Source organism: Varanus komodoensis, unplaced genomic scaffold (assembly GCF_004798865.1).
Source record: "Varanus komodoensis strain SLA01 unplaced genomic scaffold, ASM479886v1 scaffold6_2, whole genome shotgun sequence".
Taxonomy (NCBI): Eukaryota; Metazoa; Chordata; class Lepidosauria; order Squamata; family Varanidae; genus Varanus; species Varanus komodoensis.
Window position 1 is genome coordinate 18,746,229 of NW_025336346.1, and position 258,578 is coordinate 19,004,806.

The 258,578-nt window shown below is 43.0% G+C and overlaps 3 protein-coding genes across 8 annotated transcripts; 1 reads left to right on the forward strand and 2 right to left on the reverse strand.

Moving 5' to 3' along the window:
* Positions 1 to 10,530: 10,530 nt before the first annotated feature.
* Positions 10,531 to 24,223, reverse strand: SEC61A1 (SEC61 translocon subunit alpha 1). Its single transcript, XM_044451256.1, has 12 exons — positions 24,104 to 24,223; positions 22,169 to 22,236; positions 21,291 to 21,356; positions 21,112 to 21,190; positions 18,760 to 18,891; positions 18,487 to 18,596; positions 16,686 to 16,839; positions 14,975 to 15,135; positions 13,681 to 13,878; positions 13,043 to 13,234; positions 11,852 to 11,928; positions 10,531 to 10,947 (listed from the first exon to the last, which is right to left on the reverse strand). The coding sequence occupies exons 1-12, from the start codon at positions 24,108 to 24,110 to the stop codon at positions 10,761 to 10,763; spliced, it is 1,431 nt and encodes a 476-aa protein (XP_044307191.1). The 5' UTR covers positions 24,111 to 24,223; the 3' UTR covers positions 10,531 to 10,760.
* A 28,864-nt stretch (positions 24,224 to 53,087) lies between these two features.
* On the reverse strand, positions 53,088 to 144,497 carry KBTBD12 (kelch repeat and BTB domain containing 12). 5 transcript variants are annotated; one of them, XM_044451147.1, is made up of 7 exons: positions 118,763 to 118,943; positions 116,732 to 116,871; positions 115,923 to 116,022; positions 102,319 to 103,499; positions 99,593 to 99,863; positions 93,930 to 94,080; positions 72,257 to 72,652 (listed from the first exon to the last, which is right to left on the reverse strand). In XM_044451147.1, the coding sequence occupies exons 4-7, from the start codon at positions 103,386 to 103,388 to the stop codon at positions 72,264 to 72,266; spliced, it is 1,881 nt and encodes a 626-aa protein (XP_044307082.1). In that variant the 5' UTR covers positions 103,389 to 103,499; positions 115,923 to 116,022; positions 116,732 to 116,871; positions 118,763 to 118,943; the 3' UTR covers positions 72,257 to 72,263. The 5 variants fall into 5 exon arrangements, with proteins under 5 accessions (XP_044307084.1, XP_044307082.1, XP_044307081.1 ...); XM_044451149.1 differs by lacking the exons at positions 115,923 to 116,022; positions 116,732 to 116,871; positions 118,763 to 118,943 and adding exons at positions 53,088 to 54,784; positions 113,816 to 113,961 and having other exon boundaries at positions 72,455 to 72,652; XM_044451146.1 differs by lacking the exon at positions 118,763 to 118,943 and having other exon boundaries at positions 116,732 to 117,117.
* On the forward strand, positions 143,809 to 235,593 carry MGLL (monoglyceride lipase). 2 transcript variants are annotated; one of them, XM_044451151.1, is made up of 8 exons: positions 143,809 to 143,902; positions 145,578 to 145,716; positions 164,653 to 164,759; positions 217,449 to 217,585; positions 221,045 to 221,155; positions 224,373 to 224,462; positions 231,582 to 231,797; positions 234,148 to 235,593. In XM_044451151.1, exons 2-8 carry the CDS (start codon positions 145,592 to 145,594, stop codon positions 234,265 to 234,267), a joined length of 906 nt encoding a protein of 301 aa, XP_044307086.1. In that variant the 5' UTR covers positions 143,809 to 143,902; positions 145,578 to 145,591; the 3' UTR covers positions 234,268 to 235,593. The 2 variants fall into 2 exon arrangements, with proteins under 2 accessions (XP_044307086.1, XP_044307085.1); XM_044451150.1 differs by lacking the exon at positions 143,809 to 143,902 and adding an exon at positions 144,743 to 144,976.
* Positions 235,594 to 258,578: the final 22,985 nt, after the last annotated feature.

The following is a 258,578-nucleotide window of genomic DNA, read 5'->3' on the forward strand; positions in this document are numbered from 1 at the left end:
TAGGCTGCCTTTGAGAAGAAATGGCATGCAAGCCTGACAGCTGCTCCATCCATGCCAACAGAGTGTTCAGTTCTGACTAAGGGCCAACCAACTTATTTGCAACCACTGTTAGTCATAAGACTAACAAAAGTTTTATATTTAGGTTTCCTAAAAGTTTTTTTATTTAAAGTCAGAGCAGCAAGAAATAAGGTTGCTTCCATTTTTACTATCCATGCTTCTTATACTTCTAACATCTTAACATCTACCCAGCTTACAAAATTTAGCATGAAAATCTGTTTTACATGGCATGAAAATCCAAGATGGAAAATTCTTCATCTGATCCCTTAGTGAGTCAAGCTTCTGTTAAAGGCAGAACAAGAAGACCCATGAACAAAGACCATATTCTCTCCTGGCTGTAGATTAGAGACCCTGCTCTTCTAGCAAGGAGTAAGTTAGTAGTAGGATTCCTGTACATTCCTAACAAGCTATGTGACAAGCAGGTATTTGGCAGGAGCATACTTTCCTATTATGACAGATGTATGCCAGAGAGTAGAAGGTATGTAGAAAAGAAATTAGAAGGCAAGAATAGGAAGAAGCAAGATACCACCTCCCCACTGAAGGTAGTTGAAAGCAAAGGAAACCAGGCTCTCAGAGGGGGATTGAAGTGGCAGGAAGTGGCACTGACTATAAGAGATAGCATAAAAGGTATTTCGACTTCTTCCTTTCGGGTGGTGTTGGCTCACAACACTTACTAAAGCAGGATCATGGGGCCTTCCAGATGTTTTAATGGCAGCTCCTCTTTTCTGAGGGCCATTAAAAGTCTCACCCCCAATTGTAGAGATTACACAGATCTGGAATTTGAAATAGCACTGGATCCTGGCTTTCGCACTATACAAAAGAACAAGAAACATTCACAAACAAGCAAGCCACATCCTGGCAGAGGCTTCTAGGTCATGGACTTCCAAGCAACTGGGGGTTCCAACTCCTGCCTAATCCTGAACTAAGGTACGCTTGTGTGTTTTGCTTCCAGCTAATGGCACCCACCCTCCTGCACTATTTTTAAAAACACAGATACATGTAACCTTGCTCATTTCTTCTGTTTGCCTATATCTATTTCCTTTAGTGAACTGGGTTATTTTAGGGGTGCAATGATATTTATCAACAGGATGAAGAAAAGAGCTATCCTACATATTTTGCATTTTTCTGCTTAATGATTGTTAGGACCTGGCAGTATAAATCATTTCCAGTGGTGCCAGAATCAGCAATATACAGTTGGCATCAAGCAAGAGCAGCACTTACAGAGGCAGAAAATAAAAGTTGCAACTATTAATGCAGTTTTAAAAGACTAAATACTTTAGAAGAAAAGAAACAAGATATCTGGCCAAAGTGGCTTAAAATGTAACGAATTAATGGGGATAGCAAAGAAACAGGGAAAACGAAGGATGGAAAGGAAATAACTAATTGCATGGATGGGGAGGGGAACTTTGTACCCAAAATGCCAATATAAAATCAACACACATAAATGTATCTGGGATAAATAAGTGCAGCGTACTATCCTAGTTACTAGTCTTTGAATGCTCCTCACTTCAGAGGGAGACATGTAGACAGATGCTGTCAATGAGCTACAGATAAGACTCACATTAACTGTATAGATCTTTCTACCTACGCACTTTCAGATTCATTCAGAAAACGGGCACCCGGCAGGCTATTTCTCGAACTTGGTGTTGCCATTATTCACTTGGCCTCAGTCACATGGTCCTGTGCACTACATGCTTTTCAGCCTCAACATTTATCCTTCTTCGTAGCCCAGGTGGCCATCAAGACACTAGTTGCACCTCTGATGGGGTATGAAATTCCAGTGGCAGGGACAGAGTAGGAAGGATTCGATCATGCATCCTGGAACAGTTTGCACTGAGTCACAGAAAAACCCAATATAATGGTTCCCATTGTCAGAAAACTCCTTAATCTTTCCAGTTCAAACATCTGTGTGGACAGAGCTTTGCAAAGCCTGCAGGTTGTGGTTTAACTTGCTCAGGTGTGAAGCATAAATGAGAAATAACAGGAAAAGAGGACACAGACTGAAAGGAAGCAGTGAGTGTCAAAAAAGGCAGCTATTGGTAATCCACTAGATCGACTAAGAATAGAAATGTATGTCTATGGAAACATCCTGCTATATAAGAAGGAAAATGGAACTACTTCTAAAGAGCACAGGGCCAGAGACTTCATAGAGTCAAGACAGAGTGAAGGCAACAAACACAAATATATTGTTGCCAGTGTAAAATTCTGCCTTTTTTGTGAGCTTCCATGGTCTCTGGTGAAGCCAGTTCTGCAGCTTTTTATAATACCTCAAATAGCTACTCATCACACTCATTGGTTGCATTCAGACAACACAACAAACCATGGTGGTGATTTACCACTGTTGATCTGTAGTGTTGTCTGAACCCAGCCATGGTATTGCACCATGGTAAGTACGGGCTTTAGAAGCCACAGAAAGAAACAATGGTCTGCTCTGTGGTTTCTCTACATAGCCATGGCTTGTCATGTTGTCAGAACCAGGATTGTGGTTTCTATGGTCCTGCTGTGCAAGTACCACAGAGTGTTCTGTAAAGAGTGGAAATGGTAGGAGCCACTCCAGCCATTTAATTTCTATGTGTGAACCAACGTGGAAGATGCAGGAGGAATAGGGAGGAAGCAATGTACCTTAGGATTGGATTTCAGGCAGAGCGGCTGATGGGATATGTGCCAAAAGTGGGAAGACCAAGTGGGCAGTCTGGGATCCATGCTAAATTAGTATCCAATTAATCCTCTGTCAGGTAGATCATGTTTTAAAAAAAACCAAAACATCAAACCATGGTAACTACTCAGGGTCAGGGTAAACATTCAGTGCAGAATTATATGACATATGTCTGCCAGCAAATATGAATGTAGAGGAGCATTTTCATAAGAGCTGGATGGCATGACAGAAGCACTCAACCACTGACTGATTCAGACAATAAAATAACCCATTCTCTAGGGTTGAGTATAAAAGGTAAAGGTTTCCCCTTGATGTTACGTCCAGTCATGCTTGACTCTACGGGGACAGTGCTCATCTCCATTTCCTAGTGGAGGGAGCCAGCGTTTGTCCTCAGACAGTCTCCGTGGTCATGTGGCCGGCATGACTAAACACCGAGGTACACGGAACGCTGTTACCTTCCCACCAAAGTGGTACCTTTTTATCTACTTGCATTTGCATGCTTTCGAACTGCAAGGTTGGCAGGAGCTGGGACAGAGCAACAGGAACTCACCCCATTGTGCAGACTTAAACCGGCAACCTTTCGATCAACCAGCCCAGTGGCACAGTGGCTTAAACCACTGCGCCACCTGCATCCCTCATAGGGTTGAGTATACGCTGTCCTTAAACCATGGGTTGTTGTTGAAAGATGGGTTATTGCATTGTCTGAGCCAAACCAAACGAAAACCATGGTGAACAACCCACTGGTCACACACTCAACAACAAACCATGGGATATTTTTATGGGTTGTTTCTGATTAACACTCCATCGTTTGTTGCCACAGAGGGGTACAGAGACCATGACAACCCAAATTGCAACAACCCATATGCATCCCATACTTTCAATGTGGATTATCATGTTATCAGAATCCAGTTACTAACTTCCTCCTGCATGTCCATCTCGAGGGCAAGATTCTGCTTATCTTTCATCCTGGCTGGCTGTGGAGGAACTTGGTGACCAACAGGACCAAAAATAGTTCCCTGTCAACTAATAACCCTATAGTGTGCAAAAAGCATAAGCATAAACCATTTGTAAGTCACCTGTGGGAAATTTCCTTCAATACACACACTCCTCACATTATCCTGAGGTAACATCCTCTGAGGATAATGAGAACACTTAGATACCTTATGACATAGCATTGGCTGGTAACAGTTGATTTGGCTTCAATTAAAGTCCACTTTTATGAGGATTTAACAAAGCCTACAATTTTGCATAAGGATTTCTCAGATTTTGAAAGCAAGTCATTTATGGAAGAAAACACCTATTTCAGCCTATGCTATAATGGTGTTTTGGCAGGCGAAGTGAGTTTAGTCACATTTATAAGTTTTCCAAGCTTCCTAAGAGGGTCTTATGGATGCAGGTGATGCCATGGTTTAAATGGTTGAGCTGCTGGGCTGGTGGATCGAAAGGTCGCCGGTTCGAATCTACACAACGGGGTGAATTCCCGTTGCTCCGTCCCAGCTCCTGCCAACCTTGCAGTTCGAAAGCATGTAAATGCAAGTAGATAAAAAGGTACCACTTTGGTGGGAAGGTGACAGCATCCCGTGCACTTTGGTGTTCAGTCATGCCGGCCACATGACCATGGAAATTGTCTGCAGACAAAAGCTGGCTCCCTCAGCTAGGAAACAGAGATGAGCACCGCCCCCTAGTCAGACATGACTGGACTTTAATGTCAAGGGGAAACCTTTACCTTTATCTTTACCTTTAAGAGGGTCTTAATATATTTGCAAAGTATCTTTAACATTTAGAACAATCCTCCAATCTTTCTCAGCTTGTTAGCAATATGGAGTGGTAGAATGTCATGTTTTATATAGGTGGTGAATCCAATGGTGGCAGTGACACACGTTCCAGACCAAGTGCTAAAGACAAAGATGAGGGAAAAGATAACTTCCTTGTTCTATTTGGCTTGTGTTAAGCACCATTAAGTCATCTCCAACTTATGTTGACCCTGTGAAATGAAAGCCTCCCAGATCCCCTGTCCATGACACCTCCATTCAGCTCTTCCAAGTTCAAGGCTGTGGCTTCCTTTGTGGATTCAATCCATCTCATATCTGGTCTTCCCTTTCATCTTCTGCCTTTAACGTTCCCTACCATGATTGTCTTCTCCAGTGAGTCTTGCCTTCTCATGACGTGTGCTACATATGACACCCCAGGTTTGTCATTCTTGCTTTTAGGAAAAGCTCTGGCTTGATTTTGAGCTAGGACTCATGTGCCTGTCTTTCTGTCAGTCCAGGGTATCTACAAAGCTCTCCTGCAGCACCATGGTTTGCTTAGCTTCAGGTATTAGCTTTATTACTCTCTGACCCATGTAATGCATGCGCACCATCTAATGGCCTACAGCCAAATGTACAGACAAGCAACTGAAATGCCATTGTATTTCTTTCCAGGCCATCCTGGTTCAGGACAGCAACCCTAACCATGGGGTAGGGCAAGGGAGAACCACTAGTACCCAAAGCTGTCCAGGCCTCTGTCCAGTGCCTGTCCTTGATGGAAATACATTGAACTGACCATCTATTGCCCTACCATGTTACACTCCATCCCCAAACTGTCCCCCAGGACAGCTGTCTCACTCTCCCCAGAGTTTGGGGCAACACACAAGCAAGCAATGAAGATATATGTACACATACAACAGAATTCTCACACCCATAAAACATTTTGTCCACTTTAAGAAAATACAGAATTTGTTACACCTGTTATAAAGAGCATAAGAATTGTGAAAGGCTCCACTACAGTTCTGAAACATGGCTTGAAGCCTAGTCAAGATATGTAATGTAAAAACGAAAATTAATTCTTAATTAATAAAGCTTTAATTCTAAAATAAGAATCCCCCTTGATACAAAGCTTTGTTTTTTGTTTAAAGACAACAACGCAAAAGAAAGTGTTTCCCACTGGCAGTCAGTAGGAAAGTTGAATGATTCTAGGGTTTTCATTTCAGAATTTGTCATATACTCATTAAAATAACCTGTACTTTAATAAGGACTTATTAATAAGGTCCGTTCCAGGCAAAGCAACACCCTCAACAACACACAAAAGTAAAAAGAGCACTTTTCAGACCTTTACAAATGCAAAGATGCTTTACATACATGCATGAACAGAAGCACAATTAGATCCCAAGTATAATCACTGCATCAGATCTTACAACCAGAGAGCATTAGTTATTGGGCAGCTGATAAATGTAATAAACAAACAAAACACAATTGTGTGGTACACCAGGAGCTCTCTTAACATGTGCCTTTAACTTCTCAGTTCTTACTGCTCTCCCAACCAAGGTTGTCTTGCAATGAAACCTTACTTTCTGCAAGTCCCTTCCAAATTGGCTGCTGAGAAATGCACATGTGTCAAACTGCGGAAGATCATGAGGCACATTTTAGCATCAAGGAACTTAAACTTGAAACAAAACAGCATCCTCTAGTGGATATTCACATGCTGCAATTTGAATGTTTTGTGTTTTTTATGAATTGCTGTGAAAGAGCTTTGACTAGGTGGAGGGCGAGGTATAGCAATGAAAATGTTATTCCTCTTCTGGTACTATTACCAATGTTTCAAGGATGGTCTTAAGTAGGATGCACTCCAGTACTTGTAGGAATCCCCCTTAACAAAGCAATTCTTCCTTCCCACTTACAGCCCCTTTACAAGATGGCCTGCAGCACAGTTCTTTAAAGTGTATCCAGCAAACCTCAACTTTCATGCAATAAGCAGATAAAATCTGGAGATTCCTATCTTATCTGATAACAGTATCAGAACAAGTTCAGAATCAGAGTGGTTAACAAGGTCTTAACCATAAAACATCCAAAACTCTCATCCTCCTAACCATTAACAGCTTTTCAGCGAAGGACAGCTGTTTCCTTGCCAAAGCCCATCCTGAAGTCAATCATGTTGCCTCTGGTGGAATTTACAGCCATGTAAATGGGCACCAGATTGCAGCCTTGATGCTTCTCTTTAGGGTCTTCTTCGCAACTTTTTTCTCACTCACTCTCTCAAATTTAGAACTTTAGGGTGAAATCCTATGCAAATTTAGATGGCCATGTGGGCTGGGGCATGCTGGGAGTTATAGACCTTTTTCTGCCTAAATTCACATAGAATGTAATTATTTATATTCCAAACCTGTAAATTCCCTGCATGTTGCTTATATTTGAGGTTAAGTTCTAGAATACCTTAGGATCTGCAGTTTTTAATCCTAGCAACTTCCATTCCATGTAAATTCTCTTCTACACAGAAAAGGCTTGTCATTTCTCATTCGGCATTCTGCTCGGCTATGCCACAGTAGAATCAAAGAAGTTATAAAACCCAGGAAGCATAACTGATTGTGATAAAAAGTTTTCCTGTATGACATTTTATGCTTTTAAATGCTTTGTGTGAAATATATTGGGTAACATGAGCGGTTTTTGAATTATGCAGAGTGAGGGATAATTTCCCGTTTTTCTTCTGATGTTCTCATCATCAGCATGGCAATCACCATGACAGAAGAATCTGGGCCTGCAGCCATTTTACTTCAAGGTCTAAGTCAAGGGTTGGCCACTGAGTCCAGTGTTTAAGAAAAGGCAAAATCTTGTGATCATGAACAGAATCAAGGCAAGGGGATGTCTTCTGCCAAAAGCCTTGTTGAGAACACCCTCAAGCCACACTCCCCACTGGCTTCTACAGCAGAAAAGATTTGGAATTACCTGGCATTACTAGGTCCTTTAGCATGCTTTGCTCTAACTCCTCTGCTTAGATGTTCATGATTTAGAATCAATGGGGAAGTGGGATCACAACAGCCTACCCTTTCTTGATAGTGTTTGCACCATGCTTGAGGCAGATATCCATAATTTGGTCACGAATTTGCAATGGGGAGCCCAGAGAACTCAAACCATACCATTCAGAATTGGAAGGTGGACAGAATAATTATGTGATAAGGCTAACATCCATTGCCCTTTTCCAACATGCAGTTCAGCATATCTATCAGGTGAGCCTGTGAACAGGGCAAATGAACCAAAACTCCCTCAAACCCTCTTCACGCATCATGCAGATACTGGAAAGAGGGAAATCAGATGGGGAAAGCCCTGCAGAGGTACTTCCTTTTGGCAGTTTTTATTTGTGCTGTACTTCATTCAATTCCCACATCTTGCTTACCTCCCCAAGTACTCTTACTGTTCTCAGGGGCAAAAAAAAGGTCTCCAGTAGATTTACCAACATGATAATTTTGGCTGAAGACCGCAGGATACTCACCTCTGTAGAACACCTTGCTGTAGCTCTTTCAAGAACACATGAACATGGAAAGCACAGGAATCCCTTGCCTCTAAAGTTATACTTTATTTAATAAGTCTTAACTGCGTAAGTGGTCAGTTTCAGGTGTTAGAGCTCCTATTTTATAATTGGCTTAACAAAATGTCTTGAGTTTATGGGGCCTTTTCACATCTTGTTTGCAATTAGTAACTCCACTGAACACTGGAATGCAACCCAGCTCAAAGACCAGTGGCACCCATTCTTGTTCAAAGTGGGAAGGAAAATGCAAAGTAAGATAAAATGCCCTATATCCCTTAAAGACTGAGATTTTGGAATGGAAGTTAAAGCACACACAATGATTTCTTTTGGACCCCTGCACATAATTTGGGAGGTGACAGAAGACTAAGTGGCTGTCACCCTTTATTACAACCTTATGTCCAATTACTTGGACGCAAGTCCCACTAAGTTCATGGACTTCCTTAGACAGGAGACGAGAAGATGCCCATTCCAATTTTATCTCTACCATCAATTAGCTTAGTGAAGTTACCAAACAATCGGAAATTTTATTGTCTGAAATGCGAGGACAGAGCACTGATCTTAACTTGTTGATCTATTGTAAAAAACTGCAATAAGATAGTGTATGTCAAGCATGACATGAATATCAAGTATTATCTCGCTGTGTTATCATTATATTATAATGCAACATTTGATATGGTGAGATCACAGTAAAACATGTATCTATGTGCATGAGATGCTTTCCAAAGATCCACCTTTGCGCCTATTTTCTGGGGAGCGGGGAGAAATGCACTGCATATCTGCCTTGGCAATACTGGAACAAGAAATAGAGTGCAAATGTTGAGGACAATGCAATCTGCACCTGTTTTGAAAAGCAAGCAAGGTGCTCCAATTCTACTATTGCCAATGGCACCCTTAAGTCAAGTCCTTCATTCAGGTTGAGCCTATTAGCGTAAAAAAACTGCCAGGTTCCAGCATAGAAAGTTGCACCAAAGTGTCTTCACGATTTGATTGTTAAGGAACGATGGTCCAGTGCATATCCAGAACACACAAACTGTTGACTGTGATCAAATCATCTTGCAGTTCTAAAACATGGCCTAAAAGGCCAGGTTTTCTCTCTTTACAGCCAGATTTTTTTTCCACCACAGCATCTACAAATTCAACTTAAGTCTGCTCCTCAAGTTTCTCACATGTGGCTTTTGACAATCTTCCCACAAACTATTTGGACTAGTCTCTTCCATGCCATTAGTTTTTGTATTTTCCACATGTAAGGCTACTTCTGTCTCATATGTAGTTCTGGATGAACTGCATGGCTGGGTGCCCAGAGCTTCTGGTGCCTATTTCTCTGGGGTAGCTCTACCATCATTTCAGTCTTAGTGTGGCCTTTGTCAAGGTAGGAATTGTTGCATTTTACAAGCCTGTAAGAAAGCAAAGCTGGCAGACACGACTTTATCGTAGAAAAAAATCCAGCACTATCCTGTCAAGAGTGGAGATCTGGGGCAATGCCACCTTGACAAAGGGGGCATCTACTTGCAGGCTTCCTTTTATAGCAATGTTTTTATTTGGACCTATATAATACAAACAGATACCTTACAATGGCTGATATATCCTAACAGAAGTTGAGTCTCTAAGCAACTTTAAAGGAAGGAGGGCAAAAAATCCTTAGAGACTTTATGGCTACTTCTCCTGGTTCGTAGAAGTTGTCCTGAAGCAAGAGATCTTTGGCCCTGGAGAAGCGCCAGCAGTGCATCCCAGTCAGGTTGTGAAGCGCAAGAAGCATTCCTGGAAAGGAGGTGGGGAAGGTACAGACAACCCTGTGCAGAACTGTAGTCCCTGTTCCTGGCCAGGTAGAAAAAATAAAGTCTGGAGAGATATGCAAGTTTGGCCAGAGCAGCTTCTGTATACTCCTCAACAAGCCGGTAACTGGAAGAATACGGCACCCCTACCCACTAGGCTAGGATTTATTCAACATGACAGCAGGTAAGAACTTGTTGAGAGTATGCTAACCTCCAAGGGGAATACTGAATTGCACAGTTCTTCTCAGGATATAGAAAGAATACAGACAACTAGGACATCTCAGGTTCCCTGTATGGCATTGCTTGGTAACAGGACTGGTTGTTCTATGTAGAATTCCAAGGCAGGATTATGTCTTCCTATGAAGTAGCCTGACCTGAGATTTCTATGGACAGGCAGAACGTATCATTAGCCCCTGCAGAAGTAAGGCAACAATCAGATGCCAACAGTCCACCCTTAAACACGTGACCCAGAGTACTAGACATTGGGCAGTTGCTCAGTGGCAGTACCTGGAGGAAGAGTGAAGAGAGGTGCTTACACCAAAGACGGACAAGTAGCAAAATGGGGGTAGGAAGGAGCTCTCTCACTACCAAAGAGACAGACAATATACTGCAACAAATAAACTTCCATCCAACATATATACTGAAGACAGAAAAGTTTCAGCCATCTAGGAAGAGGATTTCTGGAGAACTAGGAGGGTGGCAAGAGACACCTACCTAAACTAGATTTAGGAGGGTTGCTGTGAACAATAATTAAGAACCAAAAACTTATTTTCTAAAAAGGATTTTTTTGCACATCTTCCAGCAATTTATAAAACAACAACCGAATACTAACAGAGTCTGAACCAAAGGAATGTGCTTTGGAAAACATTAAAATATGTGTTCCTATTAATGCAATGCACCATGTTACTGTGTTGCTGTTAATCTTTTTCACCTGATTTTTTAAAAAAATCCTAGAACACTCTTCAACCTCCCCTAGGGTCCATAGGACAATGCATTTAGAAGAGAAGTGCTCCCATGCTGCCAACTTCGCTCTGCTCCTTTACAAAGATTTCGAAGTACTGGTAAATAATAGTGACAGCCAGTAAGATCCCAGTGCCTGATCCAATTGCACCAAGGAAGTCTGCCAGCACAGAGAGGGCACCGATGCAGAGGCCACCAAACGCGGCTGCTGTAGGAATGTATCTGACAAGAGAGGGAAACAAATTCAAGTTAAACCCGAGTGGTTAAGGTTGGACCATCAGCATCATCCACAGGCACAGTTCCCAAAGAAAACGTGTCTTGCAGCCCCAGCTGGATGAAAAACGGTTTGTCTTTGTCTGGATAGTTGGGACATAATGGTAGGATCCAGAGAAAGTTACCTGTGCATTTGAGTCCCACCTAATGATCATCTTAACTGCCTCCTGGGTGTAGGATGACGTACAAGACTCATGCACCCTATACAGGTATAGTCACATGTAAATATGGAGCAAGCTTTTGCTCAATCACCACGTATGTGTATTTGAAGGAAGCAGCTCAACGTAAACAAGAGCTTGGGCATTCTGTACTAGAGCGTCACAGCACAAAGAAGCTAGGAAACCATGCAAGCCAGTAAACTTCCTCTAGCTTCAACACCTTTACCAAGTGCTGCAATTGCCCTTTTCTTCCCAATTCGGCAAACCATGAGGGCTAGAAGTTTTCTTTCTACACATTCAGCAGTTAGTCATAAAGATAATGAGTCCTCTTACAAAATTGGAATTCATCTGCTTGGAAACATCTTGAATACTGCAAGAGCTCCCAACAAGAGGTTTTCTTCCAGTTCTACTCCTTTGGGATAAACAGAGTGCTTGATCTAGATGTACAAGCAGATTCGCCTACCTTCTTCTCCCATACCACCTCTCCAGGCCCCTAAAATGCTAAACAGAAGGTCCTTGGACCCTGCAGAGGGTAGACTGTGATGTGGGGAGAAGGTGAGGGGAATCTAAAAATTGAGTACAGGCACTTCCTGTGATTACAGTCCTTTCATCCATGAAGGGGAGATCCAGAATCCAAACTGTAAGTTTGAGTGGCAGTATAGACTACAGTGAACCTGTGCATGTTTGAAACTCACCTGTTGAGTTCATGAACCATGGAGGTTTCTCTATGACCCCTCATAACCATCTGTTGCTCTTTCAGTTGTTTAGCAACCTGAATTGGCCAAAGTAAATAAGATTTAGTCTTCCTTGAGGTCAACTGATAAAACCCATTTCCTGTTAATATGCAAACAATCTCAGTGCTCATTTAAGAACTATAAAAAAGGCATGTCAAGGCTTTTGAAGTAGCAGTATTACAAATATTTCTGAAAAGTAAAATAAAAAGAGGTAAGTTGATGTGAGACATGCTTCAACATGCTGCCCATGGAAAGCATAACAACTTTTCAAGCACTATCTTACAGGATTTTTAGGGAAAACTGAATAATAACCATTCAAAGGTCAAACATGGAGGTGCCCTGTGGCATCCTAAAGACTAATATACTATATCATAAACTTTTGTGGGCCAAAGCCCATTTACTGTGAAGTTTATGACTCTTACCTCTTTGTCAATAACATGAACCTGACCCATACTTTTCTTAGCTCAAGATGATCAATAAGACAGAACTATACTGAGTAGTTTTAAATAGCGCTAAGCATTATAAAGCAATGCTCTGAAATTAACAGCACCTTGCTGGAATCAGACCACACACAAAAGGTCCCAGGTTCAATCGCTGGTATTTCCAAGAGCAGTGGACAAAGCACTGGTGCACATAATTAAACAGTCCACCATGGTTTATTTAAACTATGGTAGACCGTGATGTGTGCCAACTGCCATATTGAATGTTTGCTTGGCCACAGACTGTCATATCAAGTGAACCTGGCTGGAGAGGGCTATGTAGCACCAGATCACAGGTTATGTGAGCGTTATTTAACGATCACACACTCTCTGACACCCAGGTTAACACAACATATCATGGCCAGGCAGTGGATATTCAAATCCCTCCCAGTTCATGCTCCAGCTCACTCTGATCATGTGAACCAGATCAAAAATTCCTGAGTACTACCATTGGTTAGTGTAAACATTACTAAGCTAATGGAACAGTGGTTTCACTTGGAATAAGGGTCTTTTTTGCTTTCTTAGCGAAATGTTACCTTTGTATGGGGGGGGGGGGCAATGCCTGCTAGGAGAGTGCTAGACACAAGACTGCACCTTCTGTGAAGGAACAAACAGTTTCTCACAGAAATGAGCAAAAGCGTCCTGAGCTGTAGGATCCATGTTAGCTACTTACATCTTTGGCAGAGGAACCAGAGACCTCAATCCAGGTTTTAGAGAAGAATGCACAGGAGCCCAACATAAACACAATGTATACGACTGCATGGACAGGGTCTTCTAACACCGAGCTGAAAGATTCAGGAGGCGACAGATAATAACAAAGCCCGCCCACAGGATAGGAACGAGCAGGGCCTCCAGTGGATGTATCCTGCGATGGAAGTGGAGAGTTTTCAGAACATGCATTGACCCTTCTCAGCTGCACAAGTATGATGCAGCTGCTAAGGCCACAATTACATTATTTACAATATTCCCTGTATTATTTATGTATGCAAGCCATAATCTTTTGTTACACTTCAATCCTTTCTTCATGCATGTGGTCGGTGTGAAGAATATTCATTATGGCACCTGTGAGAACATACAGGAGCTCACAAGGGGACAAATACCAGCCCATGCTTAATATATGAAATGCTGCATGGCTCCTCAGGCAATGTGGGTCACTCCACACTATCCTGTATTATGTCTAGTCAGAAGCCAGTCCCACTGAATCCCATGAGATTTACTCAGGCTGTTCATACGCATATTATCTAAAACAACCAAAGAGATTTATCTTCAGAATGAGACTGGAGGAGGAGCATATCACAAGCAGATACTTACGGACCAAGTGCCCAGGAGGCTAACCAACAAGTTGCCACTGAAACGAGCAGAGAGCATCTGTGAGATCACATATAAGTTGGACACAAGTGCAGACTGAAGAATGATGGGAATATTGGAGGTGTAGAATAGTTTGATTGGGTAGGTATTGTACTGGCCACGGTAGCGAGCAGATTTGATAGGGAGGTCAACTCTGAAACCCTATAGATCACAAAAATGAGACCTGAATAGCAATAGAGACAATCCTTACTAACAGCCCACTTAAGCAAACCCCCAAAAGACTTCAACAAAATTATCTCAAAGTGCATTTTAGAAATAATTTACTCTTTAGCACACTAAAAGACAAAGGCAAATCAAGTACACTCTACGTTGAACACCATGCATTTCCATTGACCATGACATTTATTTATGCCATGCTAACCAATCTAGGTGGGGTTCTCCAGCAATATGTCACTCCCAAAGAACTTGGAATCTAAAAACAAATAGTAGAGAAATGGGGAGGGAACAAATGCCATCACAAAGCATACAGCTTAGGATTTCTTACAAGGAGAAGTCAAATGTCATACCGAAAAAGTGTGCTGCGGAGACTGGAAAACGGGGAAACAGTTGGCACCAATCCATATTTAGGATGGCAGTAGGTAAAATGGAAATTTATGACACTGCACTAACAGGCTGGAATGTATATTTAGGGGAAAACATGGAGGGGAACAAGGGAGATGGGTGAGCAGAGCTGGGATCCATTCTGCCAGCAGCAGATATTTTACCGGTGGGCAGACACAGCTGGGCGTAATCCAAGGAGAATGGAAGTGGGTGAAAAATCAGTGAAGCAATCACAGGAGCAGAATCACACAGTCAGAGTTTTGGTTAAGGTTTTTCTAGCGACAAAATTCTTCATCTCACAAGCTAATTGTTCAAAATCACCCAGAGAGCTTTGGCTATTAGGTGGCGAGGCAAGGAGGATGGATGGATAGATATGCAGCTCTGTGAGATTATCTTTGCAGAAAGGTTTAAACACAGACAGGTTTTAGACGACACTCAGACTCATTCACGAATATAGTTACCCATGAATGGTTCTGAGGTATCAACACAAATTCACAGAAGAAGAATCTGGTTTGATTTTAACAGGCACTTTTCCCATGTGCCTTGTAGAAGTGCCTACACTTTATAGAGGGAAAATGCTAACAAGCATTTACCATAAGGACAGAAACAAGCCCAGTGAACAGGCTACCACCTCCCAGGGCAGACAGACTATTCTTACCCTGCCGAATCCTGAACACTATTCCATAACTCTGTTTACCTGGAAGTAAATGACAACAGCAAAGACAAATATGGTGGCAATGAGGTTCATGAGATTGGGGAGGTTCTGGCGGTAGAAGGCTTCCCTGAGAGCTCTGACTTTATCTGTGCGGGTGGCCAGCAGATGGAAGAGGGCAATGATGGCACCTTCGAACTCCATGCCTGAAATGGACAAGCGCAAAAAAGACAATCAGCTGCCGGTAACTTGATGCTTTGCTTTATTCTGTTCATTTGCTTTTTCAAACGGATCAGGTACAAAATCTCCTGTCAGATGAGTCTCTCATTCTCCCACTGCTCCAAGCAGTAAGAGGTTACTCAAAAAGGAGACCGCAGGCCAGCTGAAGTGGGAAGCATCCCCTCCACATCCAGCTGTGACCCCTTCTCAGTCATGCAACATGCCACGACTGCATGAAGGTGCAGTAGCATAAGCCCGGCTGCACACAAATACAGCCGGCAGCAACTTCCGTGATCACCGAAGGCGTTTCCACAGCCCCCACTGTGCATCAGAACTGCTGGGCTGCGTACTGCTCACTATCCCCCACTAACCAAACATTAACCGCATCTGCATTAGGCAAGCACTAACCACATCTGTACTCTGCCTTCGTGAACCACTCATACTGAGCTTCAGAGGAGATACTACATGGGCATTCACGAAGTAGCCAGAAAAGAACAGTAGATTAGTACTGCCATGTATGGACATTCCGTAGACCTGAATGAGGCTTTCTTGGAGATGTGCGGAGATTGTATAAAACCCAAGCCTGCACTATGCAGAGCCCATTCTGAGCTAGTTTGTTTGATAAAATTGGCTCACGAGAAACCATTAGTCTCTTAAATATCACAACAATATGTGATATCAAATTATCTGGCATTTCCATAGAACAAATGCACCCCAAACTAGAATTTACTCTGAAGTGCTGCCTTTGCTGATACTTAATCTTGTATAAGGAGAGCCAGTGTGGTGTAGTGGTTAAGAGCCTGGGACTGGGACTCAGACAACCTGGGTTCGAGTCCCCCTCAGCCATGGAGCCAACTGGGTGACTTTGGGCCAGTCACAGACTCTCAGCCCAACCTACCTCACAGGGTTGTTGTGGGGATAAGATGGAGGAGAATGATTTAAGCTGCCTTGAGCCCTTTGTAGGAAAAAGGCAGGCTATAAATCCATAAATAAATAAATACATAAATAAGGGAGCTTTAGTTTTTTTGGGTGGTATAGAAATAAAAACAACAACAACATCAACGGCAAACTGTTGATTAAAGCAATGCAAACCAAACATACAGGCAAGAAAAAACTTAGACAACCTCCCCGTTCCTCCTTGCCAACACTTGTGCAATATGCCGGCTCTTGTGCAACATGCAAAACAAATGGGACACACATCCTGAGCACAACCTCACAGCAAGCAGCCCTGTCCACCTCCAGAACAGTGCAAACCAGGGGAGGTAGCCAAGGCTAACAAGGCACATCAGCCCTGACCACTGGCCATGATGAAAGGGGCGTGCAGGTGCTATAACCCATATGCTGGAAGGCAGCACTGTTGGACTTTTGTTGAAGAAGTGTCTGGGTCTATTTTTGCATGTCTGCCGAGCATGCTGATCTCTCTCCTGTTTCGTGGCAGCCTTGTCTGAAGCCCAGCCCCTCTGCACAGAAGCAATGAACTTGCTGTTAAGAAGGATGCTCCACTTCCCCTGCAAAGGATACCCATTCATGACATTACCTCGGCCAGTGTTTACTGTGGTTGGGCTGAAAGCCTTCCATACTATAGTCTCGCAGATGTTAGTGGCAATGAAGAGGGAAATTCCAGAACCAAGACCGTATCCCTTTTGCAGAAGCTCATCCAAAAGAAGAACTATCAACCCGGCAACAAAGAGCTGCAAGAACAAGTGAGAATTATTTATCAGAGGCATTATCACTGTTGGCGATAATATCAAATTATGCAGTAAAGCACTGCAAAATGAAGGTCGGTGATCACAGTAAATGCCTGCTTTGGGAGTGCACTTGGCAGCTCGTGCCAAGGCAGCCCTTGTGGGGAGATGCTTCTGTTCTTTCAGGCATGCGTCTGCTTGAATTTTCAGAATACCTCTTTTGCTTTAAATAGATACCACTGAATGCCTAAGTGCACACTTCTGGGGGGATGTGTATGCTGCCGTTCCTTCTATGTGAGCTAGAATGAAGGCTATCACATAAACCAAACTTTCCTAGACTCTGAAGACGTTCTAGCCCTGGGAAATCCACTTGCCGATTAAAGAACTTTTTTTACCTTAAGACACTCTTGGCACTATCTGGCTATTGCTTAATATTATTTCATTTTTATACTACCGAGAGTCAAGGTTTTCTAGGTGGTTAACAAGTAACGGAATACAATAAAAGAAAATACAAACAACCCAATGCTTGAACACTGTGTATTATATAGTACTACATGTTATTTTTGTTGATAAATTGTAATGACTTTGTTTATTACTTGCCTGAGAACTGTTGAAAGCACAGAACAGAAATTAAAATCAAATAGGTATTTGCACTGCAGTGTTTTTCATGTACTACGTCATGGCCAATCCCACTTTACAAAAGGGAAAAATGCTTGTGACCAGCTTCCCAATGTTAACCAATAAGCCAAAAGCCAAGCAGGTATTTGAATCCCTCTCTTCCTAGTCCAGGTCCACCACTGCTAACTGAGCTACCCAAGCTCCACTCATATAGTTCCACTTTGGTGGCCCAGGCACCAAAGTGGTGTAGACCAGACTGGGGAAAACAAACTGCAGCTCCAGGCAGAGAACCTGCTGCACAGTGCCAGGCTCAGCCCCAGCATTTTCAGACAGGGCTGGAAAAACTTCTGTCTCAAACCCTGGAAAGCTGCTACCAATCAGTATTGCCAATACTGGGTTACAAGAACCAGTGGTCTGACTTGCTACCAGGCAGCTTTCCCGTGACACAGAAAGCAGAACAATTTAGAGGAATCCAATGCTTCAAACCCCTTTGGGAGCAGATGTGATGGGCATATTGAAGTACGTACTGCAACTACCTATGCCCTCCTACAGAATACTCCTGCAGTGTGTCAGACTAATGCACATCCAGTCCAGATGTTTCCCTTCAGTAACACAGCCCACCCACAGTGCCGGAGACCCACTCTGAAACAGGGGCGGCTGGCATCAGCCATCATGCATTTGTACCTATCATCTCCTAACCAAAAAAGTACACTGCTCAGAGAGTTTCCTTCCCTAACTATGACGGCCAAGAGCTACTACAAGCAGATCTTCAAGAAAGCGTCCCTACTACTGATGAGGTAGGCACTGCAGGCTCACAATATATTCAGAGATGAAAGCATGCTCTAATAATAATGACTAACAAGAGCATTACAGATCTGATTAAATTCTCCTGAGATAGGTAGAGGGGCAAACAGCTTTGCAAAAGGGGTCTAGCTTTACATCTTGTAAAATGCAAGTGTTTCTACAGGCTTTTCTGCAGTTGGGGTTATCAGAAACCCCCTAGAAGCACTCGGTAAGTGGAATATAAGAAGTTACCTGAATCGTGATTAGCAAGCAGATTCCTGCTCCCATTTCGGATGGGTCTCCATACATCCCAGTCATTACATAAACGATAGACTGCCCAATAGTGATAATCATGCCAAACACTGGGAAATAAAATAAAATCACAAGGGGAAGAAAGACTGAATTAACCTAGACTCTAACTCCAAATTTTCCAAGAGGATGCAATTCATACTGTCCATTGACAGTATCCACAAAAGTTATTAGCAGAGCTCGAATGAAAGTTCTTCAGTGTCTGCCACTACTCACATTTCTGTGCCCCATTGAAGAGAGCTCTGTCTTTTGGCGTGTCCCCAACTTCAATGATTTTGGCACCGGCCAGCAGCTGCATGATGAGACCAGAGGTGACAATGGGAGAAATGCCCAGTTCCATCAGTGTGCCTGTTGGAAGGGAAAAGCAGAATGACACCACACAAACAGAGGATGGGAGAGGCAGCGTGACAGCGGCTCCCAGCCCCTCCTTTTTGACAATGTACACCTTTGCTCTCTCAATCTGATGGTGGGAAAAGCAGTCAGATTTGCAGCTAAAATTCCATCTCTCGCAGGTTTCCAAATGATCCATCACTCTTTTGTGTCTTTAGATCATGGCCACATTATTAGAGGCTAAGCACTGTATGAGAAGCTAAGCCTTATTCTTCAGAAACAGTTTTTTGCAGCATATTTAGTAACACATTAAACTGATGCAACATTTTCAACATGAGGTAACAGTGCCAATTCCAACTAGCCTGCAAAGAGGCAGATTCTACTTCAAGTCAAGCACTACTGAGTATGCCCCTAAACTACCTTGAATATTTGAAATAAGCATTTTGCCTATTCCAATTTATTTTTTTACAGATCACTTTTATAAACTGTTCAATTAGCAATCAGCTCTCAGAACAGTGTACAAGAACTAAAACAGTCTAAAAACAAACTAAAAACAAATATACATACATTATTAACATGGTAACAACATTCATGGGGCCATAAAATCCACCAACAGTGCCAATAATAATAAAGTAAGGTTGCTTACCTGTAACCAATGTTCTTCGAATGGTCATCTGAGCAATCACACATATGGAAAACAGGCCCTGTGCTCGTGCAGAGCCCATATGTGTAATGCACAGGAACCACAAAGAACAATACCTAATACAAGAATAAAACCATTCACACAATGCCAACAATCATATAGATAAAACCAGTATAAAATCCAAAACATTGTTCAACAATTAAAATGCTGGGAAAATAAAAAGGTTTTGACCTGGCACCAAAATATATACAGAGTCACTGCCAAGCACACCTCCCAGATTTTAAAATACTAGATCTGAACGAAAATAAAGCAAAATTGGAAAACTGGGACTGGGGGCTTAAAGGAATGCTCAGGGTGCAATCCTGTGGCCTGATGTGGTACAAAGAACCACATCAGCTCATAGACCTCAGAGGGGGAAGGTGCTAGAAGGTAGGGAGAGGATGCAGCCAGGAGCACAGGGCTGCATTGCTTGCAATTGGTGTCCCAGCCGCCTTCCCTTCTTGTGAACCCTAAATCTAGATAGCTGGAAATGGTGATCTAGAAAAAAGGTGCGGTGCAAAGCAGCCAAGATCATGCAGCCACACCCTGCATTGGATGCTAGCCTCTAGTTCACCACTAATTTTAGCAACAGGATTGTGCCCTAGGACAAGCAAGGGCAAAATCATTCAGAGTAGGAGAAGCTTGCTTTATGAGTAAGTGACATTTGGCAATAGTTCATTGTAGCTCTGCATGTAAATCCATCATCTTATGAACTTTCTACTTATGCATATTTGAAACAAGAGTGCTCTGCAGAAATGCCAGCTCCATAAGGCTCCTTCTTCCATTGGCTGTCGCCTGGCAGCAGGCAGCAGGCTGAAAAAAGCGAGGGAAGGAAGAAAGCCCAACGCCATCAGCTCTGCTGAGCCCAGCACTCCTTCCTTGAGCTGCAGCACTCTAGCTAGTCACAAGAACTAGGACCCACATTTACTTCTTCTCTCCTCCTCCCTCCCAATCCCTTTTCCTTCTGTGTTGTACCCTCTATACTTTAAGGTCAAGGACAAAGACTGTCTTACACTATTACTAATCTTTGTATGTCACTCTGTGTCCATTATTTTGGCTGAAGAGTAATGCCAAAGGAGTAAAAGGCAGGAGGTGCGTATGTGTTATATAGTGGCAAACAACGTGTCAGGATGGCTGCAGGTGCGGCTTTGCCTCAGCCATGACCTTTGCTGGCCTGAAGCCGGTCAGTATCTCAGACCAAATTAGCAATATGGCAATAATAGTGCCCTACATTGCAGAATTGTTGTTATGATTAATGCGTTAATACATCTCCAAGAGTATTATTACTGTCATTTTTACATTACAGCACCAGCATAGTCATCAAAAACCTTCAAAACCTATTTTTCAATTTCAATATTTGGCCATAATTCAGACAAAGTTATACATATTTAATCCCAATATTTTCAGTAGGAAAGCTGGGCAGTTGCATAACTTTCCCACTGAAATCTGATGAACTTTCTTAGGTTAGGGATAGAACCCAATCCATTTTGCTACACAACATGCAAAAGTGAAGTCTCTCGGCAGACATAGCCTTTTGCTTAGGAAGACATTCTTACCTCTGTTTGAAGCCAGAATTACTCTCATCCAGTAGAAGGGATCTGCCGAATCTGATGACATAATGCCGAACAGGGGAATCTGAAGTTCCAAGAGATAACATAAGATTAACCCTGCTTTAGCTCCGCAGCATTGGAATAAAAAAAAGGGGGGGAGGGTTGAAGTACAATTAAGAACATACCTGGCAGCAAACCAGAAAGATGAAGAGGGTGATGGCTGTCCATAGTACCTTTTCTTTAAATTGGATCTACAGCAGGGGGTGAGATTATAGAAATAATGGCCATTAGCATGCTGTCAGGGCTAAAAGTAAGGACTAATTGATCATGCTCAACTGCCAGTGTCATGCTGGTAGAGAGAGCCCCAGAAAGATAACTTCCCTGTCCACTCCTCCAACAGGCCCCATGCTACACTGAAGATGGGCTACAGCAGAGGTGGTCTGAGAGGGAATGGAATCATGGGGAGGCAGCTGTAGCCAACATTATGCTTCCTCATTCTCTACCTTCAGCCAGGGGACCATGGACCACTAGGAGGCCTGTAGCATCCCTCCTTGGAAGGAGGCAGTGGGAAGACCAGGCTGGCTCCGCCCATCAGCCAGAGCAATTGCAGGCAGATTGCTTCCCACCATCCTCTGCCAGCAAAGGCACTTAACACCAACTGCCAGTTATCCTCCAACTGCAGAAGGAAGGGTAAACACATGATTGCCTCTGCCACTGGAACAAAGACCACTGATTCACTTGGAGCACCTGTATCTATTCAAGACCACAAGCAAAGAAAGCCAACCTGGTCACAACTGGATGTAAATGCATGCTAATAACCCAATATTTAATTCTGGCAGAGTCAAGTGGATCTCCCTCTTTGGCTTCTGTCCTCCACTACCCTTCCCTTTTGTGTGGTGTCTCATTTTTAAAAACATGTTAAAGTCTGAAGGCAGTAGCTATGTCCTATTTTTAAAATGATGTGAGTTGCTTTGGGAAGCAATATTTTTCTGAAAAACAGGATAAAAAGAAAAGATTCCTCCCATAAACATGAACTCCTGTAAATATCGAACTGAGTGCATACCTTCCTTTCTGGCTTTTGGATCTCAGGCAAGATAACACAGAAGGGCTTGATTATTTCAAGGAATTTAACTGTGGAGAAAGATTTTTTGGTTAAGAATAGAAATAAGTTGATTAACAAGCTCACGGAGTATAAGAAAATCCACCAACAGTGGCAGTGTTAGGTTTGAACACAAAGACTTGTCCAAATCTTGCCCTTCAAGTGACTTATGCAGTAACATTAAGGAAATTAGTCATATGTCTCACTCCACGTATCTTCAGGAACCAAAAGATAATGCAAAACAGGTTACCATTAGTCCAACTTTACTTAAACAAAAATCATATGAAGTGAGATATGGTCTCAACTCTTACTTTCAAACCAAATCATTATTTTGAGTAGAACCAATGTACCACTAATTTGGGAAGTCAATGGCAAGATGCTGTCTTAGCTCTCAGAGAAAAACTTAATCACAACATTAACCTGCACTTTCCAACAAGCACAAATAATGACTTTGTAATGGCACTGTGATACAAGCATTGCTGATGTCAGCATCACTGTGATGCTCCACAGGTATTAAAATTAGAGCTTCTTCAGTTCATGCAGTGTTCATCATACATTCCACTTTGCACTAGGAAATATCACTATGTTTGATGTACTCTTGCCTAGAAGCAGAAAGAAGACCCGGGAAGAGCATCTGAAAGGATGTTATCAACTAACAAGCTCATTTTAAGCAGGAGCATAGATTTTAAAAAATCCTACAGGTGTAAGAAAAGCCTTAAGCACTACTTTTAAGAAAGCAGAGAGTAACAAGTTGTATTTTTGTGCTTAGGAGAATTAAAGATGTTAACATTCCACATCACAGTGAAAGCAATTCTAAGTTTCAAATGAAAACTAATCGCCACCCCCACATTGCCGGATGAAATACCATTATACTACAATCCAAACAAAGAAATGTGTTTCAGATAGGAATTGTGTTATCTGACAAAGGCAAGGGACTGGCCATCACCACAAAGCATGCATAGCTACATTAAAGAAACTTTTAACAAATGGCCTGGGAGAAACCCAATGGGGCTTTCCTTGTGGACCATCATTGCCTCTTTACCCCTACCTAGAAGGCAATGCATGTGATGAAATATGTCTGCACTGAGAACCAGAAGGCAGCAGAGAAACTGTAAGGAGAGTGTTATTTTCACATAAGACTACACTCAGGTGAAAGTGCAAAACTATGGTTCCTATACAGTGCAAGCTTTATTTGAAAAATAAAGGTTTTCCCTCCCTGATGGTGCTTTTTAAATGCTTGTTCCTTTATAAAGTATCTCCAAGTCCAACCTGGGCCACGAGAGTGCCCAAGTTGACATGGTTCTTAGCATATAATAGAGTCGAGTGTCCGAGAGTGCAAAACCAGAGACAGTGATTTGGGTCTCACCTCAACTTATTTTCTCAATAAACGTATCCCCCATCTGCAGGTGGGGATGACAACAACACCAAATCAGTTCACCAGATTGCTGGGAAGATCCCAGGGCATGAATCATTTTGGACCCTAAAGATGTGCCACGTAATAACTCCTTGGCAGGGAATTTATCTTCCCAATACCCAAATGTTCTCCCCTCCCTACACACACTTCGGGACTCAGGTGTCCCTCTCCCTTGCACGACCTCAGCAAGAATCATCCTAACTGCTGATCCGAAAAATCAAGGGGACTCCACGCTCGCGACCGGCTCTCCGGGCGATGATCTTCGCCCTCCGATTCCTTTCAGACTGCAGTGCATACAGATCTTCCTCCCACGCCGCCATTTCGCCCTCGCCTGCCCCTCTCCATCAACGGAGCCTCCCTGGCGGCGCTGCCTCGTCCCAGTGGAAGAAGCGCCCCCCGCTCTCCCTCGTGCCTGCCCGAAGGGAAGGGTAGGCCCCCTTCGCCGGCCCTCCTAAACGCCAACCCCGCAGTTGCCCGATACTCACGCCCCATCTCGGCCGCTCTCAACGCGGAAAAGGGAAGGATCAAACAGGAGCACCGATTCCAGCCCTCTCCTCGGAGAGACACGTCAGTTGATTGAACCTTCTCAGCCCCCTTCCGCTTCCTGCCACGCACTGGAGGCCCGCTAACCAGGAGCAACCCGCGCAGGCGCAATAGAACTTTTCGTACTTCACTCGGACATCTCTGCTCTGTGCCTCTCCCGCAGGACTACAAGTTCCAGCAGCCTCTTCGAGAAGCCAAGCCTCCTCTGGTTTTAACGCTCGCAGCGCGCATCAGAACAATACGTCTCTACGGATTCCAGTCACTCCTCCGTTGCCCGGCCACGCTTTGCATAATAGTCAACCGAGGCGCGCTCCTTTCCTAGTTCATGGTATGGGAGTCCCTGGGGTTGAATTTTGCCTGCACCGTAGCCCCACCAAGGGACTACGTAGCACTGCCTGCCGAACGTTTGCTGTTGCCCTTGGCTTTCTGGGAATCGTGGTCTTGTGCAGCCGCCATTTTAGAACCAAGGGAGTCAAGGGCTGGAGGTCAGGCTTTATACACGAGGGCAATAGCAGTGTTTGCATGTCCTTGTTTTAACAGTGTAGGCCACGTCCCGTGGCAGTGCCAAATCAAAATAGTCAGGATAAGGAGCGTTTCAGAGCAAGAGCTTGTAAATAGGGAATAGACGAGCGGACCTGTAACAACCTAGCATGCCAGTTGCCAACCAGGTGCCAACCAGACAGCCATTCCAACCCACTTGCTTGTTGCTGTTATTCCAAGGAAGGCTTGCAAGGGTCTGCAGTAACTGAGCAAGTATACTGTTCCTTTTGGGAGCGGGGATGAGGCTGTTTTTGCTTTTAAAATACTCTTTCAAAGAGCAAATAAGTATTTAAAAACTCATACAACTTAGAACAATTGACTAACCTATCTTTTTTGTAGTGAAAGTTACTGAGAGCAAGGATTTGATAAATTTATGTGCCACATACGATTTTAAAAAACCAACAACAGTACATTTAGTACTTCCAAATCTTCCTATGTGAAGCGGAAGGTATATTTTTCAGCTCAGTTTGTAAAATAAATACATTTGTGCAAAAATAAGACACTTTAAAAGTATCTGGTTTGGTTTGCCCTTTAAACAAATGCAGCTGATGAATTAGTTCTTTTCTAGGATAATAAACAATCTGATAACCTGATTGTTGTTGTTGTTTTTACATTTGTATGATGCCCTGTAGCCCATAGGCTCTTTGGATGGCTTACAATAGTACAAATTCAGTTGCAAAATACAATACTATAACCAAAACAAAAATACAATATTAATTACAAAAGCAATTCAGAAATAAAACAGGAATACTTAATATAATAGCATACATATCACAAAGCAACAATAAAATGCAACTATAACTAACCCTGCCAAAAAATCCCAATGCCCAAGCCAGCACAGCTGGCTGAAAAGGTGGTGGCTAGTGCAGCCGGACCTCAACATCACCTCGACTCTGCAGCTGCAACTGGGAGAAGCAACTGCTCCCCTTCCTTCCTCTCCCTGGCGGCAATTTCACTCCCAGTGTCAAGGGGGGGCACTATGACAAGCAATGGGTGCCGCAGAAACTGCAGTGCTCTGCAGAGGATGCAGATGTAGGCCCAAATAGGCCCCAAATGATTATGTTCAGCTCCTATGGGCTGATGAGGGGATTACTCCCCTTAACTTTGCCTACTTTATTGTTGCTGTTGCAATTTTGCAAATGTCGAGATTACTTTAATGTACTGATGCCACCTCCTGTTTTTAGTGGCTCAAATTTGACTCCATTTCTCTCCACTTTCACCAGCTGAACTGAAAGAAGCAAAGTGATTCTTGCTATTACAAGATGCTAGTTAAATCTAGTTTGATTAGTTAACCAAAGTCTCAAATCAAGGATATGTAGGTGATGTGACACACACAACACAGTACATAAGTAAAATGATCTTGATAGTGCATCCAGTTTCTACATGTTATATAAATGTACATATTTTAAAGGATCAAAATTGAAAATTCTTTAATAATATTATAGAACAGTGGTAGCCAGACTTGTTTAGTAGAAGAACCACACATGATAAATGTCAGGTGTTTGTGAGTGGCAAGCGGGTGGCCATGGGCAGCAAGTGGCAAGTTAGCACTCATGGGTGCCTTCAATGGCGAGTGGCAAGCCACAAAATACACTCAAAGAGCTGCATGTTCCTCCCAAGCCTCAGTTTGTCCATCCCCATTATAGAATCACAGAGTTTTTTATGTGCAGAGATTCACTACAAAACTCTAGCTTCAGTTAACTAATTTTTCTTCAATTAGCTTAAAATGCGGCCTGCGGCCTGTGAGGCTTATAAGGCAGTGTCTCTTAGCTGTGACCTGGGCTGCCCGAGGACTCCCTTCTCTGGGGGCAGGTATATTATATTATATTAATGTATTTTTGTCCTTGTGTGAGTGTGGGTTTTTGTCTGGGAGAACTGGGCGACTGAAGAGTAGCGCAGGACAGACAAGGCAGGGGAACAAGGTAGAGTCTCTGAGGGGTTCCCAGTGTCAGGCCAGGAGATGGCCTTGGCGGGAATCACAGGTGTGGCTGTCTGCTGCAACAGCTGCGACATGTTCGACCTTCTCCTTCAGGAGAGGCAGGGATACACTTGTCCTCTGTGCAAGCTTGTGACCCTCCTAGAGGAGGAGATGAGGTGTCTGAGGGCCGAGAGGGCTCTCCAGGCTCCCCAGGAGCAGTCCACGTCCAGACAGAGGGTTGAGGAACGGGACACGGGAGGAGCAGCTGGGGAAACATGGAGGCATGTCACCCACAGGAGGAGGAGGCCAGCACGGCCTCCTCCTTCTCCTGGCACCGATCTGGAGCTAGTGTTGCCAATTGCAGCACCCCAAAACACCCCAAAAGTAGTTGGCCAGAGGAAGGCCACATAGTAAAAACACCACAGTTATACTGTCCCAGAAGGAAGGGCAGATAAGAACAAAATGAACTTTGTGTAACCCACAGCTAACACACTAGCCTACCCTCAAATACAGTAATCAAAGGGACAGTGGAAACTGGTTCTAGCCGTCATGAAAGTTGCAAATGTGCAGGGAGTAAGAACATGGCAAGCCTGTGTGAATCTCGAGCAGATAAGAAATAGACATGGGAAATGTCCTTGACAGAAGAAAGGACTGTTTCTCCAGCATGGGAGGGGGTACATACATTGATGTATCGATGCATTAGAAGTGTATGAGGTGACCTAGTTGGTTACCTAGGGTATAAAATGCATGTACTGGGGTGCAACTTTCAAGACACTGCTTTGGGCTGAATGTCCTCTTTTGTCTCCCTTTATTCTATAGTGCACTAAAATAAAGCTGATTTTGGCTCTAAGTCTCGTCTCAGGCTCCTTTTGGCTCTGGTCTGGGGTCCACCCGGGTTTGCCCTAGCTGTTGAGTGGCTGAGTTTGGTAACACTAGGAAACAGGTTCTCTCTGCTTGGGAAGGCTGGGGCTGATGAGGACTTGGGGAACCAGCAGGACCCCCAGCCTGGGACCACAGGCGGCCAGGAGGCTATTGCAGGAGAGGTGAGGGCCAGGGCACAGCCACCTACCACCACCGGGAAGAAATGGCAGCGGGTGATTGTCATTGGGGACTCCCTGCTGAGGGGCACTGAAGTGGTGGTGTGCCACCCTGACCCTGAAGCAAGGGAGGTGTTTTGCCTGCCAGCCGCACACATCTGGCATGTGAAGGATAGAGTGGAGCATCTTGTTCGCTCTGGGGGTCACCAGCCCCTTCTGGTGATCCATGTGGGGATAAATGACATAGCCAGCAGGGTGTGGGTGGAATCACCAGGGACTTCGAGGCCTTGGGGAAGAAACTCAGTGACTTAAAGGTCCAAGTGGCCTTTTCATCTATCTTACCGGTCCAGGGTTTTGTGGGGCAGGGAAAGGAGGGTCACTGAGGCTGGGGGAAAGAGGGGCATTAGCTTAGCTTAGGCTGGGGATTCCAAAGAAAGGAAGTGGTGGGAAGGAGTTGAGATGCATGTACACCAATGCTAGGAGCATGGGTAATAAGCAGGAAGAGCTTGAAGCTCTCCTGGGAATAAGAGGGTATGACCTGGTGGAGATCACAGAAACTTGGTGGGTTGAAAGGCAAGACTGGAATGTAAACATAGAGGGGTATCACCTGTTTAGGAAGGTCAGGAAGGGAAAGGGGCAGAGATGAAGCCTGACATGTCAGAGAAGAGATAGGATGCAGTGAGATTGAATGCAGTGCAGGAGATCTGGTTGAGGCAGTCTGGGTGAAACTAAGGGGTTTTGACAGGGAGAGGGACCTGACAGTGGGGGTATGTTATTGCCTTCCAGGTCAACTTGAGACCCTGGATGATGTCCTGACAGATGAGATTCTAAGGATATCTCGAGGGAGGAACACAGTAATTATGGGAGATTTCAGTCTCCCAGATATTAGTTTGGAGACTCACTCAGAGTGACAGCCAGGTCATGTTGCTTCCTAGATGCTATAGAGGGAGGTTTTTTCACGCAGAGGGTCTGAGAGGTGACGATGGAGGGGAACATCCTTGACTTGGTTTTGACCAACAGGGAGGAAGTGATAGATGAGGTACAGATTAGAGGAGCTCTGGATCTGAGTGATCATCCATTGCTTTGAAATCAGGGGAATGGGGATGGGCAGCAGGTCGAGCACTAGATGCTGGGACTTCAAGAGGGCCAACTTTGGTCAACTGAAGGCCAGACTGGGGAAAGTCTCCTGGGATAGATGACTTGAAGGCAAGGGAGTTGAGGAGGGGTGGATGGTACTCAAAAGGGAGGTTTTAGAGGTGCAAGCCTTGATGATACCTCTAGTTAGTAAGGTGGGGAGATGAAGGAGAGTGCTGCCATGGATGCGAAAGGAGGTGGTTAGAGGGATTAGACGCAAGAGGAACCTCCATAGGAAATGTGTCCTGGGGCAAATAGACAAAAGGATATCCTGGGAGGAGGAGGCCCATTGCAGAAGGATTCTTCACAAGGCTAAGGCTGGTTACAAGGTGAGACTTGCAAAGAATATCAAGAGCAACAAAAGGGACTTCTGTCAGCATGTAAATAGGAAGAGGAAGGGGAGACAGGTAGTGGGACCGTAAAATAAAGAGGAAGGGGATCCAGTGACTGAAGCGAGGGAACAGGCAGAGATGCTAAATGACTATTTTGCCTCTGTATTCTCCCCAAAGCAGGACGGGGGATATCCTCATAGGAGATTAGATGAGGCCGGGGACTTAGGGGCACAGATTAGAGTCATCCCCCTAGAAGTTGAGGGGCTCCTCAGGGCATTGGACATTACAAAGGTGTCAGGCCCTGATGGGTTACACCCGAGAGTACTTAGAGAGTTGGCAGGAGTTCTCTCACGCCCGCTGGCCTCCATTTTTGAGGCCTCATGGAGAACGGGTGACGTTCCAGAGGACTGGAGGGTGGCATCAGTGGTCCCAAATTTCAAAAAGAGTAGTAGAAGGGACATGGGGAATTACAGACCAGTTAGCCTTATGTCCATTGCAGGAAAAACAATGGAAAGGCTCATAATAGCGAGAGATCTAGTGATGCTAGATAGGGAAGGGAGGCTGGGGGCCACACAACATGGCTTCCACAATAACAGGTCCTGCCAGACAAAGCTTGTGGAATTCTATGAAAAGGTTTCAAAGTGGCTAGCTGGAGGGAATGCAGTGGATGTGGTTTACCTGGATTTCAGCAAGGCCTTTGACAAAGTGCCCCATGCTATCCTGGTTGGGAATTGAGGAGTTTTGAGATAAACCAATGCACTGTCCGATGGATTAGGGCAGCGATGGCAAACCTATGGCACGTGTGCTGCAGCAGGCATGCAGAGCCCTCTCTGTCGGCACACGAGCCAAGTTGCCCCAGCATCGCCCCAGTAGCTGAGCATCAGGTAACAGTGCACATAGGGGCCATGCGCATGCTCGGGAGGAGTAGCGGTGCCGGCGATGACATCACAAGCCGTGACTCGTCCAAGCTTTTGCATGGCCAGTCGGTGCGCTGCCAGGGATTTGCTTGGACTGGCTGTGATTTTAGCAGAAACCTCCAAAAGGTAGGAAATGCACTCAGATGCCTTTTTCAGAGCAGGCCAAAAGCAAACTTTTACCTTTCAATAAAAAGCCGTTTGTATCATTGAAAGGTCTGTTATCATGTTTTTCTTTTAAGACAAAAGATGTTAATATATGAGTTGTTTTTTCTAAACTAAAATTGCAGTTTTCAGGTTTTATTACAGTGTTGGCACTGTAAGTGGGTTTGGGTTGCAGTTTGGGCACTTGGTCTCTAAAAGGTTCGCCATCACTGGATTAGGGCATGGTTGACTGACCAAAAGCAGACGGTAACCATAAGTAGGGAATCATCAGAATGGCAGCCAGTGACAAGTGGGGTCCCCCAGGGTTCTGTCTTGGGGCTGATCCTGTTTAATCTTTTCATCAACGACATGGAAGAAGGGGTGAACAGTCTGCTGATCAAATTCGCAGACAATACTAAAACTGGGGCAGTGGCCACAACTGAGGATCAGGTACTCCAGATCCAAAAGGATCTGGACAGACTGTGGAAGTGGGCAGGAGACAACAGAATGGCATTCAATGTGGATAAGTGCAAGGTCTTACACTTGGGGCACAGCAATGGGTCTCATAAGTACAGGTTAGGGAACAAGTGGCTGGAGAACAGTACTTGTGAAAGGGATCTCGGAGTGCTGGTTGACTGCAGGCTAAACATGAGTAAGCAGTGTGATTCAAGAGGGTGAACACCACCCTTGGTTGCATAGCCAGAAGCATGGCTTCTAGATTGAGAGAAGTATCACTACCACTCTATACGACTCTGGTGCACCTACAACTGGAGTATTGTGTTAGTTTTGGGCCCCTCATTACAGAAAGGATATAGCCAGCTTAGAGTCAGTGCAGCATAGGGCCGCAAGGTTGGTGGCCAGTTTACAGGGAAAGCCATATGAGTGAGACTGAGGGAACTGGGGCTTTTCAGCCTGCAGAAGGGGAGACTCTGAGGGGAACTGTTGGCGACGTACAGGTATGTGAGCGGGTGTCGCACGGAGGTGGGTAGAGACCTGTTCTCCCCTGCAGAGGAGGGCAGGATGTGCTCCAACGGAGCGAAGTTCAGGGAACCAAGGTTCAATTTGGATGCCAGGAAGGACTTCCTGACAGTTAGGACCCCGAGGGTATGGAAAGGGCTTCCACGAGAGGTCGTAGAAGGCCCCTTCTGACTAGTTGTTTCTCTTGCTTACCTATATTATTTGCTGTGTCCTGACATCCAATTGTTTAAGTGGAGTGGGAGTGTTGTTGGGGTGAGGGTTAGGGGTTTCTTTTTCTTTTTTCTTTTTTGTCTAAATCTCAAAGTAAGATAGCTGAATAGATTCTAGGCAACAAAATGTTAGTGATAAAAACGTGCTCAAATTTCTACACTTTTTCTATGGGCTATGTTTTGTGCAAAGTGCTGTTTTTGTGCAGCCTGCACATCACAACCACAGTCCCTTCTCTTCAGCCTTGAAATCTGCTGATCCAAATACCCTGGTAGGTATAGTTGGAAGAGACTAACTCTGCCCCACTCACCCACCCAGGTTTTAGTTTTATGTGCCAACCCTGTGGCCCTACGATACTGCCTTATCCGCTATTAGGGAGATCTGTTTCCAAACCAGTCTGTTGTTTAAACACGCAATCAGGAGACCCAAAGGCAGGCTGATAGGACAACCACCAAGTAGGAGGAGGGCTGGAATATGGCACAGCCATTAACTGCCTAGGCCAATGTGTATATTGCAGCAGGTACCATTTTAAGAGAGGGTTTTCCTCTGTATGAAAACAAAGGGGTGATAGTATTTTCTATCTACAGATTTTATAAGTATTTCTATAAAAATAGTGAACTTTGAAATGTGTTTTCCCAATGAGTAGAGCTGCTTCTTAGTTGGTTAAACTGGTTTTTAATTGATTGATCTACTTGTTCATTTATTTATTTATTTAAACAACTTATATGCCGCCCCATCGCATGAACCTCAGGGCAGCTTACAATCATTAAAATCCCAAATAAAATACAAAAAATTCATCAAATAAATAAAATACAAAAAATAAAATAAAATAAAATAAAATAGTGGATCCAGCCTGGTCAATTTAAACCAACAAATAAACCATTAACAGTTAAAATAGCATTTAAATAAAAAGGTCTTGGCCTGGCACCGAAAAACAAATAAGGACGGCACCAGGCGGACCTCTCTGGGGAGGTCTAAATTACTAAAAGTTTGCAACCTAATCAAGACAAAGATAACATATAACAAGGTAACTGCTGACATGCTGTCACAGTTTATCATCCTGACTGGGGGGATGTATGACCCAGCAACCCACTGTGGGTTGTCATGTTGTGTGGGCACAGACCATTTCCCAGAGTTGCTTTTTCTTACCCAACAAGACACCGTATCATAAAAATACGAGGCAAGCCATGCTGGATCAGACCAAACGTACATCTAGTACTCCGTACGCACAGTGGCAAACCAGCTGCGCACAGTGGCACTCTGCAGCACCTGTGCACGGGCTGGGTATGCCAACCAAGGGGGTGAGGAGCAGGATACCTGTGGATGGGTCAAGGGGGAAGAAAGGGTCAAAGCCGTCAGGGATACCATGGCTGCTTCACACAACAACCAACCCGTTGTGACTTAGTAATAGGTGAGGCTAACATGACATGTGAGCCTGCCCTCTGTCTTTAACAGTAGCCAGCCTGATTCCTCCAGGAAGCTCAAAAGCAAGGCATGACAGCGATAGGAATGTGTCTCCAGCACTTTGTGAAGAAATGTTGCATGTGAGCAAGGAAATTGCCTTAAAACTAACATGGCATGTTGCTATTTACCAGTGTATTCTTCCTTGATGTCGAGAAATGTTCTTGGAGAAGGGAATTACTAATTTTCAGGATAGGAATGTTTTCAAAACAAGACACTAAGGAAGAACTTATTTGGTGTGAGGTCAAAGGATTTGAGCCAATAATGGATAGGAGGATGGAATGGGCAGTGAATGTAACAAATAAAACTATCAGTCAATTCAATTTCCTAGTAGAAAAATAATACTCTCTATCTTCCAGTGGCAAAGAAATAAGCAGTTGAGATGTTAAAACCTGATCTAGCCATGGCATATTGAAGGATGGCAGAACAATAACACTTGGCCTATTACTGTGTTGTTGTTCTTGTTCCTTGAGTACATATAGACATTTTGATTTACCAGTGAGCAATCTTTTGTTTATGTCAGCAATGGATAATTGGGGCAAGCAGATGGAATCCCTCTTCTGTATCAGTCCAGTAAAAGGAAAGCCATGCTCTTGTGCAGGTTGCCCATAGCTAGGCAGTGAAAGATGACTGCATTTCCCCTCAGCTTGTCTTTTCCATACTGCTCTATCTACTTTTCTTCAAGTTTTGCTGTCCAACAAATAGTTTATGCTAGTACCTCTTATCTGGAAGATAAGAATAGCTAAGAGAAGCAGATTGCACTATTCATGACCATGAGCACCTGTCAGATTTTGAAGACTGTTGTTGGCTCAGTGGGAGACATGTGTGTGTGTGTGTGTGTGTGTGTGTGTGTGTCTGTTTGAGGTACTTCTAAACAAGTCAGAATTTTTACTTCTCATGGTGTGGTCCTTCTAAGAAATCAACTGGACAGTCAAGAATTCAACTCTCTGAGCTCTTTGAGGGGCAATGCTGGCCAAAACAAATCACTTCTCCTCATACTGACTAGCCAGCTGACAACATTCACAATTTAGAAATCATGTGTGGTAAAATTGTGAGCCAGTACATATACCTGCATGTATCCATACACATGTAGCCCTCCATCTGGAAGTGCCCCTGCACTGTCTTTATACTTTTGTTTTGAGAAGGCAAGAATCAGGCACTCCTTATGTTGTGTGCACAAAATGATCTAGATAAGTGAACTGAAGGCAGCTTGACTGCCTAGGTTTACCAGGGGCGGCCTTGAATGCCACCTGAATGAAAAAACTGGGAACTGTACATAGGCTATTCTGAATGCTTCAGAGGAAGAGTGGTATGGAGGTATTCAAACAAGTAAAATAAGGAGCAGCAATGTACTCAAGCGCCTACCTTGCCGTTCCTGCTGTGCACAAGACAACAGGGAAACAACCCAGCAGCTGTTACAGTTGCGTCGAAGCCACTGCCCACCCACCACATCTGCTTTTAATCCATAGTCCATGAGTGGCAGCTCTGTAGATTGTGAAGTGTATCGTCCAAACCCGGATTGCCAGGCTGTTTAGGGGCTAAACAACCCAAGTGGTTGAATGATTAAAAGCGAAAGTGTTGGGCATGCTACAGGCAATGCACCAGCTCTCTCCTGCCTGCCCCTGACAGCTCTTGATTGTTCAAGCCATGGGCTGTCACGCTGTGCAAATCAAGCTTGTGTTTCCAGCTTATAGTTGTGTGAGCTACCCACTCTTCAGAATGTGCACTTTGCCTTTACTGAGCTTTGAATTCCTTCCAACTGAAAGAATTCAAGAGATGGGCACAGTGCAGGGCTGTCAAGGAAAGTAATGGAGGAGGAGCCAGAGTACAGCCATTCTGGAGCAGTACTACTCATGTGGAAAAAACCTTAAATGAGCAATGAAATTTTGATCAAGAGGTGCTATCAAACAAGTTTCTGGGACAGTACTGGCGCTATTGAGATAGAAGGTCTGGCAGTGGGAATTAACATCAGGTAACACTAAAAATATGAGTCAGAACTGCAATGCAATAATAATAATAACAACAACAACAACAACAACAGCTGTCATTTGCAGGTGACATTAACAAAAGCATGGGAGATGGCAGCGCTGTTCTATTGCAAACAGACTGAAGTTTACCTAAAGTGTATTGTGTCCACTTTTTAGTCATCATCAGATTTTAAGAAAGCACAGAACTAAACTTGTGTTTCTTTAGAGAGAAGAGTAGAAGGTATGACATTAATTTTCTTTTTTTTTTCAAAAATGTACTTTATTTTATAGGATATAAGGAATTAACGCCTCTCAGGTATGTGTTGGTTTTTTCTATCATGATGGTTAATAAGAGACATGAAACGTCTAAACATCTCATTAATTTTTTTACTTGGGCTATAATCCATTCTACTATTACTTAAGCCTCATTAGTTTTACTGGTGTGTGCATGTGACTGGAAATAGTATTACAACCACAAAGCACAGTCTAGTGGGAAAGTATTCCATTGTGAGGTCTGTTACGGATATTATGAACAAGAGTGATAATCATGATCTGTACCCACTGCTTGCTATATAATAGATCAGTTTGGGATGTTATGTCTTTACATATTTGAAGAAGTTTCCTTGGATAATAAATAGCACAAAGACAGGCCAATTTGTGCCCAGGTAATCACTCTATAATATTGCCTTGAATATGTGTCAAAACTTAGGCAAATACAGTAGTCCCCCAAAATTCTCAGGGGTTGCGTTCCTAGAGCACCCATGAATTGCGAAAAACCACAAATTTTGAATGTAGTAAAAATGCCTATTTTTATAGTTTAAACCCTAAATATATCGCTGCCTCGTTCTTCTTTATGTAGCGTACGATGCTTTCATTGATGCCATAATGGCGCACTGCTGTGGCATAACTTTTTAGTTCCCAGAGCAAATCCAGTAGTTCAACTTTCTCCTGGAGTGTTTCAAACTTCTTCTGGCACTTAGGTTCATTGCCAGAAGCCTTAGAAGGTGCAGGGCGTTTGGGCGGCATCTTAAGGCTTCAAGAAGAACAAAACAAAGAACACTCAGCAAACACCGGAGATGCGTCACAGGGCAGCAGCCAATCAGCAGTTTCCGCGAAATTGCAGGGGTTTCCGCGAACAATATTCAATAGGTTCCAAGGAAAATTCTGTGAAAGACTGAGGCCGCGAACTCTGGACCGCGACTTCACGGGGGTATACTGTATCACATTTTCACTGTTGGTATTAAATAGAAAGGAGCTTAATTGCAGTGACATTATTTAGGTTAGAAGACACATCCAATTACATGTGCAGATATTTTGGCACATAACCAAATAGTTTCTTACAAGATTGTCACATTGGACAACCCCTGTTCCAGTTTTCCCTGTTGTCACTTTATTACTTAATACTGAGAGGGTTCCATGCTGAGCCTCTACACAAGATTATTACTGGTCAGCGTTCTTCCTCCTTGCTTCTCTTGGAACTCACTTTTGTCCAATGTGGGCATAGGCAAATACATAGATTGGCCAATGGCTATGGAGGAGGATCTCAACTGATTCCTCTTCTGTGTCTTGTGTCTTGGTGTGGAACAAGGGAGGGAGCCAATCTCATAATATGGTTTGTTGGAGGAATGGCACAGCAGGCCTAAGCCTTTGGCTGGTCAGTACTTAACAAATAATGCCTAGATATCACTTTCCGAATGCTGGTAAATTCCCCCCTAGCTCGCCCAGAGTCTGTGCAAACAAGGGGAAATGGCCACATATTTCTGAGAAGAATTATTATTTTATATTCGGCTAGATTAGCTACTGAGAGGTAATATTCCCCATCTATAAGATCCTGTTTTTGTCCACAGTGTGAACAGGAAGTTTTTATTATTGCATGTGAATAGGTATGGATTGCAGTAATCAGAAACGTCAGCCTATACAATGACAAGAGATAATTTCTCCCTTGATTTATCGCTCCTGTGTTCTGTCATCATTGCAGGGCAGTGTAGTTACTTGAACAGGTGACATAGTGCACAGCTTTGTGCAGTCTAAGCATTTAATATGAATATGCATATACTTGCTATAATTATTTCCACAAGGGCCTTGGCAGTAATATTCAATTTAGCCACAAGGTGGAAGAACTGTTTAACTTATAAAGCCAACTTGTTCAAACTTTGTATGAAATATACACACATGCTTGGCCTATTAAAATTTTTGTCCTAATTATTTTATCCTAAATACATACCAACAGAGTTTCTTACACATGAGTCCCAGTGGGCAAGGGTGGGCTTGATTATTCCACCGAATAGCCACAGCTGAGTTGTACAAAGAGATGTACTGGCCCAGGCAAGCATCCTGAGAGGCCATTCAGTTGCATCACTGGTGCAGGGGTGACAGGAAACACCAGGACATTCTGCTTTCTATCTCTGTGCTTCTTGGTTTGTTCAAAAGAGAACTTTTGCATTTCCTCCTGAGTTAGGCTCTTGTATACTTCATGCTTTGCTTCTTTATCCAGCCCAAACAACTGGATACTCAAAGGTACCACAAAGCACATTATAAAGGGTTCATACTCCGACAAGGCTAAACTGGAATTAATTTGTATCCTATTGATTTACTGGGGCTTATTTTCTGAATATGCATGTTTAGTCTTGAGTCTACAATTTGCAGTGAATTTAGGAGAACACCCAGAAAAAAACAGTAGCTACTGCCTTTGCTAGATACTACTTCAGGGGGTAGGCAAACATCAATCCTTTTACTGTTTTTTGTAGAACCCTATGATCCACTTACAGATATCAAATGGAGATGGGGGAGTGCAGTAAAAATTCAGGAACGGGTCACATCTAAACATATGCTCAGCCCAATAATTTGTTTTCAGCAGCAGGACTGAGCTAAGAGACTTCTTGCACAAAAGGTCATTTGTAGTTTCCTCCCAAGCATTTCTTTCATCAGCAGGCTAATTTGGGGAGGTGGGGGAGATCTTGTCTTTGCTATTATCATTCAACAGTTAGGACCTTTGTAGATCTACTAGAAACCACCAGAGATCTACCAGAGGCTCCCATCTCATTTATCCCCACCTTTCTACTAATACCCATTAATGATATTAATTGTATTGTTATCTTGGAGTCTCCAAGATAATTGTTATGGTCTGTAGGACATGTCTATACAGCCTGTGATTCAAGTTTCCATTTGCAAAATGCACTCATGCCTTATCCTGAAATAGTGCTTTGGGAAAATGAAAAGATTCTATACAAACATTTCTAATATTTGTGTATAAAATGTGTTCACTTTTATTTATGTATTTATTTGGAGGCCCACCTTTCTACCAAAAAATAGCATTCAAGGCGGCTTGGGTTTTGCTTGTTTAAATATTTATAGACCATCTTTCAGTCTTAAGGCCCTCAAGCTGGTGCACCAAACAATAACAAGGATGAAAAACAGAACAATTAAGTCTCTTGAAAGGTAACATTAACTGTCAACTATCGAACACCAAACATTGTTATAATCATCATCAGTCTCAAAGCTTATAACCTTAAAAGTTGCTAGTTTCTTTTTAAATGTTTGGTTCATCCAGGTCCAGTGTAGATGCTCTCAAACCCTTGATTGTGTTGAAGAGATTAGGAGCAATTAGATGGCCAAAATCAGCTGTCTAGAAGAGTGGGACCTTCATCTCTGTGTTCCCCCCACTTCATAAGATATAATTGTCCCAACTTAAAGGGGTTACAGAAACTCTCACTGAACCCCAATCACTTAATTATTGTTAAGAGACTAGGAAACATGCCTTGGATAAGTGCATGTGATGATCTCTGTTTAGACAGGTGCTTTTCAGGTGTGTCACACACCCACCTGTGAGTAAGCTGCATTGAACATAGTAGGAATGAATACATAGAATTCTGCTGTCATTTTGCATCAGGAAAAGCAGCAAAAATTCACCAAGTAAATTTCTTGCACGGTTTAAGAAGTAGATCTCTGATCAGACCTGTTATATTTCATGTGCAATGAAAGAGCTTTACTTGGCAGTTATCATATTCCACTTGGGCCACTTCTACTGTGTAAAATACCTTCCTGGGATTTTATAAAGAAAAGCTATATTGTATTTCTTCTAATCTGTCTCTGATTCTTAAAAGACATTTGATATCCTAGGAAATCTTATCTTCATAATATGCCAGCGTGGGCTAGAATATATGTGAGAGAAGGCCTGCAATAATAGAGCTAGATGTCCCACTGGGCTTTCTTAACAGAGGTTTATTTCCACCCACTAACAGGCCCAACCACTGTATCAATAGCAAAGGATCCTACATATTGTTTGGGACTTTTAAGAATGTTTAGTAAAGATGCAAAGGCTGGTGCTGAAAGTCAAATTATTGGCTGGTAACAGAGACCTGATTTTGACAACTGAGTACATGTTTTTCTAGTTTCTAGCCATGGCAGTCAAGTTCCCAGTACATTTCCAGATGACACTGATTCACAAAGTCTGGTCATATTGCACATTGTCACTGCTGTGTGGCCTGGGCAGGTGTAGTGTAATTATTTTTTAATAATTAATGTTTTTAGACTAGTTTTATATTTATTGTATTTTTATATATCTTGTAAGCCGTCCTGAGTGCTTGAAGAGATAGGACAGGGTATAAATGGAATAAATCAAAATAAACAAATAAATAAATGGTGAGTGTGAGTGTATCTTGGTGGGGGATGAGTGGAAAGCACCTGCTTTTATCTGAGGACGAGGATCACAAGAAGCTGTTGTCCGAATCTGTCTGATTTTCACACCGGGACTTGATGCATTACTTTAGTTGTGAAGCATGTAGCTAACATTGCTCTTTGCCCTCCCTCCACCGCTGCCACTCCAAGCTTTGCACTTGATCCTACATTCCTGTTACATTAGAACAAGAGCAACATTGTCTGCCAACCCTGATAAAAATAAAAACTTTGAGCACATGGATTTTTGCATTGCACATTCACAACACATCATATCTGCAGGAAAAATAGATCTTGCTTTTGCTGCCCTCATGCCCTTAGCACCTGCCACTCTTTGGGTGGTAATCCCCCCCCCCCCCACACACACACAGAGCTACAGTGCCCTGGATTTTAGCCCCATTTTTTCCAACTAAGGGAAATCTGGTGCATCTGTGAATAGTGGCATGAAACCCTCGTGTGTTTGGACAGTTCTAGTATACCGCAGCACTGCCTTGTGGTTGTGTGATGGAACATACAGAATGATAGAGAGGGAAAACCTTGGGGGAAATCATGTAAAGAAGCTGACCAAAATCTTGTAAAGAATCTGGAAGAAACAGCCTTGGTAACGTAGTGGGTTTAAAACCTCATGTAGAAAATGATGAGAAGGAACGACTGGAGAAGACCCTGATGCTGGGAACAATTGATGGCAAAAGGAGATGGGGAAGGCAGAGGATGAGGTGGATTGATGGAGTCACTGGGGCAGTCAGTTTGAACTTAGGTGGACTCCAAGGGTTGGTGGAGGACAGGAGAGCCTGGAGGAAAGAGGTCCATGGAGTCGTGATGGTCAGGTACAACTTTGTGACTAACAACAACAAAAATAGAAAATGACCCCCTGAACATTATGCTATTGCAGATTCTCCAGGCGGCAAATACTGTTAAAGAAAGCACATGATATGCCTGATCTTGGTACTTGTACTGGCAACAGCCAACCGAGGGCAACCATGCCCGATGGGTCTTTCTCTCAGTACCACCCTCTCCACCCCTCCACCCCATTGAAGCTACTCCTCCTTCCCACAGAACAAAAGCCACAGTACTGGAAAGTAACCACATACTAAAATCTCAACAGAAACCTTTGCAATATAAAGAAGTTATGATAAAACACAGTATGATGAAACCACAGACATAATGGCGAAAATAACATGAGAAGGGCAGTTTGGGGAATGAGTTGTAAGATGTGTCAGTGAGCTATGCATTGCAATTCAGTTTTGAAACAAAATCTCTTTTCTAGATTGTATTTGCTGAATGTGCAAAAAGATAGGTATAAATTTAAACATTGAAGAATGTAATTAATGCTGGGGTTTAATACACAGAATGGTGTGGTCTAACTGATAGATAAGCTTTCAGATTGCTCTTGGTATTTCTAGCTTTCCTTGGCCACGTCTGGATGAGGCTGCTGTTTTAACAGACTGTTTATAAATAGCTTAAGTAGCTTAATCCCTCCCCTTCCACCCTGCAAAACTGCCATCTTTTAAACTAGATAGCATTTTGATTCTAGTAGACAAGAAAGCTTAATCTGATAGGACAGATTTATAATATCGATCTCATGGATTGATAATATAAATCTCACAGTCAGTCCTTTCTGCCCCCCAACTGGCCCCACTTTTAGTTACTTCCTAATAAATATTTGATTCAGATGGATGCCTAAAATGACCTAATGACCCATAGGCTGTGCTTCAAATATCCCATGAATAGGCATGCAAGTTTCAGAATATTGTTTATTTATATAAGCTAATGGATTGTGAGCCATGACATGACCAGTCAGTGTTCCCCCTTCTGCAGCTGAGGGAAAGTGACTTGATTTTGCATGTGTGAGCGACCTTGGGTTGTGCTGAACCTGGTAACCTCCTGGGGAAACTTTCCATCTAGTTTTGTTTATTTGTTTTTGTTTTAATTAGGAGACACCCATCCCCAGAATCACACCCAGAGTGACAAAAAATTAGTCACATCTCATGTCCTGTATAAAGCTACCACTATGGGTACCAATTCAGCTCCTGCATAATTAATCTTGGCATGGAAAAGTGGGATGCAAAAAGTTACATCCATTTTTCTCACTAGCAGATCTGTAGGTTCACCTGTACAGTGGGACCTCGGCTCACAAACGTCTCAGTTCACGACCAAATTGGGTCACAAACAGAAATTTCATAAAAATGTTGCCGCAGGTCGCCAACTCTGCTTTGGGTGACGATCGCAAGCGCGCCCGCCTTCTCTGCACGGGTGTGATCGCGGTCGTGCTGGGGGGGGGGGTGGCCGCGTTTGTGCTGCAGGGGAGATGGCTGTGATTGCACCCATGTTCCTGACCGAGCGCGCCCACACCCACCTCCCCCTGCACGCCCAAGCCTGCCTCCCCCCAGCCCCCCCACATGATCACTGGGGTGGGGGAGATGGCTGTGATCTTTGTTGTTCTTTGTCACTTTGCTTCAATTTTTTGTGAGTAAAAAAAATAGTTGCAGAACGGATTAACCTTATTTACATTGACCCTTATGGGGAAATTTGACTTGGCTCATGACCAATTTGGGTAACGACCAGAGTCCTGGAATGGATTAAGTTCGTGAGCCAAGGTACCACTGCATATATATTTGAAGTAGTTCAGAATGTAAACCCCCATACAGATTTAAAAATCTACAGCAGATGGACATCCCTGTTCATACACCACTTCATCCTATCTGTACAAAATCATCTTCTCCATACAATTTTTGCCTCTAGGTAAATTTAACCATGTCTCATTTACACGGAGAATCTGAAATCTTTAGTTTCCTAGGTTTAGTTGTATCCCATCCAGCAACATGCATCCGGTTTTCACTTTTAATTTCCTTAACTTAGCCCAAAAGATAAATACAAAAGATACTGATAATTCTATTTTCTGGATTTAGACGTTATGTCCAGACTTCCTTATTCCCCTTCCTAATGTTGGCAGTGGGATTTCTTTGCTCCTTCCACTGCAAGCTAGCACAGTCCAATCTTGCTTGCTTGCTTACTGAAATCTTGATTCATATCCTCTGATGAGCAAAAATATGCACACTTTTATCTTCCTCATTTGTTTTGAACAATTAGATGGAGAATTTCTCAGGAAAGGAAGGAACAAACTTAATTCAAGAGCAAACTAGATATGACATGGAAGAGCTCTGATCAGATCTCCCAATTGCTCCTCCCAATTGCTCCTCCTCTGAACGTAAGCCCTTGATAATTAGAGACATATGTGAGGAACCTGATATATTATTGTAGGAACTTATTGTTTTATTAATGTACTGTTTGTCTTATTGTATTTGATTGTAAACTGGGCTACAAACTGGGAAGGTAAATAAATGTAATAAAGAAATAAAGAAATCTTAGAAGCACAGCAATTTCTTTCTGTTGATGTTCTCCTGCTTTCACAGCAGCTAACCACAATGTTCTATTTAATTTCAACCTGAATTTTCTCCATTCTTCAGAGGAGGATATGTTTTCCATCCAAGTTCTGGAATTACATCATTCTTACAACTAAACAAAAAGAATACAAAACAGTTGGTCCCCAGAAGGCTTGAGTAATAATTTCTTTGGTTGTATGAATCTGAAGATTTATTGTCCTGGTCATGAAAGAGACCAGCTGACACGTTGAGTAGATAATCTGTACAAATTATTTTGAAAGAAATGCTTTAAATCCCTCATCTACTTTAGATAATGGAATTGACCGACCAGAAACACGTCTGGTGAGCTGTAGAACAGGGAAAAACAAAACAAAATAGACACACAAACACACACACACCTAGAGGCAGTTGCCAAACTACTTATAACAGTTTTCTTTGGTGGAACTCTCCTGGAACTGTTTTATTTCACAAAATTTAAAGGACTGAACAATGAAAGGAATAGTGAGATGAGAGATGTCTGACCCTGTCTCCCAATGCGTTTATTTTTTAAAATTAAAAGATTAACTCGTGGCTACAATGAGTTTGATTGGAGCAGCAGCACTAGGGGAAATCACTTTCTCACAAGATGCTATTATTAACCAAACTTGGGTGGGAGGATGAATATAGATCAAGTTGTGGATTTCTCATTCCATGTCTGTTTATAAAATAAGTACAGATCCTTATGCAGCATTTCTTTAAATGGAGGAAAGTTTGGCGTGCACCACTGTCTTTTTCACTTCATTGATGTTGGATAGATGGAGCGATTGCCTTTTGACATTGCTACAGGGCAGGAAAAGGTTCCAGTGTGAAAAGACCCAGCTAACTGCTCTGTCTTCTGAAAGAACCTGGACGGAAAGTTATTAACAGAACCCTGCTTTTCAAGCTCGGATATATACTTTAGCTAGGGATGGGTGAGAATTTTGTGCTAGTTTTGATACCAAAGTTCACAACGTTCTTCATATTAAAGAGAGAAAGAACTTGATAGTTTAAACATATGAATGCAGGCTGATCTGCCCATCCTTGACTGCAGCTCTATTGCCTCATACCCAAAGGACCAGCCTATTACCGGCCTACTAAATTTTCCCCACTTCTAGTCCTGTTCTGCAGCTGGTGGCACAAGACAAAAGGTGGGCAGTATCAAGGAATGGATACAATGCAGACATTCGCAGCATCTCAGTTTGATTCGCAGTCTCTGGAAACTGTTATGATCTAGCATGTGATATATTTCTCACTGGCAAGTTAAAGATTTGTAGCCAGTTTGGCTGATTCACTTAGGGTGTGGACCTGCTAGGAGTGATAGGAACAGAGTAAACTTTCTGATCTCTCTTAATAAATACTGAGTCAGCAGCAAAGAGAGGGGTAACACAAATGTGTTCTCTTCTGGAAGCCCAGAACCTTTATGATAGCATTCCTCTTTCTCATGTCCTCCAGATACGTTTTATTTATTTATTTATTTTTATTTAATTTATTTAAAGTTTTTATATGCTGTCTTATACTAAAGTTTCTGGGCGGCTTACAAAAAACAGAAAAACAAAACAACCACATACAAACAACACACAGCACACTGCATCGGACCATTAATGATAAAATCAAAGATAAAACCAATTGACTGTTAAAATATTGGGAGAATAAAAAGGTCTTTGCCTGACACCGAAAAGGATAAAGCGATGGTGCCAGGCAAACCTCCCCTGGGAGCGTGTTCCACAGTCGGGGTACCACCGCTGAAATGGGCCTTCTCCAAGTAGCTACCCTCCCAATTTCCTTCAAAGAGGGCTCCTGGAAAAAGACCTCTGCCTCCGATCTCAAGTGGGCTGGCACATAGGGCAGAAGGCACTCCTTCAGGTATCCAGGACTCAAGCTGTTTAAGGCCTTATAGGTTATTTCCAGCACCTTAAATTGGGCCTGGACTTCAATTGGCAGCCAGTGTAGATAGTATAGGACTGGCATGATATGGGAATATCTGCTGGTCCCTGTTAGTAACCTGGCAGCCCTATTCTGGACCAATGTTGAACCACATGTCTTGTCATCACCAGCAAGCACAGCCACCATGCTGGCTGGGGATGATGAGAGTTGTGATCATGTACTCCTGGGGGGCACCAGCTTGGCAAAGGCTGCCTTAGAGCATCACAGGCCCTAGTCTTAAAGAAACTCCATTCTGCCTGCCCAATATGTGGCTGCACAGGAACTACAAGGAACCAAGTCAAGGGAATCCCCTAAACAAACAGCACTCATACATAGGCACAGTTTTTTATAGTACTTAGGATGCTGCAAATCTGACAGTGGATTTGTGAAAACTATTTTTATTGTGAGCTTCACCAAAACAAATAAAATCTAAAGAAAGCCATATAGCTGCATAAATTTAAAAGCATCAGTTCCACATAGGCTTTAACGAAGACAGACCAAAGTGTGTGTGTGTCCATTTGAGAATGGCCTCAGTGGGGCATAGCACAGGACGGATAAGGTTTCCAGTGTGATTACAAAGGGTGTCTCAGGGGTTAAAGTTGATGTAACATTTCCTTTAAGGTTACATCATTTTAGTTAGACTCCCTCTGGAATTCACTGGCTTGTGAATTCAATTGTTTTGTCCTTTTACTGCAAGAATAAGCAAGGGAGGGACTTCTGGCCTAAGTGTCCACACCTATTAGGCCTTTGTTTATACAATAACTGCTCTTTTAATTTTTCTGGCATTTTGCCTGATTCACACCAATGTGGTGAGAACAAATTGGTCATTATTTCTCGAGGCCAATTCTTGCAGAAGAACCTGATCTTTTATCCCATGATTATAAATTGTTCACCTCGATCCTATTTTGTTTTCCTCATAAAGAAGTGGGTCATGGTTATTTCATTCCTAAACTTTCTTTATTTGATTTGATTTGGGAGTTGAATGAATGAACAATTTGAAAGTGTGTGGGTCGTGTGTGCTGAGATTTCAGAAGCCAAAGAGATGTCAGGAAAAGATTTTCAGTGATTGAGAACAGGAAACCAGTGTGCTTTTTTTCCATGGAGTATACACACAACCCTGCTTTTAGGAAGAAAGTTTTCTGAGGCACACTTTGCTGTAGCCCAGCTTTGATGAGGGAAGGATTAACATTCAGAGCCTATTTCAGCCCTAGAGACAGGATGGGCTACTGTGATCCCTCCTGATGTTTTAGCCTGTAACTTCCATCTTCCCTCACCGTTGGCTATGCTGACTGGTTCTGGTGGGAGTCATAGGCTGTAGGCCACAGGAGACAAGGAGTTGTGGAAATAATTCTCTAAGGAGAAGGGATGGCTGTGGAAGAAATCCTGTATAGTGTGAGAAACTGTATAGTCCTGGAATGGGGAGCATAAAGCCCGGAGGGCTTTTCAGGTTGAAAAGTCAGAACCCGAAAAATGAGCGGCTGCTGGAGAAGAGGAATATAATTGAGGAATTGTGTTTCAGGGAGGTGGGACAAAGGAAGCAAAGGTGCTTTAACAGGATTCAAGGCTCAGAAAACCAAGCAGGCCAAGAGTTGCCAGGACCAGGTTCTGCAAGGATTCCCATACTGTTAAAAATTACAAATAGGAAACTTAGGTCTGCTTTGCTATTTTCCAACACAGCCTTGTGGAGCCAGGATATGTGCAAAGGGTCAATCAGAGCCTTCATCAAAAAGCAGTGAGGTAGAGGCTAAACTTCACATTGATTTGAAATGAATTAACCAGTCAGTTCTTTGGCTGAAGGTGTCTGTTTTCTCCTTCCTATCTCCCGCCCCCTGCCCTACTCAAAGTTGTTTCTGCTGCTTAAGTTTAATGCTCACACATGGTTCTGATTTTCAGAAGACATCAAGAAAGGAAACAAAAGAAGGGGGACAATTTCCTAATTAAGATCAAACCTGTCTTACAGAGTAATCTTGGTGTTCATTTTATTTTTGTAAGCTACAGGAAAATAGACCATCCTAATCACCTTACTTTTCATTAAAAATTACTGACTGCCCCATTTTTCTGTGTGCAGAAGGTTGATGATTCTAAGCCCCTGCAGTGGCTCCATTTTGCAGCCCATGCCATGGCAGAGCTAACATTTAACAGCCTAAACCTATACTTAACACAGGGGCAAGGAGAGGGCAGCAACGCTATTAGCTTCTGTGAATAGGTCCTGGTATATAAGTCTTGGGACCTCACACGGCTTAATAAGTGTTCTTCCCATAATGTCTGAGCCGTGCTAGTGGCAAGATTAGGAAGGCTACAAACCCATATTCCTCATGGGAAACCCAGGCAACATTCACCAGCTGCTTTCCTAATCAAAGCTGATGTGGTATGTAGTCTAAATTCAGCTCAGGTATCAGTTAACCGGCCATGTCTGCTGCATTTCTATAAGCCACCTTCTGTTTGCAGCCTGTTGAATCCATTACTCCCTGTGCTGCTTATTCATTCTGAATCATACAGTTGAAGGGGTTTCAGGCAATCTCACCAACCCCTGCTCAATTCAGGAAATCTGGAGTTGGAACATCCCCCAAAAATGGATTTTCACCCTCTGTCTGAAGTTCTTCCGCAAAGTTCTGTTCTCACATTACTTTTGCAGTCAAGAAGACTCTCCTAATGATCAGCCAAAAGCTACCCTCCTGTAACAAGCTGTATGGATGTAATTCTGCAACAGTGACCAAGTCTTTGCAGTTTTCTATATGAAAACTTTCAAGTATTTGGAGAATGCCATCACCCCCCCCCCCCACGCCCCGGTCTTATTTTTCAGGCAGCACATACCCAATTCTTTCAACCTTTCTTCACAGGATTAGTTTTCCATATGATGACCATTTTCATTTCCCTCTGCTGCATCCATTCCAATGTCTTTACGTCCTTCTTGAAGTTCAGCACTCAAAAACTGGGCACAGTTCTTTCTAATGACATCATCTCACAGACACAGAGAAAGAGAGCTGGTGTGCCTATTTTGGAGCTATAAGCTCACAATTCAAAATGTACATCTGATTAAAAGCACTACCAGGGTGCGAATAAGACTCCTTGTGGGGCTGGAGCAAAGCTGATGCACAGTGTAATTACAACACCCTAAGGAGATGAAAGGGGATGGCAAGTAGATCACCTCCTTCATGGTGACATCCTGCAGGCTTCCTCTTAAAGCAGTGTATTTGACACGGATATAGATCCAGATTTTTTATATAAACATTATAGACCTTTTTATTTAAATGTTATTTTAATTAATTGTTAATATATTTATCGTTTTAACTTATTGCCTGGATGTTTCTAGTTTTTATATATTTGTATTGTTATTTATTTGTTGGAAGCTGCCCTGAGGCTTATGCGAATGGGGCGGCATATTAGAATCCCAAATAAATAAATAATAAATATATTTTTTTCCTTGCTTTACAAGGGTGTATACATATGCATATATGTCCAAAACCCAAACAAGCCAAAACTCACCCTAATTAGCCCTGTTAGAACCCCCATTTCAAAAGGAAGCTGGAGCTTTAATAGCTGTCAGAGCTCTGATGCACCTGTGATGAAGTTAGCTTACTAAGCCTCGAAAGCTCATTTCAGAGCCTCTCCTGTTTAGCCCCCCTCCCGCCACCTTTAAACTGCAATTTCTGCTGATTATTTTTGCACAGAAATGTACATTTCATCATCCTTAGCTGGGAGGAAAGGTATGAGCCCCTACCTCTTTCTCTCCTTTTCCTATTTCGAGTATCCTGGAGTAGTCCAGTATCAAAAGCAGCTACCAATTAGCTCCCATAGAAACACATCACCTGACTATCCTGGGCCATTAACATTCCATTGTTGAGTCCAAGCCTCTGGGCAGACATTGTGTTCAGGTGGGGGGGGGGTTGTGGGGACCCTGCCCCCACTGCTTGTGGCAGTGGCAAAAATGCAGTGATTTTGCAAGGAAGCAAGACACACGGGGAGCAAATGGAAAGGCAAATAAAACTGCAAACAGAACCGTGCTCCTGCAAGTTTCCTGGGAGTGTGGGTCTCCTTACACACACCTCTCATAAAATCTTGGCAAGGGTTGTCATTGGCACCAAACATTCGGGGTAAATTTGGTGGCAGCAGCAACAGATTTAACGGAGAGGTATGTGTGACTGTGTTGTGTTCTGAGAGACCAACAGAGCCCCGGGCCCCGGGCCCCAGAGACTGACAACCCTTGCCTTGAGGTGACCCACGGTGATCTGGGCTGGAGCAAAATCTGTATTCTAAGTGGCAGACTTTCAAAATTCAGTTCACAAACACTTGGGGCTCAGTTCTCTGTGATGCTAGCAGCAGGGATGCTCAGAGCGGGGCAGTGCTGTGCATGAAGAGCAATCTGTTACAGCAGGTCTCCTAGTGGTAGGGAAGCAGCAGGGAAGATGCAAGGGAAGAAGGAAGAGGAGAGGTGACCCTGCACTGGCAACATCAACGGTCCAGGCTGCCAGTGTTAGAATCCATGTTCTGCAGGCTGTGATTATGACCAGATGAGCAATCAGCGTTGTTTGTACAAAGGGAGATTCAGATGTCGAATGGCATAGCCATGCCTGCTGTTTGTGTGTGTGTTAAAAATCATACTGACTAATGACACAAGTGGTACACGCATGGCATCTTCAGTTTTAGTTGTCCTTGGGCTAGCCCAAATGTGTGTAGCACCAAAAAGCACACTGTAGTATCTGTTTGCTTTTCAAGTTGGCCCTGTTCCTTTGCATCATGTTTTCTTTCATTTTTGTTTTCCTTTTTGGGTGACGGAAGTGAAAGCCAGTGCTTTAGATTAAATGTGCACGTCTGTCTGTCTCTTACAGGTTGGATCCAGTCTATGTTACTTTGTTCCTGCTAAAATCGATGAGCTTATGTCAAAACTAATATTTCATATTTATTTCAGTGGGACTTGAGTACAACTAAATGGTCAGAGGTGGATAGAACATAGATTTGCAGGTGTTTTGGACTTCAGCTCCTAGCATTCCTGAGCCCTGGGCATGCTGGTCAGGGCTTCTGGGAGCTAACATTCCAAAAACCAACTTCTGCCCATTCCCATGGTCTAGATGCAGCCCACTGATTTTCTTTCATAAAATGTTGTTTAGGGCTATTAGTATAAATTAATCACAATGCACCCAAGATAAGAAAAATAGTTTCTTAAAGAAGGTGTGCATGTAGAAAGCAATTAAGAGAGCAGTTCTACAGCCCCTTGACAAACTGTGGGGGTCCTAGGATACTTTGGATTGCTGGATCCAAGGTCTGCAACAGAGCTCCAGCCACGGAGCTTGTGCTCTACAATCTGATTTCCCTTCTTCTCCTCAGAGCCACAGGCAAAGAATCATGCTGGCTGTCTTCTCAAGGTCAGAGAAGAGGGGGTGAAGGGGGCAGTCCTAAGGGAAGGTAGGAGACTGGGCTACCAGGAGGCTGATGGTGTTCGAGCTTCCTTCCCTCACCCTCTGAAATGCTGCACCTAGATGGGCAGAACCAGCCATTTCATCAACTGCAGAGTGGGAGGAACAAGGTGGTGAAGATCCTCTCCACCATTTCTGCTCTGCTTTGGATGCTCTGCACAAGCCTCCATGTTTGGGGATTTTTGCTGGAATCCTATGGCTGATGTGAAAGCCAGGGATATAAAAAGCTACATGTCAGAACTCTGCACATTATGTACGTTAAAACATGGCCAATGTTGCAGTGGCTTGGAGCTCACAAGGGATGAGGCAAGCTCTGTCACATAGATCCTAATGAAGTAAATCTAGTTGAGTGAAGTAGATCAGGTCACTGTAACTCGGACCCAGCAGCCACATCTGATTAAGGTCAGTTGGGCTGCAGTAAGGAATACCTGTCAGGCTAAAGGCAGTCAGGCCAAGTCATACCAGTTCACCGCCAGCTTAGCTGTAGAGGGTTCAGAAAAGGAGCACTATGGATAGCGCTCAGTTAGCCGAGCTGAAAAAAGGATGCTTCTCTTACCAACGGACTAGAGTCAACAGAAGCCTTAAAAGTCTGGCCGAGGTTGAACATCCATGCCTGCTGGACATGGACTGTATTTCTGAAAGGGTCTGTGGCCATACCTGCAGTATTATGCTCCTGCATGGCTTAGAGAGAGCTGAAGTGGTAGGGGAGTCCTTCCTAAGACTTGGAGGCTGGGCTTCATCTCAGGCCAGGAGGGGGTACCAAAAGATCCTCCTGAAGCAGGATGATCTGTGAGCCTTTTGGATCTGAAGCCATCCTCAAAAGTGGGGGACAAGACTAGGGGGATTTGGGCAAATTCCAAAATGCCAAATGTGCATGCAATATTCTGCTCTTCATCTTCCACCCCATCCCAACCCCAGAATGGTATTGCTACTTTGTGTTACATGGAACAGTGTGAAGTAGAGAATGGGTGAGATAAGCAGGACCTGGAGACCTGTCATGGATGCTCTTCTCCTTGACAAGAAGCTTAGTCTTCTTGCTAGACTGTTTCTCTTTCTCTGTCATAGAGTTGAAGGGGCTTTCTAAACCATCTAGTCTCTTCCCCTGCTCAGTGTAGGAAATGCAGAGTATCCTCAACATAAAAATCTTCAGCCACAACAAGCTAAAAGTCTTCCCTTGCAGGCATGAAGGCTGAAGATTGTTCTAGGAAATGAAATTCACAGGATCTTATGGATAGCTTTACTCCAGAAAACCCAGGTTCCACAACTTTCTAGCAGTGGTCACATCCATGAAGCTTTAAATTTTTTTTGAGAACATTTCTGCTATTAAGAAGAAAAATCCTGCCAAAAGCAAGACTATGAGGTTGTATCAACTGTGAGCTCATGAAGGTGTCGGCAGGTTGCAGAGGGTCAGAAGAAAGTATCTGGATCAGCACTATCCATAGCTATAAGCTGTGCCTCATTTCCTTCTCTTCCAATATTGCTGTTTTATTTCTGGTTCTGAATGAGAAAAAGCATGCAGTGCCCTTGTACTGAGGCATCTTCTGTTTGCAAAAACGTGTAGTCTTGTGTTCCTCTTACCGCTTTCATCTGAGAAATGTTCCTAGCAACCTAGTCTGGGGAAAAGGGTATTTTGGACTGGAACAAATCCCCAGCATTTCAAGGACAATCTACTATTAAGAATACAATATCAGTGTGCAGCCGTATTTAATTGCACCATTAGACCAGGCTGGGTCACATTAAGCCCAATACCCATCCTCAGTAGAAGGCTGAAAGCAACAGTTCTGAGAACCGCTTTCTAGTGTTTTTCTCCCCATGATATCTTACCACACACAGGCTTTCTAGCATCACATTGGCTACAACCTTTCCAATATTGACCATATTTACCTCTATTCCTGACAAGCTGCATCTGCAAATTTTGTATAAGATACAAGGATAAAAAAATCTTTAAAAGATAAAACACTTTTGTGTAGCCAAATGTATCCACACACAATTCTTTAATTGCTCCACTTGCTCGCTAGTTTGCAGCAAGTAGAGTTTCTTCTTACAAGCAGAAAAAGATTTCATTTATGATAAGCTCCCCACTTCCCCAAGCATTCCAGAGCCACTTTAAAGGGGAACCTTCTAGAGGACAGGACATAACAAACATAGATCATTTCTGAAATATCTGTTTACTTATAATTATGCAGGTTGGGCAGGTAGGAAACAAATTTCTGAAGCCTCAAATTAGAACTGCTTTCTTTGACCCTTTCCAAAATCATTTGACCCACGGACTGTGCAGATCAGTCTCACAGCTCCTTCTCTCCCCTGAGTTGACCATATAAATGGCAGAGGTGATCTGCTGCCTTGATCACTCATTAGAGCCCATAGTTAAATTTGGAAAGGAGAGTGCTGTTAACATGTTACTATGGAAACAAAACTCTCTCCTAATGAGTTTTTTTCCCCCTTTGTTTTTGGGGAGTGCAGGAAACCGAGGAAATGGGCACACAGACGGAGGCACAGTACTGGGGGCAGGCAGCAGAGAACAGGAGAAGGGGCTCAGGTGGATGGAGCAAGGTATGCGTGTCATGCCTAAACCACTGAGGTTTTATTTGCAACTCTGTATGGAAGGCACAGGGGACCTTTCCCATATTCTCCAGCGATTTGAAAGTTATGTATACAGTCTTTATTTAGAACTGACAACCGCAGTGATAGTCAAGCAGCTGTGTTTGTTTTAATAACGTTTTGCAGAGTGCAGAAATAATTATCTGCCTTTCCTTTCCTTTCCTTTCCTTTCCTTTCCTTTCCTTTCCTTTCCTTTCCCTGCTAAAGCTGAACTCTGTTAACACTTTGACTTCCACATGAAAAGAGCGCTTCAAAAGCATTGAGACTATGGAAAGAAAAGGTACAAAGGATAGGAGGCTTTATTGGAAAAATTGATTAGTAGTCACTAGTATCAAGCCAGAGGTTTCTCTGGGAATATTCTGGTGCTGAAAGTTGCTAGGTACTGTTTGTTCACGCAGATTCTTCAACTGGCCAAACATTGTCATACATTCTGATAGCCCTCACCCACGACTGACTCCAGGTTCAACGTCATCTGTGAGAACATCATCCACATTAACCCAGACTGTATGCTTCAGTGTTTCTTGTAGTGTTGACAAAAGAGATAATACATACAAATGTGACTGTTTGGGCTGTCAGATGCACCCTATCTACAAAGCAAACAAGAATGAGAGTTGTGTAGTTCACAGGATCATTTCTTTCCTAGATTTATTCTTTTCATTTATAAAGAAAACATGCACACAGATCCGGATCTTTCAAGGTAAAAGCTGATGAGGCATAAACAGAATAAGAGGGAAATGTCTCAGTCTAGTCTAATATTTCCTGTTCAAACTCGTGCAGGAACAGTTGTGGATATGGGCATTTTCAGAAGATGTTGATGAAAGAGTTTAGACTGTTCTTTCTGAATTCTTGCATCTATATTCCTCTCCCTTCTTCAGCCTGTCTTCTGCCATGCCTGCACTATCCTTCTTTCTCATTTCTGTGACCTGCATGGTCATGGCCATATCAACCATCACAACTCTCCATTTCTTCTTCCTTCTGACCAGTAGGAACTACAGCAGTAGCAGCAGCAGCAGCCCCTGTGAATGTTCTGGTGTCAAAGACTGGAGAGAGGATGGATCAAGATATAGGAAAAGAATCAGCAAGATTGACTGAAAGTCTCAAAGGATTTGTGAAGCAAGCTTAAAGCAAGAAAAAAAGTGTTAAAAGTGATGCACTAAACCTGAGCATTAAGGAACCATAGTTGGACATTAGATGTTGGCCTCTCTTTTGCAAAGTCACGGTAATTAACATTATGTCTGATCTAGCTGCGATTCCACATCTAGTTTTGGTTGCACACAGGACAGCAAGAAAGATGAATCCTTATCTACACACTCCACCACCAATACAATCAGATGAACAAGCCAATTCCACCTGTGAGAGTAAGGCCATATTTTTGCCTTCCTGCTGGCTAAGAACCCCAAATAGATTCTCAGCATCTTATCAGTACAGAATGAAGAATTCTTATGGTGGAGATGTTGCTTTAATGTTTTTATTAAGCACCTGTTACTGCTTCCATTTGCTCCTGATGCTTTTATCAATGATTGCTCTGGCATTCCATGTTGCTACATAATCTAAAGAGAAGGGATTACTTGTAGTAACCTCTCATCTACAATAAATTAATACAAAGATGCACCAGAAAGAGAGGATTCCTGAACCAACTAATACAACTTGAGTTTCCAATATGTAAAGATGCATAATAGTGGTAGGAATAGTGTATGTTAAGGCCACGTTGTAGGCTCATCTCTTAAGAGTCCAGAGGCCGTTGCAGAGCAGTTCTATGGCATTCTCTGTTTTATGCTTCTATTATGCATCTAGAGAAACCTGCATAACTATTGCTCCACTAAATCAGGAGGAGGAGGCATGAGATCTCGTGGGTTCAGCTGAGCAACAAGACAGACATCATAGCTGTCATGCATGAGAACATTGACGGCCACAACATTCCAGTGGTTTTCCCAAGTGTCCAGCTCGAGGATCTCTTTGGTGATAACTTCATACCGAGCTGCAACAACAAAAGACAAGGTTGAGAAAATCAATAGTCAACAAAGGAGCCCCGGAACCTAGTTCTCTCTTTGATGTAAATTATAACCCAAATGGTGCTTTCTGCTATATTCAGATTAGATGGAGATATGATTGTGATTGAAACATAGTTAGGAAACCCAAACACATCGTTTTAGTGGTGCAATTTGCCAGCTTGTGCTGATCCAGCTTAAGACTTTAAAAGGCTAAGTCCTTCTGTGTTATATCAGGATAATGAAAGGAAATCAGTAAGAACATTTGATTTATTTTCAGTTATTATATTTCTAATCAGAATAAATAATTCATTCTGCATTCATTATGAACCCAAGCTGCTTCTTTACTTTCACTAAGTATGGAAAATGTTTCTGGTTCCTGGAAACCTTTTGTACTGTTGCATCTTGTTCCCTGCTGTGAAACTAGTTCTGGTAGATCAAGCACTGCCAGAACTGTCCCTTGGTTTATGTTCTCCCATTGACAGAATCCCACTATAGAGACCAAGGTTGCGTCTATACTGGGCCTCCTTAGGGCTGCTGAAGCATTGCTTTTCCGCTGTCAGCTGGAAGTGCAATTAAAAGAGAAGCATCACATAGTACTTAATATAGTGCTATATCATTCAGACACACTCTTCCCTATGGTCAGTATGTTATCTAATGTTTACTTACAAGTGCATCCTGTTCAGCAAAGTCATCCTGCAACATTAATTAAAAGCTTCCTCCTAGCAAATTCTGCCTGTTTATGGCTCCCTGTTCATTAAAGATTAATGATAGGTTGTACTGTAATCAGTCATTGTCTGTTCTTTCTGGGAACTGGGCCTTTAGCTTTCTTCTCTCTCTCTCCCCACAATAACTTAGGTTTTCTTGGCTTATTTCTAACAGGAAATACTAAAAGGAGTGTAACATGACCCACGCATAACATATTAATTGCATGTCAAATAATCTAGCGTTATTCACATGTGATAAAAGGAATCTGATGTAAAATTTATTACATTGCAAAAACTAAAATAAACTATTTTACTATCCCATTTTTAAAAAAATCTAGTGGGTTACATTTCCCAAAGGCAAAAATGGAGTTTTATGGAAGAGGTCAGGACAGAAGCTCCTAATGAGAACTGATACCTGACTGTGGGCCCATTGCTTTGCTATGACTATGAAGTTCAGTTGTGTTTAACTGCATGACTCTGAAGAAAACAAAGTTCAAGGCATATGAGACAATTTCTTAGTATTCAGTGTGGTCATGAAAAAAGGAGGAAACTAAGATTAATCACCTCTGCATGGAGCTGCAAACAACATCAAACTCCACTATTTAGAATGAATGTCATTTTAGGAGCAGAGTTAGCAGAAGTTAGATCTGCATTAGAAAGTTATAATAACATAAGGATACGAGTTATCTTATATAATTTTGTGGTTACAGGTCAAATTAAAAGCATTTTCACATGTGAACATTCAAATAATTAAAAAAAAACACTTCAGAGTGGAATGATAGAAGTGGAATTGGTTGCAATGTGCATTTGATTTTTCTTCCAAATTCTCTTCAGAATTAGCAGCCTTCATATGTGACACAAAAAACTGAGAGAGACTCGAACAAGCTTTTGGTTTCCTGTAGATAAATGCCATCTGAGCTTCTGAAATGTGGGCTGCTTGTTTTCTGCAGGTACCACTGTTAAATAACCATGCCTTACACAGGGTGGAAACATTGTTAGTAAAACTTTCAGTGCCTCTCTTGTACTTTGTGTTTGGAACAACTGACAGATTTGACAGGAGCAGTTAGACTCAACCAACCCTGTTAAATAAAAGCCAGTGTTACAATGAGCAGCTTTTAGCTGTGGCTGAAAAATTGTACAGTAACAAAAGTGAATTTTACTTCAGTGTTCTTTTTTTTTAAGTGACAGGACAGAAGAGAGTTTTTTTTAGCATGGGAGCTGGGTTTTTTGACACTTGGTACAAAAAGCATTCTTCACTATAAAAGGAAAGCTCCTTACATTTCTCACTCCTTGTTCCTTTAGATTTCAAATCTCCCCACCTACCATCAAGATGCTTTAAGCCCAGCTTCTGCAAAACATGTGGATACGTTTTTCTTTCTACACACTTTGTTCTGAAGAATTGCTTCCTAGCATGATTAAAAGCTGAGACTGCAAAGGAGCCTTTTACTTGTGACAGAGAAAAAGCTCAAGCTATTTCGCACATCACACAACAACAAATTTGGGCTTGCTGTTGTATAACCTCAGCAGGGCCCCTCCTCCAATCCCCACTCAATTACTGGGGTTCCCAGACAAGGCACTTGTTTCTATATATCTGCTTCTTAAAGTTTCCTGTGTTCCCAGACTTCTGTGTGCTTTTTAGAACAAGAAAAGTCTCATGCTAAATTTGAAAATGCAACAAACCAAAGCCAAAGCCTCAAGAGAAGTCGCAAATTGGTTCTATTGCAGCTCTGCCATACCACCACCTTGAGCTTGGTATTTAGACGATACAGAAAGACAAACTCAAGGGGGTGGGGAAGTCGAAGGACCCACTTTCCCTCCATATAAGTAAGAAGACTCGGTTAAACAGCAGGTAAACTCCTCGCATAGAAAAGCCTTTTAAAGAGGAGACACTTCTCACGAGCTCATAAACGATGTAAACCACTTTGAGATCATTGTAAGGGATATAAATCTAATAAATCAATAAATAAACTTCCCTTTGTAACTAAAAATGCATTTTGCTATGCAGACAAAACCCGGAGGAGGTTTGTTCAGTTGGAAGCTGTATGACTTTTCAGTCTGCTTGACTTGCTACTGTCCATTGCATTTGATGGCTGTCAGATTGCTTTAGGCTAGAGTATAAATATTTAATCCACTTCTCCTTTCTTTGAAATCACATTCTGTATCTGGTTTACAGTTATTCCTGTGGTTCTAAACACAGATCACATCTTCTTTTAATTTTCTTTTTTCTTCTTTTTTTTGTAATGGAAAGATGTAATTATCAATAACAGCAATTTTAAAGAGAGGATTCCAACTTTCTACCAGTGCAATAGAAGTCATATAGATTTGTACATTCTTCTGTGTAAAGCCCTGCAGAACAGGATGTTGTTAAACTAGTAGGTGAAGAACCTGACTGCTTTCTCAAGCCTTGTTTTCGGTGTTAGGAGTTTGCCTGAGTCCCCTAACTGTGAAAAGTAACTAAAGAAATCTGCATAGTTGGGGTTGTCAAAAGTAGCTGTATATGATGATATACAAACTACACTATTGTGTGCCATGACCTATAGAAACAGCTGTGCCTTAACTGTCCAGACTGTATGGATCTAGCTCTGAAATTTGACAGAAGAGAAATAGAGAACAACTGGCGTGAGAAGCGTTAAACAGAAAGTTTATCGCACAGCTGGGAATGGTAAGATCTAGTAAGATAGATAAAATATGAGAGTAGTTAATGACAAAATGGTTAATAGTTGGCCATGGTAAGATCTAGCTAATGGTAAGATATTCGGCATCAGTGTTTCAGAATCCATGAACAGTGTTCTGCACTGGTGTTATTTTCCCATGATTGCCCTGCTAACCCCATCCCATTGTCCTGCATCATCTTTCCCTCTGTAAAATTCCAGCACTGCTCTTCTGCCTGCCTGCCTGCCTGCCACAGCCCCAACCTCTCCCCCGACTCTTCTGCAAGAAGCAGTGGCTGCCATGTGGGCGCTCTGGTCCAGCAAAGCGGGTATCACTCCCACAGGTAGGCCACCATCAGGGCAGTCTCTCCTAGGTCATGAGCGGCCGCTGCTGCATGCCATTTCACCTGTCCGGCTCAAGCAAAGGCATGGCTGCTGGTCCATTACGCTGGTGGAGAAGAGGGATCTTCAGCGAAAGAAGCCCTTCTCAACATAGAGCCACAATGGCAAGGAAAACACTGCTTGTGTGCAGCAGTTTGGAGTACAAAAGCCCGACCCGCTCCTGAATCTCGCATCCTTACCCTTAACTTTATTTGGTGTCACTAAGGTACCGGACAGCACATAGGTTGCCTCTCCTTCTCAGCGGTGCCCTGCCATTGAAACAACGGTTTGCCTCTGAATGAATTTGGGCAGATCAATTGATTCTTGTAATCCAAGCTCATTCGCTCAGTCTAGCCTTCCCTCCCTCTCTGCATGACTGCTACCAGGTTGCTATTGGAAATCAGAGTAGGAATTAACAGCATTCTCTCCCTGCAGTGCATCCCCTACATTTTCTTTGTATGCTAATGAAGCTGCTGACACTGGCTCAGGGCCAGTCTCACAACAGTGTGAAGGAGGATGTTTCTTTCCCATTACCCTTCAGGGATGAGTGTCTGAACGCTGCCACAGAACAAGACATATACACAGATGAGGCTTGCTTCCTTTTGCTGCCGTTCTGCTGCAACATGGGACTCACTCAACTCCCGGCAGGGAGCTTGATATTAGCACCAGAAGTCCTCAGCCTTCCTTTTGCATGCTGAGACCTTCAGTGGCAAGTGCTATTAAGGCTAATGTTATTGACTTGGAGAAGATACTTTGCTAGCATTTTTTCCCCATGCGCATGCTTTAAAGAGCTCTCTGTTATAGCTTCCTGTGCCTTAGAAGAATTTTTAGCCACGATGCCTAATTGACAGGCTGAAAAAACAAAGAGCTTAAAAAGGCCTAGTGGCAAAAGAAAATGAGTGAAATAAGGAAATTCTGTGGCATTGAACCAACGTACAGATAGTCCCCAGGTAACAAACATCCAGGTTATGAACAACCTATACCTGTGAACGCACAGACCGCCATAAACCCTATATGAATATCTTTCACCTGAAGCTGTGAATATCTCTAGGGAACTAAGTGACATGTTTGGCGATGCATTATCAGTGGCCGCAGTGGTTTCCTAGAGATGTCCACAGAAACCTATTTCCTTAGACCAAATGTTTTCACCTTCTCCAACAAGCTCTTCAACACCTCAGACAACATGTTAAGCCTTGTGCTCCTCAGGAAGTGGAAGTTCAAGAAATACTCAGCCAGTCCTGCCCCTGTCCCTGGACCCATTGAGACTAATTCACCATGTGTTTTGAATGTAATAAGCATGGACTGGACTATATTGCCCTAGCAGCCTATTATCGGAGAACTTTGGAAGATAATAAGGGGCAGGTAAGTCACTTTTAAAGACCCGAGCTATTTTCTTTTGGGCTTACATTAAAATTAAAGACAGACAATGAAGCTCAAGCCTACATTAAGCCAAGCATAAGAGGCAAGTTATGTCATTTTTTCCAATATTGTGTTCCTGCACACATGCATATAGATTCTCTCTCTCTCTGTCTCTCTTCAGCATCTGTAGTTACTTTATAATTGCTTTATTATTGTTGTTATTACAAAGCAATATTGTGTTTAAGATGTTGTAATGAATATGGAAGTGTTTCTTAAGTGTTTACATGTATAGAAAGGTAAAATATATACATATACCGAGACAAGCATTTGGCTTACTCATGTGATCCGACTTAGATACAAATTTGGCTTGAGGGCATTCTCAGGTACAGAATTCACCCATGACCCAGGGACTACCTGTATGCAGTGACTGAAAAAACTGTCTAGTTCAGCCAACACGCAAAGACAGGACCAGGCTGTATGGATCTCACGGTGCCAGGAGCGGACAGCACGTTCACCACCAAAAGGCACCAGGCTCTGGAGTGATGTACATTTGGCAGCACATCTTTGTATGAAGCTCACTGAGGGGAATGTGTCACTGCAAACCTGCTGATAAGGGTTCTGGTAACCTGTCCTGAGAGTGCATCTCCCCCCAGGCTTTTTTGCAAGTAAGGAGCCATCGGAGAGCCTTTTCTTTGAGTGTTAGGGTCGCTCTGATTCTATCATGTCTGCCTAGGTCAAAGTCACAATCCCTATTCAATTCAGACATATACACATTTGTTTACAACCATTTTCTTCCATCAAAGTTGTTTTGTCACAAATTCCATCTTCTGTATAAGCTGCATTGTTGTTATTGTTCCTATTCTGCCTTTTGTTTTGATATTTTCCTCATTATTATTGTTTTTATAATGCTGGCATTTATGATGTTTTTGTTTCACTGTTATTGTAAATAACTTTAATTGTTATTAAATGAATGATTGCATTGTTACTGATTAAATAGCTGCAAACAAGTGATAAAACCGATTGATTAATGTCCACTGATTCAGTAGTACTGAGTTGCTTTTCAGAAATTTGGGTGGTACCACACACACTGCATGTACCAGTGGGATTCAGTCAGTGAAAGTCAAGCCACACAACAGAAAGGGCAAGGTATAGGCATTGTCCCAGCTGTGTCCTTTCACTTCTGCCCTTGAGAGAAGATGGCAGCCATTCAGCTATGTGATAGCATAACAAGTGTGCTTAGGAGCATGACTGGGCTAGGACTGACCATGTGACACTAGTGAAGGTGCATTGCTTAAGGCCCAGGGGCCAAAGCCAGACTGCTGGGGTTCTCCAGTTGCCCATACCCCCATCACTTGCTCATACCCCTCGACCCCAAGCCACTGATCCTTTGATGGTTTCCTAGCTTTTTACCTGTTTTTTTCCCCCTCCATTCTAAAAAAACTGAAGTGAAGGTTTAGTTATTGGCAGAAAGAATTGTAAGCTAAAACAGGCTGCTACTTTTGGCACTGCCTGCTTGCCACTGGAATGATGCTCAGGCTCTCTGAAAGAAAATCTGGGCCTCAGGCTAGCCGAGGTTCAGCATTCCTGGACTAGTTTTCAGGAGCCTGACCCCAACCCTGGCCCAACAGCCTTGCTGATTACAACTCGTTTACTCCTTTGTGACAGTTCTAATGGGAGTTACTAAACACTGACAGCACTTCAGCAGGCAGAGTCCAGAATCAACACAACATAGCTGTAGAGGGCTATATGTACAAAGGTAAGACATACATGAATGACCAAACAGATACTTCCAGCCATGCAGTGTGTGGTCATGCCAGCATGTACAAAAACATGAATCCTTAAAAGCACCTTGCATAAACAAGATGCTAGGCAATGACTGAAACATTAAATCAACCGAACAACAGTAATAAGATATCCATTTTCCCCTAGTAGCATGAATCAGGAAGCAAACTATTTCACTTCTACATCCATGTGCAAGGGTTTGTGTGTATACCAGGAATATATGCCTCTAATGCCTCCTTGTAAGGTACGGTATACACTTCTATAAATGTCATGCATATATTTACTTATTTACATATATCTATAGGCCGCCTATAACTGCTGAGGCCTTCCTAGGTGGCTTACAATATATGCATGAAATACTGCTGCCATCAATTCCTAAAATGAGAGTCATTTGTTTTTAGAATTGGTCAAAGATAAAGAAGGGTTATCTATGGAAGGTTTCACGAACAGGTATACCACTCCGTGTTCCTTAAAGCGAGTGCTTGCCTCTTTCTTGAGTGGAGCATGCGAAGTGTGTCGATTTGTGCCAGGCAGGTCCAGACCGCAGCTGTAATAGCTGCCAGCTTCGGCAGGCCCTGGAGTTCAGCTTGATAGGAAAAGTCATTAAGAAGAGCTTTATGTTGCCAACCTGCAGCACCTGCCGTACCATCGGGAGGCAGGCGTGAAAGCTGAGCAATATACCCAGTTGGAAAACTAGGTAGCTCTTGCCCACTGCACAGTTCTGAATGCTCATTTAAGGAGAATTGTCTTTCGGGGCAGGCAAAACTGTGCACTGTAATTGACACAAAGTTGTTAATGTAAAACAGCATTGCTGAATCTCCCGCTGGTGGATTTAATGTAGCTGACAACTGGAGGACAACGCTGATTGTGGCACCAGGCTATAATTGGGAAGGTGGAGGGGGAAGCAGAGAGACTGCCAGAACAAACAAAACAAAACAAAAGATTGATTCTTCCCGGTTGTCATTATGTGCCATCAAGTTGTTTCTGGCTTATGGTGACCCTATTAATGAATGCCCTTCAAAATGCCCTGTCCTTGACAGCCATGCTCACCTCTTGTAAACAATTCTTCCTTGCAGTAATGCTATCATCAGCTCCATATTAGCAGAATAATCACCTTTAATAAGCAAATTACCATGTTACTGCTTTAATGGGGGAGAGTGTAGATTCCTAGATCATGTCAGAGCACACCAGAAAAGGGATTTCAAGCAGGGTTTTCAAATTACTTGTAATGAGCTCTCTCAGGGCTTTTCTGCAGGAGGTTTCTAACCCATCACTTTACTGAGGCTTCTGCTTCCATGTTCTTGGCAGAATCGAGAAGGCTTCCTTCACCTGTTTTCTGCCCTCCCCACCCGGGTTTCTTCCTTTGGCTTGTTGTACGTTCTGCTGCAAACAACTAGGTGGAGCTGTGCTCCAGCAGAATTGTGTGAATACATGAGGTCTTCATGCCCCCAGTCAGTGATGTACCAGAGCTTGCTCCTTGGGAAAAATTATGCTAAGATGGTTGCAAAGCCCTGGAGAATGATGGCATCTTGTAAAGCAATTGCAAACCACTGTGAGCAAGGAGTCAGCAAGAAGTGCCTCCTGCAGAAAGGCTGCTACTGCTTCGGTCAAATAGCATGATGGGGAGGCAGCAATTACTAATAGCAAGGATGAGCAGAAAATCAAGCACAAAAATATGTATCGCTCTATATGTGGATTTCTTCTGTGAGTGCTTGAATGTATGTGGTTTTCGTAATGTTGTTTTAAGCTCTGCAAACTACCCAGGAAGCTCTGACTATTGGTCATTGTAGAAATGTAATAAATGCAGGGAGGGGAAGAAGAATAAAAAATGCATCGCTGCACTCTCTTGGCTTCTCTGGACAGACTCGGTGTTTTAGTGCTAATTGTAGCCCATTCCCAGCTCAATCCAGCCCACCATTTATGAGGACAAGTAACTAAGTGCTGACCTGCAGCTGACATTCACTGCACTGTGATTCAAAGTCATACCTTTGCCAAAGTTCAAGTACTACCTGGGCTTCTCAAATATTTGTAAAATAATACTAATGAGGATATTTTCAACAACTGTACAGGCTGAGAAGCAGTAGCCAGTGGTCTCAGTTTGTTGACTCCGCAGGGCAAACACATACGGGGCTGGTTCACATGATCACAATGAGGGATGCAAAGCTCATTTCACACCCTGTGCACGGCACCCAATTCCCCTAATTCCACTTGCTGGTAAAATACTGCCCAAATCGGGGCAGCATGGCTTGTGGAGGAGGGGGAGCAACCCAACAGCAGCCCACTAGGCCTCCTTAACGCGCACCACAAGCAGGCAAACCATGCCAATGAATCAGCAAGTTCTGTGTGGTCATGCTAACCATGTGGCCTTCAGTGTTGCCCAGCACTCATATGGGAACTAGCTAGTGCATACTACCACTGCCCACATGTAGCCTCCCCTATGAATGACTTAATCCTAGTGATTGACATTTTTTTCTCCCTAATAGGTCTGAATGCAGGAAAAGTATTCCAGGCATAAATAAGTGCAGGAGATAATTGAAGAAAGAGAGAGAACAGGAGATGTACATATTCTGCTTTAGCTGCCCAGGCTAAATCACTTCTAACGTTCACAAACTTTCTGATGGTACTGGAGCACTCTGGTAAGATTGTCTTATAATGCAGTGTTGTGAATTAAGAAGAAGGCTTCTAGTTATCATTTAAGGCTGGACTTTTGCAAATTCCCCAAGCAAGGAGCAGGAGGCTAAAGAACCCTAAGCAAATCATCTGCAAGCCATTGGTTTTACCCCAGGCTCATGCGAGTCCCACTGAGGTTTATGGAACAATTCTAAGAACTCTCCAAAACAAGTAACTTGTAATTTGCATCACACAAAGCCCTCCTGAAGTGATAAAACACTGGTTCCTTCCTATGGCAAACTATCCTTTGCAAAATGCCAGGCTCTGCCATTTTCTTCTTGTGTCAGATCTCACTTTCCTTTGATCAAGACAGTTAAATGGTGCCTGAAAAAACCAGTTTGTCCAGTTCAAATGCTGAGAGGAGAAACTCACACATTTTCTTCCTTGATCTACATTCTGAGAAGGTATGTAGAGCAGACAGGACTGTTCTGCATTTTTTTTTTTAATTTATAAAATTTGTATGCCATCCATTACTTGTGTCTCTGGATGGCTTACAACATAGATCAAAATAAAATAGGTAAATTGAAACTTCCACTCTGGCTGCAATTAATAAAATGTATACAATAAAATCCAATCCCCATTAAAACATATAAAAATATTGATTAAATAAAAAGGTCTTAACCTGGCACTGAAAAACATATAATGACGGTGCCAGGTGGACCTCGAGGAAAACATCAAGATGAAGGGATGTTGTGCAAAGGTACTTGGCTTTGTTTTGTCTTTCCCATCCAGCAGCAAAAGGTGAGATACATGGATGGACACATGTAGGCATTACGAGGATAGGGAGATCCATCATGCTCTCTCTCTCTCTCTCTCTCTCTCTCTCTCTCTCTATATATATATATATATATATATATATATAAAATTTTAAGTCTTGTCATGGGAAATGATGGTTCAGTGTTTCATCTGAGATTCTGGTAAGGATTTAAAGACAGACAGAGACAGAGGACACCATACCAGAGTAGGGAACAATTATTACAGAAGGGTAAGTTTATAACACTGAATGAAAAAAAAAAGGACCAATGAGCACTAAGATTATCCCAGAAAAGAAATTTGCTTGGAAAGGGTGCTTTGTGTAGGTATGTGCACGTGAGGTTGTGAATATGTGGTTTGTGTTAGAGAAATAAGGTTCTGAAAGAGCAGAATTTGGAGTTGCCTAGACAGAACAAATTGGTGAGGGATAGGTAAAGATGAATGGGTTGGAATAATTACAGAAATGATTCTCAAAGACTCCATCTGCTGTTTTGTCCCATTATAATGTGTTTCATGTCAGAGGCAGGCCCATAATTTTGGACAAGTTGAGCCCCCAGCCCCAGATGTCACTCCATGGTATCAAATAGGTGTTGCCATTGTTACAATCTGTTTTTCTTGCCAGTTCTGACATATAGAAGCCCTTAGTCAGAAATTATCTGATCAGTTAATCACGCTAAATCTACTTCCTTCATTTACTGGAGAATATAATCAGTATTCAGTATATCTTTACCTTCTTGATTAGGTTTTTTGGTTTTTTAGGCAGCTAATTCTTCATCTGCAGGCTTCTGATCATATTTTATTATCATTCAACAGAATCAGCTGGTTAGCTTAAATGAATATGTGAAAACTCATCCTGCCGCCCAGTCTTTTGTTCCTCATTCTGCATGCCCCCTCTAGGCCTGGCAACTATCCCTCCTCGACTTCTTAGCTTGCAGTGCCCGACCACCCAACCTCCCCTTGCCTTCCTACTTCCTGTTAATAGCGCGTGGCACCCCAGTGTTTCTGCAGTTCTCTCTGGATCTCCCTTTCTTCATCATCATCACCAATTGTTTTCTCAAGTACACGTTTTTCAGGTCACCAGTTCTTTTGTCCTACTTCCCTTGTCAGGAGCACTGTGAAGTTGCACCAGAAACTTTGCTCCAATTAGCTCCTCCTTACCCGAGCGCCCTTTGCCCTTTTCCTCAAACCTTCCTCTTCATTTACCTTTCTTTCAAATTCCAGTTTCTCAACCCTGCAACCATCTTTCCACCTCTTTACCTCTGGCATTGCTGAGCTTTCCTGTGTGAAAGGATTTTTTCCCAGTCCACAGCCTGCCCTCTATGAGACTTTAATCCCAACCTAGCAATCCCTGGGTGATGTTTAAAATCCCAGCTAAATTCATAGGACTTCTCTAAACAAGGCATTTATTGTGCTCTTACAGATCGACTATAGACCACTCAGTCTAACATCAATCCCTGGAAAAAATTGGAGCAAATTATTAAAAAACCAGTCTTGAAGAAAATGCAGTGATGAATAGAAGCCAAGATGGATTTCTTAAAAAGAAGTCATGCCAAACTAGCCTAATCCCATTTATTGACTGGGTAACCACCCAAAATGGACAGTGAAATCCCATGGACATAATTTATCTGACTTTAGCAAAGCATTCAGCAAAGTGCCCCACAATTTTCTGATAAACATACTGGCAAAAAGTGGGCTTGACAGAACTACTATTACTTGGATCCACAACTGGCTACAAAATTGGTCGCAGAGATTACTCATCAGTGGCACCTTCTCGGGCTGGAGTGAAGCATTGAGTGGGGTGCCTCGGAGCTCAGTCCTGGGACCAGTGCTCTTCTACATCTTTGTTAATGATCTAGATGAGGAAGTCCAGGGAATGCTAATGACATTTGCAGATGACACAAAACTGGGTGGAATAGCAAACACCCTGGAAGACAAAAAGAAGATCCAGGGTGACCTAGACAAGCTAGAACACTGGGCAGAAAGCAACAGATTGAAATTCCACAGGACAAATACCAAATTCTCCACCTAGGGGAAAAACCCCAACTGCATTGCTACAAGATGGGGAATATTTGGCTCAATGGCACTGAAAGAGAAAAAGAAAAAGACCTTGGAATTGTTGTAGACAGCAAGCTAAATATGAGCCAACAATGCGATGCAGCTACAAAAAGGGCAAATCCTATTTTGGGATCCATAAATAGAAGCATCACTTCCAGAACAAGAGAGGTACTAATTTTCTCTGCACTAGTCAAACCTCACCTGGTCTGGGCACCCAGGTTTTAAAAGGATGCAGAAAAACTGGAAAAGGGCCAGGGGAGGGCAACAAAGATGGTCCAGGATCTGGCCCTACAATGAGAGGCTGAAAGAGCTGGCCAAGCAGATATGATAGCGCTCTACAAGCAGCTCAAAGGCTGCCACAAAGAGGAAGGAAAAGTTCTCTTCTCACTCATCCCTGAGTGTAGGACACAGAACAGCAAACGTAAACTGCGGCAGACTAGATTCAGGCTAGACACCAGGAAAAACGTCCTGTCAGGGCAATGAGACAGTGGAACCAGTTGCCAAGAGTTATGGGCGCTCACACCAGAGACATTCTACGTAAGACTGGACAGTCATCTGATGGTGTGATTTGGTGTCCTGCACCAGCAGGGTTTGGACCCGATAACCTGTCTTCTTGGCCTCCTCCAACACTACTGTTCTATGCATCTGTGAATCCTCCTTCACAGAAGTTTGTGGGACCTTTTCAAGATCTCCTCCTTCCCCTCTTCTCCCCACCCTCCTCCTCCTGGATGGAGGAGGAGGAGGATTAAAATGGCTGGGAAAACACGCCGTTCCTGTGTTTTCCCAGCCATTTTAATGGAGTGTGTGTATAGAGTGAAAGTCAGCTGTAGACATTCCGACTGCAACAAACCAGAGCAAGAGCCTCTGGAAGAGCCCCAGCTCTGCTCTGCTACAGCACTGCTGCAATGCCCCCTTGAGCCTCGGTTAGAGGATCTATAGGAAGACGGAGCAATACAAACAGGGGGCACTGGGGGGACATGTAAAGGGTGCCAGGCCCTTCCTCAGTGGAAACAGGAGCAGTGGCCTCCGTGAAGCAGCGGGTTAAACCCTCCTGCCAAAAAGCTCATAGAAACCGGGCTCTGAACTGTTCAGCCGGCCGTGGCTGGAGGCGTCACTGTCTCAAGGGCCACGCGACATTCTTTGCCACGGTGCAGTGAGTGATCTATTCTTGCCATCAGTTTTCTGAGCATTGCTGCAAGTACCAGGCCTTGTAATCTCATTATTTTAAATGGAATGGTGGGGGTGGAAAAGGTTAAGTTTCGCTTAGAATCCCATGCACCGAGCTTTGTAACGAGGTGATAGACAGGTGAAGCCCAACGCAACTGGAGCTACCGCTATGTTAGAGATGGGTACATGATTTATGGTGTTCCTAAGCGAAGAATCTAGGAAATAATTAACCTGAGTTGACATTCATTAGTGCTGGTTAATGCATCTGTCTGGCTGTTTTCTCCCTGTGAAAGGAACTGTAGCAACAGCTGCAGTGTCAGCTGGGGATACATATTTATGTGCATCAGGGGCCCGTGCATACAAGAGCCTCTGCCAAACGGTATGCCTGAAACCACTTAAAAATATTCCCAGCCAACCACATCCAAGAGTACTGATGAAAGGCAGGACTGCAGTATTTCAATTGCTGCTGCTTTGACAATGAAGAAAGGATGGCATGGCCTGATGAAGCAGTGTTGGGGCTTACGGTGGGGGAGGAATTTCCCTGTGGGCTTGAGGTTGAATTCGTAGTTATTCAGGGACAAAGAATGTTCAGCAGGGGCCTCACCTGCAATGATAAAGCAATCGCGGCAAAGCATTCATTCATACTGTCGAAGATGGATAACCGTGCACAGTGCACGATGGGGAGAAACCTGGTCAAGGGCATTGCTTCTTTGAGTTGAATTGCAGCAGCTTAAGGCAAGTGTGTGTTGGAAGTTCCTCCACCGTCTGATCTAATTGTGAGCAAAGGCTGGTACACATCTAGGGACTATTACATAGGACTAGGATTCACCCAAAGCATTTTGCTTCCTATGGAAGAACCTCTCCCCACAAAGTCATGGTGCTTGTATACACAAGGCTAAGTTCTTTTGCGTCTGAGCCTTCATCCTCTCCCTGCCAACAAAAATACAGTGGCTTTTGTTTTTCAGACAAGTTACCCTGAGAACCTATAGGTTGTTACAGGATTTGTTTTACTTCCAGTGGGTTGTCATGCTGCCAAAATCTGGAGAGCCAATCCTACGATTGGCTCCCCAATCCAGCAGTGAGCAGGGCATGAGTCAAGAGCAGCAAGAAGGCCCTTGCTGCTCTTGGCAACCTTGCCCATGCTGCCACCTATGGCCGCTCTTCAAAGCACAGAAGTAGCACACTGGAGGGGCTGTCACAGGTCGATCCCCTCCCCTTTTGCACACACAGGTATGTAATTTTTTTTCAAGTATTTATCAAATAAGTTTTATTGTTGGATTTGCACAAGCATGGATCCGTAAACTTTCACCTATCCAAAAAAAGGTAAGCCTCATCTGTGCATTGTGCTAGAAGGTAACTATTGGGAGGTTGACCCAAACAAGCTCCAAATGGTTCCCTCGGCTTGAATTCCCCTGACACCTGTCAAAACAACATTGGGCATTACTTGCAACAAAGAGAGTGGTAGGATTTGCCTCCCCTTGTGGCAAGACCCTCAGCATTTTCTTTCCTGTTCCGATAGTCCATGGGGCGATGTACATTTTGCACTTTTTCCTGAGACTCAAGAAGCTCAGAAAGATGCAAAAGTACATCTTACCTGCTGTCAGAACTCTGGATCCCCTTTAATAGGTTCTTTTTTATTTTGGGGGACAGAGTAATGGGATGATGAGTGCTTTTTGTAGAGTTCATATACAACCATAGGTCTGGAGGAGAGAAAGAAACCTATTTGGAGCCTCTGTTCATCAGTGCCTAAGCCAATGATGGCAAACCTTTCAGAGACCAAGTGCCCAAACTGCAACCCAAAACCCACTTATTTATCGCAAAGTTGCCAACACTAAAATAAAACGTAAAAACTGAGGTTTTAGTTTAGAAAAAACAACTCACAGCCAGTCCAAGCAAATATATATATATATGTGGGAAAGCTCAGATGAGTAGCGGCTAATGAGTCATGGCTCATGAGGTCATCGCCTCGTGTCTCTACTGCTTTCTGAGCATGTGCATGGCCCCCATGTGCGCTATAATCTGATGCTCAGCTGCTGGGGTGATGCTGGAGCAACTTGGCTCGTGTGCCGACAGAGAGGGCTCAACACCACTGGCCAAACCCTACCTAGCAGCACTCCCCTAACCCTAATATAAGGGTAAGTTCCATTGAAAATAATGCGATTTTGAAAAAGCCTCCTTTGGGTAGCAGAGCTCAACATTTCTGTCCATTCTAAACACATGCCAACCATCAAAATGATGCCAGGACACCTCTTTTTTTCTCACCCTAACCCTACCCTGGTGCATGTCTCTAACCCTAATATAGGGCAAAAGTTCCATTGAAAATAATGCAATATTGAAAAAGCCTTCCTTGAGTAGCTTTTCCTGCACATCCCAACATTTCTGCCCATTCTAAACACATTCCAACCATCAAAATCATGCCAGGACACCTCGTTTTTTAACCCTAACCCTACCCTGGTGCACACCCCTAACCCTGACATAGGGCAAATGTTTCATTGAAAATAATGTGATACTGAAAAAGCCTTTCTTGAGTAGCTTTTTCTGCACATCCCAACATTTCTGCCCATTCTAAACACATTTCAACCATCAAAATCATACCAGGACACCTCGTTTTTCTAACCCTAACCCTACCCTGTTGCACACCCCTAACCCGAATAGAGGGGTAAAGTTCTATTGAAAATAATGCGATTTTGAAATAGCTTTCCTTGAGTAGCTTTTTCTGCACAGCTCAAAATTTCTGCCCATTCTAAACACATTCCAACCATCAAAATCATACCAGGACACCTCATTGTGGTAACCCTAACCCTACCCTGGTGTACATGCCTAACCTTAATATAGGGGGAAAATACAATTGAAAGGGGTGATTTTGAAAAAGCCTTCCTTGAGCAGCTTTTTCTGCACATCTGAACATTTCTGCCCATTCTAAACACATTCCAACCAGCTAAATCATGCCAGAACATCTCGTTTTTCTAACCCTAACCTAGTGATGGTTAGTCTTATAGAGAATGAGTGCCCAAACTGCAATGCAAAACCCACTTATTCATTGCAAATTGCCAAGACTGCAATAAAACCTGAAAACTGAGGTTTTAGTTTAGAAAAAGCAACTCACAACCAGTCCAAGCAAATATATATATGTCCTTTGCAGTGCACTGACCTTCCATGTGAAAGGTCGGACGAGTTGCGGCTACTGAGTCACGGCTTGTGATGTCAGCGCCTGGCACCGCTACTCCCCCCGAGCATGTGCATGGCCCCTACGTTCACTGTTATCCGATGCTCGGCTGCTGGGGTGATGCTGGAGCGACTTGGCTCATGTGCCGACAGAGAGGGCTCTGGTGTCTGCTGTGGCACGTGTGCCATAGGTTCGCCACCACTGGCCTAAGCTTTGTACGTGCTGTACTTTTATGCAGAAGTTGAACCATAAAATAAATGGAAAATACTCCCCCTTCCCAATTGCACACATTTTGAGCACTTTATTTCTAAAGAGGGTGGCTAAACTTTGACAGTCCCTCCAACGTGCTGCTTGGGTACTTAAGAGAGGCTGTCACTGGCTGTCAGACTGAACAGAAAAAATGGTTAAATGCAAAAATGTACAATAAGCTAAAAAATGCCTTGCAATTGTGGCAGGGAGGGGAAGACAGGTCAGTCCTGCCACAGCTGGAACACCAAAGGAAGGGGTGCACAATCCACGATGAGCCCCATCGTTTCTTGCGTGCTCCATGGATTATTTTTGAAACAACCAAGCCACCACAGGTAATTGTCAGGTTGGGTTAGCATAATATAGCCAATTGAGAGTGTCTTGACCAAGGGTCCTCAAAAACCTGGAGCAAGAGCTGACTGGTGTATACAAATAAGTGCAGTTCAGCATTAAGCCAGTGATCCTATGCACACTTAGAACTCAATTGGCCTGGAATTTTAAAAAAAGTGCTTAGAATCCAGTGTGTTGCTTTTCAGGTTTGTCCAAAGAGAACAAACAGCATGAAGCTTAGTTTATTCAGGCCAGGAATCGGAAATACATGGAAATTATTCAAGCTGGTGGAAATGGAGTCTATCACCCTTAGAATGGTGATATTGGTCCTGCAAAGCCTAGATGCCCCCTGCTTGCAGATGCCCTCATAGTGCCTTTTGTTTTCTCCAATACCTGCTCCACGAAATCCACCACATAGATAGAGCTTCCCTTCTACTGCACCAGCAAAGGTAGAGTTAGTTCTTGAAGAGAGAAGAGGATAAGGCATGGGAGGTCCATCTCTCCAAAAATTCCCATCAGGGTTATAGATCTCCACTGCATCAAGACATGTCCGTGCCTGCCCTCTGTCTCGACCAAGGCAGCCAATCCCACCTGCAGGGGAAGACAGATGGATATCCATAAGGATAGAAGAAGAAAACACAGAGAAGTGCATTAGTACCACTGGCTTTCTAGCAGCTAAGCTTTCCTTCTTTTCTCCTTCTCTTGGCTCAGACTTAGAAGCTTAATCACTCATCCCTTTGTAAAAACAGTAGTGCAACCTTTGATATGTATATAATGTGAGAAGGGGAAGGGGAAGTAGCCTTGCAGTGTTGAGGAATCTCATGCTATTGTTCTGCACACACACACACCCCATAAATTTGTCTGATTTGGATTCCAAAGCAAGAGACTAAGAAGGGAATGTGCTATGTTTAACGAAAGATAGATGAGCATATGAATGAAGAGTCCCAGAACGGGATATAAGATGAGAAGGATGGGGAAACCCTTACAAAGAAAAGATCAGTTCTCCTAAAATATGGTCATATGCCTGGAGAGATGATATGGGGCCAAGTGGAGAGACCCAAGGGGGCTCCAATTAATATGGCTATGGGTTAAGAGAGATAAGGCACTGGGAAGAGGGCAGCAGGTTAGGGGAACACAGTCCACACAGCCAATGACTGAGTTGTGTTACAGCCCTCTGACCACGCACAGGTATCTGCACACTGCTATCAAATGCCAGATTGGTTCAGCATAAGACCTCCTTATCCACAGTGTAATAGTAGATGAGGTGGCCAATCTGGCCAGTATAACTGAGACCTGAGTGGGTGAGCAGGAGTTAGTTTCTTCCAGCTCTGCCTAGCAGGGTATTTGGTTTAGCTTCAGGGTGGGCTTTTGGGACAGGGATCGAGGCTGCTGCAATTACAGGAATTGAGTAGGCTCCCTGTCCATCTGACAGGGGTTTCTGTAGATGTAAAACCAACACTGTTATACAGACTCCTTGTCTGAGCTGATGGTGGAGGTGTCCTGGTGGGTCCCCTGCACTCTTGGTTCTGGGGCATGCCAACATTCATGCCTTGTCTAGGATGGCTCATGACTTCATGGTCTCTGTGACAACCACAGGACAGTTCCAGCATGTCACTGATGCAACACATGGAGAGGGAGGTCTGAAGGTGGAGGACTTTGAATCAGACCCTTTGTCATAATCATATCATTGCCTGCTGAGATCTACAGATTTACAGCCGCTTTCCCCCACTGTGAGGATCAGGGTGAGGCCCAACAAGAGACTCTGCTCCTGGAAGTTAATGGATCTGGGTGGTTTCCAGAAGGCTCTGGAGAGATTTCTGGCTGATATGGGCCTGGTCAATCTATGCGATGCAGAAATGAATTGGGTAGTTGACACAACTGCTCCGAGGGCTCTTTCTGAAGCAGAGTTTGTAGTATTCCACGTCATACTCCAGAGCTGGGGATGATGGGGCAAAATAGGGAGTGTCTTTAATGGAACACTGCTCTGTGCTTATGGTCATGTATATTCAGGGGCCACGAAGGTAGCAAAGATCTTGTGTGCTGCCCACTGGAGCTTTTCAAGGTGTTCGTGGCCTATTATGTGCTGGCCCCAAGGATACAATCAGTCTGCTGAAGCCCACTGTAATACATTCCCTAAAGCAAGAGGCAATATCTTGCATTTACCAGGCTTTAGACTCCAGTATTATTCGCCTGTGACTCAGGTGAGGAATTCAGCAGAGACTTGTCCAGTTTCAGCTTGAGGATGGTGATAAGTTGTCTGGACTGGTTCATGCCACCACTTTGGTACTGGATCCTTGCCTTGGCCTATAAAAATGGGCAGGGAAGGAATACCCAGGTGGCCCAGGCAGGTGATAACTGTCTCCTTGTGAGAGGGAGATGGCTCTGGGCTGTCTGAAAGAGGCAGTAGTATGATCACTCCTCACTCCCTACTCCATAAAACACCTTCCTAGTACCCAAGACATTCTAATAATCTGTGGCTGGTGTGAATGTGCCTTTGCTGAGTGGTGGTTGCTTAACTAGTGCTACTTGCTAACTAGTTCCAGATGCTCTTGGATGAGACTGATTATCTGGATCCATTTCAGTTGTGGTTCAGGCCAGCTTTGGGCAAGATGACCTGAGGTTACCTTGTATGATGACCTATGTCAAGAAAGAGATGGGGGGAGTATGACGCTGAACTCTTGATACCATTTGATATCATCAACTATGGTATCTTTCTGAGATGAAAGTCTGAGTTTGAAATTGAAGAACTGCATTGCAGTGGCTTCACTCCTACTTATATTTTCAGCACTGGAAGGTACTGCTTAAGAAACATTGCTGTGGACCTGTGGATTCTTCAGTCCAGGATTCCTCAGGAATCAATTATGACCCGTGCTATTTAACATCTATATGAAACCACTGAATGCAGTGATCCAGAGTTTTGGAGTGTACTGTCATATGTATGCTGAGGGCATGTACCTCCATTTCTCCTTTTCATCTTCTGCTGAGACTGTGGATGTTCTAAACTGGTGCCTGGCTGTGGCAATGGGATGGATGAGGGCTAATAAACAGAAACTCAAGAATGAGATGCTGTTAATAGGTGGTTCATCTGACAGCATGAAGGGTTCTCAACACACTCCCTTCAAGCAGTGGGTTCATAGCCTGGGCATTTTCATGGAGCCATCGTTGTTACTTGAGGATCAGTAGACTTGAGCGGTATGGAGTGCCTTCTACCAACTTTGACTGATGGCCCAGCTTTGCCTCTATCTGGACAGGGATCACCTGGCTTCAACTATCAGTGCTTTGGTAACCTGCAAGTTAGAGTACTGCAATGTGCTTCCTTTAAAGATAGTTCAGAAACTGCAGCACATGGAAAACGTGGAGACCACACTGAAAACAGGGTCAAAAAGTTCTGAACATATAACATAGATGCTCCCCACTTGCATTGACCACCTGTATGTTTCCAAGTCTGATTCAAGGTGCTCATTTTTGCCTATAAGTCAAAATTTAGCTTTGGATCACAGTACCTGATGGAGCATCTCTCCCAGCATGAACCTACCAGTGCACTATGTCCAGCATCATTGGTGTGTCATCCAAGGAAGGCTCAGAAGGCAGCAACATGGGAGAGGGTCTTTTCAGTCATGGCCCCCAGCTATAGAATCATCTCCCTGACAAGGCCTGGCTCATGCTCACACCATTGTCTATTCAGCATCAGTTTAAGACTACTCTTCAAGCATTTGGCTCCATATCAAGAGATTTTAATCAGGTCCAGATTTTTCTTGCTGTGGCTTCTTTCATATTGTTTTAGATATATGTGTGTCTTTGTAGGATATCTGCTTGTCTGCTCCCTGTATATTGCCTTTATAATGTATTTTTAAAGCATTAGCCTTTGTAAAAATAAAATCCAGAGAACCCATGAATGAAAATGTTTGCTCCCTTGCTGCAATAATCCAGGAGGGAAGCACATGGGATCTCCATAATAAGGCATTTGTAGAACCACATTCCCTATTGCCATCATGAAAGGAATGAATGTGCTCTCTGAGGAAATTATATTATTTTCCCCAGGTCCAAAACATTGTGGTTTGAGTGCTGGGAAAATATGATAGCCTCACAACAGATATGAGCCTTTGAAGAAACAATGTAGATTCTATGCAATAGTTGGGAAACGAATGTACATTTGCTATACATTTTATGTGTTTGCTGTTGGGGATGATGCCTCACCTCCTTTGGCAAAAGTCATACAGTGTTTTCTTAGAATGGGAGGAAATGTTAACATCTCGTTAATTGGAAGTGTGCATCAAAGCACATTAAACTTAAATGGGCAATATCTGATTGAATAACTAGACTGATACAAAAATGTTGAATGAAACGTATTTTAGCCTTGAGTGACTAAAGCAAATCTGCATCTGAATATATCATTGTTTCGGTGCTTTGGATAGAGCCGTCAATAAAGGGTGATAGTCTATTGCTGTATTCACAAGAAAAGACATTTCCAACTAAGCACTTCAAATGTGCATGCCCCCTCCTTATTATGCAGCATAGTCAGAGAAATATTTATCCCACAGAAGTCAACCACAAACTCTTGATTGAGCCTGAGTTAGGTTGCTATGCTTTGCATACGACCTCAGAGAAAAGTCTCCCCGAATACAGCGAGGCATTGTCCAAGTAAATATATCCAGGATGACACTGCGTGTGTACTAATATAAATATCATAAAAGATTCTGAGTTCTAGTAGTATTCTCATTCACATGCTTTAATTGCTTTAATTCACAAAGAGCTCCAAGTTGAAAAAGCTCCAGGTGGGATACAAGAGGCAAAATGCAGCCAGCCAGTCCAACCGATTTAAACAGGAGAGTTAAACAAATGCTTAACATGGTTGAACAGAAATCAGTGGGGCTTTAAAGTGCTTGGCTGCACATCCCCATTCTTTGCCAATGATGAATATGACAGAACAGAAGCACAGTGTTGTGTCATCAAGCCCAGGACAGCATATCTTGCCACCCCAAGCCGCCACCGCCGCCGCCTGCCCTCCCACTCACTCAGAGGACCAGCCATATCCTCACTTGCTTGGGCAGCCAACCCAGCTGGCTGCTCGTTCCTGCCCATCTGGCCGCTCACCCTGTGCCCCAGCCACACGGCTCCTGTGAGAGGCCTGCCCCCTCCTGGCAGGGGAAGGGGGGCAGAGTGGTGCAGTTTGTCACTCTGTCCACTCCACTGCCTGAACTGGGCACTCTGTTGTACAGAAATAAATGGCAAAGAATGCAGCCCTGCGGCACAAGCGCTACTTCTATAGCTTAAAGCTTTTTTAAGGCTCTCCGTCAGCTGATGTATGTTACACAAGACACTTGAGCTATCCCTGATGATGGAGCTACTTTATATTCAGTTTTTCATAGCTGAATCTGCAAGGCTGGCCATTGCCTGTTTTGCCCAGGCTTGTTCAGTCTGTAACCCAATATCCTCAAGATGTGCTGGATTACAACACTCGCCATCCACAGCTAGCATGTCCATTGCAGGGTGGGGATGTTGGGGGTTGTAGAGCAAATGCTGTTTGAGACACCAGACTTGTGTACACTATTTGCCAGCAGCTTTCTGAAGTCTCAAGCTGAAGCAATTTTACACCATTTGCAGTAGCATTGGAAGAAAAATTGTCATTGGTCTCAATGGGAACTTCCTTTCAAATGCAGATGAAAGGCTTGGGGGATCTTATTTGGATCTGGACAACAGCCCCCTCCTCCATGCTTTCATTCTGATTCAGACACAGAACCTACACTTTACCTTTTTAAAGCGATTAATGCTACCGCTAACTGCACAAATGGTGTCTTGGCTACTCTGGCACTCAGCAAATGCCTTTAGTAGCCCTGTGGTGTGTGCAAAGCTCTACCACTTTGACTATTACCTGGGGAGGTTGTGAGCTCTCCCTCACTAGAGACTTTCAGAAAGCATGTGGACAGCCATCTGAGTGGGGTGGTGCAGCTTGGTGTCCTGCCACAGCCGGGGGTTGGAACTGATAGCCTTCTGGCCCCTCCAATTCTGCTATTCTATGATTCTATGGCTGGATGGAGTCATGGAAGCAGTCGGCGTGAGCTTAAGTGGACTCCGAGGAACAGTGGAGGACAGGAAGGCCTGGAGGAATGTTGTCCAGGGGTTCGTGATGGGTTGGACGCGACTAGCAATGACGTAAGTGTTGGGTGCATTGCTCTACCACTGAACTAAGGCCCCACCTGTAATGAAAGTGCGTACATAATAAATGTTTCTGGTTTTTCAGTCAGAATGCATTGCTCACTACATTGTACTTCACCAAATGGAAAGCTACATAAAAAGATACTTTTATTTGTCTGCTATAACAATTCACCAAACAGCAAGACTCATCATTATAATTCTGCTGCTGAACAAAGGAAAACTGAACTAATTATAAGCTAATTGAGAGGTTTGAGCTCTGCATCTTTGTGCTGATTGGCTAGGACAGATTTGCAGCCCCACAGAGACATCTTCTATGTAAGCACACTCTGTGTTATCAGTACTGCACCCTGAAGCATCAGTGTTGTTGTTGCTTGGGGCTGCATGTCCCACAGTGCATTATACATATCTCCACATCTCACAGACAGAGGTAGATCCAAAGCCTGTAACATCCAAAGCTTTAGTGATTCACTCTTTCTGCATGCCCAAGGCAGATCCCAAAGAATTGCTCTTGGATTTTGACCCCGCAAGAAGTGAGGCACTGTATCCCGATCACATCCTTTCTTATCCTTGCTGGTTAAGCACATGCATGGCCTATTTCAACCCTGTTTCAGCACTTGCCTGTCAGGGAAAGACGGGCAGCGGCCTAACCTTCAGTGCAGGCCCCTCTGCTTAGGTTCTTTACAGTTCTAGCTAGATCAAGATTGAAACGTTAGAACTCCAAAGACTACTCCTGCCTTCCCTAACAGAGCACCAGCAAGGAACCCATGGACCGCTCAGCCCTCAATTTCTGACTTACTCAGTTCTTTATTTTGCTGGGCATGGCCAAAGGGGCTGCAAAATCACCTCCAGTCACACAGATGCCTCTGGACCCCACATGGGGTCCCAGCCCCCTTTCTAAAATCATTTCCTTTTTCTTTTTATGGAGGGAGTCAGAAATGGACCCCAGTCCTGCCTGATAAATGTGGGGAGCTGGAAAGTAATGAGGCAACAATGGGGTGAAAGAGGAAGCAGGGGTGTCTATCTGATGGATGAAAGCCTTTCATGCTTCTGTGTAGATGGAGCAATAGTGTGTGGCGGGGGGTGCATGTCTGAGAGAGAGAGAGAGGAGAGATTAGAGGAGGTGATCTTGAAAGTGTAGAGTTAGGGGAAGTGATGTTGAGAGAAAGTTCTTGGGGAAGTTATCCAACTTTTAGCCTCACTCTCGAACAAGAACAAAGCTGCTTCAAATCAGTGGGTTTGTGTTGAGCAGATAAGAGGCCACTCCTGTCTTGTATTCAGGAGCTCAGACAAATTCAGCCTCAGCAGGGTGACCTCTGTGAAGTAGGCCCTGGGCTGCAGGCCTACTTTCTGTGAATGCCCACATCAGCACAGCTGTTCTGTGACTGATCGTGCCCTTATGGCAGCTATTCTGTGCCAGTGTCCAAATTCCAGATGTGCCCATGAGCCCAAATGATGGGAGGGGAGCTGGACTACACTTCCTGATTGTCAGTGGAACAGCCCCGTTCACTTTAGTGGGCTTGCTCTGCAGCAGATGGAGCACAGATAATAGCCTCTGTGTTCCACAGGTTTTTTCCGGTGAGCACTCTGTAGGTGGGCAATGTACAATCTTTAAACGTCAAAAATGAATGCGCAGAAATGGCCTAGACATCTCTGCATCTATGCTCCTGGTTTTTATGTCATGTAATGAGTGCACCAATTGATTGTGATTTTTTTTGGTGACCAATTTAAACATTACATGACAGCTGTGTTCTCAGATGGCTACAGGAGGGCTAAATATTAAACAGTGTCTCAAATATGTTCCTACATTAGCAGAATACACATTTTAGGATTTGGGGGTGAGAACAAAACATATGCTTATTCAGTGTTCACCCTAAATATTGGAAGGCAGTGTTGTGAGGAGGATGGTGAAAGCAAATTATTTGAATTCCAGAGCGCCTGATTCTTCATTTATGAAACAAAAGGAGGATTCATTTTAAGAGGCAATGAAATGAGAAATTTCCCAGAGATGAAGACTTATTTTTTCAACTCTCTGTGTAATCCTTTGGAAATTTAGTATTGAACATTCAGGCATAAAATGATTCCACTGCACATGATGGTCTTAGAACTTGATCCCACTTATATCTATAGGCTGCAGTTCAAGTGGTAATTATAGCCATTCCATAGATAAATACATATCTATTTAAAATGCAGAATTCTCATGTATATTTGTTTTTAAGTTATACCCAGTGCTAGAGCTCGTGTGCTGTTCTTCTTTGATTGACTCAGCATTCTCTGGGACCTATTTTAATCATACCTCACAACTTAACTAATATGTAATCATTTCTGAGGCTCTTCAGTACTTCTAGGGTGAGATGGGCAATCCAAAAAATGTACATATTTGTGCAATCAAAATGTGAATATGTGAGGCTTGAGGTAACAAGACATACATTTTGAAGATAACATTTCTAAAGGTATTTGTGAAGCATGCCACAAAACTCATGGAAAAGACGTGTCCATTTGTTTTCCTCAGGATTAGAGAACCTCAGATACTGTCATGGCAATTTATGATTTGATTTCAGAATCGTTTTCAGGCATGGAAGTAACAGAATAGTAGTAGAGTTGGAAGGGGCCTATGAGCTGTTGAGTCCAACCCCCTGCTCCACTTGTACATAGAGCACCCATCTGGCTGAAGGCCAGTGCTTTTCCAGCCTAGCAAAGGGGACTTGACATTCCAGCTTGATGTATAGCTATGCAGGCAGGATTAAGAGACTGAGTATTACAAGGCCAGGACTTGGCACACAGTTCCTGGACTGTCCAGGCCTGGTTTAAGTGGAACACTAGAAGCCAAACCTTCTACCTTGTCTTGGAGCAAAGCACTTGAGCACTACACTCTACCTTCTCTAACTTCGGACACTAACCTTTGGGATTCAGGTACTCAGTCATGGACTGTGACCCCAGACTGTGTCTGCCGCCACAGATTATCTCCCTTTTCTACTCCAGTTTGTTGGCTAGTATCCCAATAAGAACATTGTGCTTATTAGCTCATCTTCTCAAGCTGTTATTTAAACTTACTGGATTTTTAATCTGGCATTAATCATAATCATTTTTCTCTTCTTTTTACATAGGGCTGGAATATTGGTTAGAGCTCTGACTCACCTTAGTGGCTGACAAACACAATCTGTCATCCAGTCTGAATATGTGTGTGTCTGGGTGTTTGTATACACATGCATGCACACTTAATTTCAAACATATCCTCAGTGCCATTTTGACTGTTTTGCTTCCACCCTGCCTCTCAGCCACCAGAGGTTATACCTGTGTGAGCAAGTTCTTGTGCTTGGACAACTGCATGCTGGACTGGACCAGGGAGACATAGATTCAGATCCATGTTCAACTGTGAACTCACTCAGTGACTTTGGGCCAGCTGACTCTACTACAAGGTTGTTGTAACAATAAAATGTGGGGCATTCTTCAGCTCCCTGGAGGCAAAAAGGTAGGATGAAAAATTAAGGCGAATAAATGAAGAGAGCACTCCAGATACTGGGTGGTATAGAAAGATAATTATTAATAATAAATATATACAGCTTTGAAGAACAAGCTGTTTTCAAGGCTTATCTTTTGTAGTCTCAAAGTGAAAAGATGTCATCTCTCTGATTTATACTGCTTTGTGTGATCAGCTGGAACATTAGACAGAGAAGAAAAGCTCTTTAGTGGCATCTTTGCTACAGTGGCTTTAGCTTTTACACACATGCTTCAGACTAAGCCCCTTGCATCCTATTTAGCCAGACACATCATTGCTAAAGAGAAAGTCAAGAAGATTTAATCACTGCAGAATACTTGGGAGTTAGGGTTACTTCAAAACCACAGAAAAGATGCTCAGTTAGAACATATACTGAAGGCCAGGAAAGGTAGTGCAAAGTTGAACATTTTAGTGAGCAAGGTTGAGGAAGCTATGTAAGAAAAGAAGGCTCCCATCAGAAAATGGAAATCCTGCCTGGATGAGAACAAAAAGAGCATATACATCCACAAGGGAAATGCAAACAGGATGCAAAACAGAATTTTGATGAGCATATTACTAACATTAGGACCAACAATAAAAGGTTATTGAAATATAACAGAAGCAGCAACTGGCTAGTGGGGCAATTGGAATGTAGGTTGCCAATGGAGTTAGAGGGGTATTTAAGGATAAGGCGATTGCAGAAAAGCTGAAGGAATTATTTTTATCTGTCTTCCCTGCGGAAGATGTAGGGCAGAGACCTGTGCTTGATATGATATTTTCAAGAAGACAGTCTGAAGAACTGGGCAAATAGTGGTGACACGAGATGCCCTTCTAGAGTTAAACTGTCTGTAGGGTCCGATATCCATTTTCTGCAATCTGGGCAGAGGTCATGCACAGGCTGCCTATCCATGCAAATAAGCATCGCATGTGCAATTCTCCACCTCATTCGGCATGACCCTTTCTAAAAAGCCCCAGACCTGCTGATCTCTATGGATAAAACAAGGGAATGGAGTCAATCGCTACCTTAATCTCATCCCTATTCCTATTCTCCAAATAGCTGGCATTTGAATGGATTGTATACAAATGCCCCCTGTGAATGCATACTTATATGGATATTTGGACTTTGTTTATGTATAGTTCTCAGAAAGCTGTACTATCATATATCTAGTTCATCATATGCATGTGCTGAAACTGATACCTTTAATTCTATGTAATCACATTTTTCTACTTTATGGTTTTGTTGAACTATTATAATAAAATATTTTTAAAACATGTTTTAAAAGCTGATAGATGGGATTCCATTATTTTTAAAGAATGTCTACAGACACGCAGCCCGTTCTGCTCCATGAGTGATCCGCTGGATTGGAGCCATAGCATTTGAGCTCACTCAGTGTCAGGAAAAACTGCCTGTGTGAAATGAATAATATGACTCATAAGCATGGAACTCCATATGCACAAGGGAGCCCCTTTGTGTGAAATATATGCAGCTTTGCGGGACAGAAGCATCTGGTGTTATAAGGCACAACTATCACAGCAGGAGACTACCTTCAAGTTTCCATCTTTGCTGCACTCCTCTTTCCTGATCTTGCATTTGACCAAGATCCCTCGCTATGACACTTCATAAAGAAAATTCCTGCTCTTATTTCAAAGGTTTCATGAATTATGGAAATTGCCATCAGTAATTTTGCAGCACCGTAGCCTTGGAAGGAACATAAAGGCTGAATTATGTGGAAGCACAACAGAATTGTGGCAGAGAAGTCTGATTTGACAGGGCATTCAAAACCAGCAGTTTTGGGCTGGTAGCCCTGGGGATACAGCCTAGGCACCTAGGGTGCTTCCAGACAGAGGGCTCCTCATGCTATCAGTCCAAAAACATTGCACAGCTATTCCATTGTTCCTTCCCTAACTGATTTGCTGCAGTAAGAAAAAATACAGCGGTATCAATCATAACATAAGGCGGGGAGAAGGACAGCATCTGGACAGCCTCCAAGACACTTCACCTAGAAATGTACCCAGTGTGCAGAACTGGATGAATCAGTCTGAGTCTGATCCATGCCTGTGACATGCAGAACCTTCCTTTGACTTTGGAGGCTCTTCATGATTAATAAATAACTTATTTTACCCATGAGTTGTTACTACTCTCTGTTTGCTATATTATTCCAGCTGGGCCGTGCACACTCTTGACCTATATAAATTCAAACAAAGCAGGATTGAGCTTAACTCCTAGGTAGGTCTGCAGGGAAGGAATCTCTAAAATCATGCCGCAAGCTTCACTAAAGACTCCAAACGGGGCTTCAGAGACAAGAAAGGTGGCACTCACAGGTGGTAAACTAGGATCAACATACAGAATACATGTTGTCACATGCCTTCAAGCCATCTCCAACTTACAGTGATGCTATGGATGTGAATGCCCTGCAAAAAGTCCCATCCTTGACAGCCCTGCTCAGCACTTATACACACAGACTATGAGCAAAGGAATAAGCTTGCTGCAATCCTTAGCCACATCAGCTTCTCTAACCCTGGAGTCATCTAAGAGGCAATACAGCTATAGACAAAGAGAAGCTTAAATTGAAACCGCTGCTCTTCCTCTTTCAGGCTAACTGTTTACTCCCAGTGGACACATCCCGATTGCCAGCGAGGCCGTGCTTTCTTCTCTCACGGAGGAACATACAAACTCTCTCTTGACAGATCCAGTTACCAAACCTGTCAGATCACCTTCTCTCACTAGCTCTATTCAGGGATTATTAAAACTGGCAAAACTCATCGCCCGAGATGGGACAGAGCTTTGCCATGTGGCCTCATGCCCTAGCATTGCATCTCTTTCCAGCTCCATCCATTGGCATCACGCGTGCAGTCAGATTCCCGAAGCAGGAGGGCTTTCGCGCAGTTCAGAGGTTTGCACAATTCCAAATTGTGCGCATGCCTTTGCATGCACAGCTGTCTGCACAAAGCCCTCCCCAGTGCAGGGATTCGCAGTGTATGGGTGGATGCCTATGGGCGGATGCATCACAAGGGGTGGGGCTACTTGGTATGGCCCCTTCCAGCTCATGGGGTGAGTTTGGTCACTTATAATAACACCTGAATAAGGCGTTATTATAAGTGCATTTAATATGTGTAAAAGGATAAATCCAATGCCAGTTTATCTGGTTGTGAATTTACTGGATTTTTAAATTAATGCAAATCTACATTTATTTTCATATATAATTTCCCCTGACATGTATATTTTGCAAGCAATTTTCTTCAATATATGCATTTTATATGGAATGTTTGAACCAAGGACTGAATTGCAATATTTGGAGAATTGTTCAGTCTAAAGAATAGTGTTCCAATCCACATTTTAGTCCAAAAAGTGCAAATCAGGTCAATGCATTTCAAAATGCAGATCAAACGAAATTTCCTGCCATCCTTACCTGTGCTTCCATGGATAACCTGAACTTCGTCAAACACTTTGAGTACCGGCAAATAAAACAGGTGAATACTCAAGGGAAAGACAGCTTTTGTTCCCATTAGGCTTTGTTCTGTTGCTATGGAAGCAGACAACTCCAGCTTAAATCCTAACAAGCGATATTCTCCTCAGAGCAAAGATCCCTGGATGGAATGGTTCACTACCTGCCACGAAGAGCACACACTTGCCAGGACAGCCGTGCGGATTGCACACATCTTCACACAAGCAGCTGCCAAGGGCAGTACCTACGAAGGTGTGTTTCTGACTAGTTATGCTTCAGGAGTCTCATTTATCAGCTATACAGCACAACATTTTTTTCCTGGATAATTTTGAAAATATCTCGTGAGTTGAATGTATACAAATATAGGATTTCCCCAGGTAGTTTGTAGAACATCTGTTGTGGAGGATCCACATGTCCTTTCTCAGAGTAATAGTTCTATTCTATGAATTATTTTCTAGAGCACTCAACATGCTATATTTGATTTGCATGGGGAGAAGGTGGGGGCAAAGGTCTTTTTTCCATCTAGCAAACATGCCAGTTGAGATAATTGGTGCCATGTAGAATGCAGTTGTGTAAGTGTTTCAGGCAGCCTTTGAAGTGGGCTCTGTAGATGAGGATGGATGAAATAACTGTTAGAGGCTGTGAATGCCAATCTTCCTTCAGTTCCTGAAAGGAAAGAAGACTCATGATGCTCCCGTGTGCGTTTGCTCTTTGGGCAGTTCCCAGAATGAAAGTAGCAAGAAGACAGGGCATGAAACAGAAAGTAACTCATTAAAAGCTGTATTTGTTCTGTGCTACTCCTACTACTTAGGTGAAATAATATTTTTCCCCTGCCTAACGTTACTGATAGTCAAAGTACGGACAAGCAATGATTAGAGCAGGGAGTCCTCGTCTCCCATCCAAGCAAGTTTATAGGTGACTGGCACTCTGAACTGCATGCCACTCTGTTGCCATAATGCTTCAACACCTGAGAAAAGTTGTGGTCTAAAAACAACCACTGTTTCGAGAGAGATGAATTTTGCAGCATGTGTTTTGGAAGCCAAACTGAATGTTCAGGAAGACTACTTCTCATGCACCTCTATCATCTCAGAGTGCACGTAGGGCAGCCTTTCCAATCTCCAAATGTATCAATGATTCCCACCACCTCCAGGCATCAGGAGGACATTGGCCGTGTTGGCCAGGTATGGTGGGAGTTGTGGTCCAACACACCAAGGCGCCATGTTGGAGAAGGCTGATGGAGGAGAAGTTTTGTTTGACAGTGACCCTTTGCCAGCATTTCCAAGCAGCTGAACAGCATATAGGTCAAAACAATGCTTTCTAGACTTAACATTTGAACAGACTCACAATGTTTCATCATGTGGCCTTTTATCAAGTAAAATATGAAAACATTTCAGTTCAAACCATTTTTGTCCAGTATGAAAAAAGAATCTTTTGATTGTCTGGTTTCTTTGAGAAATGCTTCATATGTCACAAACTAACTACAGCCCAAGCTGCAGAGAGAGCTTTGTGTTATCAAAGCCTTTAATGCTTCAGAATTTTTGATATCACACTTGGACAGCTCCAAAATCAAAAGCATTGGAATTTGGATTTCCACTTTGGAAGTGATGAATATAAGGTGTTTTGTTTAATTCAACAAAGCTGTGTTCATAACATATACATATAAATTGGATGGATGTAGGTATTAAAAAGCTGAGATTATAACACAAGCTTTAGATGCAAAAGCAGAAAGCACTATAAGCAAGTGTGTCCTAACAGCCTTACATTTTCAGCGAGATAAACTATGATACGCTATTTACTGCATGGGTGGCCAGCTTGTGGCAAAGGTGGGCATGTGTAACACACCTGACAGGAACCGGGCACAGAACTTCATTCCTGCCTGCTTCCCAGCGTTATACTGCCATCTTCTCTTTGGATCTGCAAACTAAAGGCAAAATCACCCCACATAATAGGTGCAGTCTGTGTGCACACACCAATATGTTGTTATGAGCCATCGCTGACTTATGGCAACCCTAAGAAAGAAAACCCTGCAAATTGTCCTATTCCCGACAGCTCTGCTCAGCAATTGTTAACTCAAGTCTGGAGCATCCTTTACAGAGTCAATCAGGGCCATATTCAGTCTTTCTTTTCTTCTGCCCTTGACCTTCCCTAGCATGATTGTCTTCTCCGCTGAGTCTTGCCTTCTCATGAGCTGCCCAAATTACAACAGCCCCAGCTGTTGCGATAATGTGTACTTTAGACACACTGGACCTCAGTGATGGGCTGAATGAGTTCCACCTAATCAGACCTGCTCCCTTCCCTCAGAAACCCTTGCTGGGGACTGCTGCCTGTTAGGTGGAATCTGAAAGGTGACCCCAGGGAAGACCAAGGACAATGACAAGAAACTGCCTGAATACACCTAAGATCATGTGGGCAATGCATGATTTCTGCTTTTGTATTTTGAGTGTGATTTTACGGTAAGAATATTTTGTCAGTTTCTTCGAGAGCTTCTTGGGACTGGAAAACCATCTGGAACTACTATAAATAAGTACACAGAGTGGCCTTACCTCATATTTGGATGATTTTACCAGCACATGACACGCTGATAAAAAGAAATGGCTGGCTGTAATTGTACTAGAAACAAAGTATACCTGCCATTGTATCTTAGCGAACAGGCTTAGACAACTCCTCCAGCCTCATGCTAGCAGTACTAGCAGTAAAAATGGAATTTAGTTTCAGGATCAAACCATAAAATAATAAAAGCTTTACAGAACAATAGTAGGAAATGTGTTGGTTCCCATTAAAATAAAGGCCACTTCAAACCTGCATAAGGTTGCGTGTGTTTGGCCTGCAGAGGACGAGGTTGAAGGATGGTGATTGAAGCCCCTTCTCCAGTGGCAAGGGAAAATGAGAGTGCCAGCCCAAATCCCTCCATATGGCACGTACAGACGTTCTCCCATTTGACCCTGAGGTGCATTTAGAGAGTCCTGCCAACTTTTGCTTTCTTCTGCTCTCATTTGGCTTTCTTACATGACAGAGCATGGCCAGTGCATAATATTTAACCATTATTGAAATGGAATGGAGATGGCACCACGGGAGACAAGGGTAGCTAAGGGCTGTGTCTATCTTTATGAAATCTGGGTGCTGGGAGAGAAAAGAGGAACAGAGGTGACAGATAATGGCTGGAACAACTCTGCAGTGAGGCGGAGGAGAGTGAAGAACGGGTTTGATGGCCCCCTCTACCTCCAGGACTGTTTAGTTTCAAGAATTTGGATTTGCCCTAGAGCTTTTTGCTTTTTGTGTTTTATGTCTGCATGAGTGTTTGATTCATAGTCCAGTTGTTATGCTGTTCTGTACTAGGAGGGGTTGAGGGCTATAGAATGAAAAACTCAGAGAAGCTCTGGGTATCACTAGTTAACCACTAGCTCACCGAGGTATGGGATTTTTTTTTTGAGCAGTGCCCCATTTTTTAGACCTGCTGCAATCACTTGTCTCAATACAAATCTGCTTCTTCCCTCTGAACTTGGTGGCCTTACATTAATAGGAGACATTAGGAATTAGCCAGCTCAAGGGAATGCAGCATTAAGACACCAGCCTTTTGAACCAGAAGCTAGACTGCCCTCTTTGCTTTCATACTCCCCTCATAACCCAGTTTATACTTGTGTTATACATTATATGTATTATACTCATTCCCACACTCTCCCCTGCCAGCATGCCACGTTCAGTTTATAATTGATCAGTAAAAACCTAAAGTGCTATCTAGCTCTTTCCTGGTCCCAGGCTCTCCATCTTGCCTACCTGGATTCGAGCTGAAAGACCAAGGCAAAGTGTAGATACATGAAGGGTAAACTTTAAGCAAGCACATTGCACAGTCTTGTCCTAAAGACAAGCAAGAGGTTAATTAGCTTGCCCTCTATAAAAAATTAAATTACAGTGATAATTTTTCATTTTGCACATATAGTTGCTTATGTAAATCAGCATCTGAAATGAAATGTAAAAATAATACGCAAACATGTGCCATTTTTTGTCCTGTGGAACTGCATTTCAGATATGCAATGTAGCACCATCTTTAGAGATGACAGTCTGTTCCCAAATTTCTGTAGACTGCACGCTTACAGGTGTGTCAATATAGTTACGCAATTAAATTTCCCCGGAACAGAGTATGTTTGAAGGGAAATGTGCATGTACAAGCAGTGAGCAGAGATCAGCCACTAATTAATCCCCCTGGTTGTTCTGCAAGACCTGGTGGGATTGACATTCAGAATGTTTCCCAACCTACCTATGGATCTCCACAAAGCTGCCTAAGACAGTACAAGCAACAACCTTTGACCTTTCCACTACAGTGCATCCTCTCAGTCAGCTGGTATCAGCAAAACCCACAATTTACACACATACTTGACCACTTGTCTGCTCCCAGATTTGTTTAATATTCAAATTCTTAAATTCCATGTCAAATAATACTGTAATAATTATACCTGTATTAACCTGATCCATTACTATCAATGAACTCCATTTTTAAATGAATGCTTTTTACACAGGATTTGTCTTTTTAATGAAAGAGGCAAAAGAAAGGGGGGGAAATGCTCACAGGTTGTGGGGAAACAAGAGAAATCTAATCTTTTTTCTCTTTTTGCTTTTCTGCCAAAATAATTCACTATTAAATTGATCTTTAGAATATACAATAGGTTTAATAGCTGTAATCTTTCATGTAACAGTTCCTTTCACTAGTACTTAACAGCAGTCAAGCTGAGAGCCTTAGCACAGACGCTGCACCCTCGTTTTCTGAAAAGCAGCTCTGCATAGCTGACTTCAGGAAGAAATAAAGAAACACTAAAGAGAGACCTGGCAAGCTCTTGCAGAACTGAAAGGGGAAAGGCATTTCCATTTGTTACGGTCGCCCCTTGAGCTCTAAAGCCTGCAGGTCATGCTTCTTTGAAAATAAATCCCACTGTCAGCAGTAGAACTTGCTCACAAATAAAAATGGTCAGGATCAGAGGGTAAAGGTGTGCTAACCTATGCAATGTTTATCCAGCTTGGTAGCAAGAGAGAAACTGGGCCAGGTAACCCAACAGAGGGCAACATTAGCATTTCCCCCCTCAGAAACTGGATAGGGTCTGTCTAATCAGGAATGAAAGAGTTTATTTATCATCTACTGCACTACACACACCCTTACACCCTTAAATCAATATAGTAATATGTTTAATTTATCAGAAACTTCCCTTTACTCTAAAGCAAGGAAGCAAAGCAAAGTCTCTTCCTACTTCCTCCTTATTCTAAGTTTTCTTTCCAGAGAGATCCCTGGATACCGTTTCAAATAAGAATTTTATGAAGGAGATATTCACATTTAATTGAACCTCACTTAACTGCTTAAAACTTTAAAAAGAAGCTCTCAGCAAGAGCTCCAGGGAAAACTGGATTTTAATGAGGTGGAATTCCAGACTAAGGAGGATAAACAAAGATTCTTTGATTTTCCAAATCTTTTCTAATAGGATTTCTCTTTTAATTCCTTCTGTATGTTCTTATTTATAAAAATTGGGGATTACATAACTGACAAACAATGCAGCATGAATATCTTTAATGGCAAGGCTATATCCCGGGCTGATGACTTATATTTCACAGACTGTCATTCTTCTGGAAGTGTTTGAGTTTGTGCCCTTGGCAAGGTCTTTTCTAATTTGCCCATTGCTGGTAATGAGTTTTCACAGACTCAGCTGTAAAGGATTTTTGCCTTCCTTTTTTTTAATGCAAGAGATTAAAATGCATGACCTCAAACGGTGCTTCCCCATCTGGTTTTCTTCCAAAAAGTGGCTGAATTCAATTGGCTCTGTCATTAGGAACACAATACTAGTCTTTCTTGGGCTTCTGAACAAATATAGTTATGTTCCTGGGAAAATATGGAGAGAAAGAGCTAAGATCAGTCAAATACTGTGAATAGAATAAAGGACTTAGATCCTCAGGAAATGCTCTTCATTTCCTTCAAAAGATTACTTGCCATTTAAATAGCAAGAGAGTCTCAAGGAATTTTAACCAATGCATCAAGACAGGAAATCTGATCAAAGACACAGCACAGGTTCCTGGTTAATAATGCTACCATATGCCCAAGTAAACCCAAGTATAATTCTCATAGGAATGTAGTGACTGTCATATTGGATCAGATTTGTGTCCATCTATCCCAGTATCTTATGTCCAAAAGGAGCCAAAGCTAGAAGCTGCGAGTCTAAGTTTGTAAGAATATTATAGTAAACAGCTTTGAGTTCAGTTAATGAGTCCCACACCGATCACTGAAGGTAGCTCGTTACACTGCCCATCACACAACACATGGGCATGGCTTCTTTTGGGTTTTGCCATTGTTTTTGAAAGAGACATTTTCTGTGCAAATTCACACATACTGGCATTCCTATGGCACCATCCATTCAGTCATGACAATCACTGAGATGTGATTTTAATCCACAGGTAGCTTTGTGATGCTGTACTGCCAGAAACGTTTTCATGCATTGGGAAATGAGATAAAAAGGCAGCATCACCACTTGCCCCTGGCTCCAGAGGCCCACTGGCGCACCCCTCAGTGTTTTCCCTCTAAGACTGCAGTCCTCACCTCTGGAGCCAGCGCACTGCAGGGACCCCGGACTGGTGGTGGTACCCTTCCCCAAGTCCCCCCAAGTGGAAAGGAGCTCCACCAGGCACCACTCAGTTCTGCTCCTCATTAGCCCACTTCAGATTCTTCTGTCCAAAGTTTTTATTCTAGCAGACACCTGTCCTGCTGGATTAATGCATTTGGAGGTGGATCCCTTGTTTGGAGGCAGCTTTTGACTGCTGTACCTATCTGGAGGGGAGGGATAATCCATTTTATTGTTTGGTTATGTAGCTAATGTTTGAAGTAATTTTCAAATTAAAAATTTCAAATTAAAATTCAATTTATAAGCTACTGAGCATTTCTTCTGCAAAGTGGAAAGGAGGAGCATAACATATTCTACAAATAAACACACACTGATGTAATCCTGTCCTACTGGTGGTGAGGACATGATAGAAAGCTAGTTCCCCTTCATCCCTCATGACAGACTGAATGAATTGTGGGGTTGATTTATGTGGAGAATGTTAGATGAAGCCTCTTGCAACATTGCACCTCCTTTTCCCAGGATGTCTTACCACACCTCCAGTTTAGCACTAAATCATTGAAGAAGCAGTGCAGAAAGCTCTCATCTATGTCAACACTGAGAATTTGTCATCTGGGGGAAAACTGCCAAACCTTTTCTGAACGTTGTTGTTGCCATTTGTGAAACACCGACGGTTTCAAGGAATTACAGCTTCCTGGGGCATACTGTGGGTCTGCTGTTCTCACAAGAGCGGCAAGTCTTGGCTTGTCACCTCCAGCTCTTGCTATTCTCATTTTCTCATTACCTCCACATGCAGTGGCAAAAGCTGCACTAGGCAGAATGAGAAAATGCTAACCTTGTTTTTTATAATGTCACACATGCTGTCTTGCTTTCTAAACAGCCAGAAAACCATCAGTATTGCTTTAAACCAAAGCCACATCGTTACAAACACATATATTCATAAAATACCTGAAACACCATCTCACTCAGGGTGAGAAACCTGTGGCCTGTCAGATGTTGTTGGCCTACAACTTCCATCGTTCCTTAACTTTGGCCATGCTAGCTGGGGCTGATAGGAGTTGGGGAACCTCAGGAGGGCCACAGGATTCCCCACCCCTGATCTGGTCCAAACTCCTGCTAATTCTGTAAATCTAGTGCTACAATATTCCTGATAGCAGGTCATCTGGCTTCTGCTTAAAAATATTTAATGAAGGGGAGCCTACCACCTCTGATGCTGCTTTCTACAAATAGCCAAAGCTCTCTGGCCAGTTTACAACAACAGTTACTGGGTTCAGGCAACACAGCACTGTACACTCAAAGTGGATTATAGGTTGCGTGTGGGGTGCTGTTGGATGTGGCACCTTGCTGGAATGTGGATTATTGTGCCATTTGAACCCTGCTTCATTAATAAGCCATTGCTTGTTAGCCTCAAACAACCCATGAAGAGAACCCTTGTTTTGTTGGTAGGTTGTAAAAAATAGGTTGCACAACTGATAACCCACTTTTCAACAACAACCTATGGTTCAAAGACAACCCAACCCATATGGTCTGAAACCAGACTATCTATTCCACTGTCAAACAAACTGTACTATCAGGAAGTCGTTCTTAATGTTTAGTTCACCTTACCTTGCAGCAAAGTTAGGCCACCTCCAAACAGTTATTGTATCCCCTGTCCTACATGTCCCTTTTCTTTGATTTACTAATCAATTCACAATTCAAAGGTATGTCCATTTATATACAACCTACATATAAATGGATAGGGCTATTCAGTGATGAGTTGTTGTTCACTCACTGTTCACAACAGGCCTCACTGTTGTTACCCTCAAAAAAGATCAAGACAGAGGTATAACCCAAGGATAAGTGTGGGAAAGGGAGTACACAGCTTTCAGAAAATGAAATGAATTAAATCAAGCTTAAAACACTCATTCTTAAAATAATACATAAAATAGAATTTGCACTTATTTTGCCAGTTCCTTTACGCATATTTATTTAATGCCAAAAAGCAGGTTTGGGCATTCTTAGTTCATTGATAGATAAGGAACTTTCTTAAGGAGGCTTTCTATTATTACTAACTAAAGGATACTTTCCTTTTGTCTCTGTGTCTTTTCTTTAACCTACAGTAAAGAGGGAGGGAGGGAGGAAATCTTTCATTTCATTGAAGCAAATTGCTGGGGAAAATAAAAAGTGGCCACCCTATCTGTTAAAAATCTGTTTGCTCTTACCCAAGACATAAATCTCATTGTTGACTACAGCTGTGCTGAAGCGGTATTTCGAGTACTTCATCGGTGTGCACTCTGTCCATTTGTCTTGGCCTGGGTCATACTGCAACATTCTGTTGCTTAATCGATCAGGCTCATCGTCAGGAAGATCCATCTGTATGAAATATGACAGCCATATAATAATACAACATTTGGAGCCCTCTGCACACGCCTGCATGCTATTAATCATGGAAGACAGCTGAGCAGATAAATAACATAAACACATCAATTATAGCTGTGAAGTGATTCATACTCACTAGGATTTAACAGCATCCATGACTTGTGGTTGGGAAATACATTGTGGAAGGCACATGAATAACAGCACATTTATATTCTGTAGCAAGGAAGCTGAGATTTGGCTAATAACAAACCATCAATGAACTCAGCTCTGACAGAACATAGCTCTTTTTACAAGGCTGCTTTGAAGTCTCCAGAAGAAAGCAGAAACCTCTTTATTTTCCCCCAGAGATGGAATTTTGATTTAGGTTGTTATTCAGATAACCCTAAGTTTCCATAAGAACTTTGAAAATTTGTATCAGGTCCTTTAGGGGGAGACATTTATGAATGATACAATGCCAACATAATCATTTGTGAATGATATAAACAAAAACATTGTTCAGTTTGCATGCATTTTAACAGTATTTTTCTCCTGTTTTTCATTTCCCCCCTCCCTTGCTTTCTGTCACACACACACTCAGTCATTTGTTCAATTCATTTAAATAGGCCTTCTAAGTAGGAATAATTCCTTATATCTCCAAGTAGAACTAATATCGGATATATAACACTTGTTTACTTTTTATTATCTGACTGAAATTTTAAGAAATGCTTAAATCCTACAATCTGCTGCTGCTACTCAACTGGCCAAAGTTTTTAAGTGGCTACTAAAATTCAATCTTATATAAATGTAAGATTCAGAGTTGCATTTTTATGTAGGATATTCTATTGCATGAGAATTAAGTGCCTTTGAAACGCCTTGGAAGCATACAAAATGTTTTGCTCTTTGTATGTATAAAAAGCAATACTCATTATATAATCTAAGCTCTAAGGGATGCTAGGTTGAATATGCAAACACATGTCCAGTAGGAAGGCTCACCCTTCCTACTCACCAGAGGTGATATGACTGAGATGCTGAAATGTTCAGAACAGGTATCTGAATTTGGTTCCTTTCCTGTTTCCTCTCTGTTCCCTTTTCCTTTACATTCCATCCTTTGCACTGAAAGTCTGATGTCTGGGGCTGGCTTGTTTCTAATTTGTGTACAGTGCTAAGTAAAATTCAGGCACTTTATAAGTGATAAATAATACCATAAAAAGTTTAACCATTGCTGTGGTATGACAGATATAACAGCATGCCCATGACGTCCACAACTATTTGTAATGACAACTAGCTATTAAAAGAAACTATTAAAGCTATTAAACATGTAGACATTAAATGAATCCCAAAACATATGTCGTCTGAGCACAGCTTTAAAACAAATAATACTGGCAGGGACTTTTTCTATGCTTTGCCGTACTTTCTCTGTGTGTTCCATTTCCAATCCTACATGTCAAAATCTTCCATGAGAAACAAACTACAAACACTACATCAAAGTTTAGCTGAACTAACAAATAGATCAACAATTCTTTGCCATGATACAAAAGTTTCTAATTGCCTTCAGCTGCATGCAAGATTGGCCTTGAGAAGACTTCACACCAGCCTTCTCCAGTTTGATGCCCTCCAGTTATTTTGAACTTCAAGTACCATCAGTCCCAGCCAACCTGGCAAATGCTCAGAAATGCTGGGAGCTGCAAATCACCTGAGGATACTGTTCAGCAAGGATGCCCCACACTCATGCATATTAACTTGAGAACAGGCCTGCTAGATCAAAGAATGATCTGTCCAGTCCAGCCTCCTATTTCCTACAGTGCTCAGTGTGATGTTTCCGAAAACCTCAGAGAGGTACCAGACAGACCTGTTCCTTCCAGCCACAACACACCTTTCACCCTTCTCTGTCTTGCTTCCATGTTGATTGCCAGGGCCCAAGAGACCTGCAGCAAGGTGCCCAGGCCCGTTCTGCCTGAAGCAGGAGTGGGCAGCTCGATGCCAGATGCTTTGGCTAAATCTCCTATCATCCTTCACCATTGGTGCTCCTGGGTAGGGCTGATGGATGTTGCAGGTAGCAACATCTGGAGGGACACAAATTGCCCAGGCTTTCTCTAAGGTACTTCAAGGTGGTTCAAGGTACTTCAAGGTAGCTAAGACAGATAACACAGTGCTCTACAATCTAACAGCTGTTTTTGTGACTCCTGGGCATGGACAATATCCTATAATTTTCTAGACAGACCACCCACAGCCGCTGGATTAACTGTTCCTTGTTTGTCAAGGAGAATGTTTGTCAGGAAGTTGGACAAAATTGTCCCACTGCAGCTGTGTGTATAATGATTCGTTAGCTAAATTAAACATAATTTTGTGATGTTTGAAATTTGCTTTATCGCTTTTACTGTTCTTTACTGTTCTGGTTGGCACATCTGCAATGTGATCCTGCCAATGTCTGCGCAGAGGTGAACCCCGAGCTAAGCTCTGGGTAGGTATATATGAGACTGCAGCTCACGACTCTGCAGGTATCCAGGCCATATTCTTTGTGGATAGAATGAATTTCATCTTCTGCTTTAGTTTTGTCCTCATGCATAAATTGGGATTTATGCAACAATAAAGCAACACGCTCTCCTTTTTGCAAAACACATTTCTGCCTTTTGGAATTTCACTTTTGTATTGTGAATGGTTGAGGTGGAAGCATTGCAATGAATCATAGCAGAACAACCTATTCCAGCTTGCAATCCTATGCATACTTATCAGGCAAGTTTCCCTCAAGGGTAAGTAGCAGAGTTTCCTGCTGATCTTCCCAATGTAGGATAAAAGAGCAGACACAGCTCAAGACATCTTTATGTCTGAGGTAGAAAACACATACCAAGCCCACCGCCAGTTTCTGTGGGGAAACTACACAATGCCGTCACTCAACCGCAGTTAACCTGCACTTTTTCTGCAGTGCTTCCATACTTTGTCAGACTTTTGTGCTATGCTGCCTTTTCTTTTTTTCAAGGCAGACTTTTATGTGGGCACTCATGTATCAGGCGGCTGAACATATCACAATTCAACATACATTCAATGCACCCATCCTGTTACATTTTATTGTTTTACTTAGTACTAATGCACTATTTTGGTAATAATACTTATTTTTAAAATGGTATGTGGAGGGGGACACCCCCTTTTTGGCCAACATAATTTACCACATTGCCAAAATGGCAGCAAAGTTTTGTTTATTTCAGCTTTATCTTGTTAATAATGCTTATTTCTCTTAAGTAGTATTTTGATATTTTAAACAAACATATCTGGAAATGCATTTCAGCATTACAATCCATTCTGAAAAATACATGGGATGATAAAATGGCAACCACCACTTTATCGGGATTAGTTCTGAGCTTCAAAAAAACCACTCAGGTGAATTTATTTATTTATTTATTTATTTATTTATTTATTAAAACATTTTATGCCGCCCCATTCGCCGAAGCCTCGGGGCGGCTTACAACAATAGAATTGAACATTCCTTTCCATACCCACAGCAGCCACACCATGACTACTGGTATGGGTGGCACATAGTGGGAAAGGTAGCACAAACAGAAAAAAGGTACAATACTTAGAACAGAAGATGAATTAATGGTAGCTCTAAAACCCACCCAGTGAGAAGGAGCAAAGTAACTGATAATTGCTGTCCTTATAATAAGTCTTCAAGACAAGACACTTTACTTTGTCTTCTGGTAAGATTGTTCCAAGTATCGAACAGCTAACACAGAAAGCTACCATCTGGACTTGAACTTGGCACAAAGCCCCCAAAGAAATTGGCACTGAAGAGATAAAGCAACTTTCCATCCAAAAGAACTGAATAAAGATATTAACCTTTCCAGAACACATGCAGTGTTTTGTTTGGCATAAAGGCCAAGAGAGTGAGTTAGGCTGGGCCAGCTCAAGACATTTTGCTGCCTGAAGTCAAGGACATGGGGTCCTCCTCCCAGACATTGACAAGACTCTTGCTTCCACACAAGGAATGAGATAGCATCCTATACTACACCTGACACAGTGGGCTAGTTTACGGTGCAAGGGCAGGTTGCGTGGCACACACAGTGCTTTCCTCCACCAGAGGGGAAGAGCCAGAGAGCTCATAAAGAATAGCTGGGTGACTGTTCCCTACAAGTATCTGCTACCTGAGGCAGCTGTTTTGCTCTGGATAATGGCAGGGCCCACCCTGGAACTGGGAGGTCCACAGTTCCCCTCTCATGTTGTCCATGAACCTGTGCTTCTGGGGCCATAGGCAAGCTACCTTTTTCAGTCTTGGCAAGGAAGACTGGCAGTCTCAAATTGGAAAGTTTTAAGAATCACAACAGTTCATATGAAATTCTTGGAATTCTTGAAATGAGAAATGTAAATGCCAACAATGATGATGTATACAAATGTGTATATAGACATCTAGTGGGGGTGAAGGACATGGAGATCTTCTGGCATGTTGACACATCTAAGGATATCTTTGGATGGGGGAAGTTTGCTTTTCATTATTGCTTTATGATAGGACTGAGTATGACTATGCAAACATCGCATCCAAGAGAAGTCTTTTTAATTCCAGCAAGAAACAGCTGCCAGATTATTTAGCATTTTTACCAACTATAGCCATTTTTCTACAGCAAAGTATGCTCCTCTTATACTGGATGAATGGATGCGGAACTAATTTTGTCTGAGTGGTGGATGTTTATTGCTGTTATTTTGCTTTGAATATATACTGATTCCGAAGGCCTTTGGGCACATGCATTAACACACACAGAGAGAGATTAAGTCAATTAAAAAGTGCTAAGATACAAAAGGTTAAAGGTTCAAAAAGTGACCAGCTTTACAAGGGAAAGTCCCAAGTTTACTCCCTGCTGGCATCTTCAGGTAGAAGGATGTGAATGACTTCCTCTGCCTGAGTCTTGGAAAGCCACTGCCAGCCAGAACAGGGAAGGAGGGCTCAAATGGAATGGACCGAGAAACTGATCTGGCATAAGCAGCTCCTATGTTCCTAAGCATTAAAACTATGCAATGACAGAAATAAGACAAGAGAAAAAAGCTTTTGTGCCATTGCCTCAAAATTAGCAAATCTACTAGAGAAGGGGTGCAAAATGTCAAGCCTGAGGGCCAAATCTGCTCCTCTTGGGGTCTCTGTCCAGCCCTTTGAGAGTCTCCAGAGGACATTTCCTCTCTTCTCTGATCACCAACTGGTTGGTGGTGTCCTGTCCTTTGTGCAGTTTTCTCTGATTCTAAAAGGCTGAGATAAAGCTTGAAGCTCAATTAGCGGCAATAGACACATTGTGTTGCAAAACGCTTGCATTTTGGGATCTTGTTCTTTTTGCCTTTGGCCCCTTGCTAGCCACTGCAATGTGGCCCCAAGAACTTTTCAGAAAGAGAATGTGGCCCTTGGCTAAGAAAAGGTTCAACACCCCTGCGCTTAGTGATTTCTCTGAATGGCAAATGATTTGCCTTGTGCCCTAAATGTGCAGTTCTACATAATATGCACAGACAATATAGCTGGAGCGCAGTGTATCGAATGCTTAGCACGGCTCCTCACCTGTGGTGTCCAGCCTCCCATTGCAAACAGCCTGTTTTTCACTTGCACAACAGCATGGCAGGCTAACGGGACCGGGAGAGGAGCCACGGTTCTCCAGTTATCTTGCTCCATGGAATATCTTTCCACAATGTTTGTGATGTGGTACTGGTTTTTCAGTTTCATTTGGCCTCCTATGATGTACAGGTCGTTGTGGATGGTGCCTAAAGCATAGAGCTCGCGAAACTGGGCACTACACAGACTTTGCCAAAACCGATTGCCCTGGCAGTTGTACCTGCAAGAAAGCCTAACATTAGAATTGCCACACTCAGAGGAATTGACATGCATTCATACCTAGTCCCTCTCCTCACACTGCATTTCCCTCAGTACATAAGAAGAGCCCTGTTGGATCAAAACAGGGTCCATCCAGTCCAGCACCCTGTTTTCTACCAACTGGTGTACCTAAGCAAGGTCAAAATGGCTCAAAGGGGAGTTTCATTTTCAAGAATTTGTACAGATTCTCAGACTTTTGCTTTGAAATGGTTGCATCATATTTGGGGACTCAATAACTAAAGTATGTGTGCTGCACTTCCTAAGAAAATGAGACATAAATAGGAAACAGGATAGGAAGTTAATAACATTCCCATTTTAAAGAGTTTTAAAAGGTAACTGTGGACTTAGAATATATGAAAAGCCCTGCTGGATCAAACCAAGGGCCTGTCAAGTTCTGCAATCTGTTCCCACGATGGCCAACTAGATGCCTATGGGAAACTTGCACACAGGACATAATGCAATAGCACCTTCCTGCTCATGGGCCAAAGCAACTTACTTCTAACTACCTTACCCTCTCATTGTGTTTACCAGAGTTAAATTAAAGTGATAAAGTGCATAATTATGTTTCCTCATAGTTCCATAGACCTTAACCAGCACTATCTTATTTCTGGCATATCCCTTCAGAGATAAACAAGAACATTTCAAGGTGGAACAGAGGTGGGCAGAAAATAAACTTCCTGACTATTGGCCTTTCTGTCAAGGACTTCTCTCCAAACAATCTACCTTCTGTCCACCTACCTTGAGGAGCAGCTAAAGATATACCCATCATTAGATTTGTGTAGCAATCCATACAAAGAGGTATTTTCTGTCAGAAAAAAAAATGCTTCTCTCTATTCCAGCCTTCTCCAGCTTGATACCCTCTAGAGTTTTGGACTTCAGACACAGACAGTGTTTAGGCGTGCTGGGAGTTGTACTTTAAAAATATCTGGAGTGCACAGGTTGAGGAAGACCGTGATTGAAGCAAAAACCAAGCAACCAGTGTGTGCCCATATGCTTACAGACTAAACCTAAAAAGGATTATTTTAAAGGAATCCCTCTTGCTTCCAATGGGATTCACACCCAGACTTAGTTTCTCTGAAGGGTGAATAAAAACAGTGTGAGGGGTCTTCTGTAGCAGCAGCAGTACTAGTGAGCAAGCAGGATGCAAGCCTGGTTGTGCCTGAACAAGGATGGAACATTTGCCGAGGGGAAAACTAGTAGCCTCTGGAATTATATGTGGCACATAGAGGGCACTATAGGCCTATCCACTGCATTGTCAATGAACAGGGTAGTGAATAAAGATTTTGTCCACAACCTGCAAAAACTTCACTTTCTAATTTGTATGCATATTGTGTATGTGGCACTAAATATGCTGCAGAATCCAAGGAGATCTGTACAAAAGACATCTGAGTCTACTTAAAGCCTTGTGGCTCGGTAGCAAGCTGCATGCTTCCCTCCCTCCCTCCCTCCATTTATTTATTTATTTATTTGAGAGCCACCCACTAGCATCACACTCTCTGGGTGGCCAATTTTTTTTAAGACTCTACTAAAGCATAAATCCTACAAAACAAATACAAAAAGAGCTGAAATGTTATGTTTCATGATAACATAATGAATAATAGGCCTTGGTGAGATTTTGCTGTTAACTTCTTACATGTGGCCATTGTATAAAGTGGAATAATAGATGGCTAACATAATTCATTAATTCATTTATGTTTATCTGCTTTTTAACAAGTGTTATGAGATGCAGAAGATATTTTGGAGCCCCACCTTCAAGGTCCTGCAACCTTGGAGCTGGGACTCCGGCGATGGAGCTCCTGCCTGCTCATTGGGGAAAACCAGCTGGCTGCCTCTCCAAGGATACAACTGAGCCTTGGAGTGAACAGAAAGGGCCATGTAAGGGACAGGAAGAGCAGGATGCTGGGGCCATCCCTGTTCACTGACTCTGATCAGTGCCCCCACCGCCTTCCCTCCCTACCCCCACAGTTAAATCTAGACCGCCAAAAATGGCCATGTAGAGCAAATACATGGGATGAGCCGCAGTGACGCAGATTGCCAAACAGACCTTGCTCTTTCATAGGATTCAAAAAGCCTCTAAGTCCACAGGCTTATGGGCATTTGCCTTGGAAGGGACTGATTATGCCCTAAGCAACTGCTGCTAGTAACTAAGCCTCAGGAGAGGCATTTCAAACTTTTAGAATGGAGAAAAGCTGCAGTAAGTAGCTAGGAAACCACCAAAGCTGCTGGTTGGTGGAAAGGGGTGGGCCATCTTGGGGTGATGGATTTGTCAGAGGAAGAGTTTTGGACCTCCCAGCATTAAATAACTATAGGGAAATAGTCCATATATACATAAGTACAATATAATTACATACTGCAGTGCAAAGTATTACAGGGGCTGTTGTTGCATTTAATTTCTTAATGCTAGAGAGGATACAAACCTATAAATTTCAATATTCCTGGTCTTTTCCCTGGACATTTTGGCAGCACTTGCCTCTCCCGCCACAATGATATCGTTGTTCTCATTAACAACACCGGTGCATACACATCCAAGGCCCTCTCCATATTTTGGAGAGGAAATGAAGTAAATCTTCTGTGTTGCAGGAGCATAGCAGAAGCTGGCATCAGCGTAGTTACCATGCCTTGATCTGATGCCCTGGGAGTTATTGCCAATACAAAGCAGAAGGGTAGTGGTCTCCATACCATAGCGGAGGCCAAGAGAAGGTTGGTTGGATTTCTTGATGGTTTCCAGTGCTCCCTCAATCATGTCGCTACACTGTGAATTACTGAGCAGCACCGTGTTCCTTTTCCGAGCCTCTACAAGAAAGGATGGGCTTACAAGTACTAGCCTTACTTGCTTCAGGAGCTCAGTGAGGTGATCTGCACGTTGTTTCCTGCTGTGATTAACCCATCTGAGGACCAAGTCCAAAATGCTCTCTTCTCTGGATACATTCAGATCATCTGACCTAATAAGACTGAGTAATTGCTGCACTTCAATCTCTAATATCTCTTCATGCAAGCTCGCTTCTGCAAAGTGCTGATATAAATACTTCCTGGCTTGATCAGACAGCTCTTCAGCCCCAATGTGCTTTGCGAAGTAATAAATCCCCACACAGTTGGAAGCGTCCATGTGGTCCATCATGTATGACTGACAGATATGAAACACATCTTCCATCTGCATGAAAAATGCTGCAATGGCCACACTCTGTACGTTGCAATTTGTGAGGCGCAACTCTGCTGTGTACATGTAGTGCAGAAGTACGGACACACTTTCTGCTGACATGTCATGGAGCACCACTTCGTTCTGTGTGCATTCCATCAAGCCGCAGGTAAACATTGCTTTGAAATAGGGGCTGAAAGCAGCCAGCATCAGTTTGTGACAAGGGAACTTTTCACCTTCAGCTACTAAAACCACATCAATCATTTCTGTTAAATTTTTCATACTTTTTATTTGATCCAGCAGATTCAAGCTATGCTGCTGCTTCCTTTTGCCTTCAGCTTTGTAATCCATGGTAAAACCTTTGTGCCGCTTTTAAAGATTTTCTCCTGTTGAGTTTTGAAATAGCTATGCGTATATCCAAGGACTGTCAGGGTGGATTTGCTTCATCATGACATCACATCACTAGAGGAAAAGGAGATACATAATTAGTGTATAATTAGTTTTTACATTCAGTCTATTTTTCTATTTTCATTCATTTCTGTTCACCTTTTAATTCATTTCTGCCATTAATGTTCTGCTAAGGTTTCTATTTCAATAGCTAATCTCAAACAGTCCCATGTTTCAATAAAAGTGAACAATATTGATACTATGGGGAATGCTAAGAATTCAGGGAATGTTGAATGAAACTCAGAAGACAAACCCTGCAGTCTTCATCCATCAAAATGTCGATGTGCTTTTGTAATGCATTTGCTCATCTATATATTCACCTCTGCTTTAAAGTAAACTCTTTTTCTACTTAGCTTTCAAATCTGTTGCAGGTTTTGACAAAAGCACAACTAGCACAATCACTCTGACTGGGCTGTAACTCATGGGGCCACTTTATTCAGACACCCTGTCATGCATAGATTGGCCTGGGTGAAAACTCTGGGTGAACTGAGTGAGGTTCACTGTACCCTGAGGGAATCAACCCACATGTTCTACACGGAAGGCTGAGTGGTTACTGGTGGAGCCCTGGAGGCAAACCCCTTGCATTTAGGTCTTTCCACAGCAAGTGCTTTTCCCTACTTTTGCTGTCTTTTCAGCAATGAAAGAGGAATGTTGCTAGATCCCCCACCCATCCAAAAAGTGCAGGTCCTGGATACAAACTGCAGTACTGGTGTTAATACATGAAAATGAGGCTCCCACTGTGAGAACATTTTGATAATATTTTACATTAGGCATCCTCATTTGAAGGGGCTTCCTAGGTAGAACCGAGAATTGAACAGTGCATGGGCAAAACTGAAGAGAGGGGAAGGCAGGAAAGAACCAATTTTCTTTCATCATCTCATTGTTATAGTCTAATAACAGCACAGCTAGTAAGGAAAGAGAACTGAATGACTAGATTGGGGATACATAAGCCATATTATTTTATTCCTGGACATGAAGGTTGCCATGGGAGACAAAGCACTAGCAAAGATATGAAAGCAAGCTTCTGAGTCAAACTTGATTTGTACATTATGAGAACAATGTGATTGTGTCGCTTCATGGTTCCATCCCATAATGCTTCTGATAAAGTACAGCCTACTTCTATGCATGCTTATTTACAAAGGGGAATTGTCCCACTGAGTTTAATGGAGCTGATTCCCAGGCAGGTGTGCAAAGGAATCAGGCTGCAGTCACAAGAGGCTAGCTGGTTACACATGATCCAATCCCTCCTATACAATTTCTGTATCCGTACAAACCACAAGCAGAAAAGAAGAGAGATTTCAGTGGGAACTTTCAGTCTTTTTCAATTGGAAAAGCATGCTGAGAGATAAGGCGTTTTACAGTTTAGAATGGGGAGAGAAAGCTAGAACGAGCCTTGAAGGAAATAGTTTACCCTTTTGCCACACCATTAGCTCTAGCAACAAAAGACATGGAAGGCTTACAAAACCTTATCATAGCATAGAAACCGGAAAGCAGGTGATAGAGATTACATGGTTGTAGCTGACAGCAAAACTTAAGAGGCACTGTTACAAAATCAGCTCCTTCAAGCATCTGTTGAAGATCACCAAATAAATTATGAACTTTTCCAAACAATTTCTATGGACATTTTCCTAAACATAGGGTTTATTCAACAGCACCATCATTGTGGTTGTTGTTGCTACATTGCATTTATATCCCACCTTTTTGCCTTTTGAGGAACCCAAGGCAGCTTACACTGCTCCTTTTAGTAATTTTATTTTCAATCAGATTTTGCCACCCCATGACCATGTCTAAAGCCACTCCTCTACCATCCTTCCTCCATGGTGTTCCCTGACCTGAACCATGTTGCTTCTCTCTGCTGCTTAGCAAGGTCAGCTCTGAGTTAGTCCTCACTCTTGAAGAAGCAGATTACTTCTCAAAGCTGAATTCAGAGCAAGTTAAGCACACTATTTACGAATCACACATCGGGAGACTGACCACCAGAGCAACCAACTGCAAGGGCAACTCAAGTGCAGTTCTTGAAGAAAAAATGGCCTGCATTTCTGTCCTCCTGCCAGCAGGGCACTTGCCCGGCTGCGATACTCAAGGCACAGTCGGGCGGGTTTGGGGCTTTCCCATTTCTGGAGGCCTGTCCTCTGAGATTAAGCGGAGACTAGAAGACGCCAAAGGGATGGCCACCAAGAGAGGAGCCCAAAGTGGAGCCAGCACAAGTAAGCTACAAAGCTTTGATAGAGTCTCATGACATGTACAAGGAAAATGATAATTAGATTTAAAAAAATAAGCAACCCTGCCTTGTACCGCTACTGAAAGGTTTCATACTGTCTGCTATTTGCATGATAAATCAAGTTACGCTACATAAAATACAGGGGAGAAATCATTCTAGTGGAAAAAATACTATAATATAAAAGTACAGTACTGGCTTTCTATGTTTTAGTAAAACAGGATAAGAGTAAGTCAGTGAGATGAAAAGACTTGGGTCATCTTTAATCGTAATATAATTTAATTGAATCTAATCTAACCAATGTGAACCTTTTTCCTGTCATACATCCTTACTTTTTCTGGATCACCAAATGTTTTAAAATTATTGATGTGCCCATATCTCTGGAATTACCTCATGGGATTTTTTTTAAACCTGCTCATTTTATAAATGATTTATTTTTCTGTGGCAAATATGGTGACTACTGCATGAGATCCAAACAGGACAAAGGTTCTGTGGTTCTAGGGGTACCCCAGAAATGGTTACAGCTGGTTTGCCCAGAAAGAGGGGATTTCAGACAACCCCATTCCAATAGAGGCGAACAAGTGAGGTGGTGTCCTGGTTTACACAACTTGATATCACTTGTTGAGTGTCCCAGACTCTTGCAGGCACCACTTTATATCTGCAACGCTGACTAGGTTGTTGTGTTGTGGTTGCTTGCACACAACACACACTGGGTTTGCATGACATGGCAAGCCTCAAGCAGAGGCTGGATGTCCAAAATGGTGGTCTGTGGAAGCCACACACCCACAAACCTTGCTTGCACTCCACAGCCTTGGTATCATGCTTCTAGTTCTATAATTATTTATTAAAATATTGATTTTACTACTTGTCTCAAAAATAGACTTCTTATGTGGTAACTTTGCAGTGCTTGCAATAATAATGCAGCAGGTTGCAATTAAAGAGGAAAAAGCAAAGTGGCTGTGTGGACATAGAAACATAGCAACATAAAGTGAGTCAGAAGGGGTCTCCTGGGCCATCTAGTCTGACCTCCAGCTCCAACCGGCTCTGCTCATGAAATACCTACCATGTGCATGTCCAAAATATTTTTTTTCCTCCTTTGCTCCCCTTCCCCTCTGTTCTTCACACCCACTGAGCGTCTCCCACTCCCTCTCCTCCTCCTCCAGCCACCAGCTGCTCCGACTGCACTCTGCTTTATGGCTTGCCCCTGCCACATGCTACACATTCACCCTGGATTTTTTCGCCATCAATGCATAGAGAATCTCTTGATGTATGAATAGACTTCAGTATCTGAACATGCTATAGAAATCCTTCTGTAAATCTTGGGCACAATATCACACTATAATGCTGTATCGGTTTCACTTTAGCGCTCTGCTCAGTTGCAACGTCATCATTTCCCTAATATGGTAATTGCTAAGTCTTGAAGGGCTTACAAAACCCGAAGCTGCTGGGTATAAATACAATACAAATAGCACAGTTAACATCTTAATACACAGGAAAGGGAAAAAGCTGCAAGCTCCCTCTTTATTACTTTTATTAGTTGCCCTTTGTGTCCTGACAATGTTAATTTTGTTTTCTTTCTAGTAATTCAGTTTTAATTTTAGTAATTATTAGGGTAGTTAACACAGCAGGATTTCACATTCTTGAACACAACCTTAGGAGTTCTGCCTTGACAGCATTCTGTACATTTCCTCCCTATGAACACTGCTAAGAAATACCCCAAACGCTATTTGCATGCGCATATATATATTAGCATTTGAAGGCTGCAATCCTGTTCTCCTTACCTGAACTCAGTGGCTCTTACTTCTAAGCACACATGTAGAGGGTTGTGCAGTACACCTAAAAGTACCACCTAAATCTTTTCTCAGGCCACGTAATTGCAAGACATCCATGGAAGAAGTAATGGATGTAGGCTGACTCCTGCATGCTGAAGGGCAGGTTCAGAAAATGATCCACATCTGGTACAGGCACAGTCATTTATTTGCCTGCCCCCAAGTCCAGGGAAAAGTGTTTATTAGGAGTAAGCCCTGAACTCTCTTATCAGTGTGGAGTTTGCTTGAATCCCTTCATCTGCCAAATTTAGGATGTTTATTTATTTATTTAGGATATTTTTAGGCCATCACTTTTGTCTCTGAGGTGCTGAGTCTCAGATTTGGTAGCCTAGTCTGCTTTCTCCCGGCCCCATCCCCACATTACTTCATTCATTTACTGCCTTTGTGCTGCTCCCTGCTCCTCTTTTAAAAGGTTGAAATGTCACTTCTCAGTCTGTCACTAAGAGCTTTAAGCTAAAATATGGTGGTATTGTTTGTATTTTAGGCTCACCACATTCCCCTTTGGCTTTAGCCTCACCCACCAGTGAAATGTGTACTCTCAGAGTGCCCCCAAAATGGAATCTGGCTCTTGGCCTAAAAGATATTCAGTGCCCCTGTGCTAAACAAACAGGCAAAGGGGGGTGTTCTACACAGCCCCATCACTGATGCATGCCCCCTCCTGGCTGCCCATTTTGTGGTGGCACCTTGCAGGTATGCCAGTATTGGCCCAGGATTCCTTCTTTCAATGAAGACACATATGAGGGTTCAAGGGATTCCCCCCCAGTGCTACTGAGTTATCTTACAGGGCTATCAGGATATATTAATGATTCTTCCTTACATAGAACGAATGAGCAAATATGCTACGGTGAGGCATATGATGCTACTCCAAGCAACAGCAGAACTCTGCCAGTCAGATGCTCCATCATCTGCTTTGGCTGAACTAGGTCCATATTTCTGTGTTGCAGTGTAACTCTGAGCATCTGCAAAGCACCTTTCCTTCACTACCGCACTGTTGTTCAGATGAGAGGCTTGTGGGGTCTGTGGGTAAGCACTGCCATCACTACCTGTGTGCATGGCAGCCACATATTGATGGATGCGCACACAACACCTCTGTGCAAGGAGAGACCCTGATTGGCCCCAGATTTCCCCTCTCATGGAGGAGCTCTACATGTGGATTGATGGAGGAAGATGGGCCAGCCTGTGTGTGTGGCTGATGGGCATGGCCCCTTTCTCTCCAGCAACCCAGCAGAAGGATGTCTGATTATGTCACGTTGCCTCTGTGGACGGGGAAACCACGAAGGATTTGAGAGCCCAGTTCTTACCTTCTCACAAAGTTAAAACATATAAACAAAAGAAGTAACAATATATCACAATAAAAGCAATAACAGTACTCAATAAACAACAGTAATAACAACAACTCCATGACAACTAATCAAATTGGCACATAGGCACAGCAGCAGTATCTAATAAAACCATATTAAAACTACAGATTTAACTACTGAAATGCCTGGAGAATAAAAAGGTTTTCACCTGGCACTGAAAGGAAAAAAGAGCAGGTGTTCGCATAACCATGTAATACTGCCTAATAAATAAATTGTTTACATATTATTTAGAGGAAAGGACACAATACAACAGTGGAACACAGATAAGGGTAAGCACATTAAAATCCTGACATCTCCAGTTAAGATCTCAGGCCTGCAAAACATTTTCTCTGAGATCTCCAGCCCTTTTTAAACATGTATTTGCCAGCCATAGTATGAGAGCGCAAGTATAATTTTGGAAGGCCCACTACAAACTTGCTATATGCACATAACATACATACTGCTTCCGACCTCATACACATTTTCTAATCATTTGCATTTATAATCAGGTATGGCAGTGGTGTGTGTGGGGTGGGGGGAGAGAATGCAGACTAGATAGTTACATAGTTGTTGACACTATACATTCTATCAGTGGCCCGGCTTCCACTGTCCCTGGGTCAAAGGTCTGTGACCATTATGATGCTTTGTTCTTTCTACCAGCTCTCCTGCCAAAACAGCACAAGAAACTCCGCAAATTCAGAGCTCATACCATGTAGGATTAGGGCCGTCTTAATAGCATTATGGGCCCTGGGCAAAGCAGTGTACGGGGGCCCCTACGACAACTACAACTACTGTTAATTTCGGAAGTTTTCCAATTTTGCAAGGGTTAACATACACAGATCAGTATGAGGCCCATGGGCAAGTGCCCATCAGGCCCATGTGTTAAGACTGCCCTGTGTAGGAGCACACAAATTTGTTCCTCAGCCAACATGTTCCAGTTTTAGCTGTGCAACTGCACTCTCTCTGTGCTAGAAATGGGCTTATTTCAGCAACTGCTGTCAAAAAGGTACCTTGTTTTGCTTCTTTCGTTTGCTCCAGCACTCCAGCAGGATTTGGGCAGCAGGTTCTATCTGAAAGTCTACCTGCTCTTTAGGCTGTGATTTGCTGATTTGTCAGGAAGTAAGCCCCACTGGACTTGTTGGGAATTACTGCTGAGTAAACATGCCTAAGATTACACTTCTGGCATATATTTTTGCATATTTAGAATATAATTTTCTGTTTTGACAGAGTATTTGGCTTTTGTTGAAGGGGTTGGAGAATTTCATCATCCTGCACATTGCTATTCACAGTGCAATCCTCATTTGCCTCTCAATAAAGTAAATGTTTTGTGCCTCTACAGAAATTGGGTATGTGCTAAAGAAATAACTCAAGGAGAACTGGTAAGAGACATTCTCTTCATGGGTGCACTCAACTAAATTGACTCCAAGACTCCCAATATCCACTGTTAAGTCTAAATGTTTCTCACACACAAACTTGTCAGAATATATTACTGGACTGAAAAAACAGTCCTGGGCTCTAGTCCTCCTACCTTCAATTCCTTGGAAGCACTCTCAGTTGAACACAGTGGAGATGCATTCATAGGGCAGTAACCAAAGGGGTGCTGTGCCCCTGCTGCTGCCATTCAGCATGTGAGACCCACCACTAGTACAATGGGGATTTAGTGCTTCCAGGAGGGACCAGAAAGAAGTAGAATGGCACAGATCAGCGGAGCTCACATAGGGAAACTCTGCCAACTCTCTTGGTCCAGAAATAAATGTTTCCACTAATTTCAGGGCTTCCTATAGGAAGCATTAAATCTCTGTTGTGCAAGTGGTGGGTTCTGATTATGGAGTGGAATCAGTAGAATAGGCTGCTTCATTCATTACTGCCTGTAAGATTGTTCCCTAATAACTACAAACATTTCTTCTACTGGTTTAAGGTTCAATAAGCAAATTTAATAAAGAAATAAGGAATTACTTTTATTTTTTTAAAAATCCCTAGAGAAGATACCTTTGGAATGGACAACCAAACCATGTTGTAGCCCCAGTCACTAATTCAACATACACTCTGGTGATTCAACATATATATACTGCCCAGAGATCCCTGAAGGTCTATGGGAGTGGTATATAAATGCAAAAATAAATAAGTAAATAAATATTCTCTCTAGCTTTGTTATCTATTTAGGCTGGAGTCCTGTGCACAATGACTTGGCAGTAAACCCTACTATATGCAATATGACTTACATCCAGTATCATAGGAGTGGGCTGGATATCTACAATTAAGCATAATTCAACATTTGAAGGCATTCATTGCCCTTTTGCTCTTGGTATCTGAACAAAACATAGCAACTTGTAATAGGTTTTCATCAATTGGTACAAACTTACTGTTAAATGTTGTGTATGCGTCTGTTCACTGAAAACTTGAGAATCTGGTTTTTGTTGTTATTGTTGTTACTATTATTATTAATACTAATATCATTTCTATACTGCCCCACAGCCAAAGTTCTCTGGCTGGTTTACCACAGTCCATAAACCAAAAGGTTTATTTTCAAATGATGGATTTGGAGTGATCTAACAAAGTTGAGTGAATTTATTGACTGGAATCAGATCAGAGAAATGGATGTACACTTTTATCAATTTGATTTTACCTAACCAACAGTTTTCCTTTCATGTTCATGCTCAGGTTTAAATTACTTGGTGAAATGGATGAAATGATGGACTAAAGTTCCTTTTTCGTAATCTGTGAAGATTTCTAATGTCAAAGGGCATTAGGTCAAATCTTGGCTATGTAATCTGCCTATCTTTCAGAGGGCCCAAAGCAGCTCACAGTCAAATTAAAAGAAATACAGGCGGAACAATAAAATAGAACAGAGAGCAAAAATGAAAGCCAGATGTTAAAACATGCCATGTCAAAACATATAACAGGAAGCATGCAGGAACACCATGAAACTAGAGGGTATTTACGGAATGCCAGAATATCAGTTGGACAACCAAAGGCAACAAGTTTAACAATGTTAGAGTTGCTGCTCCACATCTGACATCTTGACCAACTGAATCTGTGATAAAAACAAGATACGAAACAGGGCTTTGTTTGAAGATTTCAGTGAGTGGGCAACCTTATACCGGACACAGGGGTCCTTAAAGTTCCTGGAGACCAAATGGTTAGGGCTTTATAGTAATAACCAGCATTTTAGTGTGCATAGGTTTGTTTTATATGGTTTTGAAATCAGAAAAACAAGTAAACTGCACCAGATTGCCTTAATACTTACTGGGCTTTAAGTGCATTAAAGATATTCTTAGCTGTAATTCAAACATTTTTACAAATTTGATGGCAATGTTTCAGTTACTGAAATGTTGCCAGTTTTCAGGCAACTTGTTTGTTTGTTTTTGTTTTCAGGCAACTTCTTTTCACAAGTTGCTATTTCAATCTTCCTGGTTCTTTAAATACCCTAGTACTTTCAGACAGGAAAAAAAGCAAAATATGATAGCTGCTTTTGATTTATATATAAATTTGACAGCAATGATAACTATTAGCAATACTGCTAATTCTGGAGAGAATGGCATACAATATGGGGCGAATGGGGCGGCATAAAAATGTTTTAATAAATGAAAATAAATAAAAAATATGGTAAATGTCAAGAAACTGGTGAATTTGTGGCCATTAACTCGTACAGCTTAACAGTTAAGAAGTTTCATTGGGAACTGTCAGAAAATGTAAACTAACTGCCCTCAAATAAATTTCCTAATATCCTCATTTCCACAGGGCAGTGTTTCTGAACCCTGGATCATTTTGGTTGCCCTCCTCTGGACCCTTTCTAATTTTTTCTGCATCTTCCTTAAACCTTGGGGCTCAGAACTAGACACAGTATTCCAGATGAAGTCTGACTAGTGAGGAGTACTGGGGAACTACTGCTACTTGTGATTTGGAAGTAATACTTGTATTAATGAATCCCAAAATAGCATTTGCCCTGTTTGCAGCTGCATCGCTGCAAACATTAGTCTTTCTATCAGAATCAATTTATCCACAAGTTATAGCCACCATTATCAGCAATCTAGGAATAAAATACACATCAGTGTGTTTTGTAATTGCACACTGCACATCACTGTCCTCAAGCTGAGTTCACACTCTACATAAATCCACATTTCAGTTCATGGCTGGTAAAGTTACTATCAAGAAATGGGTTACCAGAGCTTCACCTGTGGAAGCTGTTCTGTAAAGGGACATTGGTGTCTGTATAGCTAATGGTCTTCCTGCCAACTGGGAAGCCAGTCTTTGATTCCAGGACAGGATCTAGGCAGTAAGGAAGTAACTTTGGGCACGAGATGCTAGGAGGGTGCAGTGAAGCAATGGAGGAGACAGCTTTGCGCAGCTAGCATGTGCGGCACCACCTGGGATCGCTTATTGCCTGCAGTGGAAGATACTGGCGGGAACATGGAGATTCTGTCCCCTTCCCAGAACTGCAGTAAGTTTCAGCTGCCAATTTAGTGGGCTTTTATACATGGGATGCAGGAGAACACAGCCTATTCTTTTCTGTCTTAGGCCAGCCCTGCTCTCCAACATTAACGCTCCTCCAGTATTGTACAAGCACGAAGGTATTAATTTTGTCTTCAGTTGCAGGCACTCTCATCTAATCTAAAAGGCTATGTTATATAACTTATCAAGCTTCTTATGTGCAAGTGAGAAGGCTTCACAGCGATCCTTGCCAAAGAACCCTCTAAATAGCTATCTTGGCCTGCTATGTTAGACTCAGAGGGTCGCAGCATACTGACATGCTCATCCCTATAAAATGGAACAGCCCTTCTTGTTTGACTTCTCTGTGTTTACTAATGACCTCCACTCCAATCTCATTATCATTATATAGCAATATCAGCTTGCTCCCTGAAACTCAGCCTTCAGCCTTAAGGCAATCTATAATCTTGCCCTCGACAAGAAGCTCCCTCATATTAAAAAGAGAGGCAGAGTTACCTTTTCTTCCTGGCTGTTTTGGTTGCTTCTTGATTTTTATAGCTTTGGCAAACCAGATGGGTGGAGCAGAGAGGTAGAGAGACAAGGACTAAAGAGGACGAAGAAGCGGTACCCCCATTGCCTGCTGTGTGTATCAGAGTCGCTTGTGGATGGAAAGAAAGCCAGAGGATAAAAATAGGTGTTGACTCAATATTATTTGACTTGGCTCTGTGAGAGACTGTATTGATGTCACATAACAGGCACACATTGGGACTTGGTGACTGACTGACTGACTGACTGGTATCTCTGCTTCTCTTCTACTTATTTATTTGTTGTAATTATCTTCCACCTTTCTTCCAAAGATTCCATGGTGACATACCTGACCACCTTTTTTGCATTTATTCCTCACAACAGCTTTGTGAGTAGACAAGGCTGGGAGTCAGTGATGGAGTGAGCGTCATGGCACAAGTCCTACAGTGAGCCTCATGGCACAATGGGGACTAGGCCTGCTGTCTCCCTCCGCTTAGCCCAACAGTCCAAGCACCACACAATCTCTGCCCTCAGAAAATATGGAAAAGATGACAGAGGTGGCAGTTGAATCACATATCTAAACATATATAGACTGATTCATACTGCATGCACTGACATGTAGGTATAAAAATAAACTTTGGGGTTCCCATTTGAAGAGCCTCTGTCAGAACATAGACCGGGAAATGGACTGTAATAAAAGATGCAGGTTAGCCATGTGCCTGTTGTCCTGGCTATAAGATGGGCAGATGCAAAGGAGGACAGAGCTTTAATAGGTGCCAGAAGGCCGTTAAACATTTAAAGAGGCAGGAATCCTGTCCTCTTTTGCATCAGCCTATCTCGGCATGGTGGGAAAAAGCTCTGCCACACTTCCACATCCACCCAGAGCATATTTGCTCTGGTTTGGCTGAGAGTTAAGAAGTTTGAACCCTTGTGTAGCATCAGTTGATTGGGTATTAATTGCACTGTAAACAGTTAAATCTGGCAAAGATGAGAGAGGAGCCAACTGAATCACACATCTAAATAAATATTGCCTGTTTCATACGGAGTTGGTATTTATCTTGCATTTCTTCCTTGTTTATTTTCTATACTGCCCGATAGCCAAAGCTCTCCTCCTTATTGTATTCAGGTACACTGAATTAACTATGCACTGATTGTTTAACTCAATATAGTCTCCCTTCCCTTCTCCTCACATAGACTAGGAGAACTTGCTGCTTCTATGCTGATTGAACTGCAATTACTGCTGTGGTTTTGTTGTTTTATGTTAATTTTTGTTTGCCTGTGTGTTTTTTAAACCTTTGGCATTGCCCAGGGAGCCTTGGCTATTGGGTGGTATCACAACGAAATAAATAAACTGCTGCTTCAGGCCTGCATTAAGATACCTGCCAAGAAGCTGTATTTAACCTCAGTTACCAACTTGGTTTGACATGTGCCCTATTTTACAGAGAGCCTGTCCTCTGCTTGAGGCTGTCCTCTACTGGAAGAGCTGTCCAGTCTAAGGTCTATGTAGAGATAAGGAACTCCTGGAAGTGAAAGCAGGGGTCTTCAATCCACTAACAGTTAGTCTCTGAACAGAAGACTAAGCACTGTGGCAAGTGTTCAAACATTTCTGACTGTTCTATACCTTTGTAATTTTTGGAGTATTTTAAGGGCAGTGTCACAAAATGTGTTTTTGTTTTTGTCAATATATTTTCTTATTTTTGGCCAGATCTTGTATGGAGCTTGAATGCAACAAAGATTCCTCCCTCTTTCCTGCTTACCTTATTGAATTTTGCAGTAACCATGTGATGGACTGGGGTGATTTTTAAAAAGAAATCTCTCATTTGGAGATCTGTTCATAATTAAAGATCTCTTCATAATTGGAAGATTAAGTTTTAAACATCAGCTCTGAGCAGAAACAAAAAGGTGGAAAACTTATTTTAGCTTGTATAATTAGCTATGTAGACAAGAAACTTAATTTTATCCCTAGGTTCCCCAGGGAGCAAATCAGTAGTTCTTTGAGAATAAGGAGCCAAATGAATCTATTAATGTCAGTTTATATGCCATCTGGTTAAACTTAGTAATGCTACTGGAAAAAACAACACTAGTCTTTCACACTTACATTCTGAAATATTTTGAATGGGGAGTCTGTAAGCCTCCAAAATCAAATGATTACGGGCATCCTGCGGAGGATTCTCCAAGGTTTTAGAGGCCACCAAGGTCTGCCCAACAGAAAAATTAATCTCAAATTAGTGCCATTTAATATAGAATCCACATATTTTCTTTAAAAGGATAAACAATTCTAATAATATAAAATTGAGTGCTCTCTCTTTCTTTCTTTCTATTCTTTTACAATCAGTTGATTTTCACTAGAATAATTTTTCAGAATATTGAAGCTGAAATCCAATGCTTTATCAAAAACTATCCCTCTGCCTAGGTTTGTTATCTTACAGACTGTTAGTTAGCACTCCTGAACATGAGCGGGGTATGTCTTTTTCTCCCACTGTGAATGTGGAGCATTGCAGAAAACTGCACAATGAAATAAGATAATAGCCAGGTAGGCCATTTCATGTCTATATACTTGTAACATTTTTATTATATCAGGAGTTCTGAAGTTAGTAATACAAATATTTAGCTAATCTACCAGGCTCATGATGGAAACTATAAATGAACATTGCTGGGAAGTGGTATTCTCTTGTGCAGACTCACGGGTTTTAATCTTTTTTCCATAGAACAGCAGGACAACGCAAATACTTTTGTAACTTCCTTCAGTTTGGGATGCTGCTTGCCAAGCAGCAGATAACCAAAGGCCCTTTTTCACTGGTGGTCCTAGTTGCATCGTTCTTTGCTTTCTTAACTATTAGCTTTTGGAGAGCACCTCACTGTGTTTAAACCAGGCCTGCATCACTTGAATCCAGGCTTCTGACTTACCAGGTGATTGACAACCCATCCCACTTTTGCAGATGGACAGGCAGCAAATCCAGGAAGTTTACTGATCCCATGATGGGTAGACCCCCAGCCATGTATGGATACATTTCCGCTGGTGGGTCACAAGCAGTTCAGCATTATATCTTATTGAATAAAATAACAGATAGTATCTTAGCATTAAACATGAATTTATGGAACAATATTTTTAATTTGCAGAGCTGAGTTTCCTTATTTATTTAAAATTAAAGGAAAGTATTTAAAATTAAATAAGTACAAGGCAGCACAAAGATAAAAATCACGCTAAGTGACTACAATAAGATGTAGTAATAACATTTTCAGTACACGTTCATGAAAACAGTTACTAATAGAAGCAAAGCTCCCTCCCCAATGAAAACCCACCCTAAAACAAAAACCCAGCAGCCCAGGCATTGAGGAAAGGCTGAAATCCCGGAAGCAAGCTGATTCCAGGGGTGTGCAGACAACACTGAAAAGGCCCCCTCCTTTGTATTCAGCACTCCACCCACCCCTGGTGGCAGCCAAGTGTGAAGGGCTTCTTTTGACAACCTCAGAGTACAAATAGGCTGGTATGAGAGCAAGCAGCCCACGTAGTTTGGGCCCAACCCATTTAAGGCTATAAAGGTTATTTTTTGTTGTAAAAGGGCAGGAAAAGCAGAATTTAGTTTGCCCTGTACTGATAGATTTCTTCTAACAGTACTTCCCTTAAAACAAAAACTTCACTGGTTCAGCCTTTTAAAAAATCCTCTTAATTTACCACAATGGGATGGGAGATCAATATGCTAGCTGGGGGGCTGCCATATATGTTTGGCCTTTCCAGTTGGTGGCTGCCTTTTGGATCTGACAGATCCAAGACTTCCCTGGACATGGCTCTGAAATGCTGATGTTGGTCCCAGTGCCCACGGAACACAACAGGAAGTACAGTGGCAATGACAAAGCCTTCAGCTCTAGCCATGGGAAGACCTCCCTTTCCACCCAGAGATTTCCTTCTGCACGTCTGCAGCATGCAACAGCCAGTTCTTCAGCAGGGAGCTTAGAGTTACTCCCTCAGTGATTTGCATTAGATCGGAGTGGGCTTCTGTGATTGGACAGCCCATCATGGCTTATTTAAGCCGTGGTGCGCTGTGCGACATGCCAACAGCCATGACCATGGCTTACCATGTTGTCCAAAACTGGGGACTGTGTACAGCCCCCATGGAATCCATGGTCACCAGATTCAGATGGCATGGCAAGCCATAGCTGGACTATGCCACAGCCAACTATGCCTTTAAAAAGCCATCAGGAGCTGCAGTGATTGTGCAGATCTGCTCTAAAGCAACAATAACAATTTCTCTCTAAGTTGGACTGCTGAAATTAAGAAAACTTGTGGGGGACGCTGGGCTTGGATTTTTAGGTAAAAGGACTGTGGGCTCATGGTACTGAAAACAAGTTATTGAGCTACTCAGCATGCGGCTGAAGGCACCCTGTTCCTTAATTCTAATTGTGTACTGCATCTCTGTTTCCACTCTAAGTCATTCTGTTGCATCAGGATTTGGTTAGTGGACCTTGGGAGTTTAGCACCAAAAAAGTAGATCCTGCAAGCCTTTCAAGCCCCATAGTGGGGAATGAAAATTGGGTTAAAAATTTTATAATAAATAATTTGAAAAATTGGCATGTTGCCCGAACATTTTAGTTACATTCATATCATGTGAGTTATCCATGCCAGGCCATCAATCTTTATTGGATTAGTGGTTAGCAAAAAATACTTACTAGGATATGCCTAATATGATAACCAGGAGTAATTGGGTATATAATCCTTGCAGATCCTCCTATCCCCATCCCAAATTCCTTCCTCTTAAATAAATCAGTACATACATGACTGATGAATGGCAGTACGGCTAAGGTCCTCTGCAGGAAGGCATTGGCCACAATCCATAGGCATAACTAAGCCCATTAAAAGTACTTAATTCAAATATGCCAAAGAGCACAATCTTATGCATGCCTACCCAGAAGCAAATCCTGTTACTTTATCTGACATACTTAACTTTCTTCTGTTGGTAGGATGGGATATTCTTGAAGATACAGGATAATTCTCAGACATTTTGAGAGTTGGATGGTTGTATCTTGATTTTTCAAATCCAATTCTTGAATTGATTGAAATACAACATATCTTCTGCTAAAGTTCTCTTTGGAAGATACAGGATCACCTCAGGCATTTTGAGAGTTAGTAGATGGACACTGAGTTTTCAAATGTAATGCTTGGGTCATTTCACATTAAATTTATAAAGATAAACCTGAAAAGAGACTAGAATCTGAACAAATAATAATTTTCTCCTCTTCCTTTTTTTGTGGTAAAAGCCTCACTATCATTTTTTTCTGATACTGAATCTCCTTCCATCTGTTTAAAATCACTGCTTTGCAATAGAATTAGCTACTAGAATAGTGCTATCCCCCTAGATCTTAGCGACAAAAATTACCAGACAGGAAGGCTCAAATCAGGTTTTCTTACAGCAGTCTGTAATGTGATTATAAAACCAGTCCTTGATATGAAAGTAAATTTGACTTCAATTCAGTGCTTTATCCCCATTCAGGAAACTTAGAGCCAAACAACTGGTTGATTGGTTTATTGGGGTCTCAGGCTTCTGTGTTGCTTTGGCCCTCTTTGCCCCTTTACAGTTTCCATGGGGTCTGCCAAAGCTCAGTGCCAGAGTGTATACCAGGGGTCCTCAAACTGGGGGCCAGTTGAAAGCTGCTGGTGCTGGGTGTGGGCCAGAAAGGTGGTGCCGGCAGTGTGCGCGGGCCGGCGCGGGGGGAGCGCATGTGGGTGCGCACGCTGAGGTGGGGCAAGGGGACGCGAGGCAGGGGTGGGCATGTGCTGCTAGGCAGGCGCACGAGGCAGCGGCTTGCTCGCTTGGAGATAGTTTTCTCCGAGCGCGCCGGGTGAGGTGCGCGCATGGGCATGCGCACGTGTGGCAGGTCCAAATGGGCATGGCGGGCCAGATAAATGGACATGGAAGGCCAGATCCGGCCCCCAGGCCGTAGTTTGAGGACCCATGGTGTATACCCTGCAAAATTTCCCAGGTCCAATCCCTGAGCAGCTGCAATTAACAGGTCTCTGTGCAGCAGTTCTGAGAATGACCTCTGACTGAGATAATGGAGCGGAGAGCAGTCAAAGTAGTCAGGCCTTGGCTAGACAGGCCAGTGATCCGATTTGTGTAAGGCACATCCATAGGATCTCAGTGTCATAGGACTTATGGCCCATTTCTTTTATCTTTATAGTGCTCTCATTGCATTCTTCCTTGGTTTTGTTTAGTGTGCCCACATATGTTAATCCCCATGGTCTTGCATAGCCACATGTTCTCCTTTGTGCATGCACAGCATTATGTTGAAAGCCAGTCTGGAGCAGTGGTTGGAGTGGGACCCTGGATTTCTGGGGTTCACTGCGTGATTTTGGGTCGTCACTGACTCTTGTCCTAACTGAGCTCACATGTTTGTTATGAGGATGAAATGGATAGGAGGGGGATGATGTAAGCAGCCTTAACAGTAGACTCTCAGTTAACCATCTCCCATGGGGATTTGTAGATGCTGGATAAATGTAGTTTCTGGTTGCTTGAGAGTCACTATTAAAAATAGGCCTAACTAATGCTATACCCCATACCATACCATACCAAAAACTCTGTATTGAGTTGATATTAATATTAAAATACAGACATTAAAAGCAAATTAAGACAAATAAAGACAAATTTCTACCTTCTGAAACTGAGCCTTAATGTCATAGTTTGTTGACAAAACAACATTAAATTCCTCTGTGAGCTCTGCACAACAGTCTCCTTTCTTGAGCCTCTTGAATATATTCATCTTCTGCTTGAGCCTCTTGAATATATTCATCTTCTGCTTGAGGGTAAGCACTATATGTTGACACTTCCATGGGACCTGTTTTGGCATATTTGGAGTTGTGTAAGAACACAAAATTTGAACAGCAATGGTATGTTTACACAAGGTGAATTGGTGGGAGTGGGAGACTAACATGTGGGCTTACTCACAGTGTGGTGTGTGGCATGTTGCCAAGTTTTGCATTTCCACTGGAAATTAATTTAATTTTATATTTAAAGGATTATTTCTTCAATTTGTTTGTCAGTTGTTTGAGAGTGTCGGTTGCTTGAATTCCAGTTAACTGAGAGTCTACTGTATAATAAATAAATATTTCCTATGAGACAGGATAAGATTAGGCTAGGGGTACGATGTCACTTGCTATAAAATGTGATCATGTGAAATTGCATACAGTATTTTGCCATCTACAACATTGTGCAATTTGGCAGGTGAACAATTTAAAAAATGGATAGGAAATATACATTGCAGTATGGGATGTGGAGGAAAGAAGAGTACCGCCTATTCAAAATATATGTTGAAGAATTACAAAAATACTGGGAGGCTCAAGGAAAAATCAGTAATGTGAAGGACACCAGTTAAGGGAAGGTTACCAAATGCAATGTTTTGATATCATTGTTGTTTTAAAGCTGCCTATTTATCTCTGCATAAGATGTAGACTGTGGCTGCAGTTCTCCAAGGAGTGATCTGCAGGCTGAAACTGAGGTTTGGCCATGGATTGATCCCAGCATGTACGCAAAGAACTGCTTTAATGGTATAAAAAGCCCAGCATGCACAGCAATTTCTATTGCCAGTGCAGAGGTTCAAGAGCCAACCACCAGCAAGTTGTGTGCCTGCCTGCTGCTGGGTTCACTTGGTGGCTCAATGAGATGGGTATCTCATGGACTCAGATACATATGGAGACCACCAGGAAGCAAAACCCATGCACAGCTGCCACCAGAAAGCTACTTTGCAAGGAAGTCGTTGTTCAGATGCAGCTGACATATGTGAGACAAACAACATGACAGATGAAGAGGGAGCAATCCACGATTCCAGTAGTCGATGCTCTTTCGGTGCATGATTAGTGTGAAGCTTGGATTCGAAAGATGTATTCCTATGCACGCTTAGTTAGGAGTAAGCATTACTGAACTCAGTGGGATATGCATCTGAGTAAACATGCATAGGATCAGGTTGCAAATGATGTCTGTGACTCTGCATACAAAATGAGGGGTATTTAATCTTTTCAAAAAAGAAAAAGAGAAAGGAACATGATTCTGATCATTTATGACTCTGGTATATTTGCTTTACCTTGCAGCTTATAGGCATGGTGGGATGGGGTATGCTTGGAGATGTCTGACCATAGCTTCTTTCCTATTCTATCCATAATCATCTTCTTTTGATCCAGGGATGGGCAACTTGTGGCCCTCCAGAAGATTTTGCCTACAATTCCCTTTAGCTGTAGAGAGCATACCCAATGGTGAGAGATGCTGGCAGCTCGAGGACAACATGTTTGGAAGGCCACAGGTTGTCCATTCCTGCCATAATGTTTCTGCTGAGATGTTTTCTGCTTTCGTTTTGTTCCTCTTTGTTGACTTGTGTCCTCTCTCCACAAGAGAGATTGAGTGCCTTTCTTCTCTGCAGAAAGGAAAGAAAGATAACTCTGGCCCTCTGCCTGACCTGGTGGAGCAGTCTCAGCTGCCTTTGGGGGAAGACAATAGGACAAAGGGATGCTACCGTGTCAGTATCATAGCAGAGTGCATAACAGAAATCTCTAGTGTTAATCTAAAATAATCTTCTGTGGAAAGGTGCTTCTAACAGCTGTCCTCATTGGCACATCTTACCTTAAAGAGTTATCTCATCCTGTTAGAACATGCACTGTAATATTTTGGCATAGGATTCATTTAGGCATCAAAAGCACTCAAAAAACCTAATGTATTCCCCACCCGCAATACACACAGGCAAAGCATGTGAGCAGCTTTGCTGGCCTCTCCCTTGTTTGCATGGCCATTCGCTCTGTTGTCCTTACTTTCCAGGGAGGGGTTCTTTTCGCCATCCCGCTTCCATCATACAACTTTTCACTTTGAGGTTAAAATTACCAAACCAGGAGGAGGAAAAGATGTGAAGCCAGATATGCTCTTAGAGTGACTCAACACAGTCAATTTGTTTATTTAGGAAACTGCTTCAAATAGAATGGGTGGGGAATATTTACTTACAAAAAATGCATTTAACGAGTCTGATGTGGAGAAGGGAAATATTGACTGGGTTCACATGACACAACAAGCCCCTGTGGCTTATAAACTGGGGGTACTGTTAGGACACATCAGCCCACAGAGTCTCATTCCTATCTTTGCCATCTGAACCCAGGCAATGCAACAAGCCCAGGGGTAGTCCAAACTGCTGCGGAGCCACCTGCCCAAGGGCAATTGGGCAAGTAGCTTTAACAGCTGCTCCCCAAGAGCCCAATCAGCACTTGGGGACAGCCGTCAGAAGTTTGCCCTGCACTACAGGCAGCTCTGTTAGCTGGCAACTGGCTGGCATGACTGGCTCTGCTGACTCACGAGCCAAGCCAGTCAAGGCCGCCTCTGTCTGGCACTGCTGCTGCCGCTGCCTGGCACAAGGACCCCCATCTGGCGCCGTGGCTACTCAGCAGTGGCAGCTGCAGATGGGGGGTGCCCTGCTCACCCACATTGGAAGCAAATGGGGGGTGGCCATAGGAACTACAACCCCTCCAAGGAGTGGTGTGACCGCCTGTGACAAGCCTGATTGTCAGCTTTACTCTGAGTTGTTTTATAAACAACACACACTGAACATAACACACTCTTATTCTTAGGGTAGGTTGTCATAATATCTGAACAGGACATGGTCTTTACTATTCCTGGGCTAGCTTTTCTTTCTCCTCACAAGCAACACACCCTTCTACTAACTCAATGGAAAAACCATGTTAAAGAATTAGATCAATGGATGCTTTTGGGACCACATCATCATCATTAAACATTTTTGCCCAACCTTCCCTCCAAGAAAAATAATATGGTTATTCTCTCCCATGTTATCCTCACAAACCCTGTGGGATAGACCCAGCTGAGGGAGCGAGGGAGCTCAGGTCACCCAGTGAGATTCCCAGCTAAGTGGCGGTTTGAACCTGGGGCTCCTCAGCCCCATCCAGATATTCTAGCTGCTTCACTATGCTGTATTAGAATATTTGTAAAAATCACTGTTGGCTGGCAAATTCTAAATGAATGGGTTTGCACTGAAGTCCATGGAAATGTGCCACTTCAGTACAAATGATGGTCCAGTGCTCTGAAGCCCAGTTTGAAAGCCAGATCGGTAACCATATAGCAGGTGCAGAGAGCAGCTGCTTGATTCCTGGCCTTCCTGTCAGTGCCTGGAAAAGCCAGGTGGCTCTGTATGGCTGCCAAGATGGGCAGCACTATGAGTCAGGTAAGTGATAGGTGCGCCTTCCCTGGGCATAGGAGCATGAGAGGATCCATGCTGGATCAGAACAAGTGTCCATCTGGCCTAGCATTTGTTCACAGAGTGACCAGCTAGCTGCCTGCCGAAAACCTACAAGAAGGGCACAAGTGCCGCAGCAGCCTCCTGCCTGTGTTGCTCAGCAACTGGTGTACATGGGCAGACGGTCTGTGATGCTAGAGGTAGCACCAGGGTGAAACTGGGTAAGGATGTAAAAATCAAGTATCATGCAGTATGTTGACAGCTATGTTAAAACAACATTAGCTGCACATTCATGCAGTAAGTTGCTTGCACTCCATTCAGGGAAATGTGCATAGGATTTCACAGTATAGATAATTAAGCTATCCCAAATATACAATATGGAAGTTGTGCATATATAGTTTATGTATAAACATATATTGTGTGTATATTTGGTATAGCTTAATTTATATAGCATAAATTATCTATGTATTCACCGTGCTTTCAAACTGCCTAACAAATTAAGTTCATGTGTGCAACACATGAAAAATACTGGGGCCTTTTTGTTTTTGTTTTTTAAGATAAAGCTAGCAGAAATTTTCAGGGTGGAAGATGAAAAGCCAGGTATTTGCCGGTTCAGAAACTTATGGGGAGGCTAGAACTGGTTGGCACGGTGCCACACTAAAGTGCATTCAGACCCATAATCACCTATATATGTGCAGAGGAAGATACCCAGAGCAGTGCTTTTAAAAATCCACCACCATCTTTAACTCCTCCTCAGAGTTTGCTTACCACCTTCCACAAGGGTTCTATTAGTCAAGAGTGGGGTAATTCTTTTTTTCACAAAAGCATAAGAAGAGCCCTGCTGGATCCAGGTGGCAGTGTGTCCTATTTTACAGAAGACAATCCTCTTTTTGAAGGTGTCTTCTGCTTGAAGGATGGTTTAAAGAACCACTCCAAATCTGATTAAAAAAAAAACACACAGTATATTAGGGCCTTGAAATTATCCACCAGCGGTTAGACTCAAGAAGGCCATCTGCATAGATGCACAGTTCATCTAGTCACAGTCTCCTCTGCTATAGTGAGCTGTATCTGCTAATAATTATTTCTAAATGCACAGCTAGACATATAAATTAGCATATGCAAACTTTATGCAAATCTGAATCCATTTTTGTTTTCTTTTTTTGGCAGCACATAAGTGGATATACTAGCTGCATCAGGCCAAAGGCCTATCTAGTCCAGCAACCTGTTTCTCACAGTTAAAGGTGAGAAAGAAGGGGTAGCCCTTCTGTTCTTAATATCCATTTGCTATAATCTATAACTTCTCACTACCAATGAGAATTACAGCACAGCCTTCAAAAACAGTCATGCAGTATTTCCCCATGACCCAGTCAATTTGTTTCATAAATTTAAAAATCCATCCAAATAATTACCTGATAAAATTTTTATATGCACATTTATGGGCTATGTAATATAAGATAGTATGAACAGTTGTTCAGGAATCAGATGGTTACAAATATTAAGGACAGTTCATAGGACAAGATTAAATGACACAAGGCAGCACAATTTAAGTTAATTTGAGAAGGAAAAACGGAGACAACAAAACAGTAACAAGAATAACCTGTTCTCCACCTGCCAGATTTATTTAGTCATCCCAGGGCAGTTTTGGGAATGGAATGAGCCACAGGACAGAGCTCTGCAACTTTTTCCCTATGAGCTAGTACTGTCATGGGACCAGTATTTATAACAGTACATTTCTATTAACTCCTATTTTAAAAGGAAATTGAGCAAGTCATAACAGTAAAAAATAGAGAGCATGCCAAAATAATCTTTCCCTCTTCTCTTACAAAGTATCACAAGTGGCTAAGAGCAGTGAAGGTAACCCTCTTGGCAAAACTCTTCTCCACAATTGCATGGTTTACTAGGATAGTTACCCATCCCTGTGGCTTTTGTCCTCGCCATAAAGGAGGCTGCAGGCCTGGCCCAACGTTTCTTGGCTCCTCAAGGCAGGCAGCAGTGCTGCCGCTACGCACTCAGCCTTTGGGTCTGTCTGCCTGGTGGGCAGCTCGCCACACTCTCACTTGCTTGGCCAGCCAGCCTGGCTGGCCGGCCGCTCAGTTTTGCTTGCCTGGCCATTCCTGGCCCCAAGGCTTCCACGAGAGGTCAGCCAGCTACTCACAATTGTTCAGCCGTTTAAAAAATTTAAAAATCCATTTTTAATTTAAAAATCATTGATTTCTATCCATCCTGATTTGTTGTTATATTGTGTAGCTGTTGACTTAATAGAGCATTCTCTGGCTGGGACAAATGAAAGAATCATAATTATGTTATGATGAGCTGGAAAAGAAAATACACAGGAAAACTGGAATGCAAAGCATGAGGGATGGCACTCATGTCGACTGGGAAAGTGGTGAGAGAGCTCCAGGCTGCAGACTAACCACCTTTTCTCTGCGGTTCTGTCCAGTTTGGCTGCTAAAATGCAGCAACAAGCCATCCAACAAAGAATCGCAATTTCTTCTCTCTCTCTGTTCTGTTAGTTTTGCAGCACTTGCAAAGTAAGTTATGTATTCATCAGCAGTAATAAAAATGAGACAAAGCATAAATTAGCACTTTTGGAAGGCAAGGCTATAAATACTTGCATTTATCCATATGAATTTAATATTTTAGAGATCTGTTTTCTCTTGTGGACAAGTGAGTACTACACAGCGCATGGAGAAAAGCCTGAAAAGTTCAATCCCTAAGGATATAAGGGTGGTAAAACTGCTGTGGTGGATCAGTTCAGTGGCCTACCTAGTCTGGCATTCTGTTCCTGCAGTGTCCGGCCGGATGCCCATGGGAAGCCTGCAAGCAGGGAAGGAGTACAACAGCCTCACCAATGTCAGAATTCAAAGGTTCATCTTCCTTGGGGTTGTAATGAGCCTCACCTGCTTGACAAGGCCACTACCATTTTAAGGTATCCAAAAGCTCCATTTTGGGAGACTGTAAAGCCCACACATTCACCCTACATATTATATTGGTTGCTTGGGACCTAGACAGCAAAATGTAGCTCTTCCCTTTTCTCCTATCTCTATGGCAAATGGCGAATGGCTGCTTATTCACATTTAGTCATTCAAAGGAATGTCCCAATTCCATACCACCTCTCAGCTACTATAAATTTGAATTACAGCATGAGAGATGGGACAATCAGTGAATTAGGTTTCTGATTGGCTTTTCTCCAACTCTGCCTCTTCATTCTTGTTATTACTTGCAAGGTATGATAGTCTTCATCCGAAGGCCTGGTGTGGAACCTCTTTCACCTGAGTCAAAGTTCGTTTTGGAGAAGATGTTGGAAGCTGCATCTCTGTGGTGGACAGGGCCAAAAGTAAAAGAACCAGGTCAAGAGACAAAAAAACCTAATATTATACTTATAGCTCTTACTCAAGTAACTAAAACTTCGGAGTTTTGCAAAATAAGGAAGCAATGGCACAAAGGCCAGGAAACCAAATGATCAAATGGGCAAGGGGAAGTGAGAGTGGCCAGGGAAACCTCAGAAGCTGGGCTGAGACCTTTGGGAGTCCAGATTTGGCCCCTGGGGTCAGGTTCTCTGACCTAGAGGGAGGCAGGCCATTTTTCCCAGTTGTGAAGGTTATTTATATATGAAAGTGAGGTAGAAGGTAGGGGACCTATTGACCTAAGTGGTTCACTCACAGAGGCTAATGGACTTCTGTGTGCCCTGGGGGATTTTCATGCTTGGATGGTTGGTGTTTCTGACAAAGACCAAGGAACTCCATGGAATGCTGAGGTGGCTTGGGCAGTGGACATGGTTGTATCCAAGTGGGAAGAAGGTTGGAATGCAGGTGCAGGAGACCTTATGCTGGGTCTGACTGAATACAGGTTAGAGCATATTATTATGCCTACTCTGTGATGGGGAGGGTAGCAAAAGGGAGCTATTTTCCACTTCCATTGTATCTGTTCAGTGTCATCTAGTAGTGCTTTCCCAGTTGCTTCATGGCCTGCTACTGGGTTAAATACTTGAACAGGGGTAGCCAGCCAACTCCAGGCATTCTTGAAGGAAATGGATTATCTAAATCTAAGCCTCCATTTCAACGAGACTTCAGCACTTGTTTTAGAAAGGACACTGCTTTGGTCACCCTGTTGGATAATCCCAGCCAGGAGAAGGACAGGGAGGGCAACCCTGCTGATTCTCTTGGACCTTTCAGAGGCTTTAGATCAGGGGTCTCAAACTCAACTGACCTGGGGGCCGCTGGAAGTAGAGTCTGGGTGAGGCTGGGCTGCATCAAGTGTTCCACCCCCGCGGTGGTGGTGGGCCGCTCGTCCCGCGTGGCTCCCGGAGGCCGGCCCAGGCGCCGCCACCGCTTTGAAGGCCGCAGGGCCCCTCCCCCGGGCCCTGCCCCTCCTGGCACGCAGCTTAGAGGGAACATTGCGCCCAGGGCAACGACTCACGCAGGTGCGTGTGAGAAAAACGCGCGGGCCGCACTGTCACTAAACTTTGATATCAAGTGGGGCCCACAAAATATCGTCCCATGGGCCGCAATTGGCCCGCGGGCCGTGAGTTTGAGACCCCTGCTTTAAATACTGATGATCCTCTGGATAGGCTGCTTGGGCTGGGAGCTGTAGGCACTATGCTACTGTGGTTTTGATTTCAAAAAGTGGTGCTGGAGGATTATTGCTCTGTGCCTTGGCAGCTGTGCTGTGGGGTTCCACAGGGCTCTGTTCTGTTCCCCATGCTTTTCAACATGAAACCTCTGGGGCAGGTTATTGGCAGGTATGGGCTGAAGTGCCATCAGTATGCAGATGATACACAGCTTTTACCAGTAAGCTGAGACTTAGTCCAGACAAGAGAGACATGCTGTTAGTGGTGGTTCATCTGCCTGCTCTGGATGGAGTTCCCCTCCAGGATCAGGTTCATAGTTTGGTGGGTCTCTTGGACCCACTAGAAGCACAGGTAGACTCACTGACATGGAGCACCTTTTAGCAGCTTATCCTGATATACCAACAGCATCCTTATCAGGACAGAAATAACTGCTCTGGCCATCTTTCACCTGGATTACTGCAGTGATTTATACATGGAGCTTCCTTTGGAGATTGATTGGAAGCTTCAGCTCCTTCAGAAGCAAGTTTGTTACCAGGGCCTGGCCCATGTGATCATATTATGCCACTACTTTTCCATTGGCACTGGCTGCCAGTCTGTGCCCAGGTTCAATTCAAAGTGCAGGTATTAACATTCAAGGCCCTAAATGGCTTGGGGGACAGATTACCTGAAGGACCATCTCCTTCCATTTATACCTTCCTGCACTTTAAGATCATCTTTCAGCCTTCCTTCTCTAGAAGCCTGTGCCAAGAGAAGTGAGGTGGGTAGCTGCCAAGATGAGGGCCTTTTCTGTTGTGGCACCCAGGCTGTGAAATAAGCTTTCTTGCCTGCACATATGTTGTACTCCTCCTGGCTACAGGCTTCCTGACTTCAGAGGCTTGCAGGCCTCAGCTGGAGTTTCGTGCTCCAAGTGAACTCAAATAGCAAGCTGGGTTTTGCAGTGTTCCAGGATGTCTTGGGCAAAAGAGCAAAGTAGGCTTGGCCATAAGCAGAGCAGCAGCAGAAGAGTGGAAGCATGCGAGATTTCAATAGAACCTTTGCCTGCCATACTGGAGATGGGCCCTAAGCTACTAATTATGAAGTTCAATGTTGCAAAAATATGTATGAAGTTGCATATTTATTTGCAAAATTATGCTGATGAATGTTAGTGACAGGCCAGGTTATAAATGTAAATGAACAGAAAGATGTTTTGATAAACCACCAAGACTAATGAAGTGATCGACAGCTTCTCGGCATTCCCGAGGTCCCACCATAGCAACAGGGGAAATGTCGTCAAAGGACATGTTGAACATGTTGTCCGTATTCACAATGAAGAGATTAAGATCTTCCAGGCACTTCCTTTAAGCCCTCCTCTGGTTTAGGAAATTATTCAGCAGGGATGTTAACAGCGTGACACAGAGTGACAGACAGGAAACTTTTGCAGGTCCATTCAAAAGACCTTGATGGGAAAGGAAACACAAGAAAACCACATGGCAGGGGAGGTTTGTAAAAACAAAGATGCTTCAAGACATCAGTGGATACCCTTGGCAAAGTGAAGTTGTTATTGCACCCTCTAGTGCCCAAACCTAAGTATTGGTGTCGTTTCCCTGCATGGCATTAACTACCCAGTTCCACTCATTTTGATTTGGCATGGGCTGCATTCCCAAACTGTGCTGCGAAGAATACAAAACTGCATTGCCTAGATACATTGTTGCACATTCTTGTATGAATTCCATCTTCTGAAAACAGCCTTTCTGAAAAAATGACAGCCTTTTAGAATATAATATCAGACAGATCTACTGAAGTTTAGCTCTTTTGTCCAAGCGTAATTGAAATTAATGGAAGTTGCATAAAATAGCATGCATTTTAAATGGAGATTAACAGGCAAACTTACTGGTGCCAATGGGTTTTTTTAAATACAGCTCCTATCCCTTTCAGTGGAGTATGCTCAGGAGGTCTTCCCAGTGGAACATGCCTTCTTTCAAAACAAAGGTTTAAAATGAGAGGAAGATATGATAGATCACTTCTTAAACATTAACAGGAAGAGAAAAATTAAATGCATCAACATAAATGTTCTAAACTGTTCCAGTACAGCTGTGATGCAACCTTTAGAGGCATTTCTTTCCTCTTCATTTTTTTTTTTGGTTAAACATGAAAAGATTTGGAAGACTTTTTCAGACAATGAATATGAATGATGTTGCAGGAATTGTGGCCCTTATTCTCTTTCTGTTCCTGTCAGTCCTTGTCTCATAAAGAAGTCTATTAGGTATCAGTACTGTGGCCAGCCAGTCTGCATGAGAGGCTTTCTGATTTCACACAAGGTGGAAATGACATCTGCGTACAAGATTATTTTCATATATATATGCCTTGCAGCTGGTTTGGTGGCAAAATGATCAGAAGAAAGCCATGTGGGCATGCCATTAGACATAAGTCAGTGCTTTTCCACTGGCTTCACTGGCTTTAGCTAAGAGGGCCAACTGCTTCTTGCTAGGGATTCCCCCACGTTTCCTGCCTAAGGAGAAGATGCTGTGCATTCACTGTATCTTGCAGCCAAAGACCACCCAGCATCAAACAAAGAAAAACACGGCATCCACTGTACATTGTAGCCAAGGCCCACCCAGCATGAAATAAATGTCTATTTTCATGGTTCGTAAATGTCACTCCAACCTTATTAATGGGGTGCAAGGAGCTGCCAGAGGCAATGAGATATTTTCTCTGCCTCCATCAAAGCAAAATGCTTAACTTTCCTTTTTCTGGGCTGGATAAGACAGTACCCACTGGCCTCAGCCTTGTAAGGTTTAGTGCAGTTTTGTTCTATACTCATTCATATGTGTTGACTTACAGTAACTATAGGGTCAGGGTAGCCTTCTGTGACTTGGCAGACTACTTTCCTGTCCAGATTTGGCATCTCTGGGATCTTAATGGGTTCCATGTGGCTCTGTTACCTTGGCCCTTGAACCAGCACAAGCAGGCAAGTGTTCTCTCAAAGGACTATGGCATCGCATCCAGCACAGTGTATTTCAGGGCTGTGGGACATGAGCTTTGCAGACTAACCTATCTGAAACTCCCCAAAGCCTTGTAACTGTGGCAGTACCAAGCAGTCTAAATATTGCCATTTCCCCCAGTCTCGGTCCACATGCTCCGTGCCACACCTGCTGTCCTTGATGTCGATTCTGCCAGAATTTGAAAGTGATGCTCAGTGCTGAACCCAAACCCCAGAGGTTGTGTCATGTTTAAGTGAGTCATAACACAAACATTTTTGGATTTACTTATTTTATCATATTTATATCCTACCTTTTTTTCCTTTCAAGGAACTCATGGTAGCTTACAGAATCCTCTTCCTCCTCTCAATCTTATCCTCACAACAACCACCCTGTGAGGTAGGTTGAGTCTGTGGGTCTGTGACTGGCCCAAGGTCACCCAATGAGCTCCATGGCTGAGTGAGGACTAGAACCTGGATCTCCTGAGTCCTAGTCCTGCACTCTTAACCGCTATGCCACACATGAATTCCTTTTTACAAGCCACCTTACACAGTATCAGAGTGGTCTGTGTTTCTCTGAGGGCTGGCTGACTCTTTCATGTCCCATCACCCCTTGGTTCTGATGTGCACTCTCATTTTCCATTCTCTACTGCCTTTTGTCTTTCTAGCAGCTCCCTGGTACCATAGCATGGAGGAATAGCTCACCCCAATTTATTTTTTTATCTTCTTTTAATATTTTCCAGATTTGATATTAATACTTCTCCTTATATTCTTTTTTCATTGCTGTTGTCATCTTTAGGTCTTCATGAGCCTATTCAACAGAATCACAACTAGCTTGCCACATGCATCTCATTAAATCCACTTTGCAAATCTAATTATCCACTTGCAATTAAGGAAGCTGCTGTAGTGAACTAGAGCAGAAAGATCTTATAAAGTCTATTTACCTGTTGGTGCCAAAATGAAGTAATGCTTTACAAGCTCCCACAGTGGTAGTGGCAAGCCTAGCTCCATTTCTCTTCCTATCTAGATCCTCCAGTGCCACTCCTGCTGGATTTATCAATCCACCTGTCTCTTGCTAACCCCACTGATCTCCCAACTCCTGCTGCATACTTTAATGATACGTGGTTATTTTCTTTCCTGTGTTAAAAAGGTTATTTCTCCTGCCCTGGCCATGATTGGAGTCTCTGCAGCTCTGTGGTTGAGCATATGCTTTATATGTAGAAAACCTGAGGTTTGATCCCCAGCATCTCCAGAAAAGAGCTGCAAAAATTCCTGCCTGAAATCTTGGAGAGTTGCCTCCAGTCAGTGCTGACAATACTGAGCGAGTTGGACCAAGGGGTTATTATAGGGCAGGCTTCTTATGTTCCAGTCTACCCTCCTTATGACAAGCCTGCTTTGATTCACTGTATTGAAGGCAAATACAACGGGACTAAGATGTGCTGTTTTGTGAACTTGAGGAGTTGGATTTTAGCAGATACAGAGCATTAAATGTGTCTTGTTCCAGAAAAGCTCTTAAGCCCTGCCTAACATTTGTGACCAGACACGTGGTCCATTTGCATCATGTATGCTGTGCAGGGAAATGGCAATCTGTGGGACTTAATTGCAGGGTGAGGCTGGAATTTCCAAGCACAAGCACAATCAAGCTCACAGCAAGGCAGGCTCCTTGAATAGACTTTTTCTGTGTTTGCTCTCCAAACTTGACCAGTCAGCAACTGGGACTGTAACATGAATTTCATTCATAAGAACCAAACACCCCCGGTTCTGATTTAATCACCTAGAACAAAGGCCATCTCACATTCACAGAAGTGTTTTTCTAACGGTATAGTTCTATCACCACTGCTCTCAGTCTATGTAAAACTCCAAATTTGGGAGCTTATGTAACTCCTCTGCCCTGACCAAGATGTGACAGTGGTGATCTTTGCCACTGCTGCATCTCATGCCCTGATTTTTAGCTAGCTAAAGTGCTAGGGACAGGGAGTGAAAAAGGCTGGGACTGATAAGCACCAGCTTAAGTCCCTGGCCCCTCAGCCCTATGGCATGCCTCTTCTCTCACCCCTGAGCTCCTTTGCAGGAAGGACACCTGCATGTTTCTTTCCTTACCAAAGAGGGGTGGGGCAGGAGCACAACCTTCTCTAAGATTGCAGGATCCTGGAGCTGCACCTCCCAACCATGGGAAGTACACCGGCGCCTCTCAACATTGTGCCCTAAAGATCTGATCTTTTCTTGTGGGAACAGAGTGCCTTCATTTTATTCCACCCTTCCTGGAAGACGCTCAGAGTCGCTCCTCCCCACCCATTTTACTCTCACAGCAGTTCTGAAAAACAGGCCAGGCTGAGAGACAGTGACAGGTCCAAGTGAAATTGTAACTAGGGAAGAGTAATCTCTGTACTGTGAAAAAAATGGATAGCATTCTCTCCCTTTCACTTCCCGTCACTCTGACAGAGAGGTATACAGCCAATTGTCAGCCTAATTTTTAATGATTTCTCAGAGGTAAATTGATGGTGACCAACTTCTCTTCATCTTTGGGGACAGCTTGGGGTGGGGAGTTAAACCGCTGTCTCTCAGTGCTGCTGCTCTTCTCAAAACCTTTTGCATTTCCCTAACACGGGTAGATGGCAGACTTGACATGTTGCGACTTTGCTCAAGTCACACCTTGGGTAAGTGCAAGTAAGCCACTAATCTTCCTTTGCTAGGGTTTAAGTGATTGGGTTGGGGTTCAATGAAAATGTTGGCTGTCATGAGAAAAAAAAAAAGCAAATCCGTTGTTGGGGATCATTAGGAAAGGAATCAAGAATAATTGGCCAACATTGCCATGCATTTATACAAATGTGTAGTAGAACCACATGTAGAATATTGTGTAAAATTCTGACCTTAATACCTTCAAAAAGATATAGCAGCTTCAGATGTTATGCTAACCCACCCTGCAAATAATTAACAGCAGGCTGGTTGTTTGCAGAACATGCATTATGTCCAACTGGTGATCAGGCTCACATGTGTTGTCTCTACCCTTCTTCTTCCTCAGGCCGCCATTCAGTATCCCAGGGGACCTGGCTACTAAAGCTACCTTGTCCTCTCTCCCCACTGCAGTAATGAGCACTTTTTCACTTACAGTGTTTTACAGCTTCCCTACTTTCCTTCTAGAGGGAGAAGGGAGATTGACTTTCTTGAATTCAGAGTTTATAGAATTCAGCCTCTCCAGAGTGCCCAAGCAGCATGTTGGAGGGACTGCAGTTAGTGAACTATTCCCCATTTAAAAAGATTACACACAAGCATGTGTGAGTGAGGAGGGGCACACTTGCAGGTATGGGAAGCCTCACTTGGGCAATGTCTGGGGAGATATAGCCATCAAAGTGCAGCAAGCCCCAACTATAGACATTGACCCAGAGTGGCTTGGAAGGAGGGCCAGTTTTTGCTTTCGGTGACAAGCAACGAAGGGGAAAGCGAAGCCATGAGCGATCTTTTCCCATGAAAGCAGGTGGCCAGTAGTTCACCCTTTTGTGGCAAGATCGCTTTGTTTTTGTTTTGTTAGACCAGACACTTCTCAGTATCTCTGCACTTTCCCAAGACTCTGGGTGCCTGGGAAACCAGGAATGCATAAACCAACATAAAAGAGCTATGCTCATAACAAGGGCCCAGCTAGTCCAACTTTCCGTTCACTTCATGGCCAACCCAGCTGCCCACGGGATCCCACAAGCAACTGCAACTGGTGCACATAAACCTGCTGTCTCTGATTCTGGAGGTGGCATATATTACCTCTGGTATATATTGGCAACACATTACCTTTAGTTTTTGAGGGAATGTTTTTCTGTACCAGTTTCTGTGAATTAAATCAGAAGGCAGTTACTGCTTCTAGGCATCTGCTTGGCTGCTGTGGGAACAGGTTGCTAGATCTGGTTAACAGGGCTTGCCTTAGGTTTAGTGATGGATGATGAATCTTTTTAGAGGCTCAGTGCCATCTATGCCAGGAGCCCCTTTCCACCTAAGTTCCCTTGCTCTGGCTGCCAATTTGTTGTGGCCTAACCTGTCTGAAGTAGTTTTGAATAAGTAGCTATAAGTAAGCTTAAGGAATTTAAGGTTTTCTGGAAGATCTGGAACAATGGGCAGCAGTTCATGAAATCAATGGGAAATGAGTAACTCTTCTTGCCAACATTGTCTCATTACACCTTCTGAGTAACATGTAGCCAGGAAACAGAAGGAATGCATCTCTCCTTATATCCTAGAGAGATCAGTGCAGTCACACTTGGCTTCTTTTACCTGGTTTGTGCAGTACAATGAGATAAAGAAGGTAATTTGATTTTCAAATTGAACTGGTTGCATTGCCGCTCCCCCACATGCAAAATGACATTAAGGAGGAGATTTCCATTATGACTCAGTGGGCGCTGTAATGTGGTTAACTCTCAGCTGGAGAACCAAACCTTTGTGTATACCAAAAGGAACGCATGACCCAGCTAGAAATATTATATGTAAACATGCCATTTGTTCAAGGCTGTAATTGAAAATGTTTTTGGTTTTTACCATATGTGCTTGCACAAAGTCCACAGTGAGATGAAGCAGCAGGGTCGCCCCTCCATTGCTGGTAACACAGAGTGTTCCTTCATATTCTCAGCTTGCATGTCATATTTGGACATGACCTTACCCAGTTGGGTTCCTCACTCCTTCACTGTGGCACTTCCTCAGGTGGCCTTTCTCCCTTGATTGCTGGCCAGCTGCTTCTCATGAATTCTTCTACAATTATGACAGAGAACAAAAGGTATGTCTGCAAGGAATTAATCCTAAATATGCAGAGCATGACTTTTCATTCCTTGTACACCCCAAGGTTCTCAAGAAAGGAATGTGAAATAGATATATATGGAGAAATTTTAACCTAGCATGTTTTGGTTAGGGTACATTTATATTGTGAGTTTTTAATATATTTGGAGTGTGTTACATTTCCATTTTTTGTACTGAAGGTGCTAGGTCTGGTCTGGGGCTAGGCAACCTGATTCTCTCCAGATGTTTTGGACTACAATGCCCATAACTCCCATCAGCATTTATGGGGGTTGTAGCCCAAAGCTTCTCAAGGACACCCAGTTTCCTTCCTGCGCAGTAAGCACATGCAACTTCCGTCTCTCTTGTTTAGATCTATCAAGAAAGTGTTATTAAAGGAATTCTCCTCTTACCTTGGAGTCTGTTCACTGTCCGCATTCTGCATCATCACAGCTGCTTACGCAACGGCTTTGAATTATCATGTTTGTGTACATAGCATACATCAGCATGATTGTGTAACTTTATGATAAGGTCACAATTGTAAGTGGGTTGTGTGACCCACACCTCTCTGTACCAGTTATGCACCTAGGAGGAGTCAGGCTATATTTCTGCGAAGAAAAGGGGTGTCTGCCATAGCACCCTCCTGCTCGTGTTCCCTAGCAACTGGTATTCAGAGGCATGCTGCCTCTGATACTGGTAGTAATATACAGCCACCAAAACTAATAGCCATTGATAGTGTTATCCACTGTAAATTTGTTCAGTCCTGTAGTGAAGCCCTTCAAGTTGGTGGTTATCACAACATCCTGTGGTGGCAAATTCCACATCCTGTTCAACTACGTACTTCGTGTAGAAGTGTTTACTTTTAGCTGTCCCACATTTCCAAGCCATCAGCTTCATGGGATGACCAACACTTGTAGCATTTTGAGAGAGGGAGAAAAACCTTTCTCTAGTCCCCTTCTCCATACTGTACATAATTTTATACATTTCTATCATATTTCCTTGTTTGCCTTTTTTCTAAACCAGATAACCCCAGACATTGTAACCTTTCCTCATAGGGGAGTTTCTCCAGAATCTTGATTAATTTTGGCTGCCCCCACCTTTTGCAACTCTATAATATGGGGGGTATGGAATCATGACTCAGTCTGTCCTGGAGCTATCATTCTGCTATATTCCAGAGCAGCAGAAAAGCAGTCACTTTAATTGACTACACTGTGATAGGGGATCCTGGCTCCCCACTGAGACCTCTAGCATGGGGGCTTGGATAAAGGGATTGGGCAGTAAGCAGACTGCCCAGTTCCCGGACCCTTGCCATATCATCCTGCCAAAATTCTCTGCAAAATGCAAACCAATCAAGTTGAGGCCATTAATTAACAGATGCAAGCATTTATTTTGTATTGTGCCCTCTTCCCTGGCCTTCCTCAAAGGGATCAGCTATGCACTGCCACACAAAATTTCTGACTTTTGCATATTGTAACCCAAATTATTCACACATTTTATGTAAATGCAAAAGGAGTGTTGACACTCACCAAAGTCATAGTTGTTCTGGTTTAAACAGAACAGCATACAGTTACATTTGATTGACAAATTACATGCTTATTTATTTAATTTAAAACATTTTATAATGCAAGCTTATAGGCCTCCTTACCGGATTGCTCTCTCCATCTGGGGGCCTTAATCTTGTTTACAGAAATTCATGGACTTCAAAGTCATTGCAGTATATGGTAACATGCAATTTTGCCTTTTACAAAGTACTTGTATATTTAAAAATCCCTTAATGTGATGTCATATAAATTATAAATGAGGGGGGTCTGCTTTAGATTTCTCTTTTATTATTTATGTGGTTTAAGAAAGTTTTCTGTGTTTGTTGCATTGTTGTTGTTGGCAATTTCATTTCCTCTCCTTGGCTTTTGTTCCTTATTTGAAATCTACTGGGGCACCATGCCTAGTTTTCCAAATACTGCTTACAGCAGATCTTGAGGTGCCAGCGGCTGATGGACAGTGACAGGTATCTTAAAGAAAAATTAAAGGTCAGCATTATGCTGAAACTGGAAAGGTTTGACTGTGCATTTCTCCCAAGTAGGAGCATTTAGCACGAAGCGATCAAATGAAAGCCTGATGTTGCCAGTGAGAAAGATGGCTGCTTTGGGCACACATTCTCAGGGGCTGCTGGCTGGGCTTCCAAAGAATCAGAAGAATCAGGACGAGAGGAGTGGAGGACGGGCTGGGAATGTGGGCCATCTCAAGACACTGAGATGAGAGAAGCAGAGACACTTATCTAAAGGCTGCTCATTTTCAGAAGGTCCCTGCAGAAGGTGGAGTCCCTCCAGAAGGTCCCTGCAGAAGGTGCAGTTTCCGAAGGTGAATACTAGAGTGGGTTCCACAAACCACTTTGGGCATGCTTAGATTCATTCTGGGTGTTTTGTGCTTTTGGTCAATTAAAAATGCTTTGCAAGGAAAGCTTGGGCTTTTCTGTGGCTTTGAATGTGCAAAGGAGGAGCCTCAGCCCCCAACACCCAAAAGCATTGTAGCTGATTTCACTTTTTATAGCTTGTGACATACTCCATTAAAGTGCATCCGGAGAACTTTGTAACTCCTTATATTTAATCCAGATACATGCCTGTGTGATTGCCCTCCCATGGATATCCAGTGGGGCCATCTTCACATCAAAATGGCTCCAGATCAAGTTGAACTGCCCATTATATCTTTCAGAAGTTTATAAATGGAAGCAAACCACAAATGTCTTGCATCATTCTGGGGATGTTGATATGAGAAGGACCACTGCACTCAGACTGCAAGTTCCTTAATGAGGGATATTCCACATGCAAACCGGGAACATGTTACTCTATGCATATCACACTGAAAGATGGCACCGGAGCTTTTTTTAGGCACAGTGTTCTGGAAGAATCAGATAAGAAAGAGAAAAGATCAGCTGGAGGAGGATTAAGTTGAATCCTAACAAGGCAGAAATGCTGAGGATAGATGGTATTCTACCTATTTTGGATGAGTTTGGGTATTAAGAAACATTTTGCAAGTGGGGGCCCTGCTAGACTGTCATTAGATAGTGGCCAGTTTCATGCCACTAAATCATGCCTTTTGCCCTCTGCAGCCACTTCTCAAAACAGAATTTGGCCACAGTGATCCATGCTTTGGTAATCTAACAAGACTACTGCAATCCATCATACATGGAGCTCCCCCTGTATACAGTGGAACCTTGGCTCATGAACTTAATCTGTTCCAGGACTCTGGTTGTGACCCAAATTAGTCATGAGCCAAGTTAAATTTCCCCATAAGGTTCAATATAAATAAGGTTAATCCATTCTGCAACTATTCTTTTTAATCAGAAAAATGTGAAGCAAAGTGACAAAGAACAGCAAAGACTGTGGCCATCTCCCCCCCCCCCACCCTGAGCATGAGCGCGGCCATATCCCCATCCCCCCAGCACAACCAAGATCGTGCCTGTCATCCCTGCACACGCCCGTCATCCTGGCACACTGGGGAGGGGGGAGATGGGCATGATCACGGGCACGCTCAGGGGGGAGAGATGGGCGCGAATGCAGGCACGCTCAGGAGGGGATGGGCGTGATTGTGCTGGCGGGGAGATGGCTGAGTTTGCAGTTGCGCTCATGCAGGAAAGATGGGCGCAATCTTGGCCAGCTCCCCCCCCCCCCCCCCATGATCACGGCCATCTTCCCACTCGGGGAGGCGTTCATGAGCCAAGGTACCACTGTATATCAAACTATTATTTTAGGGTAAGGCTCACTGGAGAAGAAAATGCTAGCAAATATCAAAGGCAGAAGAAGGAAAGGAAGACCAAAAATGGGATAGATTGATTCCATAAAGGAAGCCATTGCCTTGAATTTGTAAGAGCTGAGCAGAGCTGTTAAGGATACGATGTTTGGATGGTTTTCAATCATAGGATCACCATAAGTAGGAGACCACTTGATGGCAAGTAGCAAAAACAGATGTACAGTTGGCTGAAGAATCTTGGTTTGTTTAGAATCTTTGTTTGCTGCTTAAACCATAACTTTCCAGTTTGGTAACTTTCCAGTACTATAGTTAACTGTGGTTTCCTAGGTTGTTTTCTCACTTATATAATGGAAGAAACAAAATGGTAGTAAAGAGTGCACAACAGTGAGGTGTACCCTGGTTTGCTAAACCACAGTGTGAACATCCAAACAGGCCACTATCTCATTAGCTTTATATTTTTTTTCGTATGGGACCACTATAGTTTTTAATCAGCTTTGCATTGTTTATAGTTGGTTTTGCTCATATATCCTTTTGTATTTAAGGCACTGTTTAAAATATACAAGAAGTTCTGTTGTATCTGAAGCTATTGATTGGCTTTTTGGATTACCGGAAAGGGTATTATGTAAAGGCCATGTTTCAGCATTCTCCGGCTTACAAGATCTCTTGGGATTAGAGTGTCAGCTAATGGCTGATATAGAAATGTAATAAATAAATAAATTTAGGAAGATCCTGCACATTCTCTGTATACACTGTGCTTGTTTGACTTACCTTGTTGTTACTATGTGAGTTGTTTAGTGGCTGAGTATGAACAGCTGAGCTCTATGGCTTTTTAAATCAGAAGCATTCAAATCCTGAACTGACTTGAAGCATTTTGCTTTGCAACAGCTTTGAGTGAAAACATAATCTAAGCCTCTGAAAAAGAAGGCAGTACACTCAATCTAATAACACTATTAAGATGAAGTGATGCCTCATTGTTTTTAGTGGGTGAAAGGTAAGCAAGTATGCAATTATCATTAAAATCAAAAGGAAACTTTTAGCTTTCAAGTCACCAGGCCTTCAATGCTATAAATGCGCCTTTACTATTTGTTCATAACAAAGTTAGTCTACAAGAGTGTGTTTCCAATGTTAGTCTAATTTAAGTCTCACTCATATCAGTACATCTACTCTTAAGTGGGACTAACACCAGACACAACCCAATGTTTTAATTACTCCAGAGTGACAAATATATCTTGCGTTGAATCACCTCCTTTGGAATACTGGCTTAACTATTATTAAACTGATTCTTAGTTTATCCCTTACATGGATTCTATGTTACTTAAAGTTTAATTGGATGCACACTTTATTGCATTTAGAAATAAGCCTCTACTGAACATTGTGCATAATTTTATGGAAATGTCACATTCACAAAGGATACAAACTGTTCTGCAAGGGCTTCACATTCTGAAAAAAGACCCATCCTTTAAAACAAAGGGTCCTTGCAGCTTTCATTCTGATGAAATGTATTGGGATTTGGTCATTGCTTAAAGTCAGTATGTACAGGGGTGTGTGATTTTAATCTCCAGGAATATCTGAGGGGTTATTTTTTACTTTCTAGCACACTCCAAAACCATTAATAACAATGCAGAATTTAAATAGCGCTTATACTGTATGCTATTATGTCAGACCAATCTGCACTAAGTTTTTAAAAAATCAGTACTTTTTTATCTGGCTTACTTGTGCAGATGAGACTCCTTCTACTGCAGTTTCCTGATGCTATTCTCCCCTCAATGCAGTTTCCTTGCAGATCACTTCTGTGATTGTCCCCTACCCCTTCTGCCTTCAGTTACTGCAGTTTCCATATGCTACTGAGTGTGTTCCAAACTGCCAATGCTTCTTAGCAGTAGGAGTGGCTTGACAGCTGTAGAACCCGTTGTGCAACATTTTCCTCCACCTTCATTATTGGCATCAAGCTGGAGAAGGGATTCAGAAAATCCCTGGTTGCCCTTCATCTCTTCTCCTTGACAATGAGGGTACCTGGTCAGCCGTTTTTTTGGGAAGATAATTTTCTAAGTGCATCTGCGTGGTGAACCACACTTTTTTTTTTTTTTACTGGAAACATGCATTCTGGGACAGCTGCATCTGTAGTCATTGGACTAAAAACAAAAACCCTGAAACAGCAGCACGGCCTCCCACTTTTCCTGCAATTACAGCATCATTATAGTGTAGCTTGTAACACACAATATAAACACAAATGATAAAGCACACATGACCTTTCAAACTCCTATTTCTCCTACAATTACAACACTATGCACTGATATATGGAACTTAATTACATTACAACCCTAGCAGATACTGCACTGTATTCATTACCATATGGCTACAGAGCAGGAATTGTATGTGGGAAAAGATATTGGAACAGTGGTCTCTTGGAAACAAAAAGGGTGCCAATGTAGACTCAGTAGCCTTTACAGTGTTCCTGTAAAATAACGCTGAATGATCATGCGAAGTAGTCCATTAAATCCTCTGGTCCAATTAACTTAGTACTACCTACTCCTACTGGCTGCAGTACTTTTTTTGTTGCACATAATGCATATTCCCACCTACTGCCCTATGACCTTCCCTAGTACAGTAAAATAATGTTTCTTATAATACCCATGATTGGAGCTGTACTGAGACAACCTAGTAAGGCAACATTAGAACATAAGTTATTCTGAATCTTATAATCTTAACTATTCCTCCACTGATTCTACCCTATTCTATTAAGCACATGTATTTGGAATTCAACTCTCATTAATGCAATTCATAATAAATTACAGATCTAAGGTTATGGCCCAGGAGCTACCTTCACATTTAGCCTCCCCTGTTACATAGCAGTACCCCACTCAGTGCTTGAAATATAAGCCAAGCAGGGGAAGGAGTGCTAATCAAATCCATCCACCCTCCCAGCAAATTTACCTAAATCATATCCACCCACTTCACATGGCCTTCTAAAGCTAAGGCAGGATTCTGCAAAGGTAAGAATCCCCTCCGCCCTTCCTGTTATTAGCTACTGACCCCGTCTCCTGCACAGAGCGGACAGTTTCTCAAATGTTACCCATCTTGCTGCTAAATAGGTAAGAAGGGGCAAGATTCTTCCCTCTCCTGCCACACCAGAGCAACATTATCTCCAGCACAGGGGCCAGGAAAGCGCAGCGGTATGCACCCCAGAGCAGACCAAGCCATGATATTGCCTGAGTCGGGAGGACAAGATGGCACTCCAAACCCACCTGGCTGAGTGGTCTGGCAGGTAGATATTATTTCAGCTCAACAGGCTAGCGTAGGGGGCACAGGGCAGGCTATCCGCAGCCTACAGCTCTGTCCTTCCAATATTTGGGAACAGTCAGGGGAGTTGTCGGCCAGCCCATCGCAGAGCACCGGGTAGGGCAAGGCTGCCGTGGACTTCAAGCTCCTTAGATGCCTGTGGAGGTTTCGTTAGAAGGAATAAATAGCATCTCGACTTCCGCGCTCGCTGGTGCGCTCTCGGGCAGGCACGCCCCACACCGAGCGAGAGCCATCTGGCCGCAGGCGCGGCGCTCAAGGAAAGGTCACGCATGGCCACAAGTGAGCGCTGCAACAAGGAGAGTCGCTGAGCGGGGCAGCGGGAGAAGAGAGACTCCGGCTGCCACCGCACCGCCGCTCCTCCTCTTCCAGCCTTTGCCAGGCGGGGAGCGGCACTCCATTTTCCCTGCCCTCAATAAACCTCCGGCGCTCCGGCCAGTCCGCGCTCACCCACGTGCGAGAGCGGAGCGAGCGGATCCTCCGCGCCTGGCACCACCAGCGGCAAGGCGACGAGCCCGGCGGCGGCGGCAGCGCGCCTCGGCACCTGGTAACTAAGCCCGCCCTCCCTCTCCTCCAGCCCGCCTCCTCCAGCGCCCTCCAAGACGACGTGCGCCCCGACCGGGCGCGGACCGTGCTCCCCCGCCGCCGCGATTGCGGGCTGGCATAAACGGAATTCGGTATCTATCTGGTCGGCGGCTCGTTGTCAAAGATTAGTGCCTTCCTGCCCGACGCCCTTTAAAAACGCGCGTTGTGTACACACGCTCACACATACATGCGCACGCCCGCACGCACGCACTCACGAGCAAGGTTGCTTTTAAGAAGCTCCCGTGCTTGTGGGAAAACCGGGCTGTTTGAGCAGATTTTCATAAAAACGGTGGGGAAGCAACCCCAGATATTTTCCAACAGGGATTGCAGTTAATATTATTCACACGCTACACGCTGCCCGCTCCCCTCTCCGCTGCTTCTATCTACCTTGCATTGTCAAGGACAAGAAGGAAAGTTTGAAAGCCAACCTGCCGCTAACCAGCCGGCCCCGCTTGGGAACTTCTAGTGTTCAAGGTGCCTTTGCTATGTGTGTGTGCGCGCCCGCGTGCAGCAGCTTCTAGGAAACGGACTGTTGCTTCCCACCACCGTTCTTCATCACACAGCTTCCCCGCTTCTTCCTCCCTCCGGCCCACACAAGCGATTTGCTCGAGAAGAAGAGGGGGGAAGTGATGAAATGACCAAGAAGTGGTAAATGGATTGAGAGCAGTTTCCTCCTCCCGGAGAGCACGATTGCAAAGGGGAGCCGGCGTGGTGTGTGCGCGCGTGTGCATGTGCGTGTGCGGGGGGGGGGAACTGGCAGAGCGAGGAGAACCGATCGGCGGCGGCAGCCCAGCCCCTGTAGAGCACAGGAGCTTGCAAAGGCGGAGTGAGAAGTCGGTTACTGCCAGTAGAGGCTAAGCGAAGCTGCCTTTTTGCAACGGTGAAGAATTGATTCTAGGCACTAGGGGGGAGCTGGATGTTAGGCAGGGTGTTCCTGCTGCTCATCGGCGACGTGCAAAGCGCTTTTTCTGATTGCAGTTGACTTGCAATGCAGGCTTCTCTTTGGAATGCAAAACCGTGCACAGGATGAAATCAGGTTTGTTACGACATTCTCTTCTCTAGTTTTTTTTTTAACACCCCCCTCCAGTCCGCGTTTCCCCAGATGTCAGAAAGGATCATAGCAACAAGGCAGTGTCAGTCACCTCATTACAGGGTTTCTCGTGCCGTTCTTTGGAGATTTTTTTTAAAGGAAGGAGATGATGAATCTTTTATGCAGCTGGTTTCTTTATCTATGCAGGAGCTTCACAATTTGCACTTGATTACAGCTTTTTTATTTTGTATTTTTTGTTGGTAAGATCCGCTTCCCTAAATGATGACAAATAAATGAGCGAGAAGGGAAGGAAAGAAGGGGAAGAATACATGCCGAAATGAGGTGGTGTGGTTAGGTGCTTTTTCTCTGTGAGTGTTTTCCCCAAGCAGAAAAATGTGCCAGCCTTTAGCCTGCAAAGCAGTTGCATAGAGCTGGCTTAGGTTTGTGTATCTTTAGAAAGTGAAAGAGATTTCTTGGATAGCATCAGTTGATTTATGGAGCTCTTTTCAAGTGCATGGTATATTAGCAGATTCCATTACTGGCATTCTTTCCAGCTGATTTGCGGACAAAAACAAGCGTGTCTTGCTTTCCCCCCCATATCTTGTAGGTCACTCTTCCAGAATGCCAGAGGAAAGTTCCCCACGGAGGACTCCCCAGAATGTCCCGTATCAGGACCTGCCTCATTTGGTCAATGCCGATGGTCAGCACCTTTTCTGCAGATACTGGAAGCCAGCTGCCAGTCCAAGGTGAGCACTGCTAAGAGCGGCATTTATTGTGTGTGAATAAATAATACATTGTGTGTTCAGCTTCGCTGCTGTGGTACCTAGAATAGCTGCACACAGAATGTGCCGAATGGATCCCCTTGCTCCAAGCAACTTCCACTTCTAACACCTTGCCTGTGCAGAGTATGTTCCATGGTGTAGCTATTGGAAAGCCCATCACATGTACTTCCATGCTGTTGCAATAAGTGAAAAGCTGCCTATTAATCATTCAACCTCCTACTCATTAGAATGGGCCTTATTACTTGCATGAATAAAAGCAACTCACATGAGTAAGGCTTGAGGGGGGTTTTAACCCTGTAAAACACAATGACATGAAAGGGGAAAAGGGGGCTCATTCCACATTTCAAGAAATACTTAACTGAACATAGGTTCAGGTTGCGCAATCTTTCCTATTATTTTGAGAGCCAGCTAACCAAAACTTGAGAGCCCTATTAAAATGGCTATAAATTCACATGCAAATGCTTAGGGTTCCACATGTTGGACATTATTTACTTTCCCCAAAATTTAATGTTTGTCTTAGATTACCTTGCCTGTGGTACTTAGATGAAACTCAAAGTCCTGAAGATTTTGTATTTTTTTTTAAATGCCCAGGGAGCATTGGCTATGGGGTGGTACAGAAATATATTTAATGAAAGAATGCATAATTAAATAATGGTCTAATTACCAAATCAGCTATTTAGTTAATCTCCTTTTCATAATCCCGTACTAAATAATGGTTTCATACTTGGAGCTTGTGCTTCAGTAAGCATAAATATTGTGCTCTGGATGGGCATATTGTGTAAAATTTCCTCATTATTTCTCATTGCTCTCTTCTCTGTCAGTTGATACTGGTTTGTTGCGTATGAATGGTAGCTTCGTAGAGAATAACATAAATCATGAGACTTTTCTTCTGCTTTGTTTTGCAAATCATCTGGATAAGCTCTTGTTTATTTTTACATTGCAAGGCAATATCAAATCAGTTTTGGAAAATGCTTGCCCAAAGAACAGTTTTCCGCTCTCCATTCAACTACAGTTAAGCAGTCTTGAATGACTGATGTCAAACTAAGGATAAATGCCTGTTGAAATGTCCCTGTTGAGTCAGAAAGAGGTCCATTTAGACCTTCATGTGCTTCTTCAACAGCACTCATAGAAAAGAGGAAGAGCAAGAAACAGGGCAAACATTACTGAATTGATCTTCTGGGTCGTAATTCCCAACTTTTACTCCAGTCTATTTTTGATGTTTCAGAAGCAGTGTTCATTGGTTGGTGCACTTCAGTGAATTTAGCAACAGGTTACAAGGCTCAATGGACTATTGATCTGACAGTGTGGATGTTTTACATTGCCCTGGCTTCTTTTAGTTAGCACATAATATAAGGTTTGTGAACCACAGAAGTTGCCTGAGGACCCATCGAAGTAATTCTCTGAACAAAATGTTCTCTTCTTGTTTCGCATGTCCTTCATTAAAAGATTCTAGTCCTGCAGTGTTGCTTTTAATCAGGGCCTCTTAAGCTCCCAACCTTTCACCTAGAAACAAAATCTGTCCTGTCCTTATGTTTTGTTCTCTGCAACAGCCACACTTTTGGAATACCCCTTTATCATTTTAGAAGGGCAGGTATAGCAACTTACATGGGTCCTTTTACATTGCGAGCTAAGGATGTGTGCTTTTTAGGGGACTCATCCTAATTCCTTGCCATGGTCTGTGAAGAAACCTAACAAGATTAGGATGTGTCTTGAACTATCTGTGACTGCATGATCCGTGCATCAGCTCTAGCAGACTCACAGGGAAACTTTCTGGCCCTTCTTGTAACATCCATCCTGGCATCATCCTAAAAATTTCTTCTGCTGAACAAATTCAGTATCAAAACAAGTGTCTTCTGTGAAACCAGCCTGTCACGCATTATAATGCTAATTAATCATTAACTGCCCACAGTGTTCTTCTGTGAGTTGGGGAATTGCATTCCCCTTTCATGTTTAATTTCTTAGCAAATTAGTAGTGCTCACATGAGTCTTTGATCAAGAAATGAAAGGATGATAAAGCAGTGAAACTTAGAACTTGGCATTTCATTCCTTCTGCTAACTTGTCTTTTCAGAGCACTGCACACACCAAGCGGTTAATTGAGAGCAAGATTGTCCTAGTTTTGTGACAACAAAGTGAACGGGATCAGTGCTGCTCACTTACAAGTGGCTCTTAATTGTGCAGAGCCATTTATTTTTAGCCCCTGCTGAATTGTGAGGCTGGCCTGTGAGGGGAGATGATAGGTTTGCTAAATAATGACTTGCCTGCCACATCCAAATTCAAGGGACTGTCTTGAAATATTTGAATACATGAAGAAAGCCTCGCAGTGGTTAGAAGTGCCAGGGCGTTTACCTGAATTTGAATGACCATTATTCAGTGGAGAGCAGCCCCAGTTCTGTGAATCTGATGAGGTTTCGGACATGAAAGGGAGTCAGTCATGTTTTTGTCAACGGTAAGCGGGGTAGCATTTACCCTTCTTCTGTCAGGTGTATAGGCTTAGATTGTGTTCTGTTGGCATGGATAAGAAGAAAACATTTGCAAGGATAAAAATGGAGAGAAGGACCACATAAGCCACCTTGGGTTCCTTGCAAGAAGGGAAGAGGTGGGATATAAATCTAATATATAATAAAAGTTGCTACTTCTCAGACGTGCTTCTGTGAGGCAGGAACTTCTGAGTTTTTCCTGCACCAGGTGTTCATTACCAATAGCTCCCCAGTGAAAATGAACCGGGAAGGCTACCCCATGCAAACTTGGCCAGGTCAACACAGGCATGCCCTGCCTTTCAGAAGTGTCAGGCTGGAGGATATGCAAGTTTAATTATCAGGCATATGTCCAGTCAGTTTTCTGGAAGCAAGTCTGGGTGCAGTCTTTTTTGCAGAATTCCCAAGTGTAGCCTGAGGAAACAGAGACACATTTTGAATGAACAATACAGAAAAACATATTTTTGCTTCATTTATTTTGTAGATTTGCCTTTGCGTATTTTCAGGATTCAATATATATAAAAGTGAGGTGGAGGATATTAGAGGGCTGTCCACCTTCTGTTGGTTTATTTTAAGGAGGCCCAAATCTCATGTAGCACAGTAGATACTATGGCCCAGTATAAGTAAAGTTGTAGCTACGCGATGGGTGGGATAATACAACATGACAAGCCATGGTGATTTCTTGTACAGGTTGGTCTGTTGTGTTGTCCAAACCCTCTTGTGGTACTTTTGGTTTTCAGAAACAACAGTCTGTTCTATGATTTCCATACTCCACCATGGTTTCTTCAGTCATCCAGACCCGGCATTGTGATTTCCATGGTTCAGGTATACAGCTACCACAGAGTCCCCTGGAAAAAGCAGCAACTGCAGGGGTTGCTCCAGCCTTCCAGCATGAGATTGAATTCAAGTGCAGTGGCTGACGGGATATGTGCCAACAGTGGGAGGACTGAGTGAAGAGGATGGAAACCATGCTAGCATAGAAACCACTTCAGGCACAACCGGACAAAAGACACACACTATGGAAACCGCACAGGGTTGCTTGTCATGACATGTGACCCCAGTCAGTGAAAGGATGGGGCGTACAGGAGTCAGATGCAAAACTGTGAAGACCATAAGAAACACCACTCACTCCCTGATTTTAGCTTCAGCTTATCAAAGGCTCCTCGTGTTATTTTCAGGCAGACACAGTTCACTGATTTCCTGCATGGCCACAAGGACTAGAACCTTTCAAAAAAAATTGATTAATGCAGCATCATACACACATCCATTCTAATTATATGGAGATACATGCTGTCAAACAGCCAAATCTTTCTGGCCTGTTTTCCTTTTGGCTCAAAAGGAATCATCTTCAAAGAGCTGCTTTAGCGTCTGATGCATCTAGGAGTGGTAGGTGGAAGGAGAGGCAAAGCTATTACATTGCTGGGCAAGGAAGTGGGTGTAGATGGGCTGGGTCTTTGGGAAGAGATGACTTGGGTTGGGAGAAGCTAGTAGAGTCATACCGGTGTGTGATCAAGCTGGGTTGGGTCAGCAGGAAAGAGGGAAGAACATGGGGAGGAAGGGAAGGAATCTGCTGGATCTGAAATGGACAAAGTGAAGATAAATATATTCTCTGCCGGTGCAGCAATGCAGTTCATTCAGCAGGTCCACATATTCAGTGCTAGTCTTGCTTGTAATGTTGGCTTACCTGTACTTGCTCAGTACCACACTTCTCTGCATCTCCCAGGGCATAGAAACACGGGAACCACAAGAACCACCAATGCAGAAATCCAGTTTTGCTTTGGAACAAGTAATGCCCACGACATGGCCTGCTATGCTGTAGGGCAGGCTAGAAATTTTTAATGTTCAGCTTAGGATAGGCATTTTTCATAGTATATGATGAGTAGTTGGGATATTTTTATTTCATTTTCCCTGCTCAGGTGTCCAGGTAGAGCAAGGCTGAGGTATCTCTCCACCTGCATAAGCTGTGCAACTTGATTTGTTGGAAAGTTCTTTTGAAAGACAATTGTGTAGTCTGTTTGATATCTGATGTGGGTTGGAATAATTTAGCCTTATTTATTACTTCTTATAATGAGCAACAATGTCATATTGTTTATTTTAAAGCCAGAGTCAAATCTATAGTAGCAGCATGATGGCCGCTACCCAATGCAATTAAAACTAGCTACACAGTGAAAGGAGAAGTACAGGGTAGTTCAGCATTCATGGAAATTCAGGGTGGTTCAGCATTCTTGGAAAGATCAGGCAGTCATTAATGCAGAAAGGCAGTACAACCTGAAACACACACACAAACACATAATGCCCGTGCTAAGCATTAGTTAAACTAAGTCACTCCAGTCATGGCACATGACTGCAACCCTATAGCAAGTTTCCTTGGAGTAGACCCCAGTGAAATCAGTGGGACTTGCTTTTAAGTAGGCATGAACAGGATTGCACTCTAGTGTAAACCCTCAGTTTGCTATGTAAGAAGTAATTTACATGCAACACATTTCATTAAAATATCCTCTTCTCTCCTCTGCCTCCGTCCAGTTTAGTTCTGTTTTCTGCACTTCCAGTATTTGTCTATCACAGTGAATCAGTTAAATGCTTCATTAATAGCTACAGTTTTTGTGACCATTTATGGCTTTCTAATTTGAGCCTTCTGAGATAAAAAAAGTGCTTCTTTCTTCTGAGGATATGGGCCTGGTGCCTGTCAAGTTTAGCCTTCTAAATGATGTATTATAATGCTTTTTCAAAAAATGGTTTTCCATAGGAACACACACACACACACACACACACACACACACACCCCATTTAGGTGAGAGGCCTGCTCTGGATCACATGGACACATGCGAATTGTGTCATTTGTGCTTTGAAAGACTGTACTTTCCTCTTGTTCAGCTGACATGTTTGCCATTTTCATGCAACAATGGTGACTAGAAATTGCCACCCCCTTTCCTAAAACTCCAGCTTAGCTCGGACATGGAGAACATTAGCTCTAGCATCCATTAGCCTAGCAATACCCGGGCAACTTGAAATCTCTTTCTTTTTCAGGAATAAATGATTGGAATCTAACTTTAATGGACTCCTATACTATGCTGGTAGCATAGTAACTTATAAATGTACATATACTAAATTTAAAAGTGTCATGCAACTTCAATCATGCCTCTAAAGATGTACGTATCCAAAAGACATAGGATACATACAATATTAATGGTAATGTTAATAATAATAATAATAAAATGATGATAATAGTGACTATTCACGGACCAGCTTGTTTGCCTTCTTTCATGGGCTTTTCCACTGCAAAACAAAGACAGATTTGTTTCTATGGAGTGTTCTTGTGGCAACTGGAAAAATTATCAGACTAATGAGGCTTGTCTGAGTATCTACAGCAAGATGAGAACCAGGAATTCTGTCTGTAAAAGATACCTTCTTATTTGAAGCTAGTGTATCCCTCCCCTCATCACCTTTCTTTGGGGTGTGGGGGGAGATCATAAAAGGGTGTCCATTGAAAATTAATGAGGCAGTCACCATGGTGCATAGGAATGCAGTAACACTGGGGAAATGAATAGTAGATGATAACACTGGAGAGAAAGAGAGAAGACCAAAACATGTTGACAAGGTATAGAAAGACTGGCATGTTGATTTTTCAGTCTTTAGTCTTTACCTACAAAAATGTCCCAAAACATTTAGCATGGCACCATAGCCAAGTGGACGGAAGGACATTTTTCTTCTCCCTCTTGCCCACCCATTGCGGGCAACATCAATTCTCTGTTACGCAAGGGCAGGAAGTGGGTCAGGACCTACTGGTAGATCTTTAGGTAATTTGCAGTCAGTCAGCAAAGGCTTCTCATTTCTGGTAGCTTAACTGTAGCAAGAAAAGTGTCATTTTTGCTGCCTGTATTTTGCTGCTGAACTGAAAAAAGCTTGGAATTACCACAAACAAACTTTATTTAAAAGAATTTGGCTCTGTTCGGTACTGAAAACAAATTCCTAAACTCAGAAGCACACTCTTTTTATAGTATAAGGGTTTATTTTGCACAAGACTCTTTTTGGTGGATCTTGGAGTTCTGCTAAAAAATAAAGCTGATCCAGGAAACCTGAAATCTGCTCACCCATATCTACTTTGTGGGCACAGTATAATGAGGTTATAGAGGGAAGATGTATTTGTGTATGGTGAAATCCTGTAGATTTACAGAAAACATGTAACCTGGGTTCAGGCAGCACGATTGCCACACTCGAGGGTTGTGCACGAGTTGAGAGTGGGTTGCTTTACTGTGGTTGGTGAAATACGGATTTTCATGTTGTTGAAGCCAGTTGTGTTACCCATGGCTTGAAGAGCACCCATGGTTTATTCTTGGGTTGTGAGCTGCAGGTTGTCCACCATGATTTGCTTTCTCAGCTGGATTCACACACCACATGAACTCACATTTCAACAACTCACAGTCCATGTGCAACCCTTGCATGTGGATTATCATATTGTGAGAACTCAGACATACTATTTCAGAGGGAACCAAATGAAGGACATGGTGCAGCAGCTGAATCTGCATCAAGAGAGAATGCACAGCCCAGGTAGAAAAAGAGCTAAGTATTAGTAAATATTCTTCCGGGATGATTTGTTTCAGAGGTTGAACAACTGACTCCAGATGTTACCTCCACTTTTCAGCTGGAAATACATGCATGATGATACTGATCATCTAATGGTAGAAAATGTACAATAGTTTGAGGACAGGTAATTGATTAGGAACTCGTGTAGTTCGGATTTCTTCTTATACTTGTAGTAATTTCATTTAAAGAAAGATTTTACACTCTGTTAATGTGTTCAGATGCCAACTGCCAGATAAGGGGATGTCAGATGAAAACAAATTACATTGTTTAATGATAAGAATGACTAGAAACCTCTGTTAAGGAAAGTCCCTGACCAAGCGAAATTAGAGGTGACCATATATCTTAAGTTTTTCCTGGATTTTGAGACTAAAATGGTGCAAAATGTGGGCCTTTTAAAAAATGAAGAGTAGATGTACTTTTTGGATGTGTCAGTACTGTTAGCCAGTTTATGGGCTGTAGGGATAGTTTTAATAAAAAGTTCTCATTGTTATTCAGTGTCACTTCAGCAAGGCTTTAGATTTGTCTGTCAGACTGCATAGCAATATGGTACCTTCATATTGCCAGGCTGAAGAAGCGTTGAGGAAGCAGTAATGAAACTCCTGGAGTTCTTTAAGCATCTCTCTGACTTAGTGAATTAAGAACTATGTTTCATACCCATGGTTTCTAAAAAGGATAGGTAGCTAATCAAAATTAAATTTAGTAAAAGAAAAAATGTAAAGTTACTTTACAATGTAAACAAGCATGCTTTCTTGATTATTGAGAAGACTTATAGTACAACATGTTTACCTCTGATTAGTGCAGTGCCATTACACATGGTGTGTATAATTTTCATAAGCAGGGATGGATCAGATGCCAGATGATGCTTCATGGGCATTTTGTTGTTCTTTCATGATTTTACTATGATGACCAGAGGGCTAAATTTAGCCATCCTGGGGTTCCAGTCTAGTATTCAGAAATTTACCAGATGGCCACATCCCTTTACCCCACCTTCTCTTTCCCAACCACTGATGATTTAGTGTTTTCTTGCATTTCCTAGGACTTTGTTACTAGTAATAAGAGCTTTAAAGTAAAATATGCAAATATGAGGAAGTATATTTGGACCCACCCCTTTAACCCCTCATGCCCCCGGAAGGTCCCCCCCCCCCCCCGAGCTTCTCCAAAATTGATTATGGCTCCTTGGGCTGAAATACTTTTTCTACCCTTGATGGAAAAGTTTCTCTTAACTGTAAATTAGAATTTAGTTTTGTCCATTGCGGAAGCTCTGATTTTCAGTCACATTTTCTTAACCTCAAGACTCAGAACTTTAAAAAAAATGAAGACCTGAATTTTCAGAATCCAGCAAAGTCCTTCATGGAGTACACCAGGGTCTTTAGAATGAAAACAAATAAATTAAACATGTTTTTAGCTGATGAACTGTGAAGTGTCACCTGATTAATCAATCAGTTACCCAGCTGTAAACAGTAATTATTACAGAAGCTGAGTACATGTAGGTTCACCCAGAAGTACTGAAGAAGCTTGTTTTTGTTCCTGTTGCTAGTCTGCATAGAATTGTCATGCTTGTAGGAAAGATTAAAAATTAGGATCAGAAGCATACTCATTCATTCTCCCCCTGCCCCCATGAGTGCAAAGTAGGGCCATCCATCCAATAGAGATTCAGAGTGATGGAGTGGTCAGAGCTGCCATAAAACCTGGGAGAGCTCAGCTCTTGTCCCCGTTCATTCATGAGGTTTACTGGGTGACAGTCACAGACTGTTAGATATAATTAAGAAAGGACTCGAGGATAAGACTGCTGAGATCATAGTGGTCTACAAATCTGGGTTGTGACTGTAGGTAGAATATTTTGTCCAGTACTAATCGCCATACCCAAAAAAGAGTATTGTAGAGTTAGAAAAAGTGCAGACAGGGACAACTCAAATGATTGAGGTGATGGGTCAATTCCTTATGAGGAAGGTTACAACAGCTGGGATTGTTTAGCTTAGAGAAAAGGCAAGATGCAACAAAGGTTTATAGAATAATGTATGGTGTGAAAAAATGGAGAGGGAACATTTTTCTCCCTCTCTCTTAATAGTAGAACTCGAGTTGTCCCATGAAACTGGTGGGAGATTCAGGACAGATAATAGGAAGCACTTCTTTGTATGGTGTATAAACTGTGGAATTCACATCTTCAGGATGCTATACTGGCCACCAATTTGGATGGCTTTGAAGGGAGATTAGATAAATTCGGGGAGGAGGAGGCTATAAATGACTGCCAGTCCTGGTGGCTCCTTCCAGAATTAGAGAAGGAGTTGCGATGGGTTGGACACAACTTTGCGACTAGCAACAACAACAAAATGCCTGTATGTGCCAGTTACTGGGGCATTTGGGCTGGAGGGGGCTGTTGCACTCATCCTGCTGGTGGGATCCTCTGAGCAGCTGCTTGGCCTCTTGAGTGCTGGACTAGATGGACCTTTGGATGATTAGATGTTCTTAGGTAAGAGAGCAGCTTTTGGATCAGCGTATGCAAGCCAGACCACAGCGTGCCACATGCAGAGAGAGGAGATTGACAGAAAAATTAGAGGAGGTAACCAAGAATGCTCACTAAGCGAGCCAAATCAGCTAAAGGGAAAGAGTTTGTCCTGACCTTCTGCTGAAAACCTGTTTCCAAGTACCATAATTCCCTTGCTGAACTGCCAATGACACAACCAGGTAATTTTAAACACTTGATCATGACTTTCATGGGGAGCCCTTTAGATGGCCATGCCTGTTGCTTCATTCATGAAATACAGAACTCATAGTTCTCTTTTCCTCCCTCCGTCCTATTTCACATGCTTTAAAACTGCTACATTCCAGATATGCATGTTAGAGCAACAAAACTGTTAAACCTGAGGGAGCAAAGAAATATTTTGAGTATGAGCAGATTGCATTTTAAACACACTGAAACCACAGCCCCGTCGTGATTGCAGTTTGTTCATGCACCTGCTGCTTTCTGAGAGTTTCTTTAGGAAGGAGTAGTGCTGCAGAGTCTTGGACTTGGGCGTCAGGGTCTGGTCCTAGTGGCACCAGCCACCCGGAACAAAGCCCCCTCTCCTGTGCAGTCTCAACCATGTCCATCTCTTTTTATTGTCCTCCTTCCTGCTTAAGCAACAAGTTGGAAAGGCTGAGAACATGAGAAGAACCTCTGTAAATCAAGCCGAAACCCCATCTACTTGTGGAGCTGTCCAGAATCCCCTAGAAAGTGTACAAGCGGGCACTCATCCTGTCCCAGCTGTAGATCGACCTTGCAGTCTGAACAGGACTAGCGAAATGGGAGAAGGTTACATCCCAGATGCTGGTACAGAATTTCGTGCTCTTAGCAAAAGACCCTGTAGCAGAAGAGCTGTAGCTCAGTAGCCCAGTATATGCTTTGCATGTAGAAGACAGCGGCTTTAACCTTAGGACAGGAAAAGGCTCTTTTTTCTCAAACCCTGGAAAGCTGCTGTCAGCCTAAGGACATTGTGAGTCTCTGTTGTTTGCCTTCTTACCAGGCAGTTTCCTGGGTCTGCGTTGTGTGATGCAAGTGGCAAAAGTATCACAACAACCGCAGCTTCTGATTGGCTGTCCTGAAGATCCCTACGAATAATATGCTGCACATTCTCCACTAACCATTTTTTCCTGAGACGTTTGTCATGCCATTATGCACAGCCATATACATTTCTCACTTAAATCACAGGGATGTACATTATTTATACGACTGCAGCTGTGTAAAAATTTTTTATCATGCATAAAATAACCATCATTTTCATCATTACATTTGCAATGTAAAGAAGCTGTAGGATGCTGCTTAGGCAAGGCTAAAATTAGCAGTGCCTCAGATGTTGAGACTTCTGCAAGTGCCTTTTCAAATGTGTTATAATTTCCCCACCTTTTGTGAAAGAGAACACCCATAAAGCACAGCTCTCCTATAAATGAATAACAGCTTGAGGCTTAAACGGGAGTCGTTATTTTGGCATTGCTGTAGGTGTACATGTATGTTTTGGTTCAGCAATTGCCAGCTATGCTACAAATGAGCTTTGATTTCCTTTGCTGTTTTCAGTTTGGGTGTCGAAATGAATTCCAGTGTTCTCTGAGCTTGCAAAAAGAGGATTGGACACATTCTTGGAGACGAAGGCTATTATCGGCTACTAGTCCTGGCGGCTGTACGCCACCTCCAGGGTCACAGGCAGTAGGTCTGTGTATACCAGTTGGTGGGGAACTCGAGCAGGAGGGGGCTGTTGAACTCCTGTCTTGGTGGAATGCCGTATTGGGGACTATTCCATTTCACTGTAGCTGGTTCTAAATGAATTAGTATAGAGAAATGAGATGTGGCCTGCGCTGCATAACTTTAGCATAGTGCTTCATGTCAAGCCACAAAGGGAGGATGCTAGCCGAGGAACAGTTCCCTTTCTCCATCCAGTTCCCTTTCTCCAGTTTCACCAGTTCCCATAAAGGTCACCTGATGACTTAGTAGGATCTACTGTATGTCACATTTCAAAATTTCCCCACCATTCACATGTGAATATACGCATGTGAAATATAGAGATGAACAAATGGATCATCCATAAGACCCCGACCGCATGCTTTCCCCCAACACTAAACAACTCACAGCAGAATGCTTCCTCATGCAATTTCTAACACTTCCTCTCATAGCCCTTTCACAGCAGAGTTGCCAAGCGTAGCTGGGCAGTCATGCTGAGATCGGGGTTCCTGCAAATGCTGAGAACTGCCTCATATGCACAATTAATATGGTTAATCTCTAGGAGCAATTTTAAAAAGCACAATAGCCTTTCTCTTTAGAAATAAATCAATACTTGAAATTTAAGGCATGCCACACAGGGTTCCGAGATTGTGACTTGGCTCCATATGGTATCACTGTAAGAAAGGTTTGGTACTCTGATCTCAGCCTTTGCTAGTTTCTTTGTTCTAACACAGTTTTATTCACTCTGGAAATTACTAGTTCATATTCACGTAGCTATTCAACCTGCTTGCAGAGAGCTCTGGAATACTCCAACCATAATCAAAGAGCATGAATGCTGACATGCAGGAAGGCCATCTTGTGAAGAGCATATACGAGAAACATTTTGGAATCCTACACTTTTCTGTCCGGTTAAGACTCAGGATTCAGTAAGAACCAGTGAATGAACACAGGGTGGCTGCCTACATGTTTTACAAACACCCTTGTTAGGGGCATCCCACATGTTTGCACTGGGATGAATTTTAAAGCCTACCTCTCTTCTCAGTTTTTCAGGGACTGCTGTGTTTGGGCCTCTGGCCCTTCTCTTAATTTCTCTCTGGGCACACATACAGTGTCTCCACAGATGTGTGATGCCCTTCACATTGAACAGTATTTGGTCCAGCTTTTGATCCATCCATGCTCTTGGATGGCAGCAGTTGAGTGTGTCTAAATAAAATCATACTCTGCTTTAGAAGAATACCTGTAAGAGGCAAACAACGTGTTACCTGAGATACATAACCTCTTTCTTGCATGTCCTGAGACTGTTTAATTAGAGTCAAGATGTAGTGTGACACCATTGCTCTCAGCATTATAGTAGGAAACAATACCTTGTTGCTGGGAGAATCTCCCAGCCCAGCTCCTGTGCGAGCTGTGGTACATTGAATTCGGAGTGGGAGAGCAACGATGCCTGCCTCACTACAAATGGCTCCACTGAGCAAGACTCGGAGAGGCAAACACTTGTGTGGGTCACGTGATCATGAAAGGGAACTAAACTACGGTTCGCATAATGAGCCCCAGCAGCACAGCTTGTTGTCTTGTGCAAACCCAGCCAGCACAGCTTGTTGCTGTGGGTTACAAGTCAACCAAGAACCTTCGGGCTGTGTGAAGATAGAGTCCAAGTTTTCTCAACATACAGCATTCCCAGCTAGATAGTTGTTCTATGTGTTGTAAGCCGCCTAGGAAGGCCTCAGCAATTATAGGTGGCCTATAAATATATATAAGTAAATAAATAGTTTGGATTCGGAATGGGAGAGAGCTGTGAGTGAGGAAGAGTTGGCAGATGGCGCTGAAATGTCAAAGGTAAGAAGCAAGGTCAGTCAGAGTGCAGCTGAGAACCAAATGGTCTTGGGAATGGAGAGAACCACTACACAGCAGGGGCATTTGGAGGGAAAGAGGAGTGAATTACTAAACCCAGTGAAGCAGCACCAAGACGAACAAGCAGACCAGTTAAATAATGGCAGGCATTCCTGCCATCTGGACCACAAGCAGTATGAACTTCCCTGTCAGTGGAGTCAAGACTTTTGGAAAAGAAAGGGAGGAAGGGGTCTTTTCAGTTTGGAATCAACTCTTAACATGGCCAAAAGCTACTCCCACAGATTAGAGGAATCATTATCTTGACTGTCTTGTCTGTCATTACTAGTTAACAGCCTTCATAGAAAATACCCTGCAACTTTATGAAACCTTTCAAGCTCTAATAAAGGAATGTATTCTACAAACCTTCCATTTTGTTCTGTGGGGAAGGAAAAACAGGGAGAGACTAGCTTATAGCATGCTGTTGTAAGTCTCTGGGCACACAACATGAAATGCTGCAGTACAGACAGTGTGCAAATACCCCAGCACATGTGGCTTATTTCCCTGTCCACAATCATGTGAACCTAATCCTTGTGCATGATGGCACAACACTTACTTCCTTTAATAAAACATTACTGAAAGACCTGGCTTGGCAGCAGCCATGTCTCTAGGGTAACATGTAGTTCCTTTTCCTATGTTTCATTGTAATTTTTAATATATATCTTGTATTTTCTACCATTCTGGTGTCTATTAGGACTATTTTATTAATTCTGTGATAAATAAATGTATTGATGTTGCAGTCTGGGTGCTATTGCAAAACCATTCCTCTATAGCTTAATCCTGCATCACAGAAATAATAATATAGGTTATGTAGATGCCACTTAAACCAGTTTCAACCCTTTACCCTTACTGTTGATACTGGTGTGAAATCAGTCTGCCATGTTATCAAAGCATTTCTTTGTTATGGATGTGGTTTGGGAGCCAGTCACAAGTGGACCTCTTGCTGCTGATAACCGAGATGCTAAGATAAATGTCTGAATTGGGTCCTCATTAGCATTTTCAGTAAATCAACCTGCAGGTCACTCAAATAACAGTTTGGTTCAAATTACTCTTGGGTTTCTATTAGCTGATTTTCACTCTACCCTGCTGGTTTTTGTGGATTTAATTTTTAAGCCTCCAGTCTGCCTTATGTCAGCAATCCTGATTTTGAAGTGTTCTACTTGTCACTGTTAAAGTTTTAACATAGTACTTGCATATTCTAGCATATTCGTACCCTTAAATAATGCCCGGGGAGTGGGGGCGGGGGATGGACAAACCAGGTCTCTAGCATCCTTGTCCTGGACAGAAATTGTGCACACATGTTAGGGAGGGATTATTAGAAAAGGGATTGAGAAGAAACATGCTCATATGAGAATGCCTTTGTGTAAAGCTGCAGTCGGACTGCATTAAGATCTTCACTAACTCTGCTTAGAATGCCCCCCCACTTCTGTAGCAAGAGGAGTAGCAGTGGGGGAAAGGACTGTCTTTGCTAGGGTCTGCCTCATCTAGCAGGGACCTTTCCTGTCCTTCCATCAGGCTGCTTCCTTAATGCCTGTTTAAAAAGAATCTAAAGATCTTGGTCTTTTCTGCTTCTTACGGGGAGTAGCCAAGTTAATCTTACCTAGAATCAATCCATTAAAATGAATGAATCTATATAGGACACTGGATAGTAAACATCTTTGGCTCCTGTTGTTGATTGCTTTGTTTGTTTAAGGCATTGTAGTGATGTTATATATCCTTTTATTAGGTACCTTATGAGTCCCTCTAATCACGAGGCAGGATATAAAACAGAAAGTTGGCTCCAGAGTGAGGACTTCTATATACTGACTTCTCTATATACTGCTTTTAACATGACAGTTTGCCAAGATTTCTGCTTCCAGATCCTTTGTAGGATTATGATCAACTCCTTTACATGTGTCTATGTGCTGGCTTTTATTTTTTTCTCTGTCTTTCTGTATGTTTCATTATGCCACTGCATTATAGGAGAATTGTAAAAATACGTGAGCTTTTCACTCCCATTAATTTTCAGATAATACCAGACTTTCCTCACTCTTAAAAAAGTTGTGGAAATACTTGTGAAGCAATGGTAGAGGCCCTGGAGTATGACAACATTGTGTAAAGAATCCACAGACTACCATGAGCAACGAATCACAGGCACACGTAAAAGCTTTGTGCAGAAAAGCCCTTGGTCATGCTTAGACTATTGAAATCAGTGGGACTTGAATAAAGTGATGATGAATAAAACCCTTAGTTACCTCACTTGTGACTTAAGATGTAATTGTGTGCATGTTTGGTTGTTTGTTTATTCTTTCATTCCTATATGGCCCAGTAGCAGAAGCTCTCTGGAAGATTAGAACTATGTATTTATTTGATTTTATTTGTATGCCACCCAGTTAGTCATAGGCTCTCTGGGTGGCTCACAGCATAATAACCAACATTTAACAACAGTTAAAACAATACAATTATTCATGAAACCATAATATAAAAACCAATAAGGTTACAATAAAATCAAAAAGAAAGAAAGAACGCATAAAACTAAACACCAAATATGTTGAAATAGCCTAATGACATAAAAATTACATGTACTACTTTTTTTCTGACTTTGGAATCAAAGTATGGCAGCAGCAACAATGTAAACCATTAAAAACATTAAACCAAAACAGCTCACCCACCAAAATAATCATGAAAAGGAGAAGTATTTAACTGGTGCCTGGAAGAGTAAAGGGTTGGTGCCAGCCAAATCTTGGATGGGGGTGAGTTCCATAATTGAGGTGCTGTTACGGAGAAGGCCCTTCTCACCATCCCTCCTCTTGCTTCACGGGCTGGGGAGGAATACGGAGAAGGCCCTCGGAGGATGACCTCAGTGATGGGGTAGGTATATATGAGGATAGGTGTTCCCTCAGATACCCCGGGCTTTGTATGCTCCGTGTATGTGTACTTAGACAGAAGAAAATTCCATGGCTTCCAGCACGCCCCATCTAGCATGCCCCAGCCAACTATGCTGGGAGGTGCAGGCCTTTTTCCTGTCCTAACAGGCATAGGATCATGACTTTAGTTTGGATCCAAGTCATTTGAAAGAAACACAGTTCCTGAAAGAAAAGCTAGAAGGTTTGACCATTTTAAAATTTACATTGGCCTTTTTTGCAGTCACATTACACTGCTGACTCGTGTTCAACTTGTGATTAACTACAACTCCAAGATACTTTTCACACATACTTGTTGCCCAGCCAGTTATCTTATAATTGAGCATTTGATTTCTTTCTCCTAAACTAAGAATTTTACCCTTGTCTCTGTTCAAGTCCAATCTATTACTTCCTCCCCAGTTTTCTAACATATTAAGATCATTTTGATGTGGTTTCTAATATATTATCTATCTTACCCAGTTTTGCGTCACTGGCAAATTGGATAATCATTCCCCCTTCCTCTTCCTCCAAGTCACTAGAAGATACCTGAGCTCAGCAGCACTGACATGCAGTCATTGGATATAGTTCTCTAGCCAGCTGTGGATCCACCTAGTAGTAGTGCAGTCCAGCCCACACCTAAGTAACTTGCTAATCAGAGTATCGTCGGGCCCTTTGTCAGATTCCTTGCTGTAGTCAAGTTTTATTATGCCCACATAAACAACTTAAGAAGGAGGCTAGACAGTTTGAGAGTAGGGCACTCAGTGGTTGCTACTCCTGGTGGGCATATGCTCCCTCCAGAATCGGAGCAAAGAATGCCTCTGTGTACCAGTTGCTGGGGAACATGAGCTGGAGGGTGCTGCTTAAATATTGCCTGTGGGCTCCCCACAGGATCTGATGGGCCACTTCAGGAACAAAATGCCAGACTAGATAGGCCATTTGACTGATCCAGGACAGCTCTTCTTGTGCTACTATATATTTTTATCCTGTCCCATAATGCTGTAATTTGGGGTCACCCAGTGAAATTTATTGGTGAAGTAATACAAGCAGAGGTATTCTTTGTATGAAAGAACATTGGCTGGAGCATGCTGTAATGATGGGCATTATCTTCAGTGGGCCCTTTCACAAGCTAAGCCATAATTTCCTTGCATTCCTGTAACCACGTAATCTTGCCACTGTTACTCCAGCCATGTAGTATTACAGAAGCACCCTTGTGCCATTACTCAGGCTGCTAGTTTTGCTGAATGGTATCTTGCTCACTTGCTCAAAGCTAGACTTGCTATTGGCATGTCATTTATAAACCTATTTACTGCATTCACTTCACTGGAATTTATTTCCAAGCCAGCATGCTTAAAATTGCTGTCTTAAGGATTTGCTGAATCCGTGCCACAATGGGTGCTTTTATCCATTCTGTGGCAAGTGCAAGTCAAGCACACAGAGCCAGTTTTGAGGTTGTGCAGATTGCTCCTTGGCTCAGTTACTTCTAAGAGGGCTTTTTAAATTAGTGTGATTCTGGCGTGTGCAGGGAAACCCTTTTATCTTACTTGCTGTGGTTCTTCTTGGAACATGTCAATATTATTCAGAGAGCCTTGCCAACAGATTCACAACATCTGGGGATGAAAAAGAACTGCAAAATGCGTGCTGTGGATAATGGGGTTCTGCAGGGTCCAAAAGACAGGTGTGTTTTCTTTCCAGTGATGCTGTTAGTGCCTTAAAGATCACACTGTGAAACTGCACTGGGTTCTGTAGAGGCTTGGCACACGAAAGGAGGGTGGGCAACCTCTTGTCCCTGATGGGCAAGTAGTGGCCTGACAGGTGCTCAGCAGCCCCACTGTTGACCTAAATCTCAGGAAGTGGGCAAGCAAATGTGGCTGGGGGAGATGTGAAGGGAAGCCGATTCATTCTTCCAGCCGTGCTGAAAGACTGTTTAATGTGTTCTTCTTGCCTTCCCATTGCTTTTTCCTTGTGTGCTGTGTAGACTGCAAGCCTTTGGGCAAGGCCTGTCATGTTTTGCTGATTGTGTCTAAGCTGTTTCAGGTCAGAACCCTTTTTGGCTGAAGAGTGGGATAAAAATAGTTCAAAAATAAACACATTCATCTTGCACAGTGAGAAATTGTGTGCGTCTGCCATTCAGTGTTCACATTTTTGCAGGCAGTTTGAATGGATGGTGTGCTACTGTACTGTACTCGAAGCAAGGACTAATTAGAAGAGCAAGTAAGAATTCTACTTATTGCAGGGAGGGGACTCTCCCACCTCCTTAAATGTGCTGAGGATCTCAATTTTTAATCCTTACCTTCTATATGAATTTCCCTGCCTCTGAGTACAGTAGAATCAGTAAGGCTTCATTCAGTCTGAACCACTTAACCTGATCTTTTCCAATAGCCAATAAATTTATTTTGCTTATTTCATTGGTACCCTGCACCTTCAATATCTGAAGATACCAGGGCAGCTACAATTTGAAATGTAAGAAAACATAAAATACAATGTCAATTTAAAAAATAAAGCTTCAAAAACTTAAAAGTAGCACTAACCTCAATTGCCTAAAAGTACAAAGAACATTCAGAATTTCTGGGAATTTTTAAAATGCACAGGAGAATAAAAATATTGTTGCCCAGCACCTAAAGGAATCAGTGAAGGCACCAAGTGACTTTCCATAGTGAGGGCATTCCAGAGGAAAAGCCTGCTGCAACTCAGAAGTTCCCCAGGTTAGGATCTCAGTGAATGGGTGGACTGATATAGGAAAAGGCAATCCAGTAAGTATCTGGACCCCAAGACATGTAGGATTTTAAAGTTTGAAATCTTGGTTTTTTTAGTTCAATGCTTGTTTACTTGTATCATTCTTGGTTTCTAATTTAATTCTCCCTACCTTGATGTTCCGTTTAGGGGGCTGGTGTTTGTTGCTCATGGTGCTGGAGAACACTGCTGTCGCTATGATGACCTGGCCCAGATGCTGACAGGAATCAACTTTTTTGTATTTGCTCATGACCATGGTGAGTGAGAACCATTAAAAGAATGCTGCATGGTTGCAATGGGGAAAAGGATGAGGTCAGAAGCTCTTCGGAGTTCAGAACCAGAGACCATAATTGAGTGAGCTTAAAGTGATTGTAAATTACTTCAAAAGGATCTCTCCACTCTGAAAGGGGAGGCATAAAAATGGCAAATGAATTCCAATGTATGTACATGTAAAGTGATGCTCATTGAGCCATAGAATCCCAGCTTCACAATGGGATCCCAGCTGGTGGTGCCCAACCAGGAGAGAGCTCTTAGGGTTGTGGTGAACATTTCACTGAAAATGTGGACCAAATTGTGGGCATAATTAGGAAAGTATTTGCAGGGAAAGCTGCCAGTATCAAATTGCTCTTATAGAAATCTATGGTGTGACTTGCAATACGCTGTATAGTTCTGGTAACCACACCTCAAAAAGAATACTGTGGGGTTGGAAAGGTGCAGAAATGGGCCACAAAAATGATCTGTTTGTGGATGCTGAAGGGGATAGAATATGAAGAACTGCCTGGACTCCAGTGATGTTTCAGGAGGAAATGTTCCTTGTCATAAACACCTCTGAAGAGCTGTGCTTGGTCAGACCAAAGATCCCTTAAGTCCACCATCCTGTTTCTCACAATGAGCAAGCAGATTTATTCATTTATGGATCATTACACTTGTATCCAAACTTGTCCTCTCTTGCAAAGGACCCACGGTGGCTTACATGGTTTCTCCATTTTATCCCCACAGCAGCCCTGTCAGATGGGCTTGATGGGGACTGCGGTTAGCGCAAAACCTCCCGTTGAGCTTCATGGCGGAGTGGGGATTAGACCCACATTAGACCCAAGTGCCAGCCCGGCATCATTCTAGCTACCACGCCACTACACTGTCGCATCCCACAGCGGCATGCCATGAAGACACACCTCTCTCCTGTTCCTGCTGTCCAGCATAGAGCCAATTGCCAGTGGTCGACCTCTGCTTTGTTCTGAAAGGATGCTGCATCTCTCAGTTGCCTTTCCAAGGAGCACATGCAGGCAAAAATACTTCGAAGAATCAGGGGAATCAGTCCTTTAGGACCATCTCTTTATCGACATTCAAAAACAAACCAAAAATGCCAACGCGTTTTCCCCCTCCCAAATGACAGGGTCGCTTACTATGGGAGCATCTCCATGCTGGCTTTCAAAGATGGAACAAGTTTATTTCATTTGACTTCCTAATCAAAACCAACAATTGAGGAGGACTGAACTTAGAGCCAACACTTGGACTATGTTTTTCCTCCCATAAACCTTTTAAAAATCACAGCAGAGTAGCCCCCTCCACGTTGCTTATGTTTTTTCTGTTCTTTCCCTGTAGACGCAAGTATACTCATTTATTTGTTTCTGACAGCTCAAGCGTTTATCTGGGAAAACCCTCGGCTGTTTCTGCAAGTTTAAGGAAGGCATATGGATTGCCACACTTGTCTTCCCAGAAAACTCCAATTATTTCATTAGGCAGTCTTATGCTGGAGCCATGCAGCTTGAGCAATTAAGTTCATAATTCCCCTTAATGACCATCTGGGAGTGTGCACTTGAGCTGCGTCCAGGCTGCATCTCTCCTCCCACCCCCCACTCGCTAGCCCAGGTTAATGATACTTAATGGTTGTGGCTATTACGTTGGGACTGGTGTACACATTCTGGGTCCTGATCATTCACAAGCCCACAGACAGAAATGCCGTGTTAAGCCTTTGCCTTGTTTCTGTCTCTGTCACTCGTTAGAGAATGTTGGATTTTGATGCTGTGACCACAAATGTATCCCCTCAACCAGTGAGGGCGTAACTCTTCTTTGATTTTTTAAAAAATGTTTTCAGTATTTGGTCGATCATAGGAAAAAACTCTCCATGAGTTCTCATGTCAAGTCATACCTTGCATGAATACAAGCAGACATGCTATACGTTATGACTGAGTGCAAGACCACACACTGAACTTGATCAGATTATCATACCTTGGTTTAATAAACTGAGACATGAAAAATCCTTTTGTCTGTGTTCTCACACCCTTCGTTCCATCAGAAGAGCCTGTTAACAGGCTAGGAAGTCTTCCCCTAACTAGCATTTCCATCCAGAGGACTGTGTTTACCAGAGGTCTGATTACGCAGTAGCCTTCGTGCGGGCACAGCCTGTTGTATCCCATTTTTTTCTTTAAATACAGAATGTTGTGGGCTCTGTTGCTTTCTCCTGCTTGCTGGTATGAAATGCAAACTTCTGTCCATGTACCCACCTTTTGTCTCTCCCCCCTGCCCCTCTTTCCCCACTCCTCCTGCTACCAGTTTTTCTTCTCATACTTCTGTCTTCCTCTGCAAGCATGTGTGCTGGTAAATCAGTTTACCTGCTCATACACCTTTTTTAAAAAATGAGGAATTGTTCAAGACCATTATGGCAGAAGCTTGCAGCTGCATATTGTCAAAAGGAGATAACTCCAGAAGTGTGCCAGTACTGTGCTATCAAAACAAAAAATGAAGGAAACCCAGTCATGTTTGTACTAAACCAGCTGGAAATCAAATAAACAAAGGGGAGCGGAATTGTGCTACATAAACATATTGATTCAGAAACTTCACAGTAAATGTCACAACCACAGCCCCACAGGAATGTAACAGGCTCCCAAAAAGAAGATTCACATCAGTGGATCTTTGCAGTACTGTGACACAAAAGACGCATTAATGAATTTTCCTTATTATTCAAAAAATGGGGGACAAAGTCAGGAAACCTCATGGGGTGACTGCAGAATCATATCGCTGAGCAGAGAGCGCACAATATCACACACATGGGGCAAGGGAATAGCATATTAGAAGTCTGGCCTAAACAAGCTGCAGCTTCAGAACAATCCAGGATCTTAGATCATGGTCTGAAAATGTTTTAATATGCTGCTGATTCATTGTTTTCTTTTTGGACTACACAAGAAACTATAGTTAATGGGAGTCTCCCTGCTTTTTCGCTGGCTCATGCTAATTTACTATCTTGGCCAGAGATAAGATCAACCAAATTCTCTGATTATTTTAAATGCATGTTAACTAAACTGGCTAAAACTTTCTTCAGAAAAAGAAGCTCAGATCTGGAATGGGACCCGTGTGTGTGGGAGAGAAGTTAGCCCTTCCTCCCACACTGTTTTCCTGCTGAAGATCACCCTGAAGTAACAGCTTCACAGTGCAATGTTTGGTGGGGAAACAGTACGGGAGCAGGGTTAAAGCCCTGAGTGCCTCACAGTGTTCCCAGCGCAGACTGAGGTCCCTGAAGTGACCTTTTGTGAAGAAAGTTACGTTGGTAGTTTTATTATATACTAAGGACTGGAATTATGAATTGCCTTTCACCATGAATTAGTGATCCGGTTGCATTGTTCTGTGGGTTTTTCCCCACTGTTGCCTGCATTCTAAATTGCATTTCAAAATTAAAGCCTCATTAAAAAAAATGCTTTCAGAGTGATTGGACTTTGGTGCTGAGCTTCTCGCCTTGGCCGATCAGTTAATAGAAACGACTCCTGTATAAATCTTGGAAATATGATGTCAAATCTTGAAATTAGGATGGTGAGGTATCTGGCCTAATTTGTCAAGAGCCAGAAATAGCCACCTGTCAACTGTTCTGCTCATTTCGTTGCATGTCTGCCACATGTACATCATAAATGGCAGTTCAGTTCACTGTGTCACATCTTGCTTAAATAGTTATCGGAAAGCAAGGAAAACATCTATTATTGAGATATCCAGAGTCTGTTCCCAGCACAATCCCCAGTGAGCCTTCACTGAGGCTGAATAAAAAGGTATATGGCAGGCCCCCATTTCTTAGCCTCTGCAACACCGATAATACTTGTAGCCAGGAAATGGGGAGCTGCTAGAGTTGCCAGACTGAGCATTCCTGGCAACCACAGTATGGCATTCATGGGCTTGGGCAGGAAATTCCTGTGCTTAGATCTCGAGGAAGGAACCAGTGAGAGCTCTTAGCCTTGAATGCACAGAGTGTTTTCTGTCCCAAATGCAGAGTGATTCACAAGAAAGAGTTCTGTCCACTTTGAAAATTTCCATTCAGGTGTAAAGCTGAATTGCACTTTAACATAGGCTGGGTTCAGATGGCACAATAACCCACATTTGGGGTGGAGCATGGTTTGAGTGTGGGTTGCCATTGAATGATGGGTTGTTTGGTTGTTTTAATGCAGCCACGCTAACATTGTTAGTCAGACACAGTCTGCAAAGAGAACCCATGGTTTGCTGTTGGGTTGTGAATTATGGGTTCTTTGTGGTTAACAAACCATGGTTTATTACCATGGCTGGGCTCAGATAACACAACAACCCACAGTTCAACCACAAGCCACCTTGGGTCCCCTACAAAAGAAAGGCAGGGTTTAAAAATAGCATTACCATCATCATCACCTTATGTGTCATTGTATGTGTAACTTACAGGGCAATCCTTGGAAGTAAATCTCAGTTGGACATCCTGCTGAGTACTAATTGCAGTGCCAGGCTCAAGCCTCTGTCCCCCTGTCACAAATTATGCAGAGTCTCTTTATTATGTTCAGGCGACAGAGAGAGAGAAGGCTCATTATCCTGAAGGTTCAGCTTTCAGATGCTGAGAAACACTGTGAGACACCCACCCACACTCCCCACCTTGTTTTCAAAGCATTCCATAACCGACTAGGAAAAACAAATACACCCAAATGATGTTTCCTGATCCATATAATGACTTTTAGAGTTTTGCTGGTCCAAGCTGGTTCAAAAAAGTCAGCAGAATAGAGTTTAAAAAGAAGGACTTTGTGTACATAGGCAATGTGTGACAATATGTCAGAACTAATATGGTGTAGTAGTTAGAATGTCAGACTCAAGAGTTTGGGGTTCTAGTCCTCACTTGGCCATGAAGCTGCCTGGGTGATTTTGGGTCAGTCATTGTCCCTCAGTCTAACCTACTTCACAGGGTTGTTGAGGGGGGAAATGAAGAGAAAGCAAACCATGTCAGCTGCCTTGGTTTTTCTGTAAGAGGAAAAAATGTGGATGTAAATGTAGCAATAAATAAATACTTGCGAGATGCTATTAAAAATCCATTAGCACTCCATGCTGGAACCATAAAACTGGTAAGCTTCTTACCAGATGGATTGGCTTGCTAGAATAGGCAATCTCTGGCATGAACAGTTTGCTGGTATTTGGAATAGGAGTAGGAATAGTTTCTTGCCACATAATTAGATGTGTTTTGGCTCCTGTGGATCATGCTGTGTGGAACTGTTTTGATGCTTTTTGCATGAGGAACATCATGTTTGGATCAGTCCTGAAAGGAACACTGGACACATCTGTACCCAGGATGTTTGTGTGAATGCAAATTCTGGAAAGTGTTCTGTACTTCAGGACTGAGGATAAGGTTACTGCTTGTGAAACAGTTTCTTTTTTGTTATGAGTCTTCATCTTCATTTTGAAACACACCTATTTGCAGGATGTATGGCCAAGAGGAAGTACTTATTTTGGAAAGAACAGCTCATCTGGAAACTAGGGAGTGTGGGAAATAGAATCAAGGTGCTTGCATTGCGTTGCATTGCATTGCATTGCGTGATGAGATGTGTGTTCCCTTGCTATCTACTGAGTATCTTTTATGCTAGAGAATAATGAACAGACTTTTAGCCAAGGATAAACATTGTGCTTTAACCTCCCCACATCTTTTTTAACTGAACAGTTTCCCAAATAATCTGTTAAGTGTTTGCACCTGGTAAAGCTATTTCATTCACTTGTTTCTGTGAGTCAAGATAAATTATTGGGCATTATAGTCATACAGATGTTTTTGGATGTGTCACCACATTTTAGCGAGTAGTAATTCTACCTCCCCATTCAGTCACTCAGAAGAAAATGGATGAAGAGTGCTTTGTTTTGCTGTGTGCGTGCTTCACGACTGCTGTTCTCTTTGCTTAGTTCTCCCACAACCCCAGTCAAAGAGTGTTCTCTTTAACTTCTCATTGTTTTGCTCGCTCATGGTATAAAGACTCTTGTTAAATGTTCCAAGAATGTTATTTCCAAATTTTTGAGTTTCTTCCAAGGTTCACTGCAGCTGGCAAGGTGAATGTTAGTTGGACACCTTTGTTCTTCACTTGCATATGTTCAAATATTTTGATGTAATTGAAGTTGATCCTGAAGTCTGGATTTCTTTACATAGTCACTGTTTCTCTTCTACAGCTATAACATTCTTGTAGCCCTTACATCACCAATCCATCCATTCCATAGCCCTTACATCACCAGTCCATCATTGGATGGCCAGTATAATGTTTTTTTCTAGACTTTTCACCCCACCTCTTCATGTTTGATGGATCAAAACCCCTCTTCTGGGTGGCAGCAACTCCTAATGCTAAACATATCATACAGGGGATATGGGTGGAATCCAGGGATGTCCTTGTCCTGTCATTCGCATCTAGGTCCTGCAAGGTAATGAATATATCTAAAGAAGGTATGTGTGCAGAGACTATTTAATTATTTTATACACACACACACACACACACACACACACATATATATATATGCGCGCCTCTGCTTAGGAGTCCTTAAATTAGCATCACTACGTTCCACAAGATTGAAATCCAAAAGTCTGAATTAGCTCTTTGAGGGTCACAACTAATATAACTCTCCTATGCATATTTAGCATCCAAAAGTGAAGGATCCAACTTCTGCTTGGGTCTCAGCCCTGTGCTTGAATGACTGATGACCAACTGCAGCGTCCATGAGGTGGTAGTAGAACTTCTTGACCCCTTTGCGTGATGGTGCTCCATGTGGACAAGAATGATGCCACGTGCTTGCATCAAGCAGAAGGACATTGCTGTATGTCTCCTTCCCTAACAGCTCCTTTTAGAGGTTGCTGTGGTGCCTCTCCTTTGTGTATTTTGTGTATCCAGAAGCTGAGCAAAAAACAGATGGTGCAAACCGTGCTTCCCGGCATTGCTTCACAACAGAAAGGACCAAAAGATAAACGTTGTTTTCCATTCACAGTACAATCAGATCTAAGGAAAAGCAGATTCCTTCCTTGTATTCAAAAGTCTTAAGGTGTTTGCAACTAAAGAAGCATCATTCATTTCTTTAGGGAGTTGCCATACTGATATTTCCCAGCAAAGAATGCTTTATTGGCCAAGGCGTTGCTTTTCTTTTTAAGCATAAACAGTAGGACTTGTGCATTTTAATACAGTGGGGATTTTTCAGCAAGAGTTTTGATCTTGAAACCTGCTCAAAGGCCATTGCTGCAGAAAGCAGAAAAGCCTTTTAACGGTGTGCATGTGTCACAATTGAATGAGCCGATATTGCAAAAGTGGTTTGGCAATTAAATTTGTTGAAGGTGTGGGGGGAGGAGGAAAAGACTGGCTAGTGTCATTCTGCAAGAATTTTTGAAAGGTTTCAGTTCTACTAAGATAAACTTGGTTTGGTAATACAAAAGGATAGGCAGAGGGCATAAGTTATGCATATATATAACATGAATTGATATATTGTCCAGTGAGCTCTCAAAGAGGTATATAAATAAAAGAGTTTTCCCTATAATGCTTGGGAGTGTGTTCCAGACATTTCCTAGTATAGTCAGTCATTTGTTTGTTTGTTTGTTTATTAGATTTATATCCCACCTCATTAGCCGAAAAAGACTCTCTGGGCGACTTTCTCAGAGCTCTTGGACAAGTCGTCCAAGAAGGCATTCACAACAGCACATTAGAGACCTGCTGGATCATACCAAAGCCCTGTCTCGTCCAGCATCCTATTTTCTCTAGTAACCAAACAAGTACCTTTGGGAAGCCTACAAGTATAAAGCTGTTGCTTCTCCCTGGTGTTTTTCCCCCAATAGGGATAATATGATCAGCAAAACTCAATTTTGCTGAAGTCCTCCAAATTCCTTCAGAAAGCTCCCTCAGATTTGGTTCCATGTTGAATTGCAAGCTCTCTTTTGTCCTTTCTGCATGAACATGTGTGTGTATTTTTGACAGCATTTTCCAAAATGTATACATTTTTGAAATGTACACATTCTTCTCCCACTGACTGAAGCCTAACTGTGCACAGGTTTCAAAAGGATGCATTTTTAATGTACAGTTTTCAAATGCATCCATTTGTCAAGCACATGTGGGAGGGGGGTTGCAAATTGCATTTGCGAGCTTGGAAATACAGACCTGCTTAGGCTATAGATGGTGACCAGGTTCATATTGGTCTGAAGGTGTGAACTGAGTGAATTCTGATGAAAAATAAATGGGAACCTTTTCATACATCCTTATTCCCCCGGAACTGGAACTGAGAAGTGTGTTGCCTCTACTCATGGTGTCAGGAATATAGCCAGCATGGTGATAGTTTTATTTTCCATGAATATGTCTAATTCCTTTTAAGCCATCTGAGCTGGTGGCCATCATGCCATCTGGAGAGAGTGAACTTCAGGTTTTAATTACTTTCTGAAGAAATGCTTATTTGGCTGTCCTGAAACTCCCACTGAGCTTCATTGGATGACTGCAGGTTCTAGTGTTTTGGGAGAGGCAGAGCCCCCTTTCCCCACACCATACATCACCTCTATCATATTCACATTTACTCCCCTTTTTCTGCATAAACACTGAAACCTTCCCTTCAGGAAAGTTACTGTAGTTGCCTGTTCATTGTTGTTGCCCTATTCTGCACCTTTCCCAGCTCTGCAGTGTCCTATAGCAAGGTGCTTTATGCTTTTTAAGGTGCTTAATCATTCTTTCATTCAGAATCATTGTTCCAAATAAAGACGTTCCGTTGCTTCTTTGTGTTTTGCTGTAAGTTAAGTGCGATGTGCTCTAGCTGCACCTGGTTCCCTGAGCATCTGTGCCGTTGCTGTCGGATGTGAGGAACACACACACATAAGCAGCTGTGGCCTTGAGGATAAGCAGTCTGCTCCTCTGTAGCGATAGTACCACTGAATAAGCCAACGTGGCCAGCAGCTTTATTCCCCAGTGGGCTCCCTGAAGTTTAGTGGGCAGGCCACCTCAGCTGGTTTTCCCATCCTGAAATGAGCCACCAAAGGCAGGACACTTTTTAGAGGTCTAGTCATGTGTTGGTTTTAGAGAACAAAATACATAAAATGCACGCCAATGAAGTCTTTTCTTTCTGTTGTGGACAGTGGGAATCCATGCAATTCAGGAAGGGACTGCTTCTCTCCACCAGGAGGGAGCAGCCGGTGGCTCTCCTAGGCCTCAAGTGTGGCCCCTGGTGCTGCCAAATATGCTACTGTGGCCAAAACAGGAGAACAGCCGGTAATCTGCTACTGGACTATGGTGGCAAACTGTTCCAATGGCCTAGAAAGACCAAATCTAGATTTAAAGCATTGGTTTAAAGCTAATATGGCCTTCATAGGCCACTGGTCTGATTGACTGCTGAAATTTGGTGACAAAGCCCCAGGTGCTTTTAATGCTGCAGTCAACAAAATTCAACAGCGTGTGCGCATGCACAGCTCCAAGGGGTTGTGGGGATTGACATCTGAATTGTTTCCCTTACTCTATACCCTTCATTTAATTTTAGTAGCTCTTAATGTAAGAGTCCTGCACAAACTCATTTTGAAAAGAGTGGTGCTTTTCAGTGGTGCTAAAAGACATTCAGATCTGAAAAGGATTTGATAGATTCATTGTAGCTACATTGAACCCCTTGTCCAGAGACTGATTACCAGATGCTGGGAGCAAACAGATTGGAATAGCCGTCCTGATCATGGCCAGCTTGTTTCCATCTGGAGGCACCTGCATGACTGCTGAAAGCAAAATGCTGAACTAGATGGTTCCTGGCCTGATGCTTCGCTTCTCATGAATGGAAGATGTGCAGGCACGGAACTTATCTGTCTGTATTCAGATGATCTCTGAAGAGGCTTGAGACACCACTGTGGTTGGTGCACTGGTAGGATTGAGACATGGGCCTCAGAGTAGATGTTCTGTTGCTTCTTGCAAATGGCAGGGAGGAGCTAATACGTTCAGTTCCTTGCTCAGGATATTAGCCCCCGAAATAACGATAAACCTCCCTGTTGTGAGCTGATGCCACAGTTATTTTTGAAGTACTAGTCTCTCTCCACCTTCTTGCTCCTGACGTATTTTGCAGCTGAACTCATGTGATTCTTTCCTTTAATTCCTTGTTTCTTGACATACTTCATAAATTCCTCTGCTGCTTCATAGAGCTAGATCAGTTTTGTCTTTACAGACTCCTGCATATTACGCACGCAAACTGAAATTCTTTCCACTGAGACCATTAAAGGTGCAATCCTAGGCATTTTTAGATCCCCCGCTCCCCAAAAGAGCCCACAACTGCCAGCATGACTCAGCCAACACAGCTGGGGGTTGGGATTGCACCCTAAGAAAACCAAACTTTTTTCATTTGAATTAGATTTTAAATTTGGTGTATTTATTTCACATTAGCCATGCTTTGACCTTTCTCTGCATCTTGTATGATCTTTGGGGCTAGATGGGGATGCACAGGCATGATTTGGTCCTTGCTTTGTGCACTGTGTCACAGCAGGATGGATTAATGAAGTAATAATGTTACTCCTTAATTCTTACTGTTATTAGGAATTCAGAACAGGGAGCTTTTAAACCAAGCAGTGGTAATTAGACTATTTTATCAGGAAAGAAAGCTTTTAGGGAGGTAATTCACTGGAATCTCGTTTGTTTTGTGAGAGCTGTGAAAACTATGCTGACCTCTCGGGAGTTCATAGTGGGGGTGGGGGGTGGGAAAGCAATTATAAATATTTCCCTTCTTTTGAGGGAGATGACAGAACCAGGGATGAGAAATAATTTCAACCACCAGTCTACTATCAGCTGGTGGATTTATAATCCCTACCTTATCAATCTTCTTAATTTATGAAATGGGATGAGTCCATTAACTACTCAGGCAGGGCAATAGTTAACATATTTGGAGCCAGGACGTCTCCAATTATATTGTTTTTATATTGTTATTTATTGTTGTGAGCTGCCCCAAGGCTTCGGCGAATGGGGTGGCATAGAAGCTTTCTAAATAAATAAATAATATTTCTTTTTGGAGCAATATTCTGCTTTTCCACCTTCCAACTGAAGCATTCCAGAGCACGTCTTTGTATTGAATTGCACTGTATAATATGACTCCTGCCAAGAAGAGCTAGAGAGACAGAAGGTCTCTCTACAATAACCAGGAACAAAATCCCATCAAAGGCTACCAGATGCCTATACAGATTGTGTATAACTGGGTTGTCATTTTCCGAACAGTTTCACAAATGCAATCTCCAATCAAGAACACTCAGAACATGGATAACACTTTTATCCATGAGAGTTTGGATGTAAAATCCAAAGAGGCATCCTCTCCATCCAGAACCACTTCCCATTTGAAAGCAGAGATGTCGCATAATGCATCCATCTGTGTGCAGGTGCTATGTAAACCTCATGAAGATCAAATGACATCAAGCATTATATAAATAGCATCTCCAAGCAAGAGATTAGTGAATTGAGGTGGTGCTCCGTGGGTTTTGTGTGGGTTCCGGTTCTGCCTTGACTGCAGGTCCCAGACAGCAGTGCTGGGGGGCCAGCTATTCAACTCATGTTTTCATGTTGTCTGCACTGCAGGGGATGGTTGGCCAGAGATTCAGGAAACAGTATTACCAGAACGCGGATGGTTCCCAACTCAGGATGGAGCAGCAAAGATGGTGTCGCAGGGCAGTGAAGGACTGATTGTGGTGACAAGCGGAGCCCCAGTGCAAGACAGACAGAAGTGCTCTGGGACTGTAGGACACAGCCTCCTTTTGCTGAGGAGGCACTGCATGGACGTAAAGTCATGGCGTAGGAATGATCCCGGACCTTGCTTTGTTTCTGCACGGTCAAGTGGAGGAACAGGAATGCTTTCGCACAGCACTGGCTGGTGTGGCAGCACCTTTTCCCATAGAAAGCAGACCTGGCCACTGGCATGATTACAGCCAGGTTAAACTAGCACAGCCTTCTGCAACCTGAGACCTTCCAGATGTGCTGGCTTGCATCTTCCGTGCTTCCCACCTAAGCATCAACGGCCTCTGTCTAGTTATGGAGGCCACACTCCAACAGGTCTTGAGGGCACCAGCATGGCAAAGACTGGACTCCTGTAACATGGGTCTCTGGGGAATGCCTTTGAAAAACGTTCAGACACTGCAGCTGGTGTTGGGAGCCGAGTCCAGACAGGGCATGTTTTCAGAGCACATTTCCCTTATTTTAACTCGATTGGCTCCGCTGGTCCTGCTCCTCTTCAGGATTCTGAGCAAATTTGGGAGCAGCCACTAGGAATGCTTTGAAGTCGGCCTTTTTGCCTGTGTTGGCAGTTGTAAAAGGTAAATGAAGTAGGAGAGGAATCACCATCAGGACAGTCTGTAATGTTCACCACAGAACATTAGCTGCATAGTTAGCTGCATAGTTACTTTGCCCTTCTCAGACAGTGGGGCATAGAATGCATTGGAAACAACAGTGACTATGAAGGCAGCTTCCTGGCCCTGCTTTCCATTTCCTTGTCTTGGCCTAATCCATCATTGGTTCATGATATCCTGCTCTCGTGACAATCTTGAGACCCAAATTGAATTTATAATGGTCCTAAAAGGACTTTCTTCATCTTTTATACAGACACGCACACTTATTTGCTCTCATCCAAATGAATAGCTGTCATTCATTTCTGTGGGAAAAGAAAAGGGTGCATGGCTGAGATTTCCTCTCCATCCCTGGCAGATGGTGGCCTGGCCTTCACCAACAACCTTCTTAGCGGAAAAGGGGCTACAGCGCGCCTCTGTTCTGAGCACAGAAAGCGTACACAGAGTCTGGACAAGACACAGGCCTTCCGCACACACATCCTACCCATCACAAGCAGGCCATTTTGATAGCTGCATCACCAGTGACCAAAACAGTCTCTGCTGGCAACATGTGGCCCTTCTTTTTGGAATTGGAGGCAAAAGGTGAACTGCAATGGCCCTTTCCTGCTCTTTTTCCCAGCTGCTGCCAGCTTCTGTCTGTCACATCCTTCCCATCACCTGGTGGTTGCCATTGCCTGCGCGTGCGCACACACAGTGGCCAGCAAACCGCATTCTTCCTCCTCACCGCATGGTGTTGTTCAGAGGGGAACGATGGGGAAAGGAAAATAGGAGAAGCATCCTCAGTAAATTGAGCAGGCTTTCACCTCCTGCTCACCGTATCACTTCCCAAACTACTGAAATCTACTTTGCTATTTCTAATGACTACAAATGGGGCTGTAAAATTAATGGTGGATTTCATCTCAGCTAGTTTTCCCATCTCCATTAAGCACCAGCAAAGCTAGCACTACAGTTCCATGACCTGCTGTGGAGTTGTCATGAGTGTTAAGGGGGAATCGAGCGAGTGCCAAACACCCTCTGTTGCCAGAAAGGTGGAGGGGGTGATGCAGGACAGCGCTTTGTGCAACAGCACAAAACAGATGCTTGTTGCGGTGGCTCTGCAGTGCTCCCTTGGGATAGATTGGGGGCGGGGGGAGAAGTATGCACCTTGGAAAGGTGCAGCTAATAAATAATCCTCCTCAGTCCTAGTAACATTTTTGCTGGTGCTTCCTAGTGGATTATGTCATCCCTGCAGGTGTAATCTTCCAGGGTTAATCTATATGGGTAAACCAATTAAACACTGCCCCCTTTGTATATGCATTGTGTTAATTGTACTAGGGGAAAGAGTAGTTAACTTGGCCTATTTTTTCTCACGCCTGAGCCCAAAATTTAGCAATTGTCAATAAAATGCTCACTAATAATTGAGAGCTTATAACAGCTTCCTTGCAAATAGTGTTTAATGGATGACTTTTAGATGGAATTGTGAAAAGATTCTGCATTTCAGTGTCTATCACTGCCTGAGTGTTTTGTTGCACCTCCCATGCTTTAGCTCTTTATCCTCATACTTAGGCTAACAGTACATTACTTGGTTTGCATATAAAGACAGGATTTGGCAACAAATCATGGGTTAATTTTCAGGGCTGCACTTCTTGTGTGAGCTCCTACCAGCCGGCAATGAATGGTCCATGTGTAGATTGTCAGCATGCCACCTGGACCTAAAAACAGAAACAGAGAAGCAGAGCGAGTCAGAAGAGGTCTCCCAAGCCATCTAGTCTGACCCCAGCTCCAGCCAGCTCCACTCATGACGTGCCTACCATATACATGTCCATTCTATCCTTGAACACCAATGGGGCTTCAAGCACTTTCTGTGGAAGCCCATTCCATACCTAACCATCAGGAGGTACTTCCTGGCAACTACCTTGATTCTTGGTTCCCTGAGCTTTGCTCCATTGGAGCACATCCTGCCCTCATCCGTAGGGGAAAAAGGGTCACGACCCACCTCCATGTGACACCCCCCCATGTACCTATATGTCACTAACAGGTCCCCTCTGAGTGTCCTCCAGGCTGAAAAGATCCAGCTCCCTCCCTCTCTCCTCATATGGCTTACCCTGTGAACCAGCCACCATCCTTGTGGCCATTCACTGTACCGATTCCAACCTTGCTATGTCTCTCTTGTAATTGGACACAATGTTCCAGCTGTGGGAGCACCAGAATACCTCTCTCTAGAAGCCACACTTTTGGCTATGCATCCAGGGGTGGCGTTCACCCTCTTGACCACCATTTTAGTATCATCTGCGAATTTGATCAGCAGACTTGTCACTCCCTCTTCCAGGTCATTGATGAAAAGATTGAACAGAGCCCAAGGGGACCCTGGTCGTCACTGACCATCATCTACTAATAGTTACTCTCTGCTTTCGGTCCATCACCCATGCCCTAATCCATCAGACAGTGCATCAATCTATCCCAAAACTCCTCAATTTCTCAACCAGGATATCATGCGGCATTTTGTCAAAGGCTGTGCTGAAATCCAGGTAAACCACTTCTACCGTGTCCGCTCCGTCTAGACAGCTCAAAACCTTGTCATAGAATTTCACAAGGTTCATGGCAGGACCTGTTTTTGCGGAAGCTGTGTTGCAAGGCCACCAACCTCCCTTCCCTATCTAGGGTTTATAGAGGGTTTCCTATTATAAGCCTTTTGATCGTCTTCCCCAGAATGGATATAAGGCTAACTGACCAGTAATTCCCCATGTCCCCTCTACTACCCTTTTAGAAGATGGGGACCACTGATACCACTCTCTAGTCCTCTGGAACCTCACCTGTTCCCCGTGAGGCCTCCAAGTGGAGACCAGCGGACGTGAGAGTACCCCCACCAACTCCCTAAGTACCCTCAGGTGTAACCCATCAGGGTCTGGTGACTTTGTAATGTCCAGTGCTCTGAGGAACACCTTCTAGGAGAGGGTGACTCTAATCTGTGCCCCTAAATCCCTGGCCTCATCTGATCCCCCATGCAGCTTTCCCCTGCTCTGCTTTGGGGAGAACACAGAGGCAAAATAATCATTTAGCATCTGTGCCCGTACCTTCACATCAGTCACTGAATCCCCTTCTGCTTTATTAGGCAGTCCCACAGCCTGTCTCCCCTTCCTCTTGCTATTTACATGTTGATAGAAGCCCTCTTTGTTGCTTCTGATACTCTTTGTAAGTCTCAGCTTATAATCAGCCTTAGCCTTGTGAAGAATCCTTCTGCAACGAGCCTCTTCCTCCCAGTATACCCTTTTGTCTACTTGCCCTAATGTCCGTTTCCTATGAACTAACAAATGTTGGTTGTTAGTTAAGTCCATGGGTTAAGTCCATGGTCTGTTCTTAGGTTAACTTGAACCCACAGTGTCCAGATTTGGACATGATGCTAACATAAAGGGGGCATTCAGAGATTCTTGCTGCTCACTGTAAGTGACTTTGCATGAACACCCAAATGCTACTGTTATATACAAAAAGTTTTCTGACTTACTTTTCAAGAGTTGCATGAACATGGGGATGGCCCAAGAGATCAGAGGAGTAACCAACATAAAACAGAACATTTCAAACATCTGATGCCATCTAAGGACTTCTATCAGCTGAGAGATATTGATGACTGAGAATTAGAAAGCCACCAGAACACAGCCTAATCAAACTTGAATGGCCTTGAGTTTAAATTCAGTCTACCCCTCCAAAGGCAGCCAACAGGAAGAACACCAGAAGGGAATAATGCAGCTGAATTCACTGTAACAGCTGAAAGGAAAAGACAGACAAGTATTGAATGCAGTTGGAATGACTTCTGGGTAAGCATGTATTGGATTGGCCTGCAAATACAAGTTTGGGGGAGAGCCAGAATGATCAGTGTGTCTTTTTGATCAGTGTGTAAAATTCACACAAAGAGGACTTGGTTGGCAGTTTGTCAAGAACCTCAGACTACATCTCCTGAACTTAAAAAAGTGTTCCTTCAGGCCTTTCTTTTGGTTAATGTTAAACAGCTGTCAGGCACCCTCATCTTCGTAGTCCCATGTTGGTGGCACACTCCATCTTCATCTTCTGTATTTTCCACTGCCTTTTGCTAGTGCCAGGAAGCTGAGCATTAGTTGCAGGGGGAGCTTTTCCTTTTGAAAGAAGCTGACATCAGGAAAGCACTGAAAATCAGTGTCGAAGGCAAACTCACCTGTGGTTTTTCTCACTCTGTAAGAGGCTTCCTATATATTCACAAGTGTGCCTTTTTCTCGCTCAGTGTGATGTTCCCATGAGGCTCTGTGGAGCAATGTTGTCAAGTCAAAAAGCAGCTGGACCACACAGAACTAAAAATAAAAAGACAATGAAGCGGCACATTCAGCCAGTGCAGCTGACAGTAGAATGAATTCTCTGAGGACGTTTCTGTTCGGAGTAGACTCCCTCCCCTCCCCTCCATCATTTTTGGCAGGAAGTTGAGGATTCAGTTCAAAATCCCCTGCCATAACTACTCAATCAGAAGAGCATTTCATTTTCTTACCTAACTTGGAGAAGGTGCAGATTTCTGATTTATGCTCACCTGCCCTCACGTACATCAGGAAAACCAGGGGTACTCTGGGAATATTTAGTTGAGCTGAAAGCCCTGTGTGTTCCAAATGTTGTTGGACTCCCGATGCCCTCAGCCCCAGCAACCATGGGCGATGGTTATCGATGATGGAAGCAGAAGCCCACACCTAATAGAGAGGGTGGCTGTGGGTGTGGGGGAAGGCTAATGGCGAGGATACAGCCAAATTTAGCTATGTGGTTTTTATTCTGGCACTGTGAATGGGCGCTGTTGTACAGTTCTGTTTGGAAGTAGTGTATAGGCAATATTTCAAGATGGAAAGAGAAAGAGATTTGGGCTCAAGGGATACTTTTGTTTGCAAAGGAAATGTAATCAAACAGATTGTACTTTATCATTCAAAGCAAATACATTTTGATCTGCACAAAGTGTTTTCTAATAGCTCAGTAGTAGAGCATATGGCTTGTACGCAGAAGACCCCAAGTTTAATGCCTGTATCTCCGGAAAGCGCTGGGAATGTGCCATGTGTGATCCCCTGGAGTACCACTCCCCTTCAGAGGCAACAGTTACCTAGATGCATTAAGTGTACACCAGTGTGCATTCAGCTTGCATCCTTGCTTGTTATCTCAGGCCATCATGTGCCTGCTGCGGATTATACTTACTGCTGCATTGTTTGCCCAATCAGTTGTCTCAGATGAAAAAAAAATGAGTCAAGCCCCTAATTTACCGTGGCCTCTTTTCCTTGCTTTCCACTCATAATAGCCTTCAGTTAAATTTAAGAAATGTATCAAGAAAGCAAGATGATGTGCGGAAGGCTTAAAATTTGCTTGACTGAAATAGTTTGGCAAATCACACCGAATTATGATCCAGTTTATCTTTCAAGAGAAGGTAGCCATTGTAGTAGTACATAAGCAAACTGCATGCACTAACAGCCAGCTCATTGGAAAACTTCTTTATGCAGATCACTCATTCTCAGTGTTTAAAAATCCATAGGATAGGGTGTTCAGATTGGACTCAGAATCAGTCTGATCTTTTTGTGACCCAGAAGCTTGTAAACAACTTCACTCCAATGGAACAGTCATATCTCTCACTCATGGCGGAGGTGTAGCATGTCGAAAGCCTTACAAGTCAGGGACTAGTGAAGCTATATGTGCTGTAGCCCACAGGGGGGTAGAAGGCAGATGTTTGAGATTTCAACTCCTAGAAGCCCCTGCCAACATGTTCAGTGAACATGAATGCTGGGAGTTGATGTTCAGAACATCTGAAGATATACTTTCTGCCTGCTATTTCTCTAGACTTGTAACTCTTCTGATGTTGTACAATATACAGTGGTACCTTGGCTCACGAACTTAATCTGTTCCACGACTCTGGGTTGGTCGTGACCCAAGTCAAATTTCCCCATAAGGTTCAATGTAAATAAGGTTAATCCATTCTGTAACAATTTTTTTAATCACAAAAATTTGAAACAAAGTGACAAAGAACAACAAAGATAATAACCATCTCCCCCACCCAGCACAATCACGGGCAGTTCCCCCCCTGAGCATGACCACGATCACGCCTGTCCTTCCTGCATGAGTGCGACTGCGATCGTGGCCATAGACGGACATGATTGCGGGCGCGCTCGGGCAGAGAAGACGGGCGCGACCATGGCCATCTCCCCTCTCCCCCCACACGACCACGATTGCACCTGTGCAGGAAAGACGGGCACTATCACGATTGTCACCCAGTGCGAAGTTCGCGATCTGAGGCATAATTTTTTCTGAAATTTCTGTTCGCGACCCAATTTGGTTGTGAACTGAGGCATTCGTGAGCCGAGGTACCACTGTACCTTGATTCATACATGCTCCTTAGCTATTCCTTCTTTCACCTTTGTGAGATCACCTCCCTGATTTCCAGTTAATCTTAATAAAAAGTATGAATTCCAAAGGCCTGGGGTCTGCTGAGAGTACTCCTCAGCCTGTAATCAAATTGGTTTTGTATGAGTCCTGACCTCACATTTACAAATACAAGTTACCACCTAAACATCAAGTGATGGCTTAACCAGCTTATGGGGAATGGGAATCAACCATACTCAAACTTTGCCAGAAGAATAATGGAGTGTTCATAGAAGTACCTGTGCAAATTTGTCAGTGAAAAGACAAAATATTATCCACTCCTTCTCTCCCTCCTCAGTTTTAGCAGTTGTTAAGACTTTTTTTTTTTTAAAGGAAGGCGCATCAGAGCCCCGCAGAAGGCTCTCCAATATCAGTGAAAGAAGGTTGGGAGAGGAGAGGGTGTTCCTTTGTTGATACCCAATCCTGAGAAGGTTGATGCTTGACCCACCCAAGGCATACTTTTCCAGAATCACTGCTCAGTAAGAAGCTAGCACGTGCCTGTCTCTTTGGGAATTCTTTGGTGTTCCTTTGAACTCAACTTTCCAGTTGCTTCTGTTCATAGAACAGCCACAAGAGAGTCTGCTATGAAATGGACCTGCTTAGCAGCAGCAGCAGCAGCAGGGAAGAGAAATGACAGATTGTTAGGTCTGGCTGGCCTCCGACTGTTTTTTGTAATTATTCTGCTCTCAAGCATGCATATAGAGAAGAGAGTCACAGGATTGTTCTGTGAGGTAAACCATCTCCTCACCAGCTGTTGCTTGGCTCTAGTCCCCTATTCTGTTGGCGCTTCCATGAGAGCATCCTGAAGGAATGCGTACCAGATACCAGGAAAATGGGAAACTCAATAAAAAGGAGATGTGGGAAGCATAGCTCAGAAAGGCATAATGCTTTTTTGCCATACTGTTCCTTGGGCACCTATCCCAGGCGACCAGTACCAAAATCTGGGAATACACAGCCCTTTTTAAAGCAGGGGAGTTTAAAAGGGAAGCGGAGTGCTGTTAACCTGTGTATCCTGATTTATGTGTAAGTTCCTATCAGAAAATGTGCCACACAATTTTTAAATGGGCTGGTGCTGCTTATCTCTTTGATTGTTGTGCTTCACTTATGTTTTTAATTTATACATTTTATGCTATGATTTAATCAAGATTTTGTTTTGATTCAATATTTTGATTTAGTTTTTATTGTTAGACACCTTGAGTGCCATTCTTGGCTGTTCTTCTACCAGCATTCAAAGACTTTTGTATTCTAGCTAGCCTTTGGCAAGTTGACCAGTCTCTTGAGTTGTGTGCTGTTTTTATTCTGTTGTTGCAGTGTTTTAATTACGTTGTTAATGTATTTGTTGTTTTAACCAAGTTACTGTATGTTAATTAAAAGAATATAGGCCACCTTTTCTTGGTACATAGGCAAAGTATAAATCAAATATACATTGAATAAATAAGGGTTCAAAGTTCTCAGCTTTCTGTTACTGTGGTCCAAAGGTTCCTGGCTGAAACAAATGAAGCTATAAGGAGCACAAAGCCAACAGGAATTGACAAAGAGTGGGGTTTGCAGGTCTGTGAGCCAAACTGCAATTAAGAGGGGTGACGTTGGAGACGGTGAACATAGAGACCTTTGCCAGCAACATCCTAATATCAGCTTATACCAAGTGGTTGGTAGTATTGCTGGCATAATTCTATGCTGGCATAACTCCAAGATGCAGCAATAGAGCTGTAAGTCCATTGGCTCCTATTGGCATGGGACAGGCATGTGGCCTGCATCTTGGGAGTCTAGAAAGGCTCTGGGTGCTTCCCTTTGGACTACTTCTTTTGCTCCTGGGGCTGCACAGTCAAGGTGTAGCTCTGTGGAGCTGGGCACCTTGGTTTTAGTCTCTGCACCTGAAACAATTGTTGCCCTCAGGATTACGCCCTGTGGAAGTCACCTGTGTGTTCGTGGATAGGTGAGCATTGGGGGCTGGCACTGTTTTTCACACCAAGTTGTAATGCTGTCTCTTGGGCTAGTTGTTGGAGAACACAGTCTTCCTTGCCCACGTAACTCTCTTCTAAAATACTTGTTCCCAGCACATTGGAATCAGTGGGTTCTGGATCAGAATCGGGGTTCTGTGCTGTTGCTCTGGTTGCTGCTGTTGGGGCAGTGTAAGATACCAACATGTAAGCTCCAGAGCAGCGGCAGCCCCCTTAAATATACCACAAGCTTGAGTTGCCCTTCTCCCACTGAGGTGGGAAACAGGGCAGTGGTGAGCCCTGCATTCCTTCCCTGGTCTTCCACCCTCACCTCACCCCTGATCAAAGCAGCGGTGCCACTCAGCAGTGATGGAGGGGGCAGGTGAGCAGGAAAGGCATTTGTCTCCGACTGCTTGGGAAAAGTTGAAAAACCCGTGTCCAGTATCTGGATTCCCTGGTGACAAACTTAAATGTACTTTTTTGCCAGCAGTAGCAAGAGAACATTTCCCTGAGGCATTTGTGTGAACTGGTCTTAAGTGAGTCCAAAGCCAGAAGTGAAATGTTACAAGACTCCTAGAAATCACAGTATTTTCACAATCAGTGCCTGCATGGGTGGCTTTCTTAAAGTAAGTATCAGGAGTTTTGGAGGTTGATGGTGGCCCCTCCTCTGGGATGTGAGCCATGGCAGGTGTCTGAGCAGGATTCCTACTCAGGATTTTACCCCACATGACTTCTAAGCACATATATAAAGAGTTTTCAAGGTGCAGAAAAATTTGAATTAGTAAATAATTTCATTTTGACAAACCTTCTGTTACAAGTGTCCGTGTTCTGTCTGCTAAAAAATGGCATGGGCTAGGAAAAGTGACGGCCTCAATACTGAGATGTGCTAATTTCCACATACAGAGATAGCACTGTATAATAAAATGCAGTGCTTTTATTTGGAACAAATGACATGCACACCCCTTCCATATTGAATACAGAAATAGTAAGAAGGGTGTTAGACTTACAACATATCTGCTGGCAGAGGCTCTGCTCCCTGCCCTGCCCCCTTTCCAAGAACTACTCGTAATGTTCTTAGAGTCCCAGTTGAAGGCGGTCTCACCATCAAGTCATACTTGTTTTTATACCCTTAAGTCCTGTACCGGCCCTATATGTAATACCATAATTGGTAAGCTTTAAGCTTAATGACTGGTTGTTATACAGTGAACTAACTTCACTTAAGCTCATTGCTCTAGCTCTAAGATGGTTCTCTTATAAATACCTTTGCTGACATCATAGCTATTTCCAGAGAAACACAGTAAGGCCCCACCTTCTCCTTAAGCATCCTGTCTGTATTCCCTCTGGTTGGCAGCATATCTAACAAATGTGCATTAACTCTAAGCTTTTCCCCATAAACCTCTCCCCTTTCCAGAGTCAAAAGATGACTTTACTATCCAAACACAGTAAGCACTTTCCAAAATCCAGTCAGACTCTGCTAATCACAGAACCTTGTTTGTCAGAGAATTGTTCATTCTCTTTGCTATCCTGTTCTATACCTATGATATGCTATCTATACCACTTTCATAAATAAGCAAAACCCTTATGCCTTGTAATTGTCTAGCACTGATCATGTTCGTGTTTGGGGATAACCATATCCCTGAGGGGGGGGGGGGGGTTGTTGTTGATGGGATGCAGTAGGGCCACCAGGTAACACGATGCACAAATGCCTCAAATTTATAACAAGGACATACAGTTTGCACATGCTTCAAATATGCAGATTATCTACAGCTCCCAGCCCATGATCAGGCCTTTCTCAGAGCTGAGCACACATTTTCACATCATCTCACCTTGCCAGTTCTTCTCATATTGCTGGCAGGTACAGCCCCTTATGCCAGGTAGAGTAAAAACTTAGATTGCCTCTTGCTCCACCCCCTTCTTGGCTAGGTGTGGGCCATGTGTACATGAAGCCACAGCCCGATGTGATTTCATTATTCCTGAGCTCCTCAGGCTGATCGCAAGTTCTCAACAGGTGAAGAACCGAAGGCAGAAATGACCCAACCTGCGGTTGTTCCCTGCTGCCTCTCTATGGGAGTGTACAGTCAAGGATTTTTAGCCGATTGGGCCTGAAGTGCCAGGAAAAGCCATCTTCCAAAGTAATTGCTCACCATGCAACCATCCCAAAAGCCTCAAGTGGAGATTTACAGAGTAAAGTGCTGTTGATAACTGACAAGACTCTGCTTCCTTTGCCAGCAGAAAATTTAGCCAACTTTACCAGCAAAGATGGTCATTAAGCAGCACTGTGTTTGTGTGCTCTTTAACCACAGTGCAGAGCCCGATTCTGAGCTGATTTACTTTGGTGTTGTCACAGCAGCTTTTCAGCAACAATTCAGAGCACAGGAACTGGCTAAGCTTTTTCTTGTGCCATTAAGAACAGCTTGTTCTAAAAAAAAAATTACAAAAAAAACTTTAAAAAGCTTTTCATGCCATGACGATAAAGCATTATATACTAATGATATTTTTATCTGCGTTGCTTACAAAGAGCTCAAAGAACATGTGGTTTTCTCACCTTACCATTTCAACCTAACAACAGACTTATGAGGTAGGTTAGGCTGAGGAGTAGTAACTTAATGCTAAGTCAAAATTCAACACTCCCTATAAACTCTGGACCCTGCTCCTTTCAGATTTGATGTTAAAAGCATAAGAACAAGCTGTTAGCACTTTCGTTCCACCTTCACCAGCCTTGATCTTTTTCTTATGGTCTCTCTTCTTCACCGTGACCCATTCCACACCTTCTGCCAGCAAGTAACCTGGTGTATGTGTTGAAATCTGATGCTTCTAACCCACAAGCACAGATCTATGTCACCTGCATATTCAGCACTCAGGTGTGCCTTTGTCTTAGTGTCCATAATAGGCCTTTTTTCTTGAAGGGTCAACAGAAAATGCCTAATAATATTACTAATTTATATTTGATATGGGGTATGTGAGAGTGATGTAACATTATTGGCTGTTATTTCTGGAGACACAGCAAGCATCATTCCCTATTCTTGGAGTATGGCTTCTGCCTCTGTGTTTTTACGAGGGAAAAAGAGCTTAATGTTTGAATGTGCATGATCTGGGTTGGTGGTACCTTTCTGTAGATGTGGGGTTTCTTTAAATAAGCATCTTTATGAAAATAGCCTATATATTTTCTTCAGGACAGGCATGTCAAAGAAAGATTTGATTCCAAGGATGATCTGCCTATCCCCTGGCTTTGTCACCACCTCATGTGATGTATAATGTTATTAGGGATGATGATGATGATGATGATGATGATGATGATGATGATATTAGGAAACGAAGTTGTGCCAGAGTTGTGTTTACTGAAACCTAGCCAAGCACTTGGCAATTTAGCATGGGCTCTTTGCAAGATAATCAACACTTCATACAATGCATGCTGAGGAGGTCAACCATCTTGCATAGTGCAGCCATTGCAAATTATTGCCAACACAATCTGGAGGATGAAGCTGGTCAGTCCATTTCAGTAAATTTTATTTAAATACCTATAGTTTGAAAGTGTTTAATTATGACTGGATTGCACCTTTTGCTACTATTTGTTGTTGTCCGCTAAGGGAACTGGTTGAAGGTCAAAGGATAAATCCCATAAAGAAATACTATTTCATTTTTTTTAAATTCTACTTTCAAAACTGTATATTTTGCCCAAGGCAACTGATAAATCAAAAGCACATTTTATAAATGTTAGGCTTGGCTCTAGTGAGAACCATTCTTAATAAAAGTTTTATAGAACTTTAATTGCTAAAATCAAGGATCATTCATTTGTCTGTTTACAGCACATCTATACAATTTTGATAATACATATGCCAAAATACATTTATAAAGTATACATTACTATAAAGCAAGAAAGCAAATCCAAAAGATGCTAAAAGCAATTTAGAAATGACAGAATGAGCCTACATGATAAAATGACCCGTGCTTAAACCTGGGCAAATACAGAAGTTACAGACTAGCACCCAAAAGATAGAAGAGAACTGTGTTCAGAAAACACATTAAAGCCATCCACAAGTGTGAGCTGTTGTTGAACCATGGGCTTTTGTTGAAATGCAGGTTGTTGTATTGTCTGAATCCAGGCTATGTGCCAGGCATACCTTTTTGGAGTGGGGGGGATCCATAACCAGGATGCCACAGATGAAAATGCCTTCCATGGTCACCCCCAAAAACATTAACACTGAGAAGGTTTGTAAGGTCTTCCTTCCTAAGAGAAGGGCAGCAACAATATCCTTTTTCTTTCGTTTGCCACAAATTGGAGCGAAGGGCAGCCGTTCCCTGGTGTGGTGACATCGCTGGAGCTTACCAAATGGTGGCCCGTCCAACCTTACGACTATTGACTTTGAGAAGAGTGGCTTTCAAAGACTTGCCCTACTGCTCATCAAAGTGACTTCAGTATTTATTTATTAGATTTCTAACCTGCCCCATCAGCTGCTTGGCTTCCTGAAGTACGATCCAGATCAGTTGCCTTTCCTGGTTGTATGTGTCAAAAGCAAGTGGATACCTTTTGGTTGACAGCAGAAGTAGGTCATGTTGAAAGTATCACTTTTGATACTTGAGAATGAGTGTATAGCTCATTCTCAGCAGTACATTCCAACACCTCACATAGGAAGAACTCAACCTTCTCAGTTTCAAAAGAAGACTTGGAGGTTTAAGCATGTCTTCTGTAGCAGCTTTTGGTTGCAGCCAGTTCCTAAGTTGTAATGTAGCAGCTTCCATTTAATTATTTGCAGAATGATACAGTCATATTCCATTTACAGTATTGAGAATCACAGTGTTCTTCACAGAATAAGGGCAGGGGGATAGTGAAAAGTTACTGTGAAGAGAGTAGCATAAAGAAAAGCAGAGCTCTTGTGCCTTCTGTTTTTGTCTAGAAAGGCGAATATGACCTATTTCACCCTGCATGAAATCCTGTTCCTGCCCTTTTCTGCCCAGTAATTAGTGATATCGGGGAGCTAGTGTTCTTTGTCCCCTAGGACTTTTCTACACAGGGTTGTTACTGACCGTATCTCCTTTTCATTTGGTCGATTGAGATCCAAGCAATATAGAGAGAGCTTTTCTGACTACATAACCTCTAGGTGGAGCTGTGGCATGGTGGAATAGCTTGAATATAGAAGAAACCGCACCATTTCCTTGTTCTAAAATAATACCCATTTTCCCATTCTAAAAAGACCCAGGAAAGTTTTCTGGGGGGAAAAAGGCATAAGTGAAACTATGCAGCATTGCCTAATGGGCCCCTAAACAACTGTGAGTAAGGAATCATGGATACACAATAAACTCCTCATGTCTGGCAAGAGGAAAATCGGGCTCTTTTGATGTCTCACTTTATTGGTCCAGGGGACTTGCTTGCGATCATCAAACATCTTTATGGTGGTGTGATTCTTACAGTATGTTGTCCGTCAGTCACACCGTAGAGCAGTTTCCTGAGCAAACAAAATAACACAGCCAATTTTCACTCACACCAGGGTCACTCAGAGCGACCCACTGAGGTGCCATGCCATCAAGACTATATCAGATTTCAGTATATCCACATTTGTAAAGTATTACTTTTAGCAGCCTTTTGAACAAAAAAGGTACTATTCTTTGCATGATCTCCCCCACCGCCGGTTTCTTTGTTTTAGAGCAGCAGTGTTGCATCATCATTTTGAAAGCCATTTTCCCATGGTTTATTAGCACAAGGGAGCCATGGGTTGTCTTGTTAACTGTGGGAAAGCATCATTGTCACATGTCAGTCCTGTGTTACACAGAAACACACAGTGATTGGACGGGTTAGAAATATCCCATATAAATAAATAATTCCTTTTTTGTCTTTGTGCTTTCTTCTTTTTGGGCAACATCACCTGACCCTCTGCAAATCCATTTCTATTAACCCTCCCTCTTCTGTCTCCATCCTATAGCCTTCTTTTCCCTCTGAATTCAGGTGACTCACACTCTTTTGTTTCTGGCAACTTCCAATCAAGGCTTTTATCGCACCATCACTTTTTGGTGCAGTGGTCTCATTTTTGAAATTTTACAGAAGGACAAGTTGTTGTCTTCTGTTCATGACCTTCCTATGTTTTCCCATAACGTATTCCATTTTTTTCTTCCAATGGAAAATCTGTTGAGGAAGCAAAGATGAAAGAGCTACTGATTCATAATGTAGCTGCCCTCTGATTGGAATCTCTCTTTCTCTCTCTCGCTCTCTCTCCCTCAGTCTTGGTTCACACTGAGGTAGTACTCCTGCAGTCCGCTCTGGACTGTAGTGTGGCACTGCAGCAGGAAAGGGGTCCATGTGAATGACTGCTCAGTTTCTGTGCAAACAATAATAATCCCTCTAGACTTCTGGTAGAAGATACTCTGCCCCTGTCTCTTGGTTCATCCTATTCCATCACCACCTTCAGTGTTTTAAAAATGGAATTATTAGCGAGGAAATGTAAAGAGGGTGTGGAGAAGTAGAACTGCCTATTCTTTAAAACTTCAACATAATTAACCACAAACTTACTTTTGTTTCACATCATGGCTGGGCATGCTGAAGCATATTCCAGGTATTCCCACCTCCACTAATGATGGGAATGTGGATGGGCTAAGATGAACTCACAAAGAGATGGGACCAAGCTACACCAGGAGGCATTTGTAGTTCTCTCGATGAAAACAAATTAGTATTTAGATTCATTCCGGTTTGGCCCCCTGCTTGGTTATCGGAAAGAAATAGCCTGGGTCGTCTTTATTGGATGAGTTATGCTGAGGAATGGATGTGGGAGCCAGTGCTTCTTCTGGACTTCTCAGCAGTCTTTGTTACCATTCACCATGGCACCCTTCTTGACCCTCTTGGCAGAATGGTCTTTGGGGGCACATTGCTATGCTGGTGCCAGGCCCGCCTGCACAGAACAATGCAGCTGGTGTACTGGGAGATTTCTGTGCCGTGCCATGTCCTCTGGCCTTTTAATTTGGAAACTGCAGGGTGCTCAAGCTTTTTTTAACGTCTGCATGAAGCCACTGAGTGAAGTCATTTCGGCTGAAATGTTGCCAGTATGTGGATGAAGCACAACTCTGCCTCTCCTTTCTATATGCTAATCCCAAGGAGGCTGCAGGGCTCTTGAACAGGTGTTTGGAGAACGTTTTCCAGGGAATGAGGACAATCAAGCTGAGACTTAATCCAGATAAGATTTTCTGTGGGCAAGGAAATTGTTTGGCACTGCCCAGCCAGTTCTGGATAGGTTTGAGTCCCTTTGCAATTCGATAGGCCTCCTGGGCTCAGCACTCTCGTGGGAGTACAAGTGTGCTTCCTACTAGCTTAGGCTAGTTTGCATGTTGTGGCCCTACAATGGGACTTTTTTTAGTTATTGTGGCCTGATTACATCCAGACTTGACTGCAGTGGTGAGCTCTACATGGGGCTGCCTTTAAACGCAGTTTGGAAGCTTTGCTTAATACAGAATGCAGCAACCTGGTTGCCTGTGAGAACCACTCAGAGCAAATTACTTCAGTGCCCTGCTTTTATATGTGCTTCTGTGCTCAAATTATAGAGTTGGTATTAACTTTTAAAGTCCTAACACTTTAGGACCAGGTTACCTGAAGGATTACCTCCAACCATGTGCATCTGCTTAGTCCTTACAATCCTGTTTGCTGATGTACCACTCATACAGTAAGGTTGGCAGATGTGTGAGACAAGGCCTTTGTGGTGGTATCCCCACATTTATAGCATACTCTCCTGGAGAAGGTACGTTTGACTTTCTTCCTGTTTTCAACTAAGTGAGCTTCAATTACCCTTTTATTAAGATCTGCTTATTATTGACACAATGTATTAGATTTTTAAAAGCATTTTCTCTTTTTCACCTGTAATATGATTTTTACTGGTCTGGTCTGATTGGTTTCTGCTGTGGCTTAAGTTAAAAAGTTTTAGATACTGCTTTTACGTATTTTATGATAGCAATATGTGATGATCTTTGAAAAGCAACATATAGATTCATAATTAAAATAAATAGTTGGGGAAGGGTTTGTGTGACCCTTATTTTGTAGAGGCCTGTTCTAGATAGAGAGAGCAACGAGTTGAAGAGCTGAATGCTAAAACTACAGAGAAGATAAAGATTGGGACAAAGGAGAGTTTATTTTAAAAAACAGTAATGCAGAGAAAAGTGTTTATTAATGACACTGCTTTAGTGTTCTCAATAGAGAAGGACTGTGACTTGGAAGACCCAGATCCTCATCCCTGCTGGAGCCATGAAACTTAGGGGTGCATTTGGACCAGTCACTGACTCAGTTTAATGAACTTCAGAGGGTTGTTGTGAGGATACAGTAGAAAGGAGGATTGTGGATTCCTTGCTGGAGGAAAAAAGACGGGCTATAAATAAACTAAATGACTGACTTGAAGAGAAAGGGCTGTAGCACAGGGCAAAGCAACGGCTCTGTGTGCCAGAGGTCCCTGGTTCATTCTTTGGCATTTCTAGAGAAAGGCTGGAAAGACTCTTGTGCCACTCAGCATAAACAGCTCCGAGCTGGATGGACCGGTGGTCTGGTTTGATTAAAGGCAGTGTGCTATGTTTCTGTCCTTTAGAAATGGATAGACCTTATTTGACTTTAAAAGAATCCCAGAGATACATGCCAGGTTAGTTTCTGAGTTTTTGAATTTTACATTTCAAGAAAAAAGGATATTTTGAAGAGGTTGTGTATCTGTGCTCAGTGATGTGAACTTCCGGGTTTTTCCATCTTTTGGGTACATCTGGCTGCTTCCAGATGCATTTCAAACTGTTTGAAAATAAATGAACAGTCTAAGATACTGTGTCAGGATTGTGGCCTACCCTTTTTCAGAAGATCTAATCTTCTGGGACTACAGTAAATGCAGAAACACGTGCCAGGTTCCTTATTACTCCTTGCTGTTTATCAGGATGGTGTTTTCCCATGGCAACAGCATTTTATTAATGTGATCAACTGATTTCTTTATTGTTTACTTGTTAAGAGTCTCTGATTTAGAAAATTGCTTTTTTAATGTAACTGTCCACACATAATGCTTCTTGGCACATTGGCCCTCTGCTTGAGAAAAACAGGTAGTCAGGGATCTACCCCTGTGAGGAGGTACATTAATGCAACTTGAAAAGCTGGCCTTGCTGGAAATGAGGAATGCGGTGTAGCAGTTGAAGTGTTGGACTGGAGCTCAGGAGGTCCAGGTTCTAGTCTCCACTTAGGCATGAAGCTTTCTGGGAGACTTTATGTCAGCTATGGACTCTTGGTCCAACCCACCTCACATGCTTGTTAGGGATCATACAGCTATGTGAGCTGTCCTGAGGCTTTTGCAACAGGACGGCATCTAAATACTTTAAATAAATAAAAGAACGAACGAACATGGAGAGGAGATTAGGTGGATCTTGTAAGCTGCCTTCAGCTCCTTGCAAGAGGAAAAGGGCAGGATAGAAACGCCATCATCAACATCAAGGCTACAATCCTGTACACATGTAGCTGGGAATAAGCTTCATTTAGCTCAGTGGAGCTTACTTCTGGGTAGATACATACAACCTGGTTGCAAGGCTCAAGGGTCTCTCTCCTGCAGTGCAGCCCTCAGTGTTGCTGTGAAGACCCACAGGGCTGCCTTGGGGCTCTTTGCAGCAGCCTCAGAGCATTGCCTGTTGGATCAGCAGGGACAGGAGGAGCCTCAGGCTGGGCATGGAGCCGAGCTGCTGTGGTAGAGGCTGCTGGGACTATCAGTTTTGGAGAATATTCCCTTCCACACTCCAGAGTTGTAAGGATCCCAGAGGCGAGGGCTTTGGGCAGGGCTGCACCCTGTAATGGCAGAGCAAACGTTCTGCTCCGTCACCTGCCCAGGAGATCCCCACACGTGACAGGCAGAGCAGGAGGCCTCAGAGCAGGGGGAGACTGAGCGGGGTTTAGTTGTCTTAAGTCGCAAAGAGCTCTTTGGCATGTGAGGAGGCCAAGTGAGTGAGTGCGAGAGTGGGAAGAGGGTCCCTGCCACACCACTGGCCACAGCTCAGCTAACCGTTCTGTCTCCAGTGTGGGCTGAGGAGAAGTGGGTGGACTTCAGGCCAGTCAGAGACTCTCAGCCCAGCCTAAGAGGGCTGCTGTTGTGAGGATAAGATTGACAGGGGGAGAATTATGTAAGCAGCCTTGAATTCCTTGAAATGAAAAAAGGCAGGGTATTAAACAAACAAATAAACTGTCCTTCACAGCCCTGCTCAGCTCCTGCAAATGCAAGGATGTGTCTTCCTTTTGGAATCAATCCATCTTATAACTTGGTTTTCCTGTTCTTCTTCTGCCTTTGTCTCCACTTCGAACTGTAACTTCTGATTCTGGTTTGTCTGCCAGCTGCATGCCAGCAAGAAGCATTCTTGACATCACACCAAACCACAGTTAAGCTTTCTTAACCCCACATTGGTACAGTGTCTGAAGGGAGCCTCTGGACCAGTCTTTATGGCTGAATCAGAATATGCATGAGCCTGGTGCTTGCACGTGGAGCCTCCGCAATACCTTCCTTTGCCCACATCATGATTAAAATAGGAAGTTTCTAACCATAATTTCCTCGTTCAACCTATTGATGGGGGTACAGATGACAATATCTTGTGTTTGGAGCCCACCTGTGTTATTCTACTGCTTCTTTTATTTTCCCTTCCTCAGAAAAAAATGGAACAGCTGCATAATACCTTCTGACTGTTAATGCTACAATCCCTCTGTCTGGAAGCACCCTCAAGATGAACATTGTGCTATTACAAATTCCAGGAAAGGTATAATCATCCCTGATCTTAAGTCTTAAATGGGCAGGCTCATGCAGAAGACAAAGGAAAGGGCCCCTTCAAAGGTGTAAAATGTGATTTGTATGAGGTGACCCTGGTAGGTAAGACACATGTCTGCTGCTGGGGCTTATTCTGACTATGTCAGGTTACTGTGGCACCTGTGCGGGTGAAACTCATGTGCTGATCCAGATGCCCGGGAAAAGCCTGTTCCCGGCTGTTTTCATCAATGCAGTTCAAACAGCTTTCTTTGTGAATTCAGTCGTGTGCCTGCGCATTGCCTAGTCACACTGGCTCGGCTGCTTAACGAACCTCCATTGTCGCCCACTTTAGCTTGCTTTTGCTATGCTTTGTGCTTGCCTAAAATCAAACCCTCTCTGCATTTGTGTGTGTGATCTGCCGGTGTGGCTGGATCTCTGAACTTTGAGTTCCGGCCTTTCATTTTGTAAAAATGGAGATCAAAGTATGAGATGTTGCTTAGTCTCTTTTTCTAAACTGACGGTGCTGATTAGAAAATGATAATAGCATGGGCTTCAATGGAGGGCACAACTCTGTACAAAGGGGTGACTGTACAGAGCTATTTCATTATATCCACAGACAGGAAGGAAAAAGGACAAGAGCTACTACTGTGCACTGGAACTCTGGCCTGGCACAGAGAAGTCCACATCACAAAGTATTTAAAAGAGAATTTTCACTGTCAAAGTCTTAAGAGATCTAATAATGGAAAATTCTGAGATGGGAAGCTGGCAAAATCCTCATTAATGTCATATATTTAATTTGAATAAGAAAACATCTTTTAAAATAGTAAAGCTGCTTTATTTTATAAGTGAAAATGAGGTTAGAAGAGGGATTTAAAAAATATATGGAAATTTTCACTAATAGTAAAATACTATAATGGTGATTTTAAATGAACATGTCCACGTCACCAAAAAATCAGATGATAAAGAAGTGGAACCTGATTCTATCCAATGCCTACTGAAACAATTAGGACTTTAGCAGCACCATCCCGCTTAATCTCAGAAGTTAATCCCATTCCTTACTCCTAGATAAGTGTATATAAGGTTGCGATCTAAAGGTACATTCCTACTGCCCCTGCCCTAGATGCACATAACTCAACATAACTTGGAGGCCGATCGCTGCTCCTTGGAGGCCTGTGTATTGTTTCTAGGCAGCCTTTTTCAGATATCTAAATGATGAGCTGGAGAAAGGTGGGGAGAGGTTGAGCCACAGATAGCCAGCCATCTGCCCTCCACACCCCCAGCTAGTCCCTTTCCCTCGTTCTGGGGTACATTTCCACTCTTGGAAAGGAAGTTCTGCTGCTCTCAGAGATGGAGGTGGGGCAGGGTCAGATGATCTGAGAACCACGGTCAGGTGACCTCAGTGCTGGGGCTCAAAAGGATCCTATGCTTCCTGGCCTGAGGATGTCAGGTGGCCATAAGATTGCACCCGAAAAGTTCCTCTCTTATTTTCCTCAGCATGATGCTTGCTCACAGAAGAATCTTACAAAAAAGAGGAACATAATATTACAGTATGATTAAAGTCTCTGTAATATATATAGAAACTTTAGCTGCTTAGTCTTAAGCTTGTAATAGGCTGTCTGTTTTAGTATGTATTTTTTTTAACCTGGAATTTTATGTGGTTATTTTTTTATATGTGAGTTAAAAGTAAAAATCTAATTCCTGCCCAATGGGGTGAACTGTATTCATGCTTCATAATATATGAAAATAGAGTGCTGGAAGGGTAATAAAAACATTCTATTCCATGAGAAGATGTATAGCCACCAGATCCCAGAGCTTTCTTGCATCAGTTATTAATGTTTCTTTTCTTGAAAATGAACATAAAACCCTTCTAGCATTTCTTAATCATGCATTTTAAGAGAACGTGTATCTGTGATTTCTACAGTTAACTGGGAAACTGCCATCTGTTAGTGATACTTTCCAATGGGTTGGATCCTGAATTAGTCAAACTTGGAGCAGATGTACTGGAATCAGTAGGATTTCAGTTAGCCCTGAAGTCCTATTGATTTCAACAGGTCTGTACTGCGTGCCCCTTAGGCTTATGAAAAGATGGTACATATTGTCTCCCATAATGTGCATCTCTTGTGCAAAGGCCATGGAAGGTTGTAATACAAGTATCTGGCTGAAAAACCTGTGCAGACACCCATCCCCACAGGGCTGCCACATAACCTCACTCATTCATTTCCGTACAGGCTCCACTGGTTGGTTGGATCCAAACAAAGTAGGCATCAGTAATTGGAAACCTTTTCTCCACCTGACTCTGTTCTGAAGTCTTGGACAATACTTTTCAAGTGACGGCACTTCACAGGGATAGAAATGCACTGAAAATGAGAAGAAAGTACAAATATTGCAACTGTTCTGAACTGGCAACATGGCCAGTTAACATGTAGCTGTTCACTATGAAATGAAAGGGACAAATGCTTGGATGCAGTTACCTATTCTCTCAAACCTGCAATTAAATATAATTACAGATATTTGAGAAAACCTGAAGAGCTGGCGTAGCACAGCTGCTAAATGATGCCCTGTGTAAGCCAGGAACTCCTCAGTTCAAGGCTCACTGCAGCCACTGGTTGCAGTGAACTACGAATAAGCCAACAGTTCACTCATTGAGTGGACTATAAATAAGCCAATTTCTCTTTTAGTCTCTTTAACGAGGAGATCAGTATCACTGCAAAATTCCTGTAAGGATTATTTCAATACCATATATGTAGTACACAAGGCTTCAGAGGTCTGCCCTGTAATGGTGGAACATAAACAGAAAAGGCAATCCTGGAAGCTTGATGAGAATTAATTTGTATATTCTCAGTTGCAAGTGCTTGGTTTAAAAAGTGTAAAGGAACATGTCTGTTGGAAAGGATTATACTTGGTTTCACCACGGTCTGGAGAGCATGACTTTACTTGAGGTTAATGCAGATGTGCTCATCCTTATTATGGTGGGAAATGAAGCCCAGGGTCCTGCAGGTAGATAGACAGAGAGAGAAATGGAAGCATTTCTGCGGTCCTTGATAGTTTTTCAAAGGACATTGGATTAATGAAGAGGTCTTTCCACAACCAGACCAATGGGTTTTTGGTTTGGCAATATAATAAAAATCCGACAATGCAATAATTTGAAGTATACATGTTACTTTATAAATCAGGCCCTTGGGTGGCACCTGTTTGGGCAGAATAGGAGGCAAAAAGTGGTCAAATTGGATAGATCATGGTAAGCCATAATTTATGAACCCTGGTTTAACATTTATCGGACACATGGTAAATGTTAAATGTGCATACTGCTCAACTACTTCTGAATGCCAAACAAGCCAGAGCAACAAGCCAGGATTTCCTGCTCTTATAAAATACTTATAAAAAACAAGGAAGGCACCGATGGAAAGTCTAAGGTTTGTTTTATTACTTGAACAACTGGGTAGTATTTACTGTGATGCATGAACTGGGCCATACACTTCTGGTCGAGATAGATGGATCTGTATGATTTGCTTTCTATAATGCTTCCCTCCCCCCCCCCACACACACACCACACGTGCGTGAAAAAACCAATTTTTCAGTTTTCACAAAATACACATGCATTTCCTTAATGTATACATTTCTGAAAGTGATTCACCCAAAATATTCTCTGTATATAAATTTTCTCCAATTTTCTTTCCCTTTATATACATATCTTTGCGTGTACTTTTTTCATCAATGAGCTGCAGTAAAAAATTGGGAGAGGCATGAGAACCAAAGGATAATTGTATTCTGAGTTATTTAGGAAGTGCAAATTAAATTGGTTCATATAAACATGAGAAACAAGTTACTTTGTCCCCCAAGCCATGTTCTTTTTTATCTTTTACTGGAAATAGAGGAGAATGTTTTTGTACCAGTTTTTTTAACAAAAGCCTTCCTTCATTGTTTTTCGAGTGGGAGCCACTTTGACCAAAATAACTGAATGTGTCAGCTACATTAGCTTTCTACTCAAATTAACAGACTAATCCAGTGCAAAGCTTACTGTAATGCTTCAGTTCCAACCAGCATGATCAATGCTCAGGAATGCAGGGAGGTGTAGACCGAAGCACCGTCAGGGTACCACCAAGCTGCAGAAGCCTGATTTAACACATCCTCCCCGTTCATATGACACAAAGACTTTTACGCTGCTCCCATTTTCCCCCTCAATGGGCATTCTTGTCATTCAATTGTACCTCCTATAATTAAGGTGTAATTCAAGAAGCAACTTGGGAGTAAGCTCTGCTGAGCACAATTCAAGTTCCTTATGCCCAGTATCGGGCCGGAATATTCATATGAGGAGAGTATGCAATCCAGTGAGCCTTGTCGCTTGGAGCTTTGGACTAGAAACAAAGGAAGAATTCGGAAAACACAAGGGAGGATGGGGGTGCCTCAGGTGCTACGTCCTCCACTTTGTGCAAGGACTCTCTCTGCAGGAGCCCTGCTGGCTGTGCACACTTACTAGTGAGAAAGCCTTGTTCACCTGAGCTCACCAGGCTTCCTTGCAGATCTCCTGTGCCCTAGTCCCACGCTCTTAACCACTACACCCCACTGATCCTCATTTTGGGGGGCATGCATTCATAGGGTTGCCAGTAGTCAGAGATGACTCGATAGCACAACAACAAAGCAAGCCATGGCTTACGCTATATGTGGTTTGGTGAGATGTCTGAATGGCCAGACAAAGATGGTTGGTTTTCTGCCTACAGAAATCCCCGCACCAGTGTTAAATGGACAGAAAATGAAAGTAGACAAATGGTGGTCTGCCTGTCCATGTGGAAGCTCAGATTCTGGTTGTAAACTGTGGTTAGCAAAAACTACCTTGCTAGATGTTTGATTTAAGCCAGTGTTTAAGAAACAAAGCCAAGAAGGGAGTGTTAACACGTAAGATGATCTATTGGGAACAGTACTTTTCATAAGAAAAAATGCTGGCTGCATTTATTCAACATATTGTGAATGGCAGGATCTTTCCTGATAGGAGCTTCTGTTGGATAGCCAGGCAGAGGCAGGTTTTTGAGGAGGATGTTGGCACTTTTCCATAAGAAAAAATGAAAAATATTGGGGTGGGGAATGGAGTAATCAAAGGTAAGCCCAGCACCCTCTCAAGGCCTATTCTCTGCTCCTTCCAATTTGGACAGGAATGCTCTGTGTTTTACTCTGGCACGGATTTATTTTAAACCATGGCTGGATCCTGCAGCATCAACAGAATGCAAAGGAGGCCTCCAGTGTGCCTATGCAACAGGCTCTTCCTTCCCCCAGTTCAAGTTTTTAGTCTATGGTAGCATTCCTTGAAGGAAGACCAGTCCAAAGGGTTACATAAAACTCTCAGACTGGAACCAAAAAGCTGGAAATGAAAATGTTTTGTTGAAAAGATACAGAAAATTCTAAAAGAAATGTTTCCTACTTAATGAGCTGTCATTTGGGACTTGGTGGTACAGGCAAGTTGGAAAGTGCAGCTGCACGGATTGTTCTTAACACCTGCAATGATAATCTACACGGCACAGTGATCAGTAGATACTCTCCACCAAGCAGTGTTCTCGCTTTGTGTTTCAGCTGCATTTAAGCACACTGAGTTATTAAAGGTAAATGTTACAGCGCTTTCTTTAGTTTGTAATACTCTCTCTGAAATTATGTTTCGAGAGGTTCCAATACTGCAAGATAACATTTCCTTTGGTCTCTTCTCCTTTCATTCCTCTTTCCACATCAACAGTGTTCCTAGTTAAAAATTACAGGGGCATGATATTGGGTGTCATCTCTTTAAAACCTGTGATTTCTTGTCATAATACAATACTTGTATAAAACTTTTACAGTACTCATACCAGAACAGACTCATTCTGGCCATACTAAAGCTCTGAAATATTGCAGATGTTTTTCTAATCTGCTACAGTGTTACAGTAGCCAGCTTGAAAAATTAGCAGTTTGATTCCTGAAGTTGCTTTGTTATAGGAGATAATGTGGACATTCGGTGACTACGTCTTCTAATTATTATATTACATTTCTGTACCACCCATAAGAAGATGTTGCAGCTCCTGTTGGGAACAGATGCAACTGTTGGTCTTGGCACACTTTCCATGGTCAGGGTGGTCCCGACCCATCAGATGAGGATGGTGAAGACTGGAAGATGGAGGGTGGGAATTGGGGGGTCACGGAGGTGATACTGACCCAACGCTGCCACCTCCAGTTTCTCAAACAGACCATGGGAACAGGCAGGGCTTAGAAGAAATAGGAGGGAACAAAGGAGATGTGGAAGACAAGCCCAGGTCCTCTCTGGTCCCTAACCCCATGATGTGATGCCTGGATAGAACAGCTCACCAGTTAGAGGGCTATATAGATCTCAGAGGCTGCCCCTTCTCCAGAGGGACCCATCCAGAGGGAGTGGAGCTCAGCTTTACTACAAAGGAGGGGTTTTGGTAGTAGTTTCTGGCTTGGGGTCAGCTAATCCCTGTTCATGCACAGACTAGTGTTTCAGTTGGTGTAGCTTGTTAGCTGTGACTTGACAATAGATGTTAAGAGACAGCCTACAGTTTTGGACCTTTGAAACAAGTGAGTGGAAACCTATATTTTTATTCATTTACTAAAAGCTTTTCTAAACCATCCTCTACAAGCATCTTGGAACAGCTTACAAAAAATCTAGCTCCTGGTAAGTCCAGCAAAAGATGGTAAGAAGTCTTATTCTTTACAGAGGGTTGCAAATGAGTGCACAAAGCTTCAACTTGGTCATAAAAAAGGACTATAACTTGTGGCACATTAATGGTTTGAAAGAAGATGGCATGAGTTACTGCGGTGTTTGCTTCGTGAACTTCTGATATATAAAGAATTTCAGCTGTGTTTGGTGGAATTCTAAAGTAAGGGGCAGTTGTCTCCAAAGAATACAGTGCTGCTGAAGAGAATTCAGTCAATAAATACTATCAGGATAAGCCAGAACTCAAATCAGGAACTTCTTTGTATTTATTTGTGCCTCCCTACATTCTTGCGGTAAACAGCTTGAGACTGGAGAGAGGGGGAACTGAGGGAAGCGACACATTCTTCTCAAGTCCCAGAATGGATAGCCCCATCACCTAGGCCAGGTGTGGACAAATCTTAGGCTGGTGAGATCCACTCTAGTTTAACAAGCCTGATTTCTGCCAACTAAAGCCAGATGTTCAAACATGGACCTAGAGTTGCAGGAAAAGGTGCCTTCTAGGCACGTATTCAGCCCAGGAACTGGCTTTCTGTTCCGGAACTGGAGCTCAGATAAAGGTCTGTCCCTGCTTTCCCTCATGCTCTCTTGATTGTACCAGGTTAATTTAGGAAGGGAGAAAGTAATTTTAGCTTCTTTTTGTTTTTGTTCTTTTTGAACATATATACTTATTCAGCTGTTGTGCGTTTGCAGATAAACCTGCACAAAAACCTTAATTTCTTTGCTTTAATTTTTTTTTGCGGAGAGCATTGGGAACCTGAAAGGTTCGGGTTCGCACTCTACTATAATACTCATGGGGTGACTTTGGGCCAGTCACTCAATCTCAACTGAACCCACCTCACATGGTAGTTGTGAAGATGAAATGGAGGAGAGGAGGACTCTAGTTAGTCTCCTTGGGTGATGGGATATAAATGCAATGTAGTAGCAGAAGGAAAAAAGGACAGTGGGGGGGGGGGGGAGAAAGAGACCTTTATGGATGATTACCTCAAGACTAAATTTGGTCTCCAACAGTGTTTCAGCCTGACCTACCTCACAGGATTGTTGTTGTGGGGATAAGATTGAGAGCAGGAGGGGGAAATTATGTAAGCTACTTTGAGCTCTTTGTAAGAAAAAAGGTGGGATATAAATCTAGTGAATAACAATGAATAAAATGCCAATAATAGAGACATGGGCAAGCAGGTTTTTTCCCCTGAGCTATTCTAAGTGATTAGAATCTATGTCTCTTCTGACATTAGAAATAATATTGCTTAACATTGGCGAGGGAAGGGGAGTCGCAACAGATTTACCACATGAGAGGTTTTCTACTCCACAGCAATAAGGGAGAAATAATTTTAGCCTAGAAAATTGCCTCTTTCCAATTATTTTCTTTTTTTCCCCCTGCCAAGACAACAAAACAATAATGTAAGTGTTTTGCAGGCAGGAGTCTAAAAATATCTTGGCTCTCCAAAAATGTACGCCTGGTGGGAGGAGATCCTTCTCAATGTGTTGTACTGTGTGAGGCAGGCGAAGGAAAGTAATCTTGTGAACACTGAAAAGGAATAGATAGTCATCGTGCAGAAAACAAAAAGACGACGTGTTCCATCCAAGAGGCATCTGAAACATAAGAAGCAGAACTGATCTTCTCTTTTGCAGAAAATCGATGCTTAGCCCAGCCCATAAGCAAAATCCAACCTGTGCCTGCTGCCAGGAGCATGGCTGTCATATGGTGGCTCTCACCAGTGAGTATGCATGAGTCAGCTTTGGCACACTGGCCCTCAATGTGGATTAGAAGTAGCAAGCTGGATCCAAAATCTAATGCATAGTGATGAATTTTTACAACTTCCTTGCTGGGGTGGCAGCTGGTAGATGGCATGGGATGGCACAGGCTGGCAGGGTCAATATGCCCCTTGGTTTTCAATCTGTGGAAGTGTCCAGAATACATCCAGGCTGCAACTTCCAGCTCTGACAATTCACTGCCATGGTACTTGGTGGCAAGAGCAGAAATATGCCCTCTTGGCCTCACCCCTGGCACATTCTCATGCCGCCCCTGGAAGTCAGCTCTGCAGATTGTGCAGAATAGTGTGGCCTCACCAATGGGCCTTGCAAGGCGTGGGCAGATTAGGGACCAAAACAGAAGGTTAGCTGCCTGGATTTGTTGTAGGAAAAACAACAAAGACTCTTCCACGTACATGGCAATTCATGTACAAGTTAAAACGTCTGTTCTATTAGTCCCTATGGATATATACCCTTGCACAAGGGAATTCTGAAATTGTCTATTGCTTAAGCTGTTCTAGCATAGGCATGGAAAAACAGAACCTTGGTAACTAAAGTAGAACTCTGGTCTATGCCAAAGTAAGATCATCCCTCTTGCCCCCAAAGTAACCTTCCTTTCCCGTAGCTTTTCCTGTGCGTGAGCTGTTACTGACAGAGTGGGGCCTGGCTCCAACCACTCTAAGGGGGTGCAGCAGCCTTCCTCAACCTGGTTCCTTCCTGATGTGTTGGACTGCAGCTCCCATGCTGGCTGGGAATGATAGGACTTGCAGTCTTGGTTGTCTGACACTGCGATGCTGAAAGCTGCTAGTGTAAGGATAGAGCTAGTTCCTGGCATCAAAGCAAGGTTTGCTACTTCTGCAGGTTCTTGGAGCCACGTGCGGTGTGTTTCTTTTTTTCTATGCTGCATGATTGTCAAAATGGAAAAGCAGCATACAAAGTGTTAAACAGAAAAGCTAAATAGCTACACCTAGCATCAGGCTTCTAGAATCCATCTTCTGTTTGGTGTTAAAAAATTGTATGTTTCTCTTTGAGGTGCTTCTGGTGCTGGCTGTACTGGTTTTGCATGTCCACAAGGATCCAAATCCTTGACTTTTCCACCTGGTGATGACGTGCCTCAGCCTTGACATTTCATGTAGTTTTAGTCTGATGGTTGAATTAGTGATGTTGCGGTTAACATAATAATAAAATGTCATATATTTTGCTAAGAGATTATTTCCTGCACACTCTGTTTATAGAAAATTTCTTGATTTGTTATTATTATGTTGGGTATTCTTCTGAAATCATTTAAAATAAATGTTTACTGACTGTTCTTGCTGAACCCAGTGGCTATTTTCTGTATCTTCCTTTTGAACTTCACCTCTCCCAAGCTCTTCAATCTACCACCACTGTGCATGTTTTCCATGTAGTCCAGAGTCAGCATCTAAGGAAATTGCACTCTTGTTTATCCAAAGTGTTCATTATCCAAATATTTTGCATGGCTCCCAGGCCATCTGGGAATTATATGTCATGCTGTTCATATACTTCATATGTCTTTATTTAAACTTGAAGTAATCATCTGTACAAACAGGAAAATGGAGGGCAGGAAATCTTGTTGCTAGATAAAAAGTTAGACTATTGGTTGGTTCTGAGAACGCTTTTTTCAGTTCTGATTAGGCCGTTTCTTTCACTGAATCCCCTTTCTCTGTGTGTAACTGCATTGACAACATACTTTTTATCCTTATAAAGAAAGGTTGTAATGTAACCAGGAGAATACTATTAGCCATTATTACTACTAGATAACAAGGAGGAGAGCGCAAAAGTTGGCTTGAAACTCAACATTAAGAAAACTAAGATCATGGCATCCAGTCCTCTCACTTCCTGGCAAATAGATGGGGAAGAAATGGAGGTAGTGACAGATTTTATTTTCCTGGGCTCCAAGATCACCGCAGATGGGGCCTGCAGCCAAGAAATTAAAAGACGCTTTCTCCTGGGGAGGAAAGCTATGACAAATCTAGACAGCATACTAAAAAGCAGAGACATCACCCTGCCAGCAAAAGTGCGTATAGTCAAGGCTGTGGTTTTCCCAGTTGCAATGTATGGCTGTGAAAGCTGGACCACAAGGAAGGCTGAGCGCAAAAAGATTGAGGCCTTTGAATTGTGGTGCTGGAGGAGACTCCTGCGAGTCCCTTGGACCGCAAGGCGATCAAACCAGTCAGTCCTAGAGGAGATCAACCCTGACTGCTCTTTAGAAAGCCAAATAGTGAAGATGAAACTCAAATACTTTGGCCACCTAATGAGAAGGAAGGACTCCCTGGAGAAGGGCCGAATGCTGGGAACAATAGATGACAAAAGAAGAAGGGGACAGCAGAGGATGAGGTGGCTGGATGGAGTCACTGAAGCAGTTGGTGTGAGCTTAAGTGGACTCCGGGGGATGGTGGAGGACAGGAAGGCCTGGAGGAATGTTGTCCATGGGGTCGCGATGGGTCGGACAGGACTTCATGACTAACAACAACAAACCTTGAATTAGTCTGATTTTTTGTTTTTTTTAAATGGTTCAGGTGGAAAGCTAATGGAAATAATATGCTCCTTGAGTGAATGTAAATTAAGAGTCTGGACATTAATTAACAAAATGCAGTCTGAAAATTAATTTAACGTATCCAGAAACTTACAAGAACATGAAAAGAACCCTGCTGGACTGGACCAAAGATCTGTCTAGTCCAGTTTCCAACAGTGCCCACCAGATGGTGATAGAAAGTCCACAAGCAGGACATGAAGGCAAAACGGTTTCCCAGCTGTTCATTTCCAGCACCTGAAATGTAGAGGTACACTGCTGCTCAGCCTGTAGGTTCCATTAGGTATCAGAGCTCATCCCTATCCTTCATGAATACGTCTGATCGTTTTGTATCAGCAAATTAAATTCTGCTGTACATGTGCAGATAGCTGGTGCCATTGCAAGAGAGCAACTTCTAGAGGGTCCTTGCTGGGAATTACAGAAGAGCTCGCCATTGTCCTGCAATCCTTAAATCAGCCTCACCACAATGGCTTGAAGGCCTCTCTCTGGAGAAGGTGATTAATTGCTATGCTAGCGTTCACTGGAAACTTCCTGTGTTTTTAAAGGAAAACATTGGATGCTAGTGTGAAGGGAGGTGCAGAGGAAAAAGAAGATTGCTTACTTACTCTGACTGCTATATCTATAGAAAGCAAAACATTAGAGAGCTGCTTGCCCCCCTGTGTGAACTTGACCTGCTTTCCTTCCCAGATCATGATAGTATGAGCACTTATCCAAAAATACATGCTGCCCTGGCAGGAGAGGAGCAGAATTATTATTAACATGATTTATTTAGACAGGTTGCCTTTACAAACCCTATGGTTTGTATCAAGTAACTATGACATTTCCTTGTTTCATTTGTCTTCACCACCATCCAGCAAGCTGGGTCAATGCTAATCCATTTTAACAGATGAAAAGCTAAACTGCAAGGGAAACAGTTTTTCCAGAACTACCCAGTGAGTCAACTTTTGAGTCAAGCTCAGAAAACCAGTTTACCATGTCATGTTCAGTACTTGATTTGTATGCTTTTGATGATTGGCAGCAGGAAATGTAAAACAATGCTGGCAGCAGGAAATGTAAAACAATGCAAGGTGATACGAAAGAGCAACCATCCTGTCTCCACCATCGGTCAGTTGGTTACTATTATTTATAGCCCCTTTCACAGTACACATCTTTCCAAGGCAGATTGCAGGTGACATTGAAATACTGTAATAAGATCACAGTAGGCAATATTAACATATAAAATACTTTCCTCTCAAGGCCACCTGCCTCTAGCTGCCAGGTAGGGAAAGGCTGACTTCACCTGTCTCTCCCTCTCCTCCCTGGATCCTGCCCAGAGGGAAGTTGGCCCTGGGCAGAACCGATCATGAGGTGTAGGGAGGGGGAAACCAGCTGGAGCAGTCCTTGGTGTTACAGCTGTGCTGGCCTGTTCAATACATGACGGTCACACATAGATACTGTGGTTTTCAGGCAATAAAAACACATGCATGAACTAGGCCTGATTTGATTCATGCCCAGAGATGTGTTTGTGCTCTTGGAACATCCCGACACAACAACCCTAAATAGGTAGGTCAGCCATATCTCCTTGTAGAGCATTTTCATCAGTTACAGCTTTGTTTCATTAGGACGCTCTTCACTTTTGTACCAGAAATATTTATTTTTTGATGAAGAGGTTAGTTTGCGTACATTTTTTTAAACAAATACAAATCTAGTACTCTTAATTTTTTTTAAAAAAATGCAACAAGAACTATGACCTTTGCTGACTCAGAAATGGTAACAATCTGGGTACCAGGGACGGAATTCCACAAGCAAAGCTCACTTGGCCATTGTCTGTGTGATCTTTTTAGCCCAATTGATTCATGTTTATTTGATCATAAAACATATTGAGTTTAGTGGGTTTTATTCCCACATAAGCGTACATAGAATTGCAACTGTACCTGGGAAGAACAGGTAAAAGTTACATTAATTTTGCCAGAGGTCCTTAGTTGTCTTTCAACTCATCTCAGTTTCTGGTTGATCCCCTGCATTTATGAACAAAAACTGGAAAACCTGAAGTGACGTTACGGCTTTCTTTCTCCCACAAACTTAGATAAGTTTGGCTTGCTTGCTTCCTGAAAATTCTCTCTTAAAAATATCCTAACTCCACTAAGAGAATCAAAATCTCCATAGGTCCCCAATTTTCATTTATAATATGGAAAACCATTACGAATGGTTTTACTTTGTAAATGGGCCTTTGTTTTGTAAATAGGCCTTGAAATATGCTAAAGTCACTCGTTTTTGCATATAAGCAGATATGACTTGCAGACGTGTGCACGTTTGATTAAGAACAAGAATGAATTAAAAGATAACAGAACTTGCAATTTACGAAAATCTTGGAAGGGGATGGGAATTGAGAGGGGAGAGGGAGGAGTTTGCTTGAAGGGAGATGGAATTGAGGTGGCTGAGTTTGCTAGGTGATAGAATAATCTGGCAAGTCTAGAGCTGGAAGGATCATCATGTGGTATATATAATTAAACTAAGGGGAAAGGGGATGAAACACTAGCAATTAATCTCTTTTCTCAGAAGCAATTTCAGAAGGACAGAATTGCTAAGCTATGGTTCCCTGGAATCCTACGGAACACGATGAAAGTCCACCACACCTGCACAACAAGATACTGGAGTATATTATTATAACAATCCCCTCTGAACTCCAAGATGTTGAAATTAGATTGAAGTCGCTACGTGCAGAACAGTCAAAATGTCCTTGCTTGGCATAATGCTTTAAAGTATATCAAATGAAAAGCTGCTAATTGCCGCTTCATCTTTCTGAAAAATAATTCAGGTGCTGAATTTTGCTGTACTTCACTTTTTTTAGGTAGCTTGTGATCCTGCTACAATCAGCAGCATTGTGTTTAATTGAAGACTGCTAGAATGGCCTTGGTGACCCAAAACTATATCAGCATACCCATTTTTAGGATCCCAGTAGCTTTCAGTCTGTAGAGAGTGAAAAGGTAACATGTGGAAGTTTCAGTGATAGTGGAAGTTGCTGCTGGTACAACCTGAGTTCCCAGCTGGCAAGACTATAAGCCAGTCTCCCCAGCTTATAGATGAGTTGGACTGTCACTCCTGCCATTTCCAGGCAGTGTGGCAAAGGCCATGGCTGCTTTAGGCCATTCACTGGGGTTCACAGTTGCACCCAAAGTGACAGAGCCAGGCCCTCATTTTTCCAAGGTTGCTGAATAATCTTTGATGAGTAAGAGCTGTTTCCCGGCACCGAGACTGGGAAACTGAACAAAAACTGGATCTTTTCCTTTTTGGGCTACGGATTCCCATTGCAACCATATTTGGACATGAAGGCTTAGTAATGCTTGTGGACCTATCAGCAAGACTGCCTTATTCATGTACAGGAGAGTCATGGTGAATTTCCAGCCATATCACCGTTGGATCCATGTTAGACATTTTGGGTCTGTTAGAGCACACTGCCTCACTTATGGTCCAGAAAGTGCACCAATGCAATCTCCAGCTTCACCTCAGCTCTATTTATTTTTCTGACCCCAGGTAAACCAAACAAGATCCCACGTGGTATCTTAATTGGCCTAACTTTAAAGATTAAAGTCAGATGCCCAACATTACACATTTTGCTGGATGGGCTCATGCCGTGCTTTTCTTGGATTGGATCCCAGCCCTACCAGCTATGAACAGGAGAGTCCTGCTCACAGAAGCGAACTTCCACCTAATTTTCTGGGATTGCCCCCACCCCAACAGACAACAGTCATCTGACCCCACTCAACAGGGTCCTGCTCCTCTGTGTAGAGACAAAGGGGCTGTCATGGGAAGGCAGGCTTGGGAAAGTCTGCTCCGGGGCCAGCTGAGGCGCACACACTTAAACTGGACTGGACCATGTGGTGACCCTGCTCTTCCTAGACTTTTCCAGAATTCACCCTCTCCCCACCCCCAGTGACGCACATGCATGCACACTGCCACCACTTCCTTCAGGTCCCCTGCCATTTAAACCTATTTAAAGAACATACATTCATAGAAATGCTAGTCTTTGCTGCGCCTGCTTTTTCATCCATTTGAATAGCAGGGTATCACTGGGCTGAAGGTGTCAGAATGGAAAAGCACTTCACAGATTTGCATGAGTAGATCTGGATGAAAATCTGTGGAGCAGGGAAGAGATATTCTTTACCAAATGTTCCTTTGACTAGTGAGCAAAATCTTTGAAGGCTCTGAATTCCTCCTGCATCTCAGCTTGGCTATTCAGCATTTTTCCCTTTGGGAATCAGAGCTGCAATGATTACAGAGCTGTAATTTTGGCTCAGTAATATGGCAGCAGGCCACCTATTCAGATCAGTTTATCATCAGTGCCTATTGCCGTTCTCCAGTTCTGTTCCTCAAGGCATAATTAAGAATTTCAATAGCCTAGTGAGGTAAACAGTTCTTTTCTGGCAATAGATAAGGAAGGGGGGTAATAATTATTTTTCTATTTTTAATTGCATTGGACCATATTCCTTCAATCTGCAATCAAGTCCCATTCAGTCTGTGAATAGAAGAAGACCCCCTGTTGGATCAAATGAAGGCACATCTCATATAGCATCTTGCTTCTCATAGTGGCCAGCCAGGTTCATAATCATATATTAATCTATATCAGGGGTCTCAAACTCAGCTTAGCTGGGGGCCGCTGGAAGTAGAGCCTGGGTGAGGCTGGGCCGCATCAAGTGTTCCACCCCCGCGGTGGTGGTGGGCCGCTCGTCCCGCGTGGCTCCCGGAGGCCGGCCCGGGCGCCGCCGGCACTTTGAAGGCCGCAGGGCCCCTCCCCCACCCCCCCCCTCCCGGCGCGCAGCTTAAAGGGAACATTGTGCCCAGGGCAACGACTCACTCAGGTGCGTGTGAGAAAAACACGCGGGCCGCACTGTCACTAAACTTTGATATCAAGTGGGGGCCACAAAATATCGTCCCACGGGCTGCAGTTGGCCCGCGGGCCGCGAGTTTGAGACCCCTGATTTATATGCTAGTTTTCCTCCAAGAGGTGAATACTATGGTCACTGTCATTGGCGCAGTCCCTCACCTGCTTTTTTAAGCTAATAACCTGTAAGGGAGGTCAAACTGAAAGAGTGAGTGACCCACGGTTATCTTCAGGCTTTTCGTCTGCTGTATCTGTTTTCAGTTTCATCACAGAAAATGAGCAGTATATGAAGAGTATTTTCTTTCCTGATTTTCCACCAGATAACCTCTGGGTGGCATTGTGTTATGATGGGATAATACTATTGCATAAATAGAAAAAGCATTTTCTCTTGTTTTACAATAAGAGAAAACATTTTCCCTGCTCTTTAAAAAAAAAATCACCAAAAGCACCCTTTAAAAACAGAAGTAAAACCTGAGGGTCATAGCATCATTTTCATGAACAACTAAGAATAGGAAATAACAAGCATGCAATAAATTCCTTGTCTAAAAAAGCTTCCACTGAGCTTCAGGGACAGATTTGAACCTGGGTTTCCCATTCCACCTCTAGCCACTACATCACACTGGCCCTGCCTCAGGAGCTGGTATCCTTTCATCACTAAACACAGAGGTTGCGTTCAGCTTCATGCCTGCTGTTGGTAGGAACATCTTCCATGAACTAATCCAGTCCTCAATTCCTTTCATATATAGTCTGTGTGGGGAGCCTGGTAATCTGAAGTGGGGGATGGCTTGGTGGCTATTTCTGAAAGAAAAATGGTGCACCCGAGGGCGAATTCCATGTTCAGTGTAATGCATAGCTTGGCCCTAAGCTAGTAGAAGGGACTACAACGTGCGGCCATGATTCTGTTAATCAGTTGCACTTTCTGTGAAGTTCTTTGTTGCCCTCCTGGCACCCTGCAGGCACGAGGGACTACCGCTTTCATAGTTCTCATGGCCATGCTGTCTGGGAATTATGAAAGTCCCATCCAGCATTCCAGGAAGGCACATGGCTGGTATGTCCTGAATCTACTGTCATCAGTCCCATTGAGTGACCTCTGTTCTTGCGTTACCAAATGGGGGAATGCCATTGGTCCATTTCCTTCACACCACCCCTAATTTAATAAACCACTATCTGTTCCCCCTTTGATGGTTAAACTAGAAAGCCCCCAAATGCTTCTATTTTTTGCAGGGAGATAGGGAAGTTGCTGCAATCCTTTGATTATTTTCATTGCCATTTTCTGCACCTTCCCAGCTGTTTTGATCACCTTTCTGAGCTAGGAAGACCTGAAGTGTGCACGGTATATGAGCTGCAATTGTTTGATAGAAGTCTGTATCTTCTTTCTCCTTCAGAGACAGAGTCAATCTGTCCATTTCGGCACGGTCCAAGATCTTTTTTAAAATCTGTTCATCGGTAGATGGTTCTTCACTCTTCCAGTGTTGGGCAAATGCAATCCTCGCCGCAGTAGTTACATGCAAAATCAGATACATTGCTTGATTACCAATATCATCAGGTGCAATGCCTAGTAAGAAAACTTCAGGTTTAAATATTAGAGGTTTTTGTAGCATTCCCTCAAGCCATTTGTGTATTTTAATCCAACATTTTTTGCCTTATCGCAAGTCCACCACATACGATAAAAGGTACCCAGTTTGTGTTTACATTTCCAGCATCTGTTTGACATATTTGGAAACATCTTAGCTTATCTATTTGGCGATAAATACCATCTATAAAACATTTTATACAGGTTTTCTTTATATGAGGTTGCTAATGTTACTTTAAAATTTCTTTCCCACAGCTTTTGCCATTTCTTTAACTCAATACTGTATCCAAAATTTTGTGCCCATGTTATCATAGTTTCCTTAACTTGTTCATCTTCCATTCTCCTATCCAAAAGAAAGTTATACAATCTTTTAATCATTTTCTCATCTGATTTTAAAATCACATGGTCAAATGTTGTTAATTCCTTATAAAAAACCCCACATTCTATAGTCTTTAACATAGCTCGATTGCATTTGGACCTTGTGCCACCAAGAGATATTAATTCCTTGCTCTTGTATGTCTTGATTCAGTTTCAATCCTCCATCGTTATCCAAAATGCCATCATATCTCACACTCATATTCAATGCGTTTGGGTATACAAGACCTTCCATAGGTGAAAGCCATCTTGGTAATTTAATATACAGTTTTGTCTTTAACTTTTCCCACACCAACATTAATGATTTCCTAATATAATGATTTAAAAAGCAACCATGTGCTTTACACTTCTCATACCACATATAGGCGTGCCAACCCATTTGCAAATCATGCCCTTCAAGATCCAGAATTCTCTTATTTCTTAAAGTTATCCATTCTTTTAGCCATGTTAAGACAGAAGCTTGATAATACAACATCCAATCAGGAAGACCAAAACCCCCATTCCCTTTGGCCTCCTTGGTATTTTTCCGGTAACTTTGGTAAATTTCCCTTTCGGATATACTCATTAACTTTCTCAGTTGAAGTTTCTTTATTCTGGTACAGCTTTGCAAAGAGGTCTTCCACTATTTTCTTAATGTACTTTGTACTTGCAATCGTCCTTCTCCATCCTTCAATTTATATATTAGTCTCTTCTCTCTTTCCTTCTTTAATTTATAAGCTAACCATCTTCCTGGTTTATTAGCATTTTCGAAAAAGTTCTGTTTGGTCAGTTTCATTTGTTTGGTAAGTTCATTTGTATCCAAGAGGTTCAGTTTGTGTTTTAGAATATTCATTTGTGTTTTAAGGTCTTTTTTAGACGGATCTTCCTGGAGTTCCTGTTCAAGCTTCGTCAATTCCTCTACTAATTTAGATCGTTCCTGCTTTCTCATTTTATTGATTTTTGCCAAGTATGTTATTATCAGCCCTCTGACATAGTCTTTAGCTGTATTCCAAACATTTTGCAAAGAGGTTTCTTCAGCTTTATTAACTTGGAAAAATAATTCCATTTCCTTATTTCTCTCTTCTCTGAACTTTTTATCTTTTAGTAAAGATTTATTTAATACCCATCTGGGCATTTTTACTGTCCCTTTCAATGTCATGGTTGCAGGATTATGATCTGCCCAGACATTTGTATCTGTTTCAGCTTCTAACAGATCTGGGACTAGATCTGGGGTTATCTAGATCATATCAATTCTGGACCACGACCTATGTCTATTTGAGTAGAAAGTATACTTAGCAGCAGTTGGGTTTTTATGTCTCCAAGCGTCTGTCAGTCTGAATTCTTCAAATATATTAAAGCAAGACTTTGGAAGTATCCTCCTAACCTTTTTTCTCCTTAGTCTCACTCTTATGGTCTATTTTTTTGTCCACGATTGCGTTGAAGTCTCCCATTAAGCACAAAGTTTGATAACCCACTCACAAGAGTAAAGTATGTAGTTTTTGGTAAAACATTTTCTGGTGATCATTTGGCACGTAGATCGCCACCAAAAGCACCTTTTTAAATTTCATTGTAACTTCAACCATCAGGATCCTGCCATCTTCATCAGCTAAAATATATTTGGGGTCTAATTTTTCCTTAATGTATAATGCTAAACCTCTTTTCCTTTGGTAAGCAGAAGATGTAAATAACTTTCCGAGTTCTGAGCATTCCAGGAGCTTAAAAAGTATTGGTGTCTTAAAAGTCTCAAAAGATGGTTTCTGAAGGTATATAGTTCTACTAGGAATATATAAAATGATTTCAGTGAAACACATCGGATGAAGCAACGCTGTGTTTTCTAGTCTTGCATCTCATCCCAATGCTCCTTTTCCTTCTGGTTAGATTACAAAGCTCAAATTTACAGTAAAATTCCACATGCCTTCTTCCCGGCCTCTACTGTCTCGTGCATTTCCTTTCTGCATTGCAGGCACCACCCTTTTCATCATTTCTATAACTCTCAGCCATTTCCTTCACTCTAGTATACAGGTTTGGATCCAAACAGGTGCTGTCTTTTGATTAGAAATGCCCTTTTAGCCTTTCCTAGGACAAGAAACATCCCTTTTCAAGTTGGATGTTTTAGATAAGTAGCAACACAATGTTGGGAACCAATAATTTTTGCATAATTTCTGATGAATGTGAGGATTTTTTTCTGCATGTGTTCATATGTTGTATTTCTGTAGCTATTGCAATGGGTGGATATTTTGCCAGACTGCAAGTCAGTGATTCCTTCATGCTCCATGTCTGTGGGAAAAAACTTCCCGTCCAGCAAGAGAAAAGCTACTCGTTGGAACAGGTTTCCATACAGGCTGTCCTCCTGTATTTGTTGGAAGGAGGACTGAATCTAGGTGGAATAATAGTATGATGATGGTGATGATTGCTATTTTTTCTCAGAAAAAAGATTCTAGGCATCCTACAGTATTTAAAACAAGCACACATTTTAAGCAACAACAACAAAACACAATCAAATTTTGCAACCCAATAAAACAACACAATTAAGAACGCTGTCATATACTGTCAAATGCCTGGAAATAATGGGAAGCTGTTCCTGGGGCCCAAAAGATGGCACTGTTGGTGCCAGCTAGTGGTAGTGAGAAAGATGACGGCTTTGGGCAATTGTTCTCGGGGACTGCTGGCTGGACTGAAGAATAAGAAGGGGGAAAGCAGTGAAGAACACAGGTGGCCTTGGAATGTAGGACTTGTGGAGACACTGGGATGATGGAAGCAGAGATACTTGTCTCAAAGCCAGACTCCCCAGGTGGGCAGAAAGTCTCTGGGAAGATGTACAGCTGGCAGGAGGGGACTTGGAGCAGGAGAGTTTCTCAGACAGGCGGGGCAAGCACAGCTCTTCACTCCATGATGCCTTGCTGGTAGAGGAGGGTAGCCCAATTAGAGAATTGGCATGCAGAGAGGAGGCATGCTTGCTTTCAGAAGGATCCTCGCAAAGGGATGGGGCCCAGGCTTGCTCATAACGAGAGTTCCTGGAGGTGAATACAGGATTGGGTTCAGCAAACCACTCTATGCATGCTCAGAGATTCATTCTGGGTGTTTTGTGCTTTTGGGCCAATAAAAGACGCTTTGCAAGGGAAAAGGTCTGTGGCTTTTGAATGCGCAAAGGAGGAACCTCAGCTCATGATACCAGCTTGACCTCACTGGGATTAATAATGTTAATTACAACTCAAGGTGTATAATCAATAGTACACTACCCCATCTCCATCAGTTCAGTGCTATCAGACCTAACTATCCGGACTAGAATGATGGCACAGCTGGATACGGTAACATCTGCAGACCAGGACTAAGGTGGTTCAGCCTTGTTTGACATCTTTATATGATTGTGGTAAACCAAAAAGATTTTATGCCAGTTATTACATCCTGGTAGTTGGAATTCATGGACTGATAATGCATAGGGCTGCTTGTTCACGATATATGCATGTATAAGTCTTGCTTCTAACAGATTTCAAGTGCATACCTGCCAAGAGCATTTTTACATAGAAGCCCTTAAATATTTTTGATGTAGCAGGTCACTTTTCCTTTCCCTTCCACAGTTGGCCATGGGCAGAGTGAAGGAGACCGTATGGTCGTGTCAGACTTCCACGTGTTTGTCAGAGACAGCTTGCAGCACATTGACCTCATGAAGAAAGATCATCCAGGCCTCCCCGTGTTCCTTCTTGGGCACTCTATGGTAAGCTCACTGCACTGGCCTGGCACAGTGGAGTCCTGGCCTCCTTCCCATGGGGTAGCAGTGGGCAAGGCCGCTTCGTGATTTGCTCCCTCTCCCCCCCCCTCTTGATTTCACTTTACTGTTATGTGAATACTAAAAGCAGTGACCGTACAACTGGAGTACTTATGAACAAACATAAGCACAAGGGGTGGAGTAAGACATCTCCACCCTCCACCTGCACATACTACCTCTGTGGACACCAAAAAGCTAACCAATGGTAACTTTCAAAAAATGTAAGAGGGAGGTAAAACACAAATTCACTTTCAGGTATTTCAGTGCCTTTTTGTGGACTTTTTAGCACTGGCTGTAGTCCCCCAGTCTTCCCAGTGGATTAACAAGCCAGAGCCCACCTGCCCACTTTCTCTCTCTCTCTCTCACTCACTCGCACATGCACACTTTACAATTTGAGTTAAGCTGCCTTTCCTCTCACTGATGTGGGCCGAGGTAGGTGTTTACTCATTAAGGGTCAGAGTTAGTGTAAAAACAGAGAAGCCATTTCCCCTTTGCCTGGATTCTGTAATTTTGTGGAAGGGGAGGCTGAACATATTCCCTGGCAAGTGCCTGCAGTGGGTTAAAGCATAAGTGGAAGAGGAGGACAATTGATGTGACTGGCCACCATGTGCAAGTATGAATATGGCTGAAATAAAGGTAATGTCTGGGAGATTAACCTGATCTTTGTCCAAAGTGGGGTAGTAACAAGTGGAGCCCCAAAGCTTTTGAGAAGCTAATATGGCAGAAGGTAGAACACCTCAAATGACAGGCAGAATAAACTTTATTTCTTTTGTAGCTTAATCCATTTCCCTTAATCTTTTTATCTAAACTGCTTAGATTTTGGTTCACCTTGTTGATTAAAGCATCCTCCAGCTTTTTTGGCCTATGACACCCATCAGCCCCAGCCAGCTGGGGATGATGGAGGTGGTAGGTCAAATCATTTGGAGAGATCCATGTTAGAGGGAACTGGATTGCAAGTTAAGAAATTAAAATAGACCAATTTCCTTCTGGTATGTCTAACTCTTTGCAAGGTTATGGCTTTCCTAGTCTCTTTCTAGGGCACTCTGAAATGTCAGGTAAGTGTAGCTTCCATTCCTTTACTTCCATTCACTGCAAATTAGCTTACTGCTTAAAGGTTGAGGAGATTTAATGAACAAATTAGTAAGTCTACCAGCTGATAGAGATCTGTTAAGGTCCTAGAGGACCTAGCTTGCACTTTGGAAAAACTAGGCTCAGGCATTTCTCACTTCAGAAGAGACTAAAAGGAAACTAAGAATGGATGAATCTGTACATGGGGTGGGGTGGGGGGGGCACTTTGGCTATTGAAATAAGCCTGAACAGTTGTAGATAATAAACACAAAAATGGCCACTGAGCAGGACTTCTGGCGATCTGGGAATGACAGCTTCAAAATTCCCCATAGCTTACCATCACCACCATTTAACAGAAGAAAAATAGACAATGTAAGTACCCATACAGAAATAAGCATGTTGATTACATCATTTAATTCTGCTTTCCTTGATGCAGACTTTGCACTATATTAGTGCAAAATTCTGAATTTTTTTTGCATACAGTATGCATGGCTCTGGTTTTATTCAGATATTTAACATCTATACAGCAACATAACATTTAGGGATGGAAATGTGGAAGTCTGCATGAGCTAATTACCAAACAGTTCAGAGCACAGGGCTTTAGTACAGTCCTAAACAGTGCTTTTTTATAAGAAAAAAGGTGCCAGAACTCACATCTTGTTAATCTTTTATTTAAAAAATTATATATTCAGTTCTTAACGTAAATGTAATTTACCACATTTAAGGCAAATGTTCATAGTAAATTCCAAAGTTTTGTCCAATTCTCGTCCAACAAGTCTTCTCGACTCCTTTCCCTGCTGTTAGTATTTATGTGTTCTGTCGTGTCTGTTAATATTTTGGCCTTTTTATTAGCAGGACCAGTGGTTGAGAAGTAATTAGTATTTTTTTTAAATTTGGGGTCACACTTTTACATCAAACATTTAAAAAAATTCAATTCACCAAAGTTTTTTTAAAATAAAGAAATTATTTACCTTTCGCACGTAGTCAATCCCTGAACACACACCCACACACAGTTGTGTAATGAAACATAACCGTCGCTGCCTGCAGTAAGCGCTCAGCGCACGATCACATGACCGGTCACAAGCCGAGCGGCGCCATCACAAACAGCGCGGATGAAGTACACATGCATCAGACTTGACACACAAGCAGCCCGCATGCACCGTTTTAATGATTTTGCCGCCAACCTGCTGCTCTTGACAGGGCGATTCAAATCCACGTGGACCAAACATCAAATTTTCAAACGTTAACTTTTAAAACTTGGAAAATCCGTCAAAAAAAGGTGCTGGAATGCCATTCCGGTGCATTCTATGACAAAAAAAGCACAGGCCCTAAATAGCATGTCAGTGATAACTCATTAGTTAATATCTGTGGATTATTTTGCCATCATGTAATTTACCATTACTATATTCAGTGGATTATGCTGCAGAGATTAAGGGTACACTCTACGTTATTTATTGTTTAAAAGGATATAATGCATTGAAATTGAATCAGGATTACTGATACATGAAACTTTGCAACTTCGGTTCATTGAAGCATCATATCTACACATCCCAGGTTTCTTAAATGCCTTACCCCATTCTGAGCCTTCTCAGCACTCCCTATGAATTCAGGTTCAGTTCAACTTCCTTTGTGAAGTAGATAAAACCACAATTCCTTGATCCCTTATGAGAAATTACATTTTTGAGCATGCTCAGGACCTTTGGACAAATGCAATCTTGGCTCTTGCAAGTTTTAAAAAAAATTGCATATTTGGGTAGCAAATAAAATAGTTTACTGAACTTTACTGCCACTTTTCCTTTCTCATAAGCTTTACATAACTAAATTGGGTTTCATGAATAGATGAATTTGAGCTTGGTTTAGCTATCTCATAAGAGCTCTGTGCTGATTTACAGGATAATTTCTTTTGTACAATTGTGCTTCTGGGTTCGGTGATTAAAGCAACATTGGAACAAGTTTTGAAGCACTGCTATAAGTGCTCTGGTAAGATTGGCACACAAATCGAACATGTAATGCACACTTGGATCCGTAATATAAAAGCTGAGCTTGCCAACTTCACAAACACTGTGAAGTTTCAAAGAATCATTTTCAACTGTTGAAACCAATGCCATGTGAAAATGAAGTGTGACCTAAATTTGGCTTTTTCTTTGAGCAGCGAATAGCCTTTGCTGAATTGTAGCTCATCACTATAACAAATTAGCAAAATCCCTGGAGCAGAGACCTTGTTAATATAACTGTTTATAAAGTTGCTCTGCAGAGATCAATACTCATAATAATCACTCAAAATACTCATAATATTCATCAGTGATGTCACTCAAACGGTTGCTTGATTTTTCATTGCAGGGAGGAGCCATCGCCATTCTCACCGCATGTGAAAGACCAAATGAATTTTCAGGCATGATATTAATTTCTCCTTTAGTCGTTGCAAGCCCAGATGTAGCAACACCAATCAAGGTAAAAAAAAAATCAAGGCATAAATTAATTTCAGACACACTAGCTAAATGTCAGCTAAGCTTAACATAACCTCTAGCTAACCGCTCTTTCTTCCACCAGTTTTTCCTTTGTATTTTAGGTCATTAATTATTTCTAAACCAATTTCAAAGGAAGGTTTGCAGTCAGTGCAAAGATAATCAGTGTATGTTACATGTAAACGGTGAGATCCCATCAGCTGATTTTTCTAACAAAAGGGAGTGTTGAAAGACTGCAGGTCAGAGCAGAGAACTTGTTTCCTATCTGTGAGAATCCTGATGTATGTTTGCTTTTGCAAAGTCCCTATGAGTGGAAGGGAACTTTCAGTTCATCGGTCTGCCTAATTATTTAAACTTCTGTCAGAAACGGCTGAGGCACCGCACAGATTCTTTGTATCCTGACAGAGCCACATCCTCCACCCCCACCCATCACAGCACCAAAACTAGAACAGAAAGAACTGCACCAGGTGCAAGTGTAGAAGGAGGTTGCCCCAAATTTGGAGCCCCAGCTTTGAACTTGCAGTACTTTTCTGAGGTTGGAGCTCTGAATATACCTATGGCCATCTATCACCCATAGGATTACACCCAAAGGCTCTTGTGGGACATCCGTTAAGGCAAACACTTGACAATAGGCCAGGAAAGCTGATGTCATAATAAACTCTCTAGCTTTTGAGGTGCAATAAGATCCTTTGTTGCTCTGGCTGCAACAGACAAACATGGGGTTCCCTTCTGGAAATTGTTGCATATATCTGTGTGGCTGTACCACCAAGTTCAACCTGAAATGGGAAACGTAGCAACCAGTTACAGCCACCCCTGGCATTTCTTAATGATAAGCTTGAGCAAAGTCATCCAGCTTACTCTCTGCTTTTAGTCTTGTCTTTACAGTATAGCAATTACCTGATTTAATATTTTGCATGCATCCCACTAAAGTGTATCCAGCAACCTGTACTATACTGTGTACCATGATCCTAACACCTGCCATGATGAGGCAGATCTTCCGCCTATTCCTGGTAGAAATCACTGCAAGAAGCACTGCTCAGCTGTGTTGGTTAGAAATTCCTTCAGTTTCTCTGCAGATCCTTTATCTCTTAAAGTATGTTTTATTTCACAATTTGTACAGGCTTTGTGATTAAAAGCATACTGGGTCACTCTCAGTGTCATCCCTCAGGAAATCTGTAAGGATCTGTTACAGATCTCATCTCTTCAAGTCAGTGCTAGGTATGGAATCTACACCAATAACACAAATAGCTATACACAGACAAAGGTGGGGTAGCACACAGAAAGCATGTGCCTTAATGCCAGTGGAAGCATCAGCTGTGCTAAGTGACTTGAAGCTGTCGGGCCATATTTGCATTTCTGGAGACTTATTTATCCCCAGCAGAGCACTGTAGCCGGAGGTGCAGTGTACGGAGCGCTGCTTCTTCCCTCCTCCAGCAGGGGCAATCATGTTCTCTTCCAGAGAGCTCTTTGCCAGTCCTCTCTGCCTGCCAAATAAATAAGGTCTCAGTGGGGAGAGGCCCACCAAACAAGCAGAGCAGAGGAGCAGAGAGCGACCCTTAGAGGAAATGGTCTAAATTAGTCCCCATGGAAACACTTCTACAGGTTTGTCTACAGTCACTCGTTGCTTTTGTCAAGCACTTGCGACTCTGGCCAGTTTTTGCGCCAAGAGAAATTGTAGGAACCCTTCTTGTCAACAGGAAAACTATACTCACGTTATTCACTTTAAAAAAGAAAATGGAATTTTGGGTCCAAGTAACTTGCAGGCAGCGGCTGCAGCAGTCATGGCATGTGTGTGGCCTGCCCAGTGCTCAGCCATGCTTTGCTGAAAATGGCTTGCTGAGGTGAGGCCTGGTCACAGGAGTTAGCAACAAGAAACAGGAGTAAAATGCCTCTTCCAATCTTATTTCTCAAGGGAGCACTAAGTGAAGCCTGCATCTCATTGGCTCACAAGAATTTAAAAAAAAAACAAACACTGCCCACTGAATCCTTCCTGCAGGAAGGGAACCAGAGCCCTACTCACCCAAGCCCCTCTGCTACTGGCAGTTGCAGGCATGCTGCCTCTGATAACAGAGGTGGCACATAGCCAACAAGGGTAGTCACCCTGGATAGCCTTCTCCTCCATCATTTGTCCAATACCCCTTTAAAGGCATCCACACCGGTGGCTGTCACCCCTTCCTGTGAATCCTGATTCGCATTGCCTGTGAATGCCTCTGAAATTTTTGGCTGCTTTGATATTTGGTGCTATGGGACGACTTTCATCTTACTCTTCTTTCCGTTCTTCAGTGCAGTATAATTCTCCAGTCCATAGCACCTTTGATGCAGAAGGATAAGAGAATATTATGGGACTGATTATGTCTAATGGATTCCTTCCCTATCAAGGTTGCATGGTCGATGTTACATTTCCTAGGAAGTATCTGTGGATACAGCATGTGCCGTTTAAATAGGCTAGAAGACAAAGGCTCAGCAACTTGTTTTCTTGCTTGTCATCCTTTTCAGTTTGTTTAGAAGGCAATTTTCAGAAGATTAGTGGAGAATTTTAAACATTGGACTCCATTGTGGATTTCTGTTAGTAGGAAAAAAAAGATACCCTGTTTTTTTTTTCTCCCAGCATCTTCATGCTCCAGTAGCTTGATGCTTTTGCATTTAACTCCCAAAGGGGACATGTGCAGTAGATTGCCTTAGTCAGTGCATGCACATATTTTCTGGTATATTTGTGTCCCCCTGGAGAATATACTTATCAGAAAGAGTTGCAGCCTAGGCTAGTGCTGTAAATTACACAGACTACCATTTGTATTGTAGCAGCCTGAAATAAAAAGTAAATGAGAATGAGAAAGAGCAGTCGCAGACAAAACTGAACTGCACCAGGGAACGAAAAGCTGGCTCAGTATCAGCTTCTTTAGCAAGGGCTCTCTGCCCTGTTATTTTGATATCAGGAAGAAGAGAAAGAGTCCTGAAATTGAACAGAGAGATATGAGAAAACATTACCTGTTTCATCTTGCTTGGCCTTGGGCATGGGAATGGGAATTTTTTTTGCCTTTTTAGTGTATTTGTTGGTATTTTGGATCAGATCCTCAGTTCAAGTGCAGTGATAATGCTGTAATATAGCAACTGAGGAGCTTGAATAATTTCTGCTATATTCAATGCTGGCTTCTGTAATTCTCTTTTTTCTTGTCCAGGTTACTAACTGCATTCATCTTCCTCAGGTTTTTGCAGCTAAAGTACTTAACTTCGTCTTGCCAAATCTAACTCTGGGATCCATTGACCCAAATGTTGTTTCCCGGAACAAGAAAGAGGTGAGAATTTTATTGCTCCCGCACACAGCTGAAATAGTTGCATGTATTTCCCAGTGATGTCTTTTTGCTGTTGCCTCAACTGTTTGGCAAGGCCTGTCATGGCAAGTTCCATCTTGCTGCAAGTCAGTGAAATGCCCCTGGAGGGAAATGGTGCATGTTTGCTTACACAAAAAGAAAGTTTAGGGTTCCATCTATTCTGTAATGACTTCCCCTCCAGGGGTTTTGCATCAGAATTCTGAACTGCAGGAGAGAAATTACGGAATCTGTAATCAGTCAAGAGAACTATCATACTTGTGGAACTCCACAGGTTGGATCCCTGTCAAATCTGCTCTAAGGCACATGGCTTACCTGACCTACTTCCATACATACTGTAGACAAATATCACTGTGACACTTGGGAAGCCAACATGGCTTCATCACAGCATAAGTAATGTCAGCATGGATTTTTTTTCTAGAGCCCATCAGAAAGGAAGATATCCTTCTGTGTTCAACCATATGCCGTAGTTCAGAGATGAAAACCCCCTTTTTCCTGCAGGGGCCTCATTGCCTGGTGGAAATTTGTTAGGGGTACATGTCATTGGTTGGGGAGCCTAAGCCTAAATTGGGTGGAATCAGACCCATGTATACAGTGCACACAGCATATACATACGCACTGTACATAAGCACATGCATGCAGCTCATTCACAAACCACATGTAGCACATACCATACAAATGCAGCTCACATGCAAACACGGGTCACCCAACAGCAGAAATCACATGCATACAGCATACTCACCCCCTTCCCTTTCTGCTCTTCCTCTCTCTCTCTCTCCTTCCTCCCACACCCAGCGCTGTGGACAAGGCAGGATGATTCAGTGTGCACCTCTCCACACACTAAGGGAGGGGATCCTTTCATAGCATGGAGAAAGAGGAATAGCCAGCTGACAATGCAAGAAATTATCACTCCTTACATTGCTCCTCAAATTCCTTCTGCTGACCTATAAAAATGGTGACCAAGGAGGGTGGGTGGAGTCGGAAGGCCTGACAGGCTGCATCTAGTTTTCCACTACTGTTTTGCGTGCTTAAGATTCTAGGTTCTTTTCTTAGAACTCCAACTTGTGGAATCTCACATAGGTGATCTGGGGGAAATGGTTGCTTGAAAACTGCTTAACTTTCTTAAGGATGGTTTGTCCATGCTTAAAATAATTATTTCCTTCTCCCCTGTTTCACACATTGAAAATTCAGAGCAGGAGTGGAATATGTCATTGCTAGAGAAGTGCTGTAGTAACAGCAGGAGCTGCAAGTGTTCTGTGATTCAGGAAGTCTTGTCCACACATCTTTTATTCCTTCACTTCATCTTAATGGGGTAGAAAATTGATTGACTTCATAGCTGCCAGGTTGTGCTAGTGGTAAAACAACCCAGCTCAGCAGTAGGTCTTGTACTTTGCTGACATAACTTTGGATGGATCAAGCATTCTGTGGGTTATTAGCAGAAGCCCTTCTCCAGGTACCTCTGCTAAATGTGAAATACAGTGGTGACTACTACATCAACAAAGGCCTTTTGATGGTTGTTCACCAACTCTCCAGAGCAGCTCACCTGAAGGTCACCTGACAGTGCCAAGTGAGATCTTGTTCTCTGCTCAGGATTTTACTCCTAAGTTGGGCTTAGTTCAGCTTTTGCCAACCTGCCACCCTTCAGGTGTGTTGGACTATCATGCCGGCTAGGAGCATGATGGGAGCTATAGTCCTGGGAGAATACCAGGTTGGAAAGGAAGATTTAATGCCTTAATTCTGCTATATTAATGTCTGCATCTGGTTTATTTTGTTTATACAGATTATTTTATTCTCTCCTAATTTTCAGTTTTTAATTTTTACAGCTTTCAAACATATTGTTACCTACTACTGAACTAAGCAGTACACAATACAGTACTATTTGTAGATAAATAAAAGCATCTTTTGTTGCTTACTGGCATTTGCAGGAGTACAAGCTGCAAACCTGTACCTGATGCCATTAGTAAAACAAAAGTAAAAACCAAAACAATGGCTTCAGCAGCATTACACTAACAAGTAAACACAAGTTTGCTCTTTGAAGAACACACTCATAGGTACAGAAAAAGAGGGACGATGGATGAAAATAGCATAGCCTAGCCAAAGATCACAAAGTTTATTATTAAGACTAACTGAACTGGTATTAAAATGACTAATATGATTACTATGAGCCAATGAGGCTCTAATGTGGGAAATGCTGAGGATTCCTGACACCAAAGTGCTAACAGGGTGTCAGCAATGCAGTAAGATTAAACAAGCTTTAGCACATCCAAACCACTATATTTAATGTTTATATTTAATGTTGACGTTTCAGTGGGAGACGGGTGGGTATGGTTGTCTGGTAAAGCATCTTTCAGTTAGTATGGTCCCAGATTTAGTGGAAGGCAGAAGAAGAGAAGGAGGAGGACCAGCTCTGAGATGGATTGATTCCATAGAGGAAGCCACAGCCTTGGGTTTGCAAGAGCTGAGCAGGTTGCCAAGGACAGGACGTTCTGGAAGGTAGTGTTCATAGGGCTGCCCTAAGTCAGAGACATCAGATGATGGCACGTAACAACAGAAACTCTTACGAGGTTCTGGCTGAGGCAGATCCCTGCTGCAGAGCCAGCACCTGGCAGCCAGCCGTGAACCAGTGGAAGAACTGCCCAGAAAGTCGCTCCTTGTAGCTGTTCTTACAGCCCTTTTAACCTGCAAGTCATGTACTGGTTCTTAACAAGCCCATGCAGCTGCAAGGAGCACCTCTGCTGTGTTACATCACACATGATAAACACACAGCTTGCCAACAAATACCATCTTGCCTGCGAACACCAGATCTCTTTAGAAGTGTGATTTGCAAAGCATTTAGATAGTTTGACACTAATCAGTCACCAGCTCCTTGGTATCACTTATACTCAAAACCCACAGAATGCAAATACAGAATGAGCTGGGGAAAGCATGAGTACTTGTCAGATATCCCCATGGGACGATCTTGGATAAAACATCCGTTCGGGCCCTTGTAGGGATTCTTTCTGCACCAGCATGCTCAATGCAGAACTACCTAGCCAATCTGCAGAAATGCTCCATGAAGTCAACACTGATTACCACAAGCACTAGAATTATGTGGTTCCATTTTTCCTTGACTGTACCTTTCAGGTTACTGGCAAGGTAACAGGTGAATCTCTTGCTTAGGTCCTGTCAGATAAACTTATCAGGGAGAATATTCTTTCATTATACTCATATTCTTCGGCTTCCCAAAAGCAGAACCAAATTCTGGCCATCCCTGCTATGTTCCTGTGTGCACCAGAAAGGCCTAGCAATGAGCTTGTCTTGTATGCTGACATCAAATTTCCTTGGAACAGAAACCTGTGAAAGGTTTATAGTGTGAAAGAAATAAATCTCCAGCTCCTTCATATCACCTGCTGTTGAAACCTGCACAATACATGTTCAGATTGTGCTGCGAACAGCCATTATTTACATGTTGAATGTATTCATCTGACAGACCAATTTCTAGTCTCTATAAATATCACTGGGATGTCCTCCAAGAATTTCCTGACTTGTTTGTGTTCATAGCAGTTTGGCTTCGCAAAGCAGGAACTGAAGTGTAAATGGTGGATTTGAGACTTTTTTAGTTCTCCCCCAAATGTGATGCATAACTCTAAATCGGTTATGATTACAGTTTTGAAAGAGAGCAAGACCAGAGATAATGACCCTTGCTATCATCGGCTGTCTGCTTGCCAGATCATCATCATTATCCCACTTGCACCCCACTTTTCTTCCTCTTGCAAGGAACTGACGGGAGCTTGCAAGGTTCCTTTCCTCTCCATTTTATCCTTACAACAGCAACCCTGTGAGGTGGGCTAGGCTGAGAGCGAGTGATTGGTGCTTCGTGGCTGACGAGGGACAAGAACCCACATTCCCCAAGTTCTAGTCCACCATTTTGCTACACTTGCTGTGGCTGCATTGCTATACTAGCACTATCCTTCTACTGAGTTTTCTGCCACTATAGTTAGATAAAGGGTGCTGGAAAATGCAGATTCGGTCTGTTCCTAGAAAGCCATTTTTTATGTTTAGGTATTCTGATCGTGACCAGAATATAGGCACATAGGAAGCTACCATTTAACAGTGTCTGTCTTTCTAGCCCAGTATTCTCTGCAGTAGCAATACAGCTATCCCTTTCTAGGGTTATAGGCAGAAACTTCGACACCAGCTTCTACCTCATCCTTTTGACAGAGGATGGTTGGGACTAAACCGGTGACCTACATGTAAACCAGGTGCATAATCATTGAACACAGCCCTTCCAGTCTCCCCAGTATTCCGTCCTCAAAGGTGATTGAAGATAAAGGGGTTGCTGAGGTAATCTGAGGTCACTCAGTGTTTAAAACACTTGCTTTTAAAATAGCATAAGCTATAAAGAAATATCTGAGCTGTGTTCATTCACCGAATGCAAATAGAGGCAAAAGGGGCGTGTTAATGAGAGAATGCAGAAATGTAGGTGGACAGAATGAGGTAGAACCTTTTAAGGTCTTGCTGGTTTTTCTTACATCTCCCACTCATTAAAAAAAACCCAGACCTTTCTTTTGAAAGGTCTGAAATAAGTTGCCTAAAATGAGTTGTTGGCCATTCCAAAGGTTGCCACTTCTACAATAAATCAGGGCTGAAGATAAAACCATTTTCTCTGTCAATTGTTCGTTCATTGTTCTACTGAAATACATTGCATGCTGGATGGTCACATCATATGCCCTGATCCTTAACTATTTATTTATTCCTTTGGGTATTTTTATGCCATCCAATTACGACACATCTCTGGACAGCTTACACACAGAGCACTCAATAAATACATATAGTAACCCATAATAATAATGGTTTTTCAATAATGGTTTGCTTTTTTTCTTTATATGTTAGATATTTGCATTTCTGAGGATTTTAAATCAGCACAAAACAGTGCGGGGAAGCCATTAGGCCATCTCCTGGCATTTGTGGCTTTATCTGGAGGTGGTGAAGGGTTATCATACAAATTTACCTACATTATTCTGTGGGAAGAGAATGTCTGTCAATCCAGCCACCCACTCCTGTGCCATTTTTCTTTCCCCAAGGGTTCTTCGTCTGTTGCCTTTTCATTGCAAACACAGCTTGAAGCGATGTCGCCTGTGCATGGTGTTGTGTCACGCACCAAACAACATACCGATCTTTTTGGTCAGCAACCAGTTGCTAAGTAGCCAGAAGAACACAGCGCTTTTGTTTAAAACAGAGAAGTCAAATGGGCTTGGGTGGAAATGTCAGGGTTCACCCAGCAGCTACGAGAGCAACTTGACAAAATCGCAGGCACTTACCATAGTTGCCCCCTTAGCTGGAGCTCAACTATTTTCCCTACACTGTCCCTCCTAAACCAAGGTTTCCCTCTGAACAAATAAGAATAATATAGAGGCAAGAAGAGGGATTTAGACAGTTTGATGCCCCTTCAAACAGATGCCTAATGACTGACTTGTGGGGTCTCAAAGAAGAATCTTTCTAAAGAGCATGAGGAGCCCACAGGGAGTATCTGCCCAGCCCTCCCCAGAGATGGTTTTGGGCCTAACGGGCTTCTAAGACTCGCAGGGCCCTCATGGGCCTCATTGACCAAGGCCCCTTTCAGGAGTGGCCCCTGTCCTGTCCCCTGCGGTTTGCACACATCCTTGGCCCTGCACCAGGGAATGTTCCACATGGCCTGCACATAACTGCAGCCTCTTGGGGAAGAACTTTCTGGCTTTGTCCCTGCCCAAGCCAGCTGTTTGCTTCCCCTGGGTAGGAAGAAATCTAAGATCTCCTGTCTCAAAGGAGCTTCTGGTGCATCTCTGTGTTTCTGGTTTTGCCTTGACCCTAGTTGCCCTTTATCCAGACTTCTGGTCCTTGTTTCTTCGTTCGCACCAGACAGCTGCTCATAGACTGGCCCTGACAGATGCCCCTGCCAGGCAGTCACCAGTGACTCAAGTCATTAGTGGAGCTTCCTGCCAATTCAAAATGCTGGCTCTAGTCATCTCAGGGCTGAGTGGATGCAGGACTCCCTTGGCCCAGTGCCCAGCCAACTGGCTGGCACCTGCCACTTTAATTTCCCACAGTCTCTCTGGGCCCTAACATGACATCCCTCTGGAATGCTGCTGTTGGAGTGCTGGAGACATTATAGACTTTAAAGGGTGGCTGTCAGCAGGTGTGTTTGCCAGTTAGATTAGATGCTGCAGCTGCTTTCAAGATCAAGTGCAGGAGAGTGTCTGCTGTGTTGGGGTGGTAACCAAGGGCCCGGCCAAACTAGATGCCAGCTCAGTTCTGTACCTCTGCTGCAGTCAGGTGTACTTTTTGCTACCAGTTGATGTGGGGCGGAGGCTGATGGAGCTGGTCTCGCCACAGAGCCAGTTGGGGCCTGCTTTCCATTTCACCCTGTGCTGTTGACCATTGGGAATGGGACAACTTTGTGATATTTCTGCTTGTATTGATACTGTTAGGATATTGTTAGTGACATTGTGATATCGTATTAGCTCAGTATTGTTATTTTGCTTAGAATTGAGATTTTTGGAACTGAAATGTGTACTGATACATTAGTATGATGATTTTTAATTGAATTGCATTGCTGCCTCCAACACAGTTTTCTGTAGAAAAGTGGAATCTGAATCAAAACTCTCTACCACTGTGACTAATTTACACAAAGCTTTGCAGATAAAATTGATCATCTCCATGCCAACTCGTTTACCATTGTAGATACAGGTCTAGTGTATGTAGCTATGGGACCTACCTTTCCCATGATAATGAATACTTTTTCATTTGTTGAGCCCAAGCATGTGGACAAGATCCTTGGAGAAGTGAGGCCTACCACAAGTGTGTTTCCTGGGTTAGAAAAGCAGCCAGAGGTGAAGGAGGACTGAGTACATAAAGGTTGTGGAGAATGCCTCTATATGGCAAGGTCTGTGGCTAGACTTTCATTTTTAAAAAGGAAAGAAACCCCTCTCTGAACTTCAGTGCATTGGATGATACAGTGGCAGACCTGGGAAAAGTTGTCTGCCCATCTTTAAAAGAAATGGCAGAGAAGACACAAACTTTTTGCAGCATAACATTTCCTAATTCCTACAATTTGTTTTATCCCTACAGGTTGAGTCTTACAACTCAGATCCACTGGTCTACCATGGTGGTATGAAAGTCTCCTTTGTCATCCAGCTGCTGAACGCCATTGCCAAAATAGAGCGCTCTCTCCCCAAACTGACTCTTCCCATCCTGGTGCTCCATGGCTCACCTGACAAGCTCTGTGATATCAAAGGCTCCTATTTGCTAATGGATACTGCAACAAGTCAAGATAAAACACTCAAGGTCCTCTTGGCTTTTCTTCAGGGGCAGGGGTGGGATTAAAGGAATGTTGCTCATTGCTTGGTGGGTTCTGCAGTGATTTGATAGGGCTTCTTCCCAGCAGAGGTTAGGACATGAGCAGAAAAATGTCCTGATTAAAGGCATGCCTAGATACATCTCTATATCTTTTGCAGGCCCAAGTGGATTAAACTTTGGGGTGCCAGATAAGTAGACTAAGTCTCTTTCATACACCACAGCCCTAAGCCCATTTATGTGGCACTGATTTCAGGAGAATGAGTACCAACGAAATTAGGCTCAGGATGACAGCCAAAAACTGTAAAGAACAGTTGTTTGGATGAAAGTTCAAGCTTCCATAAAGGTGTACAAGAAACTTTCTAAAGTTTAAATGAAGACCACTCCATCTGCTCATTTCAGAAGGCACAGTATTGTTAGCCCTTTAATTCACCTTGAAAATAATAGCTGGATACACATCAGTAGGATAAATACAGGCTATGAGCACATCAACCCATGCCCAAGGTTGAGTATAAGTTGGGAGTAAGTTGAAATTGAACTGTTGGTTGTTTAAAAACATGGCTTGTTGTGTTCTGTGAATCCAGCAGTGCCAAGAAACCATGGTTTAACCACAAACAATCCATGATTTGTTGTTGGGTTGTGATCGCTGGGTTAACAAACTATGGTTTATTAGTATGATTAGATTCACACAACACAACATCCACCCATTTCAACAAGAACTCATACTCAACCAATATACAACCTTGTATGAATCCAGCTAGCAGGTTTAAAACACCAAAACAATCAAATATTTCCTGTGCCCCAGTGGGTTTTAAATTTAATCCATGCTCAGGCAGTCATAGGATGTACTACAAGGATGAGCTTCTGGAAGAAAGAGATTTGCATGATTTTTCCCAGTATAACAGAGATGTGTACATGGGAGCAGGCATATATGAGGAGCTGGTTGAGCTGTTGTCACTAAAAAAGAGAGTTTCAGTGGAATCAAGATGAAATTACAACGTTAACCCACCTACAGTCTTCCCTCTTTCCCCATTTGGTGCCCAGTGGGGCTGTAATCTCAGGGAAGGAAACGGTGCGGATTTTCCTGCAGGGGATCCAAAATAGGTTCTCCTTTGAGACTGTATCTGTGTCTTTGACCTGATCTGCATCTTTGTCTCTGGTGGGCCTGTTAGTAAAATTTTGAAACAGTATAATATGCAAATCAGGCTTCATGGTATTCATCAAGCATTTGGTTTTAGAGAACACCTGCCCCAGTAAAAATGGGGAAGCATCTTCATTGCCCATCCTTGAACAGCCTTACTTAGGAGCTATTACGAAGGACTCATAAAGAAGCCTAGCAGAGCACATGGTGTAAATTTGCACAAAAGCCTGCTGAGGTGCCACAGCTGCGCCTCTCTGCATTCAGTCCAGGGTAACTAATAGGTGCTAAAATTAGTTGAATTGGGCAGGAGATGCAGAACTAAAAGAGCCTCTGGTTTTGTGCCTCTTAGCATGACCATTTTCTGTGGCTGCCGTTCACAGTATGCATCCGAGCATTAAGGGAAAGGTGACTGATTAAAATATGGTCAAGTGCTAGTCGAACAATGCAGTTATATTTTAGAGGGGCTTAGATGGCCAAGGTTGCCATGTGCTTCTGAGGGAATGTGCAGGCTCCATTTGAACTAGTGGCATTCTTTTAAAAAATGATCAGGGCAATTGAAACAAAGGAAAGGGATAAAAGAGGAACAAATATAATAAGCTGGCGCTACTGACAGAGTTGGGATTTTGTTTTGGAATTGGAGTCTCAGTCCAAGTGATTACAATCACCCACCTGACTGCCTTCGGATAGTAACAGGCTTTCCAAGGGAGGCTTGCATGGTGTTTGTTCTCCTCCCTTTGGGCCACAGATGACTTCATGTGCTACCAGTGCAGCAGCACAGCTTTCTGACATTTGCAGAGCTGGCTTACTAGTGCTCTGGGATGTGGTGATGGGCACTCAGGTGGCATTCACAGGAGAATTAGGCCGGTTCGTGGATCAGCAGCTGCCAGACGCACCTCCTGCAAGCAGGGTTCTGGTTGGACAGGGTGTGAAACAGGATGTCTGAACCAACAAAACAATTCTTATTTAACAAAACCATTTCAGATGCCTTAACATATTCAGATGCTTTTCTTTTTCTTTGTTTTGGAACAAGTGCTGCTGCCCACCCACATCCATTATTCCCCAGCTGTGCTCTTAGTGGCTGTCTCTGCATTTACAGTTTCTCTGTGTCCACTTCAAAGATTCATTACTTCTCCTACCCGTCCTCCCTTGCCCGTGTGGCGGCCCTTTGGCGTTGACCACCCTTTTGTGTTCTGCTTGCAGGTGTATGACGAGGCTTATCATGCTCTGCACAAAGAGCTTCCTGAAGTAACTGCTTCTGTTCTTAAGGAAATACAAACGTGGATTGGTCAGAAACTCTCAGCAGCAGAAGAAGCCCACTGATCTTAAGAAAAGCAACTCTGAGATCTTCTTAAATGGTGGCTGGGATATTCTGGGAGGGAAGTTTTTATTTATTTATTCTTTCTTTGCAACCTCTCTTTGGGAGGAGAAAATCTCTTAAAGGGACTCCTGAAATACATTGTTTTTAAACAGAAATTCCTGAGGTATGAGGAAGGGGTTACCTTGCAGCCATTTAAAGGTTATAAGAGCTAGAGAAAGAATCAGTCCAGATTTCCCACCAAGAGTGCTGCATTAAGGGACTTCTTTGAATCCCTCCCAAAATCCAGAGCACTTACTACCCCTGTTCTTTGTTTTCCAAGGAGTTCCTGAGGTGCTGAAGTAATTTTTTTATACTGCAATAATCTTCAGAATGTTTTAAAGTTTGGCAACTTCTGTGTCATTCGGTTTCTATTTTTGCCAGATTACAGTTCCTCTCTCCTGTACTTTCAAGACTACAAACAGTACAAGAAAGTCTTTGCCATGTGGAGATGGAATTAGGAAGGAAGCTGGGTTCACAGTGGAGCCTTTTTATGTGCGAACTCCAAACCTGGTGATGTTTATGACAGGGCCTGGTCAGGCCAAAGAGGCACTTGGCCTACAAGCCTTCAGGGGCCAAAGAGAGGAGTACCCATTGGGGCGCAGTACCAGCACAATCAGCTTTGCACTCTGGAATGACAAGGCACAGAGCCATTCAATATCAGCCCCAGATTTGACACCACCAAGGAGCAGGCATAATGTAGAATAGTGTATCTAGAAGTCTAGGCATACTAAAGAGATGTTGCTGCTTCCAGAAACCAAATCTTGCTTCAATACGAGAACTGTAAATACTCGTAGGGGCTGCTTTTTTGTTACGTGTGTTACTGATAATTTAAGCTGTAAAGTCAAAGTTATATTTAAAGAGAAATATTAAATATAATATATAACGTTTCTGTAGGTTGCTCAGAGGTATATGGAGGTGGGGAAAGAAGGGAGTAAGGCATGGACTAGCTCTGCAGGTCGCAGTCTCTGCCTGATAGCCCTTAGGGACAGCCATGCTGAAATGGAATGCAGCTGTCATGTGACAACCAGGGAATAGCCAGGTATTGTTTTCCATAATTGTGGCACTCCTCCTCCTGGGCTTAATTCGGAAGGAAACTCAGAAGCTGCTCACCTCTTTGAGGCTATTCCTTTATTTTTGCCCATGGTTGGAAGCCAATACAGGGAGCAAGACAAAGAAGCCAAAGTAATGGAATACTCAGCAAAAATACATAAGGGGCTCCTAGGTTAGCCAAAGGACTGGCTTACTCTCAAACGTTTGTTGCTGTGGGACCTTGGAAGCTTCAGCACTAGACCAGCAGGGGGAGGTGTACGTGGTGGCTTCCAGTCCTTCCCTTGGGGTGGAGTGATGTGTGGTGCTGAAAACTGGCAAGGGAACTGGCTGGTTGAATGGCTATGTTGGTGCATGTGAGAGAGACTGAGCTGTATGGAGGGTCTAGGATTTGGTCTAGTTTATAGTATGATAGGGCGTTGGAAACAAGGGAGTAGCATGTGCGGGATCTCTGAAACTCAACAGCCTTTGGGGTATTGGCCTTAACTGGGACTAGTTGCATGGCCAGCCCACAAAAGCATGAATGAGCATCCCATAGCTGGTCAGATACTTGCTATGCAGCTATCAGATATTGCTTCCAGTCAGTCAAATCTGCCGTGTTGGTTGAAATGCTGTCCCAGATCACACATGCACATCTTCTCTCAACTTTTTACTTGGCAAGAAAATTACTATTAATATTGTTATTATTAATAGTTACTGTTAGCATATCCCTGTAAAATAATACGAGTTAATATGGTTGAGCCAGCCTCCAGAAGTAGACCACACACCATTTGTCGTAACACTGATGTTCCAACATTGGAAGCCTGCAGAAATCTTGCTATACAGAAGCTTCTAAGTCCTGATTTTCCCATGCATTCTTGCATGAGACACCACTGTGACTTGTAAGCTGCTTTAAAATTGGTGAATTTCCAGCAGAAAAGCCTTCCACTCTATTTCACTGGGACACCACTATTCCCAGTGACTTAAGTGTAGCCATTAGTCATGAAGTTCTCATGTTTTTCTTAGAAATGCATGTGCTTTTCAGTAGGAAATTTATAATATTTGAAGTGGCCTTAATTAGCCAGATGGCCAAGATAGATCAAGTCTCAATTGTAAAGGGAGACCTGTTCTGGTGAATTTCAGGATGCAAAATAATCACACAGACAAAACTACTTGTGCACTTGGCCAGACATATTTATATTTACAACCCTGACACTGATTCCCTACTAAAACCTCCTTACCTTTTTGTCTGGAAGTGATTCTTAGTCTTTCCAGAGACCCAGGTAAGTGGCTGCTGTCTAGAATACAGAGATACTCTGCTAAATTGACCCAAATGCCCTAGGTTGGCAGGTGATAGAATTACTAGACAAAGTCCAGTAAGTCATCCAAAGAAAACTGAACAGATGTCAAAGACAGTATCCAATGTGGCAACACTAATGTACATTATTTAGCCCTAATGTAATTAGTCCATAGCGGATTGTCAGTAGCACCTGCTGCCACGGCAGGTTTTCCAGGGAAAACCAGCAAGGGCTATTGGCATTGCCGCAAACTTAATTTGTGTGTTTGCGGTAGTGCCAACTTGGGTATTGCTCCAGTGTCACATCTGTACTTAGATGAGGTACTTCCTCTTTTTTCCCCTTTGACTTTCCCAGGACATTGCAGGGGGTCACATCCTGCCCTGGCAAATTCTCCACAGAATCTCCTGTGTATCTCCTCCTCCTCAGCTCCAGCAGTGTATTGGGGCAGTATAACACAGTATTTCCACTACTGCAATTTTCAGTTGGGCTGGTGCTGTGCAATGCAAATACAAACCCACAGATTGCAGGAGTTTCACACCCCACCTCCAGCACCCCTTCTTGTTAGGAACTGTGGATGAGAACCTTGTATAACCACAAACAGCCCCTAAAACTCGTTTTTGACAAGACCCAGATTAGCTGCTGGTTGCAGATTTTATAGGTCATTCCACAGTACAAAAGAATGGCCCTAAAATAAGAGTTAGGATATGGATGCGACAAGATGCTGTTGTGTGTGGATGAGAGGAGGTATGTGGCTTAGATACAGCATTCCTCTCCCACTTCAGGAGCTGAGCGAAAGGCAGACTGCAGTGTTGATGACCAGCTAGCGGGGAGACCCTTGCTGCTTTTAGGCCTTAAAAAAGAATCGGGTAGACTGCATGTATCGCAATCAGTGGAACCAAAGTGGAAGCTGTTAAGGGAGAAATATGTTAGAATGCACTCCAAGTGGAAATTTTTCCAAAGATGTGTGTGTGAGCTTAATGCCTTTCACCTATTCGAGTCAATTGGGAGTTTTGCCACAGTGAAGGAAATCTAGGTCAGTGCTGCCTGCATTCGAGAACAAGTGCTTGTTCAAAAAGAAACAGATTCCTATATATGTCAGAGCACTGCTCTGCTGGTTCTTGTTTTCTGCATGGCCAGAAGAGACTCTGGGTTCACTGCCTTTGAATAAGTGTGTCCAGAGAATGACGACTATAACTCCTGAGCTCTGGAGCAATGCAGAAAGAAAGATTAGGGAGTATATGCAGCTCTCCACAGGCACACTTGAAAATCAGATGCTCAGTCTGTGAGAAAGTAGAAGCTGCTGTTCAGACATTTTCAGTAACGATGTATCTGCTGGGGAAATCCAACTAAGAGGGTGAGTTTGGGAGAGCATGTTCTGTTCTGGAACCTACTTACAGCCTGAAGCTGCCCGCCTTCAGCCAGCCTCTCAAATTTAGGCCTATAATTGTTTAAAAGACAAAGAGCTGGCCGCCTAACTCCGAGTAGTACTTTACCAAAAAGAAAAAAAGTTGCTCAAATAGTCTTATTTTTAGATATTGGGAACTATACATGAAACAGATCTGACTTTCCAGCTGGTTATAAGAATCAACAAAAGTTTGTTAGTGGGATTGTGTTGCAGATGTGAAGGAAACTCCTAACCCTCTTCAAGTTGCTATTAAACCCTTCAAGTCAAGCTTGTTCATGTTGGCATGTTTGAGCTCTGCAATGTTACAGAAAAGTTCTTTTTGAAAAGCCATGGGTTATTGAAGGATTATCTAACCCGCAAACAACCCCTTTCCCCACGGGGTTGGGGCAAGCTGGGAGCCATGCAAAAAGAGTGCCCAAGATGGCACAACAGCCACAAGGGTAAATTAAGCCACTGTGGGCTGCTGTGTCAGTGGAGACATAATTGGCAGGCAGGGACAGAACAAAGCCTGTTACGGGATGTGGGAACAGGGCCATAGCTTGCTAAGCTGCTTATTGCCAGAGCTATCTGGTTCACGAGCTGTGTGGCGATGCGAGGAGAAATTTAGAGAAATGGGGATGATTTCTGGGTCTGGCATGCTTCAGAAACCTAAAGTGGCTGAAAGCTGCCTTATTTCAGGCTCACACAATTTATGACTAGCCAGACTGCAGTGTAGCCTGCAGCTCTAGCAATATTGGCAGGCAGCAAATCCATGGAACTTAGGAAGTCTCCTGGTGGACCTCCATACATGGTGGCTGAACCTTGTACCTTGGCTTCCTAGGTCATGTGTTGTACAGGCCTGCCCTAAGTTATAGTCATACCCATACTGGAAGGCAGGCCGAATGTTCTTTAAAAGAAGCCTCCATAAAGTTGTTTATTTCCCCCTGCTTTTTTTTAAATGCATGCAGTTTCTGGGGAGCGTAGGACTGTTGCCGGTTCCCAGACTGCTGTGCTGGCACCAACAGGGAGTTTTCCTTTGCGAGTCTCATTCCATTATGACAGAGCAATAGTTAATGTGTAACTAATGTATATATCACTCACCATCATATGCACCAGATGTGGCATGATAACCACCCCACTCATAACATGTCTGGCACAACGTTTTATAATGAGCCTGCTCTTTTTATATCCATCACCTTGCCACTTTGGTGACATAATCTTAGCAAGATAACTTATTTTTCCAAGTAACTTCTGAGCCACTATATCTTCTTGTTTCATTTGTGCTCCAGCTCAGTCAGTACTAGACACTCACATACATGCGCACTTGAAACACCTGTACTTACAGCAAAGAGAATGTGTACCACTTAGATACTTTTGAGGGGTGGGAGAACTAAAATGTATATGAACATTAATAATAAAGATATGTTTTCCGAATATGGTATGATTGAGGTTATTTGTACTCATCCAGTTATTTGTACTCATCCAGTCATCAGCCAAGGGTGGAAAAGCCTCCTCAAGACAAAGTAATAATAACCATGCTTTATCCTTGTGGTGATCTGATGAGAAACATAGAAAGCTCACTGAGTCTTTGCAGTTCCTCCTTCCTCTGCCATATTCCCTCTGCCCAGTTTCCATAACACACACATGTATAGTGCCCATAACACTTGGCTTCCATATGCAAGTAAAATACCGCTGTGTACTACAGCCTCTCCAGCCACAGAGAGAGAGAGATTTCTAACCTATCGGGTTGGTAAAATGCAATAATTAAGGTGTCTGGACATTCAAAGCCAGCACTACCATCCCTGCTCACTAGATGGCAGGCTTTCCTGCAAGGGTGCAGCATTACAGTTGACGCCATTTGAAGCCTGGGGGGAGTTGCTTGAGGGTCATTTCTCTCACCTTACTGCAGGGCGCCCTGCCTCAGGGAATGTGAGTGCAGAGCCCCTTCCTTCGAGTGGCTGTAGGGCTGTACCATGGGAGGCGAGGATCATGCTTAGGGATACCATTAGCCAGGGCTTTACTCAGATGGGACCAACACAGTATGCCCAGCCCTGATAGCTGCACAACTGCTTGAAGGCCTTGCTATAGCAAGTAAGGTAGTTCAAGGTAAGCCAGCTGATTTTTTTTTTTAAAGACCAAATAAACCCACAGCAGATGCTTAATCTAAAAGATGAATAAAAGAGCAAGGGAGGGAAGTGAAGGGGGAGAGCCAGTGCATGCACCTGTGCTAAAGTTAAGTAGTGGCTCCATAAGGGCAGGCCGAAGCACTTCGGCAATTGGGCACACTAAAGCATGATCAATGAAAACATGGGAAGTGCTGAGGTGGTGGGAGCTGGTGTTCCTGATGGAATGGCCCTGCTTCCTGTCCCTGTTGTAGCTTGGGGAGGAGTAGTGTAGTTGTGATCCATGCCCTGGGAAACTGAGCCTGCACTCTTGAGAAATCCTGTTACTGGTAAGGCACACAATTCCAATCGAATTTCTACCCCATTCCAGAGCTCACCCTACATCATGTATCTTCATTAATATTCCCTTGAACTCATTTTTTGAGCCAACCTTCACATCTTCTGTAACAAAAGCAACTGTGTGCGTTCAAAGAAACTCCTCTGGTCACATCTTTGCATGTGCTACATGCTAGGAGTCCATCCTGGCTTTTTTGGGGGGTGGGGGTGGTGGGGAGGTTGTAAGTTGTTGACCTGAGAGGCTGCTAGCCAAGGATCATCAGAGCTACAAGCAGCCAAAGCAGCACTCGGTGCCTTTGCAAAGTGAAGTGGAAGTGAAGTAGGAGCAGATTCTCCAAGAAAATGGAGCAGGAGGGGAAGCGTGACAGCCCACAGCACAATGCATTCAAGAAGCACTTAGAAAGTTGCCCGATCAGACGGACTCAATGGCCTCCTTGGCCCTTCTGACCTGGCTGTTTCATGAATCTCTGTAGGCATAACTACTAGCTCAAGCCAGTCCAGACGAAGGCAAAATAATGCTGCTTTTGGCTACTTCTCGGCGCTCAGTGATGAAGGTTGGGTCGTGACTCTACCAGTCAAAGAAAAGGCTGGTGCACACAGTTCTCTTGTTGCGAATAAGCATGGGAAATGTATCCCTTTGCAAGGATGGTAAAATTATGCCACGGGTTCTGCAGCACCAGCCGGCACAGGCCTACTGCGAACATTTTGCTCTGCCCTGAAGCTTGTCTGCAAGACCTCCTGACATATAAAGGGGATAGTGTAACAGTTAATGAAGGGAATCTAGAAAGGTTCAGGAATGCGCTTTGAAGACAGTGCAGGCCTCCAACTTCTGGAAATGCAGGCCTCCGTTCCAGTTCACTGCACCTACATACCACCCCTATAAACAGCAGACCCAGGTCCCCAAGAACTGAAGACTCATCTATTTTGACCTGGGTAGAAATTGATGTTATCTGTGGTTTACCTACCATACCTATGCTGAAAACATCACACACTTCTAATGAATATAAATATATAACATGTATATATGAGTACCAATTTTGGGACAGGGAGAGTGAATTCAAATATTTTCATGTACTACTAGAGGAATTGGCAGTTTCCCTATTTGACCACCTTCTTTGTCTCCTGTGATGGCACCTGTACAGCTTCGACACCACCCAAAGACCCTCGAAGATCTGCCTGGATGACCAGGCCGGCCAAGACCAATGGCTTGTTTATATTGCCAGTCTGGGATTAGAGTAAAGGTGGATTCAACCTGCCTCCATGAGAAGTGAAATAAGGAACTGGAAGGCAACCTGAATAATGCCTCCCAACACACACACACGTGTGGGGGTCAAATAATCCCTCCTTGACTTGGACACATGTGCTGTTCCAGACTCCTGGAAGCTGCTTCTGAGGAGCTGGTGAAGTGGGTGGAAACAAACTCCCCCATCCACATCTTGCAAAACTGCCTAGGTTCAAGTCCTTTGGGGTTTGAATTATTTGGTCCATGGAAGTCCAATCTGTTTTGAAGATAGGCCTGTTTTTTGCAGAGCACAAGATGTTCTTTCCTTCCATACAACAATGGAGTAACTATTTGCATTTTTTGTTCTTGTCTGAAGTGCCACTAAACATTTCTTGAGACTTACACATGGTGGTCAGCACTTCAGTATACAGTATTATATTTTATTTATATTATGCATTCATTGTGGCTCCTGACTTCTAGCTGAGCAGAAGCTAGAAGCTGTCCCAGCTGGTCTAGGGACTCTGGAAGCCAAGAAGTCTTGTCCCCAGAGAGCAAGTGATCAGAGCAAGCAAGCAGGGAGAGCCAACAAGGGTTTGTCAGGGGAATTTGTCAGGGGAGGTCCCTATCTTTGTTCTTCTTTTTCCCCTTCCCCTTTTTCTTTGTTTTCTTCCTTTTACCACAGTCTCATTCACTCATAGAACTCTGTTATTAACCTTCAGGGGAGATAAGAGAAAGTTCTGTTTGTTTCAATATGACCAACAAGGTAAGATAAAAAAGGCAGTAGAGAGTATGGACCAAGAAGACTCCCCAGTAGAGGTGACCTGCAAGGTCTTGCCATGTTTGTTTTCTTGCTTAAGGTCAACATGGTCTGCATGTCCAATAAGTGCAAGCTAGCAGTCCTGTTGGAAGAAAAGGTGAGAGCACTAGAGCAGTAAATGTTCACCCTCAAGGAAACAAGAGAAGATGAATCTTTGGACAGAACTGTGGAACTGCAACAGCTAAGGCTAAATGTAGTGTAGGAGCTAGAAGAGCAACAGCAAGCAGAGGCAGAAGAGGAGAATCCTGAGGGGAGGAGAAATTAGGAGGAAACTCCCTGTAAAAGAGTGACAGGAGCAGAAGAACTAGAAGACACTCTACTCCAGTGGAAGCAATGGAACCACTTTCAGGTACTTGAGGATGAGACTGAAGGGCAGCCTACAGAGGAAGAACTACATTCATCCTGTGCAACAATGTGCAAGAGAATGAAGGTCAACCAAGTGGTGGCAATGATACTAAGGCCTACAAGAACAAGAAGAGAAGAGAGTTAGCTATGGGGCACAGCCTGTCATGTGGGATGGAAGCACATGTTTGTTGTGAAGACCATGGGCTCATCAGTTATGCTGTCTCCCTAGAGATCAGATTAGTGATATTACTGAAGGATTGCCAAGGCTCATAAAGTTCAGTGACACATATCTCTTCCTTCTTATACATGTGGGAACAAATGACACTGCCAAGTGGAGCTTTGAAGAATCACATCAGATTTTGAAGCTTTGGGGAGGCAAGTCTAGAACTTTGGGGCCCAGATAGATTTCTCTTCCATTCTTCCATTTCTTGGAAGAGGAATTTATTGTTCTTCCATATGTTTTTGTCCACTGTAAAACTGTAATATAAAACATATATTTATATGAGAGAATGATGTGTGGCATCTTTGCAGCCATCACAAAGAAAAAGTCTATATTCACAGGCAGCAGATGGAGAAGATGAGGAGGTTCTAAAATAATTTAAAACAAATGGGACAACACTCTGTAGCACAAAATAGCCCACAACTCTGTAAGAACAGGTTTTATACATAATTCATCAGTAGTTTTTAAAACTGATGGTGAGATGCAAAGACAATGTTCAAGTCCTTAAGCCAGTGCTGGGTTTCTACACAATAATAAAGTTGGCAAGCGGCAGGATTCAGCTTAGACTGGCATGCCAGACCTGAAGCCAATTCTACAATTACTGGGTTGATGCCGGAAGACCTCTCGAGTGACTTGGGTTTTTCCAAGTTTCATTTCCTCATTTCTGGAGACTGTTCTGCTATTTAAGAAATGCAAGATGTAGGGGTGAGATGGACACATGGAATCCAGTATTTGCATCAGCCCTAATCAGATGCAGGCCACAATGTGTTAACGGAGTATGTTTCATCTGACTCCAGTCCAGAGTCATAAACGTTGCTGTTGTTTATCAGCTGATCAGTCAGTTTCAGCAGAGCTTGCCTCATAGCTCTGAGAGGTCTTGTAAAAGGTTTTTTGGATAGCAAAGAAATCACTTTACGATCTGTCCACCAGCGCCACAGTCTCACTAATGCAAAACCAATCCCAGTCCCTTCAGTTCTTCATTATTTTCTCCAATATCTGTTTGTATTCAGGGGGAAACCTTTGCATTATAATCATTCTTCTATATAGTGCATGTAAGAGAAAGGTTATGGCTGAGCATTATATGCCTTTGCAGTCTGCATATATAATGCAGTATTCATAACATTAATAGAAATGGGAGACATGTGAAACTCGGCAATGCAAAAATTCTGCTTACTTTCATCTGGGTTTTGCACAGATTTTGAACATTTATACAACATTTGAACGACTGGGCACCATCTGGGGTTTGTGGATTGCTTGGCCTTCTCTGTGCACCTGCCCTGCTACCATCACCACTGCACTTGCCACTGAAGATCCGTGACGGCAGCACAGCACAGCTTGAAAACAAGGTATGAGGGGCGTGTGCCTTGCCTGGAAGCAGCACTGTGTGCCCAAAGGTGGAAATTCGCTATTTCAAGCAAAACTTGCAGCTTTTTTGCCACTGCTGCTACCACAGCAAACGTGGAAGCAGAGGCAGTTGTAGCTCACGGACCCTATATTGCCCATGGCTGATTTATATGAACACCCTTCTATTTCTGTTCATAAGAAAACATGCCCTAGTTGGAATAGACCCACCTTTATTCTAATACTTTATTTTCAACAGTAGCAGCTAGTTGGCCTGGGAAGCCAACATGAAGCGCATACTGGCGATAGCAGCTGCCTCCGTGCCCTTTGTTCCCAACATTTGGTACTCAGAAGTTGATTCCATCTGAACCCAAATATTCCATTCTTAGCTGTCCTGCTCAATATACATTGATTGACCCTCCTCCTATGAATTTTCTAAATGTTTTAAATCCCTCTAAACAAGTGGCCATCAACACATTTTAAGCTGATTAATTCTCTAAGCTGATTAATGACACATTGTGGGAATAAGTTATTCCTTTTGCTTGTTCTGGACCTGCTCCTCATAAATTTAAATTCATCAATTTAATTAAAGAAATTAATCTTTATTCACTTGGTTCAAAATCTTAGAGCACTTTTGTGGGGGAAAAACTGTACAGACTCAAATACAGAAAGATCCATTTAGCCCTTGTTCATAGGAAAAAATGTTTCTTCCTGTAGTTTCTGTATTGGGTGGGTTTTTTGCATTTTTCTCACTCTAATTTATTTAGATAAGTAATCAATACAGTTCATCAAAGAACTGTAAAAGCCTAATGATAGTTGCTTCTTATTTCTGGAACCCATCAGAATACACATTGAGCATAGGAATTTTCTTGTGCAATAAACTAACAAACTTATTACCATATACTTTTGTGCACTGTTATCAATTTGTATATAAAACACATTATTGTCTGTTGAACTGTTGTAAACCTCCCAGAGAGCTTTACAGAGGCTATATAAATACATTACACCAGATTAATCTCCTGGAAAGTATTCCATCATGTCTCATTCACACTTACAGTTAGATTGGTTCAATATAATGGGAAAGAAAATGGGAAGGAAGGTTGGGGGTAAAAAGAAGGGGTGGGGAAAATGTATCATAAGCTTTGCTACCCTCCTAGTATACAACTCCCATCAGTCCTTGCCAGCATCAGAAGTGGTGATGGATCATGGGTATTTTAGGCCAAAACATATAGAGCATTACCAGTTTCCCACCTCTGCTATAAACTCTCAGGCAATGAGTCCCAGCAGTTCTAGTATGGGGTTGGATCCAGACTTGGTTATACTTAGTAATCAATGGGGCATCAGTTAGTCATGACTAATTGAAGGTATCTCTTTCAGTAGGTCTACTGTAACTATAACTAAGCCTGAATCCAACCCTCTGTATTTGCATTTAGGAGAGTCTCATGGCAGGTGGCAAGGAGTCAAGTCAGGAGGATCAAAAAAATACGGCTGCCAGGGTCATCTACTCACATAGGAAGTGGCTTCATCCTGAGCACACCCTTCTGCTTTGACAGGAAACCAGGACACAGGGCCACCTTCACAAGCAGAGCTGTGCACACACCTTGCGTGAGACCCAATTCTCAGCAAATACCCTCATAGTCCATAGCAATGAGAACCAAAGCTGGCTGGTCCTGAGGTTTCAGAACCATCACAGAAGCGTATTTTTACTTATCTTTTTGCCAAGGGTGATACATTTTTGAACCTCCCCCAGGAGAATGCCAGACAGAGAAGATGAGAAAGGAGGCACTTGTTAACAGCTGCAGCTTCCAAGTCATGGAATGCTTGCAAGGGAAATAAAGGAACCTATCCCCAAAAACTATTTTAGTGTCTTCAGTTTTTTGCAGCTTTTAGAGGCCTTAGACTTCTGTTAATTAACACAACAGCAAACTATATAAGTACTATTTCAGCCCTCACCCTTAGACAGGTGCCTCCTTTGTCTCCCCTTTATCATAAATTACTAAAGCACAATCACTGGCACTCCATTCAAAGTGTAGAACAAAGGACATGCTTAAAGTACTTCTGAACGGATGCAAAGTGCATATCTCTTATACCAGCCCATGTGATTGAAATAGCTTTCAAGCACAGCACTCTCTGATGTGAGTATGGGTGCAGGTGAAACAGAAAGGGAGATGCAGGGAACAATTAAAGCTACACATTTCCAATATTTTATCCTATAGAAAAGCAGAGTGCAAAGAAGGGCGCAGACTGCTCAGTTAATTTCCACAAGATTCCTCACCCACCACCTTGCCTGTGGTGAAGATCTAATTGGGTTTCAAGCCTTTCTCTTCTTAAGAACCAGCACTGGATAAAGGACAGCTCTGACTGGTGCAGGGACCACAGGCAAGTTCTGCATGCAGGGTGAGTTTTCCAGTTCAGCTCAAGAAGCTTGCGAGATCCCCTCAAGCAGAAAGATCTGCATCATTGGTATGCAGATTTCCACTGCCCCACTTTCAGGAGCCAGGCAACAGCTGCAGATCTGCCTGTTACAGGAAGGCACATATGAAGAGGGCTGGCAATGACTTTGCCTGCCCGTTTCTCACTTCCACGGTTCCCCTTCCTCTTTCCTTTTCAAACAAGCTGGCTGCGAGAAAGAAGTCACACAAAACTGCTAAGGCAGGCAGCACTTGCGTCCATCTGACATTTTCCCAGAACAGCCCTTGGGAAAAGGCTGCCTAGCAGCTGTTTGGTGTGGTTTCCCTGGGCGTCTCCTCTGTACACAGCCCTGTGAGGACATCTGCCTGCCTCGCAAATGCGACACCACACAATGCAAGTCTTTAAAGCAGCTGCAGTCAAAGGCTGAAGAAGGCACGGCTGCGTCCTCTGACACCTCCCTCCCTGCTCCTAGCACCTGGCCACTCGGGATAGACCAAAGCACTTAACAGTGGGCACCAGGACTAGATTATCAACACCCTGTGCCGTCCCAGCAACAGAGAGAAGCCCTCTGGTTAGACAGCCATAGGAAGAAATCCCGATTGCATGATAGGGCAAGATCATTATTAAACCAACCAAAAGGACCCAGGCTTTTGAGAGCTTCAATCAGGCCAGGCAACCGCCTGGGCGCAATTAAAAGCCAGTTAGTGCTGAAGCCCTGCCAGCTGCATTAAACCACAACTATAACAAGGGAAGAAGCATCAGCCATTCAAATTAGGATTTTTAGGAGATATATCTGATTCCACGTAGCACCTAGGAGTGTTGGGATAAAGAAACACTGTGGCTGATCATTTTTGCATATGTGTAAGCAAAATGCATGTTCTCGGGTTTCACCAAACTCAGCTCGTTCCCAAAGCAAAATAACTGCAGCAATGCAATGACAAACAAAGGAGAGAGATTTAAACTTGGTAATGTCCCACTTACTGGCAATGTATTAAACAACTAGGAGAACACAGAAAAAGAGCATAAATTGCTCTCAGAATAAAGTCTGTTTAAACACTTGGGTCACAAACACCTCCTCAGCTGTAAATAGCTAATTATCCTTTCCAATTACTAGGTTTGCATTGCCCAACAGCCCACTGTGGGTTGCTATCCAGGCTGCATTTGCCATGTCCAAACCCAGACTGATTCCCAGAGGGTGACCTGCGTGACAGCAGCAAGTTACACTGACTACCCACAGTTGGTTCTAAGGGCCGCTGTACCCCTCCGATGGACCGCCATCTGCATCCAGGTAACTGACCCCATCATGGGTACAGGGAATCTGCTAACCACTTGCTTGACAAGAGCAACAGAACCCTTGCCATTCCCTGCCCCCAGCACACTACCACAATCACAAGCTCTTTTCAGCTCATCACAGCTTCTCTTCACTTTACCTTTTTTTTCCAGGTGATAATGAAAGCCAGTTTTTGTGACCCGAGTCCCTTCAAAGTGCCCAGCAGCGCCTACGAGGGGTTGCCCATTGTTGCCCAACCGTTTCTTATTTCCCTCACTCTAATTTTCACTGATATTTGCAAATATAAAAAATTAAAACTTTTATCCTACACTTGCATAACTGCAGATGTCCACAGTTGCAAAGGCAAAGGGGAATGCCTGAAAAGCCCAACAGGTACGTACCCTGGGCATCGCCCACAGAAGCTGTAGGCAAGTTTATTTCCCCCTTTGTTCCATTTGATAGCTGTTGAAAGGTGTGTGATCTTAGCTGGCAACATATTAGCCCCCACTGTGACATGTATGTATGGATGTAAGTATTTGGACTCATGTGCACCAAAGCTGTCTTCACTTTTGCACTTTTGAACTTCTACCATCCCATTTTCAAGGGTAGTTATATTTGACAGGTGTCAAAGTTAAAGCATAATGTTTAAAGTGGGATTTTAAAAGGATTAAGAACATTCTTGCAGGGTATCATATCCACAAGTACATGGACTCCACACAACCACCCCACTGCATATCACTCACCTGCGGCCCTCCGTTCCTCCACCACTGCAACTCTGTCCAGCTGTGCAACTGTAGGTAAAAGAGTTAAAAATTAAAGGTACTTTTCTCAAATATTTCCAACAGTTTGGGAAACTAAAAAATATATTTGGCAAGCATGGGTAGCCCCTCCAAGGTGCTGCTGGGTTGTTCTGAAGGAATTATCTATAACTGACAAAATGATGATCATAAGAAACAACTTGACAGTCAACCTTTGATCTCCAGAAAAAGGTGAAGTGTGTCGGAAACACCTGTGGCAAGCCCAAAATGGCTCGTGATCATAGCAAGGAGGGTAGAGACAACTCCTGCAGTGTCCCCCTGTACACTCTCAGGATGACTGATGGGGAAGGAAGAGGAGGAAGAGGCCAACAACCCATGGGGATCCTGATCATCTGTCAGGCACACTGAGCTCTTTACACAAGAACCAGCTCACCATGGCTTATTGCTAGGGTGGGTTGTCTTGATGTGTGAACCTGCTCAGTGGCTCAGAGAACAAATCACACTGGTTAGAAAATGCCAATAAAAATATAGAGATATATTATGGATCCTCTGGTCTCTGGAAGTATATTTTGCTTGAAACTGGCCATCAAGGAATCTAAGGGTTCTGGCCCAGACTGGCCCAAGATATTTGACTACCTGATTCAGAACAGCAAGTGGTGACCCCTCTCCCCAAGCCAAAGTGCATACAAGTTGGCCAGGTTATTCTTGCACCTCGAAGCAGAAAATATAATTAAATAGCCAATAATATGCTACCCTTTTTGATATTCAAAACCAGCTGCTTGAGGCAACCATCTCACCCTGCCAGCCCTGGTATCAGCATTTCTACATAATTATATGGATCTTGAAGGCTATTTATTTTGAAATCACAGCAAAAGTAAATCTAATGTATTTCATGGTTGCATGGTTATTCCTCCCAGCCTTCATCCAAGGAGCTCAGGGCAAATTCTGGGCTTCCGCCAACATACGCTCTTTATTTAACATCAAACATGTGACGTACATTAGCCAGGACTGAAGTAACTCAGAGAACCTAATGGTAGAGTACTAAATAGGAATTCTAAACCAACTCTTCCAAGTCCAAAACTGTATCCATCACTACCCCAGATAACAGTACAACTACCCCATACTGTCCCTCAGGGACACATATGAGAAAAAGCGTTACACCAATTTTACTTCCAGCTGCCTTTAAGCTCTGAGATTACTGAGTTCATCTGGCAGGTTCTCCCTGCAGTTCCATACAGACCCATGGCCTGTTTGGAATCCACCTGGGCTAGAACCTTCTGTGTGGGAGCGCTGTTCTGTTCTGTGCCTCTAGAGATTAGGCAAGCACTGACATTGTGTTGTTCTTGGCATCTTTATTTCAGCAAGACTTTCTTGACTGACCAGCCACAAGTTTTACAAGAAATCTGGCTTTCAAAACTTTTCAGGCATAATCTAATCCGCCATCACTCCGCCCACTCTCAACACACAAAAGCTTCCAAACTTGGAGGATTGTGTACATTCAACAGCCAGAGTAAGGTACAGCGGCCAGGTTGTTCTCCACTGTGCACTTTATCTAGGTGGCTGCTTTTGCCATCTAGATAAACTGTTGGTGGGGAGGAGAGAAATCGACTGGGACATGGATAAGAATTAGCTTCCAAGACAGTCTCAACCTCCTTCCCTCCCCACCCAGCACTGTGCCCTTTTCCTGCCTCTCTGAGCTTGCAGAGAGGTTGCTGGTCTGGATCTTCTGTGCCAGCTGTGAGGGGTGTGGGCAGGGGTTCAGACATGGATGTCAGGACTCCAAAGAATCCTTTGGCTCCTCAGACAATGGCAGGAGGCCCTAGGATTGTTCCTTTCATATGGTGCTTTATTCCTTCTATCTTTCATTGTTCCCCGCTCTGGAATCTGCTGAGATGTGGCTCTGATTATTGCTGTAAATTAATAGATAAAATAGATTCTTTCCCAGCCTTTTACAGAGTCATAAAACAGCGTGCATACACCTGTGTGGCTAGATTATTATGTAATCAGTGCTCTCTGAAGCTCGTAAAGCACACACTGAAGTGCCAGCAGCTCTTGCCACCTTCCTGCTTTGAGTGTGCTATATTTAGATTAACAGCTCAAGAAGACACTCTTTGCTGCTTCTATCCCTCCAGCCTCATTATTAACCAATCACTCTTAAAAGTAGTAAGAGGGTGTTTGGGACACACACTAGAGCTGAGCTGTTCAAGCTGAAGGAAAGGGCAACAAAACCTTCGTAAGAGAAGAAACACTTGAAGATTCCCTTGGCAGCATCAACAGCAGGTCAATGAGGAAAGAGGAAGGATGTCCCCGCCCCTAATTAGAGCACCGCCATTCAATTAAATCTTTGGGAATGCACTGGGCATTTGCATGCCAGCTTTCTAATACTGGTGGATTATGATGAAAGGGGGAGGAAAGCTGGCACTGTCCAGGTGCTTTGGATGTCATGTAACTCCCATCAGCCTCAAACAGCGTTACCTTTGGTCAGGAAGCATGAGAGTTGTAGTATTGGGAGGGCATCAGGCCACTTCCCTCCAAAGGTTAGCAACAGAATAGTCTGGTCTTGCCACACCAAAACGGCTCCTATGGTCCTGAAAAACCAAGGGAACATGCCAAGAGCTGGCAGACGGCGATAGAAAGATTGGCGTTGCTGCTGCAGCCTCAAAAAGGCTTCCACCTTTAGAGCCCCCCACCCTTCAATCCCCTGAGGCCCTCAAGACAGGCGCCCCTTTTCAAATACAGGCACTGGGAGGGGGGCATTCCGGGAGGCAGATGGGAGACATGGGGTGGGACACCACCAGCTTCCAAGAAGTCCAGGTGGTGCCTCAGTCCCTCTTCCTCACAAGGAGGGCAAAAGCATTTAGACCGCCAAAGCAAAAGCAATACCTGAAGCCTCTGCAGTCCTCCCTCATTCAACTGGCTGCTCATAGTTTTCCAGATTCTGTAATCTTGTACATTAATTTTGTTATTGCTAGTGCAAAGACAGTTTGATCACAATAGCTGCTAATTTAGCTGTTGATTGTAGAGTGGAATGAGAAAGGTGCTCATTTGAACAAGTAACCACTTCCTGTGCCCGTCAATAATACAAAAACAGTTTTTGGATAACAATGCATTGGAGACAGTACAAGAAATGAGTGATTTGCTTAATCCATGGGCATTGTCAGAAATGAACCCACTGTAATAGAACATGTTCCAAAAATTGACCATACAGAGAACCTCTGAGACAAGAGCAGTAACTTCCTCGAGCAGAATTGGAGCACCCTTAAAATAACGGCAATTTTGATTGATTGATTGATTGATTGATATTGGTTGATTGATTTCTATACCACGCAATAGCCACAGCTCTCTGAATAATTGCTCAAGAGCAGTTAAAAAGGCAGAGGGTGCCTTCTAGATAATCTTCAGGTAGTTAAATTTTATGGCCCAGTGTGTAGATGCAATCCAAAATTCTGCTTGCAGAAGGCTGTTTTCAGGACACAATGCAAGGAAAGGCAACTCTGGACAAACTGAAGTGGTGTATGATTTGGAACATGCAAAGATGTTTGCAGATGCCTTCCTAAATAATGATGGGAACAGTCCCTAGGCAAAAATGGACGAAGGTAGCCGCTCACTGCTATTTAGTAACTCGGCTATCACTCAAAGATTTTCAGGCACTGAGGTCAGCCAGCTTTTCCTATTTTCAGCCATTCTCACAAATTCTTTCCTTATCCATTGCCGGAGCAATCCACAATGTAAAAATTTCACTACATATTAATTATGTTTTTCATTTTAAATGTCACTTAAAAATAAAGTATTCACATCACTCTTGTTCTGACTGACATCAGGTTGATTTTGCCTGGGCTCCACTTGAGTGTTCACTCTTTTTCCTCTTCTTGAAACTCTGCCAGAGCAATCTGTCAAATATGTCATTTGCACACTAGGTTGGATTCATTTTCGCAAGAGAACTGCCAAATCTCCTATCTCAACAAGGCAAACGCTTCCCACAGGGATACAGGCTTCCGATGCAGAAAGGGTCTGAAGCTTGTTGTTTAAATGGCCAAGGATGTCTAAGAATTAGGAGGTCTGCTAAACTTTGTGTTCTGAGCACAGGTACAGAGTCTAGTTTTCTAGTCTATCACTTGGTGACTCCAGAGAATCTGTTGTCATTAAATGCAGTGAGTAGTCATCACAACAAAGAGCAGCTGAGAAGTGTTCTGGAAGCAGGGGGCCTGGAAACCAAATGGAAACCAGTATTTAGGACAGTGGCCTTCTGTGCTCTGATAATTCCCAAATTACATTTGCCCAGATGTGTTGCTTGCAATGCCTCTATCCCCAACTCCTTTTCTTCACACACAAAAATTAGTTTTTGTTCCTTCTTGTCCCCAATTTTTTCAATCAGGAAAAAAAAGTATGAAGTACATATTGTAATTTGCAGAATCCTACATTTTCAGAATGTAGGATTTTGAAATGGTGTTTGTTCTTTCTTTCTTTCTTTTTTCAAAATTACATTGGCATGGCAATAGTAGAGAGGCCCCAAATGCTGTCCTGGCATGTTTTTCCTGTAACACAGGGGCAAGGAACCTGATGCCTTGCTGGGCTAGAGCTTCCTTCATCCCTGGCCACTGGCCATGCTGGCTGGAGCTAGAAGGTGTCAAGTTGCCCAGTCCTATAAAGCAGCATGACCTCTGCTTCATCTCCTCCTTTTCAGTTTTCTTCTGCAGTTGCTAATTCCTTTAGCAGTAGAGGGAATAGTAGGTTGGATTCCAATTCATTCTAAGTAGTCCTTGTTGGCAAAAGTATTTAAACAGAACATGAACCCCTGAGGATCATATCAAGAATTGGTGTTGTATGGCTGGAGTTCTTTAATACCCGAGAGTATTCACTACCTAATTTACTTCCTCTCTAGGACATCAGAAGAGTGGAGCAGTTTAATTGCAGTACATATTTCCTGAAACTGCTGCTCAGACTCTTCAGCCTCACCCAGCCAATATCAGCATTCAGATGGCTGAACTAGGGCTGTTTGAGGAATGTGATCTTTCTTTGTGAATTCCTCTATGAGATGACTTGATTCTCACCTCTCAGACTAATGTGTGGATTTTAATATAGCTATGCACTGGATGTTGCATGCCTCTTAATGTTGCAAAAAATAAACAAAATACAGTCCCCAGCAGTTAAATGTACCTCCTGCCACACACACAAAACGCACCTGGGCACTGCCCTCATGTTACCTCAGAAATCTGGCAGTCACATGCAGGCCTGAGTCGGAACAAATGCTGACAGGAACCAAGTTGCCCCCTTCCACCTTTTTGCCCTCCTAGACTGGGTGTTAGATGCCCCTTTCACAATTTAAAGCACAGTAGGAATGGTGACTTAAGGACTGTGCACCTTTTCATGGTTTATGTTTTTTTATTCATTAGGGAGTAATCCTAACTGTCTAGGCCCGAGTCAGTGCTCCAGCCCTCCTCCCCTGCTCCCGCACTTGCAGCCAGCCAGAGGGAACTGAACCAGCTGCTGCAAAAGTCAGCAAAGTGATGTGGAGAGGGGCAAAGAGGGGCTTTTGGGTGGGCAGAGAGTGGAGGAGAGTGAACAGGCTGGGATGCAAGCAGTCCTGACACCTGTCATTTTGAAGTACTTTACGAGATGGGCAAGAAAGCCTAGGAAAAAATGCAGGGCAGGAAGTTGGGGAGATGAAGCCTGCTTCTGCTGCTTATTCGATGATCAGCAGCCTACGAGTTTGGGGACTTCTGTTCACTGGGAGCACAATCAATAGGATGGTGCCCTTGATAGATTTACATACATCTGATATCTGAAGTATCTCTATGTGGTTCTCCAGTACTAATTTTCCCCTCTCCCCACCACATTCGTACCCACACACACAAACACACACACCACTGCTGAAAGCGTGGGGTAGATGGGAGGGGAAGAGTGCTCCTTCCACAGTTTAGGAAGGATGCTATAGATCTCCAGGGCAATGTGACAGTGGAACCAGCTGCCTAGAGAGGTGGTGGGCTCTCCCACACTAGAGACAGTCAAAAAGAAACTGGACAGCCATCTGAGTGGGATGGTGTAATGTGGTGTCCTGCAACAGCAGAGGGCTGGACCTGATGGCCTTCATGGCCCCTTCCAACTCTACAGTTCTATGATTCTATGACATACAGCCTTCCCTGTTAAATCCCTTCCCACTTCCTAGCACAAGCTTTCACAATGGCTTTAGAGGCAATAGAAGAAAGCTTCCTTCCTCCCTCATACCACTGTAGGGGGACTAAGTCTCCTGAGGCCTGCCTTTGGTAAGTGTTTTCAGACTTCAACTGGTCCAAAATGCTATGGCCAGATGGTTGAACTCTCGATTTCTGAAGGCAATGCAGGCACCAACACCTTGTTGTTTTCAGTGTTTGTAGCAGACAGTTTTATTTTAACAAGCAACTGACATCTGCTGCTGGTCAATTTTGTGAGAATTCCAGTTTTTACAGCTTCTCAACTCAGGCTTATGTGCATCCAATGGCCAGCGTGAGGTGCACTGGAGGTAATCTCCCTTGTGACTGCACATTCCCCCATGCATTTTCCGCCCTATTGATTAAGCGCTGAAGAGAGGAAGGGTAGGACTAGAATAGCAGTACCCTTGTGAGGGGCCTATAAGCCCTTAAGTCCAACCCCCTGCTGCGCTTCCACATGTGGTCACTTATCCAGCTGCAGGCCTGCACCTTTCCAGCTTAGCAAATGTGATTCAACATGCTAATTTGATGTATAACTATGCAGGCAGGAGGCTGACAAGGATGGGAAAGCACTGATAAGAATCAGCTTCCAAGGCAACCCCAACCTCTATCCCTTCCCACTCAAAAGCATACCCTTTCCCCCCTCTCTGAGGCACATCTGCCTCGCTTAGCCAGAGTGGTTCTTTCTGTGCAGACTGAGACGGGGACAGGGTAGGGACCTGGTCACCTGAGTCCTAGCACTGAGGTTACGGGGCCTTGGTGCTGGGACTCCCAAGAGTCCCATGGCCACCTGGGTGCTGTTGGGAGACCACAAGATTGCACCCTAGATCTATCTGGGGAGCTGGACAGCTACTAGTACAATCCTTTGCTCTACACAAATGTAAGAAATGGTGTGAACATGTGAGGGAAGAGAAGAAAGGCCCTCTTTCCCTGCTTTGTATTTTTTTAAAAAGATTTCCACTTAAAAGTTTTCAAGAACATTGAAAATCCAAAGAATAACATATTTAGTACCTGAAGGAGGTAGTGGTGAGACTACTTCTGAAGAAATCTTCCCTGAATTCAGATTCTAAGAACTTTAAGGCACATAGCAAATGTTCCTTTGGTGGGTGATGGCCAACAAGCTCCAAAACCTCTTGCATGAGACCAATTAGCTGGATCAATTCAGGCAGGGGTATGGCATAGAAACAGCCTTTGCCTCATAGCTATGTCAGGAGATCAACTGTGGCAGTGCAAACCTATTGATTCCGGTTGATCTTCGGGTGGCTTTGCTACCATCAGCCGCAAGACCCTGGTGGGGTGATTGTCTGAGCTGGGAATAGCAGGTTATAATACATTGCAGTGGTTTTCTGTCTATTTTCATGGTCAGTTCCAAAAGGCATACTTTTGCGGATATTGCTTAGCCCCATGAATTCCCCACCATGGCATTTTGCAAGGTCAGTTCTATTTAATAACTATATGAACGTGTTGAGGCATCATGGGGGTTTGTGTTGCTGTCAGTGTGCTGATGACATGTAGCTCTACTTCTTTGTTTCGTCTTCATCAGGACAGGCCGTGAATTTTATTTATTTATTTACACCATTTTTATGCCGCTCCATTCACAAAAAGCCTCGGGGCGGCTTACAACAATAATAAACAAAAAATTTATACAATTAGAGTTAAAAAACCGGAAGCATCTCGGCATATACCTAAAAATCCCATAAATACAATTCATAAGTTAACAATTAAAATAACTTTTAAATAAAAAGGTCTTAGCCTGGCGCCGAAAAACAAGTAACGAAGGCGCCAGGCAGACCTCTCTGGGGAGCGCATTCCATAGGTGGGGCGCCACTGCAGAGAAGGCCCTCCTCCGACCCTCCTAATATCTTTCACAGAGGGTTCCTGGAGAAGGGCCTCTGCTGCCGATCTCAAGGGGCAGGAGGGCATATATGGACGCAAGCGTTCCTTTAGATAACCTAAATCAATAATTGCACTAAATCAATAATTGGATGAGGGCTAACAAGCTGAAGCTCAATCCAGATAAGCTTCTTTTGAACGAATGGGCTGTGTTCAACCTATTTGGGACAGGAAAGGACAGGTTTTTGGTAGAGTTCTCCTGGAGACCCAGTATGGTTGGAGTGCTGGACTGTGGTCTGGAGAATTTGGGTCCTAGTCCGCACTTAGCCATGAAGTTCACTGGGTGACTTTGACCCAGTCATTCACTCTGTCTAAGCTCCCTCACAAGGTAGTTGTGAGGTAAAAATGGAGTAGAAGATGGCTATGTAGGTCACTTTGGGTTCCTCACAAAGAGGAAAAAGGTGAGATATAGTCGCAATGGTATAATCTCGATAATCATTTGTTATGTGAGGCTCAGGTAGCTTCAACTGCAAGGAGTACTTCCTACCAGCTTTGGTTGGTGGCCCAGCTATGCTCCTTTCTAAATAAAGATAGCCTGGCTTCAGTAATCACATTAGATCCCTGCAATGTGGTCTACATTTGAAGACTGATAGCTTCAGCTTGTACCAAATAGAAGCCAGATTGAGAAAAGGGATCAGGCAGTCAGAATGTGTAACACAGGCCCTGGCCCACTTGCATTGGCTGTGCTTCCAATGGTGTGTGAACGATAACACTTTCCATGACCTGGTGGAGAGCCTTTCCCAGTTTGAACATACCTGTGCATTACAATCATCCTCTGAAGGCCTCCTCCAATGGCTTAGAATTCCAATAGAGGAGCAAGCCTTCTCAGGGGTAACCCACCAATTATGGTATGTTTTCCCCACAAAGGTCTATCTGGTGCTAAACCTGCCATCTTTTGACACCAGGTTAAAAATATCCTCTGAGTCTCAGGCATTTGATGTCATATGCTTGGATTTTAATATCTGTATTTGTCAGGTCCCAGTATTTTATTGCAACTACTCTGTAGCTGTTTCCAATTGTTTTAACATATTGTATGTTACTATTTTTAGACTATGACTTTGTTTTAGGATTGTTTCGAACTGCTCAGACAGCACTTGGAAGTTGGGTGATAAGGAAATAAATGAAAATGAAAAGCAAAGAATAACACCCTATTTTTTTTTAAGAGGTGGAGTTAAAGGTGAAATATATCAAATGAATCTTTTGGAGTGATCCAGGCTTATGTTGATCCTATAAATGTGCATTTTCTGAAGCTGAAGGCACCTGGCCTATCCTTATTTCCGTAAAGGCTACACTTCTATTTAGACCTTAGGTTCCTTTTCCTGCACCAAAAAGATCTATACAGATTGTTGTCTTGGCGGAGTGGGGAGAAATCCTTCCTCAGCATATGAGATTCTAGATTAGGAGCAGACTTTGTACCCAATGTAAATGTAATATATAACGATGTTTGCATCTGAAAATACTCTTCTCACATATTTGGCAAGTTACACAAGAAATAACACTGAGAGTGACAACACGTATCTACTGCCACCTGCCTCCTTTTTCTTGAGCGACGGCTGTAAACCAGCCAGGTGTCTGTCTTTCTTTTACACTTGGCTGCATCTTTTTAAACTGTCTTTTAACATTATTTATGTAATTTTAAAT

Excerpts from the sequence above, each read along its gene's own strand:
- MGLL (XM_044451150.1), top strand. Across the intron at positions 164,760-217,448 it reads TGTATTTGCTCATGACCATG|TTGGCCATGGGCAGAGTGAA; the intron begins GTGAGTGAGAAC and ends TCCCTTCCACAG. Across the intron at positions 231,798-234,147 it reads GTCAAGATAAAACACTCAAG|GTGTATGACGAGGCTTATCA; the intron begins GTCCTCTTGGCT and ends TTCTGCTTGCAG.
- KBTBD12 (XM_044451148.1), bottom strand. The coding sequence starts at position 103,388 with ATGGATTACAAAGCTGAAGGCAAAAGGAAGCAGCAGCATAGCTTGAAT. Across the intron at positions 94,081-99,592 it reads TGGGAGGCTGGACACCACAG|ATGGATCTTCCTGACGATGA; the intron begins GTGAGGAGCCGT and ends TATTTCATACAG. Across the intron at positions 72,653-93,929 it reads CAATGAGATTTATGTCTTGG|GTGGGATTGGCTGCCTTGGT; the intron begins GTAAGAGCAAAC and ends CTTCCCCTGCAG.
- SEC61A1 (XM_044451256.1), bottom strand. Across the intron at positions 15,136-16,685 it reads CACAGTAAACACTGGCCGAG|GCATGGAGTTCGAAGGTGCC; the intron begins GTAATGTCATGA and ends TGTCCATTTCAG. Across the intron at positions 10,948-11,851 it reads ATGGTTCATGAACTCAACAG|ATACATTCCTACAGCAGCCG; the intron begins GTGAGTTTCAAA and ends CTCTCTTGTCAG.